Genomic DNA, 259,807 nt, shown 5'->3' on the forward strand with positions numbered 1-259,807 from the left:
AGATAAATGAGTTCATTTAAACTTCTGTGGTGTAACAGCTCTTTTTTGATTTACGCATCGTTTACTAACAGTGAATGGGAATATGCCGTTTTTGTTCCTCTTATTTCACAGCTGATACGTTTCCTCACTGCACTGCAAACTATTTTTGAAAATACTGAATCTTTTAGGGAGTTGTTAGCATGTATATTCCTGCAATGTTGGGATTGTACAACTTTGCAGAATCAAAGTAGAACATCTAGGTCAGAGAATATGGAAGATTTAAAATGCTTAAACAAAAAACAGTCCAAAGTGTTTTGTTGGGCTGCTCCATCATTTCCCAAGCGGTCACCACAGCGGATGGATCCATGTTTGAGCTGGCACAGATTTTAATATCTGATCACATTTTTATTTAAGCATTAAATTAAATGTTTTTGTTATTGCTAATTATATTTGAAGACTTTAGGTGCAAAAGCCTCTAAACACCAGAATGCTATGAAGCTACTATTGTGTAGTTTTCAATAGTCAAACCATTCCTTTCAAACCCACACTGAACACAGTGTGTTGGTAAAAATCTGCACCCCACTTTGGCAGAAAAAGCCAACATGTCCACAGCACCACCGATGAGAAGATGCAAATCAGGTCATGTGACTTTCCAACAGGACAGTTCTTAGTTTGTTCAGGCCAACATCACGCACTTTTACATGCATGTCTCAAATTACTTGACACGTGGAATGTAGGAGTTTGCCCAACAGGTCTATGTGTTTTGTGACTTTGAAAAAGCATTCGACAGCACACCTGGGAGTGTCCTGTAGGGTCATGAAGGTTATCAGGTCCATATAAAACTGAAAAAGTTGTTAATTTTGATTAATTTTTTATACATCATTATTTGACAGGAATTTCGTATTTATCTTTATTCTGAACAAAGTGTATAGTGTATCTGTGTAGGTTCTCAGTCGTCTTTTATAGTCCAACTCCCATGGTAGTATTCTTTCACACTACCATGACCTGGACTTCAAGAAGTCCAGTCGCCTTTTTTCCAAACTCTTAAGTGTAAGGTGTAGTTATTGTTTGCTGTGACGGTTGTGAAATGTGTCTTTACTGACGACACATTTTTATGGACTGGCTTCTAGCACATGTTGACATTTTTTGTTTTACCAGCCTTAGTTGTTGTTGTTTTAGTTGTTCTTACTGTGTGTGGCGGGGCGTGGTCTGCGGCACAGCCGCGGGGGAGGCGGATGCACGTGAGCGGCATCCGCAATCACGCCCTGCTGGCTTAAAACAGATGAACTAGGTCCTGTTGTTGTCGTCGTTGGTGTGTGTTCGACTGGCGGCTGAAAAGATAATAAATATAAGATAATAAAAAGATAATAAAGTACGCTGAAAAGCGTTGAGATGTGGTCAGGTCTGTCGTGCATCGTTTGCATTGTGTTTCTCGTTCTCTTTTACGTTATTCTATCATTGTTGTGCATTTTACTTAGTTTAGTTGCATTTTAGTTTGTAAAGCACTTTGTGCAGCCGTTGGAAATGTGCTATATAAATAAACTTGACCTTGATTTAGATTGTTGCATATCACTTTTCTTATCTTAAATTACATATTAATGATTTTTTCCAGCTTCATCTTTAATGATTATTTTAACTGTTTCCTATTTTTTTTTATCCCAAGATGTGGAAAAAAACGGCACAGTTGATCCAACTTCAATATTTACGAATATTTACTGTGCATAATGACCTTGTCATTACAGAGGAGCCTGATAAAACATTTAAAGCAAAACATATCAGGCAGAGGTTTGTGGACCTTAAGTTCTCAAGTTTAGTTTATAGGTTTTAGAGATAACTGATAGTGCTTACATTTATTAAAGATGCATTTTTAAAAAAAGGGTTTGTATGCTTTTTAAATCTTCCACACAATAAGGATTAAGGTGACAGACTGTTCAGAGGCACTTAGATTTTTAAAATCCATGTGCTGCCATGTACTCATCCTTTAACTCTGATAACAATATTGATGCATAATCCAAAAAAATAGAGGTCATAACAAGCAGATTTATTTCATTTTAACACTTTACCACCTTAAATTTGAAGCCTTTTTCAAAGATCCTGTGATACCCTGTCTTCAGAAAACATGAAAGTAAGCAGACCTTCTCTTGCATGTGGACTTGAACAGAAAAATGGAAAACAAAAGCAGTGTTATTTTTGCGAGGGGTACGGCAAAAGCAGCGAAACTGTACAGATTATAAAAGCAAAAATCACGCATAAACATAAAAATTTTGGCTGTTCACATGATTAGGCTGTTGTGATTTTTTTGTTGTTGCAGTAAATAAAAAAGCCGCTTAGCTAAAAACAATCAAACAACAACAACAAAAAAACACTTTTACACACACCCTCACAGACAGTTTGCAAAAGAATAAAACTAAATGGTACCATGTCAGTCCATTAAAAAGAAACATTTCATGTTGGATATGGATATGCAAAGCTTCTGCCTAAAGCCTGCAAACAATCAAACAAAAAAACCTAAACAAACTAAATGAAATTATTCAGCTGTGAGTCACAAGCACATCAGCATAGAAACACATACTGCTGCTAACTGTAGAGAAAAAACTACATTTGGCCACGGTACAAGGGAAAAAAAACCTGCTGCTTTCTGGGCTTATATAACTCCTCGTACCCCGAATTCACTGTCCTTTGTTCCTCCATTGAGACCCCTGATTGGTCAGTGGTGTGTACCGTAGAGGTTTCCCCATTTTATTCAAACTTAATCTTGTATACTTTAGGATGAAATTCACCCCACATCCACAGTTTCCAGACTTCAGAAAGTGGCCAGAAAAGGTGCCCACAGCAGCTGCACTTCCAAAAAAGAGCAGAGTACCAAAAAGGACATATTTGGGAATGCCTCATTTCCGTGCTCACATTCTTCAAAAATCCCAAAATCTGAAGCCTTCATTTCTTGTGCGGATCGTTTTTCCTTCAGTCCTTACATGATGAAATTAAAATTTGTGGCACATTGAAGCCAAATACAGAAACAACAAGGTCCGAGGAGTACACCAACGTACATCCCAGCTACAATTAAAAAAATAACTCTGATTTCACACAACTTCCATCTGTAATCACATCGCGCCATTTCGCATATCTCCTCACAATTTTTTTTGAGATGCCAAGCAGAAGTACGCCATGTAGGTGTAGTAGATATCAACACTTTAGTTTCCACCACTCCGGGTGTACGTTAACACTTTCCTCACCCCTCCAGACGTCCCATAACTCTTCCCCCTTTAGTCCTTCCTTTGGATCCACCGACCAATCCCCCCACCCCTGCCAATTACTTCAGTCATTATATGATTAAACATTCAGTAGAGTCCGTGAGCTCGCCATCCTTTGAGTCCTTGTGTTGAAAACAAAATCCTGTAATTTAGCATCCATAAGCTCCTCCCCCCGAACCCTCCTCGAGGTCTGGCGTCAAAGGTCGGTGACCTTATTCTCTAGGGCGGCAGCGACCTGTTGAAGGCGAAGGGTGAGCTGTTTGTTCTGGGCTGCTGGGTCCTCGTCCAGCGACTGGATTATCTGAAAGAAACATTTTTTTTTAAACTGATGCATATCTACGTCAATATGTGTAAAAGGTTTTATAGTTAATGCAAAAAATGTGACTATAACCAGGCGGAAAATCATTCTTGTGCCGCCATCTAGTGGCTGTTTTAATCCCAGCATTTAAAAAAAAAAAAATGCAACACTATATTAGAGGCAAATATATTTACTGGTTTACGCCTAAACTTAAAATTGAAAGCACTCTGTGGCACCCTCTCTTAAATCAACTTGAAAATGCATCATCATCGTTTAAGTCTTCACCAGAGAATATGACAGATTTAATGGAAACAAGGAATCTTTTCTAGCATCGCTCTACCAACAGCGAATCTGCCTGGAGCGGGAGTGGAATATTTGAGTGGTGACATCATATAAAAGGGAAAACTCAAACTTTAACCAGGTGTAGGCGTTCAAAAAGGGTGTCATCATAACATAAAACAACAATAAGTTCCATGATTAGTAATAGTATGAATGCAAAGGACAAACAACATTTTTAAAGAAGCAGTAAAAAAGATCAGAGTCCAGACTCGGATATTCAGTGGCATTAATCAATCCAAATAACTTCTTTTCCTACAGTGTCATTAACACTGTATGGCACATTTGTGTTCTCTTACTTCTCCTGCAAATATCTTTTTGTTCTTCCATTGTTTTAAAAATAAATAAATCAGACACTGACACATTGTGGTGGATGAGGCATGCTGTTTAAAGAGCTTTGAGCGCTCCAGGAGAGTAGAAAAGTGCCATATAAGAGAATCAGTCCATTTAACAAATGGTTCACCCTGAACTCCTTTTAGCAGGAGAAACCAGCAAATTTCTTAGTCCGCATAACATTTGTGCAATTTTTACGTCTTTTTTGTAAACTGATGAGAAAGTGATCAGTCTGTTCTTGTTTCTTGCCCAGGTTGCTCTTTGTCGTTCCCACAATCATTCTTCAACTTACTGGTTGGGGAAAAAATAAGTTGGTGCAAGTTGGATCAAATCTAATCAAAAGTACAAGTTAATATCTCCCATTAGGTGAATCATTGTGTTTAATTAAGATGGAATCTTTTTTATGTTGTGTATGGAAAAGCAAAACCTTTGCTTAAAGCCTCAGCTCAAAAGTAATCGAACAGAAAAAACAATATTTGGCAAACATGAGAGAAAAATCTGTTGCTTTTTAGGCTTATTAAACTTAATGCATCTTGACCACTCACTGAAGTTGTACCAACACTGGAAAAATTTATTATGAAAATCATCTATATCAGTCCAGTGAAATAATAATCTGGATTTCTGTGCAACTTATTTTAAGCTTAAATAACAATGATAACAGCTCTCTTCCCCTTTGTAGCTCATGGATTCAGCACACACAACAGCACAAAGGTAGATAAACTGAAAACAGCAGCTCTCACCACATCGTAGTACTTGCTGGCAAACTGGTACAGTTGATGTAAGGCCACCTGGGTGTTCAGCTTGTCTGTGTGTTGCTACAAAGGAGAGAGTATGAGCACAGTTCAGACGGTTGCTGCATCTACTTTCAAGTCTTAAGAAACATTTTTTGAAGCTTTGCACACTTTTGATACTCGGAGGTTAATTAAAATAAAAATAAATGGATCCAAATATCTAAGTCTTTACTGGATGGAGCTGCTCAGGATTCAACCTGTGTTCTTTTTTGTAGTTTAGCAAATAGTTTAAATTGACTTGCTCTATTTTATATTCCATACTGATGCTCTACACCGACAGCCACTTCATTAGGTACACCTGTTCAACTGCTCATCAAGGCAAGTATCTAAATCAGCCAATCACATGGGAGTATCTCAGAGCCTGTAGGCATGTGGATGTGGTCAAGATGACCTGCTGAAGTTCAAGCTGATTAGACTGAAGTGACTTTGAACATCTTAACAATCTTAAATTAGACTTTATAAAGAATAATTTAAACATGAACCATAAACCAACCATAGTTTCCTTAACTAACTTGTCTCATTCTGCCCCCACTCCTCCCCTCTTGTCCCTGAAGCCTTTTCTTTTTCCCGCCCTCCTTCCTTTGCCTTCAGTTCCATTTCAAAAAAGAGAAAACTTAACAAGAGTCTGAATATTTCAGAAATTAATGATCTGATAGGACTTTGTCACACAATCATCTCTAGACTTCACAGAAAAATAGTCAGGAAAAAGAGAAAATGTCCAGGAAGCGGCAGTTCTCTTAGACAAAAATGCCCATTGAGGTCAGAGGAGAATCACCAGAAGCCTTCCAGCTGATAGGAAGATAACAGTGACTCAAACAACCACTTGTTACAACCACAGTGTGCAGAAAAGCATCTCTGAATGGTGAACATGGTAATCCTTAAAGCAGATGGGCTACAGCAGCAGAAGACTACACCGGGTGGTGCCGCTCCTCTCGGTAAAGAACAGGAAGCTGAAGCAGCCGACAAATCTGCAGCGGCTGTGTGATGCCATTGTGTCAATGTAGACGAGTAAATCTGACTGTTTGCAGCACCTTGTCGAATCTGTGCCACGAAGAATTAATGCAGATCGAAGGCAAATAGAAGATTCAACCCAGGACTTTCAAGATGTACTGTATAATCTTGTATAATCTTCACCTGTTAGTTAGTTACTATAAGTAGTAACTACTTGCACATGCACTGCAGAGGGATGAAACATGCAACAAAGCACAAACAGAGGTTGGTTCATACCCTGGACACCTCAGCGAGGTGCGTGTTCATGTCCTGGTCACTGACTGGAACCATCTGCCTGATGCCCCTGTAGTAACTGTGGAAAGAGACACAATCAAAACAAACTGTCAGGTGATTTCTGTGAGTTCATTCAGAAAGAATCACACAGTGGATCATCAGACGGCTGTCCTGATTAACCATTGAGGGTAATTGAACCCCATAAAACATCCTGAAGGTGATGTTTTACGGGGTTCAAGTGTTGGTCCACTTTTCAAACAGCCTCAAAGCTCAGCAGCCGTGATTTCACCAAATATTAGAAAATCCAAGAGGACTGAAGCAAACATCTGTCAAACCACACCGACAAGAGCCATCAGTACAAAAGAAATGGTTAGTGATTCATGAAAAGACCTCTGAGAGCTCACATTTTCACAGAATACATTCAAACATGCTGCCATTTTTCAAATTTCACTCCGCTGTTCAGCCAAAACACCATTTCATATACACGTTTCCTCTCTGAGGATATTTAGAGGTTTAAACTCACTCGTCGACCATCTTCTTGTACGTGGAAATCTCTTTTGCATAGAGAAGCTTGTTGCTGGGAGACTCCTGCAGCCAGAGAGAGAAAATAGATGAGCATGTTTGTATGAACACAACAAAAAAAAAAGAAGGTAAATCTGCCTCCTCGTCATCAAAAAGTGTGAAAATGTAGCTTTCAGTTCAAGAAAAACACTCAAATAACAGAAGATTTCCCTCTACCTCTCAAAACATTCTTGTCACAATGTAAGTGTGCACAGAGGGCAGGTTTTTGTAAATACCAATCAAAAACTACACTGCACTTAAAATGCCACCTCTGACTGTAAACATAGAAGTCCCACCCACCTGCAGTTCAAATCTTATGTTAACGAGGGGCAGCCAATCAGAAGAAAGCTAGTTAAAACGGAAAGTGGCTTTAAAAGTCTAAACAGTCTTTACTGCGATTACAAGAAAGACGTCCACAGGAGGGCGACAGAGAGCTGACAGCCTGTAGTGTGACTTTCACTTCAGCGTCCTCTCTGTTGTTGATTTGACAACCATAAATTGCCTGAAAGAATCTCTGGTTGCTTCAGCAATCACAGAAATCCACCGAGCTGTCAGGGTGCATTACCAAATATCTACTTTAACACACTTTAAATGACGGCAAAAAGTGGACATCATCTGACTCTCTGGGGCTCTGAGGTTCTTCTCTTGTGTCCAAAACAGAAATTCACTGAGCTGATAAATAAATGGATCACAGATCTGGTTTAAAATAGCAGGAAATTGCTGAAATCACAGAAATTGCAGCGGGTAATTGTGGCTGTAATTGAAAAATGGCCCAGATCGCTTCTCTCTCAGAGACATGCACAGGGTTACAAACATGGCGCTCTTTGAACGGACTGATGCTCACTCTGCTCAGCTTGTGCTCCGTCTTGGTGCAGGCGTCCATGAAGGTCTGTGCGATGACGTGCAGCGAAGCGTCCACCACCTCTGTCACGTGGACGTCGAAGATGAAGTGAGGGTTCCTCAGGATGTTCACCCAGAACCGCATAGGCAGGCTGAGGACACACAAAGACATCTGCTGCTTAAAGTCACGACTCTGGAATATTTTTTTTATTTGGTCTTGACCTGTTCGTGGCAATCATGTTTCATTTCGGTCGTTTTGGATGTCAGTACTATAATTTTGTTCGTCTTTAGTTTTGGATGTCTATTGCCATTTTGTGTCTCTTTTTAAGAATTTTGTGGTCAGTTTGTCTTTAAGTTGGTTTTGACCTGTTCGTAGATATTACAAGTCTTGTTTGGGTATTTTTGAGTCTCTTTGTGGTCCTTTGGCTGTTTTCTTGAGTCATTCTGGATGTGTTTGTGGTTAGTATGTGTTTTACTTTGGTTATTTTGGATTTCATGAAGGTAATTTTACTTTACATCGTTTTGGATCTCTGGAACCAATTCATGTTTCATTTAATACGTTAGTTTCTCTCTGTGTTTATCTTCAAACTGTTGTGTTTAATTTTAGTCATTTTGCATCTTTTTGTGGCTGTTCTTTATCTTTAAAGTCAGCATTTGGTTCCATTTTTGTGGTTTTTGCCACATTAATATTTTTCTTCTTTTCGAGACCACTTTGCATCTCATTTTTGTTGGGTCATGGTTCTTTGCAGCTCTTTCCGGATCACTTTGTAAGTCCATTCAGCAATAGTTGGCCAAAAAACAAGAATTTTGTTTTTGTGATAAACCAAAAAATAAAATTTGCCAGAGTACGAGCTGAAAATGTGAAGCGATGGATCCAAAAGCTCGGCAGGTGGAGCAATGCTTACTGTAGCGGACGCTCAGTTTCAGACTTCAGGATGTAGCCGACGCTCCATTTCCCTTTACTCCTCCTTCTCTCCTTTCATCCCCCCACCCTCACTGCCTCCCCAGACCATAACCCCCATCAATAATTCACCAGAACTGATAAATATTTCATTTACCAACTTGTTCAAATGTGTGTGTATGTGTGCCTCTGATGATTGACAGGCTTAGCTCAAGGCCAGTTTGAAAGCAGAGAAGTTTGGACTTCAAAAAAAAAGAGGAAGAAAAAAAAACCTAATCTCCCTATCTCTCTCAGTTTCTCTATCCTTCTCCTTTGTCTCTGCTCCGTCATCATTTATCCGCCCTGATAACAGCCTGTCAATTAAATCAGGCTTTTATGTGGTCCACGGCCCGGTTTAGAAGTGACGAGGACATAATTACTCCCTCCTTTGGCTGATGAAGTATCACACACACACACACACACACACACACACACACACACACACACACACACACACACACACACACAGAGCAGTGAAGCAACATAATTATTTATCTTAGCTGGTTTTCTTTGCAGGTTGTATCTCCAGCTGGGATTCACAGCAGCTTTGAAGATGAGCTGAATCAGAGTCACATATAAGCCCGTCTGAGGCCTTTACTGACAGCATGATCCACATGAAGCCGTTAGAACAGTTTCAGGCCCACGGATCACTCATTCAGACGTTTCTTGTCGCCAGCATTTAAATCTCACAGTAAATGATATCATCCTAGACCCAAAGCAGCAGTGTCAGACTCAAAATCTGATCAAGTGGGCCAAGTTGACAAACAAACAAACACCTCTCTAAATGTTAACCTTTCTTATGTTAAATGAGACCAAATGATGGTCCCTCTGTGCATTGAAGTCGGGAACCAGGTCTGCGACCTCTAAGTTATCGTCTTCAAAGCATCAAAATGGCGATAAGCGCAAATACCAGTCAGCGAAGATGCAATAACACTGCTCGGCAACCTTATATAGGAGTAACACCAGAATACAATCAGCTGGCAACCAGTTGAGTCGAGTTCCCTTTTGCACAGAGCTATTTCACAGATGAGTTTTAGGTTTGCTCGGATAGCATACTTGGTGTTTTTGGTGAGTCTTTGTACCTGTTGGTCTTCCAGATGTGCAGCGTCTCCTCGTCTACGTTGTCGTGTCTCTGCGCCTGCTCGTCCAAGAAATCGAAGAAGTATTTGACGGCTGGAGGGACGACGGAACTGGAGCACAGCACGCTGCGGAAGAAATTGTCCACAAACTGCTGCAAAGTGCCCTGTAACACAAAGGCACACACAATGTTTTAAATGTATCTATTTAATATAGAAAAAAGGACCCTTCAGATTAAAAACATCTAAAAATTAAAATAAGAGTGTCCTGACAGTGCAATCAACAGAACTGCATCTGCTAATAACAAATACAAGCAGAAAAAAATTAAGAAATATGAGAACTTCGTCATGTCTGCGAGTTTCAGCAGCAGAAACTCGCAGACATGATGGAAACATCTGCAGTGAAACTGCACAGCTGTACCTTAACAGACAGAAGCCTGGTCAGGTAGATCTCTGTGATTGCTTTGGTCATCGCTTTGTCCTTCATGCTGCCTCGCTTCGACTTCACCTCGTCAATTTCATCTGGCTGTCTCACCAGGTGGAAAGTGTTATCGTCCTCCAGCAGGGCGTTTTCTGCAGGTGAGACAGGACTGCATGAAGTTGATGTGTTTTTATCACTCCTGTGCATTTAAAAGTTGCAGAAAAAGTGTGTGTGTGTGTGTGTGTGTGTGTGTGTGTACGTACTCTCTTCATGACTGTCTTGGTGCTGGTGGAAAGACTGTGTGTGCAAAACTCTGGATAGCACCAACGTGGCGTTGTCTCGAACCTGTAAGACAGGAAATCAGTGAGAAAACTGAGGGAAGTGATGATTTTCTGTCTCACTGCAGCCTTCTCAATAAACGAATTTTCCTTAAATGTCAGAAGGGAGAGTGGACTGGACTGGCGTTTTAATTCCTGCTGGTTTTCGTGCAGCACGAGTCTCAAGAGGCTCGCCATTTATCTATGCTTCCACTTGTTGGTGATTTTGGTGCAGAAGTAAAGGTCTCAGCTCAACACAGAGAAACAGACATGATTAAAAACACCCAGAGAGCGCAGAGGGAACACCTACTCCCTCAGGACCCCTACATTCCTATGGAAGAGGTGAGGGTGTACTTAGTTTTTCACATGACTTTAGTTTACATGTGAAAAAGAAAGTCAATAAATGCACTGGTGCTGAACGGCACTAATCTACATTACAATTGCTGTGCAAAAACATTTTGACCAAAAAAAACCAGACAAGTCCAAGCTGGAAACAAGAAAGGTAAATAAAATATGATAAATTTAGGATAGATGAGGAAAAGTTAATTGATTGCATGTTCTCTCCTTCCACAGTCCACATGTGTATTAAAGTAACTGGTGATTCTACACTGTGCTGAATGTGAGTGTGAATAGTTGTGTGTTTCTCTGAGTTAGCCCTGGCGACCTATCCACGATGTAACCTGACTCTCACCCAGTGAAAGCTGAGTTGGGCTCCAGCCCCACCGGATAAGCGCTTAAGAAGACAGATGGATAAAACACAATAAAAGGTTAACATCTGAACTGATTTAGGAGAAGATCCTTTTTCTGTGAGTCTCGTCTGCTCAGGCCGGTTGTTCCAAAGCTCAGGAGTCCTGCCACGGATGGGCAGTCACACACTAATAATATTATTCATCTAATAATATAAAAAAAATGTTTTTTTTAAATGATGCCACATTAACACTTTTACCCAGTATTACCAAAGCATTCATGACCTCAGTGTGTGTGATGAGTGTAAATCTTCATCCTGATCAGTAAAGACTTCAGTTCAGGGATTTTTGGGACAGTGTTCTCTTATTTGACGGCCTCATGAGACAAACAAGTAATTCCTGAGTGATGTTGGACTTTTTAAACCCCTCCACTGCAGGTAGGACAGTTTCAGTCCACGGAGATGGACTTAACCTGGATTGGTCAGGATCACAGCAGCAGCGGTGGGAGGTGCGGCATCGCTGTGCTTGCTTGCAATTGACCTCATCTTTAACAAACAGCAGTTTAACCATCAGGAAATGACAGGAAGTGGTTGGTAATAAGACACTCAGCATGATGAAGGAAAAGGGGAAAAAACAAAGGGCTGAAACAGGCATGTGCCGCAGGTGGAACTCACGTTGTAATGAGCCAGTGTGTTGAGTCTCTTCCAGCGTCCTTCCTTCTGGGATGTGAGGTCGAGGTCAGAAAGGATCTGACCCGTGGAGCCGGGACGCCACTCTGCAGGGGCAAGGAGAAGGAAATTATCATGTAATTTAGCATAAAAGTGATGTTGTACCAACCTGATCCATGTGTGTGAATCATTGTAGGTACAGTGGGATATGGTCCTACCATCACTCCAGTGTTCAATAAGTTGCACAGTATTGGATATTTCTGATATGGGATGAGACGGGAACCAAGTACCTGGGACTAAATCTACACCTTGCAGATGGTTCAGATGGTTTCTCACACACAGCTAAGAAAAAGGAAGTTATGCCCATAAAAATCTTGATTGGATGATCCATCAGTCAGACAGATCGACAAACCAAAGTGACCACAGGGCAGCCTGGCCGTGATAGATTACCATGTTAGCTACATAAGACTAAATACTCCACAGAGAAAGAGGCAGGCTGATGCCAGTTTATCTTGTTACCTTGGAAATGGGCACTTTGAAAATGGGTTTGGTCTCACAATCAGTCGTCGTCTTCAAAGCAACGTTGGCGCACCAAGATGGCGATAAAGTGGTATTAAGACTGAGGCAGTCTGCTAACAGTCTGCTATGGGTTTGTGAATGAATGCACTCAAACTGGCAATTACATGCAGTTCATTGGTGATAATAGAGTAATTTATTGTGATAAACTGGCACGTTTAACTAAAACGTTCAGAGTCAAATTATTCCACAAATAGTCACGGTGACGAAGAACGGCGATTTAACTACAAAATGACACAGGCAACCAGTCCAGTTCCCTTTCGCAAAGAGACGTGTCCCAGATGAGTTGTGCTCACAGACCGATTCAGATTGTTTGCAACATGTCGGCAACCTGGATGGGTGAGGTTGAGGCACACTTAACCTCCAATCACCAGAATTACTTGTAATCGCTCACTAACAGCAAAAAAAACAAACAAAAAACCCCCCAAAACTTTAATCAACAGAAGGTAGAAGGCCCGAACACTAATGTACTAAGTACTAATGAAATCAAAGACCTGCTGAGTCGGTACATTCTTAATTCAGACATTCTTGTAAACATATTCAGGTTGCCTGTCAGCATCAAACAAGCAATAAGCAACAGAGTCCACAACCAACCCATTTAGCTCCCAAATGACCTTTTGAAAAGCCCACAGCGTCATCAATTACCTGACAGCAAAACAATCAATCACAGCAGAATGCAGCGCCCATCAGGCCGATCTAATCTAGCACCAGCTAGCACAAGCTTACAAGGAACAAGTCAGCGATAGTTAACATGTGGTTAGGCGATTTTTGCCATCTTTGAAAGTTTGTGGGTGAAAAACTCTGGCAGGCACTCACTTTCAGAAAAGCACTTAGCAGGAGATCAAATGATTATCATCAGTCTGTCATCACACCTCTATAGCAGCAGCATTACAACCTACTGAGGTCCGGGGAGAAGAAAATGGATTCTGTTTTGAATCTTGTGAGATTCCAGCTGTTTGCCTGATAAAAACTCTGCTGCAGTGGATGGGAATGTAGCCGTAGAAAGGACACATGCTGCTGAATATTACAAGAGCTTTACATCTTAAAACTTCCTGTTTGAAGTGGTGAATTATTCCTGTATTTTCATACCCAACAATAACTGTTTGAAAGTTTACACAGCACACACTAGAATGGCTGTTATATGTGATTCAGCTGCAGTGGAAATTCTCTTTGGGATTAATGAAATTCTCTGTCTCAGGATGCTACGGGGTATTTAAGGTCAACCCTGAAATCCAGCTAATCCTTATTCACGGCACGTCTCACTTCCCTTATAGGAGCCTTTTAGTGGCCTGACAGACCTGTTTAAACATCACTGCAGCTTCATGCTTAATCTTTACAATCAAGTTAAAACATCTGGATGTGTGGTATCTGGAGGGAGGGACTATTAAAGGGAAAGAAACACTTTATTTTTTCAAAACCTGCATCTGTGTGAGGCTAATCTGATGTAGAGAATGATCTGTTTTCTCTTTGCAGGACTTAAACTGTCAGTGAAAAGCAAATGTGAATCATTAACTGGCGATGAGTCTTTCACATTCTTTACAGAATTCTTTTATTTCTGCCACATTGGAGGGTTTTCCAGCATGAACGGCCTGCTGGACTTTGACTTGGCCACATCAGAACTCTAACATAGATTAGACACTTTAAATTGTATTTATTTTTTAACCATTCAGAGGTGCTCTTGCTGGTATGTTTCAGATCATAGCTCAGCAGGCCACAAACTAATGGCCAGAGATTCTCCGCCAGGATTTTCTGGTAGAGAGCAGGATTCATGTTTCCATCAGCTACGGCAAGTCGTCTTGAAGCAGTGAAGAAGCCCCAGACCATCACACTACCACCACCATGTTTAGCTGCTGGTATGATGTTCTTTTTATGAAATGCTGTATTAGGTTTAATCCAGATGTAACGGGACTCAAATTTCATAAAGAAAGTTCAGCTTTTGTCTCGCCAATCCACAGAAAGTTTTTTTCCCCAAACTTTTGGGGATCATCCAGATGTTTTTTGGTAAATATGAGACGAGCCTTCGTGTTCTTTTTGGTCAGCAGTGCTTTTCTCCTTGAACTCTCCCATTGTTGCCATTTTGCACAGTTTCTTTCTTATTGTTGAATCATGAACTCTGACCTTAACTGAGAGGCCTGCAGTTCTTTAGATGTTGTTCTGGGTTCATTTGTGACTTCTTGGATGAGTCATGGATGAGCTCTTGGAGTAATTTTGGTCGGCCAGTCACTCCCGGGAAAGGTTCAGCACAGCTCTGAGTTTTCTTCATTTGTGGATAATGGCGCCGTGGATAGACTTTCCCATCAGTTTCTTAACATTGTGGCATGATCGTGTCACTTTTTGTTATGTTTTAGTCTACTTCACTTTGTAAAACAGGTTCTAGTTTAGTGATTTCTGGATTCAACAGTTCTCATAGTAATCTGATCTGTAGACTGACAGCTGTTCCAGGTGTGCAGCTCAGGAAAGGACACAAGTGAGGAAAACAGGACTTACTTAGGTGACATTATAGTTTTAAGGTCTATCTAAAGGTCAAAAAAGCTAAATATTCTTTATATACTCCACCCCCACCACCATAAATACTGTTGTAACCCAGGAATTTAAGATGCTGAACGCTGGGTGTAATAATCAATAATTTGTATTTTTCCTAGCTGCTTTATGATTGTTTTTGTTTCTTACCCAGTGCAACACACTCCACCTTTGGTCTCTGAGAATACGGCAGATTTCTGTACACCTGATCGATGATCTTCTCTTTCACCTGCAGAGCACAAAATTACAAATTCACCAGCTATAATGTCAACCCAAAACACAGAAAATGATATCTCATTCACATTTATTAGCTGCAGAATATCGACAGACAGAAGTTTTGCAACTACCTCAAACTATTCTAGACATTTAATCAGTTTTAAGGACAAAGTGCAGGGGGGCAGGGAAAGATACAGCAAAGCTTCTCTTCGTTTTTAAACTCAGCCAGAGATCAAACAGACGTAAATATCTGGATCCTGACGACAAAGACCAAAAAAAATTAAACTCTGAAAATAGAAGAAGATTCTCACCTGAGAGATTGTGTCACAGTTCAACACCTTCACCGGAGTCACATCTGGTCCCTCCCCATGCACCAACACCTGCAAAGTCTGACAGCACAAACACACCGGGAAGATACAAGCAGGTAAAAGTGGAGCCACAGTGAAGGCTTGTTTTCATTATGCACCCAACGACCCAAAGCATGACTCATTCTGGAGCTGGGTGTCTACTCTGACTGACACCTGACGCACCTCCCTCTCCCTGGCTGCTGGTGCTATCAAACCAGCTGAGATACATAATCTCTCCAACTTAACCTACCCTCGCATGGTAGGCACCCATGAAGCATCCTTGTCAGATGCTTAAACCAATTAAACTGACTCCCTTTGATGTGGAGGTTCAGCTGCTTGATTCAGAGCCCTGCCCAAAACATGGTGTTCCTCACCCTTATCTCTAAAGAAGAGCCCAGACACCTTGGAGGAAGCCAATTTTCTATCATTTGTATCTGCAAACTAAGTTACTTTATATTTCATACTATTTAAAAGCTATTTTGCTCAGGAGTTCACCAATAAAACATGTGAACGTGTGAAGGAAGACTGCACACTGCGGTGTTTTTGTTCATACTGACCAGCACAGAGTACTCGACGTCATCTCCCAGCAGTCCCGTGTCGTTCAGCGTGTATTTGGCCTTCTTCATCTTGGCATCCACGGGACCCTTCTCAATCTGGTGCTTCAAGGCCTTGAACAGTTTGTACAGAGGCTCTCCTGCCGTGTCCTGAAACAAAGACATCAACATCTTAAAAAAACAAGAGTTAAGGTCTCATAAAAATCTAGTATCGTTCTTTTGTAAATAAGCCATAACTCTCATCTGCGCTATTTGTTGTAACTTTATTGCAGTTTATTGTTTGATAACAGCATTTTGGTTATTTTGTAAGTGATTTAAGTGTTAGTCATATGTTTAGTGAGAGCTGTTAATTATAGATTTAATTTTCTGCTAAAAGGGAGCATTTGACAGGTATTTTCATTAGAAAACTGCGTTTCCCAGAATCCTTTGTGGTAGACGAAAGTGACTCTGGGTTTAGCTAGCAAAGAAAGTTTCTGGAAGCCATTATATGTTGCTCTGATGTCGAGCAGTTTATTTGTTGTACATCCCTTTTTGAAGCCTTATATAAAGACTATCGTTTCTGCAATTGATGTCTGATCCATTTTTTGGCTAAGTGGATTCGCCACAACACTATTTACCATGGATTACCAAAGATTTCTGCCATGCTAGTAAAAACCCAGCAGTCCACTGGCCCTAACATGACCATTGAATTTGTGTTTAAAATGTTTTTTGATTGATGTATACTAAGAGCAATGGAAAAGTCCAATGAATTCAGTGAACATTTGAGAAAGACAATTGGCAGATTTACACAAATTCTGAAAATTTCTTGGAGCCATGTCTTAATAACTGCAGATTCCAAGATGATCAGTTAAAAACAACTTTACGGAAGTACAAGTTACATAGATGTGTCACTACTTTGCCAAGGTCTCAAAGAAGATCCAAACTGCCACTCTCGGATGATATGAAACTGGTTAGGATGCTGAGAAATAACCCTGCTGGAAACAGTGTCACTGCCCACAGGAAAAGAGTTTTACATTACCGTGTACTGACAGAAAAATCTGAGTGACCCTGAAATCGACACCTTCAAGGTCGACTGAAATTTTGTAGCTGCACACATGGACGATCTAAATGTGTTTGAGAAAAGTTTTATGGTAAGACAACATAAAGATTGAGCTCTTTCGCCACAATGATGAGAGGTATGTTTGAACACTGTTCCAACTATCAAGGATGGTGGTGTAGCATCATGCTCTGGGTTGGTACATTGCACAAAGTCCAAAATTACCACTCATGCCCATGAGGAGTAGCTGTAAACTTCTGATCACAACTGTATGGGCCTTTAATTACTGATTCGATACTGACTGTTTGTGTTTCTCTGTGCTAGCCCCATGACAGACTGGGGAATTGTCCACCCACTGACAGCTGGTAAAAGCTCCAGCGCCCCCAACAACCCTGAGTTGGATAACTGGTTAAGAAAATATATCTATGTATGTTTATTAATAACAAGTATAACTGTTTACTAAAGTTAAATATCAATTTATACTGTATTTATATTAACTGTGTTCACCATAATAATAGAATTTAAGGTTTATTAAATATAAAAAGGAGACAGAGAAGGTTGTTTTCTCACTATTAAAATTATTAAAGTACTTATATTTTATAATTCTTTCAGTTTTCTCTGACAAATTATGCCAAACTGCCCCCCCCCCTCCAAAAAAAGAAAAACAAAACAAAAAAAAGCATTACATACAGAATGAAAGACAAACAAAAGAGTTTTGAAAAAGGACTGCAGACCCTTTTGTATTATGTGGAAGCTTTGGATCTGTCAGGGTGTCAGTCACAACAGACGTTTCTTTATTTTAGTTGTTAGTTGCAGGTTTTTTCTGCTTTTTGAACTGCTGAAAAGATTTTTTTCTTTATGTGAATTTGCACATTTAGTTTTCTTTGTGAAAAGTGAGAGGCAGTTTGTTATTCTTTTTTTTGTCTTGTGGGTTTCCTGTTGTTCAGATTTAGTGTCCTGCTGTTTGAATTTGAACTCTCTGGATATGTTCAACTTTTTAGTTTGGGTCATAAATACATTCACAGCACAACTGCTGCTCTATGAAAACATAAAGCATGTCCGTGGTGTAAACTTTCTCTTGAGCTGAAGCATGAACTGTGTTTATTATGAGTGTGTTAAATTATAGAAACAAATGCACAGCGTATCTGCAGCTGCTGTCAGAATAAACAGCAAAAATCCCAAATTGGTCAAAACAAAACACACACCGAGCACAAAATACAGGTTTAAGATCTGCTTTCAGTAGGAAGGAAAGTTTCTTAGAGTCAATTATAACTGAGGAACAAAGAGGAGAGGCAGAAAAAAGCAGGAAAGAGAAACAGATCGAAGAGACAAGGACATAAAAACAAATCGAAGGAAAGGAAAGTGTGACACGGAATAAGTGAAAAAAGAAAATCAGTGTTACCCTGAGGAACTGATAGAGGCAGATGGACATCCAATTACAAAGCATCCTCTCCACCACTGTCTCTGACCTAGATACACAAACAGAGGGAAACATTAGATCACTTTTCCATCACTACGACATTTAGAGAATAAACCACCGAGTCGCTGTCCTGTCCTCACCTCCTGAGCATGAGTTTGGGGTTTTTGTTCTGCACATGCTCGTCCATCAGCTCCAGCAGCAGCGTCCTCATGATGTCCGTGTAATACTCCAGTTTGCCGTGCAGCGCCACCGTCAACAGAGAGGCGAAATAACCCCGAGACCGGGCGTTAAAGTCTGGACGTCTCTCCAGCGTGTGGATAAACTACACATATGACAGTAAATTGAATGATAATAAATACATGAATAGAAATAGATACAAAGACAGAAAAATAAGCAGGAAAATTAAAAAAAAAACTGAGCTGGAAGAAGAATAAGAGAAAGAGGAAAATCCACTTCAAATCTTCAAACTCACATTTATGAGAAACGTTTTGCTGTTCAGCAGGTTGGAGAACTGGTTGAGCGCCTGAGCCACAGTGGCCCTGCGGGCTTCTGGGATTTGTAGTTTTCCCGTGATCATGGGGTCATTGGCGCCGTCCTTGGAGGGCAGGAAGAAATTTCGGTCGGTGTAGGTTTTGTAGTCCAGGAAGGGGATGCGACCTTCGCTCAGTTCACTGGTGTGGTCTTCCATTTCAATCATGAGATCTGATAGAGACAAAAGGGAAACCATCAGAAAATGTGTGAAAACATGTTAAAACAAGAAGTAGTGCAGGAAATAACGGATTTAAGCCGAAGGAATATTATTTTCTTCATTTCTTCTTCTGCTGCATGTATATATTCATATATACTGCGACAATAATGTTTAGATCACACATTTCCAATAATCTGTCTATGTACTGCTCTAGTTACAGAGTTTCAGGCAGCTTTTCTACTCTTGGCTCTGTATGATGTCAATAAGAGTTGATATTGCTGACATCGCAGGTCAGAAGAAAGCTGGCTTAAATGGTAAATGGCCTGTATTTATATAGCGCTTTACTAGTCCCTAAGGACCCCAAAGCGCTTTACATATCCAGTCATTCACCCATTCACACACACATTCACACACTGGTGATGGCAAGCTACATCGTAGCCACAGCCACCCTGGGGCGCACTGACAGAGGCGAGGCTGCCGGACACTGGCGCCACCGGGCCCTCTGACCACCACCAGTAGGCAACGGGTGAAGTGTCTTGCCCAAGGACACAACGACCGAGACTGTCCAAGCTGGGGCTCGAACCGGCAACCTTCTGATTACAAGGCAAACTCCGAAGTCTTGAGCCACGATCGCTTAAATAGAAAGGGGCCAACACAGACAATAAACTGAAGGCTTCACTGAGGGTCAGGACAAGATAAAGAAGCATTATTTTGAACTGAGGATCATGCTAAGCTACTCTAGGGAAGTCCACATACTTGACTGTTTAAGAAGGGACCAGTGTATCTTAATTTTTTTCTCTTTATTTAAAATTCATTTGATTTACATTTTCAAAAACTTTTCATGAGGCGTTCAGAGAACTTTGGTAATTTAGGACCATGGCTCCATGCTTTCATATCTTGTAAACATGCAGAGCATTCACTTCATTAGAATGAAATCATAATTTCATTTTATTTGAACCTCAAGATGCAATGGCACTCATGTAGAGAGACCTTGATTTCCAGCGTTGGTGCATCAAATGCAAACCGAATGGTAAATGGATTGGTGTTACAGTGTGTGGGTTTGGTCTTATTGGACACTCAAAGCACGTTACACAAATTCCAATGCATTTTTCCAGCAGCCCCAATTATAACTTCAAGGAAGCTACATCCTCAGACTACACAAATCAAGGTGGCTGCCATTTAAAATGTGTATAAAGTGGTCTTTAACTTGCTGTGGAGGACATGGCCGTGAAAATCTTTGGCTCAGAGACACAACAGGGCTTTTAAAACTATCAAAAGAACAGGGGCTTACATTTATGGGGAAACTAGTGTTAAGTTTTATGACTGCTTGTTATTTGGAATTTAGAATGAGCGGATTTAATTGGATGGTGCAGAAACATACTTGGGTCCATGACTTAATTGGCTCTGCTTATCGCTGGATTCTTAGATCATTAGAAAATCCCTGCCTGATAAATAAGGCCAGAGCTTAAGGAAGAAAACAATCCTGATTATTCTCAGCTGCAGACGACTTTAGTCAGACTGTACTCACTTTTCCAGCTAAAGGAAAGGCTTTGAAAGACTGGAGGAGATCAATAAGTTAAAGGTTATTTTCATAGGAGAGAACTTGTAACTGGTATCGTGTGTAGGAAAATTCAGGAAAATTATAGGAAAATTTGCTCATGAGCTGTTTATCCTCGCTATCATGATAGCTAACAGCTACCCTGAGTGCTTTATGTTTGTTTTTTCGCTTTGTTATTTCACCTTTTGTCACCATGGAAATCATTAGTGCGTCTCTCACATCTCTGATGGTAAACCAATGTGAAGACTCACATTAATCAGCATGAGCTAATTAAGCAGCTCTCGCATATAAACAAGAAAAAACAAGCTGTAACTGTTATTAAGAATCGTAACATAAACAAATGGAATAGCCAAACTTCTTTATAGTTTCCACGATTTTCACCTCACCACAGTAGATGTTCAAAATGCAGATATTTAGAAGTTAACAAACTCAAATGGCAGCAGCATACGGTGTGTAGGGTTTACCAGTTCAGAGCTGCTAAACTTCCATTGGTAACTGAATTATCCTTATCCACCAACACTACAGTGCTGTACCAAGAATGGGAAAAGTTTATCGGCGTATTCACACTGGAGAAACGCCTTGCCTCTGTACATACTGGAAGAAGACTGAGTCACTCATGGGCCTCAAAGCTTTCCTGAACCAGTGCAATAATTAAAGTGTGTTTATTTGTCTCCATCTCTATAAATATGGACACCTGACTGAATATTCCTGCTTTCAGGGCCTGCTGACCTAAACAGGGTTCCTTGTCAGGCGTCAGATGAAGCCAAAAAAGCTCCACCAAGACCTGAAGGGAAAGATTCTGATGTTTGAGCCAAAGCGCTGCGCGATCTGCTGAACTCCGTTGGCAGAGGTTCACAGAGTGTCAAAGTGGTGATGTGCTCTAATCTGTGAACCCAACGGGTGACGAGATGCAGAGAAAATTCAGCTTTGTACATGGAAGTACACTGAGTTTACAGCCGGGTTCAGTCTTTAAGAGAGTCGGGTGTCAATACTGTAAGTTAATTAATGAATGTCTTCCTTTAATGTTAATGCTTTTAGAATGTCTATTGCTTCTTTTAAACCTTTTAAAGCTCCACCACCATCACTTCTTCCAGAGATAAGAACAGACTTGTACAGGTCTGAAAATGCTGGATATTTGCAGAGACACTTTCATCAAAACCAAACAATAATTCATAACAGACATGTACACAGCTTCAATGATCGCTCTCGCCACACACCAGACCTGTGACTTCACAGCTTTCAGGCGAGGCTCAGTACCTGTGAACTCTTTCTTGCATCGATCTCGGACACTCTCCTCCAGATTCTCCAGCTGGTGCTTCACCTTCTCGTATTCCCGTTCTGCCTGCTGACTCTTCCTCCTGTTGGTTTACAGACACACAAACACCCAAAAAGCAAAAGGGAGCGTGTTTATTGGCACACGCAACAATTAATTTGTCTGTTTGACCTCATATTCTTCTAACCTGTAGCAGTAGACTGACACGGCGATGAACAGCAGCATCGGTATGATCACCGCCGGGATGATTATAGCCAGAGGAATGTCGTCTTTCCTTGAGTAGTAGACCGAACCCACAACCCACTCTCCGTGGCCAAATTTCACCTGGAGACAGACAAACTTGGTCCTGTATCTGCTGCTGAACCTGAAAGCTCTCCTCTGTTTTATATCTTCATTGTTGTAAACATTTCCTTCCATATGAGACTCAGTGGATCTGCTTCTTAAACTCTGATGTATTCTTGTCCTACTGAAGGCTTAACACAAACCATATTCTTTCATTGCTGAGTGTTAACATGGAAAGTAAGTGAAAAGCTTGCGTCCTGTGCCAAGATCGGCAGGGTTAACCCAGCATGTTATTTGATATGAAGAAAACCTGCATGGTAACGTCACACCAAAGAGCCCGGTGTGGGTTTGCTGTGAAGCAACAGTGCTGTTCTTTTACAGGATCTGAAACACTAGTGTAAGAAGCTCTGTACTTTCCCTACGTCCTTGAGTAGCATCATTCCTGGCTGCCAAAGGGCTTAAAAGTTCACATGCTCACCACCAGCTCCAGCAGGTCGTTGACTGTGTCTCTGCGCTGACGTTTGGATCTGGCTCTGGGCTGGGATAAAGGAGCCTCCAGGATCAGCTTATCATCCTGTACCGGGCCCACAGGAGAGAATGAACAAAGCACATGTTTAGTGGTGCATCACTAAATATAATACACAGATTCTGATAAATGTTCACAGTTTTTTGGAGTCACAATAACAAAACAGTTTGTTTGGAACATATTTCCCCTCTTTTTTCCTTACCTGATAATTTTGCAGCCCCTCAGATTGGTATCCAAAAAACAAAATCTATAAATCAGCACGTTTTATTCACTTTATCAATTTAAAGTGCAAGAGAAGGGAACAGAAAGGGAGGTAGCAACAGCTGCAATTAGCACAATAATTTCTGTTGGTTTAATCGTTTTACACCCACTGCAGTCAATTAACTGCCTGTATGCTGTTTCTGTTCTCAACTACAAGAAGAAACACTTTCATGAAAATTAAAGGGGACCTATTAGTTTCACTTATCTTCTGTACTAATGCAAAAGTCTTGAGTCATCCCTCATTTCTTTGCAAACAAATACAAATACAAGGCCAAAATTCAACTGTACTGAGCTTGAAATTCCATTTGGTAATGACAACCTTTATTCTTCAACACGGCTTGAGTTTTCTAAAACCGACTGAAGTAAATGAAGTAGTCTTTAGGAATAGTTCTCCAGGCTTCTTGAAGGACATTCAAAGCTCTTCTTTGATGGTTCCGCCATTTGTTCTGTTCCCTCTCAAGATGATCCCACACTGCTTCAACTACGCTGTGGTCTCTGGTATTCTTTTACTGCATTAAGAGTGTGTTTGAGATCATTCTCATACTGAAGAATGGTACGTTTCCTTAAGAACTGCTTCTTGACAGCTGCCCTTCCACTGAGAACATTTCTGATGAGGCTTCAGTAAACAGCAGATGGATCATCTGAAGGTCAAGATGCTTCTCTCAGGTCCTGCGTCACGCGTTTGCCCAATTTTTTTCCTGTTTCTTAAGGACACGACTTTCAGATGTGGATCACATGCTGTAGATGGGTTTTTTTAAGGCTCACTATCTCTTCTTTTGTCAAATATATCAAGATACACTGGACACCATCTTGAAATATGGCAGGTTTTCAGCCAATAGTTCTTTGGGAATCACCTAATTAGTGGAAGAATATTTTATGTCTGTCGAATGTCTGTTTGCAACGACCTGCTAGTAACAAAGTAACAAAAGTGCCTAAAGATTTGATTCTTTGCTAACAACATTGGTTCATCCCACGGGTTAGGTGCCTTTTTATGCTTCAATGATTCACAGGTCAGAGTTAAGGTGCTGTGACCAACAAGCATTCCTCTGAAAATGGGCAGGTACAAGAACTGGATTGAAAGTGAGTAAAAAAGCAGCCGATGCTCCGCCCAAAAAACAAAAAAAGGTGAGGAGAACGAGAAAACCAGGACCATTTTAAAATGACAAGACGTTCTGGCTCCTTGGAAGCAACATAAAGAAATAAGGGGTGACTCAAGGTTTTTGCTCAGTACCCAAACAGATATTTATAACAGAGTGGCCAAAATGTCAATCAATCAGATCAAAACATTCTTAGAAATATTGATTTCTGTTTTTGGAAGCCAGCAGAGGGGCAAGAGGGAGCCCACATTGATGGCAGGTCTTAAAGAGAAAGGGGCTAAAACGGCTTGTTTTAGATGAGTGAGGATTTTTTCTCTTTAATCTGTATGATGCAAAAACTAAAATCCAAGTAGAGTCCAAAAATATAAGGAGCTGGAATGTGACACAACACGCTGCATTAACTAAAAGGAAATTGTGGTGTTTGTTTTGCTCATACAACAAAAGCAGATAAACCAGGAGGAAATATGTTTTAGCTGTATTTTCACATGCTGCATCAGAACTAAAGCTTCGGAAGATGTTTTGTTTTTGTCATCGTAACATCTTTGCAGTCTACTCATCGAGAGACAGCGCCTTCACTGAATTACATTCATCAGAATGCTGAATGGTTTCCAAAGGAGAGATCAAGCGTTGAGTGTGTCCTAATGCTGCATTTTTAGAAGCCTGTATGTCTGTGGGAAGACAGACGTGGCAGACTCATACTCGTACTCTCAGCTTAACCAACAGCCACGCAGTGTTAGACATGGATAACACGACCGTCTCATATCCCCACATTTCATAAAATGTGAACATCAGCTCCATGTTTACAGTGTAAACTTATTATAAAGCCATTATAAACTTTCCTCAAACAGACAGTGTTTACCTGCAGTATGTTTACGTGACATGAGGCATCTCCAACAAACGCCTGGGCCTCTTTGGCTGTCATCGCCTTGGAGAAACCCCAACCCTGACAAAAGTGAGAAAATGAGAGTGAGCTGCATTTACAGAAAAAGAGTCAAAGAGGGGATTTTAAGAGCATCTTTAGCAATCAGTGCTCACAGTCACGATGATAATGCCGGTCTCTGTGATGACGTTCCTGGCGAGCTCGTTGAAGGTGGGGTTGGGGTGATAGTTGAAGCTCTTCAGCTCCTCGATCACATTGTCCAGCTGGAGGTAAATCCTGAGAGACTGAGAGAGGGTTTCGTAGCTGGAGTTCACTATCGGGGAGTAAAACTGGAGGACTGTGTCGTTCTTGCTCAGAGCCTCCTGCACAAACTAGACAAATAAAAGAAAAAGAGTGAAATTATTCAGAGTGAGAACAGCTGAAGAATGAGCCAGGTGTGTGTAAAGCTCAAAGAAAAGATCGGCTTTTTGAAAAAATCTTCTACACCAGACCTAAAACTTTCTCCCGGCTTTGGTTGCTTCAAAAACAAAAAACACATCTGTCAGCTGATGTTTTAAAAAAGACTTTATAATTTGTTTTTACTGTGGAGGATTTAGCTTTTATAAAGCCAAAAGATTGCTGAGAAGGCGGTGGAGACAAAAAGAGGAGCTACAAGGATACAAGGAGATACCTAGAAGATAACAGGGCTGTCAGATAATTCCTGGTTGTACAACCAAACAATCAGAATCAGGTTTATAGGTTGTTTCAGCCTCCAAGTGTCCCAGGGAGTCATGGCAGGTGTTCAATATATAACGTATTTAATTATTTTGTTTGTTTTTAGTAGAGATGGACCGATCCGATATTACGTATCGGTATCGGTCCGATACTGACCTAAATTACTGGATCGGATATCGGCGAGAAATAAAAAATGTAATCCGATCCATTAAATATAAAAAAGCACCTCACAAAACTTGCGACATGGCGTAACTCGGCTCATAACCGTAGCACGTAGGAGCAGTGTGGTCACGTGATAGAGCAGCTGTGTGTATTTGGAGCCTCGCTACCAAACTGGCATTTCATCTCCGAGGAAGTTATCCCAGAGAGAAGTAAAGCAAGTGTGTAAGTTCATCTCTGAATGTTCGTAAAGCATTCCCACATTAAGCTTAACAACCGATATATTTAGCGACTGCCTCTCTCTCTCCCTCTCCTGCCGCTACTTCGTGAAACTACTTAATGATCAGCTGATCGGCTTTTCTGTCGGGAGTCCGTCTCTCTTCTTTGTTTTTGGCCCACTTTGCACCAGAAAGAGGAAACCAGCGGCTGAACAACAGCAGCACGTTTAAGCTTGATAAGCTGTTGTTAGAATTTATTTAATATTACTTTCTACACCAGGATCCTTTTCTACGTAGCTGACGGCTGGTAACTGTGCAGGGGCGGATCTAGCAAAGTTTAGCCAGGGGGGCCGATAGGGCATGAACAGGGAAAAGGGGGCACAAAGACATACTTTTCTTTCTTATTCTCATTAAAAATGTCTCGCTTTTAATAAATAATTATCTGAATCTTACACCCAAAGTTTTAATCTGATGTAAAATGTATAGTAATATTTCTGCTAAGTACTCTTTAAAACACCAGAATAGGGAGGATGGAGTAGGTTTAAGTTTATTAGATTGATCAGTGTTTCTGAACTATGAAATATTTTGGGTGCAGTGTATTTTTTACATACAGGTATAACAGAATAGCTTTAGTGTTGTTGTTTATTTAAACTTGAGTATAAACTTATACAAAATGCAGCAATATATTAAAAAACAGTTTTATTGATTAAAAAAAACACACTATATCGGATTCATATCGGTATCGGCAGATATCCAAATTTATGATATCGGTATCGGTATCGGACATAAAAAAGTGGTATCATGCCATCTCTAGTTTTTAGTAGCTGGTGAACACTGAGTGTGGTGGAGACCAAAAACAGAGCTTAAAGAAAGTGAAAAGGAGGCTGCCCTCTCTTAGCTCTGTGCTTTTGTTGGATTTCTATTCATTACAAGTCTTTAGCTTAGAATTTAAAGTGTCAAGAGATGACTACCATACATGGACAAAAAAGGAACCCAAAAGCTTGTGTGTACACACACAAGCTTGTATAAATAAAGAACGCAGACAGTGATACAGCGTGAGTCTATGAGTAGGAGCGCTCTATGACTGCCCTCGCGAGTAAAGACAACTGCAGTGTTTGTGTTTTCTAACTCAGGTGTCTCAGCTGAAGAACTGCGGGATGATTTTTAGAAATCCCCTGTCAAGAGTTTTTATTCTTCATTAAATATGAAGTCTAGCTTGCCAAAACCTACTTTAAGTAGATTCATTATTGAAATGGTGTCAGCAGTGACAGCAGAATGTTGACTAAAATCTACATATTCAAATACACAAAACCGACTCTTTTCTGCTGCCCTCAAGTGGACAAAAAATCTATTATTGTCAGATTAAATTCAGCTTTTTCTATTTTAACCTGCAGACAGTTTGGTGGCAGTGAATCACAGTGCAGGTTTAACTTTTTCTTCATATTTCCTCCTCCTCTGTCTCTTTCCCATACTCCTCTTTCTTCCCCCTCTCTGCCTCCCCACTGAGTCTCCCTCTCTTTCTTCCCGGTTCAGACAGCAGCTTTTGATGAAGTGACAATAAAACGACTTCACCTCCTCTCCCCTGCAGTGAATCTTTCCTAAGAGTCTCTGTCACTCAAAGCTATTCAGCAGTGAAATAGCAGCGCTGCTCTGTTCCCTCAGTCTCAGGCTTTTGGCTCGGCGAGAACAAGCGGCAGATGAGGCTGCAGACTGACGTACATCAAGCTGACACTCTGCATTTATTAAAAACATCCTCACAGCCACACTGACTGCACATTTTGCCCGAAGTAATTCTAAAGAAACGTGGTCTTACCGTCTCTCGCGATGGATGTCTTCTCACAAAGATCAAAATATAAGAGGAAAACGGTGAATACTTGGCTATTTTTAGCAATTATTTGTTCATTTTAAATTGTAGAACACTGTGCTGTCAGTAAAAGGGGCCACATATCGTAATGCCTTACTAGTTATAATAAAGACACACTCTATGTATGCCCCTGTTGAGTCAAAATTTACCCAGACACTATGGATCTAAATGAGCAATTTTGCTGGTGTCCATTAAAACACAATGTTCCAGATACACACAAATATAATGACACATGAATTTTAACCTATCAATATGAAATTTTTAAATGAAAGCAAATACAATATTTTAAAAAAAACAACAGTGTTAATTTTTACAGAAATTTAAAGAAAAGATGAATTAAGGGTGGTTGGTCATTTCTCTTATCTTGTGGATAATAAAGTTTAAAGGGTTTTTGCAAATTCTTCTTTGATTTGACACTCCTTTATTTCACTATTAAGTGCTAATGCTACTGTACTGTTATGCTTGTGTTGGTACACTGATACACCTCATCATATTGGCAAAACAAACACAAAAAAACCAATCGTTAGAATAATTAGATATCATTTAGCACTTTGCTCGGTGCTTATTAGGTATATTATTACTTGTGAGAGATTAATAATACATCACTCATAATTCAACTGTAGTAGATATAAATCAGTTATTTCCACCATCTGGGAAACAAGTGCCTTTGTCATTTGTAATAAATGTGACTATTTTTGGAGGATTTCTGAATTTCTGTTTCAAATTTTTGAGGTATTGGCTGTCTGAATGTAAGTAGTTAATGAGAATTTCTCTGCATGCTGCTGATCTGTCAGTTAACGTCCATATTACCCCAAATACACTGCCAATTTTACCCCATTTAATCGCAAACTGGCTGTTTTCTAGCCTTTTTATTGCCACCTTGATGCACCAAAGACAGTAATAGACAGTGAGTGGCAACAGACCTGATCCCCGTCTTCAAAGCAACCATTTCAAAGGCAACAAGACTGCAAGTTCATTTAGGTTGCAAGGCTGTCTCCAACCACTGCTTTTTCCTAGTGTGATGACACCAGCTCTTACCTCTTCAGGCGGGGAATTGTGTGAAAACTCGTCAGGGGAGGGCTGGACTTTCATCATGGCTCTCTGGATGAGATCAAACCCGTTTCCAGACACCACAATCTTTCGACCACCGCTACACAAAAATTATAAAGAATAAGCTTATAAATCATTTTAAGGACTTGGATTTACATCTGCGGGATGTTTTAGCTTCACTCCATCTCTTTATTTTCTCAAATGCTTAATAACAGCAAATTTAAATGTAAGTGAGACAAATTTATAACATCCTTTAACCTCAACACAAAAATGCCTCACATGGAGTACTTTATGTTTCTGACTTTGTTGTTTTCTTTTTACCATTACAGACTTTTTATCCAAATAAGGCCGTAGACTGATACTGTACAAGTCAAAGGCTAAAAGAGCAGTTGGTGACCAGCTGGAAAACTCCCTGCAGTTAATGTTGCGAGGTGAAACTGGTCACAGAGGTATTTACTGTTATACCAAAAACCTCTGTACAATCCTTATACTGGCAGGATGCTGCAGCCACCCACAGTTTGCATGGAAGATGCCGATTTGTATCCAAACACTCACTAGCTATTCACTAAAAGTTTGAGGCTATCTGGAAATGAAGACGATTCACCTTCAAAGTAAAAATGGTGCCTATTAAATGTGTTGATTTCGGTGATAAGGCATAACTTTCTACTTTGAAGACAGTTTCTATCTCCTGTTTGTATTGCTCTTTTTCAAGTTGCACTACTGATTGGTCATTAGTTAGCGAATATTTGCAACATGGTGTGCTCCATGAAAACTATAGGTGACTGCGGCAATCTGCTGCTATGGGTCACTTCCAGTGCTGCTCGTAGTTTTAGATCCATCTCTGGAATCCCAGATATAACCACTTACACGTGACTGTAATTTGATTACGCATCTCATACAACTTCCATTCCAAACTCAAAAACCCAAATTTTATTTTGAGAGACTGATTTCAAAGCAGCAGTGATCAAGCAACGCACAAGGTGATGACCTTTAAAGATACATAGATCAAATTTAAATAAGGCAAATTTAAATCAAGCACTGTACTTATATTTAAGTCAAATCAACAAATAGAAATATTTACTGATTTGTGTGACTGAGAAGCCAAAATGACATGAAGATGAGACTATTAATAAAGAAAAGAGTTTACAATTTTCTTGAATTCATCATCTACATCTGTGTCAGGCGTCCTTTTGAGGACTGTTACTCACATAAACAAGCAAAAATGTGCGTGTGATGTGACCACACTCACCATATGAAGCTGGCTTTGGGGTTATAGTCCGTGATCTTGGGGTTTTCCGAGTACTGATAGGCTCCGGGGATGTCTTTGGTGGTGTTCGTCCCGTACTTCACCGTCACTGTTAAGCGGTCCGATGGGACCTTCTGCCCACGATACCTGCCGGTCTTACAGGTAATCTCTGTGCCGAATGAAAGGCTGAAGAGGAGGAAGGAAGAGTATGAACATAGGCTGACTCGAGAAACAAGAAAAGCAATACAATCCCTAAATGGATGGAAAAAGTTCATGAACTCTGTGAAACAGAGCGACTGACTCATCTTCTATGTTGTATTTACTGATCTTGAAGAACCAAAAGAAAATATTTATGAATATAAATGAGTTTCAGGTCCATCTATTCTCTTTATTTTTTTGTTTCTGGTACCATTTGCATTTTCCTGTACCAGGTGCCACTTACACTTCACAGGGAACTCCTCCCACTGTCACAGCAACGTCCTCTTTAGTCGCCGTGTCCAGGTCTTTGCCTCCGATCGTGATCACCGTCCCTCCAGCTGCTGGACCCCTCTCTGGTGTGACTGTTCTCGGTTCGGGGTCCTGCACAGAAAACACGGGAAAAATGACCAAACTCAGTAACTTTAATGGGAATATGCTGCAATTTTCATACAATATGTGGACACTTTCTATTACAGAGGCTACTATGTATGTACATACATTTCATATATTAATTTAATCATATTTGTGTCTTTTTACATTTCTACATTTTGTACATTTACTTTAGCAGTTTGAAAAAAAAAGTTCAGCTCACGTTTGACTGAACAGGTAAGAAAATTATTTGCCTGATTTTCTACTTGATATAATGACGAAAATGCTGACTTTAGGACGGATCACATAAGAGTGTATATATAATAAATGTTAATAAATTCTACAGCTGAACACAAGCACGGACGTCCGCTGTGTTTGTGTTTTATTTCATCATTTTTTGCTTTGATTAAAAACGTTAAGCACATTAGAGTAATCATGTTTTAATTTAACTGTAATAGAAGCAAACAAGTGGACCTCATATTTCTATTAATGAACAACAAAATCAGCCCATTTGTTTACCAACTGAAGGTTTTACTGAAGGATCAAACAGTTAGAGGACAATTTACATCTGTTGATAAGAGCGCTGCGTTTATAAAAACCTCTCAACAGGCTAAGTAAGTCTATAGGAGGCTACTCCAGATGGCTGCTACTTAAATGCCGACACCATAAACATATGCTGCACCACCTGGCTGTAAGAGCAAAGCAGCAGGTTCAGGTACACCATGTATAAAACCACACTTTAGCTTGTTAACATTATGAAACCAACAGAGTGACCGGCTGCAGTCAGCACTGCTTTAATATAGCGAAACCACGTACCTGTGTTACTGTAATTACTGAATTTATGTGATAAAAACCTTAAAAACTGGACAATTTGCCAAATCTTTATACATATTCTTCAAGTTAAGCATGATTCAAATAATTTGTATTTTGTGGGGGATTTTTAAATCAATTTTAAGTTTTAATTTTACACTTACTTTTTGTGGAAATATGTTGCAAAAAACTACATCATTTTGTTTTTCAAAATAAATTTTACAAAATTACTCTTCAAACTTATGTTTGATTTAGAGCAGGGGTCTCAAACTCGCTGCCTGGGGGCCACTTGAAGCCCACATTACCCCTACTTGCAGTCCGTATATTGACATGAAGAAATATAATACAATCTGGCCCTTTAAGTAACTTTTTTGTTAGGGAGGATTTATTTGTTGTTGAGTGCAATGTTAAAATAAGTTCTTTAAAAAGCAAAAATTTATTTAATATGAAGACAATATGAGCAGAGAGTACAAACATGTTGAGGGTTTGGCTGTGGTAGTTCAGTGAGAGTTATTTGTAAAGAAAACAATTTTCACTAGCAGTCAAAAACTAACGTGTACACTTATGTCTGCATTTTTATTTTGTTAAATACGAACAAAACAGAAGTGTTGCCATGTGTCTGACCAGAAAGAGAGTACCAATTTGTTTATTTGGTAGTTCAATGAAAAGCTTTATTTAGTTAAGAGTGAGGAAAAAAAAATTGCGTTCACGTTTTCAGTTTTGTCTTGTTATACAATATTTGAAAGTTTAAAAAACAAACAAAACACTACATTTTCAGAAATATTTGTGGGTGTTTGCTTGAACACTAAAGTGGCACTCCATTGAGATGATAATGCCAGCAGTGGCCCACAGCTCATTTCAGTTTGAGACCCCTGGATTAGAGCATCATAGTCGACTAATTTCAATTTGAGTCTGATGATGGCGCTACATGACAGCAGAACTGCTGTAGAAGTTAAAATCAGCAGGTGTAACAAACGTCCTGGAAATGTACACATAACACACACGTAAGTAAGTCAAGAAGTGTGAGCAGGAATAAGGCGAGGCTGGCCTTCTACAAAATCATCTTATATGATTATAACTAGAGTAGAAACTTTTACTATTTTAGGTTCATATGCAGCCCTGTGCCTGAATAAAGATGCATCATGTGACACGGCATCAATTTGTATCAAATAAGTGAAACAGTGAAAAAATATCCTTCATTAAAAGTTATGAACCTACTTAAGTTACAGTGCAAAACCTTGAGCAACATTATATCTAAAGTACTTAAAACTAATGATTCATTAAGTATATCACTTTAATGCTGCAACTATACCGTCACTTCCGTCTCACCAAAACAATATTTTCCAGTGACAGAAATCATAAAATCCAAACTAAAGGGTTATGAGGCTGAGGCTATGTGCATTTTATATAAATAATCTATAATGGTACTAACATAAAGGAAGAGAGAGTCTCCTTTACAGGTTGACTCCTTTGAGTATGTCTCTATGCCTCTGGGAGAATTTCAGAAGGACTGATGTTTGTATTTAACTCTTAAATCAAGTTTTCAAACTGCAAACACTTTTTTAAAGCTTCTGGAGAGTAAAATAATAATAATAATGATGATGATAAAAACAAAAGCTCCCAGATCTGTCAAACCGAGCAGCAGAGAGAGAGAAGAATAAAAATGAGAAGTGAAGAGAAAACTTTAACCGTGTAGACTTCATTATGTTCCAGCTGCTGTCCTGCAGGTACAGACGCTTTGATCTCGAACTCAAACAGATCGTAAATTTTATGCAGCTCAATAACTCAATAACTCGACCCTGTGGTATTTAGGCAGCAGAACAACTAAGAACAACAACTACAAAGAAAGAAAATAAAAATCCTTGTCACGGCAGAGCTTCACCGTCGGGCACGTTTTCTACTTCTGTGCTCTGCGGGTCAGCTGGAGGGGTTTCTGTTATACTGGAAGGTTCTGTACAGTCCTGACAGGACAACCAAACCAGGAGCAAATATTATGGCTGGTTTACACCCCAGCACAAAGAGCCTTCAAAATTATAAAGTTAAGTAGTCTTTGTTTAGATGCAAGAAGAATCTTATATAAAATAAAAAAGTATAAACATGAATCCAAAGCAAAGAAGAACTATGATATCCTTTAAATGAGCGTAGCACATGTGCAGCTGCTGAGACGCACTTAAGCATTCGGCTCGTTGCTGTTGCAGATTTGTTCTCGTTGTTCTGGCAGACAGCGCTGCAAGCACAAAAATAAATATCCCCAACGACAGACAAACTCATAACAACTCTGCCTGGTTGGAAGTTGAACACACAGAGAAAACAACAGTGCAGGAGGCAGCAGCAACTGAAGTGTATTCGGTGTGAGAGACAAAGGGAATGCAGACACTTCTTCGCGTTAAAAGGAAATAAACTCCAACCCAGAGACACTCACTAGGGGAGTTGCAGCAGATGGAAATCTGAACAAATCGATGTGAAATTAAAATGAGGCAGCGTCAGGCTCATTCACATCAAAGGTCAGCATTTATCAGCTGCAGTAATTAGTCATTTGTACATCAATTATAACCCAGATGAGCTTATTAGTCTGTCTTTGTGACATACAGAAACTTCAACTTTAACTTATCCCCCTCCCTTTCCAAACGCCTTCGATGCTTGTTTCCTGTGGGGGAACACGGCGAGTCTACGTGCCGCGCTGGATAAGATAGCGCTGTGCGAGGCGGCTGCTGGGTTGCTTCACATTGCTCCTTACCCATCACCCTACCGTGTGGCTTGTTATGTGTTCCCAATGTTGTGTCACATTTATGTGCTTTTTTTGTGCAGAGGAGTTTTTTTGTTTCCTGTTCTCGTGCTGTCCTACCATGGAAGCACAGCATGAGAAGGGGTCTCTTTTTTTCCTCTTGTACTTTCCCATTGTAATGTACATTTCAATGTTTTTCTCTCCAATGCTACCAATCTCCGACTGTATCCCCATGTGATGTCTGTGTGTCTATGTAAGGTCGGGGGGGGTCCCATTTCACTGCAGGACCCCCCTGCATGTGACGAATAAAGCCTTGATTGATTGATTGATTGATTGATTGATAAAGTTTAGGATGAACAGCTCCAACCATTCAGGAACATTTAATAGTCTTTATAGTCATCTGAAGGCGTTTACTCTAATGTAACTGAAGAGTAAAGGAAGAAAGGCCGCCTGTTTGTAATTTTTAAGAAAAAGCACAGGTTTTTGAGTCCTTCGTGATGGTTCTGTCACTTTAGACCACAATGAAAGCTGAACATGAAAACTCCAAATGGACACTGGAAAGCTTCTGGTGCCAAAAAACCCCCAAAAAAACTCAGACTCAGACACAAAGACTGAATTTTCATACTTAAATACCACTAGGAGATCCCCAATTCCAGATGCACAGCAGCTTCCCCACAGCACGATACTCCCACCACTGTGTTTCACTGTAGAAACGCTGATCTTTAGGTTGTAGCCTTCTTTCTCCAAACATAAGCACCATCTCTGTGATCAAAGAGCTCTAGTTTAGTCTAGTTTAGCTTCCAGTGTGAATAATTTTCACTTTCAGTCTGGATTAACCTCCTAGGACCTGGCGTCCACATATGTGGACATCACATTTTGGGTTATTTAGACCAAAATACTCAATTTTGCTCTTCAAGGGCCTGACATCCACTTACGAGGACATTATACTGCTACTGTTCTATCAAAATTTTAAACAAATATCCTCATATGTGGCCATCATTTTTCTTAAAAACAAAAATAAGGTAAAAAAAAATCTGGTAATTCTTTGTTTTTACATTCATTGGGCCCCAATATGCCCAAATATCAAAGAGAAATTAAAAATGCATGCTGTGGAAGAGTTCAGGTCTTAGGAGGTTAAGGACATCTTCTGCAGTATTATTCTTGTCTGCGACCTCACAGTCCATTTCCGTGGAGAGTTTGAGTTATTACTTTTTATACTACAATTCCTGACTTGGCTAAGTCGTTAATGGGTGTCAGTCAGGTGTCAGTTGTGTTGGGGTTTTTGGACACATCTCTTACTAGAGTCTTTGTAATCTTTTATTTCCTTCCTCTGCCAGGCTGGTTTTGTACTGTGTGGCTCTTTGACATTCTTGATGATACTTCTCACTCCAATTCCTGACACTTGTGAACTTCAACAATTCATTTCCTTTTGTTTTTGGTATGGTATATTCTCAAGTGACAGCTCAAACCTTTGGTTAAGTTTTTATAGTATTATTTATTTACTTATTTATTTTTATTTTCTAAAGAACATTTTATTGTCATCTCTATGTTTTTAAATCCATTTTGTAAGTTGGTTTTTGAAAGGTGAGTAGATAGTATTAAGTACTGTATAAAGTACGTTTTTTTTCTTCTTCATCTTTATGAATCATTGGCCAGTGGATATCTTTAGAATGGGCATTATGAAAGCTCTGCCTGTAGTTTGGACTTTCTGTTTATGAGCAGCAAAGAAAGTTAAAACAGCTTGACCCATGCAGGATTGACTGAGAGGCAGCACCAGTGCCGACTAAACTATAAATCAGGATTATTCTGAACTGTGAATCATGCAAAGCTACCCTAGAGTGCAGGTATATAAATACAGCGATCAGTTTAAAGATGTGGAAGTATTCTTTGTTTTCATGATTCAGCAACACGTATTTCGGCAGTTTTTGTGTTTTTTTCTGAGGGTAACTGCACATGTGTGTTTTTTGTGATTTGTGACTTTTCATTAATCGACCTACCTGTTCAAAAAAAAATGTCTGTAAAATGCTCAAAATGCTCCTTGTAATCATAATGTTATCCAATTTCACCTCTAACACTCCGAAATTCATCACATTTGAGAAGCTAAAAGGAGTGAAAACATTTGGATTTTGAATATTTTTGTAACACGATGTGTTCTTGTTCATGAAAAGCCCAACATCGTGGTCAGCATGTATATTAGTTTCATATTTCTGCATAGACACTGAGACAAATCAGCAATGCAGTAATCTAAAGTTCCAACCCTGAGCTGAGTGGTAGCATTTAAAGGCAGTGACGCACTGCTGATGAACTAAATTAGTCATTTTGGTCTCAGCAGTTTGCTTTAATTAGCTTTTTGTCAGTTTAATAGAAACAAACAAGAAATATGAATGTGAACAGCAATATTCAAATTAAGCAACTGAGCCGAGTTCAAGAAACAAAACAGAACAGCAGGTGAAGCACATTTATTTTGATCATGTTTGTTTCTCCTCTTGTGCTATGCGAGGTAGGGGAAAACTGGAAACTGAATGGAGTTTGGTGCGGCGGTGGTGAATTTGTATGCGAGGAGTATTTTCACGCACTGCTGCTTCTTTAGGGAGACGGTTTCCCTGCATCGCACCAGAGAAGGGCCGCATGCTTTTACTTTGTTAGAAACCTTTTAATGTTTCTGGGATTTGATCTCCGGGGTTTGATGCACTTGTGTCAAACAATGTTCGGTGTTGCCTCAGAGACTTTGAGAAGGTTTGCACGCAGTGTCTGCAGGTTTAACTACACCAGACTGAACAGTTTTTTAAAGCTTCCTTAAGTTAAACTAAGATGCTTTAAGACAGAAGATCAGGAGACATTTCTATAGCATTTCTAATAGCAAACTAATGTACAGATAAGACACATGTTAGCTGTTAACATATGTGGGTTCTGATGCTCATTATGCTATTAAGCCTCAGCTGTATGTAAAGGAGCCTCTGGTGTTTTCAGGGGGATTTATCGGTTTATTACTGACCTTCGTTAATCGTCACTGTCTTAAAATATCAGCGGATGGAAAAGCCTGAAACAAGCTACAGAAACATCTTTCACTTTAGTCTGCTGGCGTGTGAATAATACAAGCAAGGTGAGGCGTTTATCTAGCATCTATCTACTGACCTATTTCTTTTTATCCATACCCACGATTAGGGCTGCTCAATGAATCGAATTTTAATCGTGATTACGATCTGGGCTTTCAACGATCTTTAAAAATGACTGAGCCATTATTAGCTCCTCCTCTCGCGCTGCTCCGTGTGGCAAATCGAGAGCACCTCTCTGCGTTTCGAACACGCGTCACGACAATTAAGAGGACCCGAGGGAAGCTCGGAGAGCTCGGAAAGCTAAGCAGAAGTTATTTGGTGAGGAGAGGATAATGGCTGCTGAAGAAAGAATGCCGTTGGTTGAAAAGAGAGGTAAAACGACTTAAGTGGTGTGGAAACATTATGGGTTCGCGAGTCAGACGTGGATCAAGTAGACATAGTGTGGAAACTTTGCTACGGTGTCGTAGCTGCACCACAGAGCAACACTACAAATTTATTCAATCATTTGAAGACCGCTCACAAAGTGACATACGATCAAACAATGAAGGAACATAGAGAAAAAACTCTTGACAACAGCTGCTTCATCCTCACAGACTTCCATTCACGTTACCCTGTACAACGTGACTAAATATCCCACCAGCTCCCAGAGACACAAGGAGATAACAAACGCGGTAACGTTTTCCTCGCCAAAGACCACTGCTCAATTAACACAGTGAACAACCAGTATTATGCAGTATTTTGAAGTTCACTAAACATAGATGTTTACATTTTTCATTTATTTTTTATATTGCAAACATTTGCACTGTTATCAGTATTTGCACACTATTTTATATTATTTTTTGACATCTTTAAAGCCATTATTCAATACATTGTTATTGTTAAATAAATATCGTCAAATAATCGAGATCTCAATTTCAGTGAAAATAATCGTGATTATCATTTTTGCCATAATCGAGCAGCCCTACCCACGATTACCCACGATTAACTTACTAGTAGACAAACCCCACAACTCTTATTTTGAAAGTGCTGATGAGCACCTAGTACTTTCATGCGTTTCCTGACCGTGTGTTAGAGGAAGGTCTTGACGTACCCGGTAGGTAAAATAGACCTGAGATGTCCCAGATCGTTCTCCTTCAACTGTTATCTCCACTGGTCCGCTGTTGGTCCTTTCAAACGGGAGGTCCTGCGGTGGGTTTCGCTTCGCCGGGCCGATCTCACACACCACACTGCCGACAGAGAACAACAGAGGCCGCGGTTCAGAAAACAGATGGAGGCCCAGAATTCAAATAACTCAGTGCCCCTCTTGAATCAACCCCTTAATTGTACATTACATATGGAGATTACTTGCAAGTATGTAAGTAATCAAGTTTTGGGTCAGGCTAATAGATCAAAGCCTTCACCTACGGGGCAGTGCCTGGTACAATCAACCAAAAAAACAAAATGACGTGCAGAAATACTAAGCTTCCACCTTTTTATAGATTTTTATCTTTAGCTAATAATTCATGTCAGCACACTGCCACAGATGCATGTGAAAGAGATTCAGCTTCATGTGTAAAAGCAACAGGTGTGCTTTTATCTGCATGTTAACGAGGCCGTCGTCGCTCCTGTTAGATTACCTGGTCGAGACGGAGTATCTGTCCTCCTGGTGAATGCAGTCCACTCCGGCCACTGTGATCTTTTTGATGTCTTCCTTCTTTATTCCCATGTTGGAGCCTTTGATGGTCACTGAGATCCGGCCATTCAGAGGGCCGTACCGAGGGCTGATCTGGAGAAGGAAAGAAAAGACTGTTTGATATCACAGATCATAGCAGGAGAGCTGAAATTCCAAAACCTGCAATAATACCAGAGTTACTTTTTCTGTCAATCAGTGACACAAGCTGTGGGTAGAAACAGGTTTGAAACGTCCTTACAGAATAATGCACAACAATCGAATATTAACATTTTCGGCTTCCTACAATTAAGCAAACGCTACCGAGTGATAATGAAAATGCAAAGCGTTCCCCAAATCACAGAATGATTGCACGCCTGCATGTGCCACTCACAGCACACCAGTTTCTGCTTGGCCAAAGTGTCCAACAAATGAAGGCTTCAGGGATGCTTCAGGTGAACTTGAATGCTAATTAGAGTGTAGCACAGTGTAAAGGTGAAAACAGCGCCGTGCTGCTTTTATTTTAATGATAAGTGACCTACCGACCAATGAATACGTCCATTTTCTAAAACAAATATTCCATTAAATGCACTAGATGCTTTGTAATATTTAAAAAGAATTTTTTTTTCAAATATTTCAGATTTAATAAAGAAAATATTTTTATAATTCTGTGCTTTTTGGGGGTTTTCTCTCTGTACTACGACTTCATGAATTAAAGGGAAAAATCTGAAAATGGGAAAAAATATAAAGAAAGATAAAAAAAACCAAATTGTAAATATTTCTGCTTCCAATGTTATGACATTAATGTATAAATATTCATAAAGATGTTGAAGTACAGCCTGTGAAAACACATCTTCTGAAATAAAAGCTCCGCATATCTACTTCAATTTGGGCCATCTCATCTTCAATTTGACGTGACTGCACGACGTATAAGACCAAATTCATCTTGTATATATTCACCTCCCTGTCCTCCTCAGCAAAGCCAAAGTCTGCTGCGGAAATAACTAACTTCTTCTGGCATAATCAGCCGCAGCCCAGAGGAAATCAAGACGGGGCCTGAAACAAATGACTGATGTTCCAGAGAAAATAGGAAACATACTGAAGCAGTGCAGCCAGGGAGGAGACAAACAGTGAATACAATATGGGAAGGAAAAAAATTAGCTCAGTGACAAAAAGAGAAGAGATGAATTTGTGGAAAGATGTGGATTTCTAAGACCGTCCACACAGATGTAGGTGAGGGTTCATGGATTCTTGCTTTGTTTTCTTTGATGTACGACTAAAAGAAAAAAATTCTGAAGAACAAAATGTGTTTGATACTGAACAAAATGAACAAAAAAACAAACAAAAAAAAAGTTTAATAAATTAGGATGGGGGTGTCCAACTCCAGGCCTAAAGGGCCGGTGTCCTGCAGGTTTTAGATGTGTCCTTGATCCAACACAGCTCATTTAAATGACTAAATTACCTCTTCAACATGTCTTGAAGTTCTCCAGAGGCCTGGCAATGAACTAATCATTTGACTCAGGGGTGTTGACCCAGGTTAATATCTAAAACCTGCAGGACACCGGCCCTTGAGGCTTCGGGTTAGACACCTGTGGTTTAGGAAGATGACAGACTGCCATCTCTCTCAGACAGATTGGTGAAAGGTTGCAAAGAATTGCTGTCTAATTTCTAAACCACGCAAATTGATTGCAATGTGCTGGCAATCAACCCTTTGCAAAAAGGGATTTGACTCAGCTGGATGCCAACTAGGTATTGGTTATTCCTCCTAAGTAAAAGCAATCCTACCAAGCGCCTATTTTCCAGTTAAACTGGTACTTAATGTAAGTAGTAGCAGAATTTCTATGTATGTAGCTGCAAACAGATTTGAAGTTTTGGCCAATTTATCACAGTTAATGGGTGTATTAACCCAAACAGACTGCATGTGATTGCCAGATTGGCCCCATTCAACAGCAAACTGAGAGCAGACTGACTGTCTGATTGCTGTTTTATCGCCATCTTGATGTGGCAAAGCTGCTTTGAGCTGAATCTGAGTGGCCGCAGATCCGATCCCCATCTTTGAAGTAACTATTTCAAAGGCAACGAGGTGGCAACTTCACAATTCTGGTTGTGCTGCTTTAGTGTGACTGTAATGCATCTCACCCATTTAAACTGCAGTAAAGATAAAAATGTGTATTATTAATAGTGTGGCTAACTTGAATGACCTCAATTAATTCAAGTGATTGGAGTCGACATAATGATCGTGGAGTGAAGTTAAATGCTGCCAATTAATTAATCTGTACTCCAGCTTTGGTGTCTTATTTAATACTAATTAGCAGGTGTTTTCTTCTCTGTGTTGCACAAATATAGTCTGTGGATCCAGCTTGCTAAGTAGGCTAGCCAGGGTTAGCTGATAATCTAACACTCCATTTCTTTCAAGATGATGGTGATGGCCATCAGGTTAAAAGTGAGAAACTTTCTGGCTTTGCACCAAAAACTTGGACTCGATGCTGACCAGGTAAGAGCACTCACAAAAATATGTTGGTGAGCAAATCAGATTGTGCAAAGTGACAAAAATCAAACAGATCCATATAAAATCATTCTTGTCCTCTGTCATCCATATGATTGCTTTCTATGTATGTATTTATTTTTTTCTGCAGCCGCAGCACATTTCAGAGCTGGTTGCAGTTTTCCCACTGCACTCTTTTCTACAAAGGACAACTTCACATCAACGACGGTGTGATTTATGTCAGTAGGTTTTCTCGTCTTCTGTTACGATGAGAAAGGAAAATGCAATACTGGCTCTATTAAAGGTGCTACTCACAGATCTTCTCCTGGATTTCTGCTTCTGTTAAATGACACAGCCACATCACAGCTCTGCGGTTTAATCTCTGAAATGCTGTGAGGCCACTCTCTGGTTCAGTGCAGATTATAAATGGAACATGCTGCAGTTCTTGTTAAAGTCTTTGTGGTTCTTATATTTGTGTGAAACTGAAGAATAAGACATTCTTTGTGCAGATTTTTTACTCAGTCCCAGGAATTCTCACCCAAAACTGGGATATCTGAACATGATAAAGCTCTCTTATTATAACTTTTTACCTGTGATTTTGCTGAATGATGAACAGAAAAATGTAGTGCTTTGCCCCAAAAAACATTGGCACAGACAACAAGAAATCATCCATCCATCATCCCCCTAAGTACTCATCCACTTTAAGATCACGGGAAAGCCCAAGGAGCCCATTCATGATCATAAACTAAGAAAGTTAATCAGAAAATGGGGCTACATTAAATGGAAAGTAAAATAAAAGCAGTAGGAAAAAAACTGCCTGGCTGTGAATTAGTTCATATGGTCTTAAAGATGTTCTATCCAGGTCGTGTATTTTATTCATTTATGTATTTTTTTGACTGTTTGGATTGATGGTTATTGGAGTCCAGTTGGGTTATCCTTTTTTTTTTCTTTTTTTTTTTTTACATATGAACAGGATGTCAATGTGAGGAAGATCTGTTTGAGAATCATGTTTCAGATTTTTGTGTGGACGACACGATTGCCGAGTTGGGGGAGAGTTGGTGCCCAAAGCAAAGGAGTTTAGGGAGAAGTGGACCAGAAGAGGGAAGTTGCGGATACAAATGGCAGAAACTAGCTTCATCTGTTGGGTGTCTGGACTTTTAGAGAGCTCAGATATCTGGAGGAGCCTCAGAGTATGGTTGCAGGCCTTTCACATAAAAAGAAGCTGGGTGAGGTGAAAACATCTGAAGTAAACGATCCTGTTTATCCTGCTGCAACCTGCTTCCAAATCGGATAAACAGAAGAAAATGGATGGAAGGATGGATGAATCTCACTGCCATACTCTTACAGAGGGTAAAGGTTACCGCACATACATTTCACTCATTCAAACCCGTCAGGCTCCCAAACATAGAACCAATCCTGTCCATAAAGAAGTTCCAACAGTGTTTCCTACCGACATGTCAGAGGTCGTGGCTTTGTGTTTTTATGACTCACATCAGTGATTTCTGGGTTGGGGCACTGCGCTGGCTGTGGTGAACGGCAGAGTTCCCGGTAAACGCAGCTGTGTGAGGCGGCGCACCAAACACACTGGTACTTTGAGTCGGCATGTTTACACAGGCTGCAGTCCTCTCTTCCCACTGAGCAGCTATACAGTACGACTGTTGGGGAGACGGCGGCAAGAAGAGGAGAGCAAGATGAAGAAGAAGATGGAGAAGAGAGGGTGAGGCTAATTATCATAATGCAGCTGGAAGTGAATTTGAAATGAGAGAAGGTGACACTAAAAACAGCGTGATAACTGCAGTTTCACACTTTATCCTGATTTATGTGCGATTGTGAAGTGTCTGTGTTGGTGAAATACCAACCTGTCAGGGTGCTGTCAATCTTCCTCTCAGTGTCTCTGTCCTTGATGTGGAAGGATACGTTCACCTCCTGCTGCTCGTCGTATTCAAACTGCACACACAGACACACGGCCATATTTCCATCACGTCAGAGGACATTTCATTAACTAAAAAATATGTTTCTGGAGACCAAAACCACTGCCCATCTTATCCAAACCGTAATCATAGTTTTAACTAAAAAAATTAATGACTTATATTAAGAGAATCTAAAGTCCCAGTGGCGTTGTGGTGGTTGTGTCTTGGAAGGACATATACTGCAGCTTTAACCTAATACAACTACCTCATGGACTGAATATATAAAGGATGGACTTGGACACCACGGCGACATTCTACATTTGGTTTGTGGAGAGTTTCGAAGCCAATAGTTCTGCGTTTTGGTTGTTACCCTCTTTGATTTTGAACCTGGCTCATACATTCGCAGCTTGTCAATTACAAGCTAGCCAAACCCTAAAATATACAGTACAGTACTGTGCAGAAGTCCCGAGCCACCCTTCATTTCTTTACATGTTGGTAGAAAAATGGGACACGGGTGGAGTGATTTGAAACATGCAAATAAAACAGAGTTTACACAATTCTAACAAGTTTAATAGTCAATATTTGGTGTGACCACCTTTATTCTGCAGCACAGTCTGAACTCTGTCAGGCAGCTTTCTGCAATTTTTTTTAAATAGTCTTCAGGAATAGTTCAACAGGCTTCCTGAAGGACATTCAAAGCTCTTCTTTGGTTGTTTCTGCCTTTTGTTCTGTTTTTTATCAGGATGATCACACACACTGCTTCAATAATGCTGAGGCCAATCCACGACTCAGTGTTCCACTGTGTGTTAGCTACCCAGGTAAGTTTTCTCTGCATCAGCAGTGTGTTTGGGATCATCGGTATGTTGAAAAACGAAGCTGTTGCCACTCAGATGTTTTCCAGATGGTGGATTAAAATCTGATGGTGGTTTTCTGTGTTCATAATACCATCAATTTTGACAAGATCCCCAACACCGCTGGCTAAAATAAAGCCCCAAACCACATCAGAACCTCCACTGTGTTTTACTGTAGAAGCTCACTGTTGTGCCTCTCTCCTGACCCTCTAACAAAAAATATAAAATTTCTGTTGATTTTTTTCTTGTGTAATCTGGGATACCTCAGTCGTTTCTCCTTGTTTCACATCTACAACCACTCTTCCACTGAGACCATTCTGATGAGGTTTCAATGAACAGTATATGGATCATCTGAAGGTCCAGATGTTTCTCTCAGGCCCTGTCAGGACTGAATGGTTTTTTTCACCAGTTTCTAAAGAACATGTCTTTCAGATACAATTCATCTGATGTAGAAAGCTTCTGCTTCACCAGTTCTTTGGGAAGTTGGTGCAAAAATATAAATATATATCTATCAAACTGTTATCTTTGGCATTTTTCATAAATTCAACTAAAGAAATAGGAAGAAATGATTGTTACTAGCAGCAGGTACAATTACTGGACTAAAAATGAGTGAAAAAGCAGCCAACGCCCTTCAAAAAGCCTGGAAAACTAATGCTCGAGACAACTTAAAAAAAAAAAAAATCAAGAAAAACTGGCTCCTTGAAATAACAATATAAAGAAATGACGGGTGCCCAAGACTTCTGCACAGCACTGTGCCCGGTTTCCTGTTTTATTCAAAATATATGGATAATAATGTATGAAATAAACACAATGACACATGATGTTTATTGGGGTCCAAGATATTCAGTTCTTTTCTCTCACACTGCCGTACAACCAAAGAGCAGAGCAGTCGCCTCCTGCTGGCTGCTAGAAAGAATGCAGGCTCAAGATACTTGACCAGTTGTTTCATTTTTCAGGCCTGGCAGCTACATCCATCTCTGATATAGTCTGATTCCACATCTGCTTTAATAACATAGGAAACACAGCACAGCACTAACTGGCAAGCGTCTGATTTAAGAGACATTTTAAAGACATTTTGCTGACATTTAAAATGAAAAACTCACGTAAAAACACTTTTGTATTGCAAAGTAAGTGCTTCCTTCACCACTTATCAAAATTCCCCACTGACATTATGCAAAAAGCAGTGTGACACTGTTATCCAATGTTATGTCCATTGCATCATCTTCTGGAGCTTCTCTACCATGCAGAACACTTTAGTACAGCTTTACAGAAGGCAGCAAAGTTTTATATTTACGTGACGCCTACAAGTCCTTAAATCACAAACTGTCAGGCAATTGTTCCCAGAGTTTGTCCTCAGCTTGATGCGGTTTGATCAGGTTACTTATACCACCAGGAAGACGGTGCTGCCTACATGTTAAACTCAGGGAACAGAGATTAAATGAAAGACTACAGCATGAGTGACTGGAGCCTGACACCTTTACAAGGTGTGTGCTGATGTGACTCCACCTTATGCTCTCCTTTTTTTTAAATGCATGTCCCCACAACACGAGTAACACAATTAGACACACACGCACACACACACTTCCCCTCAGGTCTGCATTAACACAGAACAACAAAACCTTCCTCCCTATTTTGGAACTCCACACTAAATTACCTCGCCTCTATCCAACTGTGAAGGTCAGCACACACAATGAAAAAAGCAAAAGCAAATGCAACAACACACACACACACACACACACACACACACACACACACACACACACAACACTGTAGCCATAAATCAAGACAAGTTTTCTTCAGGATATGTGAAAAAAAGTGGGGAAAAAACTAAAAGAAGAGAAAAAAAGGTATCATGTAGAGACAAATACCAGAGATAATGAGAGGAAAACCTGCAGTGACACACACAAACATGAAAGCACACCCCCACACAGACACACACACTCTTTAACTGCATATTGGCAGACTTGGACTCAGCATGAGGCAAGGATCAATGGAGGCAGAAAAGAGGAAAAACTGGGGGGTGTATGAGAGGGATGCGAGCAAAAAGTCACTGAAACAAACACACACACACACACACACACACACACACACACACACACACACAGACAGACACACACCTGCGGTTCAGTGACTCAGGAAAAATAATTATCCATCTCTGTAGTCCATAAGGGGGCGCCATTGCACACATCAGTTTGACAGCACAATCAGTGTGTGCTCAACAAAACTGAAAACAGCTGACGAAACACATAAAACTAAACACAAGCACAAGATTTCAGAAGCAATGAACTAAACTTAGCGCTGCGCTTGAAACACTTTCTGACTCCCAATCATGTTGATTTACTCACAAATTAACCGCTAACGATGCACTAATTGTCTAATTATCATTAATGATACACTCCCTGATTTTTCTATAGCTTTCGGCAGCGACGGCGAGCTTGAAAACATAAACAGAGAGCCGAGAAGCAGAGAGAGATTTCATTCTTTCTGGAGGCTGCTAATGGACGCAGCACAAGAATCAGAGTGGGGTTTTTTTTTAAGTGGGTTTTAATTTGTGTACGTTAGCAAAGACACATTCAGATACTGCTTTCTGTTTTTATCTTGTCAGCTGATTCTTTCCTGTTCAGCACTCCTTTTTAGCTTTTATTCCCGTACCCTTTTTAAAGACTTTCAGTGGTTCATAGTAGAGACTTTACTGAGTATTCGGATTATGTACAGCACTGTGCAAAAGTCTTAACCTGCAACCTCCAACTTGTTAGAAGTCAGACCTTTCTTGGAATGTTTTGAAGTGGTCCAATAGTTCCCCATGCTTTCTAAGGTTCATTTAGACATTGGCTGTTTTTTTACTCATTATTAATCCGGTCCTTGTACTTGACCATTTTCAGAGGAATATTATGTTTCGTTAAGCCTCTTAGCAGTGACCTGTCAATCACTCAAGCATTAAAATCAAGCAGCCTGTCAAAAAAACAAAACCCCAAAGTGTGATTTGTTCCCGTCTCTTTAGTTGAAACTACTAAAAAATGTCAAAGATAACAGTCTGACAGCCACAACTATTAGGCAAAAATTTCTCAGCCTGGTGTGTGTCCTTAAAAAAAAAAAACATCTGAGGAGAGTGGACAAGTGGAGGACAAAAGGAGAAGTGGCAGGCCTAAAAAACTAGCAGATCTGAAGAATCCAGCACAGCCTGACAGAGGTCCTGTCAAATGTCTGCACCCAGGATTATTTCCAGTTCTACATTTTTATTCACGGACTCTACCTGAGTGAATTTATGTGATTCATATTTCTAAAAAATGCACCTTGTTGCCGACCTTCTGTCTTTTTCTAGTCACATTTCTTCAGGAAATGATGCTGAGTGTTGCTGCCGTAATGTTTTGTGCTGTAAATGTTATAAATACAGACAAGCGGGTGGAAAATATCACTATGTCAACTAAGGTTAAAAACAGAACAGAGCTTTGCAGTCACGAGGGTGAAATGACATGGCTGCATTAAGAAATGCTGTTCACCCTGCTCTCCGCTCAACATGTTCTCTTGATCCACTTTAACTCTTCCTTTATTAAAGCTTTCCGCATCTCTGAAGTCAAATTTAATTAAAGATAATCCTGAAAGCTGGAAATACAGCACGCCAAAACGAGGACAGCGTCAGTGCAAGCCGAGTTACACTGCAACATTCACTCCACTCCAAGCATTCAAATAAAAGAACTATTACCTGTATTTGTAGTGCTTTTTTCTGATACCTACATTATAAAAGGTTGCTAACAACTCCAAAAGTAGCACTGCTGTATGATTAACTAATCTTAGCATATCTGAATGTTAGCAGCAGTCATTCAGTGATGATCTCTGTTCAGTCATGCTGACCTCCTGATGGAGCGTTCCTTTGAATCGTGGGATGCCATCTTCTCCTTTTCTTTCAGGGAGGATCCTTCAGTGTATCCTCTGCTAAAGGAGGTAATAAAGGAAGCCCTGAGGCACCTTTCCTTAGTGTTCAGAGAATCAAACCAGCTCGTATTACGGCTTAAACATAGATCAGTATCTGTGCATGTTCATTCAAGTCTTCTTTCAGATGTTTCACCTCCCGTCCAAGAGCAGTCTTCAGGAGTAAAAGAGGCCATCTACGTCGACGTGGACCGACCAGCAGAGAACTATAATGGCCTATTACGCCAACTATCAGCCACCTTGACAGCCCTTGAGATTCAAACGCTGAGACTCAAACGAGGACAGGGTGGGTCAATGAGTCTCAGGACCACCTCTGAGGTCACAGCCTGACTAGGGGTTCAACATCTGGTAACCTTTTAGAACTGAAGAAGTCTTCTGGATAAAAGGTGAAGTGTCACAAACCTTCAATTCGCCTTCAACTGATAGTTTCAGTGATTAAGAAACCCCGATGAAAACTCTGACATCCTTAAATGTCACCTTTCCTCTAATTAGATGACATTGTGTGCTTACATTCACAGCTGTGTGTCTGAGATGACCACATTGGATGGAGCGGTCTGAAGTCTGTGATTGGATCACAGAGATTACTTGCACATACACTGACCTCATTATGACCCCCAACTTGACACGATGACTGCCATTCCCTAAGCCTGGTTCTACTGGAGGCATCCTCCTGTTAAAAGGGAGATTTTCCTTCCCACTATCACCAGGTGCTTGCGCACAGGGGGTCGTCTGGTTGTTGGGGATTTCTCATTATTATTATTATAACAACATGTGCTAAGATATGCTAAGGGTCCTCATCCTACAATACAAAGCACTCGGAGGAGATGAGTGCTGTAATATGGCACTATTTAAATAAAACTGAACTGAACTGAAAACCTTGGTCTTGTTTAACATGAACATGAGTTAACAGGTCCGCTTTAAGTATGTAAATCTGCACTGAAACCAGAATATTTGTCTTGTTTGGGCTCAAAGCATTTAATCTTTATCCCAAATTTTAACAAGGTTGTCCCCTCTCCCTCCTCGTTATACTGACCTTATATCCTTTGAATGTGAACTTTGATGTCTCCGCCTCCTTTGTCACCTCCTGCTCGCTGTGCTTCATCAGCTCAGTCCCGATCAAAAATGTCCGGTCCTGGAGAGACACACACACACACACACACACACACACACACACACACACACACACACAATTGAGAGAAATGATCACACAGATGATGTTGACGACAATACTTGGATGTTTATGAAGCAGTACGTCAGCAGCTCTGACTGATCTCACCATGTAGCTGTCCAGGTTTCTTCCCTGGAAGCTGATGGGGATCTGGTAGCCCACAGGGATCAACGCCGGCTCCGGAGACTCAAACTGAGGACAACTGTCGGACTACATCACAGAAAGAGAAGCAGGAGCAGAAATATTAAGCTCAACAGCTAACAGCACAGTTCACACCTTCAAATACAATGTAAGTACTCATGGGGAAACAAAACACTTCAGGCAACGCTATGAATTATCCATCCTCGATTCAAATCATCATAGCTCACTGTGAAACACTTCAGACACTTAATAACTCATCAATATAAACAGAGAAAACATTCAATTTCCTTGTTAATATTTGATTTTAATGATGAGCTTCGGCCACTCCATACTCTTTCGTCCACATTACTAGGTATACTTCATATGCATGTTAGAGCAAATATCCTATCAGCCAATTATAGTGGTAAAACTGAGTACACCTGTTGGGATTTTCCCACACAACCACCTCTGGAGTTTACAGAGAATGATCCAAAAAAGAGAAAATATCCAGTGAGCGGCTTTTCCTCTTTAAGAGGAAAAGTCCATGTTGAGGAGAATGGCCAGACTGCCTCATGCTGATAGGAAAGGCAAAAGTGCTCAATTAACCACTTGTTACAACCAAGGTATGCAGAAGAGCATCTCTGAATGCACGACACATTGAACCACGAAGAAGATGGCCTGCAGCTGCAGAAGACCACGCTGCTTTCCAATCTGTTAGCTAAGAACAAGAAACTGAGGCTACAGTTTGCACATGCCCACCAAAATTGTACAACAGAAGTCTAGGAAAACGTTGCCTGGTCTTATCGATCTCAATTCAGACACCAGGGTAACACGAGAGCATTGCTCCATCCTGGCTTGTATTAACTGTTCAGGCTGCAGGTGGTGTGATAGTATTTGCTTGGTACACTTTGGGCCCCTTTATTACCAACTAAGCATCATCTAAACACCCTGTCTGTCCCTTCAGGTGGACGGACATGTGCACACCATCTACTAAAGGCTGCTTCCATGTACCATGTCACAAAACTCAGATCACCTCAAACTCTCTCTGAGGAGTGTTCCTAGCTCCTTGATGAATCTGTGCTTGAAGAATTAAAGCAATTCTAAAATGCAAAAAAAAGCTGCAGATTATTATTTTATTACCTGTTGGGGTTTGATTATGTAATCTCCATTCACATTATGGTCGTCGTCACTGCAGCTGTGAGTCTGAGCGTCCCACTGACAGCCCCACTTACTGGTCACACACGCTATACACCTGAAAACACAACGAGAAGTGCGTGCCATCACACGTCCGCTTAAAGTATGTAAAGCGGACGTGTGATACACGCATATATACATGCGTGTATACTTTTTCGGTATACACGCATGTATATATGGGGGAGGGGAGGTTACATTATCCATCTTACGGTGTATTTTGGTTCTTCCTGACGGTGGCAGCACAGTTGTAGAAGTCATACTTTCCTGACGTCACCTCGATTGAATTCACCACAATCCTCATGGGAACTGACACAAAGTCTATACACACACACACACACACACACACACACACACATTAAAATTAATGTTTTGTTGGTGTTGTTTTTCCTATTAACTGTTAAAGGAGCAATTTACCGAGAGTCAAACAAAGTAAGTTTCCATGATGCAACCACTAACAGCCGGCTAACTTAGCTTAGCATCAAGACTGCAAAGCTAAAGGAGGGAGGAGGAAGGAGGCAGGACATGGCTAACTTTGGTCAACAGTAATAAAATTCCAGCTCCTATCAACTCTGAAACAAAGTGTTTATCAGTTTATATATCAGACGTTATTTTATTATACACATGTGAGAGTAACATATGCTAATATTTACATCTTTATATTCTTCACATTTCAAGAGTGTGCAATAAAAAAATTACACTAGCACTGCATTCACCAATTTGTTGTATTTTGATACAAAATGTAAAAACGTTGACTTTACTGTTAATATACTTTTTTTCCCCTGTTAATTATTTCTCCATTTATTTCTGTTATACTACATTAATAAATGGCCTAATAACCTTAACCAGGTTACCACTAATACGTGGCACAAAATAAGGGTCGATGTTAGGAGGCAATGTCTTTTAAAAGGGCAAACTGCAACACCTACATTTTATGTTTAAAGGTTTTTTAAAACACAGCTCACTTTCTTGCTCCTGGAGCACACAGCTGATAACAGTTACACAGTTACCCTCTTTTTAATATAAAAACAGACAGAACTTATTGTACACCTGAGTAAAAATACAATAGGATTTTAAAATAGTTAGGTTGAGGTAGCTCCAGTCTCGCTGAGAGGAAGCCAAATACATTTACACAGCACCTTTCATCAACAAGGCAGTTCAAAGTCATTAAAATGCATGAGTATGAGATGTAAACAAACAGTAGGTAATAGAAAAGGAGATACACAGTGTGCTATTAGGATTTAAGATGAGCCAAATAAAAAAAGAAGAAAAACAATAAGAAAAATACATCAAACCGGAGAATAAAGATAACAGTCCAGCTCAAAATATGAATGAATATTCCCAAATCTAATTAAATAACAGGAGGAGTTGGAGAGCATGTTCCATGTTTGTGGACCTGGATCATGATCTAGCTTTGGATAGCTTGAGTAAATGATGCAATGACTCAAACTTAGCACTAATTAGCAGATATCAGTGTGTCTGTTCACTTTACACATGCCACTTTCTAACCAAGGTAATACCTTAGCTTTTCCACATTCTCAACGATACATTACAACTAAGGATTTCACCAGCTGCTGGGTTTTATATGAATTTGTTTTTCAAGACTGGTTCTTTTAGGATATTAACATGATTGTGGATTCTAGTTTATGCTTATATGTGTTTTTATGATGTGTAATTGAGTGACAGTCCACTCCAATCCAATCCAAAGTCCATATACTGAAAACAAACTATCTGCTCATCCTTCATCTGTTCACATACCCTGCTGGTCAGGAGTGGGTGGGATTTCCACAGGGTCGGGCAGCGAACAAGTAACCTGCCCGCCGTGTTTCACGGCTCCGGTAACGAAAGAGCCAAAAACGCACTGCAAGTCATCAGACGGCCTCAGTGCGGGGAGAGCAGGTATGCTGATGTCCACCTGGAGACAGGGCGCACAAATTAAAGGGGTTATGAGGCACAATAAGGGAGAAAGAGAGAGGAGAGTTAGAGATGAAGCCGAGAAGGAAAATGAAAGCAGAGAAGTAATTATATTTCACCTCACACCTCAACTGGCTGCGGGGAGATAAAGAAACACGAGAGGTGTGAGCCACTGGTAGACAGAGAAAAGGGAGTGTGCTTTCTGTGTACGAGTATGAATTACAGAATAAGACGGGGTGTGACAGAGTAATTAAGATAGGAGCCGCAGTATGCATGCACTGTGCAAAGGTTTGAGGCAGTTTCAGGCATCATCACGCAGAGGACTGACCTGATGAATTCACTGTATTATTAACAGCAGCGCTTGCAGAACTAACACTAAGACCTAAGTCTTATATCTTTTTAAATTTCTCCTCTAGGAAATGGTGGCAATGCATTTTTATAAAGTTATACATGACATTGTAATATTGTTGTCATATTTTTATTACACCTGTTTTATTAAAAAAACAAACAAAAAAAAAACAAAAACCCAGTGGTAATATTTATTTTTGTTAGTTTGGCTAATCGACATTGAACACATTGAGCAGAAAGATTAATATGATGGTATAGATAATCCAGTTCAGAGATGCACTGCTGCTCAACAACTAAGAAAAACATGCACAACACAGCAACAGTTTGGTAACCCGGAGACCACCCGGGCCTGCCCCTCTGATCTGCAAAGCACCAGAGCCCTACAGCTCCTGCTGCGCGTGGTGAGGCCACAGGAGGGCAGCGTCTGCAGTCGCTGATTACTTCTGGATCTGCGTTCCTAATCCCGCCTAAGGCTATGAGCTGCGGGTAGCTACTGAAAGAGTAAGATGCTGGATGCAAGAGGCTGAACTGAGCTTCATCCAAAGGAAAGGAAGTCCAACCAGGGCAGAGCCAGGAAGGAGACTCTGGAGGGATGAAGTCTCTTTGCTTGCTTTAAAATTTCGGTATAACCTCCACCAATGAAGTGGTTTAGGAGACCGCTGCTGCCCTTGCAACCAGGACCTGGTCAGGGCCATTAATTACACTTGGCTGGATACTCAACTCCATGGAAGAGTTTAACTCAGGATTCTTTAAGTACCACACCTCTCTCTTATAGTGTCTCAAAGACTTAAAGACCTTGAACTGTAATTTCATACTTTGAAATCCAGGTTTTTCTATATTTGGTCATGAAATCCTCAGAAACTTATAACAGGGACTCATTCTGGATGACCTTCAGCATTAATATGGTCTGAGAGAGACCGACATTGATGAAGTCTCTTGGATTAGTTACTAAATGTTTTTCCCACAGAAATCGCTACGTCCAGATGAACAGAATCAACTTTTTGGGGATTTCCTTACCTGGATGATTGAGAATGCATCAAGACACATTCTAAGCTTGTAATTCCTTATTATCACGTTGTTCTTAAAGCTCCATGAAAAGCCTTCAGTGTATCCAAAACACTGCAGCAGGACTGCAAACAGGAAAAGAGAGAGCCTATTTCTCCCATATTAGCTTCTCTTCATTGTCTTCCTGTTAAGCCCAGAGTTGTATTTCAAATCGTTTTCCCTGCCAAACTGTAAAGAGCTGATGTTATCATATTATCCCAGCTAGACGGAGCACGTCACTCTCACTCTCATGTCAGTCTTCATAAACATCCATCTACTGCCAGTTTGTGTTCAGGTGACATAAACTCGTGGTGCTTTTTGATCTCTTTGGGATGCTGCAATAGCCTCAGGGTATCATGGACTTCACCCTTTCATTTATCCATGCTGTTATATATCACTAAAGGCACTTTCAGCTGTTCCTTCATTTACCAAAGTGTTGCCACACAGGATTTGATTTGGCACAAATTTTACACCAGATGCAGCCCTCCCATTTATCCAGGTTTGGTACCTGTTCTAAGAGAACACCAGCTTGTGACCCCCAAAGTCCAGGTTTCAAAGAGGGAAACTTTCACCTGTAAGTCATGTGTGTGTTAACCATGCTACCATTTATATTCCATAATTACCCATTTACTACTCTCTGCTGTAGATTGGGCCCTGTATGCTTTTGTAGGCACCCTTGGCAGGTATCTGGAGCTGCACCTTACTGGTCCCATACAGCTGTGAGGTGTTTGTTACATCCCAGTAACACCAGCAGAAACTCTGCCATTCAGCTGAATTTGTGTTTGTGCCCATCTGATTAGCCTAAGTCCATCTCAACAGACACCTAACCTCGAGATTCTGGTTGTGCTGGAAGTTTCTTCCTGTTAAAAGGGAGTTCTTCCTCCCCACTGTTGTCAAGTGCTTGCTCAAACGGATCGTTGGGTTTCTCTCTCTAATACTGTGCAGTCTTGTCCTTACTCTGCACTCCCATCCTCTTAATTAAATATTTTTTCTAATGAATATTTCAATAATAATTTCATTCAGTACAGCGTAATTAGCTCAGCGTTACGTGACTGCAACAATGTTTGGGTATATTTTTTGTCTTTCTCAGTGTGGAAGAGAATAAGAGACCGTGACGTATCTGACTCTCTGTGCATATACATGTGAGTTTTTGTGTGTGAGAGTTGCGGTGATAATTGCTATTCATTGGCACTGTTCAAACATCAGCTCCTCATTACTCTGTGCTGACCTCAACCGATTTAAATTTTGCTGCTGAAGTTTTAATTTCAAACTTTTTGATCTTAGCGAAACTATCGGACCAGAGAAGCCCCTGGACGAAGTCACCTGGGACGCTCTCTTCTTTTTAAGTATGTAAAACCTCGAGAAGAAAGTTTTTCCTTCTTTTAAAGCTAAAATCCAATTGTCTTATCAGGTTCAAATCACAAACTAGGGGCTGCAACGGAGGCGATAGCACCAAATTTCCCAATTAAGATGCAACAGATTTATCTGTCTGGTCTCAGAAGATTGTTTGCCGGGGTTTAACATACAGAGTCTTCTGATCAGAGGAATATGAGCTCAACTCCTTTCCACCAGAAACTCACGTCACCTCAAAAGGATTCTGACGTTCAAATTAAAATACTGAAGCAAAGAGCAACGTTTGACACCTTTTCAATTTGCAGATCAGAGTTTCTGATTGTATGTGCGACTTTACGAGATTACAGCAGCACTATCTGAAGCACATAATTAATTAAAATCAGATACAGGCAGGGCTGCAGACGTGACCTGAACTTGACTGCAGACCTAACTCTCCAAAGACTTAATACTTAATGAAAAAAATTACAGACCTGAAAAACACAAAAAGATAACAGCAGACGGGCTTAGAGTAGAAACACATGTTTAGGAAGCTCAAACTGTTATTGCACCATCATCTTCTTGCTCCATAATCACCTTTGCTGATTTGATAATCCCAAAATTGACTATTTCTAAAAAGGCCTTAACTGTAATACTTAATTAAAACCCCAACCTTCTTATAGCATCTAAGTCAGAAGGGGCATTTAAGTAAGCCTTAAGACACACGAAACAGGAGCTTACAGTGATGTTTCACTCCCTAGTCTAACCTCCTTCCTGTGATTTGTTTGCAGTATAAAGATGTCACACATCCTTGATTGGAGCAAATGTTGCCAATGAACACAATCAGGGCAGCAATTACTTTCCCCCCAAAACATATTCAACAAAGGAAATCAGATGAATATAAACATAGTTTGAAGTGTGGCACATTACTGCATGGCGCTCATATTAATTAGGCGCTGACAAGACTGGGTTTAACTTTTGTTTAACTCTTTTTGGGAGGGGTTACTTTTTAGCTACACAACTTCCTCAGTTAAATTGCTTGTGTCCTGTCTTTCTTGAGTTAGTTACTATAGCTTGAAGATTTGTTTGTACCCCTGTTATAAAGAAAGTTTCAAGGACTTGTGAGAAAAGTACACCCTTACTGCTTTCACAGAAATTATGAGGATAAGCACCATCGGGTGCTGCGAATCTTTTGTAGGTTTTGTCGTTTTCTTAGCTCCCTCTTAGACTCCACAGGCCTCAGATGTTAAACATTACAGATCATTAGTTAAAATTAGAAAAAGACTCAACAAGTATGGCTTGTTTGGAAGGCTTGCCAGAAGAAAGTGGCTTCTCTCAAAATGTGGAAAAGTTTGGCCATAATGGACAGCACAATGCTGGGAGAAAACTAAACACAACATATTAGCACAAATGCCTCATACCAGCTGTCAGCAAGGTGATGCTGACGTTAAGAAAGCTGCGAATAACAAATGCCCACAAATCTTAATGAACTAAAGCAATGCTGAAAGGGGGAGCGGGCCAAAATTCCTCCACTATGATGTGATAAACTCATAAAGTCACACAGAAAACCACTGCTTCAAGTTATTGCTATTAAAGGTAGCTCTGTTACGCTACCGCTACTCATGGAGGGTCCTTAGCTTTTCACAGGACTGCAGAGCTCCATGATAAATAATATAAAAAAAGATCAAACAGCTTAAAAAGAAAAAAACTTGGTACATTTAATGTTTGACTTGAAGACTTAACTCTCACGCTGCCCTGAAGGACAACATCTGCTTTTATACTTTGGACTTATCTTGATTAACTTGTAACTTTGCCTCAAACAAACAAATAGACAAATATAAAAACTGGTAAGAAAGTTTCTGTATTTACGACTACCACCTACTCGTATTTGCATAGCGTTTATCATAGCCTCACCTGATTGCATTATCACGCAGCCATAATGTTGTTTTGTCGTCTCATCACATCTGATGAGAACAGTGAGGACTATGGTGCCAAAATAAACAATCACCAATGTTATAATCTACATACAAAACATTTTTACCCTCGCAGCAACTTCAGTCGTTTCATGTCATTCAAACTTGCGACTGCTGAAACTCTTAGAGCTGAATTTTAGTCCCTAAGAATGCATAATGAACTAGATTTTATGCAAGCCGGCTGTATCTGCTGGATAACACCTGAGTTTTGGAGTAGAAATATCACGATGTGGGGACGACGTCGGTGGACAGCGTGGTGCTGCACGCGTTGAAGGACGACGCGTCTTTCTGGCACATCAGCTCTTTGATCAATCCCTCATTAATTCAGAGAGTGAAGCCGTCATGTTAAGATGTATTGACGCAGCGCAGCATTCTCTGCTGGTGTTTGGTGTACTCCATAAAATTGCTGCCACAGCATTTCGATTTTGAATTTTATAGCGTTACATAAATTAGCTGCTCAGTGTTGCTTTAATGCTGTTGGCCAGGATCATTTTTGCCTCCTTGAAAGTACAAGATAAAGTTTTATTAAGGCGGCTGGTACATAATGACAACACCTATTCAAAGACAGAAAAACTTTTAAGTTTTAGGCGTTTTAAAAACGCCACGTAGGAGGTACGAGTTCGTACCATGTTATTAAAGGGTTTAGATGTTGGCGTCTCCTGTTTGAAACAAATTTTTATCTTTAAAATCTAAAACACAAGCAAAAGTATCAGTCTGAGAGTAAAAACCCTCCTATTTGTTTTTATACTACTACTACTTCCATTTGAAGTCTGCTTTGAGGACACTTTCTGTGCGTGCAGTAAATCCATGTCTACCATTATGCTGTAGCGGGTACACACAGTAAAGTGTTTGTAAATGCACGTATATAGACATCCTTGCATACACCCTCTAACGATGCACTGCTGAAACAATACATGCTTGCAGCGGCTAAGGACCAGACTGGAACTGTGTGTTTGTCTCCTCTAATGAAAGCTGCTAATAGCAGCTGATCCCCTGCAATTACAGCTGAGCATTACTTACAAAAGCCATTATTACCTAACTTTATGCATTAACAGGTTAAACAGCCACAACATTTTTACCACTGTGTGGAAGCCTGGGTTAGTTCAGACTAACATTAACCGCTCTATGAGTTAAGAATTTATTCAACGTAACACCATTAATGTTATAAGTTTGCTGTATTAGAGTATTCGGATAAATGTGACTTTCAAAGTCAATATTTTTTTTGTTGACCTGCTGTTTACTGATAAAAAACAAAACAAAAACCAAAATGTGATACTGGTGCTATATTCCTATTATGTGGGAGGAAAACTAAAGATGGTATACTTTATGATTGCTGTTGAACACTTTAACCATACTGACAAAAGACTGTGAAAATGGGATCTGATGATAGAATCCATAAGAAGACGATATGTATCCTCACTGATGGTAAGGACAATGCCAGCTAAGGCCTCAGTCCCCTTGGCTGCCTTTGGTTGCTAGGGAAAAATGTATATTCCCAATGGGTTGCCAAGTGGTTTTTGGAAGTCACTGGCTGTTGCTAGGTGAAGTTGGTTGCAAAGAGGGTGCTGCACCAAAAACCCCCTTGTGCTTGACTGCTAGCAGACTACCACAGTCACCTGTAGTTTGCATGGATGACACCGACTTGTCTGCAAACACTTGCTAATTGAGCACTGTCTTTCAGAGTGTCTGTCAGTATCAAATGATCAAATAAGAGTACAGAATGAAATCTGAAAAAGTGTAATGAAAACCAGAAATGGAGACCTTAGGGACTAGCTGGCAAGTGTTTGTAAACAAGTGGGCATCTACCATGGTAAATACGGGCAACTGTGACAATCCACTAGTGGCCAAAGCAATCACCTAGCCTCAGCAAGCAAAACCCAGCAATCTCTCGCCAACTGGTCGGGGGAGTATACGTTGTTCTGGAACCATCGATGTATTTACTTTATTAGTAAAACTAGTTCCAGATGTTTAATGTCAAATAAACTGCGACTGACTCACTATATCACATTTGTTTTTATGTGCTCAAAATCGGAATTTTAAAATTGAGGGTACAAATCAGCCACTCCTGCTATGTGAACCTTATTGTAACCATAAACTTGAATATTTGCCATGAGCGAACATGAGGCTGGAAGATTAGCGGACAGAATTAATTGACAGCAAGTTACAACAAGAAAAAAAAAAATCCACAGCTTATTACGGTAACATGGAAATGTTTTTAGGATGGTTAACCGCAACAAACTGCGTTGGCTGATCTTATCATAGATCAATCTGTGTCGCTGTTGGTGCTGCTCCAACATGATTTTCCGAAACTAGATGCCATCAGCAGTTTCTGGGTGTGATGCAACATTTCCAAGAAGCACATTTTTCACTTTCTGAGTTTCATCAGCCTGAAAACTACAGAGCTGTTTTCAAAGGAGCTGTCAGCACAAACAACGATGCAATATACATCTGGCTCACATAGAGGAATTGTAAATTATAATGTTGCTGTGCATCAAAAAATGTCTTTATCTCTCTGTAGCTCCCCTGAGGGGCCCTGAAGATCCATGTACCAGAGGTTAGAAAGAAGTTTGAAATGCTGCTGACAGAACAGACAAAGAGCCCTCCACCTCTGCCAGAGTTTCAGCTTTGAGTGGTTTAAATTAAGCAGAGCTCAGCAAGAACTGATCTTAGCTCAGGGGGGTTCCAGCACACAGAGGAAAAGATTCACAGCAATATGCATGCTCTTGTATAGCTCCCTCATACCTGGTCTGTCTTCTTGCAGCTGAGGTTCGGAGGGTTGAAACCCTGGATCTGCACACACTTTCCATCTGGTGACCACAGCCAGGTGTTCAGCTCTGATGACCTACCGCAGTCCTGCTTCCTGGTGCACCTGTGAACCGAGCAGATGTTAAAGAAAGAACAAGTGAAAAAATGAATATGAGCTTGGCTTTATAAGGTGGTAATATTAAGTTGGTGTTTCCTGAGTCATACAGAGTTAGTTTAACATCATAAATGTGCACAAACAAACCGATGGAGGTGGCTAGCACCGACACAGCCTTTGTTTTAGAAAAAAGGTTCTTCAAACCTTAAGGCACCATAACAAGTATGCTTTTGTTTGTTTTCTACACTCGTTTTGGGGGGGTAGCTGGTCTACAAGCTGCTCATGTGCGACTCACTTTCCCTCCAGGACACACCAGCCACAGTACGGGTCCTTCAAACCAATGCAGGAGTGGCAGCTCGTCTCCTGCTGGCAGGCTTGGACTGGAACCTTGGTGATCTGCACACATGTGACAGGCTTTTATTGTGAAAGTTCTGTTCTATTAAACAACATACAGGAGATGAGGGAAGAGGAGAAATCTGATAAAAACTAAACAAAACAAAAAAACAACTATCAACCAGGGAAATATATTTTCAAATGATGGTAAAAATAAATCTGATATTAGCTCAGCTTGGAGTGTACACACTATGATTATCACTTAGCAGTTAATGAGCATCATTTCATAAACCCCATTTCAGTTACTTCTACAGCACTGATTGCCTCGTGTTTTTGTGAGCTAACTTGTGCTCTTATTTAAAACCTGTGAGATGGGGCATCTTTATAAAAGTTTAAAAGATACGGGCCAATTTAACACCCGCAACGGAGGGGGGGAAAGCAAGAGCCCGAGGAATGCTCCGTGCTCTTCTGGTGATAAATACGTTTGGGTCCCCTTTTAGCAGTTATGTGTTTACATTTTGGGAAACTTAGATCTATTAAACAATGAGGTCAGCATATGTGCAAGCACGCCATGTGAGTAAATTTTCAAGCTTCAGACTGTAAACAGTCTGATTCAGATACTTTCTGTCTATTCTCGGCTCTTGTTGTTGTTATTGAGAGTGGATATTCCTAATATGGTCTTATAATGCACTTAAATCTGACTTTGAGCACTCACCTATTGCTCATAACTTCTGCTCACAAGAGGCAGCCAATCAGAAAGACTATGGCTTTGAGGTAGAGGAGCTAAAATGGCCCATTTGAGAAAGAGCATGAACTATGGGGGCACAGCTAGGTTCAGCATGAGATTAACAAAGCTTTATCTGGAATAAATAAAGTGAATAAAGAATTTGAAATGAGAATAATCACTCCACTTTATGATATCTGAATAAATCTTCAAATTAAGACCAGTCCAGTTAATGGATCTGGTGAGATTGAGGCGAATGAAAAAGGATGAGGAGGAGGAAGAGTAATAGTAATAAAAGAGTCCACAAAGAAAGACCAGCACGAGGATTTGAACCCAGAAACGTCTTGCCATGAGGCGACGGTGCTAACCAGTCCACAAATGTTCCACCCATTTTTAGAGGCAGGACTCGGGACTTAATAACATATCATAAAACATTACAAAATTGGATTATGGAATTAATACATATACATATTATTAGAACAGATTAATACTGTAACAATGTAACAGCTTAAAGTTAAATTCAATACCACCAGCAGCAAAATTAAAGTATTGTGAAGTATCCTTTTACAGTGATTTACAAGCAGGTTTATGGCATTTATTTGTGACATTTGAGAAAATGATATCCTCCCGAAGGCTATATCACTCTGGATACCTTCAATATTTGTTTAACGTCTGTAATTTCATGTCTGGCTCACTCATGACTCTCAGCAGGAGTGTAAAGTTCTTCTCTGGCTTTGTCCCACTGGATGTCCATGAGTATTACACACGTCCTTTCATTTTCTGATGGCTAAATGTCATCAGGCTCGATCAATTAAATTACTGAAGAGCACAGTCAATATTTAATTCCCCACCGATCGCTGTAATGCTAATGGAGTCACAATGGGACGTGAGCTTGAAAAGCAGGCACAGGTCCTACACCAGAGTGCAGAGGGCACCTGATGATCAGGGAAGCCTTTATGATTGTTTCTGTTTAGTAAATTAGGATGTAGGTCTTCTGACTGATTGAAGTTTTACTCTTACAGCTTCACTTTCAGTGATCGGTTTAATGGCTTACACTCAAGTGATTCATGTGACTGATGTTTTACGGTTCTAACAGATCTGGATCATTTGACATGGAGCATAAATAATCTTTTACGCAGACCGCCTATTAGTATTTTCGATTTTCCTTTACTGAGCAGTATTTTCTTGTAATTGAAAAGCTTGCATTGACGGTATTTCAGTGGAGAACTTTTTCCAACCAGCGGTGGAAATAATTTTCCTCTCTGACATGAAGAGGGCGGCCTAATAAATTTAAATGAGCAGATGGAACAAGCTCGGGTATCGTCACTTGACTTGATCAAAGTAAATTGCCCTCCTGAAGTGCTTTCTAATTAATTCATTTCTAAATCAATAACATCTTTTTCACTTCGCGGAGAGTGATGGCGACCGAAAGATGAAAGGACAAAGGAAAGAAAGACAGATGAAGAGAAAAAGCCGAGTGGAAAACAAAGGGAGCCGTGGAGAAAGGGAATGAGTGAATAAATCAATGGCTGACTTCTGTGTGGTAATGTAGACGGATGTATTGGTGTTATTCGAACGGATGAATAAATGATCAAATGAGACAGACAGAATAAATGAAAGACTCATTAAGTCTCCGGCCTGATGGATGAAATGGAAAAAAGCAGAAGTAAGCACACGACAGAGTCCCTGACCTTCGGTTTGAGGTGACACAGAGGCGTTAGAAGAATGGAAGGAGAGAGAAATGGATTTAGTAAAAATGAATAATCAATCAGCCCCACGTCGGAGTGAGTGAGTCTGACCTTTTTCTCGGTGGTGATGTACAGGTGTTCGAGGCTTGAATCGAACAGCAGGTTCTTGTTGACCTTGTCTCCAGAGACTTTGCCAGCAGCTCGCCCGTACACCTCAGGATGGGCTGACAAATGCACCTTCAGCACCTGCAGAAACACAGAAAGTGCATTAACACATCCAAAACCCACACCCAACCCACTTTTTCAAAATAATATCACAGAGTGTCGTCTCAAGCCTCAAGCGAGGGAAGATGGATTGCCCTGTGAGTCTACAGTGATGAAGAGGGAGCTGAGCATGAAGGTAAAACTGTTGACTGAAAGGTCGAGCTATGGCTGCCAACTCTGGGCTGTGACTGGATGAACAGGATCGAGGATACAAGCAGTCGAAGCAGCTTCCTCTGGAGGGCGTCTGGGATCACCCTTACAGATATAATGAGGGACTCATTATGTCTTTGAGAGGTTCAGGTGGTGTTTAGAGCAGAGCTGCTCAACCTCTGCATTGAAAGGAGTCAGTTAAGATGGTTCTGGCATCTGATAAAGATGCCTCCTTGATCCCTTCCAGATGAAGTGTTTTAGGAATATCCAATTGGGAGGAAACCTTGGGGCAGATCCAGGACCCTCCAGAGAAATTAGATCTCTCGGCCGGCTTGGGAACACCTCGGTGTCATCCCTGAAGAACTGACCTCTCTGCTTAGACTGCTGCCCCCTGACCCGGATCAGGATAAGCAGCAGATAAAAAGATGTTGGATCCATTTAACTTGCTACTCTCTATCCAGCTATCCACCAGCATGAAGGTAAAACTGTTGATTTAATAGCCTACCTATATTCCTACCCTTACCTATTGCCATGAGCTGTGGGCGGTGATCAAAAGCGTAACACTGTGGACCCAAGCAGTCAAAATGAGCTTAGCCCAAATGGTGTCTGGCCTAAGTCTTAGAGGCAGGGGGAAGCACTCTTGGGATTTGGTATGAGACTCAAAGCACAGAAAGTACATCTGCTGCTCCCCAACACTGCAAGGTGCCAGATGAGAATGCCTTAAAGGGTGGGGTGGTTTGTGCACGTCTAACTGAGAGCCTGGGGTGGACCAAGGGCATTCTGGGGAGAAGCAGTCTCTTAACTGTGCAAAAGTTCTGGGCATCGCTGCTTAGACTGTTTTCCTAATAACCCAGAAAAGTGGCAAAAATGGATGAGTTGATGGCAACTTTAACATTATAATGTCAGAGTTACAGTCAGACATAATTTTCCAGCATTCAGGGAATAAAAACAGACAAAATGGCGTTCCTGTCTTTAAAAACCTCACTGAAAATATAGCACTCACTGGTTTTATGTACCCGAACCAAAGAAAGAAAAGACAACGTAAAAAAGAATAAATAAAGGCGAGGAGGGAACGAATAATCTAGAAGTGACAGGATAGTGAAAAACATTTGTTACCTCTCCAGTGGCGGTGCCCACAAACGCTACAGCGTGTCCCATTTCCTCTGCCACAGCGACGGCGGTCAAGTGAGCCTTATGGGTCAACGAGGGCTCGGCTGTTAGGGCGAACTCAGCCTTACTAGCCAGTGGGGAGGGCAGGAACTCTGCTCCACACTTGTACCTGTGAGCCATGTCATTCTAATGGAGCGGAAATATATTATTTTATAACCTTTCATCTACTGCTGTATCCATGCTTTATTTTTGATACAGACCGATGTTCTCACCTGATTGTTGCTGAGGCACAACTCGTCAGATTTGGAGGAATAAGGTGAATAAACAGCAGGCTTATGGTCAATGATGCCGCTGTTGCTGTAACAGGCTCCTATTATCTGTACCAGCTTATCATTAATTGCCTTCAGAGGGTACATGCCTACAAACAGGAGCAAACACATCATGTCGACAATAACCTCATTATTAATATTCACAAGTTGTGATAGAAGAGGACACTTATGGTTTCTTTTCTCAAACCAAAATGCTTGATTTTTAATCCCACTTCAAAAAGGAGTCATTCATCAAAGTGCCCAGTATCAAACTGGATTCTGGGATAGGCTAATGCTAGCAAAGGAGATTGTTCCATCTATCTGAACTCCTGCTTTAACAGTGATTAAATACACTTTGGCAAAATGCTGCTGTATTTAACATTTTTACGCACACCGGAAGATTAATATCAGATGTGATTAATGGCTACACAAGTCTTGGTCATGGAATTCTTTTGCTAGCTAAACTTTAATCTTAACCTGTTGGCCGCACAAATACTGGAAACCACATGACATGTCTGTGATGTCAAAGATAAAACCCACAGTTTTCATGCATGACAAAGAAAAAAAAATCACTATAAAAATATCATTTGCTGTTTTTTTTTCCCCCCTTAAACAGGCATTGATTTTTACAGTGTTTAACCAAAAATGGTACGTAGCTGTACAAAATTTCCTGTTTTTAACCCAGGTGTTTGTTAAACTATACTTAGCATAGTATAGGTTGTTTTAGTGGTAACACATTTGTCCTTTACTGTCCTACATTACTGTCTAAAAGTCTTGAGCCATCCCCCATTTCTTTTTAAAATAAAAAAATGGAAACGGGTGCAGTGATTTATTGAAACATGCAAACTACAAGTAAATAAAGCATATATGGCAAAACGTTTATACAATACTAAGGAGCTTGAAAGTCACTGTTTGTTTAATTTTAATATATTTATTCATCAGCACAGCCTGAACTCTTAGGAAAACTTTCTTGAAATTTAAAAATGAAGCTCGTGCCAGTGAGATGTCTTCAAGATGGAAGACATGCAGCTCCAATCCATACCAGGGCCTCTTTGTCTCCATGTGAACCAGCTTGTTGGTGAGAAACTACTACTTTATGTCTGTCAAACTGTTACATCTTTAGTATTTTTTCCAACTTAAAATCTTTTCTTTGCAGAGTTGTCTGTTATGCGTAGACACAACACTGGTTTATCCCTTGAATTTGGTATCTCTTTTATGCATGAATGACTCATAGGTCAGCGTTGAGTGGCTTAAACACGAAACATTCCTCTGGTTCAATCGAGTAAAAGCCATCGGTTATATTATAGAATCAAATTTGCCCAGCTGTTATTGTCAGAGTACTTTAAAAGCTTACAGTTGAGGTTTCAGGTCAAGAATGCAGTTTGATCTTTAAACATTTTAGCTGATAAAGATCATCTGATATAGTAAATAAAAATCCAGAGCTATGCTTGTATTGTTCAGGTGCTGTCTCACTTTGCAAAGATCTGCTGGAAAGAAACTTTATCAAGTTTATTCAACATTAGTCCCAAGCTGACACTCACACATGGCTGAAGTGGACGGGTCTTCATCAGAAGTAAAGGTGACAAAGAGCACCTTGTCAGAGGCTGAAACTGTTCCGTACTGGCTAGAGCTGGTCATACTCTGAGCCAAAGCTTTCCCCGGAGTTGCTACATAAGCAGCCTGGGAGAGGAGGAAAAGATAAAAATGCTGAATGTTTAGTGCTTTGTCTAAAAATATGTGTTTATCTGCGATACAGAGAAAGTGAACGCTGCATAAATGGAATCTACTTCCAGTGCAAGAGCATGTTAAATTTATTTTTTAAAATTTTTAGAGGTCAGGACTGAGACACTCCTGAGAAGGATTCAATTCAAAGCAAACTCATCCAAACATAAAATGTGTTTTTCTGAGTCACTGCTGAGAGTTATACTGAATTGCTGGCAGCTTATTTCTGTGTCTGCAAAGTGCATCATCCTTACCTGAACTTTGTTGTACTTGTTGGTAGCGCTACAGTTCAGCTGTAGCTCAGTGTAGGAGTAATAAAAGTGATCGTTCTCGCACATCCTGGAGATGAAGGTGAAGTTCTTGGTGTCCTGCACCCCGAGCGTACGGGAGAACAGGAAGTACACAAAGCCGCGGTCTTTGAAGGCGAAGCGGAAGTCGTGCAGGTACAACAGGACGAAGGGATTCGCCTGGACCGCAGAGGCCTCAATGATGCTGTCAAAAACCACCCAATCGCGATGGTCCTGGAGGATTCGCGTGGAGATCAGCTTGGTGCTGTCGTGGCTGCCGTACCCTTTGCCAACCTGAGATAAAAGAGGTGACAGATTCATTTAGGGTTTCGTTGCATAGGTCTTGAGACCAGTTGGCAACTTCCTGGCAACCACTGGTAGCTAGGTAAAAATGAGTAATCCCAACCAGTTGCTGGAGGTGAAACTGATATCTAAGACCCCATTCATGCAGGCCTAGAGACCAGTTACCACCAAAAACCAACAGTCTTGACCTTTCAGTCGAGAGGTTGCTGAAGGTTGCTAGCAAGAAAATTGGTCTTAAACAGGGTCCTGTTCGAAAACTGTTGTTATTACTTTGGTTCCAAACACCTGGAAGTTGGCATGGAAGACTGGACTGCAAACCTCACCAGCTACTCGCCAAGCAGTAGTAAAACAGTGAAAAATTCAATGCATACCAGAATCCCCTGTGAAGTAAAAGTTAACCGTTATGAACTGTGTTACTGTTGCTGTAACCTTGACTTTTACCTTGATGCATTTGTCCCTTTCTGGTTTGCATTTTAAGCTTTACTACAGCTCGGAGAGTAAATGGCGAGTGTTTGCAGACATGGTCGCATCTTCCATGCAAATCACACGCAACCACAGCAATTTGCTAACAACCAAAGCAATCGTAAGTATAACTCTTTATGACCAATTTCACCTAATGGCAGGCAGCAACCTTCGGAAAACACATTTTTCCCTAGCAGCTGGAGGTTGTCAACCAGTCTCTAGGCCAGTATGAAAACATCTCACTTCACTACTTTGCTGAATTTAAGAAATTCCAACATGGCAGCCCCCACCACTCATTTTTTAAAATTAGTTTTTCTTAATGTATCAAACCCCCAGTAGCAGATTTATGCCTGGAACACATAATGAACCATCCATTTGCAGAACAGATGATGAAGAGCCTGAAATATCTTAAGAAAAATAAGCCCAGTTTCAAAAAATATGTATTTTTTTCACATTCCACAAAAAAATGCTACATTCATAAATCAAAGAAAGGCATCGTCGTGGCTCCTCGCTTTAACCATCTTCATGCTGGTGTGGCATGGCCCATAAATTCATGCAGTGAAGAAAAAAAAAAGGCGCAGGAAACATTAGGCAGCTGATTTATTTGCATCTTTACTTACAGTTTGCTCTTTGTGACTCTGAGAACCTGCACTTAACAGTAGATTTACCTTAACAATGGATCAAGCAGCTGGCTCGTGAGGAGGATGGAGCAACATGAAGCCAAAGAAAGTGAATACCAGACCTATATTCATCAAGTGGAGAGTATTTGAATGCACTTCTTTGTGTCCACTGGATGTGCACATCAACCACACATTCATCGTTATAGGATGAAAATATATTGGTTAATGCATTTAAAGTGCATCCTTCTGCTGAGAAATACAACCCGTTCTCCTCTCACTCCGGCAAACAGAGAGCCGTCGAGAGGGGAAAAATATATTTGATTTGATTAGAAGAACCATTAAAAGCGTCTATATGCATGTTTGGAATAGAAGGGAAAACTCAGTGGAAGACATAACATCATAAACCATCTTTTAAAGGCCAATTCTCCAACGCTGCATAAATAAAACGAAAAACACTTAAAGATAACTGACAAGAGAGCTCATTTCCCATATGGCTGCCAATTTAATTTCTCTACAAATTGCAGTTTTATTGTGTTTGTTCACACAGTATCACAGATGGTGGAGATCATCTGAATTATTATTTTTTATTTACTGCAGGAAATAATTTGAACTTTCCATTTGTGTGCGCGAACGTGTGTTTTTCCGTCCTCACCAGAAACACTGTCAAGTTGCCTTTCTCCTCTGTGAAAAACGACATCACTCCCACCACAGAGACGCCCTCCTCGGCGCTCGCCACGTATGACTTCTCCCCTTTGTTGTCGCTGAAGTACAGCTGGTGGTCCACCTTGCTCAGGTTGCGCAGCGAGCAGATGCCTCTGAAGAGGCTGCCGCACACCACCAGCACGTCTTTGGTCCCGTGCACCAGCAGCAGCTTGTTGTGGTTGTTGGTTTCCACGGCCTCCTCGCAGGCGTCGTTGACGGGCGGCGTGCACTGCCGGTTGTCCTTCTTCGGGCCCGTTTTGGCTTGGAACTCGAGGTTAAGGTCAGAGTTCAGCTGGTATATTGCGTTAACGGCGCCGACGTACAGCCGGCCCGTGTGGGGATCAGCCACCACGTTGTTTATCAAAGTTTCGGATGAGAACACTGCGTTCTCACCGTGAGAGGGCCTGTAGCAAAGAGCTGCCACGAAGACTAGGGCAAAACACCACGCCCACCACCGCTCCATCGTGTCTGGGACAAAAACAGAAGAGACAGAAAACATTTATTTCAAATGGTCATTTTTCCTGATTTTTTTAGCTTACATTCACAAAGGAATTATTGGCAGCCAAGTTTTACAATGTCCAACAACAATTTATATATTTTTATACTTAAATCACAACTCTGATCAACAAACACCTCATAGATGATTCTTTTGACCTGGCTTTTAACGCTCTCACTAAAATGTCACAGGTAGGCCAAAAACGCTGGCCAAATAGAGGCAGGGTTAAAAGTCCAAAATAAAATCTTTAATCAATGCTGAGGTCAAACACAGAAAGGTGAAGGCAAGAAGCAGGCAAATGGCAAAATCCAAAAAACACTCAAAAATGTGTGGAGGACACAACGAAATGCCTGGAAGGACTGATGAGTGGTAACAAGACAGCCTGGCAGCAAACAAAGAGAAACCTATTCACACTTCTGCCCTCAGGTAAGCACTACACAAGTCTGAAATCAAGCACAAAAACCCCTCACAAATAGCTTCTACCCACAGGCCGTCAGACTCCTGAATAGGGTAATTAGCACTGCCCCCCACTCACTCCATCACTCCTCCTGACTGCTGCTTCTCCATCTCCATTATTATCAACTGCGTGCAATATTTACACCAGGCAAAAGCAGTTTTTTTTTTTAACCCAGATTTTACCTGCACACTGATTTTTCATTATAGTTTCATGTTTTTACATGGAGAGCAAAGTTATAATCACGGCTTAAACTAGCATGCATGTCTTTGGACTGTGGTGATGGTCGCGGTGCCCAGGGAGCTCATGCGTGCACAGGGGTGGGGGAAACATGCAGGCTCTACATGGCCGATGGATTCAAACACAGGACCTTGACCTCAGTGTTAGGACTGGAACTGAATTGAGCCGATAGTCAGCTGACTGACAACCAGTGAATTGGCAGGTTATTTAACTCCACTTTGAGTAACACTTTTCCATTTATTTATGAAATATCTTTGGACATGGATGTTTAACTGAACAAAAATATATCAAGATTTTTCATTTTTGTGATATTAAATATTATTTAAGACCGCTTCATGAAAGCCATGTTCAACTGTCTTTCTCCAACAAACATTGCTGACAACAAACCCACTGAACTTGAAACCGTGGAGACACTGGGAATAGTGCTTGTCCTCTAAACAAAGCAGAGTCTTTAACGGCACTCTGACATTGCAGAGCAGCACCAACAGCAGCACAGACTCAAGGAGAAAAGAATGAATGCTGCGAGCAAAGAGAGACGCAAAGAAATAATGAGGAGGTTCTCATTAAACCCAGAACATCCTTTACTGGAGGAAGAGGAGAGGGGTGGGAGAGCTGGGGGAGGAGGAGGAGAAGGTGGAGGTAACGAACTCAAAGTGAGAGTTGCTGAGCCAGATTAGATTAGCAAAGACAAAAGAAGTGTGTGTGTGTGTGTGTGTGTGTGTGTGTGTGTGTGTGTGTGTGTGTGTGTGTGAGAAAGAGAGACTGAGTGTAGCAATTAGTTGTCTGACACACTGAGATTCTCCTTCCATTAGTCTAGATGGGTGTGTTTAATTATAGCTGTGGCCTGTGGCTGTAAAACAAGGCTCTAGTTTTCAGCAACACCACGCTCACTGTAACGTCTTTCTGCTCTAAACCTGTGCAGATGTCCAGAGGTGCGACTTTCAGGTTCTCCACAAGTGCTTGACATCAGCTGAAATCATTTTCATCACTTTCTTCCTTCTGAATGTTAGCGGGCGCCTCACAAAAATCTTTCTAATTAACGAGGCCTCGTCTCTGCCTCCCCCGCTCACATAAATCAAAACGCTTAGTGTCGCATCATGGTTATTTATTTTTTGCTTTCATTATCTGGTATTTTACTGGCCAACTGCTGCTTTTACAGCAGGAATCAGATAGTTCTGATTGGTGGTCAATTGACTGGTGCATCCCCTGTGTTTCTGCTCCCTGCTAATTGAATTCACTTCAGGTCGGTTCACTGCAAAGGGATTTATTAGCGTGAAAAGACTTATCTCACTCCCCACCTGCTCTCCCAAATTACCCATCCTCAGATATCAAGAGTCAGGTAGTCTAATGGCTGCAGTGCAGAGTTTAGAGAAGTGCTAGAGAGGAGAAAACGCTGGGAACACACACACATACACACACACACACAGAGCTACTCGAGAACAGTGCTTACCAAAGATTTGAAAGCTTTTTTTTTTTGGAAAATGTGAATATTTCAACAAGTCCTCAAACTAAATCATCATATCTGGGTTTGGAGAGGGAGGTGGGGTGGCACAGGCATTTACTCTCACTTGCTCTGGTTCAGGTACTAAAAATAAAGGGATAGTGTTAAGAAAAGTGAAGATTTGGCTTAAAATACTCAGTTTTTCTGTGTTTCCAGGGTAACGCAACTTCCTCCACCACAAGATGTTGACACCCTCAGACCACATGCACTTCTTCAGATGGCCACTAGGGGCCATTTAACATTAAAATTACATATAGTAACTATAGTAGCCATAGTAGTCGAAAGGTCCTCCTGTTTCCGCTTGCATCCGGGCTTTTCACAGTCCTGGTAATCAACCAGAGCTAACCCTCAGTAAGAAGTTGGCAAGCGTCTGCAGACAAGTCGCTATCTTCTATGCAGATTCTGAATACCCACAGTAACCTTAGTAATTTACAGCCTCATAATAATCAAATAACTGATACTGAAAATACCTGTCATTGGCCAAAGTCAGGGAAATGTAAGAAAACAGAAACATGGAAGTATTCAAAATAAAACCAAATAAAATGGACCCAAAACCAGAGTCCTTGTACCCTGGATGCATGAAAACCCAAAGTCTCCCGTTGTTCTTGTACCAAAACAAACATAAGGAGTAAAAGAAAAAAAGCTCAGAAAAAGAAGGCCAAAGTTTGGTTGAGCTTTATAAAGGGTTGTTTGTTAAACTGAAAAGATTGCGCTGCCGGCTGACTGGCAGATTTAATTTGGCTGGACATCATTATTCTCAGTTTTCACACATTTAAAGAGACGCAAACTTAAGGGCTGATTATTATGCAGCTCTTTCAGCTCTACAATAGTCAAAAGGTTAAATTCTACAGTGAACTATAAACAAGCTTCTTATCCCTCCTACTTCTGCTTTGAGCCTTTAAAATGTGCTTGTTAGCGAATGTGGTTATACTGCCAAATGAGGGTGCGGGTCAACACCTACTCCTCTGCGTTTTTACCACCCTTTGCCTCCACGTTAACCCTGCCTCTGTGTCGCTGTCATGTGGCCGCCTCTCTCATTAAATTTCACATCTCCAAGGTGCCCAGCTCTGTAAGAAGGGATAAAGACGACAGGTATATTCACCTTCTCCTCTCGCTCAGAAGGCCTGTTATGGATGTGTGCATCTGCCACATCAAAGGAGAAAAAAAAAATCATCTCTGGCTCCACTCAGGAGCAGTCTCTGTGCTCTGCCAGCCATCTTGCCCCTTTCTTTTCTCTCTGCAGTATTTCCTCTCTTTCATCCTCCTGCTCTGGTTCTTTAACCCTGACTGGTGTCAGCTCAGGAATAAACTGGGTGTGTGTGTTTCTGTGCGTCTGCTCTTGCTCTTGTGAGAACCAGCTTGACTTTTAGATGTGTAGTTGTCTTGGGTGAAAAGCTTCTCGTTGCATTTAAAGCGGACCACAATAAAAACACATATTCATAAAGATCAGCGTTGACATCACCGGTGTCTATGAAGCCTATTTTTAAAGATGTTTTAAAGCATGGTTACTGTTGAACGGAGGGAACTGACAAAGCTGAAAACTGAAAAGGATGCTCACTGCTTCCTCATTCCGACTGAATGATTCAGGACGCCCAAAAGTGTGTCAACGAGACAAACACTGGTAGGCAAATGAGCAGTTTTTAGTTTTAATACCACTTGGCGACGTTCATACAAACTATGCGTGACCACAGCAGTCTGCTAGCAGCCACAGCAATTGGCAAGAAGGAGGTTAATGGGGGCGCACCCTTGTTAAAACTGATTTCACTCAGCGACAGCCAGCAACCACTCGCCAACCAGTCTGAGGGTGAGGAAGTACCTCTGTACCTTTTGACCACAGGAGATTTGAGACACAGAGGGCTTAGACAGAGTGAGGAAACAGACAACTCACTTAACTCGCAGTGAAAATATTACCTGAAGAAATAACTCGATGGCGTCATATAAATTAGCTTACATGTTGCCAATTATCTGATATCATCCACAGCATGTGTCACAGATGAAACGCACCCCTGACAGACTCGACTTTATCTCATTCCTGACCCTGTGGGATGGACAGAGGCGGACGGGTTCCAGGCCGCAGGCCACATTTTGCCCAACACAGCTCAACTCACTCATTCAGTTAAATTCAGTTGTATTTTATATACATAAACCCGCGTCTGCGGTTAGTCATCTTTAGGAACTAATGACTTATTTGTTTAAGGTTATGAATTTTTAACATTGAAAAATTGAGCTTAAAAGAACCCAGTGAGTTTAAATATGACACAAATGGGTTTACATCATATTTAAACACATAGGAGACAAAATAGGAGCGAAACGTGGCGTTTCACACATCACGTGTGTACGTCACTGAATAAACAGCAATACCTGGGAATGATAATAGTCAGATTACTCTCATGTGGCTGACAGTTTTATCCAGTATACCTGTACATGAAGAAGTCATCATATCTGCCCTGAATACACTGAATTTTGGACTCTGCGATCATCTTTGTTGTCCTTGACATTCAGCTTATTACTTTAAATTTTTCTGCATATGACATCCAGTGAACCTGGTCTCCAAGGCAACAGAAACATGCTAAAAAGACAATTACAACATGGGCCATCTTACAACTCAATTTTTGGTCTTGACCAACTGCTGAGGAAAATATCTGGCTCTTTAGATGCTAAATATTCCACTGTACGCCCATGGTAGCCAAAAATGATCCTGATTAGAGTGATGACACATTTAGGTTGCAGGCAAAGAAACTGCAAAATGAGCTAAAAGACACTAAAATTACACATTTGGCAATAAACATGTGTGGGCTCATTACAATCAGGGAACATACAGTGATTAGGTCCATTGTTTAGATAAGTAATACTGACCACAGCAGAATTTTTTCATATCAAATCTGGTTTCACCAACTTCCCCCTTCTGTCTAATCACCACTGTAAAATAACCTGAACACAGCACCTTGGGTCTCGGTAACTTCAAGCATTTAAAGCCATTCCTTTAATGTCTTATAGACAATGATTAACTGAGAAAATAATCACCCAGTTAATTGAGGATGAAAACCATTGTTAGACGCAGCCGTTGTGAGAAGGATGCTAACTGGCTGATTGTTTTATGCAGTGCACCTGTGCAAAAGCATCAGCCCTCCTCATGTTCCTCCACTCATTTATTTCCATCTGTAGCACGCCTGTATCCATCTGGCGGGAGTCAGATTAAAGGTTTGACATATCTGGGTTAACAGAATTCAGGAATTAATGTATTCAGTAAAAGGTCTGCTTAAATTTAGTGTTACAACTGCCTCCGTTGTAGTACCAGCAGGATGTATTAGACTGAAAACTGGAATTACCAACAATGGGATTAAATGCAAATGCAGTGATAAAAATCGAAGACCAGGACACACACATACACACTAATAGGCAAGCGTACAGCAGTATGTGACTCATTAAAATCCTGGGTGCATACTTTGTAAAAGTCTTGAGCACTGACCCCTCTGCTAAAAAGTTTGGAGTGAAACTAAATCCAGGAATGTCTGCCGAAGCTCCAGCCAGGGGAATAGAGCCTGACTGATTTTCTCCTTCTGTCTAACCTCTCTAAGCTTTTCTCTTTCTAGCTGCTCTTTATAATTCACATTGTTTCGCTCTCCTGCTCTGTCTTTACATCTTTACCCGCGGGAACGAGTTCAAACAAAACCGGTGTTCTGACACACGAGATCCCGAGGGATTAACCTGGTCTGAAACGCCATCTATGGCTCTGTCTGTCGGTTTGTCTTTCTCACTGAGTGTTTGTACTTTAACCTGCCTGTCTGTCCACATGTGGGTTTGTGTCTGGCTAACATTTCACCTCAAAAAACATTTAATATGTGACAGTCTGGTTTCCATTAAGTTTGTGATCCAAGAACATTCTATAACATTCTTGGAGAGGCACCTGATCATCCAGTCTCAAGAAAAATGTTGTAGGTTTTTCTCTGAAATGTTGCAATGCTGCAAAAGTTCTATTAAACAGTGTAAAGGCAATTTAACCAGAGCTAACTGTACTCAGTGCAAGATGACAAAGCAGCTGAAAGAAGGCTCATTTTTGGGTAAATCTGGCAAAATAATCCGAAGCACCCAAGCCACCAGCACTGCTAAAATAAAGGCCAAGAAAAAGAGCTGCAAACCTGTGGCTCATTCCTGTCTCTAGTGGCTCTCTGTGGCTTTGACAAGAATCCTAGATGACTAGATGTTATTGTCAGTAAAAGACCAGTTGTGCTTAGGTATGTAACAACTTCCTGAAAGACCCATTTATGAGCTAGGACAATTAACTGTCCCATTTTTATTTATTTATTTATTTTTTTACAATCATCCACAAGACTTCAGAAATTTAAAAATGGTCAAAGTCACCAAAAAATCATAAATCGCTTATTGCCGACAGTGCCACCTTCATTATTAGGCTTAAATGTGTTTTGTGGCTTCTTAAAGACTTTAGTTCAGAAATTGTTAAAGAATTTGATCTTTTGGTAGTACAGATTCCCGACCCTGTAGGAAACCAACTAAAACTAAATCACAGGGTTGCTGGGAGGGGGGGGGGCATCTTTTAAATTATACCATCTGTGTATATTACAGGGTTTTGCATTATTTTGGAGACATCCCAAGCCTTAAGTTATGTTCAGACAAGCCAGTTCTAGAGTTACACTGACTGCCCACAAACCAAGCTGGTATGATTGAGAGGGCTGAAACTGAAAACTTAAATCTGCTGCTTGGCCTAATGAATCTGACTTGCCCAGGAGCTAAGGTGAAGATAAGAAACAAGTGTTAAGTTTAGCTACAGGTTGAGTAAAACTCACAGAGAAACAGTCCATGAAGTCATTGCTAGCTAGCTTGGAGCTAAAGACTGTAAAGTAAGTACAATGATTGCTTGGGGCAATAAACCATAGACATAAGGTCAAAAATCTGCTTCACTGTCTGAAAATGATCAAACTCTCTCCAGAAGAATTATATAACTGTTTTCATAAGCTAAGAGGTTCAAACTATGGCCAGGTAACTGATCCTGATGGGTTGTGTTGATGGAATATCACTGAAAATGCCAGGAATTTCCAGAGAATGTAAAAATAACTCATTTTAGATGAAGTTATCCACCTTTAAGTCCCATATAAATGTGCAGAAATCCAAACCAACATTGACTGAGCTTTTGTAATATTTTACAGATGTTGGATCTCCGAGTCAGAGCCCAGTTGGGATGGAAACCTTTTCAAATATGCTGCACCTTTCTCCAGGAATAGAAGGATCTCAGATTCCCAGAACTGTTTATCAAGTCAGCTGTAAAAGAGCTGAAAATTAGTACTGTTATTCACTGTATGTATTTTGCACATATCATGATACCCAGTCACTATTTCCTCTTGTTAATATACATTAGGCGATTCCAGAAAAGCAGTAATTTATCACCTTTTCTACCTGCATTAGTGCATCCCTGCTACTGTACCCGGATCCATCCTTCAGTCTATATGCTCCTCAGGTGTGGGGCTGACATTTAGACATGGCTCTTAACTTGGCTGGATATCTGCAGTATCAAATGACACCTTATTTTTTTCCATCTTACTTTCACATTAGTGTGCTGGAAAGTTATGGTACCAGCAGAATCGTTTTCTTGTTTATAAGAGGAATCTTCTCTGATTTCAAAACGCCCCAATGTGGTCTCATTTACATTCATGCCCACTGCTGGGAGACATTAGCCATTCATGACATCGGGCCGCAGGAACATTGGAGCTGATTGGCCGGGCCTAGAGGGGATATGAGTGCTATGATTGGCGGAGCCCGGGGGAAATGGAGTTCTTATTGGTGGTAATGAAGAAGGCTGAAGGAGAGCAGGGCTGAGACAAAGTAAGCATAAAACTAAAAGACCGAAGAGGATAGAACACACACTGTCGCTATACCTCATCTATCACCAACACACTCCCACACACACAATCTCCTTTACCATTCCCAGAGTTCACAGCTACATCATACAATTTATACTGCAGAGATACAAACAGAGACCGAGAGGATGCAGAGGTATCAGAGTTGCTTTTGAAGAGGCTCTTGAGGAGGCGCCAGGTGTACTGAAAGCAATGGAGAGTATTGCTGTATTAGCACCACATATGCTGTCTAGATGTCCGAGTCATCCCAAAAAGATGGGTTTGAAAAAGAAAATATGTGACTATTCCAGAGGGAAACTTATAGACATGACATAAAATGTGCAGTAAATATAAACAAACGCTGAAGGGACAGCTCACTTCCAGCTAACCTTCAAAACACTGGTAGGCTTTAACTAAATGACTGTTTCGCTTCATAGTCACTATGTGTTACCCCAACTTATACCTGTATATAAAAGATGGATGTAGCCACCATAACATCACCCACTGGTTTTGGACACCACATTTTGCAGCCGTTTGGTTGACACCATGTGAGTTTTTTGGATTCCTATTTGGAGGAGAGGATGGAGTACTGAGTCATCACCTAATGTTAGCAAACTCCATTCATAAACTGTACAGGTGATACAAAGACACAAATATCTGCTAACTAGTGCCCAGTAAGAAATTTAGGTAGAAAAGCTTCAACCATGATAGAAAGGTCAAAATAAGCTCCAGATCCCCGTGTCTGCACACTAGTGCTGGGCGATATGGAAAAAATATTTATCACGATATGAATTATTTTATATCACGATAACGATATATATCACGATATACCACCTGACCTGTGGTCATCTGGAAAGTATGCAGTCTTTAAACAGCGAGTGGAGAGGGTGCAGTCTTTGTTTTGAATTACTGTAAAGCATGTCGCAAATCCGGGTGCACGTAAAGCAGCACCATGTTGCAAAACCACAAGACAGAGTTTCTTTGCGAAAAATATCATTTTTTAATACTTTATTTCTCTTGTTAAGAGTATGTATAGTGAGAAGACAACACTAATATATTTGCACAGGCTATTTAACCCTTTAAGACCTACCATAGAACCAAGTCCACCAGAGCTTATCTTTACATTTATTTATTTTGAGTGTCTTCTTAGTTTTATTTTTGAGACACACAATTTTTTATATACTACAGGAAAAATAAAAATAAATAAATGCAAATTTGCAAAAACACAGCATGTGCATCAAAATAAACTATTTACAACAGTGTAATTTGACTTCTAAGCATCCCAGAAACGATACAGAAGAACATAAAGTCAAACATGACTTTTAAAAACACCAACATAGGCTTTGAAGCTAAAAAACTACATTTTCCGCGAAAATGACGTCACTTCCGGTTTCGGGCAGGTAATGGCGGACATGCGAGAGTTCGCGCTGACTTGTATACAAACTAGGAAGTGTTATGAACACCTGATTGGATCGGCAAAGCCTGTTTCTGGAATATTATGTTTTTGTTGCTGCAAGTCTGGAATATTATGTTTTTGTTGCTGGAAGTGCTTTTTATGCAATTTTTGCAAAGCTATATGTGGAAGGAAACCGTGACCTAGGGCAAGCTAATGGAATAAGATGTAAGTACAACTCTTACGGTTTCATATGCAAAAAAACCCATTATTGCGCTACCTTACGTGGTTACAGTTCTACAGGGATTTAAAAATAGTTAGGCAAAACGGAGTGTGCCTGCTCCGACCGGTTGTAAAGGGTTAATGATATATTTTATGTAATAATTTGTAAAATTCGGGCTAGAAACGATAGAAACGATAGAAGACAAATGGCACGATAGACACTTTTCTATCGTCCACACGATATATATCGTCATATCGCCCAGCACTACTGCACACCATCAATTAAGCTGGCCACGCTCATCAACATGGTCGAGTTTTAAAAATATTCAGCAATTGTACAGTTCTTATGAAGTGGAAACTATCCCAACAGACCAGAAGGCTGCACAGAGTCTATGAGGATGGATTCTCTTTTGGAGCCACCCTCAAGTGGCCATAAGAGGAAGTGCAGTTTGTACCACTTTCATTTTCGCATCATTTTTCAACCTTGAAGTTTTCCACTTGATGCAGACCAAAATCAAGTTAAAAAAGAGTGAAGTGCATTTTTAAAACCAAAACTTAGAAAATCTAAAAGGCATTACTTTGTTCCAGACATTCTTTGCCCTTTTTTATTGCAAGAAACCCCCCCAAAACAGAACACTTTTGAGGGAAGGAGGTTAAAAACTCTTTACATGTGTTTTATAAGACGTTCAAATTGCAGCTTTGCTGTTAAACATGAGATAGAAGTGGAATTGCTAGGTTCTTGTCCATAAACACTCAATAAAACCTCTCGACAACAGCAACCTCCATATGTCCACAAAACAGCAAGGAAAGGTTACTAAAGCTGACTAAAGCTTATCTAAAAATAATAACAGTCTCTGGAAAAATCTAGTTTTAGCATTTTCATGTCTAACATTTTAATCTTTGACAGTTTGATGAAATGTATCAACAAAACTAAATAAGCATGCAATGTTGCACACGTTTCCTGCAAACTGAACAATATGTTAACTCTGGTGTTAAGGTAAGTGCTGCTTATCTATGGGATGCACAAAGACATGTTCGAAATGTTTTCAAAAGTATTTGAAGAGGCAAAACTGTTAAATAATCATTCCAAAAGAGTAACCTCCAAGACATTGTGAGTGATGAACTGACCGAACGGTACAATTGGTGGGGAATAAGAAAAAGGACACTGGGAAAATAATCTGCTCAGCAACAAAATGAGTTAATTAAAGCTTCGAGGATGCATATTAAACTACTGCCCGTGTTCTATATTAATCTTAAAGTGGACATTATAGCATGACAGGATAACACCCTCTAATGACGTGACCTTTGAGAGGAGGATTAGTCTTATGATGGAAGGTCGGAGGGGTCAGCAGTTATTAAGCAGGCTGAGTGCGTTACAGCTACACACACTCTTGTCTGTGTAGTACCACTTGGTAACGTCTCAGCAGGGCAGTGACACAGACAGCAGAAACAAACAGTGTCGGGGCAGAGACAAAAGACAGACTGTCAGAGGAGTGATAAAAGACACAGACGACCGACTGTGAGGCCACTCAAATGATAGGCAGTCAGATACAGGAAAGCGAGCCTCACGAATGAGCACGCCTCTATTAACTGGTTCACTGCAAAGAAAACCACTCAGTACTGACACATACTGAAATATCTTATTGCTTAAATAACAAATATGACAACAGGAAGAAGTGCAGTCAATGCACTGTAACGATTTTTCGTCTATCATATTATTGTCTAGAATCTCTTGTAGTTCAGCTCTGTTTCTAGTTTGTAGTCTAGTTTGTTTGTTTTGTTATTCCCAAGACTGTTGCAATTACTTACCGTCACCAGACTAGACATGACACCGTCTTGTCTCCGGAGAGATGAGGAGCCAACTAAATGACAGCAGCTGGTTATAAGCTAACATTATGCCAGCTAATGTTAGGATAGAGTGTCCTAAACTTCCCCCTTTCCCACTAATAAAAGGTTTGATTATATTGTTATATCATACGAGAGTTTATTCACTGAGTGTCCGAGGCCAACCATGTTGGATCCACTTCAAAGACCGGTTCATTAACGCTAACAGCAGCTAATAGCAGCTAACAGCAGTACTAATGGACAGAAAACGTCAGGATATTCTCAACAACTCACCTCACTATAGCAGTCATCGTAGAAAAGTGAGTTTCACCAACTCATCGACCTATATCAGACTCCTTTCACAAAGTTTCACAGACTCCTCCGGAGTAAATAGATGTAAGCTCCAGCTGGGAAACAGCAGAATGACAGCCTACACTCACTACAGATAAATGGCAGCCAGAGCTGTTTGTCTTACAGCGGCCAGCCTAGCAAGGTTTATTCATTTAAATTGTGAAAGATAAGAAAACGGGACTCAACTAAATGCAGTCTGCAATCCACTGGCATTTAACACTGACATACAGTGTAACTTTAAATAATAATTGAACAGATTAAGCTGACGTATTCTTACTTAAGCTAAACTAAGTGGCCAGCTATGCTAGCTGGCCACTTATCTGACATTACTGACGTTACTGTCTTTACTAATATGGTAAAGAAGTTGCAGTGCAACCACCGCACAAACTTGTGAACGTCTAAAACCCCCAAAAAGCATGCTGTTGATCATGCTCCCAATCTGAAGGACCATCTTCAGCCTTGGGACCTTTGGACTCCTGGAGCTGCTGTCTGGTTTCTGGGTTGAAGCTGGTGACACGTTAATCAACAGTAATGATGATCAAAAGCTGGGTGACTTAGACATGGTTAAATTGCACCAGTGTGAGGGGTCAGCGCCAGATTTCCACAGAAATATCTTAAAAGGACATTAAAGGGGGGCATGAAGAGAAGTTGCTTGTTATCCAAATCTACTTTTGGCGTTTTAATTTCAGCCTTTCTTGGTAACTCTTGAACAAATCACGTGCATTTGAATGCACCTCAGTGACATCTCTAATTCACCAGGAAAACACGAGTTTAATGAAAAATAAAAGCAAAGAAACATTCTCCCAGATGCGTTACCAATGTAAAGAAAGTTTCAAGTCAAATATATTTTCACAGCACTCTGAAATGAAGTGAACTCCTTGGACTGCATGGAAGGAAGGAAATCAATCTCCTTAAATAAATATGACTTCACATCAATGCATTGAAAGCTGTTTGCTATAGACAGAAGTGAGAGAAAAAAAAAAAGTGATCCCATTTCATGGCAGTAAACGCACGTACAGATTTAATTCTGTGTTATGCAAATGTAATTTAGTGGCTGTGTCCTCTGCATTGGAGTGAGCGATTAACAACCACTTTCTATCCCAGTACACTCCCATTAACCTGACAATGACACACACTGATGAGACCACGTGTGTCCTTGTGTGCGTTTTCTCTGCATACCAACGGGCACATCTCCTGCTTTAATTATCCCTAAGCGGCGCTTCCAGCGACTTTAAAAATCAACACACTGCTTTGTCCTGTCAGAGTTTCTGTCACAGCAATTAAAGGATGTTCGTGTCGTACAGCGCAGAGGACTTATTCAGTGCACCTCATCCTGTTTGGTGTAAAGTTGCATTCGGCTCACATGGGAATAACTGTCAGAGCACCCAGACAGCTCTCAGCAACTCATTTCTAAGTCCTTAAGATGTAATGATTGAAGTTCTCTGTAGACTTTACCGACTCCAGATCGTGATGATGTTGCTTTAAAGGCACAGTTAACATGAAGAAAAGAAATCGGCCTTGGATCAAAAACCTGCCAGGTGCTCTGTCACTGTGGTTTTAGCTGAAATGACATGAATCCCCACTGACATAACTCCCAGTTTTTTGTTTAAATACAAATACTGTCATCCAACCTGAAGGATGAGCCAGCACCACTCTTTATTAAGGTTCTCTCTCTGTCAACAAATCCTTTACAAAGACCAAACAACTGTGCGTTTTATTTTCTGATTTCCCTGCTGAAGATCTTAAATATCTGATATATGCAGTTGTTTTTTTTTTCTTTTTCCAAAAGAAGACCAGTGACTAAATCAACAACTTGCAATAGAAGATTACTCCACATTTGGTGACAGACGTGCTAGAAAACCTATAATTGATCAAATGGCCATTTGAGGCTGGCTCGCATGTCAAATAGGCCAATTTAACAGAAAAAGTCAACATGTTTACAGGCGGCACAAAAATCCATTTGTGTCTCTAAAGCTAGTTTAGCCCGACATAGCAACTACAAAGGATATGATTTTGTTTAAATAGCTCATCATCTGGATTTTGTTCAGGTTAAAATGAGGGCCAGGCTGCTTTGACTGAGAGGCCGGTTGTCGATACTGTCTCACTGGCTCAGAGAATTATAAAATCTAATTTCTACTGCCGATTGATTACATTAGAATAGACTACAGTAGATACCTATGATACACAGTTTGAAAAACAAAATCCTTTACTTTATTCTGTGCCTCAGTCAAATTTTATTTATATAGCACCAAATCACAACAGTTCCCTCGAGGCACCTGGTATTGTTAGGTAAAGACCCTCTAATAATAGAGAAAAGCACAACAGTCAGACAACCCCCTATATGAGCAAGCAGTTGTCAACAGTAGGAAAGAAAAACTCCCTTTTAACAGGAAGAAGAAGAGGGTAAAGGACAAAAACCTTCTGACTGGCTGCCACTTGCAAGTAGGTTTGAATGGCAGTCGGATCAGACGTCAGTGCTCACAGTGTGCCTGAAATGAGCCCTTTCTTTGACAACATTCACATCCGAAGGCAGATGAAACCATCTGAGGCCTGAGCTTGTAGTTCAAAGTGATAACTTGCACATACAACAAAGCTTTGGCCATGTTTAAAACGGGGCATCCAAGATTGGAACAGTATATAAAAAAGCCATCCATCCACCCCAACCTCCTCCTCAGTGGAGATCTGCACCAATCTTGATAGCCCACATTATATAATAAAAAGGTGACTTTTATGTGGTCATATTTCTTGAAAGGTAATCAGACATTAAGTGTTTTTACTGCACTAAATGAAGGGAGAATAATTCCAAAATTTGTACTACCAGTAATGAAAATTGGGCTAATTGTCATTCATTATTCTCTTCGCCTGCACTCGTGCTGCAAATGCAGCTACCTGAATTCACAAACATGACTTAATGACGGGTTTAGGTTTAAAGAGTTCTGGATGGGTAAAGGAGAAAAAGAAATAAATAAATGCAGCATTGCTCAGGTCTGTGCTCATTACTCAGAGTGACCACATTATGAGCTAATTCAAACAACAAGCTGATAATTGCCATGTGATGAAAAGATTTATTTAATAGTCCAACTTCCTGAATGGAAATTAAAACCCCTTGATATAATCTCTTCAAGAAAACCAGGAGGTATTTGGAGAATTGGATTATAAATCACCTTGTAATCAGACTAATCAGCAGCATGGCTCAACAGCAGCTTATTTATGGAGGATGGAGACATTAATAAAACAGGTAGAAAAAAAAAAAGGGTGGAAGGGGTCAAGTTTCATTTGGAAGAGCTTTGTCATCAGATCTAATATTAATAAAGCCACAGGTTTAACTTGAGAGGAAAAATGGAAAAGAATAGGTTGTTGATTTTAATGTATGGTCACACAGTATATCTGTGCAGCTGAACACAGAGGTGGGCAGCCGTGACTGCAGCTCCTGCTGTCGAGTCATTATGTCTGGACCAAATCCCACAGATTTACTGCTTCTCCCCACATGCTGAAAATTAAACGTCTGTCTCGTCCGTGGAGAGTGAAAGAGGGAGAAATCGAGCGAAAACTGGGCGCAAAAGCACTTTATTAAAAACGGCTTGTCTCTCCAAAGTCGTATAAAAAAATAATAATTAGTACTGACTGCACACACGGAGCTCTGCCAAAGCTTCAGATGAGGTTCGAATGCGTTTCTGCTCATGCGTGTGAACCCTGTCCAAGCACTATCTCGACTTCTTAAAAGAACTTTTAGAGGTTTTCTTAAATACTCTTTTGTACTCCTGCTCCTCAGCTCCTGCTAACCTTTACTCACCTACATGTACATAAACAAAAAGAAAGGGAGAGAGTGAGGAGAGGCAGCTCTGCCGGCTCTCCATTAACAAGGCAGGCTCTGTTTCAGCAGTGGTTTGGTGAAAATATGTGTGCGAGTGAAAGGCAGACAGAGAGAGAGGAGAGATTGTTCTGAGCAGCCAGAAGACAGAGATATAGCCCTCATTCCTACTCAGATTAAAGGATTTAGAGCAAGGAGCCTTATTACAGACCCAGAGAAAGAGAAAGAGGAAGAGCTTTCCCTCCTTCTCCCTCTGTTCTGTGCTGATTAAAACACAGATAACTCTCCCTCCCAGGTTGAGAGCTGCTGGAAGCCAGCGCCCCACACACACACACACACACACACACACACACACACACACACACACACACACACACACACACACACACACACACACACACACACACACACACACACACACACACACACACTCTCATTAAAATCCAGACGTAACAATGGTTGCTCTGAATTTCTAAGGATTTCAACCTGTTGGACAACCAGCCGCCTTATGCACAGCGCCCAAGCTCACTCTGTTATCACTGCAGCACTCAGAGACCTCCTGGAGTCAGTGTGTCTCTGTGTGTGTTTCTGGACATGCCTCGTAAATGTCACGCCATCTGCAGATGTGAGTAAAACAAGACTTCTTAAGACCATTTAATGCTACATGGCACTCAGCTCCAGACCTCCTTAAATATTGAGAATGGAGAAACGGAGCAGTCAAAAATGTCCTCATTTTTTCTTTTGGACTTGAATGTGTGGGTGAGTGTCAGAACAAAAAGAGAAAAAAGGCAAAAATTATAAGAATAAAGGACATGTTCATTCCCATCAGTCAAGGCTTTCACCAAGTCCTCTTCTACCTTCATTACTCTTTTTAACAGACTCCACAATGAGCACAATTTAAACAGTAGGAGGAAATTTCTCCCACGCAGTTCTTTTAACATAGCTTTAACCTGTATTGTAGTTAATTTGCATGAAGTTTCAACAGCTTTTTTTTTTTTTTTTTTACAAAAAAGTTGTTTTTAATCGAGCATGGGACTAGAGGAAAAAAACAGTGCATTTTCATTATATTTCTGTGTAACAATAAGTTTACCAAACATCTGTCATTTTGGAGTTAAGTCGCTGTCCTGCTGCAACCACGCTCAATGCAGGTAGTTCATGTGAATTCCTGCGTATGTAGACAACAACAGATTTACATTTTTCACTGATTAATCAGTTAATCACTGGATTATTACAACACATTGTATGTAATTACTTAACTGACCCCCAATCACAGACTTCAAAGCAGTCATCAACAAGATGTCGAGTTCATTGCATGACCTCCAACCACCAATGTCACTGTAGCATGTAAGCGGACACAGAGGATTGTCTCTACCCGATCAACTCAAGGCCAACATTCGCTCTCTTGTATCTCTGTTTTATTTCCACCAGCTCCTGAGAAGAATATGATCATATTTAACTGCCAAACTGCAACTTTCACCAAGTTTCCTGTTCCAGGCTTTGGGTCTGATAATTGATGCGGGATGGGCCTGGTGTCATGATATGGTTCATCATGATACCATGCCATTTTGCTTTCAATTTTATTTATTATCACAATGCCTTTTTTGCATGCACTTAAAAAAGCACATCCAAGCCTTGAAATTATACACTATTTAAACTGCATCATATTTGGTGCCTTTAAATGATATAAAGATATTAGTGTGCAAAACGTGACCAGGTGGAGGACATGTATTACAGAAAAAACTGTAATGTTCAAATGTGTAACAGAGGTTAAATTCCAGATTGTTTATCATAAAAAAGTGGATTTGCAGCCTAATATAATAATTTTAAATGACCATATGAAACTTTATGAAGAAATGGAGCGCAACGAAAAGAGGAAAACATTAACATTCATGCAACGGAACAAAATGTTGGAAAAATATACACATTTTTTAATGGGTTTGGCTGATACAGCAAATAACTTCTAGTGTCCTTCCAGTGTTCTTTAATTTCCCCACAGGAAGCCCCTTTTACAAGTCTTAAAGTGCTGGTGTGCTGTCAGATGTTTCAGCTACATTTGATGAAGTATTTGTTTGGTGGGCTGTAGGCTGTATGTGGTCACGGTATTGGAGCAGAATTGGCTGTTCTTTTCATAAGAGGGCATAGTTTTATTATACTAGAGAAAAATACATTTGTAATAAATACTTTAAATTCTCACTGAATGAAATAGCACAGCTGGGTCATGCCTGTATTTTTATAATTCTTTGTTTCAGTAACAAAGCTGCATCAGTTCCACTCAATGGGACCTATTCTATGTGTACAGTAGCTTGTAACTGTGAGTCTTTCAAAGGCTCTTTCCGAGCACACTGCAGCCGCTATGCTCAATTGCAAACTGCTGATCACATGTTTTTTTTTCCTGGGTGACTGTTCATATCTATTTTAGGCTGTAATCCACATCCAACACCTACACGAACTGACTGAGACGTCAGGCAGAGAAACAAGAAAAGACATCACATGCAGATTTGTTTTCAGCTCAGTCTGGCTTACAGGGTGCTCTCAGTGAGTTGTGGCTGTACAGCAGTGTCTGTCTAAATTCAAATCAAGTCTTTTTATGCTGTTTTTTTGGGAGAGGGGGAAGGATGAAAATGACAGCGGGGTGAAGGAATATCCTGCACGATACATACAATCCCCCCCCCCCTCAGAAAAAAAAACCCCTCAGGGATATGTTAAAGAAATGTTCTTGTCATGAAAGCCTGATTCAATTTAAACCTGACCACAGCTGCTATTTGCTGTTGATTAACAAGCCCTAAACCATAAATAGACGTCTTTAAAGGTTATACTAAATCCAAAAGATGGGTGGAGTATCACTTCAGCTTCTCCCATTCAATGCACTTTTTAATTATGAAGAGCAAATGGCAAAAGGAAGCGCTATATAGACAGCATACACAACAAAAACAGCCAAGACATGAATTATGGAGCAGGAAATGTAACTCAGTGTGACGCAGATGTGCCTGATGTTCAGTCCACTCAGTGCACAGCTGGTCGTGTCTGAGCGTGTCCGACTGAAAGGCTGCGGAGCTTCGCGGCAGCGAGGACGGGAATGAGTGAGCCAGAAGAGCGTTCTACGTTTATACTGCGAGGCTTTCCATCCGTACAAACTGCCTTATCAACACATAAAACACAGGGCACGCTGTGAAACGGCACCGCGACTGGCCTGCCACACTATATTCTGTCAAACCAAAGGGTATAGAATATGAAACAGCACAGGAGATTTCTAGTTTAAAGTAAGAGAGAACAAAACCTGACATTGGTGTCTTTTCAAACCTGAGGCAAAAAATTAACAACTACCAGATTATAATAGTGCTGCTGCTGCTTGTGGTTACCAGACATGGACTCATAATTATTTTAGTGACCTTGCTGTCCTTTCCTCCACCAGAAATTTAAATTCAGTTTAATTCAATTTGATTTACAGAGCAACAAATCACAACAGCAGTCTCCTTAAAACACTTTATAGTCTAAGATAAAGACCCTACAATTATACAGAGGAAATTCCAAAACTCCAAACCAACCCCTTATGACCAAGCACCCTGTGACAATACAAAGGAAAAACTCTCTTTTAAGCGGAAGAAACCTCAGGGAGCAGAATCAGGCTCAGGGAGGAGCAGACATCTGCTAACTGGTTGGGTGTGAAATTGAATTGTAAGACTGGAGTAACACCAACCTCTGCTATGTAAAAATGTGTATTCTGCAACTGGTTGGGTGGGTGGTTGCTGTCGTTAGCCAAAAATGGTTATAAAAGATGTATGCAAAAACCATGCAATTGCTTTGGCTGCTAGCAAGTTGCCGTGGTGGTTTGTAGTATGGATAGAAGATATCAACTTGTCTGCAAACACTAGCCAACTACTCTCGAAGAAGCACTGAAACTGTGGAAAGTGCAATGTAACCTGGGAATGGAGGCTGACCTCTTTGTGGCCAATGTCACGCTAGCGACAGCCAGCAACCACATTTTTCTATAACGACTGGTGGTTGCTATTTTTTTGCTAACCAGACTTGTATGACTGAAGCCTAACTGGGAGTGTGGTTAACTTTACTAACAGAAATCTGCGCTTCAGGTTTCAGTCTAAAGATTATGGATGCACCTCACTAACCAAATAATAACCAAACTTAACAGCTCTACCTGACAACTTCACACTGCACTGGCTAATCTAAACATGTATTTTAGTCTAATACTGGTAAATTAGAATGGTGAAAAGATAAAGGTAAAGTGGGCTCAATCACAAACTAGTAGATGACATCACGCTGGCTACGCCCACCTTTTATATACAAACCATCGTCTCTTCGCATCAACTCTTTCTCTGCTAAGTTCTTTGCGATATTCAACAGTTAGTTGCTGATTCTGTTTGCTACTTGGTCATAAATGGGAGATACTAATGGACAACCAAAGCACTATATTGTTATAAAACCACAACATCAATTGGAAATGCTCAAACACACCATTGAGCTGAGCATAGAGAGGACTCTGTGGGTTTGTCACAAACATCTGCTCGTTTTTGAATATCTGAAGGATATTTTACATGTTTACATGGAAACAAAAAAAATGCAACTTATTTAGAATCCACGGCTCCTTCTATAGAGAGATCTCCTTTACACCATTAACAGGATAAATGTTAGGACATTTTAAATCACATTACAGGTATGGCCAAGTAGGCGATGCAGACTTTTAAGTGTTATTATCAGCTTAGCCTCTAGATGGGCTTACTAGGCTTTACACTTTCTCTTCCCCCCCGTAAATAAAATATGGTCATTTACCTCATGCTGAGTTATTCAAGTGAGCCAACAAATGATTAATTTAACTGGAGACAACAGCGTCCATGTGCCTGATCTCAAGCTGCGACGAAGAGAATCAGGGCTAGAGATGATAAACAGATAATGTATGGAAGCTCATGAACCCTCCAGTGTTTCATCTTACAAACTGTACATAATAAACTGAAGCGTCTACCTCGAGGCCAACACACACACACACACACACACACACACACACACACACACACACACAGTAAGCCGTGTGTGTGTTGGCCTTGTGTGTGTGTTTGTGCAAGAAGACAGAGTGGATATTCGGGGACGACAACAAAGAGGTAAAGCGCAGCTTGCATATCAAGGTGCGCTTATGAGCTGCTGGGAGATTAAAGGGGAAGAAATGAAGAGTCAGTGAAAGAGGAAGATCACGCTGCCGCTAAGTTGCCGTGTTAAAGTAGTGAAGGGTGCATTCTGGGACATGTCAGAAAATAAGCCCTAATGATACCTAGCCTAGAAAGTCGGCCTTTATACCTCCTAACAAGAGCTTGAGACAGTCTGAGTGAAGGAGACCCAGCTCTCATTAGACACCTCTGAGTCCTCTCTCCCAGAAGACCCATCTATTTAAAGATCCACTGAGGAACTTTTTTGATTTTAATGTGGAATCAAATGACTCTTGATATCATTGCAGATTCCACTGGGAATCTCGGATTGTAGCTATGAGCAACATTCAGGTTTATTTGTTAATAAATCATAACTGTTAATAAATCATAACTGATATTAAATCAGTTAATATCAGCAGCTCTAAGCTCACAATACAACACAGTGACTTCCGTTCGCATACTTTAATATAATCCTAAACTTCAGATTAGTTATTTTCATTTGAATACTGGAGTTTGAGTTTTTGTAGGTTTTTAATCAGTTTGAACTGCCTGAACCCACGTAAAGAAACCATGGAAACGCTGATTAATCAATAGAAAGCAGTATGAGGACAATACTGGCAAAAAAGCCCAGACATCTCAAATGGAAATCAGGTAAATCAGTGGAAAAAACTGAGATATTTTAAATGTAGTTTGTCTTGTGGATGTTAAGACTACATGCAGTATTAAATATAGGGGGGGGGGGGGGGGGGAAGCATCAACAAAGACAAATTATCAGCTTCAAAATGCTTTGCGACAAGTCAGATCAAAATCAAAGCAAACTGGTGTGTGTGCTAATGTACAGCATATGCTATTGAGGAGGTCCGAAATCCCTGAAGCTGTGAGGATGTGTGTTTCTGGTTGCTAGTGTTTGTGTGTAATTATATTCAGACTGGAAAACAAATGTTTAAAATCAAGCTGCAGGAAGCTCAGGGCTTTCAACAGTATTCCAGAATCTCTTTAACAAAGATGGAAAGTACCCGCAGAGATACAATAGCTACATTAATGAGATATATACTAGGTCTGTGGACACTGTGCGCTCATACAGTATAATGACTTGCCAGTCACAATGTAGTCTACATTGCTTTATTATCTAGTTTAATCTAAATGGGGCCATAAATTACTGAAAGTACACTATGCTGTTCCAATGCTTGAAGCTAGTGAATGAAGCAGGAGGACCATTTTCTTACACTTCTGTACAAGCAGCCGCCCTTTTTGAGATTTAAAGGATGGATGTAGCCACAGTGAACTAAAGTTATCAGCTAAGGCTAGCATGCTTCGATAGAAATGCTGCATCCATAAACTGTAAAAGGTGCAACACAGATATTTCATTTCATCAAACTAACTCGAACAATTTCAGGAACCAAAACTTGAGCACAGACATCCGGGACAAACCGTTAGGAAAATTAACGGCAGAGTGAGCAGTCATAAAAAAAATACACCAAAAGGCACCAAAAGCACAAACAAATGTCTGTTTGAGTAACTGGAATAGGCCTCTAGCTTTAATGACACTTTCAGCTTTTGTTAAAGAAATTGGAAATTTGGTTATTTTAACATTGGAGTCTATGGGGATTGACTCAACTTTGGAGCTAGTCTCTGGTGGCCATCAGAGGAACAGCAGTATTTAGCACTCCAACGAGCAGATCTGCCCACTGCTGGCCACTAGAAAGATTACAGGTTTAAGAGATTTCGTTATGTCTCACTGGCTTTACTTCTCAGAGGTGCGTCTACATTCATCTTTTATACATAGTCTAGAGCATGACTTAGCTCTTTAGTACAGACAACAAAACCTCAACCTTTTTTTTTCTCCTCGTCTTATCAAACCTAATTTCCACAGCAGAGCTTCACTCGGCTCACTGGTGCAGTCACAGTGGAAATGATAGCAGTTTCAACAGTTACAGCAGCAAAAATAATCCCAGGTACGATAACACAAACACACAAAAGCAGAAATGCACAAGCATGCCTTTGTACTGAGAAAAACCGGTTAGGCTTTGATTTCAACATAATAGGACGAGTCAAAACTATTGGGGTCAATGGGGAGATAGCTGAGCAATAGGAGGTGCAGGTGCAGGCAAACACACACACAGGCACAGGCACTAGAGAAAATGTGTGACCCTGGTTTAGAGCTGGGAAAATTGAGAGGATTAGAGGGTATTATAAGTTACACACTCTCTCTTTCTCTCTCTCTGACACACGCACACACACCTGTACAGTGAGTTCAAGCAAGCATGAGCCCATGGACAGGTGTATCCACGCACACACACGCGATAAGTGTGTGTGACCCAGTTCATTATAAGAGGGTGTTAGCAGGGAAATCCACAATAATAGTATGCAGTTTGAATTTAGAGGCTATTAGCAGTTAAATGCTCCTCAGCCAGACTATGAGCACCTAGATGTGAGAGCATAAAGGGATTTTTCTTCTTCTTTTTAAACAAATGTGCCCCATGTTTGTAGATGGAACAGCAGAGAAAGAGTGTGTGTGTTTTAAATGAAAAAGAAAAAAGCTACCATAAGCTTCTGTTAATGCAGCCTGCGTTGTGTAACAGAGCGTACGTATTACTGTGTGTGTTTTTGTGCGTAAAGCAGCAGCAGCACTTGTTACAGTATCAGCCGGTGACAGGCAGCTGCTCGACAGTGACAGAGAGACCTTTAGTTTACATCTCTCTCTCTCTCTCTCTCTCTCAGCCCTGAGGATGTGTGCGTTAATACTCAATGTGTGCCCTATATAAACAGCTACGAGGAAACAATTACAGCACTGCAGAACACCCAGAACATTCCTCGTCTGCAAATGCACGCAAACACTGACAAACGCAAAAGCATCCAGGGAAAACTGCGCGCCCTCTTAACTTTGTGTTTTGAGGAAAAATTAGTGACTTACTTCTAATGTTTACGGGAAGAAGTCGAATGACTTGCGCTGCATGAAGCTGTTTTTAAACTTCATGTGGCTGAGTGGGATCGTCTATAAGTCCACTCTGTCTTTATACGTGCTGCTGTGATATTTCTAATCACAAAAATGTCTTGTAGTTTAGGTCCTTAAAAGTATTTATGTTAAGTACAAAAAAGCACGTTGGTTTATTAGGTTTAATATTTACTTTATTGATCTTGAGGCAGAGATCAGGTTTCGGGTGAAAACGTCGTCACAGTAACGCTGCTCTTTGACAAATCGAAGCGGCAGGTCCTGCTCACTAATGCCATCACCAGGTGCACAGAAGCAGGAGGACACCTTGTGTGTAAATGAGCCACGCCAGCGGCTTCAACAAAAACGGCACTAATTGACACCCGAGGGATGAGAACGGGCTGGGAAATCAGCTTCATTTAATCCTCAACCCTCAGCAGATAACCAACTGCACCTCAGCTGCTACATTTACACAATATGAAATCATGAAGCTAATTTTTTTTTTTTTTTTTTTAAGTAGAAGAAGGAACAGTCGAATAAGATCAACTCTGAAAGATAAGCAGTAAGAGCTGAAGAACAGAATGATTTCATCATGCACTGAGCCTGGCTGAGGGGGGACCGAGGTCAGCGCAGGGAGGTTAGCGCAGGGTATCATTACGCCTCCTTCAGGTGAAGCTGTGCTGGTAATCACGGAAGAGCTGCTGAGGACTTTGATAATATGAGAGAAGACAACAATTATGGAGAGGCTCATCACAGGGGCTGCAGGTAGCACTTTTCTGTATTATAGTGTGTGTGTGTGTGTGTGTGTGTGTGTGTGTGTTTCACCCAGGCTGTGCTATCTGACAGGGCAGATTGTGATTTTTAGCTGAGCAGCTCTAATCTCTTGTTACAATATGAGGTGCTGATTACACCTCTGCACAGTGTGGGAACGAGAGAGGCTGTGTGTGTGTGTGTGTGAGAGAGAGAGAGTGTGTGTGAGAGAGGGAAAAAAAGAGAGAGAGTGAAGCATATAAAAGGGCAGATAAGACGACAAGGTGAGGATGGGAGTCAGAATTATAGTTCAGAAAAGGAAGAGAGGTGTCTAAGTGTGTTAGAGGTGAGATGAGGTTATGGTGCATTATCTGCACACACACACACAGCTGACAGAACAGCATGTACAGTAGGGATGTTATGACTAGGACCTGGCTCTGCACTGTCCTGTTATGCTTGGCCAGAGCTATTATACCCACTCTCTGGCTGTGTGTGTGTGTGTGTCTGTGTGTGTAATGTAGCGATAACACTAAAAATCTAAGCTGGAGGAAGCACAGGGGCCTAGACAGGAAAACTCTCCATGAATGGTTGACACACAAAATAAACAGTGCTAACTCACACTGCTGTTGATGAATTAACATCCAGCTGCAAAAATCTTTGCATTTCTTCTGCACCAGTTAATTTAAACTGTACTTTACACTGAGCAGCAACACCAGGAGCTACAAAATTAAGCCGAAAACTGCAGTTTCATTCATGGCCACTTGAGGGTGGCTCCAAAACTGAATCAGTGCCCACCCATAGACAATTGTTACACTGTTCAACTTTACAGCTTGGTACAAAGAAGGTTTTGGTCTCTATGGAGAATGGGATTATCTTGCAATTAATATTGTTTGCCGTGTGGTTCAGCCCACCCAAAATGCAAAGACAAACTGACATTGGATGATTTCAGCTTTGCTCTCCACTGACCCAACTCAGATTCTTCCACAGATTTTTTCTGTTTGATTTTTTGACACCACTGAATGGAGAAAGCTTCCTGTTAGGAGCCTGAACAGCGAGTTGAACAGCAAGCCTGAACATCCGAGTGAGTCTGACTTTTAAAGGACGATCTTCAACCTCAAGAAGAACAAGGAGTCCTGAAACAGATGGACGGCCCCCACAGAGCCCCGATCAACATTATGGAGTCATTCTGGAATTACATGAGGCAACAGACGGCAGAGAGCGCCTCAACCCTCACAAGCACTCACACTGATGAAGACAAACTGTCTTTTTACATACAACAGCACGAAACTGAGGTTATTTTAGTGGTAAACAGCTGAGGAATTCTTGGTTGTGTGCTGCAAAATATCTCAATTCGTGACTGAATAAAAACTTAAATTATTCAGACACAAACAAATCCTTTAATCCGCTAATCCATCTAATTTTATTCTCACCAAACAAAATTCCCTTCTGTTCATATCAAAGTAGCAGTTGTGGGTTTTGGCGATGGTCACGGCTCCATCTTTCCACCACATGTTTATCACTGTGACGTCTGTTTTCTTATTCAAATGTCACTGTGGATGTTAGTGTCCATTTTTATTGCTTTATCCCAGCAGAGACCCACAGAGGGGAAGCCTCTTTGACCACCAAGGAGTTCATTTCTGCTATTCTGCTATTCAGTTTTCATTTTCACACACCTGAGCTTTTCATTTTGAGTTCAGAATTTATTATGTTTCAAACTGTGATGTTTTTGACTGATAACAACTCAGATCCATTGAATTTTCTTCTCTTTTTGAAGAAGACCTGGAAGAAAAACTCCTGAATAGCTATTAAATGTCCTGCATGTGCATGACGCTAGCAGTGCCATGATGACACACACACACACACACACACACGCACGCACGCACGCACGCACAGCATGTGTGCATGTTTATCTCTGGCAGGGATCACAAAAGAACTCGTAATTCATAAGTATATTTTCTGGAAGAAAACAACTCTGTCAGAGGCGATGTTGCCTCACTTAGAAAAGTCTTCCTCAGGCCTCAGTTACACAGGTCTACGGACTGCACAGCAACCTCCAACAACTACACCCACCAACATCAGCTGGTATGTGAATGGTTGCTGGAGGCTGACAGGTGAAACGGGGTCACAAAAGAAGGGCCCTGCTCTAAAAGCCTCCCAGAAGTGACTGTGCTTTCTGTGGAAGACACCAACTTATCAGCAAACATTCAGATTACTCAACAAGCAGTAATGAAAATTGAAAAAGTTTTCATTACCGAATGGAGATGTCCCATGTTGCCTTCAGAGGTCTCTGTTTCCACCTAGAGACTGCCTTACCTAAGGTAATCAGTCCAGGAATGTACAATTTTCCCTAGCAACCAGTGATGGTCAGGGAGTCGCCAACCAGTCTTTACAGGTCAGTGTGACTGGGATCTAATGATACCCCTGCTTCTTTCAAATGAGTTCCTAGCATTTGAAGTAGCTTCAGTACTCCCTTAAATCTACACCTGTGGCGACATGTTTCAGAACAAGCTGAGCCATGAAGGATCCTCTGAATCATGTCCCATTACTGACATCCTGACTCTGGGACATTGTGACTGTAGAAGGCTGCTAGTTAGACTCCCAGGTCCTCCTGTGTGGTTGTTAAACTATTTTTGGGCAGATACTAAACCCCAAATCCCCACCGATGCATCCACTGGAGTACGAGTGTGTGGGTGGGATGGCTGGAAAGAGCTTAGAGGCATGGAATAAAAAAAAAAAATGTTAAAATTTTACGTACGACTCCAAAGAAAAAGCAGCATTTGTGTTGCTGCAACAAATCAGGCTTCAAGAGTGTAATGTTAAAAGCTCTGCAGCAAACAACCACACGCATGTGTTTTTCTGCTTTTCCAGGAAGCCATTCATTTGGATCCATTCACACCGAGCCTTGGTTTTCAAGCTAAACAAGAACTTTTTCATAACCCCGCTAAGAGAAACATTACTGAAAGGCTAGAACTACCAGATGGATTACCAGGAAATTTAGTGCAGGCTTTCATGTTTGCCTCAGAATTACAATTAGCTGAGTCATTTTTATTCACACTTGTGGATGCCACCTTCTTAGATACAAATATTTTCTGTCTCTCTCTGTTTTACATAATTTTACATTAAATATATTCTAGTTTTGGACTCCAAATAAAATAAATTAAGCATTCCGAGCATGTTGCTGTTCCCACAAAGCAAAGAAAAATCCTCTATTTGAGTCAATTAATATGATATACAAGTGGTTGTTAATTGCATCCCGGTGGAGCCTTCTTTATCCTTGTGCTTGCTTAGTTAAAGCCCCCCAGTACAACACTGTCTCTGGATGTTTTTCTGTTTGTGAAATGCAATCAGTTATTTTTCTCTCAAACTATTTTACTTAAAAAAAAAAAAAAGGGTCTCTCAATTGATTCATCTATTCCTTTGTGTACATACACAACAACAGACACACATACACGATGTCCCAGGGAGATGTCAGATAGTTTTCACATTTCTCAGAAGCCTAGAAAAGGGAGAGAAGGAAGAGAGCGAGGTCAATGAAGACCTTTCATTTATTGGTGAGTGAAGAGGGGAGAGGAAGACCAGCTGGGAGCAAACGGAGAGCATAGGAGGAGAGGGTCAGTGCAGAGTTTTCTTTGAAGACCTCTGCTCCAGAGACGGGTGGCGGGGGGGTCCCCATCATGAAAAGTGCAAGAAAAGATAGGGGAGATGACAAGTAAGTGGGAAGAGAGTGAAAACAGCACAGTGACCGCTGTGTAGGAGGCAGACAGAAAAACACGCTCGATGAAGAATGAATAAAATATGAAACCATGTGGGATTTTCTTTGGTACTGCAGAGCCTCAGAGGTTACACAGGCAGAGCTGCAAAAAATAAATAAATAAATAAATAAAAAAAGTCAGTGTGGCCATCCTGTGGGTGGAAAAAAACAACAAGCAAAGATGGTCTCCATGCTTTCTAAATTTAAATCGGGCTCGTGTCCCTCTTGTACTCTGCGTATTTATTACCTTTCATTTTATGTGCAACTTAGCAGAAACAAGAAATGGATAAAAAAGGATCATCCCGATTGTGTTCCTATCATCTGATCCATGAAAGTGTTTCACAGAAAAAAGCAAAACAAAAACAAACAAACAAACAAACAAACAAAAAACAAAACAAAAAACAAGGTTTGCTACTTTGTAGGAGGAAAGCGCTGAAGTGTTAAGACCGAACAGTTTGGCGGGATACAGCTGATTTGTCAGAGCAGCTGGGATAGATCAAATTGTCCTTTAGCACTGATGTTGTGTTGCACACTATGTCATTTGGACACTTTAAAATTGCCCCCTGCACATGTTGCTCTCCGACTGGACAGACTTCCAGAGTTGGGTAGTGCTTGTGCGCTGTAGTGTTGATGCGATTATTCATTGCTCAGTGTTTAATCAGCACGTTAATGCTGCAATTACTTCACCTGATTTGTCATCTATAATTTATCTACAGTAGGTCATTCTATTCGAACCACAATAAATGGCTCCAACCTAATACCAGAATATCAATTAAATGCAGTCAAAATAATTGAATTTGCATAATTTAGCAATATATGTTATGCTTAATCAATTATTTACTGTGTTTTTGCAAATTTCTAAGACTTTCAGGGTTGTTTCTCCAACTTGAGATCGCAGTCATGTGACTTTTTTCAGTTTGGGAATCACCGTTTTCCAATACTGAACACAAATTTAAAAAACACATACAGGTTAAGCTGTTCAATGTGAGGTTTCATATTGTGAAAATCAAACCATGATATTTTTCTGAATCTAATCAAGCAGCTTTGGTGCCTAAATATCACCAGCTAACAATACAAATGAGTAAAAACGTGCAAGCGTGAGAAGAGCTGCCTCTGAGCGGTGGATGGGAGTTGAAATCTCTTTCATATTTACCAACAGTTTGTGTAAGTTTAAACAACAAAAACACTTTGCTAGGATCTCAAAAGTAAACATTTACAACATTAAAAACATTAAAAACATAAAATGCAATTCCCTAATTTATCTGGGCACTTTTTCAATACTTTTCTTTAGCTCGTGTTTGGTCTCCACTATCTTCTAGCTGCTAAATCCACATATCAATATGCTCAACAATTGCTCAGTCACATGAAAGTAAAATTCGGACAGCAACGTCCTTATGACTAGGAAACATCAGCAGTGCGTATATTCCTATATAAGAAGGAAGGTTGCTGAGCACCTGTATCATTTTTTGCAGTTGCAGCACCGTCCTGCAGCAATTACATCAATACGGATTTTCTCCATTTCTAGTTCTAATCTACGAGGCTCTGGCTGGACTCTGAATGTCCAAAGCAAATTTCTGGATTTGGAGACAGCAACAGATTTGCGATTTTCACCAATTTATCACAGTTAATTGTTTTATTATTGCAAACAGATTGCAGGTAATTGCCAGCTTGACCCCATTCAATCTTAAACTGGTAGCAGACTGACTCCGCCTCACTGCCACTTTATCACTGTGTTGGCAGTCCAAAGTCACTTCAAAGACCTGGTTCCAGTCTTCAAAGCTGCCATTTGGTGTTTGGGAGCTATAATCTAAATTATTTTTGGAGCTTTTTCACTGTAATGTTCTGCTCTGTGTTACTGGAATCACGAAGCAAACTTTAAAAAGTGAGAGGTGGAAGAGCTGCAGGTGGGTGATTATTATCACTGGTTTTGTCTAAATATCAGCTGCAGTGATGTGTGTGAGATAAACACACAGCAATGACTAAACTGCTTGATTACTAAGATTTTTTTAAGTTTTGAGTTTATTTTATAATTTTGAAGTTTTACATTTTGTGAGTTCCCACGACAAAAAAAGAAAGAAGGAAACATCTCTTTAATAAGCAGAAGTCAAAGTTGCCTTATTGAGACAATTTCAGTTGGAATATGAAGTGGGAGAGACACAAAGCGCCACAGGGTCTTTTAATATAAAGTTTCTCCTTCATTTCTCCTCCACAACTTGGCAGGCGATAACAGCTGGATATTAGTTTCCTGCTGGGGATTTCATATACTATATCATTACTGCACTTTGTTATCCAAGTATTATCTTCAATATGGACTATTACATTATATCTAATGCAGGAACACACTCTAGTAAGAACGGCTTTCTCATTTCTCTCTTTATCCGGATCTCTGCCGCAGTTCAGCACAGTCTGAAAACCAAGCTCGTTGAAAGTCAAAGTCTTCTTTTGCACCTGAGATGGTTTTGGACTGAAATCCCAGATGTTTAAATCTTTTTTTTCTTAAGAAAAAGAACATCAGAGTTATTTCACAGCGTTCTCTGCAGCCTAGTTGTTATGGAAAACTGACTCCACAGTGAAATGTAGGCACTGGAAATTACAATCTTTGGAGGCAGAGGAAACCAGATGCTACTTTCAACTGAATAGATTTTCATTCAGAGTGTAAATACTACATATATCCTCAGTTTCTACCAGATGGTCTCTCACAATTTCAATGTGGGTTTGTTAGTTGAGTAATCCACCACTTTGCTTTGCATGATCTGTAGTAATGTTGGTGATACAAAGACTATTTAGCACCACAAACAAATGGACACTTGAACTTATTGTGTGCACTAAGCTATCTGGACTGCAGCAACATTGGAAACATTAAGGTTTCTGCACAAACAACGCAGCCAAAGAAATCATGCCTTCTTTTAGAATTTATATAGAAAAGCAGATGGACTCTAGAGAGAGTAGCAGGATGAAAATATCAAAAGAAGTAACTATCAACTGAGAAGCTGCTGGCAAAAGGCTGAGGCTACGTGCCTTGGGTAGGGGACTAGATAGCATGCGACTGATCCATCTAAGTACTATTTCTAAGTAATAGTGTGTTTCATGAATAAATTTCCCTTTCAAAAGAAGCAAGAATTATCTAACAATATACTTGCTACAAAGCCAGATACACAGATTCACTAACCTATAAATCTCCTATGTTTGACTGATCTAAATGGGGGATAGTCAGCCCATCCAATCATCTGCCAAATTTCTGTTTGAAATACATGCCGTTTTCACTGTTTCCCATTTCAGAAGATGACTTCCCAGATTTTTATGCTTGAAGGAAGACATTTGCTCTTTCTGCATTGATTTGCATGAGTTGGTCACTAGAGGACAATCCAGGGTACAGTTGCCTAAGGTAACGGTCTACTATATTTACCAACCTGTCTTATATCAATCAACCATTGCTTGCCTTAAAGTTGGGAAAAGTTCAACTCTGGAACCGGCCTACATTGCCCACAGTTTTGCCCATTGTTGATGAAGGTCATCAGTGGTCTCTGGTCTCAACCCTGTGAACCTGTGTTGCAAAGACTAGCAGATTGCCTCAGTCACCCATAGTTTGTGTGGAAAATGCCCTCTCCAAACACTCACCTACTAGTCACTAAGTGATTGTTAAAGTGTGATGAGTATAACGAAAGGTAAGTGAATATACATATTTTCTTAGTAACCGCTGGTTGCAGGATGATTGGTTACCAGTCACTGAGCCAGTACGACCAAGGCCTTAAATCATCTGTCCATTAGCATTTAGCTAAAAGCACTTCTACGCCTCACAGAGCAGCTGCTGTGGCTCAGTCAGACTTGTGACTCAGTTTCCTTCTCATTTTTTCCCCCCAGCTGTTCAAAAGCTCTCAGAATGTTGAGTTATTGAGCCAAAAGCCTAGAACACTTACATCTACCACACCTTTGTCGATTTTCTGTCAGTGATCTTACAGTGCTGCCATTTAACTATTTATTAAATAAACCATGTGAACAAAAACTTCCAACCTAGTCAAAAGTAAGGATTCACTAAATGAGATGACTCAAATTATTCATTAGATAAGAAAAAAAGCTTTTTAAAGTTGCAAAGGTGAAAATCTTTCTGGCCTCCTTGTGCAACAATGACTAATTACTGGAGTTTTCTGGTTTATTTCAGCTTCAGTGATGCACACACAGTAATTAAAACACCAGCTCAGAATGAATTGAGCAGGTGAAGAAGACTCGACAAAGATAACAGGATACACATTTAACCTCACAAACTCTTTTGTTGCTAATGATGTTTTTGCAGCAGTGAGCAGATTACAACAGCTTTCCAAAAATGAAACAGCTAAAGATTAAAAAGGCCCCTGAGTGCACGTCTTCACCGAGACTGCAACATTACTCAGAGGTTTGTGTTTTTATCATCTAAAACATGTGTATGCGTTACTAAAGCTGAAGTAAGAGGAGTAGTTCATAAAAGAATAGTCAAACATGCTCAAAATGTCCTACTTTCAAAACAATCTGGGATCTGCACCAGAAATGAATCACTACTTTCTTTGGCCCAGAGCCACCAGACTTCATTAAAGTTTTGAGATACTCTGCTAATTAGCAGCAGACAATGAAAGACACAATATGGAGAGGAGTGGAAGTGATTTTGTGCACAAATGAGTTTCCTGGAGTCTTAATAAAGGCTAATATCAGCAAACAAATGTATTCTTATCCCTGCTTGTTTGCCTTTCTGTCCACTGTCCCCTCACCTTTTTCTTCTTCTCTACCATCTGCCATTTTCACTCCTATCGCACCATTTCCATTCTGAACTTTCCTGATAACAAACCAGGATTTTTTTTCCTTTTCCACTTCAGTGGACCAAGGCTGCAGTCCTTCCAAATTCAGCGTTATCTGCTGGTTAACTTGTATTTTTTTCTTGTCTCTGCTCGCTTCAGTCAGTGCCTTTATCTCTGATAGAGTAAGCCCAGGTTTCCCTCCAACAGTCTCACAGATTCAGACAATCCTTAGACATTTCTCTAAAACTAAATGTCAGATTGGCTCTTTGATGTTGCAGAGACTGATCTAGAGTGCTACCTGTTCTTACTGGTGAAGACAAAAATTAAACACTGATAGTGTAATAAGTGCTGAGCTTTTTAAAAATTTGAGAAATGCAATTCTTGCCACTGATTTATTTGAAATCACGTGATCACAGGGTCATTTGTTCATATATTATCTGAAGCCAGACATAAAAAGAAGCCCTACTCATAAATTTCTTAATGGAAGCAAGAGGAAGAGATTTGTGAGTAAGACAAAAGTAGAAACAGGAAGCAAATATCTTCAAGATGTTCTAGCATCTTGTTCAGTATAATCTGGAAATCTCTGAGTTTCTGCACTGATATCAATTTCTGTGATATCACAGAAACTGTCTTATGTCTTCATCGTTATTTTATACAAATCGGTGGGAATTTGTGTCGGTGGATGTAATGTCAGTTTTGTTTTTTGACAACAATGGTGGGTGTAACACACGCTTTGACACCGTGACAGAGCAGAACAGGGTTATGGTCACCCCCAGGACAACAGACTCAATGGAAAGGCAGAAGAATGACATCGAGGACAGCCACAGCAGCGATCTGATTGCCTTCACATAGGAAAGCCAAAAGGTAACAGCTTTAGAGGGACTGAGCTGTAGACATCAACAAGACTATATTAAGCTGCTTTATCCATCTAACCTCATTTACACATTTGAGCTTTAGCGGACTGAAGTACAACAGTGGGGCCTACATCTTCTTATCTTCAAGCCCACGAAACAATGAAGTCCAATGAATGAAGCAAAGGAAAACATCCAAACATGAGAGGATAAAGTCCAAGTGGGAGGAGATCGGGATAAATGGATGGATTACTCAAACACTGCATTTTTTTTCCATGGTCAGTTTCTCCCACATGTCCCACAGTTTTTAAATAATAAACATTATCATTTCACATTCTTAACTGAGTGTTTATTCTATGGACTATTCAAATGCAGGTGATCTGATCTTATTAAGGCAGACATTTAAAACAAAACCAAAATCCTTCTCTAAACATATTTTCTCTTCATCTGTAAACCTTCAAGGAAAACGTTCATATATTTATCTTGTTTCTAAACTCTGCTTCAAACTAAAAGTCTTGCATTGGTTTATTTAAAAATAGTCGAGTGTGAACCACTTAACTGAATATACATCATTCTGTGAAGTAAAGCTCAACAAATCCCAAAAAGCAACACAGGAAAAAAAAATTAAGAGGAGCGGGCCATCAGTCATTTTTGTCATCATCATTCGTGCTTCAAGCCTCTCAGATATGCCTTCTTTCTCATTTATCTTTGTAAACCAAATACATTTATGAAGCAGCCTGGCAATCAGACAACAAGCACATTTAAAGATGGAACTTTTAAGAGAAATTTTCACCATTTTCTGACAAACTTGAATGATTAACTGAAGACGTAGTCAACAGTACGAAAGAAAAAAGTGGGTACTGTGGTTATTTTTTAAACTTCTCCATTAGTATAAATCTCTCATTTGATCCCATCTTTCAGTGAAAGACATTAGGCACTTTTAATGACTTAGAAACTTTAAAGAAAGTGTATCCACGAAACAGCACTGAACACTGAAAATGTAAAGCACAAGAGAAAAAAAAAACACTCCCAGAAAACAAAATCCAATGGCAGAGAGTTTATCGAACAAAGCTGGTTCATTTTCCTTCACAGACCAAACAGAATCGTAAATTTATAAAATCCATATCACGTAGCCACTTTTTAATTATAAAAACACTAAGGCTATAAATAACACAGTGCCTATCGACTATATATGTGCGTGAGAGAGAGATTGCTATGAACTTTTCAACTGTGTAACAGTGTGAGTGTTGACTAGCCCATTGGGAGAAAGAGAGAAGAATTGGTCATTTTCTCCGGCCTCTATCTGATCCATCGTCTTGAGAGGTGAAACTGGAGTTGCCTCACACACACACGCATGCACACGGAGCACAAAGTCAAAATCCAATTATTGAAGTAGCTGGAGGAAAAGGTTACTCCACTCTTTCTCAGTCTTTCTCTCATTTGCCACAATTCTGACTTTCCTTTAACTCCTTTCACACGTGTAGCTGTCTCATAACTCCTGTTAAAGCCTTGCTAAGTCAGATCTATTTACCTTTTCTCAGTACCTTCTACATTACAAAGTAATGATGTAGGATGTTGCAGGTGAGGGTCCCAGCCAATCACAACATCCCAGGAAGTGACGGGTGTCCAATTCAGAGTCAGCAAACTTAACAGTTCATCATTATTAAAACCTTTTTAGAGCTTGCTATCTTCATAAATATTACCAGATACATGAGATAGAATAACCAGGATGTAACATAAGACGGCATCTTAGGAGCCCTTACTCACCTGTACACACCCATGTTTGACCAGCTATGTTTGACACACCTTTAAATTGTTGTGACTAAAATGAACAGTCTCAACTTTATGGCTTTGACAAAATCTGTCTACACTCAGACGTAAACACATGCAGGTTCCTGAGCACCCAAAGCGATCTTTGAGGTTCATCCAGGAAAATGATTTGCCACGTGAGCCATATACAGACATAAAGACCAAATGACTAGGTGAAAACAATACTGTAACAGTAATAGCTGTTGGGGCTAATTCTGAAGTAATATGAAATAAACTTAGATCCACCGATGCATTCATCCCACATTAGATCCATCTAGCCTTAGATCCATCCATTGAGCCACCCGTCTTTCCACCCATCCGAAGAGCTGTCCATCCATCTTTCTATCCATCCTCAGCTTATCTCTAGAATAACCCCGCATCCATATAATACAATTTGTTTGGTGCTACAAAAACAAAAGACGCACCTAAACAGAGCTCTAGAGCCTACAAAGCACTGAGATTTATGACCATCTTTAAGAAGCCAGTGAAGACCTTTCACTTTTTTTAAACCACATCTGACACATTTTATGCACCAATTAGATTTCTCTAAATTCATCTTACAGCCCAGATCCCCTCTGTTTTCTAACAGCCCATTTCAGAAGCTATTTAGATCAAATCTGACCACCTACCATCTAATAATGCCTTTTATTACAAACATGCACCTTCCCCATGATTACTGACGTCACCTGAACTGTCAAATTACATACTGGTCTGAAAACTGGATCAGGACCCTAGCTCAGAGACTTTAGAGTGCATTTTCCAAACGTAGGCCACCCACCCCAAACAAAGTCAAAACATTTTATCAAACCAGAGGCTGCCATCTTATCTTTAACAAGGCTCACCAATAGAAAAAGAAAGACTGCCTCCAGAACCAAATTCCAGCCATTACTCCTCTGGAGGTCTGTGAAAAAACTTTAGATGGCACCAACATGCCCACAGCTTTCTGCTTTGCACATCGTCTTCATCACCTGCGGGTCAGTACAGAAGGTGGCATGCTTATGATAAAGATCCCCAGGAAACTTGACTTGACTTTCAGATGTGATCTACAAGAGCAAAAGCTTGAATTTTCAAATTTTAGATAATTTGGCAGTTCCTCAGTGCAGCACAGAAGAAACCAACCATCAGCCTAATCCAAAGAGCTGATGTTGGTCCACGTGAAATTTATGACTTCATGAGGCCTACTTTTATTTTAAGAGCTATATATACTGTTTTCTCACTACAAAAATGGCCAGAAATCCATTTGCGACTGACCGAGAGAAAAATAAATAAATAATGGGATTCGGCCATTTGTAGTGAAGTGCCATCTCATATGAAAGCGCCAAGGTGGACCTGGACCATACTGACGAAATCAAATAAGCGCAGACAAGCAGTGCACCACAGAACAATTCTACAATAACTTTCCAATCAATCAAACTGGATCATTCGTCGTATCAGAGGTGGGCAGCACGTGAGATTTTTAATAAAAGTATAAAACCAGCTCTGTGCATCGGTTTCATCTCACATCCCAAAGGTGTTCTGATTTAATTTACTTTCCATCACCTTTCTCTTCTTCACCCTCTACTTACCCTTTCTCGGCCTGCAACCTTATCTTTCCGTCTAATATACTCCCATTCTCTTCGCCGTTTTCTCTCCTTTTCACCCGGTCAAACTATCATACGTATTCACTCTGGGTTTAATTTCGGCTCGTCTCGTACCTGTCCTTGCCCTTTCTTTCCATCTCGCCCCTTTTCACTATCGCTCACCATCTTTCCCACTCGCTTTCTGAATCTCATTCCAACCGCTCCTTCCCCTCCCTCATCCTTTCCCTGCTCAGCTTGTATGAAACATGGCGAGGCGTGGTGATAGGGATGGGTGATAAGAAGGTGATAGACAAGTCAGATGGAAAGATAAGGAGGAGGAGGAGAAGAAGGTGGAGGAGATTGTTTTTCTGTGTTAGTATCAGGAAAGGATCAAGACAAGAGACAACCACTCCTTATGATGCGCCACATAAACTGTTCTGGACTCATATACATTATTTTTCAACTCTTCAGCCATTATATACCCTGCCCAGAGGCTTTAATATGCAAATTATACATTCATATTTGTCTGCTTTGGTAATGCTCATTGTTTTTAAAGCAGGCCTGCAAATACTATCAGCAGTGTACAACTTCAAGAAGAGCATTTTTCTGTTTTTATAAACTTCCATGAAAGCATTTCCAGTAAGAACCGGGACACCACCAAATTACTCCATTCTAATCTCAGTCTACGACACTTTCTTCTAACATCCAAACCAAAATTGAGCATGCTCAGTGATGTTTTCCCCCTCCTCCCACAAGTGCTGGAGCACAGTTCACAAATCCTCTTACAGTAAGAGGAAAACAAATTACCACACTGGCCGTGTTAACGTGTCTGAAAAGCCATTTCACATCATCAAGGACCACTTTAAAAAGCTAATTCTTTATTGATCAGTGCGAGACTGAGGTTTGGCAAAGATTTGTACCTTTAGCTACAAATTAGTTAGATTATCTCTTGTGCTTCAGAGTTGCCCCTCATTTGCTGGAGGCTGTTTTTGTATATAATATTTCATCTACACTCACCAGCCACTTTGTTAGGTATGCCTGTTCAACTGCTAATTAACACAAATATGGCAGCAGGAACTTATTCAGGGATGTAGACACTGTCAAGATGACCTGCCAAAGTTCACACCAAGCACCAGAATGGAGAAGAATGGCGATTTAAGTGTCCTTGAACACAGCATGGTTGTTGGCGTAGTGACAACTGGTCTGAATATTTCAAAAATTGCTGATCTGCTGGGATTTTCCCACAAACCATCTCTATGGTTTACAGAGAATGCTCAGAAAATGAGAAAATAAACATTGTGTCGCAATTTTAATAATGACCAGCAATTCAATTAACCACTGATTATGGCTAAGGTATGTAGAAGAGCATCTCGCCAGGTGCCCCCCCTGTCAGCTTAGAGCAGGAAACTGCTACAGTTCCCACAAGCTCACCAAAATATGACAGCAGAAGATTGGAAAGACGTTGCCTCGTCTGATGAGTCTCAATTTCTTCTGCGACATTCTGGCGTTACGATCAAAAATGTCATGAAAGCATGGAAGCGTCCTGCCTTGTATCAACAGTGGTGGTGTAATTACGTAGAGGATGTTTTCTTGCCACAATTTGGATGCTTTAGCACCAACTCGCCATTGTTTAAATGCCACAGCCTACCTGAGAACTGTTGCTGATCATGTCCATACCTTTATGAGGACAGTGTACTATCTTCTGAAGGCAGGTTCCAGCAGGATAACGCTACACATCACAAAACTTAAACTGGTTTCTTGAACATGACAATTCACTGTGCTCAGACGGCCCCCACTGTCACCAGATGCCAATCCAATAAGGATGTACTGGAATTGATAATTCACATCATTTTTTGTGCAGCTTTCTACATGTGCATCAGTAACTCCAATAGCATTTTGGTGAGTGCATGAAATTTTTATCCATTTTCATCACTACATCCACATTAATAAAAGTCTAATTTCCTCCTTGTTAACACCCAGACAAGGATGAAGACTCCGACAGTGCCAACTGCCAAAAACTTCCTACTTTGTTCTGGAGTTTTGGCCTCCTCGAAGATTTCCTAACCTCAGGAAGACAGAATGTGACTCACACTGCCCATAACAACACTACTTTTACAGACCTGGCACGACAATAAAGTGTTTTTAATGTGCATACCACAGCTTCAATACATGAATCACACTTCTCCTGAAGTGGTCGAGTCATGCAGACCTAACCAGAAGATCTGCTATTATGACATATAAAAGACTTAATTACATCTGTAAATGCAATCTAAAACACCAGATCCTATTTTTCCACACCATTCATAAATACATGTTCCTGCGTGCTGCAGAAGGAGTGAATTAACATATTTTTGTACCATCTGCAGCTGCAATTGTATGAAATCTTTTATCCAACAGCTAATCAGATTAAAGGCTGTGCAAGAATAAATAAATGCCTTTCTGAAAGACATTCAACAGATGAATATTTATCATGTAAAGCTCTTGTTTTAATTACTTTTTTTTTTTTTTTTTTACTCTTTTTGGATAAGCACATGTTGTGTAATAGCAGTATTCCCATGGGGGTTTCCAGGAGATTACAGATCATTACAGGAGATGCAGGTGACACATCTTGTTCTGTGTAACAAACATAGTCATTTTTTCTGATTAACAGTAAACCGGTTACAGAGCCAGAGGCAGGAATAGCTAATGTGGAAACCCTGTTTTTATCACTTTAATTCAAAAAACCGGCTTATGTAACTGCTGCCTGTGTCGATTTTATGGGTATGTTTTGATGTCAACATTTCAATAAAGGAATCGTGTTGACCTTGATGAGACTGGATGGATAAATAAAAATCGAGCAAATTAAATTCAAGTTAATGTCACATTGTTCTTCCTCAGAAGCCCCTTTTTAATATATATTTTGTCCTGTTTGCGTTGGTTCCATTTTACCTTTTATTATTACATGAAGAGAAGCACTTTGAACCTCTTTGATCCAAACACTTGTTTGGAGGATTTTATTTTTCTGTGTCTTTCTGGCACATCACAAGCCTAAAATCAGATACAAGCAGAGATGTAAAACGCAATGAACAATCACAAAGAGCGTTTTGATCTCACCTAAAGTTTATCCTCACATTGTTAAGCTACTCTAGAGACAAATTTAATAAAAATTACTTCAAAATATAGGAAATTCAAAGCTGAGCTGCAGTTCCTCAAATGGCCACTTGAGGCTGGCTCCCTTTTTAAAATTGACCAACTTTATAGCAGAACAAATAAATATTATTGCAACCTGTTACAAAAAAACAAAACAAAATGGGCTCTATGGCCAACACGCTCCTTAATAACAACGAGTTGTGAATTAAACCGTTCAAAACTCCCCAGTTCACATTGCTTTAATGCTTTGATCAGCACGTGCAAACACAGGCTGCTGCAGTGACAACCTTTTTATGATTGCTTTGCTTGCTAACAGATTGCTACTGGTTGCATGGGGGACAGCGACTTGGGGCGCTACTCAGCGATCCAGTAAGTTAAAATTTTGCCTCATTGATGCAAGAAAGCGTTTTAAAAAGACAACTTTTATTTTGTAGGTGAACGGTCTGCAGTTGGAGTTGCACTTTTCACAGTTTCACTTCTGCTCAGCAAAATAGCGAGTGTTTGCGGACAAGTCGGCATCTTCTATGCAAAGTATGGGTAACCGCTGCAATCTGCTAGCGATCAGTTTCACCTGATCACTGTAAGCAACCACTTGCCAACCAGTTGGGGAAGATGCATTTTAGGCCTAGCTGACGACTAAGCACTTCTCAAAACAAGATTTAGAGAAGCAGCGGTTGATTGATGCCGCCCTCAGCGCCAAACATCGGACACAAATGTTCACCAAACAGGCAGCGCCCCCGCCCCCATGGTGACAGTGACCAACTATGGCTAAAAGTGGAATTAAATGCATCAGGTGGCCAGAAAAACAGCTCGAAAGCTCTTCATGTCTGACGGATGTGCAGAGAGTTAACTGCCATTCGATGCAAACACAAAAGCCAGAGAAAAGGTCTGTGCTGTTGGCGGTAGCTTTTATTCGTTGGGTTAATGACTGAAGGACGTTTCTTTTCAGTTCAGATGGAAGTTAGAATTGCAACGAGGAGACTGGGTCAGGGGAAAAAAATTCGAGCTCAATATGTCAATGTGAAAAAAATAAAGCCGCAACAGATGGTGTCAACAAGCAGAGCGCTGCCACATTGACTCAACTAAAAGATGATTTGTGGAAATTCAAAGCACGATGCGCTTCAAATGAGATAATCAGAAAAAACAAAAACAAATATGCACTCAGAGCCAAGCTATTTATTATTTTTCCTTGATGACAAGAATATCTGGTTTCATTGATAATAGCGTAGAAATATTCTTGTTATGCTGCAATGCAGATTAGATCTTTCCTTTCTCTGACTTCCATTAAACTTGCTCTGTGGGGATTCATCTCACTCAACTGATTTGAGTTGATGGGTGAGCTTTTTGAATTAAAAAAGAAAAAAAGAAAAGAAAGATAATGTCCCCCCACCTCCCCCCTCGCATCAAAATATGCAACTTGGGTCTCTGCACCGCTGAACTGCAACGTAACTAAAAAAAGAAGTTGGTATTAATTTTTCTTTTGGATGGCAGAGAGATTGAGGTTATGAACTCAATTGAGGTTATGGGCAGAGGGGAGCCGGCTGTTCCTGTGATGTAGTTAAGTTTGTTTAGTTGAGTTTGAGAGCTTTTCATGAGTGGAAACAATGTGAGAGAGTTCAGAGGTTACAGCTCGCTTTACAGAGCCTGTCTAGGACCCAGTAGGTACCTTGGCTCTTCACTAAACTGCTGTTTGAAATATCTGACATCAAGAATGTCTCTGTTGTGACTGTTTTGTTTCTGTCTTCATTTCTTCCTCCCTGTCCGTCAGTTCAGAGTGTGCGCGCATGTGACGGAGTGCTACGGGGATCGAGGAAGATCCGTCTGAAAATGACGATGACACAATGACAGCCGGAGCCGACAGCCCTGCCAACCGCACACTCGAATGTGCAGACATGAAGCCACGCGTGCACACACAGGCACGGTCTTTTCTTCTGATACGGCTGCCATTTCTTATCATTTAAGTCATCTGACAGCTGAAGAGAAGGAGACAGATGGAAGGAGAAATGGGAAGGAATAAATACTGACATGTAGGAAGAGACCATGATGGACAGGAAAAAAAAATAAAAGACTGATTGGTGAACAAATGTCAAGAGAAGGTAGACAGTAAACCCTCCAAAGATTGGTTTGTCACAGTGCTTTATCTGTCAGATAGTAGAGAACTAAAGATGGGAGTTCAAACAGGCCATTACAAGGCATGGAAGGGAAAAAAAATCCTCCACAAGGGGGCGCGGGACAGTCAGAGTGGAAGCTGCTGAGCGAGGTGATTCACTTGGGATAAATATAATAAGAGAGAGTGATTTACAGCCCCTGTAAGCCTCCCTGAGTTGGCTTTGAGAGAGAAAAATTCACCTGAGAATAATCACGAGTTTTCATCTCCTCCCTGCAGAGACATAAACCTGCTCTGAATCTCACTGAGCTGATGCTGCATGGAGCCAAACTCCTTTCAGGCTTCCACTGACAAGAATAAACTTCTAATGTCCCAATTATATTTGCAATTAATGCCCCATTAGATGCCAGAAAAGATTTAGAAAAGCTCATCAAAATATCCTTAAGCACAATTTGGTGTGATCAGAGAGCTTGTTTGGTCTGACAAAGCCAGACAAATGGCGCTCATAAGAAAGCTTCAGTTTTATATCCGGGCATCATGCTGGCAAGGTGACTGCAGACAGAGCGGGAGTGCGGCGTGATCACAGACAGATCCATTCATCAACACAAAGTTTTAGCACTGGAATCAGCAGGGGGCTAATTACTTCACAGCTCCTCCTTATTGAAGTAATGTGTCCAAAAAAAACCAAAAAACCAAGGAAGCTTTTCTTAAAGTCCTCTTAAAACAACTATTGGCTCTCTGTTGTTGGGCTGATCTGGAGAGGAGCTTTTATTCTTTCTCCCAATCAGGGTCGCTGTGTTGGCAAGTTTGGGTTCAGGTTCCTGCCCCAGCACTTCAAAGTGTCAGCGGTAACCACCCACAGCGAGCAGGACCTCAGCTATAAGCTTGCCAGTCCCATTTCCCCAAAAGAAACTCCATATTTACCTACAATTCAATTGTGTTTGTCCATAAATGTTTTTTCTTCTCCTTGGATTCTTTTCCAGTTTTGTGGAGGTTATTGTGATAAAAGTTCAGATAGTTTTAATCATTTCATGTCTGTTTCTGATCAGCTTTCTTGTCTTTGTGCATATTTCTGTTTTTTTCGTGTCTGTGTTTGATTTTTACTTTATTTTGGTTGTTTTGTAAATGATTTCAGTTTTTTTCCCTGCCCTCTGTGTGTTTGCTTACCTTCTCATTTTGGCTACTCAGAATTTTTGTGTGTAGAGTTTATTTTGTGTTTGAGATTGTTTTCTCTCCCTGCCACCGTTTTGCACGTTGTTAGGGTTTGTTTTGAGCACTGTGTGACATTTTCACTGCTTTCTTTCTCTTTTTGGTCAGTTTTCATCTCTTTGCAGATGTTTCTGGTTTCTTTTTGGTAACTTTGTCTCTCTTTGTGTTTGCTTTGAATCTTGTTTTGGTCGTTTTGGATTTCTGTGTCTACGAGTTTGTTTGTTTTTTGTCTTTGTCATCTTTTGGGGGTTTACGTGGAATTTTGTTTATGTTAAGTGACATTTTTACGTTTTTTGTTCTCTTTTTTGTCATTTTGCAGATGTTTCTGGTTGATTTTGTTATTTTTCAGATATTTCTGTTTGTTAAATCTGTTTATATTGTTGTTTTAATATTGTTTGGCTGATATTTTAGGTTTTTCTTTTGGTAATATTATGTCTGCATGTGTTTGTTTTTGGGTGCTTTAGATTTTTCTGTGAGATTTTGAGCATGTGTGTGTCATATTTCCACTATTTTTTACTCTCTTTTAGTTTTGGTCAGTTTGCATTTGTTTGTCAACGCTGGTTAAGTTGCTCTTTGTATTTGATTTTTTTTTTGCAACTTAAAATTTTCCTTTCATAGCATTTTAGTCTTTGTAGGTATTTAAGGTTGTTTATGGGGTAATTTCGCAAGACAATTTCACTGTTTTTGTTCATATTTTGAAAGCTTTCTGTACTTTTGCTTTTTGGATAAGTCTTCAATGCTGTTTCAAGACCTCTCTACAATAACAATTATTTTATTTTATATTAATTTAACTTACTAATAGTGCAAAAACACAGCACAATGTAAAGTCATTGAATATATATTTTAATATCTACTATAAGAGACCAGTCATGTGTGCAATTACTGAAACAACTGTGGAAGCATAGGTCCACACACACTCACACTCTTCTGTTAAAAATAGCCAAATGTAACGTCTGTTCTTCAGCAATGTCAAGTATCATCCTGGCACCACAGACGCTCCAGCGTTCCCTCTCCACCTCGGAGCGCTCACTTCCAAATATGGAGAAGGGCCATTTATTACTGGCAACGTGTGGCGTGAATATGCTCTACATTTCATCAAACAGCCGAGACAGCGTGGTGAAAATGGCACCCGGCGATTCTCTCCTTTGCACAAAAGCCCGATTTTTACACCAAAATACTGTTTCTACTGATATCGATTCAAGTGAGAAGGCAGCATGTGGAATCCCCCCCCCTTACATTTGCCAGATTTTCAGGCCTCCACAGGAATACTTCCACTCTGTCACTTTTCTGATAAAGTTCAAGGGAAAGTTTTCCTTTTTCCGATGCCCTTATTTCCCTCCAGTTTCCCCACTTAACAGCCGATGAGCGTGTGTGTGTGTGTGTGTGTGTGTGTGTGTGTGCGCACATGTGTGTGTGTGTTTGGGCAGTTTCCTGGCCCCCATAAGGGCTCCTAATGACCAATTTACATAATTAACACACTGAGGCATGGCAGGCTGCCTCTGCCTCAGTGACACACAAACACAGTCGGGTTCAGTGTTAGTGAAGTTGAGTGAAAGCCAAAAACTCTTTCCTCCATTCTTGGCTTTCATTCCTCCATTCACTCAGAGCTTTCTCTTTCTCTCTCTCTCTCTCGCTGCAAATATTTAATAGCACGCTGCGCTCGTGTTGGTCCCGAGGTGCACGTTTAGTGTTTAAAAGCAGGAAAATAAAGTCTTTTTAACTCCGTCACCGCCTGTGAAAGAAACATGGCAAAAAACAAGCCGTTTTAAGCCAGTGAAAGGAAATAAAGCGCTCAGGATGATGATAAAGCAGACGTTATAATTAGCAGGATGAGGTCAGAATTTAAAAAAAACGAAAACATTTTAATTAACAAAACACTATGTTTTAAAAAATGACTCTTTACACATTAATATACAGTATATTTATCTTTTATTGAAAAACCAAAACATCTCAGTGGCTTAGATTCCTCAGAAAACCAAACTGACTCTGGCACACTTAATGAAATAAAAAGAGGCGACAGCATTTAGCGAAAGCAGAAAAAACAGCTTAGCTGAAGAAATTTGACTTCACTGTATTAAAACACACTTTAAATTTATTTGTAGTTATTAGTTAAGTTGTGGGTTTCCAGTAAACCCTCTGTGGCCTTGTCACCACATGATGATTCATAGAAATTAATTCTCAACTGGTGAAACAATTAAAATGAAAATAAGCTGGGTGTGTGTGTGTCTCCTTATAATCTAGCACTCATATCATCGTATCTTCAAACATTTCATACCAACACCAAACAGAAAGGCCTCAGCCAATCAGAAATTTTGCATCTGACCTTCTTACGGTGATGTCACAACACTAATCAGTGCAGTGTTTTGATCAAGTTTTCATGTCAGCCTTTTAACAAATAAAAATACGTTTTTGTCCGGTGCGTGCAATCACGTTCAAAGACCCATCCATCCACCCCAATCTCCTCCCTCCTTTGTAGCGCCGCAGTGATGTTACCTTCAATCCTGCTTCGCGCTCATCATTACTGCATCCAATGAAGAGCTGGAGATGGGTGGACATTTTTATGGAGGACCGTTTCATGCTAACAAGTGCACAGGTGAAACATATCACAAAAAACTCTTACAAGGATCAAAAATGCTGCTGCAAGACAAAAACTATAGTTTATTTAACATCCACTGAGGTTTCAATGTTTGTTTATTGCTTTTTAAAACATTTCTTTGTTTTTGGACATGAATTTTCTCAGAAATTAAACACCCAGCAGCCACTTTGTTAGGTACACTTGGTTAACTGGGGGTAAAGAGTGGAAATATATTGAGCTAAAGAATCCTGCACACATCCACCCTCTCCTCATCAGCTCTGCGCGTATTCAAATGCCACCGTGCCAGGCAGACTAAATCAAACAGGATTAGATGGACAAGACTTATTAATCCACCCCAGACAGCGAAAGGCTAAATCCATAATAAAGATTAGTTATAAAAACCTCATCTACACAACCCGATCAGTCTGATCAGTGGCTGGACAGAAGCAAATAAATGCAGTTTCCAGACTAAAAGTGAATATTTAGAAAACTGTTCCCGCTGTCTGTGATTAAGCACTGTTAGTTTTGGAGACAAGTTTTCCACCGCTCGCAGGAATGAAGTGTTTCATATTTATTTGGCAACATCATTGAGTCATTATGGCTCCTTGCTGCCAAGCTTTGTGTCAAATCTAAGGATAGAATCACAAGATCCAGGCAGCATCTCTACCACAGCTGGTAGACTGAAATCTGAAAATGAAGTTTTCTGGCACAAAGTCTTTCTGGCCCTGAGGGCAAACTGTTTCCACTCGAGTATAAATAGCAGAGTGGTGGCTAACTGTGAACCCAGACCGTGCCTCTCAGACATAGCTCCTAGCTGTGGTGGCATTAGCAGGCCTGATGAGTGGGAGAAAAACAAACAAAAAAATTGTGCATATCCAAGATTTATTTCTCTGCAGTGGCAGTAAATACTAAGTGGGCCCGCTGATAACTGTGCTCCATTCAGAGCTTAACAAGATATTTAGGGCTGAAAAACAGCAGCATTTGCCATGATGAACAGCAGGGCAGCTTTTGACTCTCGCACGGACACACAAACCCTCGCACTGAGGAGCTGGGGCTCAGGTACCCACACAGGGCCGCTCTCAAAGGGCCAAAAATGCTCTTTCGTGATGGAAAAAGCTTCACAACATGCTTGACCTTTCCAGGACAGACACACAGAGTCTGAAAGGAAATTCTCGTGATTTTTAGCTCCGACTCCAGTTTCATCCAGAATCAACCTGTTATAAGTTCATTAAGCACTCATCAAACAATGACACTCAGAAAACTGACATTTTAGACATGCACTGATCATTTCTGCATCATCACTGAGAGCCGTTCAGTCATGCAAAGGTTATTTTTGCAACAGTACAATGTATGCCATTGCATTTCAGGGGACAAATCAAAATGCATGCATAAGGTACGGAAGACAGTTTATTTCAGCGTTTAAACATTACATGGATCATCCAAACATCCCGATGCATCTCTCAGGTCCTGTGTCAGGTCTTTGATGGATTTTTTTTTTCCTATTTCTTAGGGACTTGACTTCCAAATACCACTTTAAACATGCCACTTCTTCTTTTGTCCTCCACTTGTCCAGTTTCCTCAAATTCTTTAAGGACACACTGCACGCTGATCCTGAAGTTTTTCGCTAATAGCTCTTTGGGAATCAAGCTTTCAGCTTTGCCAGTTTTCACAGATTCAACGAAAGATACTATTTAAACATTTTCTTTGCAATGTTGTTTGTTGTGTGCAGACAACCCTGGTTCATCCCTTGACGTTCTCATGCATGGATTGATTCATAGGCTAGTATTACATAGTGTAAACAAAAAAAGAACTCGACTGGAAATGAGTGAAAAAGCAGCCAATGTCCAGGGAAGAGTTTTGAAAGACCTTTACAAAGCCTGGTGAACTACTGCTCAAGACCAAACATTTAAATAAAATCTGGCTGTTTGAATGCAAAATATAAAGGTATCTGGGGGTGGCTGCAGACCTTTGCACAGTACTATAAATCTGGAATGGTAATATTCCAGACATGTGCAACATGACTCTAAGTCACAGAGCACACTGCACATTCATCAACAACATATCAATCACGGAGGTAGAGACGCCCTACAGTAAAACCTGCTTCATTGTACTTTTTGACCCTCATTGGGGGCTGTAATTCCCAAAATGATCATGTTGGATTCAACAACATGCAACTGAGACCATGGCTTATTTGAAGAGTTTCAGTCAGGTTTCAGAGCTCATCACAGCACAGAAACAGCTTCAGTGAAGGTTACAAATGATCTTCTTATGGCCTCTGACAGTGGACTCATCTCTGTGCTTGTCCTGCTAGACCTTAGTGCAGCGTTCGATACTGTTGACCATAATATCCTATTAGAGCGATTAGAACATGCTGTAGGTATTACAGGTACTGTGCTGCAGTGGTTTGTATCATATCTATCTAATAGACTCCAATTTGTACATGTAAATGGAGAGTCCTCTTCACCCACTAAGGTCAGTTATGGTGTTCCACAGGGTTCGGTGCTAGGACCAATTCTGTTTACATTATACATGCTTCCCCTAGGCAGTATCATTAGAAGACATAGCATACATTTTCACTGCTATGCAGATGACACCCAACTTTATCTATCCATGAAGCCAGATAACACACACCAATTAGTTAAACTGCAGGAATGTCTTAAAGACATAAAGACCTGGATGGCCGCCAACTTTCTGCTTCTTAATTCAGATAAAACTGAGGTTATTGTACTCGGCCCTGAAAATCTTAGAAATATGGTATCTAACCAGATTCTTACTCTGGATGGCATTACCTTGGCCTCCAGTAACGCTGTGAGGAACCTTGGAGTCATTGTTGACCAAGATATGTCCTTCAACGCACATATTAAACAAATATGTAAGACTGCTTTCTTCCATTTGCGCAACATCTCTAAAGTTAGAAATATCCTGTCTCAGAGTGACGCTGAAAAACTAGTTCCTGCATTTATTACTTCCAGGCTGGACTACTGCAATTCATTATTATCAGGATGTCCAAAAAACTCGCTAAAAAGCCTTCAGTTAATCCAAAATGCTGCAGCAAGAGTACTGACAGGGACTAGAAGGAGAGAGCATATCTCTCCTGTTTTGGCTTCCCTTCATTGGCTTCCTGTTAAATCCAGAATTGAATTCAAAATCCTGCTCCTCACATACAAGGTCTTAAATAATCAGGCCCCATCTTATCTTAAGGACCTTGTAGTACCATATCACCCTATTAGAGCACTTCGCTCTCGCACTGCAGGCTTACTTGTTGTTCCTAGGGTATTTAAAAGTAGAATGGGAGGGAGAGCCTTCAGTTTTCAGGCCCCTCTTCTGTGGAACCAGCTTCCAGTTTGGATTTGGGAGACAGACACTATCTCTACTTTCAAGATTAGGCTTAAAACTTTCCGTTTTGCTAAAGCATATAGTTAGGGCTGGACCAGGTGACCCTGAATCCTCCCTTAGTTATGCTGCGATAGACGTAGGCTGCCGGGGATTCCCATGATGCATTGAGTTTTTCCTTTCCAGTCACCTTTCTCACTCACTATGTGTTAACAGACCTCTCTGCATTGAATCATACCTGTTATTAATCTCTGTCTCTCTTCCACAGCATGTCTTTATCCTGTTTTCCTTCTCTCACCCCAACTGGTCGCAGCAGATGGCCGCCCCTCCCTGAGCCTGGTTCTGCCGGAGGTTTCTTCCTGTTAAAAGGGAGTTTTTCCTTCCCACTGTTGCCAAAGTGCTTGCTCATAGGGGGTCATATGATTGTTGGGTTTTTCTCTGTATCTACTGTACAATATAAAGCGCATTGAGGCGACTTTTGTTGTGATTTGGCGCTATATAAATAAAATTGAATTGAATTGAATGTCTACTGAGGCAGCAAATTTATAGAGCTGAAAGATCCTTTTCCATAGACTTTTGGAATAGTTGCCCCCTACTGGTCATTAAAAAGAATTCATCTGAAAGGCCTTCACTTAAACATTCATACTTAGAAGTTAAATCCATATTTTGCAAAAGTCTGGTCAAAAGAAAAAGAGAGAACTCCCAATATGTATGCCCTCTAGTAGCCAAAAAACATCCATGAGAGGTCACAAAGCAGCACCAGTGCCGGTGAGGCTGCGTTTAAACAATAACATCTTCCAAAATAGCAGCACATGCACACGCTGACAGCTGTTGTTATACGGGGACAATGCTGAATGTCTACCCGCAACAGTTATCTTAATTATTATCCCTCCAATACCTCAATTAAAGACCTGCATTTCATCTCCCTCGTCATTTTTCAAAACCTAATCACGACTTTAATCTACTGCTTCAACTCCATTTTGTTTTTGTTCTTCCTTTGCATTCAGATCAGGCCTCCATCATAATTTCCTCAGACTGATAGTTTATGAAAAGAGAAACTGCACCGAGGCTACGCCAATGCAAATACAATTTAATGTGAAGAAAAGAGGGAATGCTAATTCACCTGGGAGGACAGAGGGTGTGTGTTTCTGTGTTCATGTGTGTGCTTGTGTGTGTGTTTGTCTGTCTGTGAAAGACTCTCACAGTGAGGGGTGTGTCTGGTGTTGTATTTCCTATCTGTATTCTGAATAGCGAGTCCAAGAACACACTTGACTGCAGTAATGAGGTACTTTCAGTACTGTGTGTGTGTGTGTGTGTGTGTGTGTGTGTGTGTGTGTGTGTGTGTGTGTGTGTGTGTGTGTGTGTGTGTGTGTGTGTAAACAGACTGAACCCAGAGCGGAGTGAAAGAACGAATAAAGAAAAAAAAAGATTAAAGTAAGAAAAAAAAACTCCAGAGTGTTGAAAGAGGAACAAGAATCCCTGGAGTTCCTCCCTCCCTTTTCTCCCTTTTATTCCTCCTCTCTCGCCTGTACAAACATGCTCCCGCCCTCCTTCCTCTCCTCGTCTTCCCCTCCACCCCCTTTTTCAACTGCCCTCTTTATCTCCTTTCTTCCTCCTCATCTTTCTCTCCGCTGAAACACAAAACCCTTGTAATCCCCATGATCCAGGCCTGTCCGGAGGGCAAGGGAAGAGGCACGAGCGCGAGAGTCTGAAGGGAGAAGGGAGAGGATGATGGGGAAATGAATGAGTGTGAAGTGAAAAGGATGAGGAAAGAAAGCGTGAGTAATCTGTAAAATATCAACGCTAGTTTAGCTTCCATTTATTTAGAAGGCAAACCTGAAATGATTTTTATAAACAGGAAATAGTTCTGTAGAGGTAAGTGCTTTCTATTTACCATTTCCTACTGAAGTTGTTTGGTCCTGACTGGTTGACATTTTTGATTTCAGCAGATACAATTCTTGGTAATTTGACCACAGACTGTATATAAAAGATGGGTGTAGGTACTGTGACTTTACCTGTTGGTTCATGGACTACTGTTTTGGAGCCTTGAGTTTGCCGTCTTCACTTTATTATCAGCAATCTCCTCTTCCCCACTTGAGAAGCCAGAAAAAAAAAACCTTCCTGCCTACTGCCCCAGTTTCCATGTTCAGTTTTACTGAAATAACGATAAGCACGATAAGATCAACAAACTCATTTTTGTCCATTTTCTTTTCATAAATCCTATTTACTCCATCTGAAATAGACCTATAGTTTATAAACCACTAGATGACGGTGTGTTATCAGCTACGCTAGCTATCTGCAATTCACTATCGCAAAAACCACAGTGCTAATTTTGGCTGCTAAAAATTCTGAAAGGAAATTACAAAATTCTTATTGTGCCTTTTAATAAACCCAAATGTGAAGAAAGACATTCTTAGATGACACAACAAAACACAACTTCAGTACCAGTGGAGTTACTTAACCCTCTGGGGTCCAGGGTATAACTGGCCATTTTTGACTACTTTTGATTTTACTTCACCTTCAAAAACTGTTTATCTTGCCTTGTTTGGTATCATTATTTTCAGCACATCCTCAAATATCTGAAATTGGAGTTATTTATATTATATAAGCATTTAAAACTATTCACATAAGAAGCCACACAAATTATTTGTGCCACTCCAAAAAAAATAGTTTGTGTCCACTATAAGACAGAGGAGAACACCACAGGCCTAAACCCTGCAGGTCTGACAACAGGAGGTGTATCAGTCCTGTTTTACATGTGGGGACAGCGTTTACACTGGAATCTGCCTTTGGTGGCTTTTTTTTGGATCAACTGTGACATTCAGCAGTATAACTGACACACAAAACAAAACAATGACTATACTACACACTAACTATAGCCTCCAAACACAATAAACGTCACTAATGTCTCACATATGAAAACTGTCTCTCTCTCTTTCTCTCGCGGGCGTCACAATTTAAAAACTGGTATATAGTTTAAAGTCCGCACTTTTGACCCAAGTCTAAATAGAGACCCTGGGTCGCTGCATCTTGTTGCTCTGTCGTCTTAAATTGGTCATGTGATTTTGACGCGTTGGCGCGTCCGTAGACCCCGGATGGTTAATAATAGGATGAGTCGCCCCCTGTTGGCCATTATAATGCAGGCTAAAGATATTTCTGCTTGGACTTGAGTTTTTGGTTCATGAAAGATTGTAGCTGTATTTTCATGAGCATTCTAACAGTTTCATCACTTCCTGTATGTTCCCTGAATAACATTAGCAACTGTATACAGCTTTTAGGGTAGACGGGGTCAAAAGACTAGAACATTGATTAAAACAGTTGCATTTCCATTGTGAATGCAAATGCATTTTAAAACTGGTAAAACTGCTCAAACCTTCCTGACATGCAGCTTCAAGTTAAAAATCTTGGGAACCACAAATCTAAACTGGAGGTAGAAGAAGAAGGGAATGCACTTGAAATCATGATAATTATGAAAACAAAAGTAAATGTATGGTCACAACAGAAGGAAGTATAACAGATCGACTGCTCGGTGATGACGTTTAGTTTGAGGAAAAGTGTGTTTAAACTATGGAAGGTTCAGTCTTTTATCCATACCGGATTCCCATCCTTCTTTTGACCTGGTGACATCAGTGTTGGCCAAACTATGAGCGGTCCAGCAGAGGGCTCATAGGATAAAAGATTTATAAACGCTCTATTGAGCCATTTTGAAATTTTTGGACAAACGAGTGCTGGTTTTAAACGTAAGGGAACGTAGTGTAGAAGATCGAAAACGTAACTTTCAGGACCTGATGTGAAGTAGAACTCTTTTATTCACATTTAGACTCCTAAATAACATATTGCGTGTGCACAGAGTGAAATTTAGGGAAGTTTGCTGAAAGTGGAGGGATTTTCACTATATTACAGCATAAGAGCAGTCAGATGCATCATTTATCAGAGCACTGTCAGGATCAGTGTTTTTTTGATGGTGAACTACTGACAGGTACCAAAACATTTCAGGGTTCAGGACCACCTGTGGCCACGGGAGAAATAATAAAAGACTCAAGTTTCCGTGTTGAGCTGCAAACTTGTCAACTGTCAAAGCAAACTCAGTTTTGAAACAGGTTCAGGCCTCTTATGCAACCAGTGACACACTGTTCATCTTTAATGGAGGTCCTGCTGATGAGCTGTGATACAGAGAAGCGCTGCGATGAGAACAAAGGCTTCTCTTCTCTACGAGGTTTGGTTTACATCAGAGGAGCCCGAGAGACTTTGAACAGCGAGACGTCGAGGAGACGGCGAATGAAGTCCACCTACTTTACTCTGCAATTTATTTCAAGGGGAAAGTGTACGGGTATTTGGCGACAGACAAAAACCCATCAGAGCATAGCTATCAGGTGGCTTCAGGACACACACACACGGCCATCTACTCGGGTTGCTGATAATAAGAGTCTGTTAGCGCTCCCTTTCCAAATCCAATCACGGCAAGATTTAAAGGCAGCAAAGCGTCTCTGGCGACTAAAACTATTTACATCACATTTTCCCCCGATTTCGCCGCCTGCTGCCTGCGTTCAGAGCGCTGCCGGTGTGTTTCTACACGGCCGAGCAGTCACCTCCAGGCATCACAGCTCTGGTAGCAAACTGATTTTAAGACCAACATCTCACACTGAGCAAAATATTTTCTCCTGCTGAAGGAGAACAAATCCCACTTCTGGCAGCTTACTTGTTTTTAAAAGAGAGAGAGAGAGAAAAAAAATGTTTTTTTTTTTCTTTTTTCTTTTTTTAAAAAGGGCAGCAAATGGAAAAAAAGGCTTGAATGTAGTAAAACAAAGTCGTGCTCAGAGAGACAGAGGGCTGTAAAAAATAAAATGTAAAGCAAACATTACAGTAAATTATTAGCAACTTCAAATTACATCTTATATACGTGTATAGTAGCTTTTACACCCTGAACTTTTTCATTCTTGACTATTTCACAGCAGCAGTGGGAAATAAATAATATTCCTTCTTGAATATGGGGCCTGGGTGGGCACAGCTCGAAAAAAATGAGTCCCCAGGAGAGACTTAAGCGTCAATGTGAGTGTGGCTGGTTATTGTAGTCCTGGGCGTACCCAGCCTCTCACCTCTTGGCAGCTTCAGTTCAATAAGCCAATGGAGATTGGTTGATGGATAGCACCAGATAAGAACAGTTTATATTTTAAGGTACAGACTGTATACAGAGAAAACACTAACAACCAGACAACCCACTATAATTAAGTGCTTGGCGACAGTGGGAAGGAAAACCTCCCTTTTAACAGGAAGAAACCTCTACCAAACCATTCTCTGACTGACCAAAGGCTGACAAAGTGGATTGGGTGACTACTTTTGGCATTTTACCTTTTCAATGAATTGATTGATTAAACAGAAGACAATCCCCTGGCTTTTATTTTGAAAGTTCAGTTGCGTCAACCCAGTCTTTGCCCACCTCATGTCGTCTTTTCAGGAGGCTGAGCGGCTGCTGTTGTGGCAGTCTTTGATATCATTCAGCTGCCTTTCCAGAGAGTCTCTTGTAGTTCAGACTCCACCTCTGCAGTTTTAAACACAGAAGTATTTGTCCTGCTGCACTCGGCTTACTGAGGCTGCACAGCAGAATGAAGATCATCCCTGCTGAGAGCTCACCAGCACAATAAAGTTGAAATAAGACAGGATGAGAGACTCATCGGCAGCTGATTATTGCTCTGTTGATTATTTGTCACAAGGTAGACCTACTTATATTTGCAGAGTGTTGTTATATAGTGTAATTGACTGTATTCAAAGGCCACACTGTATCTCATTGTGAATTGCTGAAGGAGACATTCCAACATCTGAAACTGGACTACAAATTTTATTAACTGCTTGTTATTGTGGTCCAAACTAGAAAAAGAAATCAGGGACTACTTCACAAAAGCACAAAAATAAGCCAGATCCACTGTTATACGCACTTTATTATTGGAAAACAGACTTTAGGACCAAAAACACTCTACTTTAACCTCGTTAAAGCTCTTTAACAGTCTTGAGCCAGTTGTTAAAGCCATTTTAAGACTTTTTTGGGGTCTACAAACAGCCCGATGAACTAAACACAAAGGAAAAGGCAGGCGAAAGCACTTTCAGTGGGAAAATAATTGTTTTCAGTTGCACAATGCTGGAAAATGGAGTGGAGGGGAAAGAAAAAACCCTGAAGAGGAACGCAGACACAGCAGATGAGCAGCAAAATGGTTTAATTCGAAATGATGACAGTGAGTGATTCAGGAGATCAAAATGATCCAGGAGATTAAAAATGCAGCCTGTAGCAATACGGGGGTGAAGAGAAGGAGATAGTAGGATAGGAGCGAGGGGGGAAATATCTAGGAAAGTAGTTCCATTATCTTACTCAATCCCTGCTGAAGGTTTTGGAAATGTCTGAATATTTGAATGGGAGAAGAACACTCTTGTTCACATGTGCACATGCACACACACACGGATATATAGCTCTAAGCGAAGATAATCTTGAGAGAATAATTTTATTCTTTCATTAAATCCTCGCAGATGCTTCCGAAGAATATCTGAATGAGAAGAAAACACACACACACACACACACACACACACACACACACACACACACACACACACACACACACACGTACGTATAATCATGAACACACACATGTGCAAAAACCCTGCAGGAGTTGGGAAGGAATCTGGGAGAAGTGCTTACAGACAGACGTGTGTGTTTGTAATTATCTTTTTCATGTCATTTTGCTTGATTTGTCTATGCTCTTTCATTACACGGGTCTGTGTGCACGTGCAAGAGTGTGCGAGTTGTACGTGTGCACCCCTGCTCTCGGTGTTTGCTGTGACATCGTAATTCATTAATTTTGACGGTGCTGTATAAGCTTTAAACTCCTCGCAGCTCTCGTGGGAAGTCAACGGGCCCTCATGCACATCAAACTGAACACTTCTCTTACAGTGAGAGAGAGAGAGAGAGAGAGAGAGAGAGAGAGAGAGAGAGAGAGAGAGAGAGAGATAGAGTGTGTGTGTGTGTGTGTGTGTGTGTGTGTGTGTGTGTGTGTGTGTGTGTGTGTGTGTGTGTGTGTTTTTGCAAAGTATCACTGTACTAAACAGTTAACATAAAAGGCACACTTTACAAATCACCAAGAGTCACCGTGCAATGTTTTCACATGAGCATATCTGCTGTTTAATGTCTGCATGTCATGTCATGTGATCACGTCTGCTGAGGCTGACTTCAGTATGTTTTGTCATGCAGCGTTATGCCAGCAAAAACAAAGCCAAACCCAGCCAGATGGCGGGCGTCTCCTGTAAGTCTCCTTACGCCGTCCAATATACAAAGGTCATCCAATCTCTGAAGTCTAATGAGCTAATTAATGACCCGTCAGTCAAACATCAAAGGCGCCACGAAGCAGAGATGAGCGGTCCATATTTGGAAACCTTCCAAACTACATGACCATGGATAAACAGGCTGCGGATGATGCGCGAAAAATAGACTCAATGGACTTGAAGACTCTGAAAGGACCAAATATTGGATATTGTTGTATAAAACACAGCTCTGTCCTTTCATTCATCATTTACCAGCTCAGATTTTAACCTTGGAAACAGGCCACATTGAAAAAAAAAATCCCCTCTACCCTCCCAGGCCAGATATATTTGCTTATGATGGACAAGAATGCAAGTAATGTTTAACAGCGTGTGCCCAAAACATTCTTAAACTCACTGCCCTTATCAGACATGTAGTTACTGAAATTGCTTTCATTATAATGCTCAGTTATAAGCTCACCTTGTAGCCTACAAAGAATATTTAATAAAAATCTAATTTTTAGATTCAGTAAGGTTATAAATATGAACAAACACGGAAATCTCACAAACAATCAGAAAAAATGTCACCCGAATGTTATCAGGACAGAAAAAAGGGGATTATAAGTCATTATCATTCCCATAAATATGGCCAACTTTAAGCATCATTTTTCAAAGTGTTGGAGCTTTGCGAGACTGGAACCGCATGAAGTAGATATCAGTAGCACGTACAAACAAAGTGAAATGTCAGTCTTGTGATTTATGCCACTGCCACTCATTTCTTTAGGTGGATTTTGCTGCTCCTTCAAAGAGGACCATTGCCTCTTACCAATATTGCCTCTTGCACTTTGTGTGCTAAGGTGCAGATACAGAAGGACACCTTGTCCTTGAGCAAATTTTCACCTTGACAAAATGTATTTGATGCTCTGAGATGAGAAGTGCAGGAGGTCCTCCTGGAGCTTTCTAGTGATCAGTGTTGAGGTTAATAAAACGTCTTCTGGCTTACTTTCAGATAAAGAGCCCGTCTATTAGCCTTGATGATAGTATAAGAGTGATTAAAACTCACAATGGACATTCGGTAGGTAACTAAATTGAGTTTGCAAGGTTTTTCTGCCTTCCACGCTGACAGCAAGGAAGTTTATCAAAATCAGTGAAACTTAAATGAAACAATGTGTCTGTGTGTTTATTGTGAGAAAAAAACGCTACTGTATATTTGGAGATAAAAGTGACATACCGCCTGATTAGTGTTTTGTATGCAGAGAGCCACGAGTATTACAGGGATTTAACATTTAGATTACTTGTCAGGAGGTGGAGATGATGGATGGAACAATGCTGTGCCTCATTTCGGTTGAATCAAATCTGGCAGAGGTGTGGATTGGAATTTTTTTGAAAAGGTTCAACAGCATCATTGTTATAAATTTAGATTTATGTTTAGGGGATGGAAAAAACACTTTTTCATAGAATTTTTCTAATTTAACTTATGGCAAGTGATGGAGTTATGCAGACTTACTGCATTTTAAAAAAAGGAACATGTCCCTTATCCACAGAGCCCAAGGCTGTTTATTCTGGCCTTAAGGTTGTGCAGCTTCTACAGATTGAATCTGGGTATGTTTTTTCAGGCGGAAATTCAAAATAATAGCCGAGGGCTTAAGGGGTTAAGGTTGTTTAAAAGTTCCTGCTGCACTATGGATGGCAGTGCAATAGTGCAATATACATCATGATTAAATCCCATGAAGACTAAAGGCACAAATATTAGTTTTTTATTTTAAAAAAAAAAAAAAAAAAAAAAAGAAGTATTTCGCTGTGAGCAGGAGAGGATTTTTCTTGTTTACAGTGATGACTCAGTGAAGCTCCGCAGAACTCCATATGTGAAAGACATTAAACCTGAACCTGTTGCGATGGAGCCAGATTTCACTTTGGCAGTTGAAAATGAAGAGAATAATAGAGAAAGAGGCTGTGGAGAAGAGTGAGGTAAGCTGTTAAAGCCATCAGAGGCAGGGAGGGTCCCTGCTGTTGTCCATAAAAGCTTAAATGTAGCCGGCAGCTTAGAAAGTCTGCTTCAGTACTTTCCTGCACTCTCCTCCTCTTCGTCTCTTTACTTCTCACTTCTTCCTTCTCTGTCCCCAGCATTTCAAAGACCACGTATAATAAAAATGAGCTGCAGGTATCCCTGATTCAGCTACTTTTTGTATTCAAACGGGAATCAAAAGAACGGCAAGTCGATACTTGGTGGGTAACAACAAAGCTCTGCTGTGGACGGCGCACAAGTCGGCAATAAATATATTCATTGACATCCAAAAACTGACACCTCTGGGTGCACAGGCACGGGCGAGGGGCAGCGCTCAACATAAAACAAAAGAAAATAAGCAACTGCTAAAATACATTTATATGCTAACAGCAGTGCACAAGCTCCACTTCTGCACAACACTGGCCTATATTAGTAACTATATTAGTGTCAAACGACACATGAGGAATGATAATAACTAATAATGGGTTCTTAACCATCCTCTTTAGTTTCTCATTATAAAAAGTGCAACACTAATTGATCTCTACGGGTCAAATATGAGCCAGATAACAGTGACGGACACCTGCCACAAACAGCAAACAACAGATAGTTCAGATGTTTCGTGTTATGGGAAGAAATAGAAACATCCTACGGCAAACTGGGAGGGGTGACATTTGTATTTCAACGTTCTCTGAAATCATTTGTGATAAATATGCACAGAGATGAGGAAGCATCTCTGTTCTTTCTGCTTCATTAACTTGATGGAAAAGTACTCAAAGATGCTTAAACGCTCAAAGAAAACTGCATTCAGGGGACAGTAGAGAGAATATTTAATACACATTTACAGGCTCTCTATTTTGGCATATCTTTCCATGAATAACATTTTAAAAAATAAAAGTTACTATCCCTTTAACAACGACTCTGTTAACAGTCTGCCTGTTCCTGAAGCTGGCCATTTAGGCTCCTTAGAGCTGCTCTTGTAATTAGCCCACTCTGTTCTGTTGACTGACCTCAGGAGTGTTTTGGTTTACAGTAATGTTTCCTATACTGTAATTTATTACAAACTCTGTATAAAAAGCATTGCTTTATGGTAATTCAACGCAAAAAAAATCTACTATATAAATGTACATCCATGCACATTTTATATCATATATACGTTAGTGTACAATAAAGTTTGTAATATTGTACATGTGTAGAGCCATCATCAATCAAAACCTCAGAATAAAACAAAATTCTCAGGTCAGTAGTTCCAGTAAATACATTAAATGCATTGAACTGAACTTTACTGTAATTTAATATGGAAATTTGTTACATTGTAAATATGTAGTTTGACTACAAGGTAACTAGGATATTTGTTAAACTGTAACACGTTAAACTAATACTTTTCTGTAATTTAACATGGATTTCCTTTACACTGTAAATGTATAGGACAGCACTTTGTTGTAATTTAATAGAAAATCTGTTACATGATAAATATGTAGGCCAGTAATTTGCTACAACTTAACAAGAATATTTGTTACACCGTAAAAATACAGCACAGTACAGCACTATAAAACATGAAACTGGTTTTTCTCCCCATCTGTCAGGGAAATGTAACAGATCTCTTTGCTGGACACAATGTCACAGACCAGAAACTTTCCATAATGTATAACATGACATTAACACCATGAACACAAATGAAGTGTAGGACACTTTACAGCAGAGCAAAGTATCTCATGGATGACACAAAGCTACAAACAGATGTTCAACTGACAAAGCCTTTAAAGAGAAGGAGGAGCAGGAAAGGAACTTGAGGGGGTAAAGTCAAACGTGGAAAAAATCAGTACAACAAACACTATTTTTCAGTTAATGTGTTGACGAAACAAATGGCTGAGCAACTTTTCTTCTTCTCTGGTCTAATCCCAGAGAAACTTGGAGTGACTAAAAGAAAGAGTATAAAGCTTTCCACCATGCTGAGGAGACTAAAGCCACACTCTGCTGGCTTACACAGAAAAGAAAACACAAAAACCACACATGGGCATCCATTCATCCACACCCTCCAAACACACACACACACACACACACACACACACACACACACACACACACACACAGACACTGAACACGCTAAAACACTGGCAGCAAACCTGAAACTATTCAATCACACCACACACACATAAACACACCACAGCACCAGTTGGCAGCTGATAAAAGTCTGCTCCAAGTCATCAACTTTGCCTTCTGAGTCTCTTTAGCGTTCACTCTCCCCGAGTCAACTTTTTTCTCCTGTTTTTCCATTCCTGTTCTTTTCTGCCCTTTCTTTTGCAGCTTTCATCCATCTTGGCGTTCTTCCATCAGTCTCAAGTTTTCCTTTCTCTCTCATCTGTCCGTTCTTGCAGTGTTCCTCCACATCAGTCTTTTCTCCCTCCCTTGTTTCCTTAGTTCCTTCCTCACATCCTCCCCAGTCTCTCTATATCATTAAGGCTTTGAATTAATGAGCTGATTAAGGGGAAATAATGAAAAAGACGGACACACACTGAGTGCTGGCAGAGGTGGAATGATGTTTGCCATCTGTGTGTGTGTGTGTGTGCGTGTGTGCGTGTGTGCGTGTGTGCATGTGTGCGTGTAAAGACCAAAAAAAACCAAGCCCGGTCCAACTCACACACCTCAAATTTCACGCAGAGCAACAATTCTGGGACTAAACCCAAATACAACAGTCGGTCAGACACACAAACACACAAACTGTGCCTGAATCGCATCTAAAACTCCAGCAGAAGACGTGATGAAGTAAGTGATGAAGCGATGAAGATGATTAATAGCAGAGAGAAAAAGAGAAGAGTCGCTGAAAGCTTTTTCTGATTTCCATAAGTCACAGTTTTGTTGCACACACACACACAAAAAAAATTGTGTTCCCAGCGATGCTCGGGGGACATTAATCATTCAGGTGTTTGATGTGGCATCAGGAAGGTCAGTATTGGAAGATTTTTTTTGCCTTAATCTTCTAAGAACTCATCATGTGTCTATTAAAGATGCCACTGATATGAACAGTGTTGCTCAATGGGTGAATAATTGGTCAGTTTTACTCAATAAAAACATAAAGAGATGCTTTTTTTCTCGCATGGATCCAGTAATGAGAAGAAGAATGTTTTTATATAATGATTTCCTTGATTGTGTATGGTCATTACCGGCATCACTGGACTCATTCAGACACGAAGCAGACAAGTCTACGTGCTGTCAGTTCAATAGAGAGGAGTGCCCGTCTAAAAGGGGCTTGAGTCACTGCTGTAATGCTAGCCAAATAATTCCTGCTGCTGCTTCACACTGAAAGCATTCGACTGGCAAAACAAAGGCTGGCCTTTATATTCGGCTAATCGCAGGAAAGGCATTCATCTAAAATAAGCAAAACAAGACAATTAACCCCATGAGGTCTAAACCACATTTTCAATTATCAGTTTGCCTGTGCTCGTTTGTTTGCATAAATCAACAAGAAGTCGATTTAGCACAAGAAAATGTGTAAATACAATTGCAGATACTGAAGACCTTCAGTATGGGTTATATGATGATGGATTTATTGACTTTGATTCATGGCTGGACAACAAAGCTTCTGAAACTATTATAATTGTGTCTGAATGGTGCATTACATTTATCTAAGCCTTTATTATATTTTGCTGTTGATGTCATAGTAAATTCAATTTAATATCTTTTATATGGCGCTAAATCACAAAAACAGCTGCCTCAGGATGCTTTATATGGTAAGGCAACAATAGAACACAATAATAAAGAGCAAACCCCATCAATCAGACGACCCCCATATGAGCAACAACTTGGTGACAGCGGGAAAGAAAAACTCCTGTTTGCCAGGAAGAAACCTCCGGCAGAGCCGAGCTCAGGGAGGGGCTGTGACCGGTTTTATCAGCTTTAATTTCAGAGCAGATTAACTTTAAATGTCGTAATGTGGGAAAAAAGCAAAACAAAATGATGCACAACTCTTTCCACTGTGGAAAACCATCCACACCATGTGCACCATCACATCAGATCCCAGGTGATTTTATTAAAACTGAGCTCTGAATTCTGGTCTCTAAACTGAAGCCAGTCCTGCCAAATTCCGGACGATAACTTTAGGATTAAAGTGCCACTCAGTATCCACACCGTACTGTCTCCCTTTCCTCACCCCCAACTGGTCATGACAGACAGCGTCCCCTCCCTGAGCCTGGTTCTGCCGGAGGTTTCTTCCTGTTAAAAAGGGAGTTTTTCCTTTCCACTGTCGCCCACGTGCTTGCTGATAGGGGGTTATCTGATTGTTGAGGTTTTCTCTGTTTTCTCTATATTAGTGTAGCGTTTTTACCTTACAGTATTAAGCACCTTGAGGCAACTGTTGTTGTGATTTTGCACTATGTAAAAAAATAAATAAATAAAAAAAACTGAACTGATCATATGAGATAGAAATACTTCTTATTGACCACATTTGAGACGCAAAGGTAAAACCTACAAGTTTATATTTTGGTTCTCTTCTTCCTTGACAATAATGATATTTCTCTACTGTCCTGAGGTTTGGCACCAGTATCCTAGACAGCAGACACATCCGAGTCTAATCTGGACTACTTTTGGCACTGAGGTCTCACTTACAGCGCTGCCAAATTTTTCATGGGCCAAATGTCACAACACAGCTGACATCTGACCCATACAAGGTGGACCTGTGACTGAGGCCCAGTGTGGCACATGAGGTCCAAATGATCAGCGCTATCAGGGATGCTCCGAGATTTCAAAAAACATTCACTAAAGCTCATGAAAATACTTGTCAGAAACAATCAACTCCATTATTAGCAACTGTGTTGTTGTCAAAGAAAAAACAAAACAAAACCACACAAATATTTGAAGATCATTAGTTATTTAAGACTCAAACTCTCAAGTTGCAGAGCTAGCTGACAGCTGACTGGGAAAATCATGTAATTATAACTTGATTTAAAGCTGAAATGAAAATGGCAACAACAAGATAAATATTTGATCCATTCAGGTTTTGTTGAAAGTTTTTGAAATGTTGACACATTTAGTTGGTTAAAATTCCTTCTTACTTGCACATTTTTGTTAAATTGCCACTGCAGACTCATTTCAGTTTAACTGCTTTACTTTTCCATTCATATACACCTAGTATAAGATGTCGAGCCTGTCTTACGTGTGTTTACATAATAACTATATTGTGTTTTATGCTGTAAATAATCTCTGTTTCCAACAAACTTCCAGCCGAGGTGGATTTCATTTCATGATGCTTTGTAGTTGCTACACGAGGCCTCTGTGACGCACCCCAAGGCCCTAGTGACCTCAGCTAAAACAGGGTCCTCGCCTCGTCTCGCACCCCGCTGCTCGAACCATCTGCTGGGTCTTTTCTGTGGCAGCCGGCCTCAGGAAACACACTGCAGCAGGGGGTTGATGGGAAAAGATGGTGTGAGTTTTACTGTTGCTCAAGAGTGTGTCTGTTTGGGTGCATTTGAAAAAAAAATGTTTTAAAAGTTGAGACAGAGTCACTGAGCCAACACCTCGCAAAGTTTTAATGGCCTAAAATAACTGAAAGTTTAACCTTAACTCTCTGTAAACTCTTACTAACAAGACTTCCAAGTCTATGCTTATTGGTCTAAACTGAAGTTAGAACAGATTCAGCGAAATAGAAGAATTAGAAATTCAGTAGAAATGTTGAGAATCTTGTTGGGTGTAATAATCTGACATCATATGGCTATTTTATGAAAAAAGGACATTAATTTTTATTTTATTTTTTTAAACTACACGCATCCATTCTTCTGATAAACAAAACTGAACTAAATATGCTTTAAACAGATCTGAGCAGCTCCACTCGGCTAACCACATCAAGCAAAATGAGTAAATGCTCTGCAGCATTCAGGTAAACTATGTCTTTCACCACCGGCTAAAACACCAACAGGACCAACGCAGTTAGCTATGAACGATAGCTGTAACTCGATCCTGCTGATATGTCACTGTCACATAACCCTCCTGGTTTGCCTCTGTTTACATTCATTCCCTGACTGGATAGTTTACAGCGCCCTGAATGCCTGCTGTACTCGGCAATGTCACTGTTTGCATTTCTACTTGTGCACTCATGCGTCTGCTGTGCTGTGCCACCATTTGCGACATTGAGCCGTTCACGCTGAGCCCAATAAATCCTGATAGCAGTTTCAGTGAAACGCAGGAAGGAGTTTCAGTCTGTACTCTTACTGCCTGAGCTATGAAATACAGGTGTTACTGCAACACTGGAGGACAGAACAACAATTTGAAACCATGAACGTTTGCAGTGTTAAGTCTGATCTCAGGTAAAGCAGTTACATACCTGATCAGGAGAGTTTATTTTAAGTGAAAAAAGCCTTTGTTTTTCATGTAGCATCAGCATTTGTACCTCTCTACTAGATGAGTGTCTGCACTGTTATAACAGCTGGCTGCAGGACTGGGAATGATTTTCTAAACTCTATGAACATGATCATTTTTAACACTTTTAGAATGAGGACAGACTCACAAGAACGACAACAAACTGCAAAGGCTAAAACCGCCAGCTTATTTTTATTGTTTTAATTGATCCAGTGCTTACTAGATTACAAGAAGTGTGAGGGAACAGGTTACCAATCCAAAAACTTGAATAAACACGTCTTTAAATGCTATAAAGGTTTTTTATTATACGTCTCACAGCAGCAGTGATTCCAGTACTCTCTGGTGGATTGTGACTCGTACGGAAACGTATTAATAGTGCACCAAGTGTTGTACTCACATCTGAGGTTGCAAATAGCTGAAGTTTGATCAAAAGCAAAGGGTAAAATAAATAAACCTGAACAGAGCAGGGCTGATCGGCTCACTGGGGTCACATCAGATAATAACTTGACCATGAGAAGCTGATATTTTTAAAAGTCAGCCAAACATGGTTCCTTGTATTTGCTTTTCTTCAAGATCTCAGAGAATGACAAGGAACAAGCCGCTGTGGACGGCTGAGAAAATGGAGCCGTTTACGGGAACAAGAACTACTTTAAAAAACACAGTGGATAACACCGAGGGAATGAGAGACTGAGAACATGGAGGCAAGAGGAAAACGGTGATGGATGGAAGACAGAAGGGGAAGCGGAGGAGAGGCAGACACACACACACACACACACACACGCACACTCAGACACGCTATAATATGAGTTGGCAGACTGCGAGCGAACAGAAGCAGATCATAGAAAGCAGTCATTCAGATCAGACGACCATTTAAATCAACCGGTCACACTGAGAGGTTTCATTTCAGTCCAGCGTGGGTTTCTGAAGCCCACCCCAGCAACGTATCTGGACCGAGAGAGCTGATAAATGATTTCACTAATTGATATATTTAAACTCTTACATCAAACTATTTTAAAAGCATTCAGTATTTTATCAGCACAACGGTACACTCATTCTCCGCTGGGTGCAAAAAGCCTCTGAAACAATCAGTCAAATCAGGTCCAGATGAACCGCCATCAAGAGGACATAATTATATAAAGAGAGAAAGGCTGTTAGTGTGCTGATGTAAAAATATGCTAAACACCTCACTCTTAAAATAGAGCGGCCTGTAGCTGCTGCACATGCAGCCGAACCCCATCGACACAACCAACACGGCTGACTCTCGGACAAAAAGCAGCGCTGTTAAACGCGACCGCCTTGCTACCGAATCTGGTGGCAGAAATTTACAATCTCCACAAAGCCATCCTTCAAAGTTTCCAAAGATGTCAAACATAATAAGCTTTCAGAATATTTAAAGCCCCGTGTTAAATGATCTCCCCCTCAGTGGAGACATCTTAAAGTAAACAGCTTCTCTGGGAAGCCATCGAAGCTGTGCTGGCTTATCCTCTGGGGACAATAGTCAGTTTTTTGGTGCGCTAGCAAGATATTATGCAAAGGAGTTGCATGTTAGTAATTGTTTCTCTCAAATATGATTACTCGTGTAAAACTGAAACTGAAAAGTCCCGTCTCTTACCTACAGATTCTGCACTTTTATTTGCAGATATCTCGCTTAGCACTTTAGGACCTAGTCTGATAAATTTTAGGTGATGCCAGGTTCTCTTATACCGTGTGAGATATTGGCTGTACTCACAGCTTCAAAAGGCTTTTACCTTTCAAGGCCAATGAAGCCACATTTTCCTCTTTTCAAAAATCTAGTCAGGACTTTCCATTTAAAAGGAAACAAAAACAGCAAAGATGCACAAATACACTACAAAAGATCCAACAAAAGCAATCTCTGTTCTAGAATGAGCCGTCTATTCACATTTAACTCTGGGCAGCTCTACAAGTAAATCTAAAAAACGGGTAAGACAGCCATCATCGAGCCAAAATGCAAAACCCTAAGTACACAAACTTGTTGTCACCATCATCTTGTTAGCACCTTCTGTTTGGAACTGGCCACAGTATAAATAACACTGAATTGAACTGGGGAAAAACTAATGTTCTCGGGGCCTCTGGGGTCCAATTTGAAACTGGAGAGGAGCGGTCGAGAACAATGCTGGATGCCACCCAGAATGAAAAGTAGAGCTGAGATTGGTTCATGTCGGGACATGTGGCTGAGGTCCGCTCCAATCAACCCAAAAAACCTCTAACAAGCTTGTCCCGTCGACATCTAAACAAATCTTCATCCTTCATGCCCAAGACCCAGAGAGGAGGAATCAGAGTTTTAGAGCTGGAAATGAGGAGATTTTCAGAAAGTGGAAAACTTTTGTTGAGTCAGATTGATAAAAGGTTAAAGATTAAAGATTGAGCTCATGAGGGCGCTCATAAGGAAGGTCTTTCACCTAAAACTCACCAACTTCTTGAGGCCCTAACCTCTCAGAATTTAGTGGAGAATTAGAATACTAATATTCTGATGTTTTTCACTGTTCAGATCCCGGATGGCTGGGAAACTAAGAAAATAGATGGAGAAAGCTGCATAACCAGAGCCAGAGAAAGGTGTGTGTAGAGTGTCAGTAATTGGCTGATATATGAGAAGAGTGTTTGTTTGAGGGGCAGCGGGGTCTCAGCAGGAATTCATTTCTTAAAAACATCCCGAAGCCTTCAATTAACCCCGTTAGCCCCCTCCCACCAACCCCACAAACGCATGAGCAGCTGAATCTGCCAAAATAAACAGCCAATGGCATTCCTGAAAACCCCCAGCAGAGGAAGAGGGGTGAAGGGGAGCTTGAGAAATGAGCAGAAATAGCAATGGATGGGAATGAATAACAGAGTGAGAGTAGTTTCTAAAAACTGCAAACACAATAAATGAAAAGGGCTTTCAAAATAAAAGCCAGCAGCAGTTGTAGCTCTTACTTACCTATTCAGTGTTCAGGCCTGTTGATCCCTGGTGACATCAATCACCTCAGTCTCCTGAAAGAAGCACAAAAAACATGACTCAAGTTATATATAAAAAACCTGTTTGGGTAAAGAGCAGAGGCCATTAGTCATCTGATATCTCACAGCACAGCTTGGATTTGCTGAAAACTGAAGGAATGAATGACTGGCCTGAGGGTTGCACTAGGATTACAGGTCAAATCCAGGTGACATATTTGTTCCTGATTAAACCCGAGGACTGCAGGGACTGCATCGTGTTTCTTTTGTTGATTCTGTCCAAGGAGCTTAAGGGCAACAATCCAGACTTTTCCTTACAAATCCTCTCCATTATTTTTTTTTCTTTTAGTACTTTGTCCATTTACCCTGATCATCTCCCTTGTGTGGAGTTATTAATGACTCTATGCTGGCATCATAGTTTGTAGCTATCTGACTAACCATGCAACATGGGCTGGTGTGAATATTTCAGAAACTCCTGATCTGCTGAGATTCTTCCACACGGCCATCTCTTGTTTTTGCAGAGAATGGCCCAAAAAAGAGTAAATATCCAGTGAGCAGCAGTTCACGGGGTTAAAATGCCTTCTCGATGTCAGAGTTTAGAGGAGAATGCCCTTTGGCTGCTTTAAGCAGATACGAAGGCAACAGTAACTCAAATAGCCACTCATTACAACCAAGCCACGCAGAAGAGCATCTCTAATTGCACAACACATCGTACCTTGAAGCAGAAGACCACACCGGGTGTCACTCAAGTCATCCAAGGACAGGAAAACCAACCCATCGTTTACACCGGCTCACCAAAATAAGACAGAAGACTGGAAAACATTGCCTGATCTGATAAGTTTCAATAGCCGAGGCACAATTTGGTATGAATACCATTAAAACATTGCTCCATCCTGCCTTGTATCAACGGTTCAGGCTAAACTCAAATCATCTCAAACTGGCTTCTTAAGCATGATAACTAGTTCATGTGTTCTGGACTCTGCCCCTAGTCTTATGTGCATGACCATAACGTTAACAATTAAAAGTGTGATAAAGACTTAAATCTCTGATTATGAGTCTACTTGTTCCAGCTGCTACACTGTGGACCAAACTGTACTAAAGACATGTGCCATCAGAACACAGCAACACCACAAATCATCAAATGCTTCATGATTTTTGTAGACCGAGCCTCACGTCCAGCTATGAATTAGCTGGACTTCATTTGTTGGTTATTGTCACATTTTCCATACAAAGTCTGGGTACCTCAGCCTGCTCCGTGCACAAAAACAGAAATGAAATGTGTCCTGACAGCTGCAGAGCCTGCTACACAACGAGCCTGGAGATCACAGCAAAGCCAGTGATGGCATTTTTAATTAAACCCAATTCATTCACAGCAAGAGCCAGAAATCTTATACTATCTATTAGAGAAAAGACATATTACTGCCTGGACTAATAACAAAAAGCTGGAGCTGTGCCCGAGCTTAAACAGAGCCCTTCACTGGGGCATACATTAAACTAAAGGCATTTTAATTTGTGATAATACAGAGAGAGGGTCTCAGTTTTCCCTCTCATAATGATAGCATTAATGCTCATAGGCACACCAGGTAAAACAAAAGGACTTTTTAAACTGAAAAGATAAAAAGAAAAGAAAAATCAATTTGGGGAGTAATCTTCATAATGAGACAACCGAGCAGACAAAAAGCTACAGACGCTGCGAGCATTTAATGAACAAAGCCCAGTCGAGGTCTAAATGTTGCTGAATAAGCCTGCAGTAATACGGTTCACAGGTATCTTCATTTTCATTTCACACTGCGATGAGGACGCCGCTCGCCTCTGCTCCAGAAACAAGAATTAAGGTCGTCCGTGCCTCCGTTCGCATCACATTGAAACCAGCAGAAAAAGAAGCTAGTGAGGCGAGACTGTGTGTGTGTGTGTGTGTGTGTGTGTGTGTGTGTGTGTGTGTGTGTGTGTGTGGTGAAGTTTGTTTGGCAGCACTTCTAACAATGTTGAGGCCCTCGGTGCTATCCAACAGAATAGCCCAGTCTGTCTCGACTATCTCAAAGAACCATATGCTTCTGGATCCCAGCGCCCAGTCGTGTGTGTGTCTGTGTGCATCTGTGTGTGTGTCCATATGTTCTAGCATCTAAACATCCAGCATCTAAAAGATCCAGATGGCGAAGCATCAGTCGACACAATGTCTCCTTCCATCAGCAGGAAGTAACTTGAAAACCGTAAAGACAACAAACATTCATCATCCGGGCTTTAGGAGCCGACCACACCGCTCACTTGACAATTATAGAGTAGTTATCATACTACGATAAGTATAACACACACACACAAAAAAGTGCTTTTTATTTCTAAAGCGCACAGAGCCGCGAGATGACGTGGAGAATAAGGAAACGTGGCGTCTGAATAACCCAAAGCGACGGATTAAATCTTGAAGGAACGACAGCAGTTGACGTTTAGCTACAAATCAGACAAATTCTCTGTTTTTTAAAATGTTTTTATTTGGAGACTTTTGTTCGACACGTGTGTGTGTGGATGATGATAAATCCCGCAGCAGTCCAACAGCAGATACAGCCTCTTCCCCAAGAAACAGACACACAACAGAGTGACTCACATTTCCAAGTTCATGTTATTCCCAAACGGCAATCTACACTTCCTATGACCAAAACCATTCAAGGGGCTGAAACTGAAATGCTCTATGAATCCTCATATTTTTAAAACTCACGTGGACAGGCTTATACGATAAACGTTTGTTTTTACCTTTTTCTTTTTGTTTACGCCTGTGAATTTTGGCTCTTTAATAAAATTTTGGCTCATTTATAAATGCAGGTAAATGTAGATATGTTTCAGGAATGTCGAGGTTACAAAGTTGTTGATATTTTAGTTCTTCAAATGACAGGAGAACATTAAAGTGTGACTTTGATTATTTAGTGTATTCTCAACATTGTGTTAGTTCAGGGAGACCATGAAGTCAACCTCAGTCACAATACTGGTACATTTAGGTCCACACTAATACGTTTTCGTTTGAAAACGCATCTTTTCCTCTCCGTTTTGGCCTTCCGTCCACACTGAGACGGCGTTTTCGGTCTCGTCGCAGTGTGGACAGCGAACCGGAGCCTTTTCAAAAACAATGACACATTTTAGTCATGTGATGCAGTCATGTGACCAATTAAACTAAGATAGCGGAGGGCATTACACAGCAGTTGTTTTGTATCAGTCTGTACATGCTCCAGATAGCTTTTCTTCAAATTCTTTAATTCTCACTCGCTTTTGCAACTTTGTATTTTTGTGGTACTCCCAGCAACAGCTCCACCTCATTGTTAGTCCATTTAAAAAACTCGGTGCTTTTCCTCAACATTTTGCCGCGACGTTTCAAAGAGACGAAAATTTAAAAAGTGGCAGACAGAAATGAGGCAGGTAGAATTGTCTACTGGAAGCGTTTTCAGCCGTTTCAATGTGGATGAAGAACTCTGTGAAAACGAATGAAAACGATAGTGTGGATGTGGAGCGTTTTCAGACGTATACGTTTTCAAATTTATCCGGGCTAGTGTGGACGTAGCATTAATCCCAATACCAGCTCAGCAATATTTAGGTTGCTTTACACCTATTGTGCACCCATCTCCACCACAGCACCACATCATATCTGCATGAATACCTCATACCAGCTGCCAGCATGGTGGTGGAAGGGTGATGATTTGGGCATCTTGGAGTCACCAAGTCAACCAAAAGCTCCTTCCTCTGTATACAAAAGTATCTTCGAGGCTTGGCCCTAACTGGGTGATGTGACAGGACAATGATCCCAGTCACAGCAGTACATCTACGACAGAATAAATGAACAAGAGAAGAATCGAGCTGCTGCAGTGGCCCAGTAAAAGCGGGACTTTAAGAGAGCTGTGCAGGGAGGAATAAGTGCAAAACTCAGTGAACTGAAGCAACATCGCAAAGAAGAGTGAGCAAACATTCCTCCACTTATTTACTGATGGAGTCTCACTGCCAAATATATATGACTACAGACAGAAATCTCTCTTTTTTGGACTATAGCAATCCTAAAATGGAATCCACTTTGTCAGTCGGGCTACTGCAGAACACTTAAATGATTTAAAACACACTATAAATAATATGAAAGTTTAAAGTTCAAGCCCTGTTAGAAACTGTGGTAGTCAATCCAAAAAGCATGCATTATAATTAAAATACTTTAAAAAAAACATTGTAATACAATTTTCTTATAATGACTAGCAAAAGGTCAGATAATCACGAGCCCATTGTCTCATAATGACAAGATAGTAAATCAAAATTAGTAGCTCTGAAAATGATAATTGGAAGAAAACGGCATGTATTCTTCTCTACTGAGATCATTTTAAGTAAAATAAAGAAATACCTCGACCTGCGGTGCGTGCACTATGTGCAGAGATAAAATGGTAAACTTTCTTTTTCCTTAATCGGAGCCCTGACAGGTACAGAAACACAAGAATGTGAAAATATCTGAAACATTTCCGTGAGTTTTATTAAATTTTCAGAAGGCTATTGTGCATTCTTCTCTTCAGCTCACCCTGCACTGACCTCCTCTCCGCCTCTTTCATTTGCACTATGCTTCTTCTATTGAACGGGATTCAAAAACGGGCTCTGCTGTCAGTCAGCAAATGGTAGGAAAAAGCTAAACGGACCAGGGCTGCATTTTATTTTGATTTAAAACTTTTTCCAGCACTTATTTATTTATTTTTTTTACATATATAGTGTGATGGTGATGTGAACTGAATGCATTACCACATTGCAATGATTTATATTAGGGGGCAGAAATATAAATCCTGATTTGCTTTCCATTTTTGGCTCCGCTGGAATACAAATGAGGCAGACGGAGGATGGAGTGTCACCCAGCAGGTCCAGATTGGAGGCAGGGATGCCACTCTGCACACGCTCTGACCTCTGTGCCAGAAAAACACACACATACACAGCGCGAGCCAAGAGAGACAGTCAAAACAGAGGCTGCCCCAAACACACTTTGCACTTCCCCCTAAATAAAAACCGCAGCAGCTGCTTCCAACGACCGAGCTCGTGCAAAATTCGAGTGTGCTACCTGCCCATCACCAGTCAGCAGCAGATGGACAAAGTCTAAGACAAACCGAGGAAGAAAGGGGAGTGTGCAGCAGCTACATGGCTTCGTATTCTGCTCATGAATTGGTGTGAATAATCTTCAGGTGGACACAAACATGCCCGCTAATCAACGCTAATGTCTGCAGGTGCTAATACATTAGCCGCAGCGTCTTAAGGAGGATGCACAGAAATCAGGGAGGCAAAACAGAAAGGGGGAAATGTGTGTGCAAGCACTGTGAAAAAAATAAATTAGCTATTTTGTCAAAAAGGATAATGAATGTTAAAACTATGCAAATGCTAAGAGCATCTGCATAAGTCCTTTTTAAACATGGGATTTCCAAATGTGTATATGTGCGTGTGTGTGTGTGCAGGCTTATTTGTGTGGGACTTTAAGCAATTAGGACAGGAAGCAGAGGCGCGCTGTTGCTTTGGCTTCCCGGTGGAATTAAGTTATGCACCATCAACACAAACACACACACAAAAGAGCAAATTCCCATACTGACCAACAACCCGGTCTCAGCTGTAAAGCATCACATGCACACACACACTTTAAAAAAAAACACACCCTCAACTTCCTCTTGACCCACTTCCCAAACAACACGCCACCTCTCTCGTTCCATCCATCTCTCCATCCCGCTGTCTCTCCCTCCCTTCATCCCACAGGAAAGCAAAGCAGAGCAGGACACTTCTGCTCTGTGTCACCAGATCAGACGACACACACACACACACACACTTAATCAGATTGTTTATGAGGCCAAAGGCATGCAGGGAGAAATCTTCATCCAAACTGTGCTGTACTGAGTCTTTATGCAACTGTGATGCTCTTTTTCAGAGTTCAAAAATGTAATGAGGCCTCTGAACAGGACTGATACACAGACCTCTGCATTATTACTATAATGCACACTGGAGCCAAAACACACAAATCCTCTCTGCATCAATAACACAGCGGGACCACGGTGGTCTTTATCGATGTAATGGCCAGAGCCAGAGCAGGATCACCAAGTTCTTCATCTTGGGTCACGATCAACGTTAATGTTACAGTCTGGTGTTACGTCGTCTTCTCACGGACGTGACGCCCACGGTTTGTGAACATGTTTCTTGGTACGTTAGCTTGTAGAACATGTGAATATGCGGAGGAGCAGAGATGTGACGTGGATATTGGATAGAAACTACCCTTAATTTAGTTCCCATGTTTTTCCAAGGGGAGCTGCATAGACAGAGATCATCCTCACTAACGTCTGATGCAAACCCAGTCATTTGGTTCTATAAGCAGGCATGAAGCAGTGCCAGTGCAGTCAGTAGGTTTACACATTTGTCATGCCCTCCACATTTGTCGATGCTGCAGATTAAACAAAAGACTTGGGTATTGAGAAAAGAATCTTATATGCAAAATTCTTAATTGTTTGGTTACCCAGTTGGGGTGTTGGTGGCGTGTCAGCAGCAATCCACACACTGTTTCGGTCTGCTGTGGCGAAGAGAGGTGAGCGTGAAAGCGAAGCTGCTGATTTATCCAGACGATCTACATTCCTACTCTCACCTTTGGGTAGTGACCAAAACATTAAGATCGCTAACAGAAGCAGCTCAGAGTAGAGCCGTTACTCCTCCACATCGAAAGGAGTTAGCTGAGGCAGTTCAGGCATCCGTCTAGGATGACTCCTGGACACCGATTAGGTGAGGTGTTTCAGCAATGTCTTCCCAGCACAAACCCAGGACCCGTTGGAAAGATTAAATCTGTAGGCTGGCTTGGGAATGTCTTGATGCCTCCCACAGAAGAGCTGAATGAGGTCTCCCAGGAGAGGTACTCCTGCTCCCGTAACCCAGATAAGCATCAAAACACGTCTGGATGGTTTGGTTCTTATTTAGTCATCAAAACTTGTGTTGGTGACAACATGTCTGAAAAGGCCAAACATGTTTACACGCCGCAACACAAAAGCTCACCTACGTTACTACGACTGTTTCAACCCCCTTTAAACACCAACCACTATCCTTTGTGGTGAGAATGGGCTGTAGGATAAGGGCCAATTTGACACATTCCAATACATCATCACAAAGTGGTTTACATTAAGCAACAGCTTTGTGTAAAGCAGGAAATTTGTCACAAAAATAGGAAACTACACCCCCCACAAATGTTTAAGCTCAAAGAGAAGAAAAAGAGGAGGCAGAAAGTCTGAACCGAGGGAGGGAAGAGATAAAGGTTGGCAAGCTGAACAGAGCCGCAGCGGTTTGTTTAACAGTCCGACAGGAGCTGTTGAATCTGGCTCTATCAGTACGCTGTGATCAGGGCCGCTGAGACAGCCCGGCTCCGAAATGAAGTGGAAAGCTAAACGGATCCATGTTGGTGGAGGAATTTCTTTGTTTACAGAGATATGTTTGGAGAGTGGTAAAGAGCAGGAAATGAGAAAAAGACAGAGGTCAGACAAATCTTAGATACACCAACCAAAAACCAATATGTGCAAACAGTAAAGGAAAAAAAAAAGAATCTTTCTGCCTCTCTTCAACTCTCTTTTTTTCCATCTGAATATCTCACCTCCTCCCACCTCAATTTATCTCTCAATGAAAACTTATTTCCAAAGATTTACAAGGGAACATTATCCTGCAACAAACGTTGGCAATATTCCTTTATTTCCCCCGAGAAGGCCGACTGCACACCCACCTCCTCCACATTCATTTACTTCCATACATTTATAAACCTGAGCTTCTGAACATAACCACAGTGACTTCGTCACTTAAAATCTAACTTAGAAACATTTAAAAGATACAAGTCAGGAGTCTGTAAAATGACATGCACATGTCTCCATAGAACAGTGGTTCCCAAACTTTTTTTGCTAGGCCCCCCTTGTTTTACAAGAAAAATGTTCGCGCCCCCCCACCCCCGCGCGTGCACGCGCGCACGCACATCCTCCAACCACACATCCATATTTTGCTCCATTCCGATTTATTTCACACCTCAAACATTTATTAAACAATTAAGTAAATACAAGTAACTCTTTTACGCTACGTCCACACCTACACGGGTATTTTTGAAAACGCAGCTGTTTCGTCCACACGTAAACGGCGTTTCGAATCACCGAAAACTGAGATTTTTTTAAAACTCCTTTTTTGCGTTTACGTGTGGACGAGGAATACAGAGTTCATCACGCAGCGTCAAAGGTATGTGCCTTTTCTCACGTCACGTTATTGTTTACATGAGATGAATTGCAGAATGGCAGATAGAGAAATACTGTTACTGTTAATCTGACTATCTGCAGGTTTTACACGCTTACATTTACACACGCAGTTACTGTTGCTCCATTTAGAAAGGCAGAGGCATCACAGTGTGATTATTTTATGTGTAGTTGTTTTGTTTCCCTGTGTAATAATGTTCAACATTGCTATCAATACATTTTTCAATAAAATGCCTCTCTGTGCAAAATGGGTTTAAAAACATAAACAGCTGTGGGATACTGTTTGTCCGGGATTTGAACTGGGGAACAAATCGTGGCAGGATCAGCCTGATATTATTTGTATCCCACTGTAACTTTACTGTATAAAGAGCTAACATCTCCAACATGTCAGGAGTAGTTAGTCATTACAACAAGTGTTTGTGAACTAAAAATCAAGAATGTGGGACACTGTTTGTCTGTGATTTGAAGAGCCCAGCGCTGCTCCCGATGCAGGGGAGACCTACCTTGGCACTTGTGCAGGTGAAACCAAAGGGAAGATATGCTTCACCATATTTTCTAGTCTTTGGCTTAGAATGAAGTTGGTTTGGAAACATATTCAGCCATGCTTCATCTCCTGCTTTGCGTTTCTGTGGGCGCACCGTGCTAGCAGTGTCCAAGCGTTTTGTTTTTTTTCCCCCTTTTCATCCCGCGCCCCCCCTGCAATGGCTCTGCGCCCCCCCTAGGGGGCGGGCCCCACACTTTGGGAAGGTCTGCCATAGAACAAGATGACATATTTTTTTCTCAAAGAGTGAAAAACCTGGGAGCAGACCTTCTGTTAGAATCCTGTTGTGTTTGAAGCACTGGGCATGGTCGGGTGCCTGCTAGGCCACTTTGTGCAAATCAGCAGCATAACCAAACACTGCAGGAAACTTTGAACACTCACCACTGACTCTGGACCATTCCTAGCATATAAGAGAAAGTTATGAAATCAGCCGCCATGCTGGGTTGGATGCTAAAATCCGTGCGCAGACAGCCCCCAGAGGGCGCCGGTCCAGGTAGCTGAAGGTCAGTCTATGCAGGATTGTAGGAGGCTGTAGGAGGCTGTAGTTGACGGCGCGTCCTTATGAATTACTGTGTAACAGATCTTGTATCATGGATCAATGATGGGAGGCAAAAATATAAGGATGCCTCAAAAATGACCTTGTTTAAAGTATCAGAAGATCATCGATCAGCTTGATTTGAATGCCTCAAAATTAAAATCACTTTTTACACTAAACATATTTAAAATTAATCAACTGCATGATCACATGACTGATCAATGTCCCATCATCACCTATATAAGAGGCATCTGCCTATGATTGGTCAGTAGAAAGTGCACCTAATATCTTCACTTAGTGCAGTTTGAGCAAATGAAAAGAAACTACTGGGTTTATTTTCATTACCACTTTGTGCATTTCTCTCTCATATCATCTCATTCTCTCTGAAACAGCAATAAGCCATACCAAGTGTTGATATATTTCAATTTGACTACTTAAGACATCATCTTACTTCCTGTGACTGGTCCATAAATATAGAAAGCCAGAATCTAAATTATGTTTTCACACCTCAAAGGTTTCACATCTGTAATTTTAGTTTAAAATAGTGGCAGAGGACGCTTAAATAACCAGTATGAGCAAGAGTGGCGTTTACAACATTAAACCAATCATTTCAAGGTTGCATTCAAATTTAAAATTGCTACATTTTGAGGCCAAATCAATTTATTTTAACTGACTGGCAACAATTTAGAGAAATCTCTGTTCAAAACTGATGTAATTATTGTGATCATTAGCAACCGCTGTACTGACAGCACACTGGCACTGTGCCCTGGAGTGTGAAAAGCAGGAAAGTTACTCACTTATATCTTATGTCTTACACTTATGTCTTTAAAATAAACTGCACCAGCTCTTGGTGTTATGAATAATGGATAAGCAAATTAGTTAGCACATGTATGAAGTTGTTCATCAGATATCTCCCACCTGACCATCTCACATTTACCTGAATATATTGTAAGATAAGATCCGTCCTGACATTAGTTTTCTCAAAAACATTAATTTCATGTAAAAACTAGGTGAGCGAGCTCCTTATAGGTTAAATATCTGATTCTACAGGTCTATGAAATGTAGTTCAAGCTAACACAGAATGATGGATGCTTCAAGCCCATAAAGTATTTGAGCACCTGTAGAAACTGCTGTTATGTGATTAGGTGGACTGATATTTAATTTACACCTTCGCATGTACAAGGTACACAATGTACTTAAAAGCAGGTGAATGGTTTCACACATATTAAAGCGTGAATGTGATAAAAACGCAACACATTCTCAGCTTCAGTGTGACATTCCTCAGGTATGACACCACATACCATATCCAAATGAACGTTTAATAAAGAGCAGTTTTCTATTATTAATATTATTTATAATTTATGATGGTGTTCTTGCATACTTCCTAATAAATAAATGGATAAATCCAATGCTTTTTTGATAATAGGTCTAAGTTTTACCCAGTGCCTGTCATTTTACTGCATGAGATAACAGTAGTTGACTTTTTCAGCTTTCTGCTTTGACCAATGACAGCATTTAAAAAAAACTTTGTTTAAAAAAAACAAACCAAAAAAAAAAGTTGTTTTTTTTTTGTTTGTGTTTTTTTTTTTTTTTTTAAACAATCTAAACTTCCTCCTACTTTTTTTTTTTTTTTTTAAAAAGTCTCAAGTTTAAAACTACACTAGGACATCAGTGTGATTGGGAAACTGATGGGCTCCTGAATATTCTTATCGTTCTTTTAGTGGTGAAATAAAGCAGCTGAAAGAAATTACAAAAAACAAAAACAAAAAAAAAAAGTGAGAAATTCACAGAATTCTCACATTAATCTTTAAAAATCTTCACAGTAGATAAAAGCTGAAGAGATGGATGGCTGGAAAGGTGGGGGTGAACACATCTGGTTCTACTCAACGTGACTGACATTCCTCAGGGATAAAGGGAGACACAGAGAGCAGGCTTGATGGCAGTGGACTGGACTTTTACACAATATCAGTCTCTCCCGACGGGTATCTGCGCAGATCAGAAGCATGTGGTGTTTGCCGAGTAAACAAAAATCCCATGACTTCCAATCTGAAGCAACCAGAAGGGTGTGGAAACCGAGCAGATGCTGTGGACTTTAAATTTATGACTTTTCCCACTGCTGTCCATTACTTTCAGCTTTAGTGACTTCAGTGGATAAAAATGTTCTTTCCTAGTTTATTATGGTCATTTTTCAATGTGCCGAACACATTGGAAATTTCCAAGTATGACTTCAAACTATTAAACTATTTTAAGTATAAACTATTTTCCAAATTTCCTTGTGTCTATATTTCAACGTCATATTTTTATGACATTCCAAGAATACCATGACAAACTCTGGGGGCGAGAGGAAGACGGACCATTTTGAAAACCTTAATTTCAGTGCTAGAAAAAAATAAAATAAAACAAAAACGAATAAACAATTTCTCCTTTGGGATGAAAGAATTTGACTCCTATTATATGATGTCACAAGTGTAATTTGCTTCATGAATGAGACGGATTTCTCTATTTCAGGCCTAAGGCTGTGTTTGAGCTCAGCATTAGCACTGCATGCCACAGATTTGTTCTTCGCTGACATCGACATTCAAACCACGTCCATGCGACAGCTTAAGATTTTCGGACACACTAGAGCACAGAGCGCTTCTGTGAAAATAAAACTTTACACCGCTCGTTTACAGAAACAGCAGCTCCGGAAAGAAAGTGAAAAGAAACTCTTTTTTCTAAGATAAAGTCAGTTGGGGACCGGTTGGTGACCGGGCAGTCTCTGAGTCTGTGTTACTGAAGCCTTAAACATAATTTTTAATGTGTTTGTTGGCTCTGTTAAGGCTTTTTTGTTTTCTCCCTGTGCAGCATGATCAGTCTTAACTTCTATCTTTGGTTTGTGGGGTTAAAAAAATAAACGGAATTCCTCATCCTCATATAAAGCACATATCACCTTGCAGCTGATCTCCTGTCATTACGAACATCACTGACTCGATTTACCACCCTCTCATATCAGTCTTTGCTCTCACTGGTAGTCGCTTCAATTGCTTCGCTGAAAGTTGGGAAAACTCAGGACCCAGCACAGGTTATTTTACTCCATACTTTGTTGCTGAATGTCACCAAGTTTCTGTGGTGTGGTTGATACTTCCTGCCAATTGTTTCCTGTGCTGATGCCCGTAAATACAGAAAATAAATCACCGACAAATTCTTAAATGCAGGAGCGAGACTTGGCCGGCAGGTCCACGGCACTTCACTGCGTATGGATAAGACAAATGTTAGACAACCAGCTACAGTAGCTTGCTGGTGGAAATACAAACTGTATCAGGCTACAGTCAACTATTTACTTTTCTGATTTTTAATTAAGCTTTCCAGCTGTTGGTGCACTGATAACCACCTATCTGGGAAATATATCTGAACATCATGACTGATCACAGCACCATAAATTACATGAAATCTACCAAGCTCCATGAGCTACAGGCTGGCATTTAGTCTCAAACAGCTGCTGCTTCAGTTTGATTTCCATTAATCGTAGACGTCTATTTTTAGGCGTAAATACAACCCCTCGTGCCCCACATTCCTGTCTGCGCGGCGCTTAATCGAGCAGAAATGCAATATAAAAACTAATATTCCAAACACACGATCGAACCCCGGCCCAGAGACGCGGCACACACCCAAAGCAGCGGTGGTGAAAATCTGAACTTCTCTCTCTGTCTGCAATAGAAAATGAAATGCCAAGCCTGGCTAAGGACATAATGAAAAAGCTATTATCAGCATAAGCTTTCATCAGCACTGCATTCAGCCATGTTCAATACAAACTGATTCTCTCATCTCACGCTGTACCCATCTGAATGCTGGGATATAATAAAGGACGCAAGATAAGAGAGAGAGAGAGAGAGAGAGTGAGAGAGATCACTTCTTTCTTTTTTTTTAAAAGTAGTTTTTAAATCGTGCATCAGCACATTTACAGCGAGACGAAGTTTTCATCAGCGACACACACGGATAGGTTGGCCCTTGTGGACGCCACGATAATCAGCCCGTGATTGTCAGAGTCCGATCAAGTCGGTTCATTAGTGACGAATGTACACGTCTTTGTCCACTCCTGCTTATATCTGCATCCATTCATCAGCCTTTTCATTTTCCCGCTTTGTTGTGACTAATTATTGGTGAACTTATTCTTTCCGTGAGACTCCGTCTGTCACCTCCAGCATCACCATCCCTGAATTCAAATACAGCCTCCTCATACAAAATTCAGCACAACTTTAAATTATACATATTACGATACAATATTAAAGCTATATCCAGCATATATTAAGCAATAATGAGGAGGGGCTCGAGTCAGGCCTGTCAAGTACAGAGTCAAATTGCAGAGAAAAATGTGACTGTGAATCAGCCTTCTTTTCCCCCTCTCTTGTATAAAAGCCGTGCAGAAATGTCAGGTCATTTACCGAAATCCAAGCAACCTTTACACAGAGAGCCAAATTGAGTCCATCAGGGCAGAGGTAGGTGGCACCAGCAGGTATATGAGGTAATTTATGCCATCAACTATTGGCGTTTTCTGAGCTAAAATACAATATTACCCGTCTCTAGCAGTGGGTGTGAAAATACTGTCCCCTGGATTTCACTTTGGTTGGATCTTTCGTAACAAAATACCATCTGCAGGCCAAATTGCCCCTCGGGGACATTAAAGCTCTGTTCCAATCTAGTCTACTCTACAATGTTATTACCAATAACAGTAATGGCAAATGCAGAGGGGGGCATGAGGGAGTGGAAAGGGTAGCACAGTGAGAGAGAAAGAGAGAGAGGAGGCAGATGAAGAAGATAAAGTGTAAAAGAACAACTGAAAGTTGGTTTAGCTGGTGATTTACGGATTTTTATTCTGCTCTGTCCAGTATAGCTTATTTTCTCCATGAACAGTTGTATGTCCTTTATCCATTATCAATAAATGCAGTGAAATCTTCTTATAGAGATAAAGAAACCAATGTGGATGTGCCAAAAATTGCAGTTCCTCAGACGTCCATATGAGGCTGACCCCAAAAGCGAGTCAGCCTCCACAAACTCCCACGTTAAGATTCCCAACTTTACAGCAGGAATAAAGATGCCACAAAAAAAAAACAAAAACCTTCCAGAACCAGTTTTTAGTTAAACCTTACAGGACATCTAATATCTATTTTTATGTTATTCTCCTGAATAAAAGATAGTGATAGTAAATGCACAAATTAATGCATTACTGTACCGTTTAACTTTTATATAGTCGTGTGAAAAACCATGTACAGCCTCACCCCTTCCATAAGAGTTAATAAGGACAGCAGCAGCCAGGTGGTGCTAATCAAATGCTCAACTGATTGTCACAAAGTGGGGCCACCTCAATAAAAGCAGACGTTTTGACAGTTTGCTGGTCTGTAGTGTTCAGCAATGTGTTAAAACAATATCACAGTCTTCCCTGGATTGGAACTCACAGTAAATTCACTGCAAAGTGAGACAGGGCAATGCTCAGGGGAACTGCAAAAACCCACAAGTTACATCTCTGACTCTACAGGCCTCAGTTAGCATGTTAATTAAAAAAAAATAAAAAATTTAAACATGGCAGTATGGCTTAGCTTTCCAAAGTTGCTTCTGAACCAACCAAGCAAGACTTCAACCAAGACTTCTGGAACAACATCCTTTTTATTTGGGCTTGTTTTACAGCCACAGGGCCTGGGAACCATGAACTCTTCTGTACACCAAATTATTCTAGAGTCAAATGATGTCGTCCACCTTGTAGCTAAAGCTGGACTAAAAGTCGTTTATGGGGCAGGACAATGATCCCAAGAATGGCAGCAGATCTCTGACAGAATGGCTGAAAAACAAACGACACAGAATTCCAGTCAATGTTCAGACCCGACTGAAATGCTGCGGTGGGACCTTCAGAGGCGAATGTGCATAAATAAATGCCCACAAACCTCAATGAACCTGTATCCATATTGCTATTGAAATTGGTTCTGCAAGCTACCAAATCATGGAGTTTACTTCAGCATCAAATCAATCAGGTGTTGACTGTCTGTGATAGGAACACTTAAAGGACCTGCTAATATATTTGGCACATTTAACTGTGTCCATTTATAAAAATGTGAACTAACAAACAAGAAAGTCTCTGGAGTTGTAGCCCGCCACTAAGTGCAGCTGTCTACCATAGCAAACCTTATTTTTTTCTCTCCATTAAATCTTAAAGTCAAACACTGCACTTTGAATTCCAAGCCACACCTAATGTTGTGTGTCTAACCAGGAAATAAATCTCTTTCATCCATCCACTGCTTGTTGCATCCTTTTCACCGCGCTCACACGTAGGCGTTCAGTCCCTGTATGCACAATTGCTTCCTCCTGACAGTCATTCTCACTGCCAGAGAACCTTTTCTGCAGGGCAAATTTGAATAAGGAGCTAGGAAATCTTTTTGTTAATAGAGGCCTGTGCAATCACGGAAGCTCTGTGATATAATAAAGGAGAAGCGGTGCAATACAAAAAGGTATACGTGAGTATGTTGGTACTGTATCCGAGTGGCTGCTTTTTGTGTCGGACATAAATCCTGTTTGATCAAATTCATTCCAGAGTGAATGCATCTGGAAAGAAACTGCAGCTGATGCTCTTCTATGCATGCACTGTATGTGCAATAATTCAGCGCAGACATTGCTGGAGCTAGTAAGGAGCTGCTGGACTTGTTAACAGTAACGATGACAGTCTCCGTCCTCTCCAGCGCGAGTCGAGTTTACAGTATGGAGCCAGGCCTCGCAGCTGTGGCTCCCCTCCGAGACGTACAAACACCCACACCGAAATGAAGACGCAGACACACTGAACTTCCTCCTGCAAAACAAACCAGCGCTTTCCTGTGCAGCTCCCAGAGGAGCGTGGGTGTGCGTGTGCAGGAAAAAGCATGTGAACTAATATAAATACATAAACACAGATATTATAAACACACATACATTTAAAAAAAGAAACTGTTTACAATTACATTTACAAACTTTATGACCTGACATATGTTTTGGAGTTTTACAGGAAATTAAGATGCAGTTTACGTGTTTAGTGAATTTTTATCTTTTAATGGCTTCTTTTTAAACAGCCTTACTGCACTGCTGACTTTTCCAGACATTACTCAATAATGCACAGTCAGAACTTTAACTTGTATCATATCTGTATGACGCGCCAGCTGAGCGCTCTACATCCAGGCAGCACCCTTGCCTAAAGCAAAGGAGTAAACTAAGAGTATTCCCGGTAGTAGGAACATGTTTGTGCAAGATGGAAGCACGAATGACCTGAGAACAATCCGATTCTCCTGAAATTTTCTTGAGTTCTTGGTGAAAACACGACTACTCAGCCATAGCCCTTCAGAGAGAAGGATTTGGGATCAGTAGGTTTAACGCCTCTGGGGTAAATGAAGAGTTAAAGTTAAGGTTTTGTTTTGGAGAGTTTGTTGGGTCATATTTGTTTAGAAGGCTTCACTGCTGAACATTTGGTACTTGTCGCAGTCACTAGCATTACAGCCAACCCATTGCAACCCTTGAACAATTCCTTGAACTAGCTGTGTATACAACCCAAAAACCGCAATTTACAAAAACCAGCAAGAAAATTACAACACTTCACTCAACAGCATCTAAAGTGTATTTAAAAACACCACAAACTGCACGTGTGCATTTCAACAAACAGTGTTCGTCTCAACCGTTGTCTATGTACAGAAGTTCTTGGAGTTCCCGTCTCAGTGGTCTGAAATTTGAGCCTCCACATTTGGTCAAGAGGCTCCTGGGAATATACGGCCGGGATGATGAGAGGGTGGCTGAATACTGGATGTGGAGAAGCGTGTCTTCCTAACACAGGCTGGATCAAAAAAAGAGAATATGGATAATGCACTACCTGGGGTCAACAGAGGTCTTCCCTGTGTGTATAAATTTTAAGTATGAACAGAACTGCTTCTGAATTGTAACTATAGGGCTGTGCATCTGTCGATCGCTACCATTTACAGTCTGATGTTTTAGCTGAATGCACACTTTGAAATGTGTAAGTATTGGTGATTGTAAAATGAAATAAACAAGGCAACTACAACATTTTACTAAAACTGGATGACGATTGTGCAACTTCAAAGCTTCAAAACTTTACGGATTGGCGAAAAACCAGTGACTTTTTAACAGTTTTATGTATTTACACTCAGAAGTGATCACATGATGTCACGAGTCTGATGTTTAGTTCTAATTAATGGAAAAATCTGTGGAAATCTATGTTAGGTGCAGCTAATTGATGCATTTTTATTTGCTCATCTGTGAAAGCCACAGTTTCAAATTGCTCACATTACCCCAATGCACACTCTTATGTTACCCATCTGCCCATGTTCATTTCATTTCCAGTCCACTGCAAAAACACACAAGTTACCTGATGTGTTTAGTTCTGTTGACCTCTTTTATAAGGCCAATCATTCACTTTCTCTTTTCTATATTTTCTGCTTTTTGTGGTGGACCTAAGCTCCTGTTCCCCCTTTGCATCACTATTTGGTCTCAATTATCGTCAGTCACTCACTCATGACCCTGTGTTTATTACCTTATTTGTTAGTCTGATCAACAAATATAAAAACATGTAAGCACTGTTTGACAAACTCAACTTAAAGTCCATTTAATGGGTTTTTTCCAGAGCTTTCAACCACAGAAATCGACCCATGTGCACACCGGTTACAGTTTAAAGTCCCACACCAGGCTACAAACCTTCAATCTGAGGCTGACTGCTGTCAGTCCCGAGTGGGATCACGATTGTTCAGAGATGGATCGCCTCCAAACAGCACTAACCATGGCACGGTTACAATTGTAAGCCTCACATTAAGGTCCTGCATTTGAATCCAGGCTGGGGCCTCTTAATACAAATCTTCTAGCAAACAGCAATTCCCCCCCCCAGTTGCAAAGAATTTGGATCCTGTGAGTGAGCCCTAATAATCTCACACTATTCCACTGATGTTCAGGTGGCAGAATTGCAAAAATAGCAAAACAGGAAAGAAGATTATAACATGGATGCAGGAAAAAAAATCACCAAGCTTTGATTTTCAGTTCAAACTGGGCATCAGCGGGAGCTCTTCTGATTTAAGGTGAAACAGCCGAGTGGAAATGTTCCACTTCAAAGGATTTACCACCTGATATGATCTCGACTCTGTTCAATACACACTGTTAAATACTAACAGACAGCCTTTTGTTGTACTTAAGACTGTTTATGATAAGCATCAGCACAGCTCCACAACTGCTTCATTACTGCAGAACTACTTCCTGTGTTGGAGGCGTTATCAGACGCCCCTTCCTGTGCTCTCTCCATCACCCTGACGGCCTCCCGTGTGTGTTGCAGAAATACTGCATGTTTCTGTGTCCATTATGAGGCTAAATAATAAGAAGGCACTTAAGCAAAAGGTATGTGTTGACACAGCAACTTCACTTTAATGAAGCGACTTTGAGAATTTTATATGATATAGCCCACAGAAAGAAAAGCAGTAGGTCTTTGTCTAAGTGGAGGAATTTATCAATAAAATACCACAGCGCTCTTACACTGTACCCCGTGAGGGTGTAATACTCATTATACAACAGAAAGCTATGAGTAAAAACTTGTTGGACTGATGAAAAGCAGAACCAGCATTTTTACATTCTTACCACTAACTAACTGCAGAAGATCTCTGTGGCCATTTTTGAAACAGTGTTTTCCAATCCCATGCAAAGCAGACCTACTCCAGGCCACAGGTGTGACCCCAGTTGGCCACCCCTACCAACATCACTGTACTATAGTACAGTCTTGCAGTGGCCAACAACACTGGATGAGAGCACGGACAGGACCAGCAGCAACATAACTTCATGCATTTACTGACGTGTAATGCAACTTTCTGCTTCCACTCCACTAAATATTATATTTTATACTCTACACTGCTACTTTAAATTACTTTAAAGCTTTAAAAAGTCAGCTTTTACAGTCATTATTTTACAGATAGGTTGCATTATTACATAAAAAGCAAAGTAGAAACATAATTTTCTATAATTGCTATTTGATTTTCAAAGTGCATGTATTCTCATTATACAACTTCTGGACTTATAAGCTACTGAAGTAAGTAAACATTAAAATGTACCTAAGTAAAAAATCTGAATAATCTTTATTACCACTTTGCAAACTGGTGAATGTATCACAGCACTGTGTTTAAGCAGTTTTTCAAGCAATGAACAGACAACAGGACGCTCAACAAGATCTGTTCACCTTTAAGTTTTCATGGTTTTTGTCTTCATCAGTGTCAGTGAAGCCCACTACAGCCGGATCAATGACTGTGCTCTGACCTGTCAGTCATGTTTTTATCATCGGTGTAAAAAGCTAACACAGCCAAAATCAATGTTCAGCTGACAGGAAACTTAATTCAGAGTTAACTCCAGTGTTTGACCTGCTGTTTGCACCACATAAAAGGTCAGGTGGAGATAAGAGTCACAGGGATTCATCTTCTGTCTCACAATCCCTCAATCACTGATCCGTTTACCAGTTCTGAGTCATAGTTTGCTCCGATATATTAAAAAGGTACAAAAGCCAAAATTTGATTTCTTTAAATAAAAGTTTTAAACTTAGGTTTAAAATGAATTTGTATATTAAAATGGTGACCCCTTTCTGCAGCTGATTTTACCACTGCTTTCCAAAACAGGACATAAGAAGTACTGATAAGTATAACAGAAGTGAAGGGAGGTTCTTGGAAGGGAAGTTTATAGTTTAATGCTGCTTTAGGCTCATATTGCTGTGGGACTTCCCACAATGCACTGAGGACTTCTCCTTGTGGCATTTACATGACACTGTGCATGTTTTCTCTTTCATGCAGTTTGTTTTTTGTCCTGACTGACGTCCCCGTTCTCCAAGATGTTTGCCCCTGCAGGAGCTCCCTTCCTGCTTGAAGGGAGTTTTTCCTCTCCACTGTCACTAAGTGCATGTTCAAAGGGGAACGCCTAATTGTTGGGGTTCCCCATCTAATATTGCAGGGTCTTTATCTAAGAAAATTAAGCACCTTGGAACAACTGTTGCTGTGAACTCGAGCTGTTTAAATAAAATTTGAATTAAACTGACGCTCGCATCCAAACACTTATGAATAGAGTAAAATATGTTAAAATGTTTCTCCCAGTGCTCCCAGAGGTATACGGATGCTTTAAATCATAGAAAATGTGAGGAGCTACATGAAGCAATCAGATGAAAGACTGCTAGCACCCTCAGAATGAACAAACAGGTGGGGTTCAGTTGAGTTCTCAAGCAGGCAGACCACCAAATCATCAAAAAAAAAAAAAATCAATATTTTCCTTCAATCACAAGTCTACCACTGAGGTCGTCATTGAAATAACATCGTCAGGTGGCTGAAAGCATGTCCTGAGTGAAGCTCTGATTAGAGATCTTAGAAGGCAAAGAGGGAAGATTAGGGTGGAGGTGATCAAATCTTACCTGTTCAGTGATGAAGCCTGTTGAACCCTGATGACATGAAGCACCTCTCTCTCCTCACCTACAAAAGACACAAAAGTTGAGTTTGTTATTTCGTTTAGTTATACTTGGTAAACTTGTTGATCAAAGCTTCAAACATAAATGCATATTTTTGGGTTCGATGGTTTGAACATTCAAAAACGTTGCTGCTGTGTGAACGCGGCCCGGCGAATCACTCATAGCTTTAAATCTGAACTCGCTAATTAACTCTCCCACGGAGTTCGACTTGAAACACACAAATTAACAAAATTGAAGCGATGAGGTTTACGCCGCCATTTGATAGAAGGTTAATTATGCCCAGAAACAGCTGAAAAACAGGAGAAAGAAGCAGCCAGGAAGTAAACTTCAGAGGAGACGACACCCCCACACACCAACGCTGCTCATAGACACACACATGCTAATTACGCCTAATGCAGGAATCACTCAGCCTCCAACTTTTTTGTGACTCAGCTCAATCAGACTTTAGTAGTCCATGTGATCTGGACCAAACTAATCAACCACCTACACTACCAATCAGCCACGAGTCAGAACACTTAACTCCACAGCCTGGCAGGGTGACCAAGCTCAGATTAACGCAGTCTTCAGTACTTCACAGTTACCCCTGATTAAAGTGATTTCATGCCATTCATCCCGGCTCTTAACATGCAGGAATTTCCATCGCACTTCACACAAAGGGAACTTTTAAAAAACGCTTAACATGAATCTCATAGGAAATGCATTAAATGCACCATTAGCTCAATTTAAAAGCTCAAAGGCAACAGAGAGCTGTTCATATAAGCCAAATGTCTGAAAAATATGGACGAGACAACTGAAGCTCTACACAGTAAAGTCCACGGAAAGACTCCATCTGATAATCTGTCCTTCAGAAAGCTAAGATTTCACTGATCAGAGTTATGAGTTATAAAGATGAACCTGTTTTTCCTTCTATGGACATCAAACAGTTCAGTTTTCTCAAGGTCTCTTCTGCACAAGCTTTTTGGTGTCAGTGCCAATAAACACAGAGTTTCTGACAATGTGTGCAGCATAAATGTTATAAAAATGGCACATTTTAACCCAAACCGCAATCTTTCCCTGAATCTAACCAAGTGGTTTTATGCAGGACATGAAGCTCCCAAAGCAGCTCCCGGTGAATCAGTGATTCCTCAAACACTACCCCTCCTCCAGCCTCCCAGTGTGGACACCTTTGGCATATCTGTGAGGCATCAGAGAGGATTTTTTTAAACCTCTACTTAGCCATGAAATAAAAATCTTTAGATTTAGAATATCTTCTGTGAGGTGTGCTGTGGGCAGAAATAAGCAGCGCTCCTGGAGCAAACAGCACACAGAAGAGGTCCACCTGGGTTCACAAAGGAAACCTGTTGCCAGACCTGAGCTGTGGAGCGCTCCGCCTGCCCCTCTGAGGTCTGGTGAGTCTGTGGACTTACTCCGCTCTTAGTTCTGTAGTATTTTGCCTCCAATGAGTGTCAAAAAAAATGTCATTTTTGTATTTTGTACATTTTGTTCTTTTATATTCTGTTATCCGCTGTCCCCCTTTTTTCTTTTTTTAAAGATTTTGCACCATCTTAGATCATTTCTGTAAAGTGCTTTGTCTTGGAAAAGCACCGTATAAATAAATAAATATGGTTTGCTCCCTCTCGCTGTGAGGCAGCAGCGCCAACAACCGAGCCACGCTGCGGCCCGTTTGATTCCCGGAGATGAGAATGATTTGCAAATGCTGTAAAACATTTTGTGTGCACATGCTGACATCAATAATCGGCTCTTCCCTTGAAGTGGATTAGGTGACGCTTTTCTGTGTCGCTGAAGTTGCCTGTCAGGTGTCCATCTGCAAGCAGCGTGCTTATGATCAGCATTTTTAACAATCTGCCAAATCAAACATGCGGAGCTACCCAGTGTGGCGACTCCTTGTGATTAAGGCAGCGTCTGAAAGAAGATTTTGGATGCGTGTGAAGACTTCAATGAATCAAAGCAACAAGTCAAAGACATGGTAACATCTATTAATATCTACAGGTCTTAAAAAGTAGTGGTTAACAGCTACGATTTCAGTTAAGTCTGTTTTCAGTTCTTTTAAAAATAAAAAAAGATAATTCGTATTAGCTTTGCTATTCCTCAGAGTGTACCCCTGGGAAGTTATTGCTGGTGATTAGTGCCGATCCTACAAATACACACGATACAAACTCTGCTGGGTAAACATGCATCCAGCTGCCGAGTGTCAAACGATTAGCCTCTGTTTGACCTGCAGCCCAGCGATAAGTTATTTCCTCAAACACTCACACACCCGACTTGGCTGTTTGTTCTGGAGGAAAAAACCCAGAGGGCCTGCTCAAATTTGCTGCATTGTTTAGCTGAAAGATGGCAGTTTAACGACTGAATTCCTCGTTAAATACGTTGCTTATTAATCCTTCATCTTGTGAAGCGTCATTGAAAATTGAGGCCTTCTGAAATCGGCTTGCTCAGTTCAGGCGATGCAGCTGGAAATTCTCCATCTAAATTTTAATAACTTTGGTTATCTTTCTACAAACATTTCCTTCTCTCCGTGGAGCATTGAGTGCTGAAATATAAACGAATGATTCTGTTAACTCTAACTGGAGGTCAAACCAGTGATTATTTTCATTATGGATTCATCTTCTAATTACTACCTTATAAAATCCACCAGGCCATTAGTCTCAGGCTAAAGATATTTAAATCTAAGGTTTTATAAAAGACAAACAAGCAAAATCCTGACACAGTATGAGCTGAAAAAGAGAAAATAGTTACTGATTAATTTTCTTTCCTTTTGCTTTTTCGTTTTGCTCCTCTGCATTAGAGCACGGTGACTAAAAAGGCCAGATTCTTTAGGAGTATATCTGCTGGTGATCACATTTGTTTAATGGAAAGAACTGAAGCTAAATGAAACTTTATTTGAAAGGAAATGCGAGATTTAGTTGAAAATGACAAAGAAAAAAAGCGACTTAAAAAGATAAGAAAGCTGTCAGTTAATATTTTCTATTGCTTGATCCTCAGTCCATTCATAATGCATGACAGGAGATAATTTTAACGCTCTCTGGACTCTGATGTTGGAGGTGATCTGGACCTTTTCCCCATTTCATGCATGAAATAAAAAGCTGCTTTGATCAAATTTGAAAAAACACGCGCTTTAATGAAAGCTGAATCAAAGCGTTCCTGAATCCAATTCTGTCTTATCGTCAGTTTATCTGTATCGCTTTTATTTGAACTGCAGTGTGAGCAAGAAGTCAGAGCAGTTCCAGGTGGATACTGGACTCCACTGGGGGCTCCCTTTTGTTACAGATTCATAACTTTTTATGGAACGAATTTCAAGTCAAAGCCGACGTGCGTCTGACTCTGTAGTCTCAAGGTTGCATTTAACATTTTGCAGGTGATGTGTTGCCTCTGGTTTCATGACTCTTTGCAGACTAGAGAAAAAGCATATTGGGGTTTTCTTCATAAGAGGGGAAAGGAGAAGTCAAAAGTCACAGCTCCTATTTCCCTGCCCTGATCTATGGCCACGAACTGAGAAAAAGAAGAAAGAACAAGACAGCAGAGTCCCTCAAAAGCCAAAAGCGACACCACAGCCGACGTGAGTCTCAATGAGAGCCGAAGCTACTGTTGACCAACTTATGAGTAGATAGTAAACACATCAGATCTTACTGGGAATACAATAATGCTGTATATCTGCAATGATATGGACTTGATTACATGTTAGGAATGAAAGAATGCCACATCGTTTGACCAAAATGAAAATCATCAACCTACAGAGGGCTGAATTCAAAACCACCCTGAAAACCAAAGAACAGAGCATTTTGCCAAAACTTCACTGCAGCAACTCAAAACAGTAATAGTACTTTGTATGACCCCCACATGCTTGCATACAAGCTCCTAATGAAATAACGGATGGTGTCCTGGGGGATCTCCTCTTGGATCAGGACCATCACTGAACTCCTGGACAGTGTGAGGTGCAACCTGGCAGCGTTGGATGGATCAAAACATAACGTCGATGAGGTGTTCTATTGGATTTTGTTCAGGTGAGCATTGGGGCCAGTCAATGGTATCAATGCCTTCATCCTCCAGGAACTACTTGCATAATCTCACCACATGAGTCAGGGCATTGTCGTCTACTAGGAGGAACCCAGGGCCCACTGCACCAGTCTGACAGTGGGTCCAAGGATTTCACCCAGATACCTGTGGCTGTCAGAGTGCTGTTGTGAACTGTGTAGAAGTCTGTGCCCTCAAATGTTATGCTTCTCCAGACCATCACTGACCTACCATGGAACCTGTCATGCTCAACAATGTTAGAGGCAGCATAACTGGTCTAAAACCAACCGTCAGCTGTGTTTCACTATAAATGTGGAGAGAGCTTTAAGGTAAGGCGAGCAGCTCAGTTATTTGACAGCAGAAAAAGAATCTTAACACTTTCACTTTTTAATCAACTGGATATTTTGCATTCCTTCAACATTCTGTCAATCGATCTTGATGTACCACGGGGTAAATACAACCTTCTGTACTGCAGCACAGCATCCTTGAGACTTAAGCAGTCTATTATTCAAAGGGAGTGGGTGTTCATGTTTCTGTGTCTCGCTTGTTCTCCATAGTGGGACTGTCTTATATACACCGCTATGTATTTTCTGAAAAGACAAAGACACATATGTGGAAGTTGAGTTTTTCCACTTAGAATTGAATCAAAGAAAAAAATCTGTCACAATGAGACAGTAACACTGACAGTTTCTTTTATTAAACACTCTGTAACAGAGGACAGGTTGACAGCATGATTACCTCTTTACTGTTTTTATTGTATTTAAGGCAACACTTGTCTCATCCACTTTCTTAGTGCACCTTATAAAAATCATACCCAGGCTTTCCAACCCCACAGAACAGCTTGAGGTGTCTGTACACTATTTTCAGCACAGATTTCAAGGTTTTGTGTTGCTTTTTATGCCTTTAATATCAAGTTAGATAGACAACGGAGAACATCAAGAAAACTGGATAGAGTTCCCTCCTCAAACCCCATCTGAACTCAATTATGCAAGGCGTGATGAAATAAGCTCCAGAAATCAGCCCATTAAAATAAATAAAAACATATTTTACCACATCTCCTCTCAAAACTCCTCTTCACATGCACCTTTTTCAGTACAGCCGTTACTTTTCAACATCCTCCCAGTAAGTTCTGCTCACTGCAATCCTCAGCATCAAGTCTGTGTCATACTGACCTGGCTTTTATCTACAGGATCATGTGATGACAGCTAGGTCGTTTTGTGGTCGTTAGCAACTTTCAGTGCAACTTTTTAGTTTTTAAGACCAAACCCCCAAGGTCCGGTCATGAATGGAACCAGGAGCATGCAAATGCTTTTTCCAATGCTCACAGAGACCACAGACACATAAGTTTACTACGACAACTAAAGGTGTTTTTTTGGCCATTCCTTTCCTAATAGCAAGATTTGGCTCCCCGGGAAATCTGTCCACTTTCTTTCTGCCATCCATCCATCACTCATTATTCACACAGCACTCTAAGAAGAGAATCCCAGACTTCCCTCTTCCAGGCCACCTCCTCTGGCTCTACTGAGGGGCACTGAGGCGTGCCCAAGCCAGCAGGGAGGTAATCTCCTTAGCATGGCCTTGATCTTCTCCGGGACCTCCTCCTGGAAGGACTCGCCCAAAACTCATCCTTTAGGAGACATACAGGAGGCACCCAAGTTGCCCAAACCTCTAAAACTTTCTCCTTTTGATGGGGAGAGGTAGCCGTTCTACTCCAAGTGCCTGACTCAGAAAAACCCAACTCCTTCTCATATCTAGAAGGCTTAATCAAGACATCATTTAATTTTCCACTCTTGCACCTGCAGTCTTATTCTTCCAGTTACTACCCAAAGCTTGTGACCATAAATGAAGATTGGAAGGTAGATTGACCAGTAAATCCACACCTTTCCTTTTAAGCTGAGGTCTCTTCATCACAACAGACTGGCACAACGTCCACATCACTGTAGATGTTGCACCAATCCCACTCCATTCTCCCCTGACTCATAAATAACACCAAAAGATACGTAAACTCCTCCACATGGGCAAAAGTTCACCAGCGACCTGGAGTGGGCACTCCAGCTGATTCCAACTGAGAACAAAGGCCTCAGACTTGGAGCTCATTCACAGCCTAACCACTTCACATTTGGCTGCAGACAGTCACAGTGCAAGCAAGGCTCAATGAAGCCAACAGAACTGAAAAACTGAACACCACACCCTCCACCCCTTGACTGCACCAAGAAATTCTGTCCAACTACACAGGACTAAGAACAGGACTGTCACCAAGTGATCTCCGCCTAACAGTTCTGTTTGAATCTGTTCAAACATGCACAAGAAAGGGACCCTGAAGAGGAGACTGGCCACATTTAATTATAGTAGTTATGGTTTTTAATTTTTGTCAGCCGACACCTAGAACTATTTCTAACTGATAGTTTCGGGAGGAACTTTGCTCCGGAAGGTAGACACAGAGGCTGGTTTTAGCACCTAATGATGAAGACATTTCCCTCTAAAGCTTGTGGAGACAAAAACAAAGATAAAACAGAACAAATTTTGTGTTTGAAAATTTGTCAACAAAAGAAAAAAGTCAAGCTGAATGTCCTGTAGTGGTTGAAAGCACACTTAACCTCTGCCATGTACACTCACATCACTGCTGGTTCTGGGTTTAAAGTCAGTGCCAATGTAAAGAACACTTTCCAGCTCGGTGTTAAGTTACTCATAGCATAGATATTAAGGAAGGCCCTGGTGGCTGGAAATCCAATAAAGGGAGTTAACGCTTGCTTTCTTGGAATTTCCCTCCCCTATAACACTGAGACCATATCAAATGACTGGTGCTGACAGCAAAAGCGAGAAGATAAGTATGAGTGTGTCAAGACACAGGAGTGAGGTAAACATATACACCCAACGAGACGCAGAAAGTGCAGAGAAAACATAAAAAAAACAAGCTGAACAAAAAACCACAAGAGGACGAGGAAGACAAAGAGATTTAGGTTCAACATGTGCAAAATGAAACCTGCATGAGTGTACTGTAAACACACACTGCTGCTGCAGCTGCATGACAGATGGAGAACAAGTGCTGAATGCTGTGATGTGATTTACAGGTTGATGTGCTTTTCCTCGCAGAGATTGTCACGATAGTTTATTATACTTTAAGTCTTCTAAATCAACACACACACACACACACACACACACACACACACACACACACACACACACACACACACACACACACACACACCCCCCGAGTGGAGAGGAGTCTTGTAAATCAGTTTTGCTAGCTGGTTTTTATCCGAGAAATGAGAGCTATGAGAGCAGGGCGGTACAGCGAGCTCAAAGCTGTGCAGCCGAGCCGTCTTCCCCCTTCACTGACTCACACGCAGGCGCTGCCTCGCTGAACAGCAGGAAGGAGGCGAGCGGCTGCCAGGTTGAGGTAAGAACAGCATCATGCTGCGCAATTAATGATGAAACATGATGAAAATACACTGTATGCCTTACTAATGTCTGAACACCATCATATCCACACATAACCGACTCAGCTGCTAAACTAGTTAGATGGGTTAATTTCAGACCAGTTTTTTAAGCTCTCAAGTGCATCCCGTCTCATGTTGCCTTTATACAAGCGAAACAGGTGTTCTTTAGGCCACAGTCAGTGACAACCACCCTCCGGAACCCCAGTTTGCAAACATAAAATCACACTGAAAATGCTCAAAAGAGCAAAAAACAACCTAAACATGGTTAAAAGGTTGAATTCAGTGGTGTTCTGGAAATCTATCCTACCTCACAAACCATCCAACCTGTTGTTTCTGCGCATACGCACAACACAAAACCCTAATTTACTTCATTGTTTTGAACCCATTGTAAATATTTGTTATGGTTATGGTGAGGATTAGGGTTAGGTTTAGTCAGAAGTCACCATCAAATTATAATACGGGTAGGACGATTTGCCAAAGTAGGGCGGTTTCTCAGAACAGTGGCTCAAGTCAGTAGCCAGCAGCCACATCCCCAATTAAAGACAGCTTAAGGCCTCACTTAAACAAGTGAGTTATAAAAATACCAACTGCTTGTAGAGTCATCGTGAAAGGTGAAATTAACCATATTTCACATCAGGACGTAAATTGGACGTAAAGTTGGACATTTTAACATAACCTATTGGGACTGACAAGCTTTTAGAGCCTCAAGTGGACATGAGAGGAACTGCAGTTGCGCTTGACTGCCTGCAAGCAATGCATTAACCAGCCACTACTTATATCTAAAGTACTTTTCAGTGCTTTAATTACTGATCGCCCATAGAGAGCGTGTCTCAGCTCATTTAGTTTTAAACTCCACCTACAGTCCAATTTGATTTTGAGTGGGCTGAACCAATAAAACCATCGTGTGTCAAGAAGTACAACCTTTTTCTTCTTCTCAACCTCTTTAATGTACAGCTGAGAGAGGTTATAAAAGAAATACCTGTAATTTTAAGAGTAGATCTAAGTTCTTCCACATTTTCTCATTCTACTGACATTACACCCACAATATAATGCAACAGTGGCTCTTTAAAGGCACAAGCCTTCACATGCTGGACACTCTGAAACTAAACACGGAAAGTCTTTTACTTTTTTATAAAATAGTAGTGCACTTTATTGAAAAACTTTAATTATTAATGACTTCACTGCAATTTTCTCACTTTGTAAAGCCGTCCGGCGGCCCAGACTGGAGCCTCTGATGGGCTGTAAGTTTGACACCTCGGCCCTAAAGGCTTCAAAGGTGACTCTCAAAAGCTTGCACTTTAATTCTTTGTGAAATGTGACAGCCACAGCCAGCAATATAGAGCCGAAACCATTTTCGATTACTGGCTTAGTCCACTACAGAAACTTAATTGCCACTATTCTTATAATCATTTTAAATCCTTTTTCAAACATAAAAAGTCCCCGAGAGTTCCGGCTTTTGTCTCTCGGTGTTTCAGACCACTGCGCATGGAAATCAAGTTATGCAAAGATGTTAACTGTGCTCTGGGACACTGTGGTGGTGTTTTTTCCGATATATTCTGACAGTGACAGACTGTTGTTTTTACAATCTGTCAAAGCAGAGCATTGATAGAATTCCCTGCAGCACGATCCGCCTCTTCACTGTTAGTCTGAATGTCGGGTTTGGTCCACAATGGGCAAGACCCTCTTCATACCAGCATAGCTTATTGGCCAATTTTATATTTAGTCCTTCATTGCGGGTGTTTTGTAACTTGTGCCTTTAAGATTTAATGTGGTATGTTCCTCTAACAACAAATTACCAACTGCTGTCAGAGAGGGAACAAAAAGTGGTTATTATTAGTCCTAAAAAGCCTCTGTTTGTGTTTCTGAAGGGAACACCTTATCTTTAACACGTATTGCAGCTCACAACTTGTGTGTGTGTTCTCTTCTTGTGTTTATAAATAAGAGATTAGTGTAAAAAGTGGCGGTGTTTTTGAAAAAACACCATTTATCCATCAGCCTTAACCTCCCTTTCACTTCCTTTTTGCCTCTCATTGGCTCACACTGTTTTCTCTCCGAATCCTTCACAGCCTCACTCTGTTACTGCTCAAACTGTGTGGTTAATCCACTGTGGCATGGTAAAGGCTTCACACACACACACACACACACACACACACACACACACACACACACACACACACACACACACACACACACACACACACACACACACACACACAGGTCTGTGCCTGTAAGTGGAAGCCTTGCAGACATGGGATTTCCTTTCACATCCAATTGAGACCAAAGAAACTTGGTGAGAAGAGCATGGAAAAGATAAGCTGCTGGTGCACACTCACACACAAACATCTGTGCAAATATTACACCAGCATCGCACACAAACATCAGCAGCCTCAAACACAATGTTAATGTGATATAACATGCAGCTTATAAGGCCCCCTCCCCACTCGTCAAAGAGTGTACACATCAACTGTACACCAAAAAAAAAAAACCCCCCAAACAAACCAACAAACATCTTTCCTTTGTAGGAGTGTGCAGACAGGAATTTGTTGAGACATAATTACAATGTGAAGTCTGAACAGCATCCGATTACGATCCGGAGGTTTTATGGCAGGCCTTTGAAGAGCTCCGAGTGCAGCAGCTCAGCTCGGTTCACAAAACCAGCCTGCCACAGACTGAAGCCAAATATGAGGCTGAAAATCAAACGGATTTCCAGCGCACATAAATGTGATTTCATCAGGAAAATCCGAGCTGACACACAGCATATGAAGACAAATAAAGTCAGTAGAGGCTCCTTTAAAGTCTTCAGAATAACACGGAGGGCCAGTCACACACTGCAGCAACACTTTCTGTGCTGTGAGGGTTTGGATAGCTCAGAGCAGAGGAGGGCACAGATAAAAATGGAGGGAGCAAACAGATGATATGCGACGCAGATACCAGATCGTATCAGGAGAAAGGATATTGTGACCGCGTGGACTCAGCCAGAGGCCGTCGGTTTCACATCCCAGTGTTACAATCAGCAGAATCTCTGCTGCAATGCTCCGAGGGACACGAAACTCCTAAATTAAACTAACCAATTAGTTTCCCATAAACAACAGCTCAAATAGCAGCGTGCAAGAGGGATGCGGTGATTGTGAAATTCTGGGCTGACTCTGAAATGTTTCAAACTGATCTTTTACTAAACCAGATCTCACATGCACCTAAAGAGATATGAAAACATGATGTAATTCAACTGCAGTTACACTTACAATCCTTAGGCCCTGCAGACGTTATGTGATTATGTTACAGTATATAAAAAAACCTTGGATTCATTCGACTTTTATGTTAAAACTGTGCAATCCAAGTAAATCTGAAACTGCTTAAGGAATTAAAACCACGTAATATTTAATATAATCACAATTTTTTTTAGAAAGTCTGATAAATATGATGGAATATTGCCTGCAATAGGTTTATTAGAGGTGGGGAAGTATGTTAAAAGTGTTCTTTTTTCCTTGTTATTGTAGGGTCTTCACCTCACAATATAAAGCGCTTGAGGAAAATGTTTTGATTTGGTGCTACATAAAAAAAATTGAATCGGACACCGTTTCCTTGAGTGTGTGCAGTGCAGTCCCTTCCTTTCCCTTCCAAGAACAGAAGCGACAGACACGACCGATCGCCAACATTACACAACCATAATGCCATTCATCACCAACACTTTCTTCAGCTCTACGGGAAGTCTTAGTATCTCTGAGCTCATTGTTTTGGTGTTACGGCACCCTGGACACAAAGCACTAAACAGCAAATGACAAAGCTGGACAATCATCGAGTATATGCTAAATCTAATCTCTGCAATAACAGTGTTGAGCTGCAAAAAGTTCATGTTTCCAAAAGACGCTGCAGAACAAGCCAAAACCGAAAATTTCCCAACAAGCTCAGTAAGTTTCCCAGTGGGAGAAGTAACGGGGATCAGTTTTACCTTAGTTGGATTTAAATATGTTGAACTCAGCTGATTTCCTAAATAAAGGAGAAAGTTTTAAACTTTTAAAAAATGAAGAACATCAGGTTCTCATAGAGAACTGTTAGCGTTCTCGAGCACCCCGCCGCTCAGCAGGTTGGCCATAATTGCAGGCCTGTTTGCTCCATCCACGGCCCCTCCGTGAACTCTGCTCGACAGAGCACAAACACAAAGCAGGTCCTGACATCAGGAGGGAAGCTGGCCTCATCAGATTGTAATTCACAGGCTCACACACACAAGCACACAGTTTGCCCAGTCACACGATCGTGGCTCAAGAGTTGGCAGTTCGTCTTGTAATCGGAAGGTTGCCGGTTCGAGCCCCAGCTCGTTGTGTCCTTGGGCAAGACACTTCACCCGTTGCCTACTGGTGGTGGTCAGAGGGCCCGTGGCGCCAGTGTCCGGCAGCCTCGCCTCTGTCAGTGTGCCCCAGGGCAGCTGTGGCTACAATGTAGCTTGCCATCACCAGTGTGTGAATGGGTGAATGACTGAATGTAGTGTAAAGCGCTTTGGGGTCCTTAGGGACTAAGTAAAGCGCTATACAAATACAGGCCATTTACCATTTGCTTGCTCTACCCTAATGTCAATCACCACCAACGCTTGAGCTTTCCTTGGCTGTACAAGGGGAGTTTTAGCCTCCCTCAGCTCAGTGTTTTGGTTTTACTTGTTTCACTCTTAGCTTGTGTCTGATAACGACACTGAAACAGTCGTCACGCATCACACTTGATTTTGAACCACAGTTTAGAGGAAACATGGCATACAGGGTGAATTCATAAGATTGCAGCCCTGGTTTGTCTCAGCTGACTGTAGCTTTATGGCTAAATGTATTACCTACTCCACTGTTTTATGGCTCTTAGCATTTTTTTGGCAGGTAGTAAAAGGCTCCTGATACCTATGACTGCGACTGTGTCTAACGCTGGTTTCTGTCAGCCTCAGCAGGGTGTAGCAGTGTTCAGGCTTTACACAATCATCACTCAACCCAAAGTCCTTTTTCACCATCACTACAATGTTTCCAGTCATAAAATTATAAATAAGTACTTGTGCCTTCTTCCTGCATTCTCACCACCTGCATCCAAACAACACGAGGACCTCAGTAAAGCTTGTGCTACGGCCACGTCGGGTAACAGCATGCAACAACGCTGAGCTTTATTGGTTTATCACGCATAACGTCTCATGTTCACATGAAGATGGAGGGGAGTGCACGGGCAGTAAACAAATGTAATTACCCGAGTCGAGAACTTTCCAGCAGGCGCTATTGATTTTGTGTGGCGCTCAAAAGTTTATGCTCAGAGAGGCAGGAGGAAAAGATGAATGTAGGAATAAATCCAGCATCACTTCCAAACACTCTGTAGTCATTCAGGGCTGTTATGACTCCGTTTGATGGATTACATTCATTTGGGTTTGAGATTATTAATGCTAACCTAGTTTCACCACGGGAACTGATTCACAGAGTCACTTTAACAAGATGTAATGGATGCGTTTTCTAAGTTGTTTTAATAACCAGAACAGAAACACATGAAATATCTCTGATTTGTTTTCCATTAGCGGCATCTTTGACTGCAGCTGTTAGTTTAACACTCAAAGGCTCAAATCGAAAGTAGTTTCTGGCAAAGCGAAGCAATTTTATTTAAAGTCTGCTTCACACACAGACGGAGATTCAAGGTGTTGCAGAAGGAAAAAAAAAGAAAGGAATGAAAACGAGACAGAATACATGCCTGCGAATGAGAGGGAGGCGGGTGTAACAGCCAAGCTGCAGGAGGCTGAAGCAGTGAAGGTGGATGAGTTTAAATACCCAGGGTCAACCATCCAAAGCAACAGACAAGAGAGGTGAAGAGGAGAGCGTAAGCAGGCTGGAGAGGGTGGAGTCCAGAAGGTTTACAAGATGGTAGAAGTGTTTTCATGTAAGACACTGACACTCACACCGCTGTGGTGACGAAGAAGTGAAGCAGCCGAAAGAGGAAATCAGTTAAAACCGAGTTAAAGAGTTCAAACAGCACAGACCAGATTAGGAAACACGAATCAAACGGTTCAGATTTCAGAGCTGCTCTAACACAAGATCAGAACAACTGCTTTTAAAGTTAATGGGTGAGGAAGACGCTGGAAGAGCGTTCCTCTCTGAATCAAATGCTCGTGGTCCATCGACCCTTTTAAGATATATCTCAACCCTGTAAAGCCCGAACTATGAAATCATTGCCACATTATATTATTTTTGGAAAATGAAGTGAACCTTCTGACATTTTTAAAGGAAATTAATTATAAATTTGCTTAATGTGTTCATTTCTATCGTTTTTCCTCCACCCAACATTTTTTTGAAATTTCTTTTTTTTTTTTTTAGGAAAAAAGAAAAAAAAAAAAACAAAACACCCTGATGATGTAGACTTCCCAAAAACTCATGGATTAAATATGATACACAGCATCACAGGCTTAAGATGTATCAGTGTTCTGTGGCTTTTGATTTCTTCTTACTGTCATACTATTTTTGAATCAAGATTCATTTTTACACTTTAATAATCAATCAAACAAACCTGAAATACTGTTTCTGTTTCATTTTCTGTTTTGATTTGTTGCACAATTCTGATATTGACACACTTGGTTCATCGTGCTATAAGGACACATTTGATTTCATAAAACCAAATAAAGCAGAAAAAGATCAATCAGCCTTTGACCTGCCCGTCACCCTCAGTATATTCAGATTCTGCAGCCTCACACTGATGCAGAAGCAAAACATCTAACCACAACAACCCTGATTGTTCTGTTTGTTAGCAACTTTCCAGCACACACAGTTAAAATAGTAGTTTATATAATAATACAGCAGTGTATCCACTCTATTCATTCCCTGTTATCTTGGAGTGTTTTTATTTGGAAAGTCTTCTTACCTATATACAAGGTCAACATTGTGTGATGAAGAGAAATTGAAATTTGTGTTACACAAGAGTCAAATGAGTTTAATAAGTAAGTGGTTAAATAAGCTCAGCAGCAAAGCAAATTACAATCATCAAGCCAGACTTGGGATATTTCAGGAGCATCATGCAGATGACTAATAACTAAAAGAAGCGTCCCATTGTTGTGTTTCTGCCCAGGGCACCTCCCAGTAATGAAGAGGTTTTGCAGGGTCATGCTTGCTTGGCCATATTGGTAATGTGTTTACCAGCAGCCAGTGGCAACAGGTCCAGAGACTGGCTTTGGTTTACTCAGGATTCCCACAGATCAACTGTGGATCATATTTGAGCTCTTTTGTATAAAAGTATTAATACTTCATATTAAAAAAAATCTTGTTTTGTCCTCTGAATTTGCCATTACGGTGATAAAATGTTTGCTTTTGTTGTTATTTTTTCGGCCGTAGGAGTTTGGAAGCTGATGATTTCTGGAGCTGTGATCGGAGGATCAGGTTATTCAACGTAAACTAGGGATCTGTGTATTCTGTTTTATTTTAGTGTAAAGCTTTGTTTTAAATGTGCTACAGAAATACAATTTAATTACTTAATTACCGGTACAAGCTCTTACATCACGTTAGCATATTGTGAAAAACACACAGATACTTTGTCATTACAGGATTGCATGTCAGTGTCTTCCATTGCAAATTACTCGTACTGATGGTCAGTGACTATCACACACACACACACACACACACACACACACACACACACACACACGGCATTATGACTTTTGGTAAAATAATGATGAAGACTATCTGACATATTGTAATGTAGCAGCCACAGTTTAGAAAACCACTGCTCTAAATTCCACAGGATGGATCAACAGTCTTCTGAATTACCATTCAGAAGACATTCACTCAGGGGTCAAGCTACAAAACAAGGATAGAAAAATAATCGTTCAGCCTTGAAACCAAACTCTGAAAGGGGAAAAAAACAAAACAAAACACATCCAGCCTCATGAATGCACATTGTGCTCCTCTGAGGACTCCGATTGGACGGATGGAATCAGGTCATCAATAAAACTCGGCAACTCAGATAACGGAATTTTACTTCCTGAGTAGTGGATTTGCTCCTTGACACCCACTCAGAGTTTACAGACTCCTATCAACACATTAATATGCGCTTTGTTCCGACCTTGAAGTTTTACGGTGGATTTACAAGTTTTCCGAAGTCAGTCTGATAGAATTACAAGACAATTCAGGGACTCGCAGGAGCCTTTTCCAGCCCTGTAAACACTGGCTACATCGTCTTCCTCTGTAATGGCCCGAATACAAGAATCTAACTCTAAAAATGCATCACTGCAGGTATACCATGATGCAGGAGCAATTCTGTACAAAAGCTTCTTAGAACTGCAGTTATTGTCAGATCAGTGAACATCCTTTCACTGATGTTTGGTAGATCATTAAAGTACTGCATTGAATGTTACGATAGCAAACTTTGTCTGATCTCACCAGAAAGACGATAACAGTGGTTGATTTTTAAAAATAACACTTACATTAGTGAAGTAAATAGTTCAGTTCGGAGAATTTTGCGTTCTAACATGAGGTTACCCTTGCTGCCATTTTAATCTAAATCATCGTGATTTCCTAAAACTAACCAGGTAGGTTTGGCGTGTTACAACCATCCTGCTTTGGCCAGCCGTGGTGTATGGTTAGCCCTCTGTCTTGCCTCGCAGGTTCCTAAATGGCCGAGCTAATGATTGCAACTGAGATCACCCTGGCCACTCTCCCCAATCCACTCAGCGCCATGCTTTCTGTTTCGTTTGGACCTTATTTTAGCCTTATTACTTTTACCTGTTCACTTCCTCCACCCAGTATACAAATAGGTGACATCATTCTCTGCAGTGCGTGAATGATGCAGAAACATAATTTGGTGCGTTGTTGCTGTTATAGGCTGTTAAATGGAAAGTAAACACCTATCCTCACCCAATGTGTGAGCACATAGGCCAACACAACTATGCTGTTCTCTCTGGGGCTTATATTTAACATCTATTAAAAGTGACAGCACTTAATCCCTTCAGTGCAACATTAAATTCCACCCTCTGGTTAAAGGTGCTGGAGTTAGAAACTTTACTGGCAAAACAAATAAAAACAAGGGCTGTCCATAAAAGTAATAATCCGAAAGAAAACCCAGAATAACACCTGAAATAAGTCTAAAAACAGTGCTTAGTACTCCCACTCGGAGTAGCTAACCCAGGGCTTCTGGTTGAAAGTCGTACCACCATCGTGCCCTCTACTTCGAACTTTGAATTTCATCAGCCTTTTTCTACCTCACCGAGAGCACTACAGGCACTAGAGGCAAATGGAGAAACATTCAGATGTTGTTTTAGGAGTTAGACAATCGACAGGGGATAGATAGAGCCCTTTGCTTTCTGAACAGGTAAAGGGTGAACTCTTCACAGGCGTAGTCTTTAAAGAAAGAACTCAAAAGGCTTCAAAATCAATACAGAAGCTCTGTGTGGTTACTTTCCATAGAGGAGATCACCAACAATCCACATCAGATCAATGGTAAACTCATGGAAGAACTGCTCGTCTTTGATGCTAAAGAAAGCATGAAAACACGCCCCTGAACTGTCCTCCTCTGTGGTAGCCACTGGTAAACAGCTGTATGCCAATTGGAAAACAAAGACTTTTTTGTCTTTCATGCAACACACACAAAAAAAAAAGGGCGCCATTAAAATTGACTCAGTCACATCGCCTGGGGGAAAAAAAGAAAAGGATTTCTAAAAGCAAACACGATTCTCTTTCATACATGACATGAAAGCAGAAATGTTGATCCCGGAACGAGCAGGAGAGTGATGTCTGAGTACGCCGATGCATTTCAGCGTATGGTGCAAATTTAAAGCTTCTGACCGAGTTATGTAACATCAAGTCCACTGAGAAATGAGCAAATCCCATAATCCTCGGACAGAAAAGGCAGTGAACAAAGACACAGAGCGAGCAGAGGGCAGAAATGAGTCAGTAGAGGTTAGGCGCTGTAACGTGGCAAAGACAGAAACGCAAATACCAGCTCTGTGTTGGTTTCTTTACATCCTTATGGCATTTTAAATATTCTCAATGGAAAATAAACAAAATCATACCGGAGGTAGATCCGGACCAGACTCGGTAATGATCTTTTTAAACTTTGGGCATACTTTCGCATCCAAAAACCAAGAAGCTTAACAAATTATCTTCCAATATAGCTTACAAATTCATTAAGAACACAGTGGCATACAAACCTGAGGGTAATTTACATGGTTTCAAGTTATAACTAAAATATGCAAAGCCAGAAATGCATGGGGAGCTAGTATTAACGACAGCCTGAAAACATTTGTGGCATCGTTACTGTTTTTATTGGCTGGCTTTCGAGTATTACACCCATAAAGTTAATTCACAGAGGGCTGTTTCCAGAATTTGCAGAGGGCCTGTCAAACACTGAGATCTAATGAGGAGTGAAGCTCTGGCTGATGCAGATATTTGACAGGACTGGGAAACAATGCAGAAAAAATGTGCCATTCAAAAAAATCTAACCATCAGGGGGCAGCATTTTACCAGTGCATGCTGATAGGAAAATTGCGTATTCCGCGATCGTTGGCGAGAGGTTGCTGAAGATTGCTCTGAAATCTCACAGGCCTATATGCACACGCTTCAACCAGTTGCCAATTGGTTGCTGGCTGTTGCTAGGTGAAACTGGTCGCACAGGGTTATAAAATGCTCCTGAAAACCTCCTTGCTAGCTTTAGTCACTAGCAGATCACCGCAGTCACTCATAGTTCGCATGGGAGACAAAAACTCAACAAGGTGCTTTGAAACTGTGAAGACATTGCTGCAAAATTGATCTATGCCAGACCCTAGCATAGATGTTTTTGGACACAAAGTAAAAGCAGCCATTTCCTTACATTTTGTTGAACGTTTTAGCTAAATCAGCTGGTATTAAATCATTTTAAACACTTAGATTTTCAACTACACTATTCTGTCTTTTATTCCCCTTAAAAATTAGTTTCGCGCTTAGTATCAACCTGTAGCAGATCAACAATATCTAGACTGATATTCAAAACCTTTGGTTGCACCATCGGTTCATATAAATATTAAATAATTATGGCTCATTATGATTGATTGCTCTAGGGTCTCGTCGTCATCTTATTGGCCGTTATAACGTTGGACTCATCAACACAATGGGAGCAATTGGAGAACAATAAAGTCTGATGAATGTTCACATGATAAGTCTAATTTTTATATAATACACACTTGAAGTCGTGATTAGAGGGACATAATATGTTGGCAGCAATTTTATCCTTGGCCTTATTTTCAATTTCCACAAAACATTTCATTAAACCAAGTATTTGTTTACAAATTGCTGGACAATGTGAAGAGAAGAAGGCCTAGAAAAATACGGTCCAGACAGAATCACACACTGAATTTCCATTAGTACTGATAAGATAAAGCACCATACAGCCATGACCAGCTTCCCGTTAAAAAAAATTGAAGGCTTGCATGGGAAAAGTGCACAGAATCACTGAAGTTGCAGAGGTCATTTGTCCTTGTGCTGCAGTACGTCTGTTTTTAATTACCTCCTGCTATGTCACACCACAGCACGTCAGTATTCCTCAGAGAGCTCCAAAGGGGCTTTCCCCTTTTCCCATGTACAGGGGCAGGACTCTGCTTTGGGAGTGGACATGCAGAGAACACCAAAACCCAACATGAAGAAATAAGGTTGGGAAACAACCGAGCAAACCTCAGCTTCCAAACAACTCCACCACAACAATAGACTAAAGATAGAAACTTTAAATAAGCTTGAAATAGATGACATCCTTAACTGCTGGACCTCCTAGCAGACGAGTAGATTTTGGAACAGTGTTGATCCAGCAGTTTAACCTCACAAAACAGCGTCTTATTTCAGGTTGTTTAAATACACAGAGTCCAGTCAACAATGTAAACATTGTTCTTGTGTTCAGTCTTTCTAGGATTCAACTAACAATTCAAAAATACTGATTCTGATGTAAGATACCGATGTGGCGTATGCCTCAGAAACACCAAACTGACTATTTTTGTCTCTTTGATAGGCAAGTCTACTTGTTCATACTGAAAGCACAAATCCCTAAACCTTGGTGCACAAGTTTGCTGCCACATGGACCTCTGTTCACTTTACTCAGAATAACTTCCACTAAGAAAAGAAAAGAAAAAAAAAACAAAACTGGTACCCACACAGCACCACAAAGTTACTGGGAAGGGTGGATATGGAAGGAGTTGCCCCAAGAAATTCACCAATGATTGGAAGATGCAGCCCAAAGATCAGACAAGAACCCAACCTCTGCTGGTCAGACTCTAAGGATTGCTCCTCAAATCCATTTAAATGTGGTTGCGTCTAAAACAGCAGCGAGGAGGAGCCAACTGTGCACCAACACCGGCACCTTTTATATATGGAACTCTCCGAACCCCTTACTTTACTCATTTAACAACTAAACAAGCATTAGCAACGGCTTTATAACAACCAGACACAGACAACGTCAGTATGATAACAGGCTCTTTTTCAAAGCTATAAAAAAAAAAGAGAGCAACAAAGCATTAATTAACTCCATGCTTTGTTCTGGTGGACAGAGAACACCATGGAGAGATCTGTCAGCACGTCCAACTTCAGACTTCATGACTTTGCACAGCGACTCGTCTATACAAGGGAACACGTCTGAGCGTTATCTAGAAGACAAAGCTGTGGCAGGGAAAAGCTTTCAGGGATCTGTCAGGGTCGCACAAGGGTCATGACCTCAAGATCAAACAATGAAGTGTCCAACTACTGAGGCAGAGGTCAAAGGTTGCATGAGTGTCTGCGATAAAGCAGGGGCCCCTGCCTGAAGACTCGTGGTTATCCTTCTGTCAGTGCTTTACAAGTAAGAAATATTATTACCAACAAACTTTCACTTTACCCATAAAGCTATTTCACAAGGTCAGAGTTAAAATGATGAGGAAGAATGCCAAATATCTGAATTGATGTTTCTCTCTTTATTTTATTTATTTATTTTTTTAGAAATAGTGTTTGATTTTAATATTAGTTCAACTAAACGACACATTCAAAGAGTCTGCTTTAGCTCTGGGACCCTGCAACGCACATTTGCTGTCACGATTTTTCCCCCCACAGAAAAAAACCCCCAACTGATTAAAGAATAATATAATGGAGATTAATGCATAATTATATTATTTTCACTGATTAAAAATCACAATGTCAAAAATATTCAAACTTGATTATTTGGCTTCCTCACAAGTTTCTGTGCATGAATATTCATAAACTTCTATTTGTTCCCATTTGTTGTCTGTCTGGACTTACATGAGACAAAGTATTACCATGCTATGGAGGTATAAAACAAAAAAGTGGTGGTTCACATTAGCACTATAATACGTTTAAAGTTACTGTGTCAACAGGTACATAATTCCCTAGTTCAAAAAGCCTCAGTATGCTCACATTCACTAACTAATACGAAATGCAAATTCAGAGTATATCAAATGCATTTAATATTGGCTGCAGAGGTGAATGCCTGCTTGCTTTATGGGGTTTGAATTCAGTCTTTCTATGTGGAGTGCATTTTCTCCCAGGTACTCGTGCGTCTTTCCACTGGCTAAAAACATGCATGGGGTTAGGTTAACTGGTGATCCTACATTGATCATAGGTGTGAATGTGATGGTGAATGTCTGTATGACAGACTGGCGACCTGTCCAGGATGTACCCAGCTGGGATGGGCTCCAGACAAACCCCTGAATTGGATAAGTGGAAGAAAATGGATAGATGGTTAAATATTTGAACAGTAAACAATAGTTCTGCACTCTTCAGATTCATTGCTTGTTACTAAGATGGATGCACCTCCTTGTGCTAGCCGGCTTGTAACTAGTCTTGACTCTTCAGGCCACCTCTGCAGTTACGACTGTTGCTTTTACAGAGTTGGCCAGGCTCTGACTTGCACTGGGGTGGTCACAGAAACTAATATCATGCTAATTATTCTTCTTTTTGGCAAATCTCCCCAGGCTAGAGTACATCTTTTTGGCCATTATTTGCTTATCCACGCATGACTATCATGTAGAAGTGACAGCGAAGGCTCTTATATAACCCGCAACTGAAGATTAGAACGGCTGTGGAAGCTAATCTTTTTCAAACATTAACAAGATAATTTACAAATGAAATGCTGTTAAATGATACACACCTGACAAATAGTTCAGCAAGAACCTCCTGCAAATAAAATAGTAGTTACTGGTTTATCTCCAGTTCGAGAAGTATGCGTGTGCAACCCTAACTGGCTTTACCACTGGTGGTGAAGGGTTCCCAGCAACTTTATGGTCTACACCTTAGCTCAGCTGCTGATCATAACATTGCATGAACTCTCTTTATGGTTAAAGGTTACAGGAGTGACTTAAACATTAAACACAAATTTTCTTAAGCGCAACCCCAGTTTAACTCTGAACCATAATAAGCTGCAAGACAAGAGACTTACAGCTGCAGCCAAAAAACTAAACGACTTCCACAAATAACTGGAAAAAAAAATGTAAACAAGGATGTCCTCTGCGCCTTCTCTCTGAGGAAGACTTATTTGTTTTCATCAAGCTATAAAATCCTGACATTCAACATACGTTACAGAAGCTCTACACCACAGTACCCGGCCTGCACTGTTCACGACTTAATCTCTTTCCAGCCTCAGTCATCAGCTGGAGACACACACAGGGACAAACACAAATGCAGCCAAGCAATCAGAAATGTAGCATATTTCCATAATGAGGTTCAGAAGGTGAAACAAAGTTCTGCCCGCCTGCTCTTCATCTCTTCCCGTTTCTCTGTGGGTGGTCTTATTAAATCCTCTCCATCGCCACGACCTCCTCTTTCCTCTGGCCGTTCAGAAACTCATTAGACTGCTGGAAGATGCTCATATCCAGGCTATTTAATCCATCTCTCAGGGCTGTCAGTCTGTCTCTTGAGGTTATTTTTTACCTTAATCTCAAAAAATCAAACTTGATCTATTGGGAGTACTGAGGAAGCTGCTGAGGTCTGGAGCATATTATGAAATCTGGCTCAAGCGAGGGAAACGCAGGATAAATATTAATATGTGTAAATCTCTCTTTTGAGTGCTACCTGTCCACTTATGTAACTGTGAGCTCTTAAATCAAGCTTCTTTACTATCATCTTGAGGACCGTTTCATCTTTTCATCTGGTAAATCCTAATTTGTCCGGACAAAATTTAAGCAGTTGAAATGGGTGACATAATAACAAAGGGTTTATTATCACTCTTGCAGTTTTGTAGACCTGTGTTTGGACCGAGTCAGGAATACTGAAGGGTCTGGCTCAAAAAAATTTGCTCAATTTCTCTTACTCAAGCTGTGCTTTGTTCAAAATGTTAATTTTACGACTGAGCAGTTTACAGACACGGAGACAGGGACCCATCATATTTCATTAATGCCTGTCATCTATACTTTAGGAGGTCAATAACAGATTTCTACTGGGGCCCATAGCAGAAAAATGACCACAATATATCTGCTGAAGTTGATAGGGTTGTTGATCAATACCAGTGACTCGACCATTACTCGGTCTCTGTGATAAGATTTTTGGCTTTCAACGCTTCCATTTCAAGCCCTTCTGTTGCTGAGCTAAGAACGGGGGAAAAAAAAGATCCACTGGACTTTAGAGAAACTCCCGAAAGTCATAAATTATTTGGCACCTTTAGTAGCAGAAGAGCTGCACTGTGCACATTCATTTTGGTTTTAGGGCAGGAAATGGATAAGAGTTCAGTGTACAGCAGGAGCCAGTGGACAAATATATCCGGGATATTAGTCAGACCACTGCAGCAGTGCTTGCTTCTCAGAATTCAAAAGCATTCTTAGTATTCTATTAGTTCAGCTGATTTCATCTAAATCCAGACAAGTGAAAAGCCTAAAGTGGAAGCAGCCTACAAATGTACATAAAATGCATCTTGACATCACCAAGCAACAGATCTGAAAAGAAAAGCTCCTTTTATTTTTCTTCTAGAGCAGCAACAGCTGTTAACACAAACTCGGCATATTAAAAGGTTTTTAGCATTAATTTGGAGTCATGTCTCTGACCGGCAAATGTGTTAAAAGCATTTTTCTCACATGTACTGCAGTTTTTGATTTTGACAGGACAGTGAGGAAAAGAAAGGAAAGAAAACGCGTGGGTAGATTCAAACCATGGCCTTTGCCATAGCTTGAAGAAACATGGGTTGCTTGTAGGGCTGCCACGATTAGTCGACTAGTCACGATTACGTCGACTATCAAAATCGTCGACGACCAATTTAATAGTCGACGCGTCGTTTGAAGCTTTGTAAGATCCCAAAAGACGCAGGAATAAGTAGTAGGATTTAAGAGTGTAATAACGGACTGAAACAGAAGATGGCAGCACTGCGTGTACAAGGATGCCAGCTGCCGTTAAACCCCGAAGAAGAAGAAGTAGCTCTGTCCCAGAATTCATAGCGTGGCCCTGCTCAGTTTCCAACAATGGCGGCCGCTAGTTAGTTTTAATATTACACTTATTATTCTTTCTGGGTCACAAAATAAACATTTAACATATTTTCAGGTGAGAATGTAACTGTGTAAACCTCAAATATCTGCTCAGTTTATCAAGACACCACATATTTTCAAAAGCACTCCGACGTTTTCGGAGACGTCTGTTACCCACCAGCTCGATAGCCAACCGGGGTTCAAGGCTCACTAGAGCCGGTGAGAACACCGGACTCCCGGCAAATCGTTTTCAAACCCACCGCCATCTTTCACTACTCAGGTTAAACATGAGATATAAGTCACTTAGATAACTTACACATTTTGTTGTTTGGCTTTTTTCAGTATTTTATTTTTTTTATTCCTGAGTAAATTGGTTTGGCTGAGATTAAAGTTATAGTGTTTACACAGCTGAATAAACGTCAAGCAGACAACTGATTATCAGAAGTGTGAGATGCTCGAGAATTTACTTCGGTGTCCTGTTATATTTTAGATAGCAAGGAGCAGACGGCTGAGTTTATTAAACTCCACCGAAACAATCTGCAAATTTCATTAAAATTTAATAAACTATCATCTTGTCTTTCTTTTTAGTTAGCACATACCTTAAACACTTAAAGCTGTAAGCTAATGATAGTTATATAAGAGCAGATGCACGTTGGTGCAATAAGCTGTACGTTGTACGTCCAATGGATGCATGATCTGATTAGTCGACTAATCGCAAAAATAATCGGTGACTAGTCGACTATCAAAATAATCGTTTGTGGCAGCCCTAGTTGCTTGTGATACCCAGTGAGATATACCAGCACCTAAGGTTCATTCATCTTTTAGCTCCATCTTTGGTCTCAACCACTTCCTGCGACAAAATCATCCAACTCTGTAGCCTCTAAATGGCTGCCTTTCTTCAGAACTACCTGCTGCTGTTGGAGACGAGGTGGGCTTACAGTTGTCGTCCTTGAGCTGCACACAGACAGCTGGAGACACACCGGCTGATAAGCCATCCCTGTTATAATTCATTGAAGTCCACTTGAAGTCCGATCCAGCAGTGATGGTTTCCATTGAGTGTTGAGTTGACATCTTCCACGCAAATACACACAAATGCAATAACCAAGCAATGACCAACGTGCTACACCAAAATTGCAACTCCAGTGAAACGAATGAGAAAAGTTGGCATAAATATAAAACTAATAAACATGAGTTTAGCTGCAAAGTAACTTTATTAACCTATAAAGAGTGAGAGTTTATTGCTAATCCTGGAACAGCTTTAATATTGGCTACTTGCACACAACACGAACACTAAACAAACTGGCATGATAAACATGCTTACAGTGACTTCACCAAGACTAAACTTTATGGGGGCACAGTCTGAGAAAGCTACAAGGTTTTTTTCCCCACCCCGAGTTAATCCTCCAGCCACAAGTGAAACTGCTAAATTCAAATAAAAATACTCATAATGTAATTTGAATTAAGAATTAGTCCTGGATGTTAACTTTTAAGTGAGATCTGAACTCCTGCTGAGCCACCCAAGACGTAATATTATCCTCAATCACATCATTAGAACTAGAACCAGCAGAGATCTGGGCCTTTTAGGAATGCGATCAAAGACCACTCCAACAAACTGAATCCAGACGGACGGTTTAATTGCTTCATTCAAATCTTACTATTTCTCTTCTTTTATGTCCAGGGAGTTGTATTTTAGATCTGTGGTCCACCTCATGAACTGCAGGTGCCATCTGAGCTGATTTTCAAAACTGTACAGGGACAAACCCGCCTCTTAGTGTCCTTATAGTTCAGCAAAAGGCCCGTATTTGTGACTCACCCCCTCCCATCCTCAACTTATGACTTCTGTTGAGGAAAAGACTGCGATGCAGAGCCCGTACTGCCAATAAAGCCTCAGTAAAAAGGACAGAAATTGAAGTTCCTCTGTTGGTAATTTAGCTGCTCGGTGTATCTTTCAATCATATTGCTGCTCTTTTGAGACCTCTAACTCGGCAGTTTCAAAACAATTAGACCAGAAAAAGAGCACAGAGACAGATGCAGCGTAGCAAAACAACCATAATAGCAATTATGCTAACTGTTCTTCCATCTCTGCAGTTTACCGCCGAATGCTCCCGAGGTTTGCGGAACTAATTCGATGAATCACGTGTGACTGGAGGTGTCCAGTTTTTAGTTTTAATCTCACGCCTGCAGCTCATTTCTTAAACATCAAAGAAGGATCTGGATCCAACACAAACAGCAGATTATTTCACAAAGCTGTTTAGTGTTGTCGTGAAAGAGTTTTAAGGTTGTTGACAGAACTTCTTCGCCGACTCCCCACTAGCAGTCAGACCACGTCTCCTTTCCCTCTGCAAACAGCTGACATCTTGCTTTGGATGTGCCGGATGTGTCACTGATAAGGACCAGCAGTGTGGTCTGTATTCAGAGCTCCCTGCTGGTATCAATCACTGTCAGGATGCTTCAAACCCACTTAAGCTCCTGTTCTCATGGGTTCTAGAGATCACAAGCTGTAAGTCATCTAAGAACAGGATGTGACTGTTAAAGGGCTTCACTGCCTGCTTCCATCCACACACACATTCCTGGGTTGTGCGTTGCAAGTTATGATGTGGCTTTTATGAAAGCTGACACATTTACATAGTGATAATATCCTGTGACAGTTATTTAAAGTTTCCTGCAGGTCTTAATTCATGGCAGGACATTAACTTGTTCAGTGGCTTTGCTCCTCTAAGGAGCAAGGATGTGCCCGAGCAACCATCCAGATGTTTAAAATTTCCCTGGCCTCACTCATCAATCACGGGAATACCAATCAGCTAAACTAACTAGTCAGATCTGATTTGTGCATAATGCCAGCTGTTGGTTCAAATGTGTCCATCCCAAAAATAGTTAACACTGCACCTCTTTGTGGTGAGAATGTTTAAACAAGCAAGAGGAAGACACGTGCACCACGAAGTTCTGCAGTTCTTTGTTTTTCCACTTCAAACATCTGTATGTCAGCTGTGTGACTACCGAGTACCAAATCAATCAGTGGCAAATTTCAGTCCCAGAGCACATCTGGGTCAGAGAAAGACAGCGAGACCATGTGACGTCACTTCTGCAATGTGTTGAAGAACAAGCAACACACAAACAGGGTGTGGTTACAGGTGTGGTTACGCTTTTCAAAACTCAATGGAGACAATGTCCAAAATACAAAGGTGTCCATGGCAACAACTAATCTGAGGAACCACCTGGTCAAACACAAAATACAACAAAAAGATGAAGAGAGTCCCATATTTGATATTCTAGTTCAAAGTCACCAAAGGACCTGCAGCTGACTTTAGCATGTCTGTTACCAACGTGTAAGAAAGCTAATGATGATGAGCTTCTGAGACACTAAAAGCTTCATCTTCAGCTGGGTAAGCTGTTCTTAGAAAAAAGGGACTTTTCACAATGACATTATTCCACTCGACCCCACTGCTCAGGTGTGCAGGCTTTTACCTGCAAGGAAAGAAGGCTGCCGCTAACATTAACCAGTCTAATATAACTATGGGTGTGTTCAATGTCACTCACAGCACAAACATATTTCACTGATCTTTAAAATCAATGCATACACTAGTCTATTTGTTCATGTTTTTGTGGAAAGGAATTCAATTCTGCTTTTTCTGTGCAGGTTTAAGGAAATCTAAGCCATGACTGAAGACCGACCAATCACAGACCTTTCCAGACCAGATCACTTGAATTATATTAAGTGGAATAAAGAGGGGGGAAAGTAACTGCAATTGGCTAAGAAGAGGACTTTGGAGAGTGGGGTTTGAATCCAGCAATTAGTTGTTGTTTTTTTAATTTGTGAAGCGACTTCACCGTGGTTCATTTTAGGCCTTTTCTGGAATATTAACTACTGCAGATTTAACCAAACTCACTGGAGCTACAGCTACCAGATTTTTAATGTGTGGAAGCATCATCGTATTACTGTTTAAGAAATCATTTTATGGTTGCACTTTTGGTTTGAGTCTTTACTGTAACCGCACAAATTAAGAAACCAATACTCTACTCTCCTCCGTCCACTTTAGATAAAAAAAAATAAAAATGTATCAACCTTCTGCAAACATTTTCAAGTCCACTCCACTGAAAAACAGAAGCACAGCAGTTTAATACCCCTGCACCAAAGGCCATCGCTTTCTCAATCACATCACTTTAAAAAAGCCATCAGTATTTGAAAACAGTACCAGTCAAAAGAGTGTCCAAACATGTGAAAATTAACTATGTATGAGTACACAAGTATAATCAGACTTGCTTCAGGCTGATTAGAGGCATGAGGAAGCATGCTAGTCTGAGTCCAAATGTGTGCACCCTGCTGCTGCTGCTGCTGCTGCTGGGAGCCGCTGTTTTTATCTTCCTTGCCATCGTGCTGCGTCCTCTCCTGAATGCCGAATGGATTCGGGGGAAATCACTGTGGAAATCGCACTAACCGAGATGACACAGAACATTAAGAAACTGCCAGGCTGCAGGCTGCATCTCAACCCATCACTCCTCCTTCACTCATATTTACTCAGTTTCACAACCGTAGGCTGACTACAGGGAACCCATGGGTTCAGACCGACTTACACTCCTTGACATATTTTCCTCACATTTTCATCTCCTCTTCTATTTGCCTTCCTTCTCCCCATAATCATTTTTCTCCCTTAATACACTTCTGGTTTGGCATCGCTCCGACTGCTGAACATCATATTTGCTCCTCCTTAATGCCAGCCGTCTATTTTCCATCTTCCCTCTACAAACCCTTCTCTCAGATGTGGTTCTAGCATATTCCTCGATCAGTGTATCCAAAGTGTGTGGCCTTATTTGAAACTTCAAATAATGAATATAGCACTTCTGATATCCTTGAAAATATACTGTTCATTTAGATTTAATAAAAGCCTTGCAACAAACTAAGTGTGGTAGATTTATCTGAGTACTTAACTCTTTTTTTTTCCACATAAAAAAGACAGTTTATAAAGTTCACCCTGTGATTCAGGAGCTTGTAGAGATACCTTTAGCAGGAATAACTTTTCTATAAGACTGCATCAGTCTAACCCACACTTCTTTACAGCATTGCTTCAGTTCAATATTTCAATGCATATTCTTGCAATCATGATACATAAAGGAAAATATAACACTGACTGCTCTGTTGGGAACGAGCATTCATTTTGTACTTTATGTGATATGCGGTCCACATTATAGAAGAATTCATGGGCATGCTTAGATTAGTCCTCCAAAACGCGAGAGGATGGATACACACCACTGAGCAGGAGACACGGGAGGGAAAGCACACACACCGAGTGCAACCTAATCTCCTCTTACTGGTTGAAGCTTCTGCTTTATTCAATAAGCTATGAGCTGCTGTATGATGGCACTCAGCTGGACTGAGGCCAACATGAAGAAAGTACATGTGATGCAAGAGAAAGAGTGAGATGAGTAGTTACTGAGATATTGCTAAATGTATCCAGTCCACTGCCACTTGTTACTTATTGGGGCAAAAGCAAAACACCGAGTGACCGATCACTGCACTTCCATCTATCATCGACACTCTCCTATCATACAGGCTCTCAGCGGGATTAGAAACTATTAGGGCTGTCAATTATATGCTAAATCAGATTTACAGCCCATATAGTGTCCTAGAAACTATACTAGCTCACATGGGGCAAAAGAGAGGGGGGTGGGCACTGATCTGCTCTGCAGTCTATCACAGGGTGAACACAGACAATTATTCACACTCATAATATACTGAATATGAATATGGTGGATGTTAATTGCTAATTTGGAAAAGCTGAGGCACATGTGCCACGAACTGCAGTTCCTCTAATGGCCACTCGAGGCAACCTCCCCACAGACTCCCACATTACAATTTCTAGCTTTACAACAGAAACATACATATTTACAACCTGCTGCAAAAACTTGTTCTTCTGTTAAAACTTTTATTACAACTTGCCTGATGATGCTTTGATGAATGTGCTTATTGAGACTGACATATGTCCGCCATCCAATAATAGTTAAAAATTAGAAGCTAAGACATGGCTGTCGTTTCCATCTTTTATCTACAGCAGGGGTCCCCAACTCCAGGCCTCGGGGGCTGGTGTCCTGCAGTTTTTAGATGTGTCCGTGATCCAACACAGCTGATTTAAATGGCTAAATTACCTCCTCAACATGTCTTGCAGTTCTCCAGAGGCCTGGTAATCAACTAATCACTTGATTCAGGTGTGTTGACCCAGGGTGAGATCTAAAACCTGCCGGACACCAGCCCTCGAGGCCTGGAGTTGGGGACCTCTGATCTACAGTCTATGGCCTACACAGTATCACCGCCAGACTCAGACTCACCTCTTCCTTTTTTCTTGCCCTTTCAGCTCAGATTGCACTGCATATAAACAAAGCAATTTATACCAAAACAACCATGTTTGTTTTGGTATAAAACATGGAAAAATTAGCATTCCTCTGGGATTCACGGAGTCCTCTACCACCAGGACGTCCGTTCTTTACTGACCGTTTTTTTTACTGGGTTTGTAAAGACTAGAAGCGTAAATGAAAACTTCTGACTGCAGGCAGAAGCTGGAACTGATTTGAGCCCAGGCTGTCTTTTCTGGATTACACCATTTTTATTTCATCTGTTTAGCCCTTAAAGAACGCAAACCTGCCTGTTACATGTGTTTTGCTCCGCTGATCACTCTGTGGGAGAGTGAGAGAGAGAAAAAAAAGACACGTCCAAATGAGCCAGAAATGAGTTTCCAACGCTCCCACGAACACTTCTTTGTTGTCTGATAAACGACTAATACTGGAGGTTAATAGGAATTCACCAAACAACTCGTTCTGGAGGTTAATGGGAATTTGCCAAAATGACTAAGCCTCAAGGTTAATGGGGATTCCAGTTCAGGGCTGCAAACAGCTGAGAGGATAAATTGGCAAATTTGCTACGGAGGAAATTACAGTTCCAAAGGCGCTGAACCGAAGCTTTTTTTAATATCACCTGGGAATGAATTTTAAGAGCAACATAACAACGTAAATAATGAAAACAAAGCTGCTCCATCAGCCGGCTGTTTATAAGTAACGACAGATTTTAAACTGCAGCTACAACCGTTAGGATATTCGCTGTTTATAAAAGCAGAGGGGATACACATTTGTTCTGCCATCTTTGCTTTTTATTAGAGCATTTAAAGCACTTTAAACTTAATTTGATTTAAATCATTTTCTGAAAGCTACTTAGTGAAGATGGGAAATTGCACCAATAAACACACAAAGCAGCCTTACTGGATGGCTGACGCACACTCATCTGCACTTGGAAGTGCCAAATGCTTCCTCCTGCTCTCAGTTTAACTCATCAGATGGGAAAAATTCCAGACGAGAAACACAAATAAAATGCCACGGCACGCACAAACATATTTGCACACATGCACACATGAAGCGCAGACCACCTCAGGAGGGCTTCTCATCACCGCTCAATCTGTCAGCCTGACAGAGAGACGCATAGTTTGTCTCTGTAATGCCAGTACAGAGAGAAACTGGTGTCTAAAGGGAGTCCTACAGCAGGTAGAGAGATGAGTGATGCATAAAGCACAAACAATCTTCTATAAAACTTTAAACTGATTATTTTTCAAGCAGGAAAATATGAGAGACGGGATAATTCAAGTCATCAAGTCAATGGCTATCATCTAATGCAAGTTTCAGTCCAACAAAAGGCACTTCTCAATACTCTATTTTGCTAACAAACAGCTGTTTTGCTGTGTTTTTCCTTTGTGTTGTTTGTGTCATAAGCAGTGAGTCAGTGATTTGCAGGTTAAGATTTCAGGTTTAGTGGAACCGAAGGCTAAACAGCACTTCAGTGCAGTCTGGACTATATTTAGGACGTCTAGACATCTTTTTACCTGCAAATCACCAAATGAATGCTTTCAACTGAATTATTTCATGTGTTCACACCAAGTGGAAAAACAGCTCCACATCCTCAATTTAACTTAAAATACAAACTTCAGGTTAAAAACACCTGGACCTGAGGCTTGAGTTTCATCAAGCTGCGAGAACAGGGACAAAAATGAGATGCCTCCAAACTGCTTTTTCACTTTTTCAGAGGATTGAATGAAACTGATAAGAGTTCAGTTCAGGCCTTGAAAAAAATAAATAAATAAAATCTTTATTTCCTTACAGTGTTCCCCACACACAACCTTTACCTGGATGAATCTCCAGGTTTACTTCATTCATTTTAGATCTTCTCTTTTTACCTTTCCATCCATTAACAACCTCCTCGCTCTTATTGTGAAAGTTCCGTTGCTGCTAACAGCCATCCCCGACGAACACCATGTCATGACCAGGTCACTGCTGTGCTTTGACCTGGTCATGGAAAGCATTTAGCTGCTTTCCAAAAATATCGTCCCATTCTGTTGTGGACTACAGCTGGAAACAGTAGCTCTTGTTCTCTTCTGTAAAGGAGCAGGCTCTGGTTCACACCACAGACTACTGTTGGTTCCCGGCTGTTCTGTGGAGAGGGAGGAAATTACTGTTCTCTGGATGAAAATGCTTTGCTGATGCCAGGAGTCAGAGAAGAAGTGTCGGACTTCTTGAAGCTGATCGGAAAGCAACAGTACCTCAAACAACCAGTCATCCCAAGTACGCAGAAATGCATCTCTGAATGCACAACAGGTTGAACTTTGAAGCAGATGGGCGACAGCAGCAGAAGACCACACCAAGTGCCACTTGTGTCAGCTAAAAAAAGGAAACTGAGGCTACAATCCACACAACACAACTACCCAAAATTGGAAAATGGAAAAGTGGATGATAACACACCATGTCACAAAGCTCACATCATCTCAAACAGTTACCTTTAACATGCAAATGACTTTGCTATACTCCAATGGCCTCCACTGACAAAAATCTCAGTTCAACAGAGCACCTTTGGATTTTGGTGGAACGGGAGATTCACATCACAGAGGCGCAGTCGAAAAATCTGCAGCAGCTGTGTGATGCCGTCATGTCAACATGGATCAAATCTCTGAGGACTGTTTCCAGCACCTTGATGAAGACTTAGGGCAGCTCTGAACACAGTATTGGGATCGGCCAAATAGATAATGATCATTATCATCTATGAATGCACCAACTGGCACATCTTTACCAAATAATCAGTATAAACTCCTTGATCTGGCTTTTTTGCTTCAGACTGATCACTTGCATACATCACAGAACCTAATCTAGTTTCTGAGAATCATCAGCAATGTTACTGGATTTCCAGCATCAGTAAAAATCTTTCCATGGTCTACTTTTCTGTTCCCAACTCTCGCTGTCTCTCCAACAGGCTACGTGTCATGTAATTAACATCAATGACTTATCTGTCAGCAGCACACGTGGGCATGAGACACTGACTGTCAGGAAGACAACAGACAGAGAGAGACAGAAAGAAATAAAGAGAAAACAAGGCTCCATCAGCTCCATCCTTAAACTACTGATAGTGGTTCTGTAGATAAGACTCCATAGTTAAAACCAGCAAGCTGCGACAAACACTGTCTTTAAAACTGTGTGTGTGTGTGTGTGTGTGTGTGTCTCTAGGTCTCTGAAAGGAATTTCATTTCCAATACACAGTCTGTTGAGGGTCCAATTTCCTGAGCAGTGTAGCGGAGCGCTGTATCTGGTGGGTGCGTGTGTGTGTGTGCGCGTGTGTCGCAGCAAGCCAGAGTCCGAACCTCAGCAGCAGCAACCAAGCGAGTGATGAGCATTGCTGGGAAGAGGAGACAGAAAAGCAGAAAAAGTGAGATGCCGAGGGAGGCAGGAGAAGGAAGAGGCAAGAGACAGCGGAGAGTACAGAGATGGGGAGCAGGCTGAGGTGACTAAAGAGCAAAAAATGAGGACAGTGTGTTTAATGGGAGTGACAGACCAGAGCCTCTACACCTACCAATCACTGTGCACACACACAGCGGCTGAATCATGTTTTAGTGAGCTGAATAGCAGCCAGACAGCTTTTCTCCAGCATCAGAAGCTTCTCTTATCTGCACGACAGACGCTCTTTTCTGCCATCCTCTTAACTACAGCTGCACTCGTGCACACAACTCGTACTGTCCTTCTGTTGCACAAGAGCTAATTATCAAATCAGGCAGTTGCTGCGTCATTTACTGCTGATATGATTAATATAAAAGCTGCGCATGTGGATTAGTCAATACTACTCTTCTCTGCATTAGCTTTATTAAACTCAGGGCTATTTGTTAGTGCTGTGTTGCTTATTATGTGCTTTTAAATGCTGCTCTAATGCATTTCTCTGCATTATTAAAAGCACTTTGATTCGCCCGTGTGTTTGAAAGCTTGTACACACTTAAACTTGCCCTGAATTACGCCGGCAGTCCACGTGAAGACCCAGAACAGGCTTTCATCTCCGCTTTTTCCTCGTTTGGTAAATTTGCTCCTTTTTTAAGTGACAGATGAGAACAAATTAATGCTGACTCATGAAAAGCATCTCTAAAGACTCTAAATGTACGATAATGGGCGAGCAGCCACAGGCTTGTTTTTGTTATCCAAAAATCATCATTGAAAAACAAGAAAAATGAACTCGCTGTGCATTTTTAACACATTTCTCCCAGTGCTCTACTCTGAAATAAAGTTATTCTGACCTGAAGTTAAAGTTAAGCAACCCTACTGTCTCAGTGGCACGCACCAGAATAATACACCACATAACAAGCCACAATACAGTCTAAGGTGCTCCTCTGCAAATATTTTAACTGGAAAGTACGCAGAGGTAAATAATAGAGCACTCTCTTCTCAGCAGAGCACTATATGCTGCATAATTTCATTAGAGTGGTCCTCCAGATCTCTAACACCAAGACCTGCAGTCCAAAACGGTAAAGTTGGAGTTTATAGAACCAAAGGATGAGTCTCACTGGAGAGGACAGAGAAGGGGTGGGACTAAACGTAGGATAAAAAGTCTGAAAGTTTGTGTTTCTTTGACTTCTTTGTGGTAACAATGTTTCTTGGCTATAAATCTCATACTGTTGGAAAGTTTATCTCCTCTTAAATGGCACCACAATTGTAAGGAAAATGCATTTGTGGGTTGAGCATGTAGGTTGCACTTGCCAAATCTTCTCTGCCGATGCCAAACAGCTTCTTCTGTCATTTATTGGACTAGATGATTGAAGTCTATAGAAACTATTCATTGAACAGACAGGGACTTCGGTAGGATGTGGAAGAACCTGCAGCCTGGCACCTCCTCATGCTGGTCAACACCTTGGTCATACACTGCTGAGGGATGGTCCCGTTCTTCGACCAGCATTTGTCACAAGCCAGTCAGTGTGGTTATGTTGTTTACAGAATAAACCGTTTGCCATATGCAGAGAAGATTTGGGAAGTTGTTCATGGACGCAACCCACAACTGCGTTCCCCCACAACAAAGAAATAATCGACCAAACACAGATTTCTTTACTTTCTGTGCTATGTTTAGATGGTTAGCAGCGACTGAACAGTTTTTAGTAGACAATCAACTGCAGACTGCATAATGCTAAAATAAGTTGCCAACCACTTGAATTATGGCACTTTAGATGTTAGTTTGTGGCTGAGAATACGCCCCCTTGTAGAAATGCACATGAACAAGCAGATAAAGTATAACAGGAGCAAGTACCTGTTTAACTTCACTTGGAGTCTGCCTAGTTGGTGCACTGTAGTTTAGTGCCCTGTCTGGTCCTAAAAAAATAGTAAAACAAAGAAACAGGCAAACTGGCAGGCACACAGATGTCGGCATAGAGTCTTGTGTTCACATTCTGATGAAAAAAATGTACATCGCTCAGATCAAAGCAGACTTTCTCATACTGGCAGAAGTTTAATCTCCAACACTGATGTAACTCTGACCAAAATGGGAGAAAAAGAAATTAAACAGTGAAATTGAAAATCCAGTCTGCTGGTTGACGGGGAACGCTGACAAACGCCATGTACATGGGTTACAGACTGAAGTAAAACAAACCAATCATATCATCATTTGGCTCTGAGACTTGTTGGTATTCGCACAGCGCTTTAGCTCTAATAGCCGTGCGGAAACTTGTTTACATCGCTTACATCCAACTGCCGCCTTCTGCACCGCCAACCACTGGACGTACTGAACTGTGTGAGGTCTCAGATGATGACCCCCAACCCTGTTTTTCAGAGAAAAGCAAAAATGCACATAGTTTTTGATGTGTGGCAGTCAAAATATTTACCTTGTTGTCCTCTTACTGCTAAGACTTTGGGGAATACATTTGGAAAAAAAAGCAAAAATTTGCATGTTCTGAGAGCAGATGGTTGGGGTCGGAGGTATCACCACCAACCGCTGTGACTCGAGGTTCAAACATGCATACAGCTGCAAGCAGGAGCAATTTTGCCCAAACAGCAACAAGACAAAGGTGAAAAATAAGAAGAAACTAAAGCCTATCAGTATTTCTAAATGGGAAAATGACCAATCTACTGTGTCGACCAAATACACAGATACTGATGAATTTACCTTGTAAATGGCTGCAAATATTCCACAGGTGCTACAGACACACCAAGAAACATTAAAATCACTCTTAAAAAAAGTCCAGGTCCACCCCTCACTCAGCACATCCTGCTTCAAAACACCAAGATGGCGACAGTGAAAACACTCAGCTCCAGGCTTCAAAAAAAGGACCACCAACATGTGGCGTCATTGTGGCTATTTCCATCTTTTACACCATCTATGTAAAAGGCCCAGAAAAAGATGAATGGAGATTATTCGAAACTGGATCATACAAAGCTACTCTAGTTTAAACTAATAAGCATAATAGGTCCCTTCCAAGGATTAAAAGTGGGGCAAAGCCTTCATACGTCCCACTGTGGTCCAAATCCTGATGAAGAATCATTTGCGATCTGCAGAGGATAAAACTCCTGACACATGGTAGAAATGTAAAGACATGAAAATGATGGGAGAACTGCCAGTGTCGGCCTCGAAAGCCTTTTATCAATCAAGAATCCCTCTTTTAAACTCCTCGCTCTAACCTCCTCTGATTCTGCACTCCTGTCTGTTTCACTTTCGTCATGCCTTCGCCCTACCCTGAACATTTCTTTCTCCTGACACAACTCTTTCCTCCATGACTGCTCTGATCTGTTTGCTGCAAAGCTTGGCATTAACAACAGCTGAGTGCACATCAAATATTCGATGGAAATCCATGAAACGCCTGGAGATCTATCAGTGTCTGTGTCTGGAAAGATAAATCAGAGTAGAATCGAGCACATATGGGTTTCTGGAGGCAGATAACAATAGTTTTATCTCTGCAGTTGAAGCACACAGAAAATACATTGTTAGATAGAGAAGTTTAACCACTTTAATCCATTACAAAAAAAACCTTTTCCACCAAAGAAGTACAAAACACAGAATTTAAAACTGAAACATGCTCAGAAGTAGAGCACAGAAGATTAACGCAATTGTGTCATTTCCAGAAAACTCTTAGTATCATCATGAGAATTGTTTTTATTAACACCATTCAAATGCTAACAGCTATGCAGCTATGTGCACTTTTAATTGTAATGCTAAAGTCAGAATGCTAACTAGCTTGTAATACGAAAAGCTTCTGATATTCCAGATTCAAAAGGAACTCATCCATCAGAGGAAGTGATGCCATTTTGCGATGTCAATGATATAGCGACGTCTTGTGTTGACCTTCTCTGGGTTGTACAACAACACAAGACCAGAAAGAGAGAGCAGCGTGTCTGCCTCTGATGACGATTTAGTACTTTAAAAAGCTACTTTGAGGAAGTTCACCAAAGAACAAAACTTCTGTCTTGCAAAATACGCAAAGAAAAGTTTTCCCAGCTCAGCTGACCGCTTAAAGCAAAAATATAACTCCATCAACCCCAACCGATCACGGCAGAAGGCCGTCCCTCACTGAGCTGGCTCTGTAAGAGGTTTCTTCCCATTAAAAGGGAGTTTTTCCTTCCCACTGTTGCCAAGTGCTTGCTGTTACATAGGGGTATCGTCTGATTGTTTGGGTTAGGGGAACTGATGAGTAGATGTGCTGGTGATGAATACTTGTGCATTTAATTTACTAACTCCTAGCTAATTCATGACACAGGTTACTGCCAATATTTAATGCCTAAAAAACAGCACGTCTTATTTTTAGCGCTTCACCAATAAACCAACTGCACCCGAGTATAGAAAACAGCTCAACTTTGATAAATCACCCACAAAACTAACCAGCCCTGTCAGCACCATTTAGTGCCACATCCCAGATTTTACTGTATGATGGGAATTTGTGCAGCTCCTGAAGAGTTACAGGGTTAAGTTTAATAATAATGATTAAAGCAAGCAGTTAATTTATACTTTTATTGAAAAATTCCATGAAAATGCCACCTAGACTACTTTTTTCCCTTGGCCTATGTCACTGTGATTGCACTAAATGCAAATTTCTTTAAATATCGTGATGCAATGTTGAGGCTATGCCACCCACCCCAGCAAACAACCCTCCCTGGAGGGCGTAGAAAGAAAGCCAAGCACACATCACGATAACACAATAAAGTTGAAGGGAGAGATCAAACTTTCACACATTTATTCATTTAAATCTTGGCAAGAAGGCTACTTAAACATATCAAAATGACAATTTCCAACATGAATACCATCGCAAATATGTTTTCATCTGCATCTAAAGCAGTTCTGCTCAAACCCTCACTCATCCTGCTACGTTACTCCTAATTCTTCAACCATGATCTAATTTAAACCCAGAGGCGTTTGTTTGGGAGATTTCTGTAGCTGAAATGGATAGAAAACAGACATTTGCCTAAGAGGTGGAGCTTGTTTTGGTAATATGCAGGAAACTTCACACTGATATGAGACAGATTCACCCACGAGCACACCCAGACAGCGGCGTGTACGTCTGTGTCCTTGAGAAATAACCCTGAAGCAAATCTGTGTGTTTATCAGTTGCTGGCATTGATGTCCTCCTGTTTGGCAGCTCCCTATCCCTCACACTCACTCACACACACTAATGAAATGCAGCTTTAGTATGCCATGTCTGCCTCCCGTGGAGTCACACACATGCTATTTCCCCCATCTACATCACTCACACATTTCCATTTCAAACCCCGTAACATTGACACGACCTTGAACCCGAGCCATTCACACCACTCTGAATTCCTTCCCTCTGATTATTTTTATGCCAATCAGCTTTCAAATTCAGCTAAATATTGTTGCTGCATTAATGCGAGATTCCAGCTGCTCCACACTTTGATTTAACAGGAGGAGCAGATGATGGAGGGGAGAGGACCATATGCATCAATATGCCGTTAGAGTAACTTATCACTCAACCCATTTTTTATGCTATATGTCCACGGATACAAATTCATTTTCTGAATATGTAATGGAGATATTTTTAAGCTAAAATTTGCCGCTTCCCAGGTTCCACCTCCTCTGAAGTCAGTTTGAGAACACGTATCAGGACAGGACAGCTTTTCCTCAGTGTTAGTAATGTAATAGACCAGATCAGCTATAAAATTGCTGGGAAACACCGAGTCCTGGCATTCATGTAGACCTTACTCCACACACTGCCCACTAAACTTGGTAGCAGCACTCCCCAATGGCAGCGGCCTCCCAAGTCGGACAACAAACCTGTCAAACTCTCTCAGCAGCACCTCTTGGAGCAACAGAGAGCTCAAGGTGTTGACCGTGCCTTTAAAACTCCTACTTCTCTATTCAAACAGCGATTCTCAGGATGGACCCGCTCCAAACATCCCGATGCCAGAAACCACAGGACGCCATTAAGAGGTCCTTTTGTCCTTGAGCCCACAGGTCACAGCTGTTTTGATGGCATGATCTACAAAATTTTAAGCAATTGGTTTTATTGTTGTGGCTAATCAGATCTGCTAAATACAACTATGAGGCAGGCATCATGTGTGTTTTTAGGGGTGTAACTGTTCTCCAGATGCACAGATTTGATGGTTCTCTTGGCGAAAGGAACGAGTATGTAATCGTCTGTTTGTTAGCAGGCTAGAGTCTACAGTTTTCAAGATGTCACTGTAAAATGTTGCGTGATGGTAGATGTCAATAACAGTTCGAGCGGATTTAATTTTAGTGAAAAATCAGTTCAAGGTTGAAGTCACACCAAACATGAAAAATCTGTAAAAACTTTAAAGACAATTCATAAAAAATTTGTAGCTAATAAACAGCAGAATAATAAACTAGGCCTTGGGGGACCTTGACCTTCATAGTTAACACTCAAGGTCACAGTTCAACTTGAAAATAAAAATTTCAAGAAACCACATCAAGTATTATGTCATATGAAAGGGCGTGGAGAGAGCGCTACAACACGCTTTATTTTTTTCCTGAGGGTGCTTGTTTGGATTTTGTTACCTTTTCCAAACTTTCACACAGAACCAGCTGCTCATTGAAGTATCTTTTTTCCACATTTTTAATCAGTCTTCAGAACATCTTCCAGCACAAGACCGCAACATGAAACCAGTGAAAGTCATTTAAGCGTAAGGTTTAACAAGAAACTGAGAAAATTATGATTTCTCGTGGGAGTAACGGTTAAAAAAAAAAAAAAAGAACTGGAGAATGAAAAATGAACAGACGCAGGGACTCAAGGTGGGATTGGACTATTAATCAAAAGGACTTCAGTTTTGAAAACCAGACATTAAAAAAAAAATAAATAAATAATACACCACGGCGTATCAGCTCACACCTTCTTGCGCCAGTACATGCTCGGTGTACTTTTAAGACCACGGTCCTTCTTTCTTTGTCATTTTTCCATTTATCTTTTTCTCCATCACCTTTTCTTCATGCTGGCAGGATGACCGTTGCAGCAGGCCTCAATGTCATTCAGCTGCCTCCCAATGGAGCCTTTTGCAACTTCGCCGTCGTTCAGAATCAGAAACGAGGCCAAATTAGAAACCTTGGCATCAAGAAAACCTCCAAGGAATGCACAAGGCAGGAAGGGCATGACCAGCCGGTTATCAGCAACTGAACTTTCAGAATAAAGGTACGCGACTGCCCAGCAGTTCATCCACCACAGCTGGTGTTTATCTCTCAGACAGATTTAAGAAATAATTATTGAATGTACTCGTGTGGCCATTAAAACTTTGTGTGGGAAATGCTAAATTTCACGTCTCATCTCTATTCTGACAGCAAACAACACGTGTGTGTTCAGCTCATAAGCGCCCAGCGGTTTTTCACAGTAGTTCAGTCGCTCATTTACATCCCACACAGTCTAAAAATATTCATCTTCCTTTCCAGTTCCACTTATGCAGCTAAAATGTTCATTTAAATACAAAAGAGCTGCATACATTGTTCATCATTTATCATATTTACTTGAAGGAAGCGGCTTAGTCTTCATCGTATTGGATGTAATTCTGTTGAGCTTGTCTTGTGTTTTTAAAGAGGCTCTCTAAGCTCTTGTACACTTTGGATTTACATATGTGATTTATGCTAATAAAGAATATTGAGAACATATGTGAAAAAAACTAAACAAAACAAACCATTTACCTGCCACCCATGGAGGCAGGTGAAGCTTTTTGTTTTAGCTGGTTTACTCTGAGCAGGCCGGGATGGCGCCGGTGTTTTAGTAAGTCTGGCTGTTTCTGCTGTGAATGACCCGTAAACCCGTCATCCAGTGCTGACACGACCGAGACGTCCTCGCATTCCTCCACAATCAGACCTGCAGCCACGAAATGTCAACACTCAGCCGCCCGCTGCCTCTCTCCCTCTGTGTTTATCGCTCTTCCCAACCAAACGCCTCTCTAATTGACACAACATTAGGCTTGCTCAAGAGCAAGATGCATGTAGAATATTTATCAGAGCGGACACAGTTAGCCGACCTGGAACGAAAGTCAACAACCACTTGGATTTTTTTTTTGGTAAACTATTACTCAAAATGTCACTGATGGGAGTCTTAATTAAATGCAGCATATATGCTGCCAGATTTTTTTTTTTTTTGGGGGGGGGGGGGTTGAAATCTTTGGTGGGGGGGGGGTTTGAAATCTTTGGTGAAATGCTCCTTTCCTTTCTGGTTCTAAGCATGCTTTCTTTATTAGCTGGGTGGAGTAGACCTAGTTCGTCATCCACTATGAAGAGAGGAGGGTGGGCTGCATTAGAGAGGCTGGAGAGATGAGGAAATAGAAGATGACAGAGGGAGAAAGGAAAAAGTGATGAGGACAACGGGTGGGAGGTTAAACGAGGAATGAGAAGAATTTAAAAGGATGATGAAAGGGAATAAAATGAGAGCAAATGGATGAAATAAAGAGAACGACGGAGAATAAACGCAGAGAAAAGTGAGGAGGAGAACCAAGGTGGGGAGCTGACAGAGGGGCGTTTCTGGCAGTGAGCACTTTCCATTACAGGCAAAATAAAGTGATACCATATGACTAATCACCTCATAACTGGAGCGGGATTTTACTACAGTACACACAGACACACACACACAGACACCGAAATTTGAGATTGCCAGAAACAGAGGGGGGTGAAGTACAAGAGGAGGAGGAGAAAAAGAACAGAAAGTTGAGATGGAGCAAGAGTGAAAGAGGGGAAAGGGTGGAGGAGTGGGCTCATTCGCGGCAGACAAACAGACCTGCAGGAAATACCAACTGATGTGAGGAATCACAATAACACAAAACAGGAAATAACAACTGAAACGGAGCAATAAAAACAGCTTTTCTGGAGACTGTGCACAGATAACAAACCAGAGGAGCACGCAGAAATCTGTAATTAGCTTTGGCAAAAATATACTCTGTGCTAATTGTGTTTACTACCGACGTAAAAGGTCAGCACGTGTGTGTGTGTGTGCACATTTCTGGTTTATCTGCAATCAGCTGAAGACCTGAAACAATCCACTGATTATAACTAATACGCCAATCAGCAGAGGATTAATCATGAACTGTTTTCATAACTGAATAATTGAAATAAATAAGGAACTAGTTGCTCCCTCCAGTCCGTCACATGTGGTGGAGCCGCTCCAAAATTTCTGAACCAAAGCAGCTCTCACTCCGAGGAATACGAATCAGAAACTGCAAAGTGCCTCAAAGTTATCCAAACCCATCAGCTGGCTGAGAAATCTGCCAAATTTCCAAGATAAAGTTAATCTGGGGACCGATACCAGTCAACATTATGTTTAGTAAAGCTACAAAGTGGCAGAAAATAAATGCATATTTAACACAAAATGCACCAGTGACTGTAGTGTGTGACAGAAACACCAGAGAAATAAAACAAAAATAAAGAAATGTGCAAATACTGGAAATATGTCAGATATTTTATGGAAATTCTTTCTCTGAGATTTTATGATGAGAATACTCATCAAATTTTAAAGGACTGTTTTACAATGAAAGGAAGTGTCTGGGAATGATACAGACGATATGCTGTAAATGAGAGGAATTTTCTTGCTTTAGAGTTGATACGCAGTAAATCTGCTTCAGGATCAACAGCAGTGTCGATAAATGTCACAGAGGACGTACTGTAAATCACGGGTGTCACACTCATTTCAGCCTGTGTGCCCCACACAGCCCAATTTGATCTTAAGAAAGCTAATAACCAATAAAACATGCACAGCTAAACTGTTTCTCTTTCTTTAGCGCGAAGACTTTTAATTCCAAAATTGTTCACAGTTACTGATGAACATCCAGAGACATTTGTCCACATTCGGTGAGACTCGTGCTTACAACCAAATGCTACTGTTGTAAGAGAATTAATCTGAATGGCTTCTTTCGCTTTAACTCAAAGAGATAAATCTGTAAAAAAAATCACAAAGAGCTATCGTGGTAGCTCGTTACTATTATGTCGTCCTATAAGTTTCTGCTAATTCACAGAAAATCTGGTTGTTTTTTTGTTTTTTTACTTGCTGTAAAACAAAAATCATATCGCATTTTTAAAAACAAAACAAAAACAAACAAGCAAACCACACAAGAGTTTTCTGATACTTAATGGTTTATCTATAAGAAAACAAGAGTAATTCAGTGATTTGTTTGTTACCTCAGAGTAGAGCTGGGCGATATATCGAGTTATTTAAAAATATTGATATATTTTTATACGAGATATAAGATGTGACAATATCGTTTATATCGATATAGTATATGTTACATTATAATTATACTTGTGAAGCCGCAAGTTTGCCTCTCTTTCATCCATTTTTGTCTCTACGCTGCGTTACTGGGCCTCGCCTCTCCTTCACTGAACACAACTCCCCCTCCCCCATAGCTTCACCTGCAGGCAACGACAAGATGAACACGGCAAATCTCCGTTAACGAGTTACCGCGGATCGCCCTGTGCGTGGGGCTGGACGGCGTCAACGTGTTAGCGAGCTAACCGCACTAACGAGCTAACCGCGCTAACGCTGCATGACCTAAAATCCTTTCATTTTCTCAAAAATCGACAGTGCGCCTTATGTATGAATTCTGGTTGTGCTTACTGACCGCGAACCGTTTTTATGTGGTACACGGCGCTCAGCAATCTGTCAAAAAATGTTTTAGTACGACTTTGGTAAGCTACAGAGCTGCACCGCTTGATGGATTGTCGGAGCATTACGGCTACCGTAGTGGAGCCTCGCGGAGTGATACGTACTGTGCTTCAACGTAATACTACCGTATTGTGTGTATAAGGACCATAAATGGCACCTGTTAAGAGACATGGTTACGAAGAGGATTTCAAACTCAAGGCTGTCAGTCACGCAGTCGAACCTGGGAATAGAGCAGCTGTGAAATCTGTCTTTGTTATTATGCTCAGCATCTTTTAGTTTACATTTTGACTGCACGATTGTAAGCTTTTTGTTATGCACAAAAACAACATTGTGTTCTTTTATTTATGGAGCATTATTATTTAATAAATGCTGATAATTTATTTTTGAGTAATTTCTTCATGTACATCTACGCTGTATGTTAATAAAAGTGCCTGTGTGACATCTGGGACACAGCTTTGACTAAACTCTCTTTTTGTTCTTACCTTATGGCTTAAAAAAATATATATCGAGATATATATCGTATATAGCCATCCAGCTAAAAAATATCGAGATATGAATTTTGGGTCATATCGCCCAGCTCTACCTCAGAGTCCGTGTCAGTAAGAATGTTGAAAACTGAATCATTGAGACCTCATACAGGCCTACAGATACAGACGTGTTGAAACCCACCTGGAGACTAATGATCGAAAGGTTATTTAAAAAAATAAAAAATAAAACAACTCTGTGGGTTGTGAGTGGCTGCTACAGGTCAGTGACCCCCCTGTAACACCATCTACTTGTTGAATAGTTGCCTGCTGTCACTAGCTACAATTGGTTGCGAGGGCGTCTCGGTGGTGCACTGAAAATCCTCACGATCGCGTCCATCTCCTGCAGACTGCTGCGGACGTCCATGGTTATCACGCATGATCCCGGTTTGTCTGCAAACACTTACCAGCTACTCGCTAAGCTGTTGTGAAACTTGAAAAAGTGCCTTCACAGCACAAGTGGGAGGGTTTGAAGCACGTTTACTTTAAAGGTGAACATTTGTATTACACCTTATCAGGTTTTACTGATAATTTTTGTTATTTTATGAACCAAATTTTATCTTAATGCCACAGTAATGAACGGAGATGCTCTTAGATAAATGGGAGGGAGCAGAGTAATATCCAGCCATATATGTGGTTGAAGTTTCCCCTCACGTGATGCCTCAGATCTTTGGCTTCCTGCCACTTCCATGTTCCTTGTGGGTTTGCTGGAATTTCAGATACAGATGTGGAGCGGATGTTTGTCCAGGCAGACATGCTCAGCTTCAGATCTTACCCGGTGATATACTGGCAAATGAAATGCACGACCAACTATTCAACCCACACATGACATGCGGTTATTTACTGCTTACGACATTCAAATGGAGGTTAATACAAAGGGGCAGCAACACTGTAACAGACAAGAAGCAATTACAGGAAAACAGACACACAAACGCACACAGAGATGGATGAGAGACAAATGTCCTGACCTTCCCACAACCTTCCTGCCTCCTTCCCCACCAACACTAATTACCACTGAGATGCTAAAATGACCTAATGCACAAAAACAATCCAAAAAAACAGAAATAAAACAAACTGTCCAACTCAATCTGCAGAGCTCTACACATGAAAGCAGATTTATTGGAGAGTTTCACATGCAGACCGAGCCAGTCGTGTTCAGTGTGGTGCATGTGTTCAGTAAAGAAAAATCTAACATGTGGTTTCATTTAGTCGTAACAATGTGACTGACTGCAAATGGGTAGAGCTCCTTTATTTCCACTGCTGTGTGCGAGACAGAGATGTAAACGGACAAAAGAGACAAAATGAAAAATGGAAAAACAACAACAAAGACACACGCACAACAAATGGGGCTTTGTCCTGAGAGCCAGTTCTATTTTAGTCGCACTTTTCAGCTGCTAAAATACTCGGATTTGACCCGTTCTGCTTCTCCTTATTTCCTCTTGTATTTATTCTGTTACGACAATGTATGCTCATATTAAAAAGCTTTAAATAATGAGCTCAGAGTATATGCAAGTAGTCCCTGTGAGTCAAAAGCTAATATCCTCCCCCCATATGAAGACTTCCTCTCTACAGCTTTGATCGTCACCAAATTGCCCAGAGTTTGTTGCATGGAGGACGCCAACTTGTCTGCAAACACTTGCCAACTACTTTCCAAGGGGGAGTCAAACTTAAAAAGTGTGACTTGAAAAATCGAAAACAGAGACAGTCTGCCCTCAAAGCAAAGGTTATGCGCCTAACTGCTACAACCCACCAGCTCTTCAAGCTTACAGTATGTCAGGGCCAGCCAATCACAAAAATTCCTCTTACAAGGGAACAAACTAAAAGATCTTTTTTCACACAACGATGAGGGACTTTAAGTTTCTTGTTAATAGAATAACAAACACCTAAACAACAAATAAATGACCTTTAGTTGTTATTAATCGTGCACAGTTTTAGTTGTTTTGCTGCTCGTAATAAATGACAGTTGACGTGAAGTTGGATAGTAACATCCAAATTCAGCAGGACCTATCTCTATATATATCTATATATCTATATAACTACGTACTAACACCATATATCTATGGTTGGACATCTGAGTCTCCCCCTGCTGGCCATTAGAAAGAACGCATGTTTCCATGGCTTCCCTTCTTAAGCTACATCCATGTTGTTCACGGTTTAACAAACATATTGGCAAATTGAACATATATTTTAGAATTTTGTTTGTGTTTTTTTTTTTTTTTTTTTTTTTTTTAAGTATTTTAATATACTTATTTCTGACTTAAACAATTTTAAGAGGCTCTTTTTAAAAAACAGTTTGTGAACTTTAATGCAAATGTTTCCAGGAAGAAGCAAATAAATCCAAGGAGAGAAGGAAAGGAAAGTAAGACTGATGCCAAGAACAGAAAAGAAAAAGAGCAAGGCACGGAGCCAAGTCATGCAGGGTCAAAAGCACAGGAAATGAAACACACACACACACACACGCGCACGCGCACACGCACACACACACACACACACACACACACACACACACACTTCATGTGATCCTGATGCCTTCAGCATGACTCAGAAACCGAGAACAAGGTTTCTGCAAGTAATCAGGCTCTGAGCTCACCCCCTCCAGAAGCTTGGAAGAAGCTCCAGAAGAACTTCATAATGAGAGCATTAGATGACAGACAAGCCTGCATAACAATGTAGGGAAAGAGTTGAAGTTAAAGATGATGCTTTATCTTAACAGCCTGTGTCACCGATTCCTAACTGAAAACATATTCACATTTCTCTCATCAGATGAAGTCAAAACACAAATTTGTGTAATAAAGTGGTATTAACAGATCTCCTGGCCAACAGGGGGCAGATGTCGGACATTCACTGTAATTTAGCTCTGAAGTCACCAAATTGTTTTGTAGCCAGAAGTTACCATATTTGGAAATGCAACAGGTCCCATTATCTGTCAGTAACCCCATTAAAATGCTCCAAAAGGCACCAAGAGACAGAGGGCCAAAGCATTTTTATAACAGGCTGTAAACACATTTATCCCACCTGTAGTTAGACTTTTAAACAATGGAGTCTACGGGACTGACTCACTTTTGGAGCCAGCATGAAGCGGATTCAGGCTGATTCTTGAAGTGGCTTCATTTCTCGGCCCTGGTGGTCGTCAGAGGATGATGGGGATGAAGGTGAGAGGGTAGTCTTACTAAGCCATGAGTTTTTTATCCAATAATGTTGGAGAGCTGAATGAACCACCAACAAACTACTAATGGAGTTTACTTGGCATCCAATGATAGGATGTGAGAAAAATATGACATCAAAGGAAACTGTAGGATTACCTAGTTAGCAGTAATTGTGTTTTCATAAGAAAATACAGGAGAAACTGGATAATTCATAATCATCCTGAACTTGATTCATTCTGGAAAGAAAAAAAAAAAAAAAAAAGAAAAAAAAAAAAGCCCACATAATTTCACAGAGCTCTGTCCACACTGGGAAGAGCTCACCTTAAATAACCAACACATTCAGGCACCGGGATATTGGAAACGGGGGCTTCGGCAGCAGAGAGCATGTCTTAAAATTATACAGCAGTCCCAGTTTTCAGGCCTTTTGGCCTCCGTTTCGGAAATGAATCCGGTGCCTTTGATTAGAAGCTGGTAGTGGGCAGCATGGCTAATCAGATTTTCAGGTATCCACCACTGCGACAGATGTAAACAGGCTCCTTTTGCTTAAAGCAGAGAGAAGTCTCACAGCTGCATAATCGTTTTGTATTCACAACACAGGTCATGAACTCGGCAGCAGACTACCTGGCAGAGAAAAGGACAGACAAACAAAATGTGGAAGGTGGGTGTTGGAAGTGTTTGGTCTGAACAAAGTGGGTGATCCACAGTGAAAAGGAGAAAGGTTACGAAGAGGCCAGAAATCCAGGAAAACTCAAGAGAGCTGAACAGATGCTCACCCAGCAGGTTAAACGTAGGACCACACAGACACACACAATCACAAAGCCACATCTTACAGCTGCAGCAACTCCGCTAAACTGCGTTAAACCTTTATTCAAGGGTAACGCTGCGTCAGAGCCACTGGAAAGTACTGACAGCCTCTGATTAGTGTGTATGTTTTCTCCCCACTTCCTGCCCTCCTGCAGCTAAATGGGAATCATTCGACAAACATTACTGTAGTCTTCTAGGGAGAAGGAGCTGTTGACCTTTATTTGGCTCAGAAAGTGCCTGTCCTGTTACCCTGTTAACATCGATTTAACCTGGTTAGACTTGAAGAATCAGGCTGTACTTCAGGGCTAGATTTAAAGAAAAAAAAAATCAAGTTATAAAGAAATGCAGGAGAAACACAGGTCAAGAAAAAAGCAGCTGAAAGCCACGCTAGTGAATCTGCAAATGTCAGTATTGCTATGCTAACATGCCGGTTATTAGCGGGTATAATTCACAATCTTAATGCGATCCCCATGTAACACTTCAGAAAAAGACAGAGGGTGCACGTTAAGTCAGCAGGGACTCGTCTTCTGCTAACCATAAATGTTGTGTGCAAAAACTCATGCTAATCAGTCCAACTGTTCTTGAGATATTTCACTAGAATACAGAATTTTTTTTGAGGAACAGATGAGGAACAGCTAGCCAAAGAAAGTTTGAACTCAATTTAAATAAATAGGCAGAACTCAAGCAAAGACTGTATATAAAAGATGGATGCTGCCCAGTGCATGCCCACCCTTCTTGTTTACAGACGCCACCTTTGTTATTAGAGTCAGAAAAATATATTTGCACAATAGATACAAAAATGGCATTAGCAGTAGAATGTATGTTTCAGATACATTCTGAAACATACATCTAGTTTAATGAGAGACATGCTGGCAGATAGCTAATCAAACAGGCTCTCTTTAACTTTTGAGTCTTAATAAAACACATTAGTTTGCATCAGGCTGGAATCGGGTTTATTTCTGCTGAAAAGTAAAGCGTTTTAACATGGGAGTGTATGGGGACTGACTTGCTTTTAGAGTCAGCCTCAAGTGGGCACTAGAGGAACTGCGGTTTTTGGTCACCAATTTTACAGTCATTTTACTAACTTGGTTTTCACTCCATGTAGTTTATGTGACCACATGGACCTGAGAAGGATGGAAACACGAGAAAACAACCTACAAGTTAACAGCAATAAAAACAAAAAAGCCTATAATTTTTATTTTCCACACTACCGGGCGTAATTTTACCTGACAAAGTCCTAACAAAGTCAAGTAAAGGTCTGCCAAATCCAAAGGACAGAAGAAAAATGAACAGTGAAAGTAAAATGAAAAAAAAACCAAAAAAACAAAAACAATAAAGAACTTGCTGATTCAATTTAAAATGTGCATGCTTCATCTGTAATCAGCAGTGTGTGTGTGTTCATCATGATTACCATCACTGCATGAACAGTGGCATGGTGATTGCATGATAAGGACAACAAATAGTGCTTCCACTTACTAAGCAGGAGACTCGCAGCTTTTCATACTAATTCATGCAAAAAACACCCACAGAAGGCTGGAAGCTAAACATGAAGATAAGATTTACACAGAGAAATGAAGTCAAAGCAAAGCAATCCAGGCGTGTGGGAAAGTGTTGGAGTTAGACACTCAGATGTTGAAAAAGACAAAATAGTGGAGGAAAGGACAGCGGTTTGAGGTTTCCTTTGGTGGAGACTAGAGGTGAAACTGCAGCCATGGGAACACACATCCACACATCCTTCAGCTCCAGCCACACTGCATTCAAGAGACAACTGTGTGTGCAACCTCCACCACCTGCCTTTCCACATGTGTTAGAAGAGGTGAAAAAACATAACACTTCAGACCGCATGAGAGCGGGCCGCCTCCCACCTAACCCACAGTCTCATGGCACCATGCAGGCCTGAAGCAGGAGTAAGCGCTTGTGTCTTTCACACCGTGTTTTATGTCTGATTATCACACACACACACACACACACACGCGCGCGCGCACACACGCACACACCTCAGCTAACAGCCAGCAGTATCAATGAGATGCCAAAGGAGCCTGCAGACAGGGGCTCGTGGTGCGATCGCACTGATAGATCAACATGCACGCTGCCACACATTCAGCTGAAAATGCAGCGCCGTCCTCACTTTGACTGTTTCCAAGAGTTTGTGGGATAAAAGCTACAATTTTTAAGTTGTTAATACAACTTATTAGTCTACTCTTCGTGTGCAGCCATTATTACACATAATAAACTGCTAACAAACTATGAGGACGTTGTGAAGGCGATTAAAGACAACTGACATCTGTCCATCTATGGGCACTAGGTAAAGGTAAAGTGAGGGTGAATCATTCATCCACACAGGAGATAACAGAGCTGACTGCATGCAGCAATAGTACATAAATGCAAATTGAGGTCTGTAGAAGCGCGCCAAGTAGTAAGTAGAATACAGTTTAGGGAAATGTGTCCACTGTGTTTAGCAAAATAGGCAAATGTCCATTATTTTGTAAACAGTAAACGCTCCCTCTTTTATACAACCCCTTTTCTGCTCTTATCGACCACTCGGAGCGCTTTTCTCCAACCACAATCCCACAGCACTTTATTCTACAGTGACTTAAAGTGGATCCATTTGGCTTGTTTTCAGAGTGTAACAGTGCAGTTAGTTTCCCCACTTTGAAATAATCCTTATTTATCTCACACTGGGAATTTTTGCAGCTTCTCACTTCACACTGTCTGAAACACTGTTTTGGCTCCTCCACCCATCCCTTCAAGCCGGTGGTTGTCAAACTTTTCCTGCCACACGACAGTCATTACCAACAAAAAGCATTCAAAACCAGTTTGCAGTATTTGCATAGACTTGTCTCCATGCAAACTACAGCCGAATGCAGCAATCTGCCGGAGCAACCGGCAATCACAGGGACGTTTTTAGTGCAGCACGTTCTGTGTGTGACCTAACAGCCAGCAACCTCCAGCAAACCCCTCACCAACCAATGAGGTATGGCTGGGTATCAATTTTGGGATTTTTAGAGTACCAACCAAATTACATCTGCACTTAAAAGCAGCGATTCACACTAAAATCAGTCAGCGCCACATTTCAGTATCTGAGCTTTGCCAGTGTTGCTCTTGCTAACAGCTGCAGGCACATACTGACCATTCAAGCTAAACACACTGAAAACTTCAGACTAGGTAGAGCTCTTTTACACTTTGGTATGAAAGTTAATGTAACTCATCCTCAAAGATACCTTTAGGTAACGTCAACTTATTAAATTTTACAACCGCTCACCTATCACACGCACACACTCACTTACTTTCAGGGCCATTTCCTTCTTCCATACTGCTTGACACTCAACTCGACACTCCCTGTGTGGGAGCAGCTTTCAGAAGAGGACGCGTGGTTTTAATTACAGCCCACACAGGAAGACCCTCTCACCTCTAAAATACTCAGAGCACCAGAAGTCTGTTGACCTGAATTGCTTCACTTGCATTTATAAGAACAGTTCTCAGACATGTTTGCACATTTGACACAAAATAGAACCGCGCTGTATTCTCAGGCATCAGATGTTTGTGGGTTTCTCATTACGAGTCACAGATCTAAACACCGATACATGGTTTCAGTTAGATAGTGAGATAGGCTAAAATAAAACATGGTAAAGTCCCACAGCCAGAGAGCACATATATCTTACACCATCACCCTCAACTAAAAAAAAAAATCCCCCGTGGAGTGATGAAAACTGAAAGTGCAACACATACCAACAGGATTAGTGATTAAAACACATCTTATGAGGAAAAGCTCCTATGAAGAGTTTTGTTCATCAACCATTTTTAACTGATTTTATTCTTTTTCTTGGATGAATTTGTTGTTTGGATTATGAAATGGTCCCAGCGCAGCATCTTCAATTTCACAGCAGATGAAGAAAAATACAAAAGCTTCACCTTTGAGAGTATTTGTTTAAATACCTGCCTATACACACACGTTTCTGTGCACAGACAAAACAAGCTCTACTCTCTGCAGATTTGACACTAAAGCCACACAGAGGCATTCTTGACTTATTTTTGATAAATGGGAATTGCTTTTAACAACTCAGTTGAATAGATTAATCACTTTTATGCATATAAGGAGGATTTTTTTTTTACTTTCTACAAGATGTAGGTTGAATTGCTGGTATCATTTGTCCTTTGGTCAAAAAAAAAAAAAAAAAAAGTACCTAGGCATTTTTATTAAGCTTGGTGGAGAGGTGGCGCGTGAGTAATGGAAGAAGAATCTTGAGGTCAGTTTATGCTTTACTCCATATCATCTTGCATTTGGTCTAGCCCAATTGAGCTCCACCCTTAAACTTCCTCTGATTGGCTGACATTATAAGCATAAAACATTAGCAGAAGGTGGGTGGGGCTTGCCAGTCAGCACTGTGGTGCTTGAAATGAGCGTTTAAGGACATCTGCGCTCAGTGACATCATACAGAGACTAGAGTTCAGAGTGTTGAGACAAGAAAAGGAATTTAAATATTTTGTTTTGCATCACAGAAAATGTTTAAAAGTAGTAACTTATTCTATCAGCAAGCAAAAATCTCAATTTAAAAATCCTCATAGAAAAGAAACTTAATTTATGTATAGATAAATTACAGTATTTAAATCTTTTAGAGAACTCACAAAAACATCAGTGGCATGGACTGAACTAAAAAACTGGATCCTACATTTCCCAGAGTGCAATTCAACAGCCACGTAATGCTCACTTTACGGTAACCTCATACATCTAGTTTGTACTGCAGGAGTACAGTTACAGCCAGAGACACAGCTTCTCTGAAACAAGTTGAGGGATACCCACATAAACCGCTGGTAAAGAATAACTCAGACCTAACTTGGTAATAACTCAGCGTACCTGTAACGGACCTGATGTAAACCAGTATAAAGAGAGAGTAAAGAGGACTGTAAAAAGTTTCAGAGCTCTGCTTTTATCATCTTAACCCATCTGAACAAACAGAAAGCAGTCAAGGACAACACACACATACCTGCTACTCTTTGTACAACAAACACAACCTTCAGCCTTCAAGCTTCAACCTGAAAGCAGGTTACACAAAGGCACTGTAACCCAAAGGCAACACAAATACACACACATGTAATCACCCTCTAAATGCTGTCCCATGTGACCTGACCTGACCTGACAGCAGTAACAACCATAAACTACTGACATAAACTACTGCCAGATATTCCTGCAACTAACTCTCATTTATTATTTTTCTAAAAAATAAAAGAAAAAATTTAAACATCTTCATTATTTTTCATCTAAATCTAAAATCTAGAAAATGGGGCTTTGGCTCACAGACATTATTCTTACTTTGTTGTTTGGAACATTGGTCAAGTTTAATGTCTTTTTTCTTCTGCTGCTCCCTTCAGGGGTCGGCACAGCGGATCATCTGCCTTCATCTCGCCCTCCCCTCGCGTCCTCCTCTGTCACACCAACCCTCTCTTCTTCATCTCTCGTACACGGTCCGTTGCTTTGGATGTTGGTCAAGTTTAATTTAAGTCCCCATTATTATAACAACATATGACAGAAAATAAGGAAAAGCAGAGGAGAATCCAATTAATTCATCAAAGACTTGTTTTGGCACCAAATTATCTTTGCTCACCATTTCATCAGGTTCTGGTTATCTGAATCTCAACTGAGGACGAACATGTGGCTCAGTCATCGATAAATTAACTCCTATCATATTTCCTGTATGCCGGATGCTCCTTTTATCTACATTTCTTTTGGAGACAAAACAAAGCAGACGCACTGCAGTGATGCAACATCAACGTAAGCAGCGGTAATTCCCAGCTCATAATGATTTTATACAAAGTATTCCCGTCCTCTGGCTGATGCCCGCGGCATGTAGGTTTTTGTTAAATTTGGTAGCTGATTGCATTAGATGCAGGGACTTTGCTGTGGCTTAGAGATCTGATTCTCTTTTAAATGGGAAGCATGGTCTAAAGATTTTTTTTTCTAAATAGACACCAGTCTTGTTTTGATACAGATAACCTTGGAGATTAGTTTATAGCATGTTTCGGGCCTTATAAGACCATCTCAGTGGATTGGTACAATAAACCCAGTAACTCCACGTAGTTCAGACATCAATACGCTATCAAAATCAGTTGCTCAACATGGGTGCTGCATTAAAATGAAACATGCCCCATGCTGGTTTCCATTAAAGCACCTTAATTTGAGTTTTAATGGTGTTAAAGTCTCCAAATGATTTGTGAATGAGGAGGAAATGGGGCAGAGGTGAGCAGCGAGTGAGAGACAAGGAAAGGGCAAGAAGAGGAGGAGACAGTGCTGCTGCTTCATAATCGGATCAAGCAGAGGCCGTGAATGGAAACAGCGTTGGATGACCGTCACCGTCTCCATGCAGAAGCAAAAGCAAAAGCAGGAGCAACACACCAGCAACATCACGGCTCTGTCGGTGTTTACACAGGATGTGTTCAGCCTGGTGCTGAGCTGCGAGGAGGCGGCGCTCACAGAGGAGAAACAGGCTGAAGCGACAACTTGTTAGCCTACTCTAAAGAAGACCTTCTCAACAGGTGTAAATAAAGTGGTCAGCGATCATCACAACATCTGAAGGCAGCAAAGGCAGTCTTGGCAGCAGCTGAACCTCCTCCAGGCGATTCATAATGTCAGGTAAAGGCTCGGCAACCCTATATAAACTAAATGACAAAGCAATCCTATAGGAACAGACTAAACTGAATAATAGTTATAGATTTATAACAGATGTGTAAGTGTAGACACACAACGGTCAGAAGGAAGCTTTTAGCTCCATGGAGGAAAAATTCAAGAACTACAACAAGAAATACAGCAAATGAAGCAATCAGACGTCAGACGCTGTGCAAGCTCTAAAGATTTACTTGTACATTTGACTCCAAAGTCCAGTTTGCCTAATCTAAGTGATCACTGTGCAGCGTGCACAGTTCAACAGCTGTCTCTCTGTAAGTCACTATGCAAAGCCAAAAAAACACAAAGGAAAAAAGTAACCATTTTCAGTATCACCCAAGTACCTTACAGGCTGCCTGGTAATCAGGGCCCAACCAACTACTGGATGACCCCGTCTCCCCCCAAAATTTTAAAAATAATTATGTTAAATAACCAAGATTCAAATTGTTTACAAAGACCAAAATAAATCTGATTTCTGCCTCAGTCAAGCAGCCCAAGAATAAGCTTTATAAAAGCAGATTTTTATGGTGGAGCTGCTGTAATGGACTGCATTAGACTGCGCAGGTGCTCCCAATAAAGTGGTCGCCGAGCACATGTGTCCTCCATGAATATTAGCCCGAGGATAGAGGCTTGTTTTACAAGCAAAACTATAATTACTAAGAGTTGCAAACACAGGTGTGTTTTGGTGGGTGAAGAACTGAATTTTAATGTTCCACTGTTTAAAAATTTAAACCTTTTGCCAAACAGAAGATCTAAGACACAAGACTGAACGCAGAAGATGATAAATCTCGTTCAACTTCTCGTGAAAGAAGGAAAAAAAGCAAAACTACTCAACACCAAAAAGAAAGACTTTGAAGTGCATCAATCTTTCTAGTATAATGAACATCCTGCTCCTCCTGTAATAGGCCCGCACAATAGACGTTAGCAACTAGAATAGCAAGTAATTAAAGGCATTGTATGAAATTAAATGGAGATAAAGAAATGCTGGCTGGAATCATTAGACTGAGGGGCATTGTAGCTCTCCTCCCTCAGTCCTTTTTTTTGTCTTTTCATGTTTTCTATTCTTTACCAAGCAGGCGGCAGCCCTTTATTCATTTAATCATTACTCTGTCTGCTCTGAGTGTGACGCCTCACATCTCCGAGCACGCTGACTGACGTGACCCTGAATTAACAGAGAGAGACATAGACAGCCAGCAATACCCAGGTCGCTAAATGGCCCTCTACGCTTCCCACTCTTCATTCCGCAGGCAAATATCTATCATCATAAACTGCCATGTGTGAGAGAGAGATACAGAGTATGTGTGTACGTGTAAGCAGTCATGATGATGAAGTTAAAGGGCAGCTAGGGTGAAATAAATGGCGCCCGATGGTGCAGCGGCCTTCGTGCACGGCACTCCTGGGAGTTCTGCAAAAGCGCGATGCTGACAAAACAGACTTACAAATTGTTCAATCAACGAGACAATGCGATCTGACTTGATGGGATCCATTTTCCCCCTCCATCTCCCTCCCTTGCTCTCTCGGGGCTCCCCCCCCTTCCTGGGTTTTTGTAATGTGGAGGACAGAATGGAGAAACAACAGGAACAATTTGCCAAATGTGTGTGTCGCACACAAAGCTCCCCTTGTGCCATTTGGGTTTCTTCTCCACGAGAAATTGCCTGGGATGTGTACGTGCTTTGCAGTATTGAAATTTCCTTGAGAAACACTCAGATAAATCAAGTCTCATCGTCACTAAGTGTCCACAAACACAGACTTTTGAAATACTTTTACCGGCGACTGTCAGTCCAACTAAAGCATAGCTATAGAGCAGTAACATGGTCAGACAGTGGGATAGTTCAGATAAACACCGGGCAAAAGGAAGCTTTGATAAGACTTCCTGTGAATAGGTGAGCAGAAACTCAGCTAATAAAAGCAATCGATGATGAACATCTTTCGGCTTCTAAGTGAACAAAACGAGAAGAATGTATGCTATCATAACCAGAACATAGAAATAAAACACACGTTTCTAGCTTTCTACAAAGATATACTCACTACTCATAAGAGTTCATTCATTATTATAAGGTCACCCTCTCTACTTTTAAGTTTAGACTTAAAACTTTCCTTTTTGATAAAGCCTTTAGTTATGGCTGGATCAGGTGACCCTGAATCCTCCTTTGGTTACACAGCAATACGTCTAGGCTGCTGGGGCATTCCCTTGGTGCACTGAGTGTTTCTTCTACCCTGTGTTTGTACACCACTCTGCATCTAATCATAAATTATTATTATTATTCTTTGCCTCTCTTCCACAATGTGTCTTTGTCCCATCTTCCTCCCCTCACCTCCCTTTCTTCCTGTTAAAAGGGAGTTTTTCTTTCTCGCCGTTGCCAAGTGCTTATTCACAGGGGATCAATAAATTGTTGGAGTTTGTCTCTGTTATTGTAGGATCTCTCTTTTACTTTATAAAAGACCTTGAAGCGACTGTTGTTGGGATTTGGTGCTATATAACTCAATGCAACAGTGACTCTGTCATTGTTTCTGTATACAGCTCTCCACCCACTCAACACACAGATTATTACAGGGCCATTTGTAGAGTTCAAATTTTAATGACCATAAAATTGTCAGACATGTAAACCAGCAAAAACAAAAAGATAAAGATGACTCCCAACCTCATATGTAACACTAATTTAAACTTGTCAAGCCAAGCATCAATAAAATCTATTTTCCTCACCTGGCAGGACGAGCATAGAAACAGACTTTTGTCTTCCGCTGAGGATCAACAATGCTTCAGATGAAACTTAGTTTGACACGTTTCCTCTTGAGCTCACAAATGAATTTATCACTGGAGGAACTGTCAAAATGATTGAGCGACACAGTAATTGTTTGCTGCAGCTCCACTTTGCAGTTCACACCCGTTCGTAGCACGAGCTGGCACGGGGGGCAGCAAGGGTTCATGTACAGTTCAAGACATTCAATTAACACACGCTCAGTTCTCTTGTATTCTTTTGAGAGGTTGTCATGTTTCGCTTCTAAAAGGCAGACACCATTCAATGTGAACTGAACCTTGAGAAACACGATGTCAGCACTTACTGTGGTTCTGAAGTCAGCACCCGCTAACCCGTACCAGCACAATATGATAGTGGTACATAAGATAGTTAATGCAAATGACCTAAAGGCAACCATACCTGTCCAGTCTGATTATCTGCAGAAATGCAGACCAGTATTATTTTTTGACGCCAAAGACGTGGAAGAATAATTTCAAATCAAACAGCTGACCAGCTCATCGGTGGTCTCCAGCTTCTAACCCATAATGTCATCAATAAAATGTTGAATTTTCAATGATGGAAAACCAAAACTTTAGAAGAAGATATGGAAGAGCAAGTTAAAGAAAACCAAATGACAATAAGCAAAAGCATCAAGATTAAGCAGGCTAAATACTAGTGCTGTGCAATACTGTGAGTTTTGGTATCGATCCAGTACCAAGTAAATACAGGGACAGTACTGCAGATACTAATACTGATAGTTTTGACAGTGCATGTTTGAGCACAGTTCAGTGAGCTGCAAACTGAACTCAGAGACTGCACTAGCATCGAACCAATAACAATGACCCTTGCTGAACAGCCATTGCACGCTCTGGAATCAAAGGACGGCAGCTAGTGGTGGTTATCGTTTCTAGAATGGCATCACATAGCGGTGCTTTATTTATTTATTTTTAAATGAGTCTTATACTGCTAATGGCTTTAAACTGCAGCATGAGCTGACCTGTACAAGTCGTGCATGTGTAAACGCTTTAAACATTTACACATGCACGGCCACAGAGAACAAGAGGACTAGAGCACAGGTCGGTAATCAGTCAGGCTGGCTTCTTAAATCACCGCTCTCCACTCAGAGGCTCCCTGACAACAGCGGCATAATGAGACCGGCACATTAACAGCTGGACAAACAAAACACAGCAAAGCTCGTCCGCGTACACGCCAGCCTCAATCAGTGGCTCCAGACACACAATCCGAGAGGCAGGCTTGTTTTAGCCTCCACGAGAGCATTTCAGGGCTTAAAATGCACTCAGAACAACCGCTCCGCAGTTAGAAAGTTGATCATTTAGCATCGTTTTCTGCGATCGAATCAATTTAGGCCTGCTTTCCCCCCCACATCTGCCTGGTAGAGGTGTTTACAGAAATCAAAAATGATTCGGCTTAGAAGTGCTTCTAAAACCATGAGAGGACATGAAAGGAACTGAAGACCGGGAAGTTATCCATTTATGGACTCATTATTCTATCAGAGACGCACATGCTCCAAGCACGATATAAATTCACATTCACATAAATAAATAAAATAAATAAATGTCTGTTTCACAACTGCTGAATTATGATGAGAGGCTCTACCTTTTTTCTATTGTGAACACCTAGCAACAGACAGCTGCATCCCTCATAGAAAACCCTCCTCAGAGCAAAAAAAAAAAGTCAACTTTTTGATGTTTCTGGAAGCAGAAGGATTTCTTAAATACACTGACAAGACTAAAAAATATTCAGAGATGAAAAGAGGGAAAGACGAACAGAGAGCACGCAGCTCTTTATCTTTAAGCCTGCTACAGTTTGCTGTTGTTTATTACCAACAGGCTGCATGACTGAGCGCGCTCATTATAATGTAAAGGAAGTGTGAGACAAACGGAGCAGCAATGAGCATATATCAAAGGTGTCGGCATAGTGCTGGTGGTGCTGGTGGTGCGGGTGGTGCAGGCGGTTGGAAATAAGATGAGGAATCTCATGGATGATCGCTTTAAGAGGCTCCACATGAAAACAGCTATATGTTATAAATAAAGTGTAGTCTCCCAGTGGAGGCTCAGAAACACGGGAAAAACTGAGTCTGGACATACTTTTCACCAGTAAGCACAGACTGAAAACAAAAGATGGTCACTGTGACATCACCCGCCAGTTTGAGACCTCCTGTTCCCAAGCGTCAAATTTAGCACCATGAACATCATTATCTTGGTTTTGTGCAAACAGGCCATTTTTGGATGGAGTTCTATTCATCAGCTGACACAAGCAAGCCTCATTAACAAGATACATGCGGCGTATCAGATAAATGCTTCAAAAGGCACCGAACCCCACAAACACAGGACAGGCCCAGCTCAACTCCCAGCATACAGGCAATAATGTATAGTCAACATTCACAACTCCAAATGTTAGAGTTTAAATGTGTGAGCTGTAAAAGATTTACTGCCTGTGCATCTCTCGCTCACTTGTTTACGGAGTCCCGCAAGTGACATGGGAGAAAAAAAAAATTACGATGAACTTTTGTGAGATCTTGCAAAACTTTTGCGAGATCTCGCAAAACAAACTCGGGATCTCGCAAAACTTTTGCGAGATCTCGCAAAAGTTGAATTCCAACAATGGCAGCAGCTACTTAGTTGTAATATTACTCTTTCTGGGTCATAAAATAAACTTTTAAGATATTTTGAGGCGTGAATGTAGCTGTGTAAACGTCAAATATCTGCTCGGTTTACAAGACATCACATATTTGCAAAAGTGCGCCGACGTTTTCGGAGATCTGACACCCACCATCTCGAAGCTAACGGGAGGTTAAGACCTACTACAGCCGGGAGGAACACCGCTCTCCCGGCACATCGTGCCTCGACCTCCCGGTCGGCTTCGAGCTGGCGGCCTCCGAAGAATGCGGCTAAAACTTTTGCGAGATCCCGCGTTAGTTTTGCGAGATCTCACAAAAGTTCATCGTAATTTTTTTTTCTCCCATGTCCCCTGCGGGGCTCCATACTTGTTAAATTAGCTAAAGAGATCGAAACTTTTTTTGTAGCAGGTTGCAAACGTGTTTATTTCTGCTGGACATTTAAAGATGGCAGGCTATGGGGACAGACTCACTTTTGGAGCCCACCCCAAGTGGCCATTAGAGGAAATACAATGTGTGGCATTTGGCTCATTGATTATCTAATCATTTGATTCATAATAACTATTAAATGACAGAAGAAATATGTGGAGAAACAAAAACATTTTCCAGAAGACAAAGGCTACGTTCACACTGCAGGCGAAAGCGCATCAAATCCGATTTTTTTGACCCTATGCGACCCATATCCGATCATGGTATGACAGTGTGAACGGCACAAATCCGATATTTTCAAATCCGATCTGGGTCACTTTCGTATGTGGTACTGAATCCGATACATATCCGATGTTTTAGAAAGCGACTGCTGTTTGAACGGTCATGTCGCATTAAATCCGTCTTTTACGTCACTGACACAAGACAGACGCCAATTATCAGCGCCGGAGAAGCGCCCGAGAAGACATCACGAACGCTTCCTGGCCATCCAGTGTAGATGTTAGTGAAACTGTTGGGAAGACAACGTTGGAGAAACGTGAACATTTTATTTGTAGTGTATAATCTGCAGATTCTGACAGAAATCTGCAACTATCCTTTGAAGCACCGCTCCTCTAAAACAGCAATAAGGATAATTTTTAGGTTATCTACATTATTATGTAAATAACAAAATAACTTAAAGCAAAAATTGGGAAACGTAAAGTCCGAAGTCTTTATATTAAGGGACATCAGTCAAACAATATTGTTTGCTCTGGGTCTAAACAGAGCGCGTTGTGTGTGACATCTTCTTTTGCGCATGCGGGCCGCTTTGAGCGTTCACACTAGAGCGCGTTTGCTGTCGCATTTTATTTGTAGTGTGAACAAGCAGACAAAAAAAATCGGATTTGATCAAAAAATCGGAATTGAGCATTAAGACCTGCAGTGTGAACGTAGCCAAAGTGACTAACTGAATATTATTTGTATATTTTTATGCCTACTGAAAATTATTCAGCTCAAGTGAATTAATTCCACCTTTTTCCAAGTCTAAACCCTTTGTCATGTTAATATTACTGAAATAAACATCCTTGCTAGAACTGCAACTAATTAAACGCTGAGCATCCCACTGGCTGACGGCCTGGACCCTCATTCCTCCTATTTTTTTTTATTATTTTTTTTTAAAACCCTAACACTTCCTGTTCATCTCTAAATAAATACGGGAAAAAACACTCATTTCTGAGTTTTCACTGCTCTAATAAAGCATGCGGTTTGAATGCATTACCTTCCACTGTCTGAAACCTCACAAGCATTTCTAAGTGTTTAGTAACATTGCAGAAACCTTAGAGACATAAGGCTACATTACTGCACAGAAACAGGACTGGTTACAGATCTGCAGCTACATTTCATTTCATTGTTTTAAAATAAGGAACTTTTTTAAATATTTCATAGAATGGCACGAGTCAAGTTCAACCCATGACATACCAGGAAGGACTGTGAGGTGATCAAAGGCCAAAAGCAACATACTAGACAAGTGAACAAAGAAAAGTCTAGCAGAACAACAAAGCTGAAACTATTACCTATTACCATGAGTCATCCAACAGGTTTACTTCCTGTGAAGTTATGCACACACACATACACTTGCTTAGCCTCAACTAGCCAATCAGAGGAGGGCTGAATGTCAACTTGACCTGCTGTTAGCGCAAGTGGGAGGGGGAGGTGTGTTAGTTTGTCCATGTTTTGGGTTATATTTTTTATCTGATTTTTCATCTTTGTTGTCTTTATTCCCATTTGTAATGCTGTTATTGTAAAACCTTTACATTCCCCACAAATCTTTATGGCAAATATTCAAACTCAACAACAATCTGCTAGGCTCTGGGGCACATGAGCACCTGGGTTGGCTACAAATTTGACCGTGACCTCCATTGTTAGCACCCAAGGTCAAAGTTTAAAAAGGTTAAAAATGTTTTTTAAAGAAACAATATCAAGTAGCATATCATGCGAAAGGGCGTGAGGAGAGCTTTGCAAAAAACATTTATTGTTGTAATATGACACCCTATGACATCACAATGACATCGTAACAGGCAGATGTCAACATGATGAAATAAAAACAGCGTGAAATATTGGTATAGCCTTTGCACCCATACTGCCCTGTCTTATTTCTCCAAATATATTTTGAAAGCATCTCCGTGCCCAGTACTCATCTCGCCAACTCAACAACAACAACAACAACTGATCAAGAAGTGGAAAACAATATCTTCTGCCAAGGGTTTACACACACACACACACACACACACACACTTAAACATTGCTAAAAGTATGTGAATGCTGTCTGACCTCTGACCTTTGACACTCTCTCCCTGTGATAAATGACTGCAGCACAGAGAAAGCATGTCTCAGTCTTCCGTTGCTCTCTCTGCCAAGTTGTGAAACATAATTTTGGTCCATGCTTTGAATTTAAGAGAGTGGAGACACTTTTTTGTGTTTCAACAGCAGCTACTGCTGCTCAGCGCTGAAAACAACCACGGACAGGCTGACAGGCTAGAAAATGCATTTAAAAAGAAAAAAAATACGAAAACTGAAGATGTCTAGAAAGCTTTCAGAAGGTTTTACGCAAATATGAAAAAGACGTTGAACAAGAAGCCAACAAATACTACAAGGAGCTCTCCTATGAAGCTGCTCAGATTTTTAAAAAGTGAAGTTTCTCGTCGCAGAATCACTCAACACATGCTGCAGAACGTGTGCGCAGCACCCAGCAGACAATCAGCACAGGAAGCATTGCATCCATCTGTTAGAGACAGTTTGATCTCCAACATTTTGTTCAATTTCACAGCTTATAAATACAGATTAAAACCAGCCTCTGCCATTTTCTGCAACTACAGAAACAGTCTGTTCCACATACGGCTGTAAGAACCCAAAGCAAACCTGAAACAGGATGTTCGCCTGAATTTAAAAAGTAATTTCAACCAACAGTCACTCTTCGCAAAGCTAAACTTTAACATACTTTAGTAATTAAACACCAAAAACAGAGAGTGAAACTTTTCACTGCATATTAGTTACATTTAGATTATCACATCAGCATGTACTTGGACAGTATGGTTATAATAATCAGGAGATTTATTGATTAATTTATTAATAAATAAATAAAAATCTATATAAACATCCAGGGTTCAATATAAAGGATTGATTAACCAGCTTGTCTCCATCAATCGATTCAGCTCTGAAGCAAACTGTGTGAAATTATTAATTAGTCATCGTTTCTTCAGTCAGTGTTTTCACAATAAAATACCAATAAAATCACCTTTTTTGAAGATTTAAAAAATGAAAAAACTGTATCTTTTAAGCTGCCACATCCACCAACCTCATTAAGAAGAAACTCAAATGAAAGCTGCTTGCATGCAGATTAAACTGCTGGTTGTTCACATTTGGCAGATTTCTTGTAAATCTTGCTGCAGGCTCACAACAACCTCTCTCTTTCAAGCAGTGATACCTGCAGCGGTGAGTCTACAGAGGTGCACAGGATTTACTATTAATTTTAAAGCTTTACTTACCAATTATCTTTTCTGATACAGATTTACAACAAGAATATAGTCTTGAAGATTAAGCTAGCAGTACATGATGTAATTAAATTGACCTTTTTGGTGGCCACTAAAAGTAGACAAGTGGCCAAGCTACACACTGTTGAACACTAATGCATAAGTCAATGCACATTTTCAAAAAGCAATAAATTTTCCTGTATTCAATAATTACTTAAAATTGCTCATATACAGTACTTGCGTTCAATTTGGAGGCGTTTCATAGAGCTTAATTAACAAACTGGCAGACCAATATTCATCACAAACACGAAAAATGATTATTTCCTATACTCCCAGGACTGTGTGAAGCACATGCAGCAGAGCAGCATCACAGCTTAGCAGACAGTGGCACAGTCCCAGGTGCAGTTACTGTAAGTACTTTACATTTTAAATATAAAACACTGTATATATACGTAGATACTACTATTGGAAAGTTGTACTTTAAACCTCCTTAAGTGTCCTGTGTTGGTCTTACGCTTAAACTGTCCAAATTCTTACTTTGATTTTAACCAAACCATAAAACAGTTTATGGAGTACGATGCACTACTGCTAATTAAATTATACAGGCTTCTGCAAAACGCTACACAGCCTGTGATTCATGCAAAGTCCCTGAGCCAATAGCATGATGAGGCTGCAACACCACCTGCAAAACCACCTTTTTTTTTCCTTTTTCATACCATACACATAAACCATAAGAAATTGGGGACTTAACAATTTAGTGCTTCAAAAAGCATTATTTTACATAATAATTACTTTTACAGAGTAGCTGTGTATTTCATTGTAGCACTGTATTGTTGTAAATTCTTCCTCTAGATTAAATAATTATTTTTTTTGTTTTTAGAACAAATTCTTCTATTTTTTTTTAAACCACAGCTTGCTAATAAATATCAGTTTTGGTTTGAAAGCAGAATTAGAAATTAAACACACCAACACTATCTGCTTGTGCTTCAATCTAGCACAGAAATCCAAGTACAGCCTACTATCATTGTGTACTGTATATAAGCAGTAGCATAACTTCCTGTTTAAGCAGAGTATTGAATGTGGTGCTGTTACTCAACCACCAAATTGCATTCCACTTAAACAGGTTTCTTACAGTCAAGCGGTGGAAGTGCAAAGGTGACGCTAATGTATAGCTAAGCCCTCAGACTGACTGCGCTTCTGATGGATGAGAGTTTTACCAACATAAAAACACACTACTTGTTCAGTTGGTTACACAGTGCAGGGTGGGGCCAGAGCTGCTCTTTTTAAGACACAAACATGAGAGTCAAAAAAATCAAGCTCTTAGCAGAGGTGAGAGCAGCAGCAGGTTCAGGATATGGAGGAAAAAAAAAAAAAAAAAAGTTAAGAAGAAGCCAAGCTGGAAGGACGCTGCATGCAGGCTCGGTAACATCTCAAAGTGGATAGCCAATCTGCTTGTTAAGTGGAGACCTAACGATCCTGTTTCTGGGCCCAAACATCTGCTGCTGCTTTGGATGAGCCTCTTGTCTTTTTAAAAAACACGCTGCAATACTCTGTCTCTTTTTACTGAAAAGAAGCCCCTTAAAACTACTCAGTCACCATTTGCAGCATCGCCAGCTTTTTATTAGCACCATTCATACGCGGCATGTCCTTAGGTTTTTAAAAACCTCAGAGTATGTACTACAGTTCATGGTTTCAGTGACTGCTGTGGATGGGTTCATCACAGATATTGCTTTGGCAGAGCTTTTGTTTTCAGAGTCTCTTTGAACATCATGGACCACAACATGGGCTTTTCAGGAGAACAGTTTAACTCCCATCCTTTATCTTCCCTCTGCTAATGTGCGTTTATTAGCCTAACCATAGCCATAGCCTGTACTTAGTAACCAGGTAACACATCCTCTTGTCAACTTCTTCAAAGTTTTCCAACCCTAATTTAAATCCAAACTTAAAGCAGTGCGGTACATTTTTATAATTTTTCTTAAATTACTTTGAGATGTCTAGTAGCAAGCTATATTTACTGCCAACTCCTCTAAACCTTAGAAATCCCCTTTTTCATGAGTATTGATTTAAATATCTTGTAGGACATTCATATTAATCATTTCTGTTACTGAAAAAATTTGGAGTCTTTAATTTTCTGCACCACGTCAGTGTTTGTTTGGTTTGTTAAGTGAAAAAGTGTTTGGGCCTGGAAACGGCTAACGACATCAAACTTAAATAATAGATATCGCCACGCTGGAAAAATACCAGCCGTTATCAATGATAATTCCTCTTTTTCCTTTGTTCCATGTCATAGCTTGTTTAGGCAGCGCTGGCATTTTCCATAAGATGTTAAATCAGCCAATAATTGAATGAGGAGTTGGGAAACTGCCCGAGCAAGCTAGCTTGCTACCGTAATTTATTGCGTAGAAACCTTACTCTTTTGTTTGAATCCAAACAACAAGGTTAAATGAATCTGGATGGTATAAAGCAGTTAATTAGCTATACTTGATTCCTCACCTTTAGACTAGCTGTCTCCGAGAGACTTTGACAATATCCCTTTTTTTTGTTACAGATTGTTCACTATGTAATGTAATTATTTATTACATTTACAATGTAATAAATCATTTGAAATGAACAGTTTATGAATTAGTGAGCGTTTGAGGTACATTTTGTTTCATTTTAGACAGTCTAGAGACAGTCCTGTGAAAAACTAAACACACCACATGATTAATTTGACAATAACATGATAGCTTTAATTTGCGGGGAATTGTAGCTCATCCTATCTTACAAAATTGCTTTAATTCATTGAGATTTGCAGGCATTCAGTTACACACAGCTCTGAACTATTATCCACAGCATTTCAATCAGATGGACCATTTTAGATTTGCTGCTGTGCTTGGGGATCATTTTCCTGTTGCATGACCCAGTTTGGGCCAAGCTTTAGCTCTGGACAGATGGCCTTACATTTGACTCTAGATTACTTAGTACACACTATACTTTTGTATACTGAGGAATTCATGGTTGACTCTGTGACTACAGGGAACCCAAATCATCACCCCTCCACCTCCATGCTTGACAGTTGGTATGTGGTGATGTGCATTATGTCCAAATATCGCCACTGTGGTCTCATCTGTCCAAAGAATCTTGTTCCAGAAGTTTTGTAGTTGGTTCAGATGCAATTTTGCAAACCTAAGGTGCGCTGCCATGTTCCTTAACCTTTCCAAACAAGCCATACTTGTTCAGTCTTTTTCTAATTGTCATGAACTTCAACATTTAAAATGCTAACTGAGGGCTGTGCAGTCTGAGTCGGACCTCTTGGGTATTTTGCAATTTCTGTCAGCATTGCAATCTGACCTTGATACACCTGAATGCTCCAGACCAGGAAGTTACCAAAGCTTCCACTTTTATAGAGTTGGCCAGACTAATTGATGTTAAGTTAATCATGATTAGCAGCAACTGGTTGCCATTTACCTCATTAATTCCTATACAAGGGCTCAGGGTGTACTTTGTTTTTTTTTCTACCAAGAGTGTAGCCATCTCCCACACATTTCCACTCTGAGCTAACCGCGCAGTAATATCACAATTACAAACTAAGCATGTGGCTAAAAGGTGCATAAGTGCACTTCCCAAACACATCAAACTACTCCTTTAAATTGTGTTATTCTTTAAAACCAGCAAAAGGCGAAGCATGCCAAATTTAACAACTTAAACCATCAGCTCACGCCACATCATTTCCTGTTTCATCTGGGTTTTGTTTTGTTTTTTTAAACTGTACAAGTAGTGAATATTACTTACTGCCAGTTCTGATTTGGCCGAGCCTTCAGACCAGGGTAAAACCTATTTAAGCAAATAGAAAAGAGAAAGCTAATCTCAAGGATCCAAAAGCTCTGTTGCCAAATGCAAAAATGTCTCTAGAAGTTACCCAAAAACACACAGTTAACCTGCTGACCTTCCAAAATGTTAAATGTCATAGTAATAAATGAAAAAAAGGAGGCATTGCCCTTTTATTTTCCTTTCTCTTGGTTCTCCACTTCTACGTCACCGAGCTGAAAGTCAGCCGTCCTGCTGAATCAACCCAGTGAGCAGCCAGTGAAATTCCCTTTACCTGCACTGTCTGCATCTAAGGCTTTTTCAATGTAAAGCTCAGCTGACGAGTCACTTCACTAAACAGAAGACAGTGTTTGTGTTGTGCTGTCCGTAGCATTGTGTGCAGATGAGTTAAAACTGCCTATTAAATAGCATGGCTTCTAGAAAAACATTTAAAAAAGGGGATTTACTGAAGAGCTTATTCAGACTAACACGGTGCTTTTGAACCATCGATTGCTTTAAGAACACATTAGAGATGCTATTTCATTGAGAACATTGCTTGAACAAGCGCCAGCAACGACTGTTTGGAGACATTTCCATCACTCATACTGACACAGTAAGCACAACCTGGTAATTGGCTGCAAATTTCATGTTAAAAAAAGAAGGAAAAAAAAGGTACGAGTTACAAAGTTTCTGGACACATCTGATCGACTCCCGCTCATTCAAACTTCCCACCAGTGGCTGCAGTAGCTCAAACATGACAATGAACTGCTCAAGAAGCCTTGAAACTGCACGCTCGGCTGATTGGAGTGTCCTGTTAGCCCTAATAACATCAAACAACCTGAATCTAAACAGAGCTGTGTCGCTGCAGCTATAATAGTTTTATGGCTCCAGAGCCCAAGGTGCAGTGTGGAGGCTATTCTAATCCATTAACTCACACCATGGGCAATTACCTCCCCATCATGTACAGCAGTTCTCTGAAGCAGATGGCCAGCAGCACACTTTCCAAGATTCATAGTTCCTCGCATGAGATGGGGACCAATGTGTTTTAATGACCTTTGGAGCCAAAGATTTGACTAAGTACAACCATTATCTGGCTGCTGTTGTAATGGTTTAGGCACTTATGATCAATACTGCCTTCAAAAAACATCTGCTTCAACCACATTACATTAACTACAATGTTAGGGATATCTAACTGATGTTGAGTTACAGCTCAGAGTCTTTTATAAAGCCCCTCTCATTGAGATTGGTATGGAATTAATGGGCAGAATCAATAAAAGATAATGGGTTCCTACAGCTGTTGTAAATTCCAATATGTGGAGTTGACACTGGAGGAAGTCGGTCTGGAATATATTATTGTCACCGACTCAACAGGATCAGCCCACTGGCTGAGGCTCCAGATGTTCTGAGTATTGATGGGTCCCAACACATTCCGCTGTCTCCCATATGCCAGACTTCGTTTAGGAACCTTTAAATTAAATGTATTCTAACCCATTAGCAATATGCAAGACTCTTACATCCTGCAGCCAATCATTACAGCCGAGACTCTATATCGGCTGGACACTTTTAAAACTTTGGCAACTTAAAGTTTTAAAGTGTTCCTCAGTGGCAGCTGATTACACGGATGAAATCATGTCCACAAGTTGTTTTTTTCTAAAGAAAACGCAGTGATTGGAATATGGCTTGAATGCCGAATACCAACTACCTTCCACGCTAAGTATAAAACACCACTTATCACAATGGTGACCGTTCAAATCGCTAATAACTGATGTTTGTTTTTAAACCTGAACTTTTGTAAGGGGAGTTTGGTGTAGCGTTCCCCAAACAAGGCATCGAGGGGAATTCACGCGTTGATAAGGAATCACGAGTGCTCTGGAGATCTTTAAAATCCTCCGTAAAGGCTTTTCTGCTGTGAAGGGCTTTGGGAGACTGCGCTTGAGGACGAACAACAGTTTTGTTTCTGCGTTAAGTATTCATTAAAGGTGCGGTTAAAAAGTAACAAGCAGGCAGCCAAAACGCCGCTCAACGTACCTCTGGATCCGCCGCTGGCGTCCCTCTGCGACAGACTGCCGACAATATTCCCCAATTAAATCAAATGTTAGCTGATAAAACTAGTCCTGCGTGTCCTCGGTCCTTCAAAAAGTTGCCCAAATTACATCCTCGTGTTGGGAAGAGGGAGGAAAAGAGTGCCGACCGGACCGGAGCGCAGCGCACGTCTGCCCGAGCCGCTGCGGGGAAGTTTAGTTTAACAACATTCCCACGGCAAACAAGTGGACACGCTGCCTTCTATGTGCTTTACACGCCCAGGAATTGCACACCCGGCTCAGGTGTGATTCACGACTAAGCCAACACGCACTCAGACACGCGCGCCCGCTCACACGTATACTTCCAGCTTTTAAAGGAAGGAGCGCGTGCTTTCCGTATCCAGAGCCGACGCGAGCTGCACACATCCGGCAGGATCTACTGCCACGAGCTCCACTGGAAACGGCGCGAGATGCAACAAAACTGAGGAATATCAGGGTGAAGGCTTTTCCTCCTCCTCCTAACACTAACCCCCAATGCCTGTTGGCGTATATGCTCCGTCAGGTTTGCAGCATCAAACACAAAAAGCATGCACAAGCTTCCTTTCAAAATAAAAGCTTATAGAAGGTTTAACCTTAAAAATCTTATGTGCAAGAATTTCCTTGTTCAGGATAAATAGGAGATGAGTCAAATGCACAAAAATAAGAGTGAAAAACAAGCTTCAAAGCTAAGGAAACTTACATCACAGTAAGTCATTGTAAAACAAGGGCAGTAACGATGAGGGAAAATATCTGGTCACTTAAAATGACCATAAAATCTTGAGAGACACCAGCTCTCTGAAATGTATTTGATTTTGCAGCTGATTCAGACAAATTCGAACCTCCTTTATTCTACATTCAGTTCAGACTTTAGGGACCAATAGAAAGAATAAGTCCTATAAGTAAACCAAAGAAAATGGGATAATACCAAAAATACATAATAAATAAAGGCTGCTGGGTTTACGAAACAACATAGCAGACCATCCAACCTGAGCAGGCAATGACATGCGATGGTTGGTAAGAGGATTAGGACCTATGGTTACTTTCATTGCTACATTACAGTGTCTAGAGTGTGTAAGCACTGCAAAGTCATGTGCATAAAAATAACATTACCATGACAGTGACATGTAAGTGGAGACAACAAATTTCTTCTTTTGCCTCAAAGGAAAGGCAGGGCTTTATTCTAAAACACTGAAAACAAGAAAACCAAGGGAGACAGAAAAGTTTTAAGACCAATAAGGTAACATTTCTAGAATGCTTGAGGAAATATCTGGGCACATTTGACAGCAGGAAGCTGAAGCTCCATGTAAGACTCTGTAAATTTTAGTTATGAAGCAGGTTTACATTACAACCCAAATGGAAAAGAAATAGAAAAAAACTTATAAAAGACTTGCATCAGATTTGGCTTGCTTCATATAGTGAATCATATAAGGCTTATATGATTTACTCATGAAAGTGGCCACTTTCTCATTAGTTTCATATATTGTTTTGGGAAGTATCCAAAACATACAAGTTTCATTTATATAATTTTTCAAGGGATCTTATATCTGTTTTCACTCTTGTATGCTTTTCATACATGTTTCACACAAGACAGATACAAACTTCATAAGATTTATATATATCTTTTCCATATGGGAACAGTCAGGTGCTTTATATGGTGCTGATCCCCTGTGCTGATCACTTGGCAACAGTAAGAAAGAAGAACTCCCTAAAGAAACAAGAATGAGTCTTATGAGTCTTTTCTACATCTCTGCATGTATTAGAGGCTATTCAAATTCTAATTCTGAGCTCTAAACACTTAAAACATCAACTGTTTCCTTTCCATGTCTAACTGAACTTTCTTCAGACAAAGCAGCAGAGAAGGAGCAGAGAGCCTTTGTATGTGATTAAAACAGCATGCATCATTTCCTGCAGCAGCTGCTCCGTGCGTGTGTTAATGTGCAGAAGGTATACAAAGTGTACAAATTAGCACATTAATGGCACCTTGGTGCATTGTAATTTTTGTTCTCGCAATTACTTAATGTTTAGCAACGATTTGTGTTTCAACAGAGATTATTTTCTGTTAATTAAAAGAAAATACAAGCTTAAAATAAACGGTAAGAACTTGCTTATTCTTTTAACCCATAAAACAAGCTCCCTGAAAGGGATTTTATTTTGAAAATCTCATCCGGAAAAGGTATGCTTCATTTTCACCAAATTGCAGTAAACTCAGTCCCAAATAAATAAATAGATAGATAAATAGAAAACAAATAGAAGGCAATTAAACACAGCCAAAACCCCTCCTTTAAATTTAGCGTGATTTAAGAGAAATAATGAACAGCACAGAAAACTCATTGAAATCAAGAAACAAGCCAACAGGCAGCAAGCAGAAGCTCCCAAAGGGGATGTTATCCATGCTTTAGATTAAAGTTTAGTTTTAAGCATATTATGAACATGTTAATTTATATTTATCATCATCTATTTAAACTCCTCAGAGACACTGATTTGATTTCTTTTTCCTGTTTTCTATAGATGCTTCAAAGCCTGGGAGAGTGGTGGTGCTGCCTGTCAAGCCCTGTTAAGCGTGCAGTTGCTCCCGCTGTTAATTTGAGAGCTTGGTGGGCCACAATGGAGGCTTTGTTGTTGGAGAATTTGTCTAAGAAGTAATCCTTGACATTGGGCCATTCAGAGGCCTAACCTTTTGTTTCATAAGTCTCCTGAATGTTACAGTAGGCATCAGTGCTTTAGGATAACTTGGAGTGGTGGGAATTATTTTGTGTTGAGTTGAATAAGCTGCCAGTGAGAATGTATGTATGTGGGAAAGGTCAAGGGTCATGGGTGTAGAGTTCTCGTATAGTTTAGGACTATAACTTATAGTTTAAAGTTTGTGTCTGTTTGCTAGATACCGTGTCTTGTTTTTCTAAGAGTGAACACATATCAGGTACTATCGTGGCAGTTATTAAAGTTTAAAAAAATATAAAAATGACAAAAATGGCACTTATTAGTTTGTGAAGTTCCAAAGCTTTGTGTTGAACCTTTTTACTGTCACCATCTTGGCTTTGTGCAGATGTCACATGTGGGCTGATGTGACCCTGACTTGTTGATCACTAGGTAGCCAACCTCTATGGCATAACATGTTTTGTTGTTTTTTTAATGTAAATTGGACCATAAGTTCTTAAATGAACAGCATGATGTAATTAGAAAGACATCAAGCTAAATATTTATAAACAGTGTAACAGTGTAGCATCAGTGTAACAAAACTGCATACTGCATCTGAAAACATACATGGAAATTCAGGACATAAGGCAGAAACAGAGTTTGAGCATTTCTAACAAGCTTGAAATATTTGGAATGAGCACTTTAAACAGAGTTTAACATATCCTGAACTGTGTGAGCCAGCTGTCTGTAATTTCTTTAAGTATCTTCCGGAATAGTTCTTCAGCATTCTCAAAGATAAAGTCAGAGCTCTTCTGTTAGTTTTTCTGTCACCCACCACCATCACCACCAACACCACCACCCCACACCCCCCTGCTTCAAGGACAGGGCTCTGAGGAGGCCAGTCCATGACTGACAGTGTTTGATGGTATTTCATGATGTGTTTGTCTATCCAGGGATGATTTAATTGCACTGGCAGTGTGTTTGGGGTCACTGATGTACTGAAAAATGGAGCATTACCAAACAAATCTTTTCCAGATGGTATTGCATGGTGAATGGAAAAATCTAGTATTTTTCTACATTCAAAATTCCATCAATGCAGTCCCAAACCATGACAGAGCCTCCACCATGTTTTACATATGGCTGCAGATACTCACTACAGGAGAGAGTTGAAGCTCTCAAGCACTTGACACTGAAGGGCCAGATCCATCTCTGACGTCCTGTATGAGGTATTTGCTATATTTTCTCCTATGTTTTCGGGCATATGTCACAGACTTTGAGTTGGTCGATAAAGGTTTGTTTTTTTTGTTGCTTAAACATGTCTACTAGTCCTGCGTTTGGGTCCTCACTTCTGAACAGTCACTTCTGGCTCCAAAAATGAACAAGGCAGTAGCCAAAATTGAGGCTTTAAAACCAAAATGCAACTTCACAGTGGGTATATCCATCCTAACAGACTGTCTGCCCCCTTGGAGATAAATAAAGTTATCAGAATCAGAATGCATCTATGGAAGCTATCATTCTTTCTTATAATCTGTGGTATTATTCAAGAATTACAACTTTAGTGAGCTCTTGCAGCGCTCCTATAGAATCATTTGAGATGTAATTATGATTGATGCCTCAGCAGGAATCATTGACATTGACATAAATAACAGCCTAAATCACTAGCTGTCTGACAAACTCTTGAGATGACTGGTCAATTATCAGTTTGGCATTTGAAGTATCTGATCATACGCATCGCTAAGAGTGTTTCTGGGCTGCAGGGCTGACTGGTTGACTAACTGAGCTGTTAAATGTAGTGTTGGAATGACAACCAAGCTCTGTGTGTGTGTGTTTACACTGTCTCCTCAAACAAAGCCCATGTAAATACGGACACACAGTCTTGCGTACACATGCTTTCATGTGTTTCACAGACACCCTGAAGCTTGTCAATACACTTTACTTAGACTTGGGTCAGCACATAGAGACAAACACAATCATACGCACCGCCTGCCACATTATTCCTTGTGGCTTGTTTGCTGTCTCTGGTCATGCTCCGACTCATCCACTCAGTCACCAGACAAGAGCATTTCATATTAGAAAACTCTGCAAAACCCCGTATTTCAGTCAGTGATAGCACTAAGTATATCTCTGCACTGCAAATAAATCATGAGTAAAATAATGGTAGGAAATATAGTCTGGCCTTTGGCCTTTAATGTAGACAGCATTAAAGATTGCACAGGACATATTTATTCACTTTGACAATATATATTAAATTCAAAGAGGACAGAGAATGAATCAGAAAAAAGGAGACAGATCTATATAGAATTTAATGGACATTTTATAGAAACTATGGATTTTCCTTGTTTAATAATTTTTCTCTTATAGCAGTGCCAATCATGCAACCTTGAAAGACTTAAATATTTCAACAGCTATTAAAAACGTTGTACAGACACTCATGGTCCCGAGCTGATGTATTCTCCTGTATTTGGAGAATTTCAGAGTATTTTCCATAGCACCACCAGCAGCCTGGCCAAGTTTTTATGCCTCTGTGCCAAAGACAGAGAATGGGATAGATGTCTAATCTTGTGAAGGTGACATCTCCTTCAAGGCCACTTTTCAACACTAAAAGTCGGGAACAACTTGGAGATTGTAAATGTATTTTACATCTGATCACTTGACTATTAACTTGTTAATTTCTGGGTCCAAACGCTTCTGCAAAATCAAGGAAACTCTAAGGCACAAATTCTACCAGGGTTATGCGATTCAGTATGCACGTTAAGCAAACATGTAGGACCACATTTATTCATTCTCTTGCAAACTTTACAACCCTTCACCTCACATTCAATATCTTAAATAATCAGGCCTTTGTCATATCTTAAAGACCTCATAGTGCCTTATCATCTCTCAGATTCAATCAGCACAGTATGCGCTTAGATCGGAAACAGAGTTGATATGTTATCACTTAACTAAAGTAGATCAGGAGCCCAGCTGTTTAATTCACTATATATTTTCCACAAGTATGGACTGACGGTAATGTAAAGTGCAACTAAACATACGTCCTGTTTGAGGTAATGCTAGTGCCTGATACAATGTTTCTTTAAAGCAGGTAATTAGTTCTGTTAAAAGTTCATTCTCAGGCTTTCCAGGATTAAAATCACTTCCTTTAAAAAGCTGCTTTGCCGAGAGTGGGAATTGACCCCAAACCTCCGCGTGGAGACCAGAAGACCCTTATGCTTGGGAAACAATCAATGCTTGAGTTTGGTGCCTTAAACCACTCAGTCATCCTGACAGTCGAGAGCAGAGCTGACTTTTGAACACCTTGTGGGTAATTTTATTCAGATTTGCCACAAATGTTTTCTTTGACCTAATAAAGTCATTTCAAGTTCTGTATATACACCAGAATTTGAGCTTTAGGTTGAAGGATACTGCCACAGAGCGGTAAGTCTAGTTCTTCATCTAGCCCTTAGTCCAGTATTTCAGGCTATGTTGCATTAAAGGAACTTTTTGTAATTATCCTCTGTAGACTTTAACAGAAACTTTCAAAAACAGAAGGCAGCATTTTACAGGTGAGGGTGTTAAAATGTCTTTTTTTAAACCCTGCCTGAAATTGCCATCAAAAGTTCACAAATGCAGTATCTCGTGAATGCCTTAAGGGAGTTGATGTTTTATATCCAGAACCCTTGGAGTTGAATAATTTAATTCCTTCAAAGTTTTCCCATCATGCATAAAGAGTTAATGGAGAACTGCAGGTTAAAGAAGGTGTCTGGAAATCTGTTAATTTTTAACCTGAAGGCTGTTGGAAGAAGGCAAGTTTAAGTGTGAGTCTCTTAACTGATTCTGAGAGACCATAAACTGACCTTCAGTAAAAAAAAAAAAAAAAAAAGCTTCAGTGATGTTTGACACAGAAACTTTTAACTTAGCCACTATTTCATTAACAGAAATGATTTCTAGTCATGTTAAATGAAAGTCAAAACTTGTCAGGACTGGACTTTGAACCCACGCCTCTATAACTGCACAGAGGCTTAATAAATCACTTCCAACTCTGTAATCAGATGTCATCTAAAGAGGCCAACTGTCCAGTTGAAAGTAGATTTCAGATCTATTCACTGCCAAAAGGAGAGCAATGTGTGGGAAAAGGTGTGTCAGGAGTGGGATTTGAACCCACGCCTCCATTTATAGACCAGATGTCCCCTTGCTGAGGAAGTGCCTGACACTTGAGTCTGGCACATTAGACCACTCGGACATCCTGACATCCACACAGCACAACTCACTGACTCAAACAAGAGCCCTAATAAATTCCCTCCAAGCATTCACTGCATATATGAGTGTTCAGTGTGCAAACTGTACCTTGACTGGTTGGCAGGGGCATGCACCCACAAGTTGGTAATTCAATTTCTAATGAAGTGTGTCATGAATAGTGGCAACTACTCATTTGGTTAAGACAGCAAAGACTCATCAACATTTTCTTCTTTACTCCTGGCCACAAACCCAGCGTTAGACACCTGACAGTGAACTATGACCTCTGATACCCACATGTCTGGTCAGCTGTCCTTGGATAGTGTATTCCTACCAGCTGCCTGTTTGTCTGCTTGTCACTGTCATTATCTTTGAATGGAAGTGGGCTGAAACAACACAAACAAACAACACAACAGAGAACAAATTTCAAGTGCTGAAATCAGAACTGCGAAGGCAGCTGGAGACTGCTGAGTGGAAACACTTCATGCACTTTATTTTGATTTCAAATCAGCCCTGAAGCATCTAATCACACTCCAGTGATTGGTCACAAAAAATGTTAACCCCGCAAGACTTTTAAAAATCCTCTCGAGAAAAGAAGATCACAAGATCTCTGCAATCTAAACAACAAGTTTTATATTTATTTTAGATTAGAGCACTCAGTTGAAGTGAGGCACAGTCCATATCCCCAAAAACATCATTATATGTTTAATTGACGCAGTTGAGAATTGCAGAAGAATACGGTTAAATTAGAGTATTTCGGCTACATGAACCTCTCAGCTGCTGCTTCGTGACAAATTTATTTTAGGCAGCTGGCTATTATTCAAATTTATGGACATTTATTTTAAAACGAAGCAACAAAACTCCCAAAGTATCCAACAACACATTCAAGTTGAATTTTGTTGTAATACTGTGCAATCCAGAGTTACTGTGAGCTGACTTGAGTGCTAAGTTCAGGAAGCTGTGGCGTACAGAGTAAGATGTCCTTCCCTTTATGACCAAAGCAGGATAACGGTCCATGTTACAAAGTTCCAATCAAACCGGCTTGGTGAAAATGACAATGAGTTTACTGTACACAAATTTTCTCCACAGTCACCAGATCTCAATCCGGTAGAGCAAGTTTGGGATCATGCTGTCATGTCAACACTGACCATAATCTCTGAGGAATACTTCCAGCGAGCCAAGAGGAACGACAGCAGCTTTGAAGGCAAACCTGGTTTGGAGAAACCTTAGGATACTCGTTAAAATGACTCCCTCGTTAAAGTTAGCGCATGTTTGCTGTCACAGTTAAACTGCCAGAAACTTTAATAAAGTTCAGCTAACAAGCGAGGTGAGGGTTAAGGAAAACTGATGCAGGCTACTGGGAGTAAACAGGAAACAAACAGGGCTGCGTGACGTCACAGTGCGACATTTTATTGACCCATTAATTCAGCCCATCCATGGAAATGTGGGCTATTTTTGTTTGAGCTGAAAGAGGTATTCAAACACCTCATTATTACAACGCCCACAGGTGTATGTGTGCGTACGAGAGCGAGAGAGATGTCAGATGTGAATGATTTATGAGTATGCAAATTAGACTGTTGAACTGCTGAAGGACAGTGAAGAGAGAGACAGCACTGTAGGCACACACACACACACACACACACACACAATATTGTGCTCTGTCAAAGCTGCCAATCTAAACCTCTGTTTATTCTCTGTTTTAAATTTGCAATAAACATTAGCTCTGTTTCGCAGCCAATAAAAGTTCTCATAATCTAAATGAAATGTTTACATTACAGAGGCAAACCAGACCAAAGCTGCATGTAAATGGAGTCATTTCTGGAAAACAATGACTTTGCAGCAGCACCATCAGTATTATGGCTACATTCAACACACATTACTGCAAAAACAGAGATGAAAACTACAACAGGAATTTCAAAGACTGATGTAAAGATATTCAGCGTGTGTGAAAATGATCACTCATGTCCAAACTAATGCAGATTTTCTTAACATGCAGGGAAGTAGTTTTTTTGCGGGGAAAAATGAAAGGTTCAATGCTCCTGCTTTTAAATGCAAAAGTTATTCATCAAAGCAAACTGTAAAGAAATCATTTAGAGCTTTGGATCCAGGCTGGAGTAGAAGTTGTTTTACTTCTACTGTAAGTAGGGGTCGTCTGTAAGTCTTATGTCTCTTGGGTCCTGCGTGATAGCACATTGGTAGACTGTAGGTGCTACTCAGAGCCTTGCATACTATCAGTTTAAAAATACATCAAAAAAATCAACAATGAGGGCTAATCCTGTTCATATTTGTCCTGTTCTTGGTTCCTGTTGTGGAGAGGACAGAAGTCATAATAGACAAAGGACTGCTTTGTGGCGAGTGAAACAAAAACAGTTTAAACGCTCCACTGAAGCCTCAGTGTGTAAGAGTGCATCTCTTATACACTTTAAAAAAAAAAAAAAAAATCTTTTATGGGTTTTTTAAGCTTCTTCCTCTTTGTGGTGAAGTCAGCTGTGGCTTATTTTCCTTCCGAAGCCAACTTTTCAGCCAATCACCATTCGACCTATGCATAAGCACAGAGGGATGCGACCAAGTGCATCCAAGCCTCTCTCTTTGTTTTATTCCTACAGTTTTCTTATTCTTATGTGTGTTTTGTAGATGCTTAACTGAATTCAAATCAGGGGAGTTTGGAAACCAGGACATTTCTTTTTATGTAGCTCAGCAGGTTTTACCTTAAACCTTTAACATATATTTTCTATAAGCTCTACAAGTACTACAGGCTCTATGAGCTATGAGAACTCATAAAAATCATGTTTAATGCAGAACATTGCAGTGAAAAGGGAAGTGTGACCAAATTGTTTCTTTTGACTCATAGAGTGGATATAAAAACTAGATGTCACCTCACTGTGAGCCACAAACTGAGATTTTACAGTTGGCTTCTCTTTTCTTTTTTCTCTTGGTGAGAGCAGGGTGGGTCAGGCTGAAAACAAGAAAAGAACTTGCCATTAACAAGCCGTCATCAGTGAGAGGCGTTGTCATTATTATGCTGTGAAACCAGCGTTCAAACTTATAAAGCCACTGGCAAAGTGTTTATGAGATTACAGAGCAAGAGTTATTTCACCATAGACTTCTATGGTTTAGTAACCAGAGAGCGCCTCCTGTTGGCCATGGGGGCCCCAACAGGGCACTCCTGGCTTAGTATTTACTAAGTATTTACTTAGTTAAATACTTTTAACTAAGTATTTAGTTAAAAATACTTAGTATTTTTAACTAAATACTTAGTATTTAGTTAAAAATCAGTTAAGAATACTTAGCTAAAAATAGTTTAAGCTGCTTCCAACTTGGCCTTAATTTTCGGATCTCATTGCTAAATGCGTCTTTAAAGCCAAACGACAAGAGCAAGCAGACTTTTCAGACACTGCAAGTAAAACAAACATTGCACGTGATGTGCTCAACTAGCAGTGTTTGATTTGAGACGACACATTTTCTGTTGAAACCACATCCAGTATAAAGGATGGATAGCCAGTACTGATGTCATCCATCGCTTTTGGACATTACAAGGGTTTTGTCACCCACCTGCTGGTTTTATGGAGCGACAATATTTGAACAAGAGTGTGGCGTGCTAAGTTATCAGCAAACTCTAGCTAGCTTGGTTAGCGTCCATAAAGTGTGCACGCGCCATGCAAAGACAGAAATATTAACAAATGTTAGCTTGCTTGCTTTTTGAGTGACTTTGTCGTTGCTGTTGCTGTTGAATACAGTTTGGATTCCTCCATCAGCTGACTACCATTACTTTTTTCTATTTTCATTTAGTTGACATTCTTTAGAAAAGCCATTCCCAAAATCAAGAGTACTGAGGCCAACTTAAAAACCAGAAAATCCCACAGGACTCTTAAATCTTCATTCTAATCAAAATATGAGAGAAAGTGATTGCATTTCTTTGAAAATTGTACTTATATATTTATTATTATTTATTTTATTTAAAAATATAATGCGTTAATGCAGTCACAGGCAAACTTTTAAGACCAATGTGTGACCCAGCTGCCAGTGGGGATGCAAACTTCAATGCAAGAGAATTATATTTTGGTTTTTAAAATTTGGGTTTTTACATTTTATATGTATATAAATACATTTAACTATGTAACTATACATACTTGTGGATAATGTCTACTCTACTCCCTTCCCCGGATCCAACGCCTCCTCCCATGCTTACCCCCCCCCTTGGAGACAGCGACTCAGCTGGAGGTGCGAGGACTTGCAGCGTCCGCGACCACTGTGTACATTGGTGTACCCCCGCCCTTATGTTGCTTGTCTGTGTTTCATGGCGTTACAGTGTGATAATATCTGTGCTTCTTTATGTGCTATGGAGTTTTTTGTGTTGATGATGATGATGATGACTCACTGGTTGGTAGTCATCATGGGCAGAAACCCCTTTTTTTCTCCTGACTTTGCCCCTATTTGTTACATATTTCACTGTCTATCCCTTTTTTTTTGCTGCCTAGCCTGAAATGTCTCCCCAATATACAATATACAAAAAGTTTGTATATTGTATGTATTGTGTGTATGGTCGACTGGGTCTGTCATCTCAGCTGCAGGCAACTGAAACTGACAAATAAACCTTATCCATTAAAAAAAATAAAGGCTAGGGGCGTGGTTAGCAAGCAATGGCGTAAGACAGGGGTGGGCAATCTCAGTCCACGAGGGCCGGTGTCCCTGCAGGTTTTAGATGTGTCCTCGAACCAACACAGCTGATTTAAATGGCTAAATTAGCTCCTCAACATGTCCTGAAGTTCTCCAGAGGCCTGGTAACGAACTAATCATGTGATTCAGGTGTGTTGACCCAAGGTGAGATTTAAAACCTGCAGGGACACCGGCCCTCGTGGACTGAGATTGCCCACCCCTGGCGTAAGACGTTTCTTGGAAGAGCTCCGCACCAGCCTATAATTTTTTACTCATATCCATCTGTTTTTTGACACCTTTCTGTTGATTCCTGACGTTTGTATATATTTTATAACAATGACGAAACCTAAAGCTTCAAAAGCACGTGAAAAGACTGAGAAAATCGGAGAAGATGAAGGTGAGTCAGCGAGTGTGGCTAACAAGCACGCGCTAGCTGAGGAGTAGGGGTGGGTTTTGATTATCGATTTATCAATTAAAATCGATTCTAGCTTGGATAATGTGATACCTATTCATTAAAATCCTGAATCGATTTTTTTAATATAAATTTATTTTGCCCGAAACGCCAGAATCTCAGGTTAAACCTCACAAAAGTTCAACCACCACCAAACAGCTAAAACAGTAAATGAGAGCAGGTACACATCTGCACAAAGATGTAAACACAAAGCGCGGAGCCGCCGACGGTTCAGAATCAGTGAGATGTCGCCTTTCTCACCCGACGGCACGGACACGTTCGGGGCTGAAAGCCGACAGCTCGCTGATTCTGATGTTTCGGCGGGTCCGCGCTTTGTGTTTACGTCCTTTTTGCGCTGATTCAGAAGCTGCAGGTTTTATCTCTCTCCAAACAATATTGACTGAACCAGCAGCAAAAGAAGATCCAAACTACGCCTCACATAAACATCGTCATGGATTCCCTCTGACTTTCGCTGTTTTGCTTCCACCACGATAAAAATCACACTTCATGCACAGCTCTCTCTCTCTCTCTGTGTACACTTCAAGAACAGTTTCTCGTCTAAAAATCTCTGTTTTCTGCATTATTCACTTGCTTGTTACGCACAAGTCTACCGTTGTTTACAGCGCTGTCGGCTGCTGTTGTTTTTCCTTTTACTTACTTCCGAAAAGAAAACCTCATTTCTGCTGTTCAATACTGAACAAATTTAAACTTTTTTAAAATTTTAAAATTATGCAAAATTGCAAAACGCTTAGCTGTGTCTCCAATAATACCTCTGTAACTTTGCTCTGCTTCGGTTCAGCAGCATCAGGTAAAGTTCATATGCTGATTAATGGTTTTCTTTTGTTTTTGATCTACTACAGAATATTTTTATAAATCCCAGGCCAGGAAAGTCGCCACAGAAAGTTTTTCTGTGTTTTATCCTCAGTTACTTTGACACAAAGGCATCTGCTGTGATGCTCGCACTTTTGATAGTCTCGCAAGTGTCAGCTTTCTTTTTATAGATATAAAAATATGGAAAAGTACTGATGCATGATCTGAATTATAATATTTCTGACTCTCTGAGGCAAAATTTCCCCGATTCGAATACAATCGTGGATCGAATCGATTCAGGACCTTGTGAATCGGAATTGAATCGATTCTAGAAATCAGTGACGATACCCAGCCCTACTGAGGAGCCAAGTGCAAATAGCCCCGTGACTTCCCAAGTAGCTAACCCGACGTCAGCCGACATAATGAGTGCAATTGCTAGATTGGAGACTTTGGTTGATAACAAATTAACTGCTATTTCAACCACGATGAACGCTATGGAGGCCACTCTTTCCACTGTAACTGGGACGATACATGATATTGAGGAACTGTAAATGGGCATGACAAGAGGATTGCCGTTGTTCTGGGAATCCATCCTACCTGAAAAAACATCCTACCCAATGTTTCTGCGCAGACGCGGCGCATGCGCACAACACCAACGCCGAATTAACTTCTTTTTCTCTCACCCATCCGAAATACTTCTTAAGGTTATGGTTATGGTTAGCGGTAGGGTTAGGTTTAGTCGCAAGTCACCGTCAAATTATAATACGGGTAGGACGTTTTGTCAGAGTACGATGGTTTCTCAGAACACCGTTTTAGAGGCGCTCTGCGACTCGCTCCAGAAAGGATACGATTTACATCACAAAAAATTGGATGACCTCGAGTCGCGGTCAAGACGACAGAATATCAGGATCCTTGGAGTTGCGGAGGGGACAGAGAAAGGAAACCTACTGGACTTTGCTTCTGAGCTTATTCCTAAGCTTCTGGGGAGTGAGAACGTCACGGGCAGGATCATGGTGGATAGAGCACACCGTGCCCTGGGCCCCAAGCCAGCTGACGGGGACCGGCCTCGTCCTGTAAGGCTGCACTACTATCAAACCCGCGAGCGTATCCTGAGGCTGGCAGCACAAAAAGCTCCGCTGCAGTACAACGGGGCGAAAGTTTTCATCTTTCCGGATCTGACCGCGGAGGCGCTTGCACGGCGCAAGAAGTTTGAAGAAATCCGCAAACGGTGCAGGGCGGCCAATCTACGCTACGGCTTTATTCATCCAGCTCGATTTCGGGTGATGCTGGACAGGGTCACACAGACTTTTGATAAGCCGGAGGCAGCCAAAAGATTCCTGGACCAGAAACTGGCCGTGGGTACAAATGAGTAGGGCTTTTTAACACAACGGTTTACTTCCTCAGGTATATGTTTTTTCTGCATAAGCCTTATTTTTACTGTTCTTATGGGCGTGTTGATGTGGGCTCATACAGCTTAGGTCAGTATTATTGCTGATATTACTTCCTACAATATGGACAGTATAAGCCCTCAGGGTCTTTGTTTACTCTTTGATTTGCTGTATGGGAGCCTAGTAAAGCTCACACATATACGGGTTTATATGGCTTTTGTTTTTAATTTATCTGAATTTTCCCTTCTTTTTTTTCTTTTCTTTTATAAACTGTCTTATAAATCTCCCTTTGCTGGTGTGGGGCTGCGGGATGGGTTAGGGGTAGGATTGTAGCTACTACTATGTTCCTATTGGATATATTGGGTGGAGAAGGGCTTCGATTGGGGAGGGCCCTCATTTTTAGTGGGACTGTTCTTAGTGTTTTATGTTTTGATGTTTTTGTTCTATGGTGGTACAATCTTAAATGTGGTAATTACAGAGTGTATAAGTACTGGTTAGCTAGTCAAATTAGGATAAGTAACATTTATGTTAAACACATTCAATAAGACTACACTGAGGTTGGTCAGTTAGAATGTGAAAGGCCTGGGCAATCCTGTAAAAAGGGCTAAAGTTCTTGCACACCTTAAACTATTGCAACCTGACATAATTTTTTTTACAGGAGACACATGCTAAGCGCAAGGTTCAATCTGTGCTCCGTGCTAATTGGTTGGGTCAGGCCTACAATGCTAATTTTGGAGCTAAAGCAAGAGGGGTTGCAATTTTGTTCAGGAAGAATATTCCTTTCTGTCAAAGCACAGTTACTGTGGATCCAGGGGGAAGGTACCTAATTCTTACAGGTCTCTTGAACTCCTTACCCGTCACTTTTGTAAACGTATACGGTCCTAACTTTGATTGCCCTGAGTTTTTTCAAAAGACTTTTAAGCTGTTGCCAAATGTGAATAATTCTAATATTATAATAGCTGGGGATATGAATCTGGTACTGGACACCCATTTGGATAAAAGTGCATCGGCTCATACCCAACAGTCTAAATCCAGTCATGTTGTGAAGAGTGCGTTGAAAAATATGAACATGCTGGATACTTGGAGACTACTTTATCCCACAGGCAGGGCTTACTCCTTTTTCTCTTCCGTTCATGGGTCGTACTCCCGTATTGATTATATCTTTCTGGACTCTAAACTTATTCCAATTATGAGGGATGTTACCTACCATCCTATTTTAATTTCTGACCATAGCCTTGTGTCCATTGATCTGGATTTTGCAGATTTAGCCAACTTACAGAGAAGAAACTGGCGCTTTGATCCAACTCTGCTTAAAGATGAGACCTTTCATAAGAAATTAGAGAAGCACATTTTGGATTATATTAATGATAATGATAAAGGTGATGTTAACGATGCAATTCTCTGGGAGAGTATGAAGGCGGTAATTCGAGGCCACATTATTTCGTTCTCTGCAGCTAAACGTAAATCCCAGGAAATGGCTTTGAAGGATCTTGAGTCAAATATACAGCAGCTAGAACAAACTTATCAGTCCTCTCCCAAAGTAGAATTACTGGGCAAAATTACTAAATTGAAGTGTGAGTATAATTCTCTGCTCAGCAAACAAGTTTGCCTTCAAATCACAAATCAGTGTAAGCAAACATTTTTTGAATTGGGTGATAAGCCTCATAGGTTACTTGCAAGATTACTTAGAAAAACACAAGCATCACAAACGATACTATCGATCAATAACAAACATGGGCGGACCACTAGAAACCCCCAACAAATAAACAAGTGTTTTGAAGATTTTTATCGTAATCTTTATAGCTCTAAGAGTTCTGCGAGTCAGTCATTAGTTGAGGACTTTCTGGAAAAGTGTAATCTCCCAAAATTAGATGATGAGGCAGTTGCAGATTTGGAGGCGGACTTCACATTAGATGAGATAAAGACAACTATTCAACAGATGTCAAATAATAAGGCCCCTGGGCCAGATGGTTTTGGAGCAGAGTTTTATAAAGCTTACACCTCATTGCTAGCCCCTCTGATTTTGCGTATGTTTAACTATTCAAAATTGTCTGGCTCTTTGCCAAGTTCATTGTATCATGGTGTAATCTCATTGATTCTTAAAAAAGATCGCGATCCTATGTCTGTCTTGTCCTATCGGCCTATATCTCTCCTTTCTGTTGAGACCAAGATATTAACAAAAGTTTTATCAAACCGCCTTAAAGATCATATTGCTAAACTTATACATCCAGATCAAACAGGGTTTATCCCTAACCGCTACATTTATTTTAATTTACGTAGATTATTTAATCTCATATATAGTCCTGCTAGGTGTTCAGATGATTCTGTGGTAATAGCTTTGGATGCTGAAAAGGCTTTTGATCAGGTCGAGTGGCCGTATATGTTTACTGTATTATCCAAATTTGGATTTGGTGATTCTTTTATCAATTGGATTAGAATTTTGTACAAAGGACCTATGGCCTCGGTAAGGACTAATAATGATGTATCAAACCCTTTTCGATTGCACAGGGGCACGTGACAGGGAGATCCCATTTCTCCTTTTATTTTTGCCCTGGCCCTAGAACCTTTAGCAGCTCGTATATGGCTAAGTTCTGATATACTACCGATTATACATCAGGGTATTCCTCATAAGTTCTCTGCTTATGCTGATGACGTAGTTTTATTCATATCAAAACCTAAGACCTCGATCAGTCCACTATTGCAGCTTATTAACCAATTTGGCTCTCTCTCAGGGTATAAGATAAATTGGACGAAAAGTGAACTTATGCCTCTGTCGGATGGGGTGGACATGGCTTATCTGCATAATAGTCCATTTAGAATAGTGCTAGATAAGTTTGAATGTCTTGGTATCACAGTCACACGTAAGGTGTCACAACTTTTAAAGCAAAATTGAGATAGAAAAGTTAATCAACTGGAGAAGAATATTGAGTTTTGGATCACATTGCCAATTTCCATGGTGGGGCGGATTAATGCCATTAAAATGGTAGTTTTGCCCAGATTTTTGTACATCTTTCAGTCAATCCCAGTGTGCATTCCCCAGTCATATTTTAAAAAGCTGGATTCTATTGTATCCTCCTTTGTGTGGTCGGGTAAGGTTCCTAGAATTTCCAAAAAACATCTTGTTAAACATAAGACTTGTGGTGGCCTTGGACTCCCAAATTTTAGATTATATTATATGGCTGCACACTTAAATATTTTTTCATTTTGGCGAAGGTGTACTCCAGGTGCTGATTTGGAAGGACAGCCTTCATGGTTGATGATAGAACACCTGTCTTGTAGACAAACTTGTCTTCCAGCCCTGCTTAATAGCCCGATAAAAGTGAAGAATACACTATATGGCAGAAATCCTGTAATTCAAAATTCAATTAAGGTCTGGAACCAACTATTGGGCACAGTAAAGTAGGGATGCAACGATACCAATTTTTTCAAACCGATACGATACTTGGATCTGAGTACTTGCCGATACCGAGTACAAAAACCGATACTTCTACCACACACAAGTTAAACTTAACCAGTAGTAAAGAAACGACCCCAGACAACTCTTTAACACAAACGAAACGTTTACTGAACGTAAGGGCAGAGACAAATACTGTACAACACATCCCTTTTTTAAACTCAAATGATATTCCAATTCCTTAACCCAATGAAATACACTGTATAAATGAAATAATTCCCTTTCAAATTATATTAAACAACCCAACTTATGTTATCAGCTTTTGGTAAGTGACTCACTAATATACACTCCAAAACACGTTATATAAATCCACTAAACACACAATATTTACACATGGGCCCCACACACACTCACACTCGTTGCAGGCCTGTTTGCTGCTCACGCCGGACGATGGAGAAAAATCCTCTTCTCCCCAGTAAGAGCACAAAAGTCTGACTTACAGTTCCGTTGCTCGGTAGGTCGCCGTTCACCAGTCCCACACTAAATCCACTCCCTGCGGACCCGATGCTGTCTCTGCTACAGCGCGTTAGCCAGTCACTGTCCAGCTCTCCGACAGTCCATAGCGGCTGCCTCCGTGGCGCAGCCAAGCAGTCCGGGCTAGCCTTTAGCCTCGGCGGTCGTAGCTGGAAACACAGTTTTCCACGGTGGTGCGACCGATGAAACAAAAAGTCACTTCACCCACACTCTGTTGCGAAGCTCTCACACGGTTAGCTTTCTAGTCACACACTCTTTTGTGCTAGTTAACCTCAGTAAAACTAGCCGAGTCTCTCACTTTGGTTCAGCTAACCTCGTGCATCTCTCCATGCCGTTCTCTTCTCCTCCTCCATTGCAACAGATACACAGGTCCCGTTTTATGCTACCTTCACGGGCCTCCAGAAAATTAGAACTCTGAACAATATTTTAACTCCCTTCAGAGTTACATACCATAAAATAATACTTTTATGATTAACATAACAGTTTGATTGCTCTAATTACCTGTATTTACCTTGTGACATATTACAGGGCAAATTACATTCAGGGTACAGTTACATCACATAACATCAACTGTGAACACCTTATGTTACCGTGGCGTTTAAGTCCATGGGAATTATGAGTATCTACTCCCAAATTCCCATCCGGGCTACATTAGTATCGGTTCATGGTATCGGTTAACTTTTACCCGTATGAGTACACACACATTTTACAGTATCGGCCCCGATACCCGATACCAGTATCGGTATCGGTGCATCCCTACAGTAAAGGCTCCTAAAATGTATCTGGATGCTCCAATATGTAACAATCATGCCTTCAGACCTGGGCTGGAGGACATCACGTTTGTGACATGGCAAGGAAGAGGGATTTGTTCTCTCACAGATATTTACATTGATGGACATTTTCCATCTTTTCAGCAATTGAGGGTGAAATTTAATCTTCCTAATTCACATTTTTTCAGATTTTTACAGTTGAGACATTTCATCAAAGCATCTATTACACAATATGATTTGATTCCTCGAAACTCATTGCTTGACAGCTTCGTGTCAGTTGAGCCCTACACTAGAGGTGCTGTGTCTCGCTTTTACAGGGCCTTACTAGATATATACAGTCCTTCATCTGATACTTTTAGGGAGCAGTGGCAGGAAGAACTGGGGGTGGATGTTACTGATGATGTTTGGCAAGAGTGCATTAAGAATATATATTGTAGTTCTATAAATGCTAGACATAGTCTGATCCAATTTAAGGTTGTGTATAGGTTGCAGTTTTTTCCCACTAAAGTGGAAAAAATATATAAGAACGTTTCAGCCCTCTGTGTTAAGTGTTCAAGTGATCGAGGAACTTTATCTCACCTTTTCTTTAAATGCCAAAAGCTACAGCTTTTTTGGAATCATCTGTTTGATTTTCTGACCAAAGCCATTGGCAGGGAGGTCCCATGTACCCCCTAGGGCTGGGCGATATGACCCAAAATTCATATCTCGATATTTTTTTAGCTGGATGGCGATATACGATATATATCTCGGTGTTTTGGGTTTTGTTTTGTTTTTTAAGCCATAAGGTAAGCACAAAAAAGAGTTCTTAGTCAAAGCTGTGTCGCATTTATTAAATAATAATGCTCCATAAATAAAAGAAAACAATGTTGTTTTTGTGCATAACAAAAAGCTCACAATTGTGTAGTCAAAATGTAAACTAACAGACACTGAGCATAATAACAAAGACAGATTTCGCAGCTGCTCTATTCCCAGGTTCGACTGCGTGACTGACAGCCTGGAGTTTGAAATCTGCTTCGTAACCATGTCTCTTAAAAGGTGCCATTTATGGTCCTTATACACACACAATACGGTAATATTACGTTGAAGCAAAGTACGTATCACTCCGCGAGGCTCCGGACTACGGTAGCCGTACTGCTCCGACAATCCATCAAGCAGTGCAGCTCTGTAGCTTACCAAAGTTGAACTAAAACATTTATTGACAGATTGCTGAGCGCCGTGTACCACATAAAATCGGTTCGCGGTCAGTAAGCACAACCAGAATTCATACATAAGGCGCACTGTCGAATTTTGAGAAAATGAAAGGATTTTAGGCCATGCAGCCCACAGGGGCTGCATGTCGTTAGAGCGGTTAGCTCGCTAACACGTTGACGCCGTCCAGCCCCATGCACGTGGCGATCCGCGGTAACTCGTCAACAGAGATTTGCCGTGTCCATCTTGTCGTTGCCTGCAGGTGAAGCGATGGGGGAGAGGGAGTTGTGTTCAGTGAAGGAGAGGCGAGGCAGAGTAACGCAGCGTAGAGACAAAAGTGGATGAAAGAGAGGCAGACTTGCGTTTCCACAAGTATAATTATAACGTAACATATACTATATCGATATAAACAATATTGTCACATCTTATATCTCGTATGAAAATATATCGATATTTAAAAAAAAAAAAACCTCGATATATCGCACAGTCCTAGTACCCCCTTTGCAGCATTGTTCGGGGTGTCATAACCGGGATGGGCAAGGGACAAGACAGACGCAGGTTGTGTCAATGACTACACTTGTGGCTAGAAAGCTGATACTTCTCTGTTGGAAGTCTGATAAACCTCCTACCTTCGAAACGTGGTTGAGAGAATTTGGAAATGTACTCCACCTGGAGAAAATCAGGTTTACCTTGTCTAACCGAGAGAGAGTGTTTTATAAGTAGGGATGGGTATCGTTTAGGTTTTATCCGATACCGGTGCCAAATCGGTACTTTTGAAACGGTGCCAGGGCTTAAACGGTGCTCGAACCGGTGCTTAAAGAATAGAGAACATAAACTTCGTCCAAAAACCTCTCATGTTTTTATTTTTAGCAGTATCTTTTTTTCTGCAAAATGATAAGAACCGTAACAACATATAAACATCATCTGTGCAAAGATTTATGTTTTTAAAGTAAAACAGTGAAAAATTACAGCGCTGTCAATACATGAATATCCAGACGTTGTACAAAAATGTCCAATTCTGGCACACAATTGGACACGATGCCAGTTGATTTTTTTAGGTATTTAAGAGCAGACATTAATTAATTTTATTAACATACCTAAAAATGCTTTTTTTAAAAATACGTTTTTGAAGAATTAACCATACATTTACATGGTAATGGGCCTTTTCTGCCATGGAGCGCTTAATTGGCCTCTGGCCCTTTAAACTCTGAGGGGCTGTAACTTTGGTTTCTTTTGGTCAATTTGCATGATTGACACCTCTTTTTAATTGTTTGAGCCAATAGAGTCACAGTAACGATGCCACGTTCACGTTACTTCAACCAATCAGACGTTCCAAGGCCAAAACCCTCATGGGCCCAAATTTACTGCATAGGACATCTGTCCAGTCACGTGTCTATAGGTGGGGTGGTATGGAGTTAAATCAGGGCCAAACTCCATAGGGTATGTGGGTCTAAAATGGAGGTTGTTGACGGAAAACAACTCTGAATTTTTCTTTTTTTTTTTTTTTGAGCGTCGTTCCAGACCATACTCCATACCAGTTGGTGGCGGTAATGCACCTTTCAGTTGTTTGCCAACCGCCAATACAAATGTAAGAAAGAAGAAGAAGAAGAAAACGGCTCTGACGGGGCTAGGTAGGCGTGGTAACTGCTGATAATCACATGGCTACCGGCGAAAATAACGGAGGAAATCTGGACGGTAAGCCAATTTCTGTCTTAGCCCATTTGCGCCGCTGTGTTTTTCTGGTCTTCTTTTGCGGCTCATTCAGTGAATTTTGGTCAGAGTGTGGTGAAACTTGGTGTTTGGAATTGGTGATAGCTCTGGAAGTTAACCAGCTTTTCTTTAGCCGGTTACATGAAGTCTGGAGAATTTCTGGTTCGCCTTGTTTGTTTAGCGGACTTGTGCGCATTTACATAACTGCTCGTTTAATCATGGCTTGTTTTCGTTGAGTTTGGTGGTTGTAGAAATGGTTTATATGACATTTTAGCTGAGATTCAGAGGTTTCTGTGGATACCACACATGTCTGGACTTATATTTCTCACCCCGTGTTATAACCGATTAAACGTGATCTCCTCCTTTTTGCTCGCGGTACCGGGGGCGTGGGGCTTAAAGCACTTGTTGCAGGCTGCTGAGTTAGCATCTTTTGCTGTGAAGTACAGCCAGACTTTTGACCACTTCGCCTTGGGCATTTTTAATCTGTAGCTCTGCTCTAAAAGAACTATGTACCTGGGCCCGCCTACTATCCTTGTAAAGGTAAAATGATTGGCTAGAATCCAAAGTGTATGACAGCTCAAGAAAAAAAAAGCGCCGAAATAAAGCACCGAAATGTGCGCTGCTTTTCGGTCTGGTTACTACCGTTTATGTCAGAACCGGTGCCATTACCAGTACCCATCCCTATTTATAAGATTTGGCAACCAGTCATTAGCCTGATGGATAAACTTAAGTGAAATGTACTCTGTGTTAACATTTATGTATGCTGTATTACCACCTTGTTGACTTGCCGTCCACCTTCTATTGTGTTCTTTTGAAGGTGATTATACTGCTCAATTATAAAATCAGTAAAAATATATTGAAAAAAATAAAAATAAAAATAAAGGCTAAACATGGTTAAATTAACCAGATTAATGACTCCTCTTAGCAGAGATGAGGCTCTTGTCCTTCGAGATGAGTTAAAAAAAAAAAACCCCAAAAAAACCCATTAAGGTGAAAACTTAAATCTGTTGTACCAGGTTCTAAATATGCTTTTTGAGTCTTTAAAGTATTTTAACGGCGGAATCTGTTGGCAAATGGCAGTTTTTGGCACTTCTACATTGACTTGCCCCTTATTGGAGACTCGGGTACTCCACAAATACATCGTGAACATATGTGAATGTGTATGAGCAGAAGCATTCCATTCAAAACACATTTTCCACAGTAATGCTAGCAGACTTTTGAGTCTGTACTGGTTGAAGAGAAAAGCTAATATCATTTTGCGCATGCTGCTTTCAGATCACAGGCATTCTTATCAGCATGTTTCCCAGTGAAAGAAATACACAAGCATAAAATAATGGTTTGATTGAGGTCCGTAAATGCCTTGTTTCCAGCATGGACTGACTGCGACCCCTTGATTAAATCAGATTTTCATACTTGTTTCTCAAAAGAAACACACTGTGATCCTTAAAACACTTCCAACACTGGGAGCAAAAGATAATCATCCTTTTGTAATTTGAAGACATTGTTTTTTATAAAAATAAAACAAAAGAACAAAAAATACAAGAAAAAAACACCCGGCCATTATAACACAGGCTGACTGAATTTTAAGGCCAAATATTGTCCCCATAGATCATCCCATCGATCTAACTGTAGCATGTGTCACACAGAGACATGAAATAAAAAAGGACAGGCATAACATCAGGCAGTGGGATGTAAATTGAATAGCATGAGAGAGCGGGACAGCACAATGAACCAAGGTGCATTTAGGATGTTATTTAAAAACCTCATTCACTCCCTCCCGGTGTAATGAAACCATTTTTTTCAGCAGCACACCCACTCCCCACACTTCATTTCTCTCCGTGTAAAAACCTTTTCTCTCGTAGTCTCCGTAATGAAGCCTTTGAAGAGACAGAATAACAGTGTTTTGTATTTCATAGAAAGAATGAGGGAGGCAATGATCCAGCACACCAGCTACTGAAGGAAGAAAGCCTTCATCTACTCCCAAAATATGGAAAATCAGTCTTATTTTTCAACCGTAACTGCTCTAATAGATTTAAAAATAACTGTATTCAAAGTAGATTTGCCTTGAAATTGAAATTAGAATAAATAAGCAGAGTGAGATGTATGGAACGAAGGGTTAGTTAAAGCCTCTGCAAACTAAATCCGCTGACGCACCAATTATGTTCCTCTCTGACAGGATACAGGAGTGGAAAGTGAATATTGATCGGAGGGAATCATACAGAACTGGTTTCATCTTCTCTTCAATTATGGAAGAAACAAATTGAGCAATTCCTCAAGTCCATTAAGGTACAAATGGAATATCTCACTCACATCAATACAGGACTTGTTAACAACCTGGACAATGCGCTGGGTAAGATTAATTGCCCCCTACTTTAAATGCCTCGCACCACATAATTTATTCCTCCAAAGCTGCCAACTGTTTCAGAGGAGCAGTCCCACTAATCATACATTTCAGCTGAGAATTTAACATCATACAACAAACTTAAGTGGCTATACAGGTGTATAGTGGTAGTAGTAGAAGAATTAACATCCTAGGACCTGGCGTCCACATATGTGGACACCACATTTTGGCTTGTCTAGACCACAGTATTAAATTTTGCTCTACAAGGGCCTGATATCCTCTACATCAGGTGAAAATATATTTCTTTGTTTTTACATTCATCAGGTCCCAATCAGCCCAAATAGCAAAGAGAAATTAAAAATGCATGCCATCAAAGAGTTCGGGCCTTAGGAGGTTAATTACAGCGATTGCAGTAACCTGGCTTGAGTGGATGGTTTAAGGATTCGGTGAAATTCTGTGGGCGATTAACACCTGTAAGGCTTTTCTGAAGCGCAGACGTCTTGTTCAGTGTCGGTACAATTAATCACATTCAAGACTTTGTTATTAAATTATCCAAAATGCGTCAACAGCACAAACACTGATAAAAGGTCCAGCTGTGTGATTGGCTTAGTCGGAACTCATTGGCACACTCTCGTTAATGTCCAACCTCAAAGCCAATTAAATTTTAAAAGGTTCAGCTGTATTAAGAATTCAACCCTACTGCAGTTTTTATGAAGGGGGAAATTAACTATAGAAACCAAAACAGGTTTTTGGATCAGGCTGCAAACATGTTTATTTACGCTGTAAATTTTGAGATTTTAACATAGGAGTCTATAGAGATTCACTCACTTTTGGAGTCAGCCTCAAGTGGACATTAATGGTACTGCAAGTTTTTACACTCAAAAGTAGACTTTTCATGTTTCAAACAGTGTCAAATTTATTGAACATGAGCTCTTTGGTGACTTTTTGGGGGTCAACCTTGATGTCTCCTGGATCTTGGTCTGGAGCTAGATCTATCTTCCAACAAGCCGATGACCCAAAGCTGACAGCCAAGACAACAAAGGAGCCTGCGCTTGAACCTTACTCACAAACACACGACAGTAGCAGTACAGAACAAAACTCTTACAGTTTTAATTCCGTTTATATTCAGTGACACCATCTTGGTAACTCGGGGTTGTCGGGCCTTCCAAGTGGGAAATCTGAGTTTAAGGTTACATAACAGATTCAAATTCCACCCTGGACCTCATAAATTCTGACTTCTGACTTATCCAGGAGCGCACCATTATGTACACATTATATTTGTGTTTTTTCATAAATTTACTAGAATTCCAAGCAAGAATTTCAAAGGTGAAAAATGAATTAAATCCATTTCGGAATAATTCTGTAACATGACAAAATGTGGAACAAGTGATGTTTTCCACATGCACTGTATGTTCTTTATCATCATCATCTGATAGCCTCCCTGAATGGAGTCTGCGGCACTCATGAGGATCATTTTGTGCCCGTTTTACTTGAGTGCACACAGAGCCTGAAGCAGAGAGCCTGGCTTACCAGAGAAATTTGATAACCATCGTTGTGATACCAGTTATCTCACACTGGGGTGTTAGCTATTGTCAAACCCAGCTAATGCAAAGAAAGCATTAGCTGGATCCAGTGGGACCCCATGAAACACTCCAAACATCATGCATCATATTTTATGCAAAGCTAACTGAACCTTGTGCTATATTAATAAGACAATAAAATAATATTAGCATTAGAAAACAAGTGTTATTTGAATGTAAATTTGAGTTCTGATGAATGCACTCAGCTTGACTCTATTATGCTTGACTCTATTAGAGAACAAAAAACCCCAAACTATTTTCTGTTGCCTACACTTCCAGACCTCTTGAGCTGTAGAGGGTGACTTTGCCTCCACATCTAAACAAGAAAATAAGTCTGGGGTTAAAGTGGAATTCAGTAGATGTAGTAGCACTAAGATCTGTTGGAGTGACTCACCATGGAGAAAAGAATCTCAGCTCACAATGTTTTCTAATGTGAGCTGAAGGAGATTTTCTTTGAGTTCAGGCTGTGATCAGCTGACCTGCTGCTCTTTGTGGATTTTAAAAAACTGAGTTAAACAAAGATGTCAGTGGATGTTTCATGAGGTATCAGTAGAAGGAACAGTATACTGTATACTGTGTTTTGACTAGACTGCATACAGTTGGTATAAAGGTGGAGTGTCATCAGCTGAAATGCAAATTAACTTGCTACACTTAATGTAACCCAATACTGACCATGAAACCACAGCCACTGAGCACCTGTCCAACACAGAGCTTTACAGTGCAAATCACCACAGTACTGCAACAGTATGCAACATTTGAATAACACAAAGTTAGTACAGCTTAGTTTGTTGTGCAGGACATTTCACAATATGAAAATTCATAATTTATCAAAACGCATCCTATAAAGGTCCAATATGTGATAAAAAATGGTGACATAACATGTCATTAAATCTGAAGTTTATCAAATGTCACTGAGCAGGCCTTATCGTTAAATATAACCTCTCCTCCTCCTCTCCTGTTTTCTTACATCTTTCTCCATCTGAGTGAAGTTAGCATGCTTTCTTTTCTCTCCCTCTGAAATACAGCAGCAGGAACTTCAGCTAGCAACACACTGTGTGACAAACTGCACACAAACAGGTGTTTGTGTTTTTGCTGGTGTTTGTTGAGCTGGCAGAAACGTTGCATTTGAAATTACCTGCCTGTCTTTGACCCCACTGCAAATTATATAAATGAACATAAATTAACCAGCCTGCTTTGAAAATGTAAGGAATAGAAAGCAGAGATATTTATGTAAAAATTAGGGAGTAATAGTAAAACGTTAGAAAAATAAGTATTTAATTAAAGTACAGAAAATTCTACTTAAGTACAGAAACAAAGTATCTGTAATTTGTTGCTTCCCAAGTAAAAACAAACAGTTTTACATTTTTAGTCACAGTAAGCGACAAGTTCACAACATCATCTTAAAATTTCTTTGTATTATTGTACAGTCTTTACCTTACAAAGTAAACGCGCTTTGAGGCGACTGTTGTTGGCGCCATATAAATAAAACTGAATTGAATTCAGTTGAAAAATTCCAACATAATACTAAATTTCAAGGTGGTCAGCCATACGGGTCCTTTGAACAGCAGAGACCCTCACTCAGTCTGTCCTTTTCAACATTAAGTGCTGTGTAGAGAGTATGACGATAACCAAAACCATCTGGGTTTTTCCTAACCGAAAACCTTGGCTGACTAGTGAAATCCAGGCTCTGTCTTTGCTTGGTTTGATACCACCCCTCCCCTGCACCCCTTACAGAGTAAATTGGTCCATCACCCTTCACAGAGTGCTCAGCCAGCTGGAGAACAGGAGCTATGTGAGGATGCTCTTTGTGGACTTCAGCTCAGCTTTCAGCACTGTAATCCCAGACATCCTCAACACCAAACTGGACAACCTTCAGTTCAGCACTGTCACCTGCTCCTGGATCAAAGATTTCTTCACAAACCGGCCTCAATCAGTCCGACCCGACCTCCACCTTTCCCACCCTCTGTCCTTCAGCATCGGATCTCTGCAGGGCTGCATTCTCAGTCCCTTACTTTACACCCTGTACACCTATGACTGCACACGAACCCACCCAACCAGCATCATCGTCAAGTATGCTGATGACACCACGGTGTTCGGCTCATCTCTGATGGAGATGAAACAGTATACAGGGTGGAGGTCGAGAACTTGTCCTGCTGGTGCTCAGAAAACAACCAGAAGCTGAACGTCCTTAAAACAAAAGAACTCATAATGGACTTTAGGAGGCGCAGACAGGTCCACTCTCCTGTGATTATAAATGGAGAACAGGTGGATTCTATCTTCACCTTCAGGTTTCTGGGCACACACGTCTTTGCCTATGTCACCTGGACCCACAACACCATTGCCCTGGTAAAGAAGGCCCAGCAGCAGCTGCACTTCTTCTGTGTCCTAAGGAAGAATAACCTGGACCAGAAGATGCCGCTCTCCTTCTACCGCCCCCCAGTGGAGAGTGAGCTCTCCTACTGCCTGGAGGGGCCACGACTGAGAACAGGAAGGCTGCACAGAGGTTAATTAACACCACCCAAAAAATCATTGGCTGCCCTCTGCCACCCCGTGAGGCCATCGCCAGATCCTCCTGTCTCAGGAAAACCAGGGCCATCACAGATGACCCCTTGCACCTCACCCACCACCTGCTTGATCACTGCCCTCTGGGCCATTCGGACTGTTAACAAACACTATGCCCCCACACCCCACCCCTGCCCACCTACTTCACCAATCTGATCCATGGCCTGAGTAACCCTCATCACTCAGGCCACTCACTCACACACACAGACTCTATATACACCAAGTCTTTTCTTTGCTCTCCAAGCACTTTGAACTTGTTCTTAAATGTGTGTCTTTCTCTTATTTTTGCATACATTTCTCATATTTCTTATTTATTCCTGCTGTCTACAATTTGTATTTGATTCTGGCACAGCTGGTGTATAGCACCCACAATTTTATTGTACATGTACAAAGACGATAAAGTTCTATTCTTTTCCATTATATTCTATTCTACTAAAAACTCTTGGCAAAACACCTCAACCTTATGGAAACATTTCTAGTAAGCACCTTTAAGCAGAAATTCCTGTGGTGTGATTATTGAATCTTGCATTGTAGACTCACTTCCTGTGAGTTCCCCTGCAGCCCCACTCTGTCTGTTTACAGGTTAATCAGACAAATTGTATTTTTATGCTAACATAAGCTAAGAAGAACATCATGAGGCTAATCCTTTAAAGATATTAAATATGAGCTCATAAAATCAGACTTATGTGGCTTCAAACGCCCATCTGTCTTCCTCAATAAACACGATGGGCGCTTAATTACTTTCTCTCTCAAGTCGGCTTAATGAGGGAATTAAACTCCTAACCCTGGCCGTGTTAGTGCCTTGCTCTACACAGTGATCTGGACAAGGAGCTGCAGAAGGCAACCATACAAAGGGAGACTGTGTGTATAAATGTATGTGTGTGTCGTGAAATATGGCAGAGGTGGCTGCAGACAAAGAGCAGGTAGATTGATGATTGATTAGCTGTGGCTGTCTGGCTGACTGAGACTCATTGGCAGCCGTCACTTTGATGAATTACACCGCTGAGAAAAACACACTGCACTCTGATTACTGCCAGCAAGACTGGTGTGTGTGTGTGTGTGTGTGTGTGTGTGTGTGTGTGTGTGTGTGTGTGTGTGTGTGTGTGTGTGTGTGTGTGTGTGTGTGTGTGTAGTGGGGCTGATGGCCTGTATATAGCCTTTGTTGGGGCCTGTATGTGCAGTGCATGTGTGTTTGTGCATGTCGCTGCTGATATGCTTCCCTTCATGACTCTGAATTGCTCTGCAGGGATTGTTTTTAGTGGATGTTGCCAGTGTTGTTTCCATGCTAATCCACTGTGCCCATGTTCACACACCCAAAATCCTTGCTTAGTATTCTGCCGAGGGAAGCGTTACATCCCCACAAGTCTGACTCAAGGTCCTATACGCCGTTCATAAACAGAGGGCGATTTGTTCATATTTAACAAGACGGATGACAGGTATGTACCTTTTTTTTGTTGTCCCACAGCTACACCTGTCACAGGATGCACTGAATAATTTATGCCGATGAAATCCACGCTCTGCCTTTTGATCTGGCAAAGGCCGGAAGCATTGAAATTATGGGCGATTTATTTAATGAAAGATTTCAGGAGCTGACACGGGGTTGGACCCACACCGGTGTTTGATGGTTGACACTGATGTGGGTGGACTTAAGCTGCTGACTGCTGGTATTTTGAGATGAAAGTGCTTTCAAAGAAATGCACATTTTTAATTCAGGAAATCGACACTCTGTTAGAAGGTGTGTGCCTATAACCCCAGCATTTCCCCTCATTGTCTCCAAACATCATCATTTCTTTTATTCTTACTTTATCATGAAATAAGTATATCAGCCTTTATTTTTTGTGCGTCTACAGCTCTGCAGTGCAAATGCCTGAATGTTGCACCACAAATGGATCCACAGGTAAATTAGCTGAGAATATGAGCACAGCAACAAACCATTAATAGCTCAGCAGACCACAATTTACCAAACAGGCAGTTAAAGCAGACGATAAAGCAGGCAGGCAGTAAGCAGTTTTTGAGATTTTTCTTGAGGATAGAAACAGGTTTAAGGATTGCAAAAGCAGAGAGGACTGTTTATTTCTCCAGCACAACAACAAGTGGAGGGGGGCTTTGATTAGACTTGATCCTCCAGTGATGTGCAGTGAAAATATAAGGATCGGTGGCCTGTGGGGAACACCAGGACATGTCCTGGTGGCCTGAGGGCTGTTTTGGCCTGTGATGAACTGTCAGCTTGAGCACTGATATTATAGGTAAACAGTAGTGAGTCTGCAATTATCTGCATGCTTGTCTACACCGTGGACAAGTCACCTGCTGAAAAAGGAAGGTGGGGGAGAGGGAGGCTGTTGCTGCATCTGAAAATAAGTGCCAGGCAAGGACCAGGCCAGGCAAATATATGCACAGTTATAGCCTGGGCACAATTTAGTGAATACATATCCATGTGTTCATAAAATATTTTATCATCTCACAGATTCTGTCCTTCATATAAACGAAATAATCTGAAATTTTAAGTAGAAGAAGAATGTGAAGAAAATAACTTGAGTATGTTGCAGACACATTCACTGGACACTTCACTGAGTTGACACTTCATTGAACTGCTGTAATTCTTCATAGGATAGATTAAGCATGGAGACATTTGGTTCATGCTCATATGATGGGGAATCTCGAAATTCATACAGTACTGTTATCAATGCACACGCACTTTGTCGGCCACTAACAGTCACACTCCGGTGAAACCGTCAGGGCGACTTGGGGTTCAAAGTCCTGGTTAAAGATACTTCAGCATGTGGACTGCAAGAGCCAAGGAACAATCCCCCCACCTTCACCCAAGGAG

The 259,807-nt window shown here is 40.7% G+C and overlaps 1 protein-coding gene across 1 annotated transcript; it reads right to left on the reverse strand.

Annotated features, from left to right (window-relative positions):
* Positions 1-1,999: 1,999 nt before the first annotated feature.
* Positions 2,000-229,175, reverse strand: plxnb2a.1 (plexin b2a, tandem duplicate 1). Its single transcript, XM_063500433.1, has 43 exons — positions 228,719-229,175; positions 158,195-158,252; positions 137,446-137,498; positions 68,759-69,276; positions 66,689-67,015; positions 66,254-66,392; positions 64,677-64,822; positions 64,411-64,590; positions 62,992-63,126; positions 60,431-60,531; positions 60,018-60,144; positions 52,426-52,582; positions 50,880-50,988; positions 50,617-50,728; positions 49,465-49,566; positions 49,222-49,320; positions 43,357-43,444; positions 42,989-43,152; positions 38,981-39,129; positions 38,455-38,590; positions 30,649-30,785; positions 30,210-30,392; positions 28,949-29,060; positions 25,111-25,326; positions 24,935-25,018; positions 22,670-22,765; positions 22,097-22,233; positions 21,894-21,994; positions 18,863-19,092; positions 18,531-18,712; positions 18,373-18,439; positions 15,938-16,084; positions 15,345-15,422; positions 14,968-15,046; positions 11,728-11,828; positions 10,314-10,395; positions 10,051-10,202; positions 9,636-9,796; positions 7,618-7,765; positions 6,736-6,800; positions 6,216-6,291; positions 4,938-5,012; positions 2,000-3,531 (listed from the first exon to the last, which is right to left on the reverse strand). Exons 4-43 carry the CDS (start codon positions 69,269-69,271, stop codon positions 3,427-3,429), a joined length of 5,598 nt encoding a protein of 1,865 aa, XP_063356503.1. The 5' UTR covers positions 69,272-69,276; positions 137,446-137,498; positions 158,195-158,252; positions 228,719-229,175; the 3' UTR covers positions 2,000-3,426.
* Positions 229,176-259,807: the final 30,632 nt, after the last annotated feature.

The sequence above is a fragment of the Pelmatolapia mariae genome, linkage group LG17, assembly GCF_036321145.2.
Source record: "Pelmatolapia mariae isolate MD_Pm_ZW linkage group LG17, Pm_UMD_F_2, whole genome shotgun sequence".
In the NCBI taxonomy this organism is placed as follows: domain Eukaryota; kingdom Metazoa; phylum Chordata; class Actinopteri; order Cichliformes; family Cichlidae; genus Pelmatolapia; species Pelmatolapia mariae.

Coding starts and splice junctions, on each gene's coding strand:
- plxnb2a.1 (XM_063500433.1), bottom strand. CDS start 69,271: ATGGAGCGGTGGTGGGCGTGGTGTTTTGCCCTAGTCTTCGTGGCAGCT. Junction 67,016..68,758: donor GCAACTTGACAGTGTTTCTG/GTGAGGACGGAA, acceptor CTTTTATCTCAG/GTTGGCAAAGGGTACGGCAG. Junction 25,327..28,948: donor ACAATTCCCCGCCTGAAGAG/GTAAGAGCTGGT, acceptor TTATTTGTCTAG/TTTGTGCAGGAGGCTCTGAG.